The sequence below is a fragment of the Silene latifolia genome, chromosome 8 (genome assembly GCF_048544455.1).
Source record: "Silene latifolia isolate original U9 population chromosome 8, ASM4854445v1, whole genome shotgun sequence".
NCBI classification, from domain to species: domain Eukaryota; kingdom Viridiplantae; phylum Streptophyta; class Magnoliopsida; order Caryophyllales; family Caryophyllaceae; genus Silene; species Silene latifolia.
The window spans coordinates 57,071,843-57,360,200 of NC_133533.1; the positions used below are offsets into that span (position 1 = coordinate 57,071,843).

The 288,358-nt window shown below is 38.8% G+C and overlaps 5 protein-coding genes, 1 long non-coding RNA gene, 1 other non-coding gene and 1 pseudogene across 8 annotated transcripts; 2 read left to right on the top strand and 6 right to left on the bottom strand.

The window, feature by feature from the left end:
* Positions 1-70,604: 70,604 nt before the first annotated feature.
* Positions 70,605-232,221, top strand: LOC141596881 (uncharacterized). Of its 2 annotated transcripts, XM_074417149.1 has the most exons (5): positions 70,605-73,695; positions 74,476-75,086; positions 75,772-75,823; positions 76,583-76,689; positions 231,506-232,221. In XM_074417149.1, exon 1 carries the CDS (start codon positions 71,046-71,048, stop codon positions 73,686-73,688), a length of 2,643 nt encoding a protein of 880 aa, XP_074273250.1. In that variant the 5' UTR covers positions 70,605-71,045; the 3' UTR covers positions 73,689-73,695; positions 74,476-75,086; positions 75,772-75,823; positions 76,583-76,689; positions 231,506-232,221. The 2 variants fall into 2 exon arrangements, with proteins under 2 accessions (XP_074273250.1, XP_074273251.1); XM_074417150.1 differs by lacking the exons at positions 76,583-76,689; positions 231,506-232,221 and adding an exon at positions 76,084-76,532.
* Positions 175,249-176,067, bottom strand: LOC141595219 (uncharacterized). Its single transcript, XM_074415187.1, has one exon. The coding sequence runs from the start codon at positions 176,065-176,067 to the stop codon at positions 175,249-175,251; it is 819 nt and encodes a 272-aa protein (XP_074271288.1).
* On the bottom strand, positions 218,344-218,784 carry LOC141595220 (uncharacterized). The gene has a single exon (XM_074415188.1). The coding sequence runs from the start codon at positions 218,782-218,784 to the stop codon at positions 218,344-218,346; it is 441 nt and encodes a 146-aa protein (XP_074271289.1).
* On the bottom strand, positions 218,791-222,332 carry LOC141595221 (uncharacterized). Its single transcript, XM_074415189.1, has 5 exons — positions 221,624-222,332; positions 219,973-221,487; positions 219,603-219,819; positions 219,434-219,503; positions 218,791-219,348 (listed from the first exon to the last, which is right to left on the bottom strand). Exons 1-5 carry the CDS (start codon positions 222,330-222,332, stop codon positions 218,791-218,793), a joined length of 3,069 nt encoding a protein of 1,022 aa, XP_074271290.1.
* Positions 231,607-238,092, bottom strand: LOC141595222 (glutathione S-transferase F13-like; annotated as a pseudogene).
* A 5,945-nt stretch (positions 238,093-244,037) lies between these two features.
* Positions 244,038-246,198, bottom strand: LOC141594371 (uncharacterized). The gene is made up of 3 exons (XR_012522155.1): positions 246,085-246,198; positions 245,929-245,992; positions 244,038-244,237 (listed from the first exon to the last, which is right to left on the bottom strand). It is a non-coding gene; the product is annotated as an uncharacterized LOC141594371 (long non-coding RNA).
* A 9,795-nt stretch (positions 246,199-255,993) lies between these two features.
* On the bottom strand, positions 255,994-266,328 carry LOC141595224 (uncharacterized). Its single transcript, XM_074415190.1, has 9 exons — positions 266,098-266,328; positions 261,146-261,469; positions 260,942-261,057; positions 259,872-260,204; positions 259,632-259,680; positions 258,976-259,132; positions 257,291-257,349; positions 256,352-256,393; positions 255,994-256,020 (listed from the first exon to the last, which is right to left on the bottom strand). Exons 1-9 carry the CDS (start codon positions 266,326-266,328, stop codon positions 255,994-255,996), a joined length of 1,338 nt encoding a protein of 445 aa, XP_074271291.1.
* An 11,065-nt stretch (positions 266,329-277,393) lies between these two features.
* On the top strand, positions 277,394-277,500 carry LOC141597911 (small nucleolar RNA R71). Its single transcript, XR_012523121.1, has one exon. It is a non-coding gene; the product is annotated as a small nucleolar RNA R71 (small nucleolar RNA).
* Positions 277,501-288,358: the final 10,858 nt, after the last annotated feature.

Below are 288,358 nucleotides of genomic sequence, written 5' to 3' on the forward strand. Positions count from 1 at the left end.
TTGGGAGGCTATCCCCCTTCTCATAACTGCCTTGATTGGGGAAGCGGGAATCGTGATTGTTTTCCCGTTAAAGGGGACCCTGATCTTTTGGTGGAGCGTTGATGTGACCGCCTTGACGGCGTGAATCAAGGGACGTCCCAGGAGCATGTTGAAGGACGCGTCGATGTCGACCACTTGAAAACTGGTTTGTCTTTCTAAGGGTCCGGTTGTGACGGTCAAAGTGACTAGCCCAGCGACCTTGCGATGAGTGCCGTCGTAGGCGCGTACTCCTTGATTTGTTGGGATCAAATCAGATTCCTTGACACCCAGCCTGTGGGCAGTTTTGAGAGGGATGACATTCACGGCGGAACCGTCATCCACCAGGACCATTTGTATATTCTTTTGGAGGCATTGTACGGTGTTGTACAGGGCCAGGTTATGATTGGCTCCGAATGGAGGGATGTCCTCGTCGGAGAAGACGACCGGGTTACTTAGATCAGGGGCATCCCTCGTCATGTGTGCCACTATTTCTTCTGGGAAGAGGTGGAGGGCACGGTTAATTTTCCCAAGGCCTGCAGCAAAGCCTGTCGATGCTCAAAAGACGTTGCGATCAGTTGCCAAATTGAGATTTTGGCTTTTGCTTTCTGGAGCTGTTTCAAAATTTTGAGTTCTCGGGGGCCTTTGGTTGAGTGTCCACTTCCGAGACGACTTGGTCATTCGTTGTTGGAACGATCGTTGGGTTGCTCGGATTTTGATAGGGACGTCCGGACCGGGTGAGATGTCCGATTTCTTTCGCCCGCTTCTCCTTCCCTGGGAGGATATAGACATCCTCAACATCATCCCTCCATATGCCGTTAATTTCGGAGTCTCGAGGATACCTTGGAGGGGTATTCCTCGGTGGGTAGTTCTTGTGGGGAATATTTTTGTGAGGATGGTTTTTGTGAGGGTGATTTTTATGGGGGTAGTTATTGTGAGGGTAGTTATTTTGAAGGTGATTATCTTGAAGGTGATTTTCGTGAGGTCTATGCCAGAATGGTCGCGGGAGCAATCCATCCTGGGGTGGGTAGTTTTGAATGCTTGGGGAATTCTCCCTTGGGCGCGGTGTTGGGGGATTGAAGATGAGTCGATGGTAGGCGTCGTCGAGTCGGGTGATTCTTTCAGAGAGGTTGGCTATGCCCTCTTCAACTTGTTGAAACATAGTGAGCATAGTGGCAGCACTAAACACAAACACTCCGTCTGAAGGATCCTTTTCCAAAACATTCACCTCATTGTCAATCGGCAAGATGAGGTGAGAGCAGTCTAGGGTCGTCTCATCGTCAGAGATGGCGTGAATTCCCAGAGGATTCGTCTTGTTGTTCGGCTTAGTTGGTGGGGGTATAGGCAAATCTCCCTTCTCAATCATGTCTTGAATGAGGTGCCTGAGTTTGAATCAATTTTCGGTATCATGCCATTTCCCTCGATGATACTGACAGTAGGCGTTGGGGTTCCAAAATCGGGACTTCTTGGCGTCGGTCGGATCCGGGGTGGGTCCGATCAGTTGTAGCTTCCCTTGGTCCATGAACCTTTTCAGGGCACTTGCATAAGTCGACCCTATGTTGGTGAACACTCTCTGGGGGCGCTCGGTTTTCTTGGCAGATGGTTCGACGAGGTTGACCTCATCAATCTTGTTTGTCTGACTGTAAGGGCGAGATCCGGTTGAGGTGGATCCCTGGTAACCCCTGCCAGTGGTCTTTGCTAAGACACCCTTTCGGAGGTCGTCCTCAATACGTGTCCCGTAATCTGCAGATCTTGAAAAGTTTTGATATTCGATACCTCGTAGGTTGGCATAAACCGAGCGGAGATTGTTGACAAACTTCTCGACCAGAGTTGATTCACTCGGCGCCATCGACCAATTGAGTACTCACCCTCCTCCAGCGGGTTAGGAACTCAGTGAACCCTTCCTTGTCGTTTTGGGTTAACACCTCGAGAGTACGGGTGTTGGCCTGAATTTCGACGTTATTGGCATACTGTTTGGCAAACTCAACTGCGATCTCATCCCAAGTAGTAAGGTTTTTCGGGTCCAAGGAGTAGTACCATTGGCGAGGAATCGGCTCCAGAGAGGATGGGAAGATCCGGGTAAAAAGCTCCTGTTTGACCCCCTTAATGGCCATGTAGTCCTTGAAAGCACGAATATGGTTGAGTGGGTCCACTATTCCCTTGAACTTAGGCACATCAGTCAGGGTGAAGTTGTCAGGTAACTGGTCCCCAACAGGCTCGAACCTTCGGTTGTTTTCAAGATGGATGTTGTTACCCCGGGCTAGGAGCTGTTCTTCCAAGAGTTTGACCTCTTCTCGTTTCGATCAGAGGTGGGGTATTATGTTCCCCAGTTTCCTTGTTCTCCAGGGCGTCGATACGGGTCTCGACGCGATCTAGGGTGACCTTAAGTGCGGTAAGTAGGCTGGCTAGCTGATCAGTTGTGACATCTCTTTTATTATCATTGTTGTTGTTGGACGAAGTTGAAGACAGGGCCATGGCTCTGAGGCAGAAAAACGACTCACATTACAACTCAATCCGACACGGTTCCAAGACTGAACGCAGACAACACAGAGGACGAGACAAAGATCGACTCAATCAACAGGACGGGGTGACCGTGTGTGGTCCCTCGGTGCTGACTCGATTTATGACGTGACGGTGTTTGACCGAACCTTTGACATGAGTCCAATCATGACGGCGTGACGCCATTGGACGGGTCTCGTGGTGAGACGACTCATAAGTAAAGACCCATAAGTACGTTTTCTTTGACTCGATAGACACGAGGCGGAATTGGAATGGTGGACTGAAGTTTTCGAAAATAGAAATTTTCAAAAAGGTTCATTTATCGCTTTAATGGACGGCTTCCGAAGATAGAGATCTTCGCAAGTCGATCAGTTGAAAGGGTTGTCTTAAGTTTATTTGCAAAAGACGGTTTGAGTTTGAGTCGGCTCGTGAAACAGTGCATCGTTTCCCAAGATGGTTTTGAAATTCAAAATTGTATGTTTTGAAAATCGAGTTTGAAATGTTTGAAAAGGTCTCGGGGACGGTGCATGGTCCTCGGGATCCCGAAAGTGTCTCGAGAAAAGGGTGTGTGCTTTTCTCGGGTTTTGAAAGAAAGCCATTGTCGGCGCGAAACGGGTTAAAATCCGTGTCTAGACGCGGCGATTATAACGGCGTAAAAAAGTGATTTAAAATGGTTATACAAAACCGGGTTTGAAAATCGTCATCACGACGGCCTAGAAAGGCGTGTTGAAATGGTTATACAAAACCGGGTTTGAAAATCGTCATTACGACGGACTAGAAAGGCGTGTTGAAATGGTTATACAAAATCGGGTTTGAAAATTGTCATTACGACGGCCTAGAAAGGCGTGTTGAAATGGTTATACAAAACCGGGTTTGAAAATCATCATTACGACAGCCTAGAAGGCATGCATCGGTCGGCGAAAGACTGAGGTTTGAAATGGCCATTATAACGGCGCGAAAAGGGTGTTTTTGAAAGTTTTGAAAATGACACGGAAGGACTTATGATCAGATAACACATAAGCACTCACAGTTCATTATATTATGCATTATGCTGACACGGGTTTTGGCTTAAAAGGGTGGGTTACACACCAAGCAATCAAACCCCGATTTGCGAGAGGGATACCAATCCAAACAAAATGTGTAAGGAGGGTGCCCTAGCCTCATGCTCGAAAGTGATGAAAGCTCTTTGACGAAACAGAAATGTGTAACGTCAACGGTATGGTTGACTCAATCGGGATTCGAAACGCGGGGATGAGAAAACTCATGCCGACGAAACGAGCCAATTGGTCGAAACGGGTTAGGTTGTGGGCCCGGACAAAGAACCTGACCGTGACCGTAATATCAATTAATGCATTCCAACCAAGACCTCGTTCGAGTCTCACCATCTAGGGATCACAAAGACGTAAGTGTCCTAGTTATCCCCAGCGGAGTCGCCAATCTGTGGACATGGCCCACCTGCAGGTCCGGTTCGATCTGCGGACATACAGCGGTCTTTTTGAAAGCCACGCTCGGCGGCGTAAAGGTGCTTTCGACCGGATCGTTTTAGATCGGTCGGTTTCGTCTCGGTAAGGGTATCGAAACGATTAGAGATGTTCGGAGTCGCCACCAAGCATTTGTGGGATGCCTGGAACCCGTTCGAATTCCACTTTATACCTCGGTAAAATCGAAGCACAAAGCAGCATTTGACATAGGTACTAAAGATAAGGAAATCGTCCCTCTTTAGCATCCTATCTCTAGAATGACTCTCGTACGCCCTGGATAAGGTCGTCCACTATCCAAAGTTTCAGAGTAAGAGGTGAAGGTACGTATTGGGAAGCCCTTTAATCAGACACCCAATCCCGCCCGCGTTTAGCGGCTTTACTGATCGTTCTTGGTTGGTTGAATGCAAAAGTTGATAAAATGGTTTAAATGCATGAATGCGCATCCAATAATTTAAACCTAACATGTGAGAGCTTTCTAAGTCAGTTGATTTAATCCAAGTATCAAGTATAAGATGTCGAGTTGGATTAATGGTTGATTTGCATGCAAGACGGAAATTAAACATCCATTTACCGTATTAGGTTTAGGGTGCATAACATGATCCATTTGTCTTAGTAAGGCATTTTGCAAATGTGGTTTGAACAATCGTCTGATCCGTCCTATATCCGGGTTAATCGAAGTCGGGATCATCCTAGACTAATGCTGGAAGGGAACAGGCCCTGTACCAGACGACTATATGAGGCGCGAGCCAGCCGGCGGTGTAAGGGGCCTCCCTCTGGTTTTGAAAATGAGAAATGGAGAGCCTGTTTAGGCACGGGTTAGCCCACGGTTTATGTGCCGTGTTTTGACCTTTTAGAAAACGTTATAAAACGTGTTGAAAATGGGTATTTGAACCCGGTTTGATTTGAAAGGGTTGTTTAGACCGCATTTGTTGATTTGAAGAACTAGACTCGAATAATCATCATTATTTGATAATATTCAGTGTCGGGTTCAATTTGACAAACTTGACATGAATAGTTTTGAAAAATGATTATGGACTAATTGTTTTAAGTCCATTTGAATGTAATTAGTCGATACTCGTCCTCGTACCCGGGTTAAAATCCGGCATGGTATGTAGAACCAAGGATGATTTTGTATTGGTGACTAACATGTTTGTTTGGAAATGTAAAGAAATGAAATAAAAGGCTTTAAAATACCTTCTAAATGTCATTAACCAAATATTATCAACGAAACACGGGTTTAACCGTCATGGTATGAGGAACCAAGGGTGAAAAATGCTTTATGGTTAAAACATGTGAAATGAAACAAAAAGGTTTCGAAAATACTTGAAATGGTAAAAACCGATTACAAATATGAAAAATGGATTAAGGGAAATGACGAGAACAAACACGGTTTATTTCTGGTCTGAATACCCCATTTAGGCGCGGGCCAGTTGGCGACCTAAGGGGCTTCTGCCTCAGACCAAAAATCAGTTTTGGCTCGTTTATTCCATGTTTTGGTTCATGTTATGCATGTTTTAGCATGTTAGAGTCATGAAACAAATGAAAACATAATGAAAGAGGATTTTTACACCCTCATACTTACATGTTTGGTTACGGCGAGTGACCGACGTAAGTGTAATAACTCGTTTGATAGAAAAAAAACTCGGTTTAAAACCGTTTTGGTAAGTAAAAGAGTGTTTTAAAAGTTTAGTGATGGTGTAGTGGTCGAAGTGGTCGGTCAAGTGGTTTAATGCACGATGACAGTACCAAACAATGTGTAAGGCTCGTGTTTACGATCGGTAAGTCGTAAATACGCGTCGGATTGTGACTTTAGAAGTCGAGTCGAGAATTTTAAGGGAGAAAAGAGGGGGCGGACACTCGCGTAAGTCTCAAATGGGTGGAATTTGAGGGGTATTTTTAGGAGAATGACTGGTTGTGTGAGTTTTGAGCGACGTGGCCACCTGGGCTGCTCAAAGAGGTGCGAGCCACGTCGCGGGTCTTCGAGCTGTGTTGTCACTTTCACAACAAACGCAGTCATGGTTTGTTCTATCCTAGGTTTTGTAGTCACATTTTTGGTACTTGACCAACATGAATCCGGGAAAACTTAAGGTAGAAGGTTTGAAATGTTTGGTTTTTTGTGGTTGACTCGGTTTGACTCGTTGTTGGAGTCGGGATTTGAATTTTTGAGTCGGTTTTTGGTCCGGTGCCGGTTTTGACTCTAGTTAGTGTCATCGCGACCCCCTCGTCGTGCATTAAACACTCCGGGTACTTTTGAAATGTTTTGAGATGTTTTATTTTCGAAATCGTTTTAAGTTTTCCGACGTAAAGTTGTACACAAACTGTCGATCAAACGCCGCGATTCCAAAATAGTTGTAGTCCGATAATCATCGGGTGTTTGTTGGAGTCTCAGCAGATACTGGGTATCTACACTAATCGAGGTATGTGTCTCATTTTTGCATTAAACTTCCGTCTTTGTCTTGATTTGAGCCGACAAATTTTGGGTTTTCGACCCTTATTGTCGAAAATTTGGGGCTTTTCCCTCAAATGATCTTGCCTTGTAAAATTGACTTTAGAAAGGGATAATTGGTAGTATGAGGAACATAACCATGTGTTCATTTCGAATTTTCATTGAGTATTGAGCATTTGAGTGAAATTGAGACGGTTTCACAGCTGAGTCGTAAATTACTTCGAAAATAGTCTTAGGATTGCCCATTTGCGACGAAACTTGATATTTGGAATCCTTGTGAGATGGTTAAACTTCCTATCATCTCGGAATTTTGATTTGTGATGGCTTTTTCAGGACACTTTTCTAGGGCATAATCGCCGTTATAACGAAATGCTGCCGAAATTTCGACTTAAACCCAGGCTTAGGCTCAAACTTAGACTTGACTTGACCCATGAGCAGTCGAGTTTCGAAAGAAATGGCCAAAGATGGCGAGAAAAGAGCAATTTTGGAGCTTTTGAAAGCTTGAAAATCCCTTAACTAAGGCTCGCCGTCACTTGACGCGGCCTAATTCACTCTAATTTTGCAGGTCATGAGGCTTCTATGTCAGGGAGAACTCCCATGGACATGGATATTGGTTTCATCTCTTCTCTTACGTTCGAGGAGGCGTTAGAGGAGGCTTTTGCTGCGGTTGCGGTCGAGGAGGAGGCCGTCGAGGAGGAGGCTGCTGAGGAGGAAGCCCCGAGGCGGGCCAACATCGGACGAGGTGGTCATCAGCTGAGGGGAGCGCACGAGTGGGCTGAGAGATGGGATAGCCGACATCTCATCTGAGCAGTGGAGAGTCACCTGTCCTACAGGACGGTGAAGAGCTTGGTAAATCTCGAATTCATTATCTCTCCATCTTTCTTGTCATTCATTTGGCATTCCTTTTCTCTTTTATTCGAGCTAAAGATATCTTTGCATTGAATCAAAATAGGAGGCCGGGAACATGAGATCTTTTTCCGGCTACACAACGATGATGGAGGGTTACGGGAGACTGTCGACGGTGGAGCAGACCATCATCGAGCTGGGAGCTTTTGGGGCCTTGGTGCGAGCGTAGACGGAGATCAAGGGGAGAAAGATTCGGGCTAACCTTTGCCTGATTTGAGCCTTTCTTGCTCGGTTCTGGGACACGACCTCGACCTTTCACATGCCTTTTGGCGAGGTCGGGGTCACGTTGGAGGATTACGACATGATTTCTGGCTTGCTGTGTGGGACATAAGCTGTGGTGTGGCCGTCGACGGCCATGCAGCTGGACTCGGCTGAGGCCAGGAGGTTGATCGGCTGGAACCTGGCAGCAAACGCTACTACGGTTCCCGGGTTAGTGTCGAGCACTTACGTCAGGGATTAATTTGCTAGCAAGGTCTCGACGGTGGTGATGATCGATGGGAGGGAAAAGGCTCCGCCTCCTTGCACTGCGAAGCAGAGAGCTCGTCTATGGCTCTGATGGTTCTTGTCTTCACTCTACCTTGGAGACAAGGGGGAGAGGCTGTCGACGAAGCTTCTTCCTTTTCTTTCTAACTTGAGTGACTTAGGTCATTGGGACTAGGTCACTCCTTGCTTTGCGGTCCTCACCCGCTATATGAGGGCCATGGTTCGTCCCGAGCTGGTGGAGAAGGAGACTTCTCCTGCTACTGTTGGCCCTGGACTGCTGTTGGAGGTATGAACCTTCATATTGTATCGTGAAATATCATTTCTCTTCCTTGTCGAATTGCAAAAGATCGCCATTGATTATCTTGTTTTGCAGGCATGGGTGTACTCCTACTTTCCAGGCTTCGCGCCCAAGAGGACGAAGCTGGGGGCGAGAGCTTATGCCGTTGTGAGGGATTGGGTGATGTGTCGGAAGAAGAGCCAGCGTTCTTCTTACGACGTCTGTCGACGGGGTGTGAACGCCCTGCAGCTGGGTGGCGTGAGTATCTTTCATTTATTTACTTACTCATCACTTCTTTTAGAAACGATCATAAGAATGACCTCTTGCTTGCTTTGTCTTAGTGGGTGCCCAGGCCTTTGGTGGACTACGCTGACGTCCCTCCTTTCGTGGCTGAGGTCCTTCGACCTAGGAGCTCGAGTCGGTTGCTGTTGAGGACGTCGATGGGTCCAGTGTGGTACTTGGGCGAGCGTTTGACTCGTCAGTGCTCTCGAGACGTCTTCACGGTTCCCATCGATCCTCCTCGGACGATGTTTAGGGAGCCTTCCGATGCTGAGACGGAGGCTGACCTGGCAGACGTCGGCGGTGACACTCTCCTTCTTCCTGGCGAGGACTACTCTGCGTTCACTCACCGGAGGTTGGCGTACTGGCCAGTCATGGTGAGTGCTTAGTTATTCCTTTTTTAGTTGGTTTGAAAATATGATGAATGATCATTGATTACAGAAACCACTTGGATTTTGCAGGAGGTTGAGGCGGCGGGCGTCGAGCCCCCAGCTTACCCCGAGACTCTCGAGTACACTGATGCGGCGGGGATGACGACGATCTCCGAGCTTCGCGACTTCGGCGAGGCGGTGACAGATGTTGGCCTGGACGAGTGGCAGCATTTGATTCAGAGGGTGAGTTCCTAACTTAGCTTCTGAATAAGAATACATCTGTCCATTTTTGTCCATTTGTTGAGAATCTTTGTTAATTGAAATGCAGGTGGCGCCATCTCGATTCGTGGCTTTGTGGAGGGTAGCCAACCGGCTACGGGCTACCGCCGCCGAGGCACTTGCTGGTGGTCGAGGACGTCAGGTATGAACCTTTCGTTTAATTTATTTTTGAATTTTATAATTTTCTTTGCATTTGAAATGATTGACATGAGCCATTCTTCTGTCATTTGTAGAGGGAGCGTGAGCTAGCGTAGTCCCAGAAGGAGACGGCTCGCCTGTTGAGGGAGTTGGAGGTCCGCGACGCCGAGATCGCGGCTCTCGAGGCGACAGTTGCTGAGCTGGGTGGCGACCAGCAGTAGTTGCTTTGTTTTTTTGTTGCTTCTGTTTGGATGTACCGCATACATTTTATACATTTTAGGACTTTTATTTTGGACTTTTAGCTTTGTTTCGGGCACGAGCCCCCAGTTTGATGTTCATATGACCTTTTGACTATATATACGACGGAGTGAGTGCTTTCGCTGCTGGGTTGTCTTGTTTGTACCTGCGGGTTAGCTTTGAACAGGTTTGGTAGATGACGGTTTATGTCGTCATGCTGCCGAAATTTACATAGAAATTGCACATAAAACACATATTTGTACACATAGCCTAGCTAGCGCAAAATAAGGAAAAGACCTGAAAATGCAAAAAAATTGCCGAAAATGACCGAACGGTAGGGAGGGCTACCCCCTAAAAAAACAAAAAAAGAAACGTATAAGTTTGAAATGAAATGTGAAACGGGAATGAAATGATTCCCCAAAAAAAAGAAATAAAAAAAAATGGGTAAGTTTGAAATAAAATATGAAATGGGTGAAATACTTCCCCCAAAAAGAAAAATAAAAAGAAATGGGTAAGTGTGAAATAAAATATGAAATGGGTGAAATAATTCCCCCAAAAAGAAAGATAATAAAAAAATGGGTAAGTGTGCTTGTTTGACGAAAATGCCGATTTCGTCTCGAAAAGCGTGCCTGTAAGATTAGGAAACTCGAGATATGGTAATTCGACGGAATTACCAAAAATAACAACCTATACGAATAGGAAATTATGTTTAAGGAATTAGGAAAGATTCAACGCGGAAAATCACAGAAATTCTCTCTAGGGAAGAGGCGCAGCATGAGCCACGACCCTTCGAAGAGGTGCAGCATCTGCTGCGCCATTTCCCCAGTGCGTCTGTTCTGACAGATTTTAGGAAACAACTTTTAGTATAAATATAGACGTCAATGGAGGTTTTTTTCATACAATTCTTCTGTCTTTCTTCCGTCTATTACATAAAAACTCTCTAATTATATAGAAAATTCATACAACATGGATGCCTTGGAAATCCGTCTCAAAGAATGGACAAACGAATTTACAAATGTCGAGAAGTATGGTATGGGTGATTTCAACTTGGGGTCGATCTTGAGCTTGAAATTGGTGAAGGTTGTGAGACCGTTCTTGGATGCTTGTCTCGAATATTGGGACCCTAATTTCCACGTGTTTGCCTTCCCTGGAGGTGATATCAGTCCTTTTCCCGAAGAAATTGCTGCAATTGGTGATGGGACCCAGAACATAGAGACTTGCTTGGACTGACTAAAGCTGAAGTTGACCGTCTTGTGACCTCAAAAGGAGTCCGAATGCTTGATTTCATTGATCGATTTATAAACAGAACTGACCCTTCTATTTCTTATGTGGCGAGGCGTATGGCATTCGGGTTTTGCCTATTGCATGGTTATGTCCTCCAAGGACATGTTGATGAGGAGGCGAGAGGTGATCCTCGTTATTTGAGCTTGGTTGAGCAAATGGAGCTGTACAGGAGCCCAGCTTGCCTGTGTTTAAAAGAGATCCTATTGGGATTGGATAACAGGAAAGCCAACATGGACCTCCCTTATTTAGGAAGTCTCATAATTTTGCAGGTAAAAAATACAACCTTTTATTATTATTTTTTTTCGTATATGTTTTTTGTTTCTTTTTTTTTCGTTTTTTTTGTTTTTTTGTTTTTTTTTCTTGGATATTAATTCCCGCTTTGGTAGGTTTGGCTCATGGAGCGTCTGCGGTTGATCGAGCCCCCAGCTAATGTTCCTGGGTACCATTCTCGTTCGATTGCAATGAGGACCAGACTTTATATGGTGGACTTCACCCGGGTTTGCAACTATTGGGAGAACAAGCTAAAGAATGAGGATGGTCCCCTGATCAGATGGATTGTACCATGGTGGCATCTCAAGTCCTTTACTGGAGTATCGTCTTTGGATTCTACTCGATCGGTGCGCATTCCTGACTTGGAATTCATGATATGCATCTTCCCGGAGAGACTGATGAGGCAGGTTGGCTTAAAGCAGAGGATTCCTAATCTAGATACTGTTCCTCAGACTCCAGTGGCACTTACCGCCGGGTGGGCTCTCAAATGGGCTCAAAGAAACATGTGGTTCCTAAACTCCTCGGTTAGCTCATTGTGGGTGTCGGATTCCTACTTGCAGTGGAGGAAGGCTACTACTCCTGAGGAGCGTGAGAAGCTGAGGAAGAGTGATCCTGTTGATTACAAGATTCGTGATGTAGCGAAGGAGAAAGAGAAGCATTTGACCGAGGAAGTGGAAGAAGCCAGATTCCGAGTTGTTCATCCGTCGAAGAAACTGAAGACTTCTCCTGTCGTTGAAATGGTGGTTGATCGAAATGGCAAGGCTAGACCGCGAGAGAGACTGTTGGTGATTAGGTCTGAGATAGCGTAGGAGCGCCCGACTCGTGGTCGAGATAAGACGTATGACAAAAATGACAAAGGCAAGGGGAAGATGGAAGAATAGCCTAAGTCGTAGTATTATTTATTATTATTATTATTTGTAATAAAATGGTAGGGCTTTTAGAATCCTAGCCTATTTATTTTATATTATGTGGCGTACTATTATTATTCATGGAAGGAAATGAATAAAAGATTAATTGGTTATGAAACCGTTATGATTTTCTTTTTTTATTCTTGTCGAATTCCAAATGCATATGCAAATGTCCTTCTATTTACATTTAAAATAATGGGTTGTATCCTGTGAAGGATTGCCTACGTATTCATTTTGAAAATGAAATCAAACCCTTGCGCGTAGTTCAAGTAAATGTAAAAGAATAATTGTTCTAAGCAAGAGCTTGTAATGAACTAGAAAATGAGCATGAGCTTTACTTACTTCTAAAGCATTGTGCGATTTATTTGATGATATGAGGATGACGATTTGTCAAAATGCAAGAGCAACAATGACATAAGCTTTATTGCAGCGGGCCTGGGGCCGTTTTTTTTATTTCGTGCCGCATGAGCGACACGTAGGGTTACGCGAGGCGCGTTTTTGTTCCTATCCTAGGCATAATATTGTTTCAGTTGGTCGAGGTTAGTTGGACTGGCAAATTCATTCCCATCTAGGTCTGTGATTCTAACCGCACCCCCCGAGAGTATTGACTTGACCAAGAATGGTCCGGCCGAGTTGGGTTTGAACTTTCCACGTGGATCGACAGGTAAAAGAGCTCTAACCGATTTGAGGACTAAATCTCCTTCTTTGATATTTCTAGGCTTAACCCTTTTGTTGAAGGCTCGTTTGATAGGGGCCTGATATGTTTGCACATTGTGAAATGCGCGCAACCTTCGTTCATCCAAGAGGATGAGTTCTTCATATCTATATCTCATCCAATCAGCTTCTGGAATTTGACTTTCGAGTAGAATTCGCAAGGATGGGATTTCTAACTCAACTGGTTGCACGGCTTCCATGCCGTAAGTCAAATAGAAAGGCGTGGCCCCAGTGGGCGTCCTAATGGGGGTGCGATATCCCCATAAGGCAAATGGTATCTTACTTGGCCAATCTCGATAATTGTCAGTCATTTTCTTGAGGATTGTGACAACATTCTTATTGGCTGCTTCCACTGCACCATTAGTTTGTGGTCTATATGGCGAGGAATGGTGGTGTTTGATCTTGTACTTCGCTAGCAACTATTCGGTCTCAGCCTGGAAATGTGATCCATTGTCACTGATAATCTCATGTGGGCAACCATATCGATAGATGATATTGTTTTGTATGAACTTTGCCATGTTTTTGGCCGTGAGACTAGTGTAGGATGTTGCTTCTACCCATTTGGTGAAATAATCAATTGCCACCAAAATGAAACAGTGACCTCCTGTTCCGGGTGGGGTGATCTTCCTGATAATATCGATTCCCCAAGCAGAAAATGGCCAAGGAGATGTCATGGTGTAGAGTAATGAAGGAGGGACATGTTGCACATTCCCGAAGATTTGGCAGTTGTGGCAATGTCTGACATATTTGATGCAATCGGATTCCATTATGGTCCAGTAATATCCCAAACGCGTTATTTTCTTTGGCATCATTGGTGCACTCATGTGAGGGCCACACTCTCCATCATGGACTTCTTCCATTACTTTATGTGCCTGTGAATGATCAAGGCAACGTATGACTACACCAAGAGGTGTTCTTTTATACAATTCTCCTTGCATGAGGATGTATTGGGAAGCTAGCAAGCATATAGCACGTTGTCCCCTCTTATCCATATCTGGTGGGTAGGTGCCATTGAGCTTGAAGTTCAGAATTGCTTGAAACCAAGGCTCTTCTGCGTTTTCTTCTTCATCTTTGATTTGATGCACATAGGCTGGTTCTGATCGTCGTTCGATGCATAAAGGCATTTCTACCATATCATCTGGCATATTAATCAAAGATACGGGTTTTGCAAGAGCATCTGCAAATTGGTTCTCTTCTCGAGGTAGGTGTAGGTAAGTTACTTGATCGAAGAATTGGGCAACTTGGTTTATTCTGGCCCGATAGGGTGCCAGATTTTCACTTCGAATTTTCCAATATTCCGTAACTTGGTTGATGATCAAGGATGAATCTCCATGTACCCGAAGATTCTTGATGCCTAAGCCTACTGCCGCTTGTAGTCCAATGAGGCAAGCTTCGTATTCTGCTACATTATTTGTCACCTCGAAGTCGAGTTTGACAGAGAGTGATGTATGCTCACCTTCAGGAGAAATGAGCAACACTCCTATTCCAAATCCTTTTAGGTTCGACGCTTCATCGAAATAAAGGTCCCAGGAGTCTACATCGGTTTGTAGTATGTCCTTATCTGGAAACGACCATGTGTCTATCGTTTGGGCATCATTGATGGGATTTTCAGAGGTACATATTTGAGATCGAACTCTGAGAGCATCAAGGTCCATCTTGCTAAGCGTCCATTGAGAACGGGTTTTTCGAAGAGGTATTTGACAGGATCCATTTTTTAGTACACCTTAACTGAATAGCTAAGCATGTAATGGCGTAGCTTCTTTGTTGCCCACACAAGAGCGAGGCATTCATACTCCAAGAACTTCTTACTAAGGTAGTAGATAGCTCTTTCTTCTTTCCCAACAGTTTGTGCTAGCATAGCCCCCACGGCTGTTTCAGTCACTGTGAGTGATACGTGCCTAATGTATAGTCTTTTTAGCCTATTTCAGCACGTATTTCTATGCATTTTTATACTGTTTATATAGTATTTTGCCCCGAATTGGCTACTTTGGTTCGTTTTGTCCGTTTTGTAGAAATGAACGTGAAAGTAGTGGAATCGTACACTTTTTGGTCCTTTTTGCATGCATTTAGAGGAGACGGGATTTTCTAGAGCGAGATACTGCGTTGGGAAGCGTGAAGGCACGGTTTACGAGGTAGTCGGGCATGGACTTGAGCTGATTTTAAGACAGAAGACTCGATCGAGCAGTTTTACCACTCGATCGAGTGGTTTTTACGTCCCCAGTTGGTCGATCGAGTAGTTTTCTACTCGATCCAAAGGTGCTGAAAAGGAAGTTACTCGATCGAGTAACTATTCTACTCGATCGAGTAGATTATGCTGAGTTTTGTTCGATCGAGTGGTTTTATTCCAATCGATCGAGTGGTTTCTTTGGGCGTGGGCTTTAATTAGCCCGTGAGTGTGTTTTATTTGTTGGACTTAGTTTATTTCTATTTAAGCTTTACGTTACTAGGTCATTAGCATCGGATTATTATCTAATTTTCTACTATCAAACTTTACTGCGTTACTTATTCTTCTTCACAGTAACTTTACTTTGGGATTTATTTTGCTCGGATTCGATTGTTCTTTACGCCGGATTCGCACAATTGTAATTCCTTTCTCTTCTCTTAGTAATAATCAATCGTTTGTTTGCTTTAATTCCTTGTTTACTTCATTTATTCCTTTGCCCTAATTTACTTTTATGCACCTTATTATTTATTTCATCATGTTTATTGTTAAATCGTCATTTGTTATTAGTTTTGATATTAATAGCGATATGAGTAGCTAAATTTAATGCATGTTGGGATTAGAGGATCTACGGTAGGAATGTGACGATGTAGTAAATGAAATAGATGAATTAATTGTGAGATTCTGTCACCATAGCAATTTAATTGTATTTATCGACTTAGTTGAGTGAAGGCTTCTGAGTCATCTCTTTAATCTGGCTAAAATTAATCCTAGATGGAGAGATTGGACTAAATAGGTCTGCTATGAACAGTAGACTACCCTGGCGAGAATGAAAGTTAAGTTAGTGGTATTTTAGGATAGAAAGTGGACCGAAAGGACCTTTCCACATCCGTCTTGCATTAATTCGTCTGAGTTGTTTACAGTTTAGTCACTGGACTACCGTAGTGAACCGAAATCCTGACATGTCCCTTCTCTATCTGATAGTTTAATCCTATTTTCTTGCCTTTACTGCTTTTGTCTCTACTTCTCTTCCTTTAAACTTTGTAGTTTAGAAAACAATTCAAACAACCCCCCCCCCCCATTTGTGACCAAATAGACGGACTTCTACAGATATCTTGCCTCCCTGAGGAGATCGACCTGACTTCCCTAGCTATATAGTTAGTTTAGTTAGCTTATTTTTGATAGGTACACGACAGACATATCAAATTTTGGTTGCCGGGGAGGCAATTGCCCTATCTGTCTTTGTTTCGTTTATTTTATCCGTCTCAGGGAATTTTTATTCCTTGAGGCATTTCTTATTTATTTTCTTTAAGTGTTGTTTATGCCCAGGTCAGACAGGTTTGAGTTAGTTTCAGCTGATTCAGAACCAGAGAGATTGTTCAGGCATAGACTCCGTCTGCAGAGAAAATCACGAAAGGAAGACTTTAGTACTTTCGAGCCAGAGCTAAATCATTCGCTTTTCGCAGAAGACATTCCTATGTCTGCCGATCAACAAGTAAAGATGCCAAAGCTTTCTAGTCATTCGGTGCCTAAAGCAACCTCAATTCCAAAAGGTTTCAATCTCCAGACTGAGGATGGGAATACATTCGACATCCGTCCTTCCTACATCAATCTGGTGGAGAGAAATCTTTATAGAGGTGTGGCAGGTGAAGACCCGAGGAAGCACATGGAGGTCTTTACAGACTACTGTTCTACTATCCCCGCCACTAAGGGGGCAACTCAAGACAACATTAAGGAAGTTCTGTTTCCTTTTTCTTTGACTGATTCAGCTAGGGAGTGGCTGACTGACTTGGACCGCACAGCTGCAGGGGTTACAGATTGGGAGTCTCTTGTTCTTGCCTTTTACAAGAGATATTTCCCTCCACAGCGCACCAATCTGCTGAGGGCCAAGATAACCAGTTTCAAACAGGCTCCCGATAAGACTTTATATGAGGCGTGGTCCCAATTCAAGAAATTGGTGAGGTCTATTCCTCACCACGGTTTTGACCCATGGTTTATAGCTAACCAATTCTAAAATGGGATGTATGATGACCACAGAGCCATACTTGATGCGTCATCTAGTGGGAGATTCCAGGAAAATACCGATGATGATAAGGGATGGGCCCTTATTGAAGAGATGGCGAATCACGATCTTGAGTATGGAAACCCGGGGATAGTATAAGAAGCAGTTCATGCGATCAATAAGCGAGGTTGTGGCTCGGTGGAAGCCATGAATGCTAGATTTGACAAGTTGGAGTTACATGCTGCTGGGGAGCCTCAGACGGTCCATGTTCTTACTAGAGGGGAGACCGTCACATGTGAGAGGTGTGGGAGTAATGATGGCCACACTGCTGTTGGCTGTCTTGTGGAGAAGGAACAAGTCCTTGCCTTTCAACAATACAGGCAAGGAGGGGGTTCCTATTACAACAACCAAGGGGCAGTCCTACCCCTCCTCCGCAGCAGCAGCCGTATGTTCCTCCACATAAGAATTAACAAGGCTTTCAGAAGCCTCCTTCCTTCCCTCCTCCCAATCACGGTGCATCATCTTCCGGTGGGGTGAGTGAAATAGGTGAGCTTAAGTCTATGTTGCAGTCCTTTACAAAGCAGTGGCAGCTGAGTGATCAACAGAAAGATGCATCCATTAAAGCACTTGAAACTCAAGTTGCCTAGTTAGCCACGAATCAATCCACAAGAAAGCAGGGTCAATTACTGTCTCAAACTGAGAAAAATCCACATGAGACGGTAAATTTAATCAATTTGAGAAGCGGTCGTTCATATGAGGGACCGGAAATGTTAAAAGCAGACCCAAGGAACGCTATAATTGATGATGAACAGTGTTCTAGCGAAGGAAATGAGCTGACGGCTAAGAAAATACTCGATCGACTGGTTTCTGGAGGTCGATCGAGTAGAATTGATGAAGAAAGTGCTCGATCGAGTAGAAATTCCACTCGATCGAGTGAACAGGGAATGGCGACTGCTCGATCGAGTGAAAATTCTACTCGATCGAGTGATATTATTGAAGAAACTACTCGATCGAATGGGAATTTTGTCCGATCGAGTAGTTTAGACGACGGGCAGCTTGATCAAGAGCCTGCTAGTGCTCGATTAAGCGATAAATCACCGGAAAGACCTCGTTCGAGAGGAAAGAAGCGTCCAAAGGATACAGAGCTTGCTCCGGCGGACACATTGGAAGAGAGAAACAAGGGACTCGATATACCCATCACGGTTCCCTTCCCGAGGCGTCTACAGAATACTAAAGCTAAACAACAGTTTGGCAAATTTGCTGAAATCTTGAAAAGCTTGCAGGTCACTGTACCATTCGCCGAACTGCTGACATAGGTACCCTCTTACCTTAAATTTATGAAGGAAATTTTATCGCGTAAGAGGCATATTAGTGATAATGAAACAGTAGCTTTGTCTGAGGTGGGGACGGCCCTAGTTCAGAATAAGTTACCTCCAAAACAGTCAAATTCGAGTAGTTTCTCAATTCTGTGTCATATCGGTACCTATTTGATTGATAACGCGCTATGCGATCTTGGCGCTAGCGTGAGTGTCTTACCATTATCTCTGGCTAAGACACTTGGTTTGAGAAAGTTTAATTGCACCAACATGACAGTCCAGATGGCCGACCGTAGTATATCACGGCCATTAGATGTAATAGAAGACGTACCTGTTAAAATCGGGAGGTTCTTTATTCCCGTTGACTTCGTTGTTTTAGACATCCCCGAAGATGCACACACCCCTATTATTTTAGGGAGACCATTTTTGTCTACTGCTCGTGCAGAAATAGACATCGGGGGTAAGACATTGACTTTTCAGGTAGGGGACGAGGAGCTGATATTCCATCAGTCTAAGTTCCGGAGGGCCCCCATGCAAGCTCAGCCTTGCAATGCCCTCTCTTCTATTGACCCTATTATTGGCACTCCAAATGAAAATTTGGAGTATTGTGCTGCTATTGTTACCCCTCCGCCTCAGGTTGAGAGCAAAAAGGAGGAAAGTTCGTCTGTTTTCCTTGCTGCAGGTACAGATCAAAGCAATGAAGGAGCTGTCAAAGGACATTGTGCAATTAATGTCAATCAAATTGGAAGTGAGGATGCAAAAGACGGTGATAAAGGAGCAAGGATGAGGAAAGTTCGCGCATATGTCGATGTGAATTATTCTCCTCCTAAAGATTTAAATGATTCAAATTCAAGCTCATGGAAGCTGAAGAGGACGATCAATGTTGCTGAGGTGACGTCCTCCAGTCAGGAGCCCTCCAAAGGGCTACTGAATTGCATTGGGAAGTGAGCGGGGAAATGCCCCGTGTAACACCTTGTAAAAATAATTTTTGATTTTTTCGTTGAATTTCTTTTATTGCTTTTAATTAGGACAATTAGATTTTAGACAATTTTTAGCGTAGATTTAAGACTATAGACGAATTAAGTCGAATCAAATTTTGGGAAGAAATTTTCGACTGATACGTGTGGACATGGGGCCACGGGGGCGCTTGGGAAACAAGCGTTTGCATTTGTGGAGTCGCCACCAATTTTTATGGGAAATCGGAACCGTTCGAATACCTCGTGTCATGTCAAGACACAAAGTAGAGACATGAACACCAAGAACTCGTTACCCTTAGCATTCTATGTCTAGAATGACTCTTGTGGATGCCAATGAACACGGATGTTCACAGAGATCTGGAGTAAGGGGTGAGGGTACGTATTAGGAAGCTCTTTTGATCGAACACCTAATCCCGCCCGCCTCGATAGCGGCCTCAACTAATGATTAGGGAAATTGTCTATACTCGATATATTGTCGATTATATGCATGCAATGCAACATCCAAGTTTTAATCCTAGCATGTGAAGATTAACTAAGTCGGTCAACAAGTAATTTAATCATGCAATTGGGTCGAAGTAGGATTATGTTCAATTACATGTGAAGACATACAAATGATAAAAAACAATGATAAATACAATAAAAGAAAATTACAATAATAAAAATTACAATAATTACATCGGGTTTAGCGATTTATGTCGAAAATACCTTTAAACGGATAATTTGGGAAAAAGAAAAAAGAAATTAATTAACGAACAGGAATTAGGGTGATAATACGGATAATAGTTAATTATACGTAAGCTAATTAATCAGGTCAAGGCAGAACGGAAGTTCAGAGACAGAAGTCAACCTGGAACAGGCGCAGCAGGATTGCGCCCATTGGAAGAGGCGCAGCAGTTGTTGCGTCTGTTCCAAGGGTGAGTTCTGGCTGTGAAGCCGGAACTGCAAATCGTTAATATTACTTGGTAAATTTAATAATCGATTAATATGTTTACTCGAATGGAAGTGATTTAATTGATTAATTACATATGAACGAGTCATAAAAGCAACGAAACATGGATGAGACGGAATTAAGATGAATTATTTACATGAATGAACGATTGATTAGTGACATGAGTGAACTAATTAGGTTAAACATAACGATTTAATGACAAACTAATGACGAATATGCGATGAATATGACAATAGACGGATGGAAATATATCAAAGATCGAATTCCAGAAACTCAATATGAACGAATTGAATTTCTACAACCCGGATTGATTTTAATGACGAAAACCCGCAAATATGAGATTATAAGGGATTTAAGTCGGATTTAATGACGAATTAAACGTGTTAATGATGATGAATTATGTACATGTGAAATTATTATGCTATTATAAAGAATTGACGGAAACAAACAAAACAAATAAAGAAGACGAATTACAGAGGACGAAGGAAGAAGAAAGGAAGCAGGAACTGCGGCAGCCTCACGAAGAGGCGCAAAGCTGCGCTCCTTCAAGAGGCGCAGCGATTCTTTGCGTCCTTTCTTGACGGTTTGTCTTCTGGTAATCCGTAAAAAGGGTTTTAAACGAGGTTTTAGAAATCGGTTTTAAGAAGTGTTTTCGACATAAATCTTACATTAGTGATACAAAAAGGTAAATAAAAATAATAAAAAGAGAGATTTACACCCTCAGACTTACATGTTTGACGAAACGAGATGAACTAGGTTTACGATTAGTGATGCTCGACTCGAATGTAACGAAAGTGCCCTCGTAAGAGGAAAACAATTAGATTAATTAAGTTGATTATTTGTGGAGTTGGTCAAATTGGTCGGTCATGCAAACGAGGCAGGTACTCAGAAAGATCCGAGCTTACGTGGTAGAATGTTCAAGCACGTAGACGCCAAAAAGTAAGAACGTGGTCTAGAATTCAAAGGGAGAAGAGAAGGGCGGACACTCGCGTGAGAAATATGAGGAGTGAAGGCTCCTATTTATACTAATCACGTGAAGGAATAGGGTTTTCGGAGAGACTTTGGAAGTGAATCTCAGAAACATATGAAAAAGATACGAAAAATACGCAGAAAAGGGCCTGGGAAGAGGCGCAGCAGTCACTGCGTCTCTTGGAAGAGGCGCAACACCTGCTGCGTCTGTTCCTTGGTGGTTTCCTCCTGCGGAAGAAAGATTTCCGTGTTTAAATTATGGAATAACGGGATAATTTGGTTTTCCTTAATTTTTTGTATGAATATTACGGGAAATTGTTTACCAAAGATTAAAAGATTGTGAAATATTTATAAAATATGGAATAGAAATATCTGGAACATTCCAGAACATTCTGACTCGGGATTTAACGGTTATCAGAAAATGAAGACGGTTTTAGGCCCGGACTCCGAATGTACTCTAATTACTGTCAAAACAACCGTATCGGCGCGTAGATGACAACTAAGAGGTAGACATCAGTGTTTGAGCAATCACTTGATGATAAACTTACGAACTGTCACAAATCGTTCCGCGTACCAAACATGCGGCCCAATCATCACCGGGTGGTTTGCGAGAGGTGCAGAAATGAGGTATCTACAATACGTGCCTAATGTATAGTCTTTTTAGCCTATTTCAGCACGTATTTCTATTCATTTTTATACTGTTTATATAGTATTTTGCCCCGAATTGGCTACTTTGGTTCGTTTTGTCCGTTTTGTAGAAATGAACGCGAAAGTAGTGGAATCGTACCCTTTTTCGTCCTTTTTGCATGCATTTAGAGGAGACGGGATTTTCCAGAGCGAGATACAGCGTTGGGAAGCGTGAAGGCACGGTTTACGAGGCAGTCGGGCATGGACTTGAGCTGATTTTAAGACAGAAGACTCGATTGAGCAGTTTTGCCACTCGATCGAGTGTTTTTTACGTCCCCAGTTGGTCGATCGAGTTGTTTTCTACTCGATCCAAAGGTGCTGAAAAGGAAGTTACTCGATCGAGTAGATTATGCTGAGTTTTGTTTGATCGAGTGGTTTTATTCCACTCGATCGAGTGGTTTCTTTGGGCGTGGGCTTTAATTAGCCCGTGAGTGCGTTTTATTTGTTGGACTTAGTTTATTTCTATTTAAGCTTTACGTTACTAGGTCATTAGCATCGGATTATTATCTAATTTTCTACTATCAAACTTTACTGCGTTACTTATTCTTCTTCACTGTAACTTTACTTTGGGATTTATTTTGCTCGGATTCGATTGTTCTTTACGCCGGATTCGCACGATTGTAATTCCTTTCTCTTCTCTTAGTAATAATCAATCGTTTGTTTGCTTTAATTCCTTGTTACTTCATTTATTCCTTTGCCCTAATTTACTTTTATGCACCTTATTATTTATTTCATCATGTTTATTGTTAAATCGTCATTTGTTATTAGTTTTGATATTAATAGCGATATGAGTAGCTAAATTTAATGCATGTTGGGATTAGAGGATCTACGGTAGGAATGTGACGATGTAGTAAATGAAATAGATGAATTAATTGTGAGATTCTGTCACCATAGCAATTTAATTGTATTTATCGACTTAGTTGAGTGCAGGCTTCTGAGTCATCTCTTTAATCTGGCTAAAATTAATCCTAGATGGAAAGATTGGACTAAATAGGTCTGCTATGAACAGTAGACTACCCTGGCGAGAATGAAAATTAAGTTAGTGGTATTTTAGGATAGAAAGTGGACCGAAAGGACCTTTCCACATCCGGCTTGCATTAATTCGTCTGAGTTGTTTACAGTTGAGTCACTGGACTACCGTAGTGAACCGAAATCCTGACATGTCCCTTCTCTATCTGATAGTTTAATCCTATTTTCTTGCATTTACTACTCTTGTCTCTACTTCTCTTCCTTTAAACTTTGTAGTTTAGAAAACAATTCAAACAACCCCCCCCCATTTGTGACCAAATAGACGGACTTCTACAGATATCTTGCCTCCCTGAGGAGATCGACCTGACTTCCCTAGCTATATAGTTAGTTTAGTTAGTTTATTTTTGATAGGTACACGACAGACGTATCAAATTTTGGCGCCGTTGCCAGGGAGGCAATTGCCCTATCTGTCTTTGTTTCGTTTATTTTATCCGTCTCAGGAAATTTTTATTCCTTGAGGCAGTTCTTATTTATTTTCTTTCAGTGTTGTTTATGCCCAGGTCAGACAGGTTTGAGTTAGTTTCAGCTGATTCAGAACCAGAGAGATTGTTCAGGCATAGACTCCGTCTGCAGAGAAAATCACGAAAGGAAGACTTGAGTACTTTCGAGCCAGAGCTATATCATTCGCTTTCCACATAAGACATTCCTATTTCTGCCGATCAACAAGTAAAGATGCCAAAGCTTTCTAGTCATTCGGTGTCTAAAGCAACCTCAATTCCAAAAGGTTTCAATCTCCAGACTGAGGATGGGAATACATTCGACATCCGTCCTTCCTACATCAATCTGGTGGACAGAAATCTTTATAGAGGTGTGGCAGGTGAAGACCCAATGAAGCACATGGAGGTCTTTACAGACTACTGTTCTACTATACCCGCCACTAAGGGGGTAACTCAAGACAAGATTAAGGAAGTTCTGTTTCCTTTTTCTTTGACTGATTCAGCTAGGGAGTGGCTGACTGACTTAGACCGTATAGCTGCAGAGGTTACAGATTGGGAGTCTCTTGCTCTTGCCTTTTACAAGAGATATTTTCCTCCACAGCGCACCAATCTGCTGAGGGCCAAGATTACCAGTTTCAAACAGGCTCCCGATGAGACTTTATATGAGGCGTGGTCCCGATTCAAGAAATTGGTGAGGTCTATTCCTCACCACGGTTTTGACCCATGGTTTATACCTAACCAATTCTACAATGGGCTGTATAATGACCACAGAGCCATACTTGATGCGTCATCTAGTGGGAGATTCCAGGAAAATACCGATGATGATAAGGGATGGGCCCTTATTGAAGAGATGTTGAATCACAGTGCTGAGTATGGAAACCCCAGGGATAGTATAAGAACAGTTCATGCAGTCGATAAGCAAGTTGTGGCTCAGCTGGAAGCCATGAATGCTAGATTTGACAAGTTGGAGTTACATGCTGCTGGGGAGCCTCAGACGGTCCATGTTCTTACTAGAGGGGAGACCGTCACATGTGAGAGGTGTGGGAGTAATGATGGCCACACTACTGTTGGCTGTCTTGTGGAGAAGGAACAAGTCCTTGCCTTTCAACAATACAGGCAAGGAGGGGGTTCATATTACAACAACCAAGGGGCAGTCCATCCCAATTTGAGGTGGACTAGTCAAAATGTGCTCAATCCTACCCCTCCTCTGCACCAGCCGCAGCCGTATGTTCCTCCACATAAGAATCAACAAGGCTTTCAGAAGCCTCCTTCCTTCCCTCCTCCCAATCACGGTGCATTATCTTCCGGTGGGGTGAGTGAAATAGGTGAGCTTAAGTCTATGTTGCAGTCCTTTACAAAGCAGTGGCAGCTGAGTGATCAACAGAAAGATGCATCCATTAAAGCACTTGAAACTCAAGTTGCCTAGTTAGCCACGAATCAATCCACAAGAAAGCAGGGTCAATTACTGTCTCAAACTTAGAAAAATCCATATGAGACGGTAAATTTAATCAATTTGAGAAGCGGTCGGTCATATGAGGGACCGGAAGTGTTAAAAGCAGACCCAAGGAAGGCTATAACTAATGATGAATAGTGTTCTGGCGAAGGAAATGAGCTGAAGGCTAAGAAAATACTCGATCGACTGGTTTCTGGAGGTCGATCGAGTAGAATTGATGAAGAAAGTGCTCGATCGAGTGAACAGGGAATGGCGACTGCTCGATCGAGTGAAAATTATACTCGATCGAGTGATATTATTGAAGAAACTACTCGATCGAATGGGAATTTTGTCCGATCGAGTAGTTTGGACGACGGGTAGCTTGATCGAGAGCCTGCTAGTGCTCGATTAAGCGATAAATCACCGGAAAGATCTCGTTCTAGAGGAAAGAAGCGTCCAAAGGATACAGAGCTTGCTCCGGCTGACACATTGGAAGAGAGAAACAAGGGACTCGAGATACCCATCACGGTTCCCTTCCCAAGGCGTCTACAGAATACTAAAGCTAAACAACAGTTTGGCAAATTTGCAGAAATCTTGAGAAGCTTGCAGGTCACTGTACCATTCGCCGAACTGCTGACACAGGTACCCTCTTACCTTAAATTTATGAAGGAAATTTTATCGTGTAAGAGGCATATTAGTGATAATGAGACAGTAGCTTTGACTGAGGTGGGGCGGCCCTAGTTCAGAATAAGTTACCTCCAAAACAGTCAGATCCGGGTAGTTTCTCAATTCTGTGTCATATCGGTACCTATTTGATTGATAACGCGCTATGTGATCTTGGCGCTAGCGTGAGTGTCTTACCATTGTCTCTGCCTAAGAGACTTGGTTTGACAAAGTTTAATTGCACCAACATGACAGTCCACGATGGCCGACCGTAGTATATCACGGCCATTAGGTGTAATAGAAGACGTACCTGTTAAGATCGGGAGGTTCTTTATTCCCGTTGACTTCGTTGTTTTAGACATTCCCGAAGATGCACACACCCGTATTATTTTAGGGAGACCATTTTTGTCTACTGCCCGTGCAGTAATAGACGTCGGGGGTAAGACGTTGACTTTTCAGGTAGGGGACGAGGAGCTGATATTCCATCAGTCTAAGTTCCAGAGGGCCTCCATACAAGCTCAGCCTTGCAATGCCCTCTCTTCTATTAACCCTATTATTGACACTCCAAATGAAAATTTGGAGTATTGTGCTGCTATTGTTACCCCTCCGTCTCAGGTTGAGAGCAAAAAGGAGGAAAGTTCGTTTGTTTTCCTTGCTGCAGGTACAGATGAAAGCAATGAAGGAGCTGTCAAAGGACATTGTGCAATTAATGTCAATAAAATTGGAAGTGAGGATGCTAAAGACGATGATAAAGGAGCAAGGATGAGGAAAGTTCGCGCATATGTGGATGTGAATTATTCTCATCCTAAAGATTTAAATGATTCAAATTCAAGCTCATGGAAGCTGAAGAGGACGATCAATGTTGCTGAGGTGACGTCCTCCAGTCAGGAGCCCTCCAAAGGGCTACTGAATTGCATTGGGAAGTGAGCGGGGAAATGCCCTGTGTAACACCTTGTAAAAATAATTTTTGAATTTTTCGTTGAATTTCTTTTATTGCTTTTAATTAGGACAATTAGATTTTAGACAATTTTTAGCGTAGATTTAAGACTATAGACTGTTATTCTTTTATTTGGTATTTTGGGATATTTTTTCACGTGTTTTTATGCAGGTTTGGAGAATTTTTACGCAAATTCAAAGGAAGAAAGACGAATTAAGGAGCTTACACGAGAAAAGAGCTCGATCGAGTACTTTTTGTACTCGATCGAGTGAAATATGGTCGATCGAGTGCTTCTTTTTCAGTCGATCGAGTAAAGAATATATGGGGAGTTCTCGACCGAGTAGATTTCTACTCGATCGAGTAAGTGGATCATCAAAGTGCTCGATCGAGCGGTTCTAAACCACTCGATCGAGTAGATTGGGAAAGGACGCAGGGAGTTTCTCCTTTAACTCTTTACTTTTTGATTTCTATTTCATTTCTTCCCCAATTTTCGTCTCCTTCCCCTAATTGCGATCAAAAAATCCCCAAATCCCCATTTTTCTTACTCTAATACCAAATCCGTCACCTACAACTTGTTACTTGTTAATTAATCTTTCAAAGCCCCTTGTTTCCCCCTTGATTTGTGCTAGTTTACACGGTTTAATAGCGGGTTTAGGGTTCGCGGTTTTTTATCAAAAAATCGCCACTTTTGCTTGTTAATTGAAGATTAATTGCAATTTGTAGGTCTTTTCTCATCAAGTAAGTGATTCCTCCATCCTCATTGCATTTTAATTTCGTTTATTTCGAATTTTTATGAGGTAACTTGGAATTAGGGTTTCGAAATTGTTGGTTTAGTCAAGTTTTTCGACTTATACTGTCATTGCTTGCGTTTCTTAGCCTTACTTGATGATCAATCCCCATTCCTCATTGTTTGTTGCATGATTATTTCGAATTTTACACGAATTTCACCATTAGGGGTTCTTACAGTCGAAATTTTCGACTGAAAATTGGTCTTTGCTTCTGTCAAATGCCTAGTTAACTTCATTGTTGCTTAATTGCTGCTGTTGTTGACTGCTATCCCGCCCCTATCGATGCTTAAATGCTGTAATTCGAAATTTTTTGAGGAATTTGGGAATTTTTCGGGATGAATTCGATTTTTTTCGACTGTTTGGGGACCATCATGCTGTTACCATGCTGGTTTTCTTGCTGTTTAGCCACTGTTATCTTATCATGTCCCCTGCCCTTTGTAAACAGGATGGATTTTAGCTCTCTGCCCTCCACTAGCTAGTCTTCTAGTCCATCCTTGACTGAGACGGTGGTCCCTGCTGCTACCACCGCCTCTGCTTTAGTTAGTACCGCAGCCCCTGTTTTCCTAGTTTGTTCTTGGTACCGTTTTTACCCAGACTAGCTCTGCTCTTGCTAGCTCTGTTTCATTTGCCACTTCCGTTACGGCCACCACTTTGCTAGCCTTTCTTCGTCGGCGGTGGCCCACAGCCACTACTTCTACTCCGGCCCTCGTTTTCACACTTTGTGGCGGACTCGCCGTTAGCGATTCTGTTGCCTTTAGAGTGGCCCTAGTCCCTCGCACCGTCGTCCGAGCGGGCTTCTACTTTAGGTTCTAGAGGTCGGGGCCGAGGTCGTGGACGTTCTCGTCGCGCACCGACTCGCTACTTCTACTACGTCGCTCCCTCCACTTTTGCTTCTCCTTCCGGCACGATTCTTCGTTCGAGGACGCCTCCCTCGAATCTCACCCAGACTACCCACAGGTAATTTTTGTTAACGCATTACATCGTAAGAGGTTTTATCACCTCCTAGGCTGTGAGTTTGTTCCTTCCCGGTTTTTAAATAAACCGGCACCTGAGAGACTCGGTTTTTACGAGTCGGTTTGTGAGCTTCTACGGGGCTTGGGGATGACTGGCCTCATTACTATGAGCGGTCGTCCCTTTCTGGAGCTGAGTCTTGAGTTCCTCAGCTCCTTCACCTTCTCCTCCGGGGCATACGATGCTGACCCCGCTAGTTCTTCAGTGTCTTTCCGGTTGTTTAACCGGACTTTTCAGATGACTTTAGAGGAGTTTGGTCGCAGACTTGGCCTTTCCTCTACGGGCGACACTACTGCCCCTAGGAGGGTCATTCGTCAGCTCTGGCGGACCCTAGTCCAGACCACTTTTACCGAGCGAAAGCTCGTCCAGGTCCACCTTCCCCCTGTCGGTTATTCTCTTAGGTTGATGGCGAGCACTTTCTTCGCCCGAAAGGAGCCGAACAACATCACAAACACCGAGCTCTCCATCCCGGCCGGTTACCTGAACGTTGACTATAAGGGTCCTTTTACCCTCAACATTGCTTACCTGACCGCCCAGTACTTTCAGGCCCAGGGGCTGAAGGAGACGGGGTCTATTGCTTACGGTGGCATAGCCACCATTCTTGCCCGTTCCCTCTGCCCCGTCTGACCTCGTGACTTGTAGTACCTAGAGGGAGAGACGTTTCTGAGTCTGGATGCCATGCTTTCTCAGCATTGGCTGACCCCAGACTACCAGACATGGAAGATAGACGGTTCCTTGTCTGTAGACTTACCCTGTGACACTCTCCCCCGCCTAGACCCCTTGCCCACTTGATGTGACCATTATTTGAGCATATTTAGTCCCCTAATTGAGCCTATTTTGCATACTATTATAACATTCCATGGCCATTTTATCCGTCAAAACCTTCTTATTTGCTTTTCTATCGCATTTCATATGTTTTGTAGAAAAGGAGATAATAAGGCGGAAATTCTCGTCTTTCGTGCATATTTGGAAGCTTTTTGATGATATTGGATGGACTAGTATGAAGAGGAGGTAAGAATGATGGCCAAGTATGTAGGAATAAAGAGTATATAGAAGGCTCAAAAGCAAGGATGACGAGAAGGAGGCATTGCATGAAGAAATCACTCGAAAACCGAACCAACGGTTGCTCCTTTGGCTCTGAAAGTATGCTAGATAGAACGGAGTCGAAAAAACAAGTGATCTAGGCTTTTGAATCACTCCAATAGGAGTCCGGATGAGAAAATGACGTTCGTTTTACAATCCGAGCTCAAACAAAGAAGTTATTCGCCAATCCGCTCGTCCCGAGACTAAAGACGCTCGTCCCCTAAAGGAATCTGCCCGTCTTCCCCTTAAGACGCTCGGATTGTTAGACAGAAAGAAAAAAAAATACACAGCCCAGAATCCGAGCGTCCCGAGACCAATCCGCCCGTCTTCTGAACAATCCACCCGTCTTCATGCCTTGGACGCCCGGATTCCCTTACAGCAACTTTCGTTTTCTTCTTTCTCCATGAAAGATGTCCGTCCTTCCAAAAAGACTAGCGTTTCCCTGCTTAAGACTCAAAAGTGTAATTACTATTTGGCCTTAGTTAACCTAATAAATCCCTACTATAAATACCCCATTTGTAAATAATCAAAGAGGGGAGGAGATTAGAATAGGGATCTCTCTTAGCTAGAACAAAATCCTTCTTTAGATTAGATTAGGAGTAGATTAGCATAGATTACTCTTTAATCTTTCCACAAATCTCACATTAATCTCTCCTTAATTATTGTTCAAGTTTATTATTGGGTAATTGAAGATTATTGGGTTTATTGGGAGATTGACAACCTTCCATCAATCATCAAGTTCTTCTATTATTCTTGGCTTTACTATTTGGATCATCTCAAGTTTGGTATAATTCCTTTACTCTTTAATCTTTATTGTTCATTTCCTTATTCTCTTATCATGTTTACACTTGTTGTTATGTTTGACACCATTAATGACATGTTTCCCATGAAGATGAGTGAGTAGTCTTTTGGCTAGGGTTAGTGGGTAATTAGGGGAAATCAACATGGGATTGATTCATGCTTAATCTAATATGTTCACGTGATTAAATTGCTTGGTTGTTGTGATGTCAACTTTATGCACATGTTATGTTTGATGAAATGCTAAGCCTATGAATCCTTGCATTTACAACCATCTCTTATTTACTCAACTTGACTTGTAAGATATAAACCAACTTGAGTCTCGTTAGACCATGCATAGACGTTGAATAGGAGGAAAGTAAGTCGACTTGTAGGTGTTGTACAATCTAATCGATTCGGCTCCGGGACCCAACTCTTCCTATAAACCGTAAGACATAAACCAACTCGGTTTCTCCACAACATTAATTGCTTGCTTATAATCGTAAACATGTTTGTATGATCAACACCATGAATCCCCTATGACCCCATGATATCCTAGCACCTTTAATCAATTGTTTACATCCTTCCTTTTATTGCTTCTTTTACTATATTGCTTGCATTAGTCTAGACACAACTACAAACCCAAACAAATTGTGACACTAGCATAAATTGAGATAGATAGACTTAGAACCCAAAGCACATCGTCCCATGGATCGACCTCGACTTACCGCTAACTAGTAGTTTGTTGAGTATTATAAATGTGTTTTGATTGGGTGTACAACGACACACATCACGTCAAAAATGGCGCCGTTGCCGGGGATGGTGCTATGTGATTAAGTTCTTACTTGTTTTTCTACTTTGATTTTGCTTTCACCTTGAGGAACTTGTTCCTCAAGGATTGTTCTTACCATTTTTGTGTAGTTTCCATGTTGTAGTTGTTTCCTTGTCTTAGCTATGATGGCTCAAGACTTGACACATGGAGTATGTGGTGGATTCTTTGAGTATGACTATGGGTATGGAGAGTTTGAGGAGCAAGTCAACACAAACCTACCTTACTATTTGTACAATGAAAATCCTAACTACTACCCCAACTTTTCCCACAAAAATAACCACATCCAATATCAACAACAACCACCCACCCAAAACTCACTTTGCAACCAATTCCAAATGCCACAATATGAGCACTTTCACACCCACCCACAACAAAAAGATGAGCCTAACTTTTACATTCAAGATATGGTTCTCCAAATGATGAGAGACCAACAAAATTTCTTCACACAAATTCTAGAGGAGAGCCAAAATAGGAACAATGTTCTCCAAAACATTGTTACCCATGGTGAGGAGTTGGCAATTAAAATTGCCCAAATGAAAGCAACCCAAACAAACACTCTCCACCAATCCTTGAGCATTGATCATGAATGTGAATTTGAGGCAATGACCTTTGATGAAGAAGATGTGAAGTGGGAAGAGCCAATCTCCTTGAGCTCTTGTGAGTATGAAAGTGTGGTATTTGATGATGAAGACATGCGGTTGAGTAAGCCAAGTACTCTTAGCCTTTGTGAGTATGAGGGTGTGTCATTTGAAGTGGATGTTGGGGTGTTGGAGAAAGAGTTGGTGAAGAGGAATGAAGCCCCTATCTATGATTCGTATAAAGATTGCGATGATGACGTGCCTAAGGAAGGAGCTTATGAAGAATACGTGTCTAACAAGGACCTTTGGAATAGGGGAGAGGAATGGACTTGTAATATCACCTTGCTTGAGGAGCCTATCCTTGAAGTATTTGAGATATCTTATTATGAAGATGAATGTCCCTTCCCTATTGCCCACGAAGACTACTTGACACCTACCATGGAGCCAATGATTGTTGGAGAGGATATGGTGGACCTTCTTCAAAAGTTCAAAGCATCATACAAAGGGTACTTGGTGGAAAAACTCAAAGAGAAACTTGCACGTGAAGCTACTTGCGGAAATTTGGCAACCACAATGTCAACTTCTAAGGTATCCGGTCATCAATGTTATGAGAATTCTCCTTCTACTCTTGAAGGATTGATAAATCCAAATGCTATCATCACCACAAAAATTGAAGGAGAATGTGATGAGTGGAAATCTCCGGATGAAAATAAGCCACACTTCATACCTTATGTTGGCAAGAATCATGGGCTTATCGGTTTGAAGCATTACAAAGACTCAAGTGCCAAGGGCAAGGTGAACGAGAGAGTAAGTGGCAAGCTACCTTGGCCAAGCTTCATATTTAATTGGAACAAACCGTATTCATGCTTGTTTGAAGATTGTGCTCAAGCATTTGACCGGTTATTGAGAGCATTGAGTAACATGGACAACATCAATAACCATGGCAACAAGGGATGAGTTTGGTGGAGTCCTCCCTCAAACCACCAATTGTAAGATATCCTTTCCTTTGACTTTGCATTACATTTACACTTGCATTTAGTTATATAGATATACATTTAGCTTGCACTTATATTATATTTCAAATTGCATTTACATTAGTTAGTCCATATAGTATAGTTTGCATTATAATATACTCACATGATTCATGTAGTTAGTTGCATATAGATTAGAATTCATACATAGTCACTAATGACCAATCCTATTCTTTTCTACACTAGAGATAGTGTTTAAATCGGTTTGGGGAGGTTTGATCATGGGTGACCATAGTTTACTAGAAATCATGCATCATATAGTATAGTTTAGATTGTATTCATTTGTTATATATGTCATATAGAATTTCATTTAGTTAGAGCATGCATTCATTCATATCATATCATTGCATTTGTACTTTATTTCAAAAAAATCAAAAATCCAAAAACATGTATTTCTTTTTCATTCCTACTCCTACATGTACATTGAGGACAATGTCCAAAATAAAGTGGGGGATGGGAATTTACATTCCAAAATGCATAAAAATTGAAAATTTTCGAAAAATCACAAAAATATGTCTTTTAATTTCATAAAAACAAAAACCATAAAAATTTGAAAATTTCAAAAACAAAAAACATGTTCATTTCCTTTGTAGTGTAGTCATGTATATATTGTTGTATATATTGTGTTTGCTTTATCCTTGTTCACATTGATTGACTACGCCACATCCGAGACATGAGGATATTGAAGACCGCATGGTATGATCTTTCCAATCTCCTTTTTCCTCTTTATGTTAATTACTATGTGGCTTTATTTTGATTGATGCGGTATAACAATGTGAACTTAGGACTTGCATTTAGTTTATATGGCATATTAGTTGGTAGAATCATTTGCATTAGGATGTATAAATGTTAGTTGCATCATGGCATGTAGTTTGCATATTAGAAAAATTTTGAGAAACCGTCTATTTGGGAAGCTTGACAAGTGTATATAGGCCCTAGTAGATGCTTTTTCTTCTTAAGACTTTGCTGATTAGAATACTTGTAAAACACCCTAGGATGTGTCATGCTAGTATCCTTTGACCCATGGTTTAAGGCCTAGTCAAGAGTACCTTGTGGTGTGATAACTCCTTGGCTACCGTTTATTCCAAGGTGACCCTTGAAACCATGCATCCATCCATCATCCATGTTCTACCACATTTTTGTCAACAAAAGGGAATGGGCATAAAAAGAAATTGATTTGAGTTCAATGAAATGAAAAGTGAAAGAAAGTTTGCAAAAATGCATCAAATGAAAAGAGGAGCAAAAATAGAACTCCTAAAGCTTCAAATATATGCCGCCCTCACTACATATGGGGTGACTTTGAAAATGTTCAAAAAAAAAAAAAAGAAATGCAAAGAAAAGTTGAAAAGTTGTCAAGTATTGAAATGCCAAACATCAAAGAAATGGCAAAAAGAAAGAGTTCTCAAATGTTATATGCCACAAGAAATTGGGGGGAAAAACAACAACAAAGAAAACTCCCAAAGTGAAACTCAAATACTATCGATCCCTTTATCCATCGTATCCATTTTTGTGCATGGTAGAGAGGGGACGACCCTTCTTCTTGTCTAGGCAAGAGGGGGAATTCCGCGATCCTCCAGTGTTTCTAACACCATAGGGAGTCTACTCTTGACAAAAGCATTTAACGATTGAGGAAAAAGGTACCCTAGCTTGACACAACTTGGAGGTGATTTATTGGTATCCTTCTAGGCTTAGTAGTTTGAAGAAATTGCATCTATGAAGGAGTGTGTACCCTTGAATTGCTTCCCTTGTAGATAATTTCCGCCACTTAGATGAGGAAAGTGGCTATTCTTTTGTAGATGCATCCATTACTTGTTTTGTGTGCTTTAATGTTTGGATGTGTCGCCATTTTGGCAAGATCCACCTTGCCTTGCAAGAAGGCATCCTACCTCATGGTTGTCTTGTTGTGAGTTGAAGGGGCGGAGTGAGACCCGCTAATTGTCTCATATCGGTTATATTAGTAGGATAGTTTAAATAAAGGTCTAGTTTTAGTCACCTCTTTACTCCGGACGAGTAAAGGTTCGGTTTGAGGATATTTGATGTGACCATTATTTGAGCATATTTAGTCCCCTAATTGAGCCTATTTTGCATACTATTATAACATTCCATGACCATTTTATCCGTCAAAACTTTCCTATTTGCTTTTCTATCGCATTTCATATGTTTTGTAGAAAAGGAGATAATAAGGCAGAAATTCCCGTCTTTCGTGCATATTTGGAAGCTTTTTGATGATATTGGATGGACTAGTATGAAGAGGAGGCAAGAATGATGGCCAAGTATGTAGGAATAAAGAGTATATAGAAGGCTCAAAAGCAAGGATGACGAGAAGGAAGGCATTGCATGAAGAAATCGCTCAAAAACCGAACCAAGGGTTGCTCTTTTGGTTCTGAAAGTATGCTAGATAGAACGGCATCGAAAAAACAAGTGATCTAGGCTTTTGAATCACTCCAATAGGAATCCGGATGAGAAAATGACGTCCGTTTTACAATCCGAGCTCAAACAAAGAAGCTGTTCGCCAATCCGCTCGTCCCGAGACTGAAGACGCTCGTCCCCTAAAGGAATCCGCCCGTCTTCCCCTCAAGACGCTCAGATTGTTAGACAGAAAGAAAAAAATAAATACACAGCCCAGAATCCGAGCGTCCCGAGACCAATCCGCCCGTCTTCTCAACAATCCGCCCGTCTTCATGGCTTGGACGCCCGGATTCCCTTACAACAACTTTCGTTTTCTTCTTTCTCCATGAAGGATGCCCATCCTTCCAAAAAGACTAACGTTTCCCTGCTTAAGACTCAAAAGTGTAATTACTAATTTAGCCTTAGTTAACCTAATGAATCCCTACTATAAATACCCCATTTGTAAATAATCAAAGAGGGGAGGAGATTAGAATAGGGATCTCTCTTAGCTAGAACAAAATCCTTCTTTAGATTAGATTAGGAGTAGATTAGCATAGATTACTCTTTAATCTTTCCACAAATCTCACATTAATCTCTCCTTAATTATTGTTCAAGTTTATTATTCAAGTTTATTATTAGGTAATTGAAGATTAATGGGTTTATTGGGAGATTGACAACCTTCCATCAATCATCAAGTTCTTCTATTATTCTTGGCTTTACTATTTGGATCATCTCAAGTTTGGTATAATTCCTTTACTCTTTAATCTTTATTGTTCATTTCCTCATTCTCTTATCATGTTTACACTTGTTGTTATGTTAGACACCATTAATGACATGTTTCCCATGAAGATGAGTGAGTAGTCTTTTGGCTAGGGTTAGTGGGTAATTAGGGGAAACCAACATGGGATTGATTCATGCTTAACTAATATGTTCACATGATTAAATTGCTTGCTTGTTGTGATGTCAGCTTTATGCACATGTTATGTTTGATGAAATGCTAAGCCTATGAATCCTTGCATTTACAACCATCTCTTATTTACTCAACTTGACTTGTAAGATATAAACCAACTCGAGTCTCGTTAGACCATGCATAGACGTTGAATAGGAGGAAAGTAAGTCGACTTGTAGGTGTTGTACAATCTAATCGATTCGGCTCCGGGATCCAACCATTCCTATGAACCGTAAGACATAAACCAACTCGGTTTCTCCACAACATTAATTGCTTGCTTATAATCGTAAACATGTTTGTATGATCAACACCATGAATCCCCTATGACCCCATGATATCCTAGCACCTTTAATCAATTGTTTACATCCTTCCTTTTATTGCTTCTTTTCCTATATTGCTTGCATTAGTCTAGACACAACTACAAACCCAAACAAATTGTGACACTAGCATAAATTGAGATAGATAGACTTAGAACCCAAAGCACACCGTCCCATGGATCGACCTCGACTTACCGCTAACTAGTAGTTTGTTGAGTATTATAAACGTGTTTTAATTGGGTGTACAATGACACGCCCATGTCACCACTGTTGCTAGGGGCGCCCGACTGCCACCTCCACCTGCTTTCCACCTTCCACTCCGACCACCTCCCACTGTACCCGCCGCCAAGAAGCGGCGTAGAGTTGAGACTAGAGAGGGGTCCACACCTTCATGGAGTACCCAGCCTTCCACGGCTACTCCCATCCCGACCCCTACTCCCACTCCCACTCCCATCGACCAGACACAGGCTCAGCCGGTTTTTCCGGCTACTTTCGTACCACCTCCACCCTTTGTGGCATCCGCGGTCATGGACCAAGGGCGCCGTGACGGTTTGTTGCTTGATATTGCAGAGCGACAGGCTCGTATGGAGAGGGACTTAGCTCTTACCTTACACCCTCTGTACGAGTACCACTTGAGGCGACACCGTCCGATCCCAGAGGGCTGGCCACACCCTTCCTTCTATCGGTACCCAGCTGAGGGGTACCCGGAGTCTGCTGAGGAGGGGGAGCATGAGGACGAGGACCCTGAGGTGGCAGTGGAGAGAGCTCGAGCTGAGGAGCGGAGGAGGAGAGAAGAGGAGGCTGATCCGGAGTTCAAGGTGGAGGACGTCCGTGATGCCGACATGCGGGAGGTCGACGAGTATCTTCGGGTCTACTCACTTCCCCGATTTTAGGTTTGGGGAAGTTCGCATTTTGTATGTATCTCTTACTCTTTTATTTTTGTCTCCTTTTATTTTATTGCTTTTATTCTTTATTGGTTGTATATCCCCATTCCCCTGTATATATCTGCTGGTATATGCTGGAGGACAATGAGGGCGTTGTCCGTTTTGGTTTGGGGAGGGTATTGCATCCTTTTGAGTCTGCATTTGCATTTGTTTTGCATTCACGTTTATTTTTCAGCTTTGCATTGTTTATTTACTTCATTAAAAATCAAAAAATCAAAAAAAAATTAGAAAATTTCAAAAATCCAAAAAATTTCACGTTTACTTTTGTATATAGGTTGAGTCGGAATGGTAGATTTCCGTGATGAAACTGCACTATAACTTGTCATTTTACTTGAGCCTTGCACTTTTGTTGATAGTTATTAGCTTTGCCATACGCATAGTCTACGAGTATCTGTTCAAATATAGCTGACTGTTTAGACTTGACCTGATAAATTGGCAAACTACTTGATAAATTCTGAGTTTTAGAGCCCATAACTGGTGACATTCATGACCAGTTCATTAGGAATTGAGAGTAGTACTCCTTGCATAGCATGTTCATCATTTTTGCACTTTTATGACATTCAATTTCTTGTCAAATGCACATATTCGGGTTTGTGGTTGGTGTCACATGCAGGGAGGTGCTTGCAAATTTTCCCTTTTCCTTATATCTTTCACCCATTTAGCTCCACATAAGCCAAAACTTGCCTTTTTTACCCATTAGCTACATCCAAAACTGAGCCTGCCTAGTCAAGCTAGTTTAGTATGTCTTTTGTGGTATGATTTTTCGTCTGCAGTTTGGCCCGTATTTATTTGTATGGAGTTGGTGTAAGTAGAGGAAGGAGGAAAAGAAAGAAAAAAAAGGAAAAAAAAGGGAAAAACGTGAAAGAAAGAAAGAAAAAAAATGAAAAATGAAGAAAAAGAAGCTGAAAACGTGAAACAGAAAAAAAAAAGTTTGAAAATATTTAATTTGTTTCAGTTGTTTCATTCAGACGGTGTTAAAAAAGGGAAGTTTGTGACCGTCTGACTCCTCCATTCTTATTCTATATTTTTGAGGAGATTGTGTTTGAGATTAGTGAGCTGTGTGCCAAATGAAGGGCACTTGTACTTAGTTTTTCAGTCAGTTGAGATTCGGATGGTCTTATATGGTCCTGTTTAGGAATTAGCTTGACGCTTTTACCTCCACATTACCATAACTTGTTTTGCCTTTTCTCACCTGAACCTCACTATTCCCATATTATTTGTAAGCCCTCGGCTGTGACGGACATTATTGGTTGGAGTGTGTGCATTAGTACTTGAATTGTCTTTCTTTTTTGTTGCATGCATGCTATGTAGGTCGCAGTTAGGTGAGTGACTGTCTTCCTTCTCTCTTTTACATATAACATTCACCATTTGCTTCATGAGAGAATAGTGACCACGAGAGAGTCCGATTTTGTTGGTCTTGCAAGGTCGATAGGTTGGCTATATTTCTAAACAGCTCATAACTCGTTTGCGTATTGACTACTTAGCTTTAACTGTTAGCTTTTGTTGCATTAAATTGGTTCAAGTAGACAAGTTAAGCTAGCTCTGAGTTTTCATTTCCGTTCCATTAGTTGCATCTTAGTTTACTCGAGGACGAGTAAAGGTTCGGTTTGGGGAGATTTGATACGTGCCTAATGTATAGTCTTTTTAGCCTATTTCAGCACGTATTTCTATGCATTTTTATACTGTTTATATAGTATTTTGCCCCGAATTGGCTACTTTGGTTCGTTTTGTCCGTTTTGTAGAAATGAACGCGAAAGTAGTGGAATCGTACCCTTTTTCGTCCTTTTTGCATGCATTTAGAGGAGACGGGATTTTCCAGAGCGAGATACTGCGTTGGGAAGCGTGAAGGCACGGTTTACGAGGCAGTCGGACATGGACTTGAGCTGATTTTAAGACAGAAGACTCGATCGAGCAGTTTTACCACTCGATCGAGTGGTTTTTACGTCCCCAGTTGGTCGATCGAGTAGTTTTCTACTCGATCCAAAGGTGCTGAAAAGGAAGTTACTCGATCGAGTAACTATTCTACTCGATCGAGTAGATTATGCTGAGTTTTGTTCGATCGAGTGGTTTTATTCCAATCGATCGAGTGGTTTCTTTGGGCGTGGGCTTTAATTAGCCCATGAGTGTGTTTTATTTGTTGGACTTAGTTTATTTCTATTTAAGCTTTACGTTACTAGGTCATTAGCATCGGATTATTATCTAATTTTCTACTATCAAACTTTACTGCGTTACTTATTCTTCTTCACTGTAACTTTACTTTGGGATTTATTTTGCTCGGATTCGATTGTTCTTTACGCCGGATTCGCACAATTGTAATTCCTTTCTCTTCTCTTAGTAATAATCAATCGTTTGTTTGCTTTAATTCCTTGTTTACTTCATTTATTCCTTTGCCCTAATTTACTTTTATGCACCTTATTATTTATTTCATCATGTTTATTGTTAAATCGTCATTTGTTATTAGTTTTGATATTAATAGCGATATGAGTAGCTAAATTTAATGCATGTTGGGATTAGAGGATCTACAATAGGAATGTGACGATGTAGTAACTGAAATAGATGAATTAATTGTGAGATTATGTCACCATAGCAATTTAATTGTATTTATCGACTTAGTTGAGTGCACGCTTCTGAGTCATCTCTTTAATCTGGCTAAAATTAATCCTAGATCGAAAGATTGGACTAAATAGGCCTGCTATGAACAGTAGACTACCCTGGCGAGAATGAAAGTTAAGTTAGTGGTATTTTAGGATAGAAAGTGGACCGAAAGGACCTTTCCACATCCGTCTTGCATTAATTCGTCTGAGTTGTTTACAGTTGAGTCACTGGACTACCGTAGTGAACCGAAATCCTGACATGTCCCTTCTCTATCTGATAGTTTAATCCTATTTTCTTGCCTTTACTGCTCTTGTCTCTACGTCTCTTCCTTTAAACTTTTTAGTTTAGAAAACAATTCAAACAACCCCCCCCCCCCCCCCCCCATTTGTGACCAAATAGACGGACTTCTACAGATATCTTGCCTCCCTGAGGAGATCGGCCTGACTTCCCTAGCTATATAGTTAGTTTAGTTAGTTTATTTTTGATAGGTACACGACAGACGTATCAGTGAGATATAAACCAATAGGTTGATCTCGTTGAGGAGGCATGAGCACTAGTGGTTTAGCTAGTATCTCCTTGATTCTGTCGAATGCCTTTTGACAGTCGTCATCCCACATGGTGTGATCTGTTTTCTTTAGCTTTTTGAAGATGGGTTCACAAATCATGGTGAGTTTCGATATGAATCGACTTATGTATTGCACCTTGCCTAAAAATCCTCTAACTTCCTTCTCCGTCTGAGGTTGTGGCATTTCAATCAGAGCTTTGATTTTGGAAGGGTCGATTTCTATTCCTCGTTGACTGACGACATATCCTAGAAGCTTGCCGGATGTTACCCCGAATGCACATTTCTGAGGGTTGAGTCTCATGTTGTATTTTCGTAGTCTTGAGAAGAACTTTCGAAGGTTATCAATGTGCCCCTCTCTATCCTTGGACTTGATAATCATATCGTCCACATACACCTCGACTTCTTTATGCATCATGTCATGTAGTAGCGTGGTTGAACGGTGCGTTGATATGTAGCTCCAGCATTGATTAACTCAAATGGCATAACTGTGTAGCAATAGGTACCTCATTGAATGACGAAGGTGGTCTTATGCATGTCTTCTATGGCCATTTTGATCTGATTATATCCCGCATAACCATCCATGAAAGACAACAACGCGTGATCTGCTGTATTGTCCACCAATATGTCAATATGTGGTAGAGGAAAGTCATCTTTGGGACTCGCTTTGTTCAAGTCTTTGAAATCAACACAAACACAGATTCTCCCATCCTTTTTGGGCACGGGTACTATGTTGGCTACCCAGTCTGAGTACTTGGAAACTTTGATGAACCCGACTTTGAATTGTTTATCGACTTCTTCTTTTATTTTAAGAGCCCATTCTGTCCTCATTCGATGAAGCTTCTGCTTTACAGGTTTGAAACCGGGTTTGATCGGAATTCGGTGTTCGGCAATATCCCTGTCGAGATCCCTGGCATGTCTTTGTAGGACCATGCAAAAACGTCTTTGAACTCGTGTAGGAGGTCTATAAAACTGGCCCTTTCAGTGGGGCTCAAGGTTGTCCCTATCCTAAGTTCTTGGGGTTCTAGTTCGGTTCCTACGTTGATGGGTTCAGTGTTTTCTATAACTGGTGCCCCTTCCCCTCTTGTAGTATTTCTTTAGTTATGTAGGGAGGTAATTCGATTGAGTCTGAGTCTGGGTCATCCTCATTATCATCGTAAATAGAATTGCATTCCGAATAACACAAAGAGTAAGCAGAATCTTATTTATTCATATTAAAATTTGAAAAGAGTTGAAACAAGGAAGCCATCTGTTCAGTAGTCAGTGGCGGTAAAGGGATAGCTGTCGGAACATTTCCTAAACTACTGCTACTATTTGATGCTAAGCTAGGAGAAACAAGGGGAGTGGGAGTGACGATAGGAGGAGACTCTCTAGGGACTTCTCTAAACTTCGACTCTGACTCCAACTCTGGCTCTAACTCGAATTCGTTGTCTTCTGGTTCTCCTTTGAATATCTCTCCTTCTCCAGTGGTGAGCTTAAAGAGTCTTCCTTGGTTGTTTGTCCATTTGATCGACTTTTTCCATCCTTTTTGCTGATTCGAATTGGTTTCTGTGATCAATACGGTAGGGTTGAAGTGGTCATCCTAAAGTATCATGGTAATGATCTCGCCATTCGCGGCTCTAACAAATCGATCTTCTCCAAACAGTAAGCTAACAGCTTATTCGTCCAAGCAAGGTGCTTGACGAGTCTTGTCGGTAGGAACCGTTTCCGAAGGAATGAAGTAGAAATCGTGAAAGATCTCGATTTCGGCTAGTTGCTTTCCCTCGTAGTGCCAAGGTTCGGGGAACCCGTGAAAGTATTCTTGACTCCCTTCTCTAACGAAGTATCCATTTAGGGTAGGGAGATAGGGTCGCATTTGGATTCCCACGTTCTTGCGGTTTTGGAACTGTGTGAGTATCTCTAGAGCTTCTTCTTTGGTGGGTTTGTAACCTAATCCTAGTGGTATCCTTTGAGAGTTTCCTTCTTTGTAAGGTGCGAAGGTATTTCTTCGGATAGGATTCAATGGCATTCCCTGGAAGTATCCCTGATATTTGAGTATGTGGTTGACCACTAAATTGGAGTAGGGATTGAAGTACAAGGGTGCCAACTCTCTCTCCACAAGGTTTACGCTATGGAAGCCCCCAAGCTCATATACTGGATCCGTGACTACTTGGTTGCTTGACATCTTTTCTATCACTGCCTTGATAGGTGATGAAGTGATCGTCACCACTTTGCCCTCTAGTGGGATTTTAATTTTCTGGTGGAGGGTGGATATTACCGCTTTAGAAGCGTGAATCCAAGGACTTCCCCGAAGTATGTTGAAGGATGCTTCAATGTCCACTACTTGAAAGTTAACCTTTCGCTCAATCGGCCTTGTGGCTATGGTAAGGTTGACTAGTCCTACCACTTTTCGTCGTGTGCCATCATATGCGCGAACACCTTGGTTGGTAGGGGTCCAATCCGACTCTTTCATGCCTAGCTTGTATGTCGTTTTCAATGGTATGACGTTGACTGCCGAGCCATCATCCACCAAAGTCATTGGCACGTTCTTCTTTAAGCAAATGACAGTAATGTATAGAGCCAAGTTGTGACTAGCGCCGAAAGGTGGCAAATCTTCATCCAAGAAAGTAACTGGGTTACTTAGCCTAGTTGAATCTTGGAAGACCAAGTTGACTACATCATCAGGTGTAGAGTTATGTGCCACGTTTAATTTAGCCAATGCTTGCAGTAGTGCTTGGCGATGAGGGAATGAGTTTGCAACTATTTGGCAGACTGAAAGATCAGCCTTTGTCTTCTGTAGTTGCTTTAGTAAATGGTCAGTAGAGGTATCCTTGCCATCATTTGGTGTGAAAACGTTGGTGTTGGTAACTGGACCATTAGCTATGGGGCCATTTTGAGAAGTGTTTTGATATGGACGCCCTGAACGAGTAAGGTGGTCTATATCTTGGTCCTCACTATTGTTGATTATTTCCTCACTGATTTTGACTAGGTAGTGTTCGGTGAGGTATTCATCTTCATCATCGTCGGCCCATACTCCATTGATAGTAGCAAGCTCTCTCAACCTTATGATTTCGGCTTCCAAGTGGATTATTCGATCGATTAGCTTATCAACCACGGCTACTACTTCTTGCATTCTAGCATTTTGAGAGAGATTTAGTGGCGCACGTTCCTTAGGTGTTGTACTTGGATTACGTAGGGATGCCACTACACTTTCTAGTTCTGAGATTTATCTATTCACACTCCTCGCCCATGCGATAAAGTCGGTGATAGTAGGGGAAATGGTGGAGTAACTCCCTTCACTTTCTATTGCATGGATCTCATCTTCGACTAGAGAAATGAGTTGTGAACAATCTAAGATAGATTCTTCACTTGTGTTCATCAGAACTCCAAGAGGATTCTGAGTATTGTTAGGCTTACCTCCAGGCGGTATGGGTAGGCGACCGTCTTCAATCATGTCCTGAAGGACATGTTTTAACTTGTAACATCTCTGTATCGTGTCCCTTACCTCTATGGTATTCACAGTATAAATTTTCGTCCCAGAATTTGGATTTCTTTTCTGGATCAGGTATAGGCCTTATGGATTGGGGCTTACCCTGTTTCATCAATCTCTTCAGAGCATTGGAGTATGTATCGCCAATGTTCATGAATTTCCTTTGTGAGTTGCTCTTCTTTGATGATTCAAGAAGGTTAACTTCATCAGTCTTGCTAGTATAGCCGTAGGAACGACTTGTTGAGCCTTGATATCCATGACCTACCGTTTTGGACAGGAGTCCTTTACGGATGTCATCTTCAATTCTTGTCCCAAGTACAGTTAGGTCTTTGAAGGTCTTAATGTTTTGGTACATCAAGTGATTTGCATAAATGGGCTTCAGGTTGTCCACAAATTTTTCCACGAGGGTGTGGGATTTATCTGTATGCATCCCCTTAATTTTAAGGATTATAACGAAATTTATAATGATGAAACTAGTCATAAAATAAATTGTATAAACAAAATCGTAAAGGATTAAGAAATAACCTTCGGTCCTAGCAAAAACGGCCTAAGAACAATATCAAAGTTGATATTCGCCTATCAGTTGCACCCAAGACGATATGAGATATGCCCTTAACTTGTTGCTAGAATCGATCCCTCAATTTCTGTAAATTAATTAGGGTTTTCCGTTTTTTTGTGTTGATATGAGAGGCAAGAATGAGTTAGAAAATTAGGTTAGAAAATTAACCCTCTCTACCTCTTAAACCGTGAAAGAGAGAAGAGGAATAGGGTTTCTTTTTTTTCTTCTTATTTTTGGCCCATATACCGAAATAATAAGGAGTATAATTTCCTTATTTTCGGTTTTGGCAATTACCAAAAATGAGGATAAAAATCCTTATTTTCGGTTATTCCAAAAATGTATAAAATGTGTATAATTATAAATCGTCATTTATTTTATTCCGTATTAATAAGTCTACACACAACAGCTTGCAGTCGATATATTAATGTCGGTCTATAATTAATAATTATGACAATATTGTATAATATATATGATAACTAGCTAATTAAATATAACCGATTACATTTAATTACGAATTAACATATTAATTTGTCCAAGCTTAACATTATATACATTAATTAAATATAACATATTATATTCAATTTACGAATTGACAGTTAATTTGTCTCAACTAATATTATTTAATCGGCATTAAATAATCGTCTCATCAACACATTGACTAACTGCTTAGTCATATAAGCATCAATGTGATTACATTTCAATAACCACATCTCTCAAACACATCCTTTAGGTGTGACCTTTAGGGACCAGTTGATCACCGCCATCTGTATGATAATAACGTCAAACTTTCTAGCAAACCAACCGTTATTAGGTAATCGTTAATCAACTGATAAAATACGAAGTATACCCTTGTGAACCTATAAGAGATTTATAAATGTTATCACACTAATTTGTGGAGGACACAAGCTCCAACAAACTCCCACTTGTCCTCACAAGTGTATGTGCGATAACCGATTCTCATATCCTAAAATTTCTCCCACTCAATGTAAAACAATTTGCAAAATCCGTATTCACAAAGGTCGTATTTTACAAGCGATCATTATCAAGAGTGGTTTCCCCGACTAGAGAGTAACTTAACTGATAAACGAATCATCATTCGAGCATGGCCATGCATTTCAGTTACAACTCCTCGAGTGGCCCTGAGAAATAACTATACTTGATAAAGGTTGGATATTTTCCTCAACTCGAATCCTGCAGATGTAAGCACAGTATGAAATGACCCAGAAAAAATCTACTTAGCCTCCAGTTACGGCAGACCGTGAGAAAGAAACCAAAGTCACCTAAAAACTGCCTTAATCTCAAGAGACAGTCGATAGTCAAAAGAATCGACTCTAGGAACACAATGGATGTACTATCCACGACCTGGCACCGAATGTTTTTAAACATTTAGGACTCCATTACGTTGTCACAAAAATTTGTCCTACGAGGCCGGTATCGTTATAATCTCACATCTGTGATCGATCAGTCAACCGTTTGACTTATGGCTCGTTGAACCCACCATCAATCGACTGCACAATATAATAGCCAGAGTTATCAGCTCTTGTAGGCAATTACGGACCAAAACAAATATAATGTAATTCAGTTCACTTTGTGGTGTTCAATGTTGTCAGTACAATCCACATAAAAAACAAAATATTATAATAAAACGATGAAGTTATAAATAATATATGAAAAAGATAATGTATCAAATACATAATCAACTACTACAACTCAGGAACACGTTTAAATCCCATGGAAATAACGTGCCCTTCATGCTTATCAAAATTCATCGGTTTAGTGAGAGGGTCCGCGATGTTATCATCCGTCGCAATCTTGTCAATCACTATCTCTTCTTGCTCCACATAATCACGGATCAGGTGAGCTTTCCGATGTACATGTCTAGATTTGTTGCTAGACTTTGGCTCCTTAGCCTGGAAGATGGCACCTCTATTGTCACAATTGATAGTGATCGGGTCATTCGAACTAGGAACTATCGTAAGTCCTTGTAATAACTGACGCATCCATATCGCTTCCTTAGCTGCTTCCGAAGCGGCATAGTACTCGGATTCAGTGGTAGAATATGCTACAACACTCTGCTTGCAACTCTTCGAGCTGACCGCAGCACCATTAAGAGTGAAGACGAACCCGGGCTGAGATTTTGAATCATCCCGATCCGTTTAGAAGCTAGCATCTGCGTAACCGATTGCGCATAGCTTAGAATCGCCTCCATAAGTCAATACCCTATCCTTAGTCCTCCGTAGGTACTTGAGGATATTTTTAACAGTTATCTAGTGTGTTTCACCTGGATTCTTTTGGTACCGACTCGTCATACTCAATGCATATGCCACGTCTGGACGTGTGCATATCATGGCATACATGATTGATCCTATTGTAGATGCATAAGGAACACGACTCATACGCTCAATCCCTTCAGGCCTCGTGGGTGACTGAGACTTGCTCAACTGCATCCCAGACGTCATTGGAAGGTTCCCCTTCTTGGAGTTGGTCATGCTGAACTTCTCAAGAATCTTATCTAAATAAGACTCCTGACTAAGTGATAACGTCCGTCGTGATCTATCTCGGTAGATACGGATTCCCAAAATGCGTTATGCCTCACCCAGATCTTTCATCTGGAAATGGTTCTTCAACCATTCTTTAACCGAAGATAGGAGAGGAATGTCATTCCCAATCAAGAGTATGTCATCGACATACAATATCAAGAATACAATCTTGCTCCCACTCAACTTGATATATAAGAATGGTTCCTCGACCGATCGAGTGAAATCATACTCTTTTATCACCTGGTCAAAACGATGATTCCAACTCCGAGAAGCTTGCTTAAGTCCATAAATGGAGCGCTTAAGCTTGCATACTTTCTTAGGATGTTCAGGATCTATGAAACCTTCGGGTTGCACCATGTACAATTCTTCCTCCAAATAACCGTTTAAGAAGGCGGTTATCACATCCATTTGCCAAATTTCATAGTCATGAAATGCGGCAATCGCTAAGGTTATCCGAATGGAACGTAGCATGACTACAGGTGCAAAAATCTCATCATAATGCAATCCGTGTACTTGAGTGAAACCTTTTGCCACTAATCGTGCCTTATAGGTATCTGGTTGCGCGTCTACAGAACACTTTATTTTGTAAAGCCATTTGCACTGTAGAGGTTTTACCTTATTAGGTAAATCAACAAGATCCCATACGTCATTCTCATACATGGAGTCCATCTCGGATTGCATGGCTTCGAGCCATAGCTTTGAGTCGGAACAGGCCATAGCACCTTTATAGGTAGCGGGTTCATTACTCTCTAGGAGTAAAACGTCATTCTCCTCGACCATACCAATGTATCTGTCCGGAGGATGAGAGACTCTACCCGACCTCCTAGGTTCCTCAGGAATATTAACCGTGTCATCAGTTGGAGGAACAACTTCCTCCATCCGTTCCTCATTTGTTGGTTCCGGGAATCTCCGATGACTCGAAGATTCTATTACTCGTCTTGTTCTCGAGAAATTCTTTCTCTAAGAACGTCGCACTAGCCGCAACAAAAACTCGATGTTCGGTAGGCGAATAGAAGTAATGACCAAATGTTCCTTTTGGATAACCTATAAAGTATGTCTTGAGCGATCGTGGGCCGAGCTTATCCTCGTGTCTCCACTTGACATAAGCCTCGCAGCCCCAAACCTGAATAAAGGACAAGTTGGGGACCGTTCCCTTCCACATTTCATATGGAGTTTTGTCAATGACTTTAGTCGGACTTGGTTAAGTATAAGAGCGGTGACAAAGAGCAAAACCCCATAATGAATCGGACACTACCGTGTGACTCATCATGGATCGAACCATATCAAGTAAGGTTCGATTTCTCGTTCGGACACACCATTCAATTGAGGTGTTCCGGTGGAGTTAAGCGTAGAACGATTCCACGTCTTTAAGGTGTTGATCAAACTCATTTGAAAGATATTCGCCACCCCGATCTGAACGGAGTGCTTTAACCTTTCTACCCAGTTGGTTTTCAACCCTGTTCTGGTATTCCTTGAATTTCTTAAAGGACTCACTTTTATGCTTCATTAAGTAGACATATCCGTATCTACTCAAATCGTCCGTAAAAGTGATAAAATATCTATAGCCATCTCTAGCGGTAATTGACATAGGTCCACAAACATCAGTATGTATGAGTCCTAATAGGTCACTAGCGCACATTCCAACACCTTTGAAGGAAAATCGAGTCATTTTGCCAATGAGACATGATTCACACGTGTCGTATGTAGAAAATTCGAATGCGGGAATGGTCCCATTATCGACGAGTTTCTTTACGCGTTTCTCATTTATGTGTCCCATTCGACAATGCCATAGATAGGTTTGATCTTTGTCACCAACCTTTAATTTCTTATTACTCACGTGTAATACTTCCGTGGTTTGATCTAAGATGTAAATTCCATTCATGGAAACCGCTTTGCCATAAATCATTTCATTGAAAGATAAAATACAGCTATTATCCTTTATTAAAAATGAAAATCCGTCTTTATCAAGTACGGAAACTGAAATAATGTTCTTAGACAAACTGGGTACATAGTAATGTGATTATTTAAAAATAACTCAAAACCACTAGGGAGTTGGATTACATATGTTCCCTTCGAGACAGCAGACAGCAACGGCTCCATTTCGACTCGCAGTCCACATCACCCTTTCCGAGAGGTGTGATGTTTCTTAGGCCCTGCAAATGATTACACAGATGAGAACCACAACCAGTATCAAGTACCCAAGTTCCGAAACTTGCATGGTTAATCTCAATCATATGAATATAAGATGACATACCAACAGGAACGACGCGGCCTGCTTTAATGTCCTCACGGGACAGTTCCTCCTCCAATGTCCAGTCTTGTGACAATGGTGGCACTCAATGTCACCGCCCTTGCTCTTTGCCTTGCCCTGTGAGCCACTAGTCTCACCGGGCCCACTCTTACCGTTTCCTGGCTTCTTGAATTTTGGCTTATCTACAGTTAGGTCGCCTGGAGCTTTGCCCTTACCTTTACCCTTGTTGGAAATCGTGAGAACATCCTGCTTCATGCTCCCACTCAATTTCATATTCTTCTCGATCTGTACGAGAAGGGAGTGTAGCTCATGAGGACTCTTTTTCAAGTCATTCATGTAGAAGTTCGCCCTGAAAAGGGCAAAACCATCGTGAAGAGAATGAAGTATTCGGTCAATGACAATGCTCTCACTGATTTTGCAATCAAGTGCCTCCAACTTCTAGACATTCTCAACCATGTTAAGAATGTGTGGGCTAACCGCTTGGCCCTTTTGGAGTTTCGCATCAAAGAAGCGACAGGTATGCTCATAAGTAACGATCCTCGGTGCTTTTGAGAACTCGTTAGTGAGCGTGGTGAAAATCTTGTTCGCACCTTGGGCAATGAAGCGTCTCTGCAAATTGGTTTCCATTGCAAAGATGAGTACGTTCTTTATCGCACCCGCTTCCATAACGAAATCACTATAAGCAAGTGACTCGTTAACTCCCGCATTGGGGCCTGAGTTTACCGGTATTGGCTCAGTTAAGTACTTGAGCTTACCGTCAGCAATGGCAAGATTCCGTAGTCTTCGCCTCCCGATCCGCAAAGTTGGACCCATCATTCTTCAGTCGCGTGTACTGATTCATGTTGTCCATAAAAACTTCCAGCCAGGACTCGCGTCCAAGTGTGGCACTAGGCATTGGGATTTCGTTATTTCCAGCCATTTGTTGTAACAGTAAAATAAACGCGTTCTACACTGCGAAAAGAAGAATAAATAATAAGCACGTGCATCGATTTTAAATTAAGTCTAATGATCTAATGTCATAACGCGAAGACTCAAGCATTTATACAATTGACCTTCCTCAAGAATTATATAAATGATCCCAAGACTCAATTATCTGTAAATTGATAAGCCAACCTTTTGGCTAATTCTACTGTTAGAATTCTTGGTCGATAAATTTCTGTAAATTCTATCTTTAGTCCATCACAATCACGAGAAACTCTTCGGACTATAATGTTGAGATAAACTAAGTCAACACAAACTACTTACCCAACGTAGAAGGGGTCATATTATGCCTACGGACGAAGAAGGGAATCATAGTTGTTTGCCCTTATAAAGACTAATCTCAATTTCCGTTTTAGAGGAAGATCCCATCAACTTTATTTTAATTCATTTTAAGTGAACTAATATCTAGCATGCGTGAATGAATAAACTAAGGTGATGGCTTAATAAACATGTGACATCTGTATGTCTATGAAAACTAACATACAACCTATATGTGTCAATTTTCATGCATTTTAGTAGGTGGTTTGGTTTTAGGCGGAATATGATGCAATAACTAGCATGTGAATGAAAAGCAATAAGAACGGTAAAACGTAAAACAAAAATAAAGTCCTAGTGTGGCCTATCCTATCAAAATGAACATAAATACAACTTTGGAATCCATCCATGGACCCGAGAAGCTTGTCTTGATGTTCCATCTTGATCCATGTAGCGGGAGTGAGCTCCAATCTCCATCTTTAGTCTTCTTTTGAAAATTACAATAAATAAATTTACATAATAAACCTATTTATTACATTCTAATTTCAAAATCCAAAAACTAAAGAAAAATAAAGGAGATTCCAGATCTCAAATTACATTAAAAATTATGTTCCCATCATTACGAAAACATAATTTGACTAAGGTCACACTAGGTATTACAAATTACAACCGATTGCAAAAATACGTAAATTAAACCATTCAAACGATTCATTCAACTAAAATAAAATGCATCAACTAAAAATAAATTAAACATACAAGACATAATTCTTTAATTATGTAGATTAATTTTATCCAAACCACCTATTTAATTGATTAAATTAAGTGATAATTCCTCAATTAATCACATTAATTTTAATCTTAATTCATATTAAACTTGTAATATGAATTTAATCCATCAATATTTTAAACTGCTTTAAAATAATTAGGTATCTATGAATTATGAACCGCTTCACAATTATTTATCATACATTGCAAATTTAATGTATAATCATAATTGGCCATAAAAACAAAATAAAAACCTTTTTTTTTCTTTTTGAGGCTCGGCAAAACAGGAAAAAAAAACAGGAAAAAAAAATTTTTTTTTTTATAAACAATGCTCTCGGCATAACAAAAAAAAACAAAAACAAGCCCTTTTTTTCGCAAAACAGCAAAAAACAAAAAAACAGTCCGTTTTTATTTTCTTTTTAAACTCGGTTTTTCTGTAAAAACCGAAACAAAACAAATTTTTTTTTTTTTTTTATAAACTGCCCAATGTGAACAATAACCGAAACAACAACAAAAAATTTTACCGGCTCAAAATAAAATAAGAACCTAATGCCTCCATTTTTTTTCTTTTGCGGCAAAAATGTCCAAAAACAAAAATTTCGATGAAGAAAATCGTTTATAGTTGCTATTAGAGCATGATTAGCATATGAATTAATAAAACATGATTAATCGTATATGCCAAAAACTATATAGCAAAAACAAATTTCAATATCATCGACATGACGATTCCATTTACAATTTTAACTTAATCTTCATTAAATCAAAAAACTACCAATTTATCATATGTTTATTTTAACTGATTAAACAACAATATGAAAAATTGAAATGGAAATAATCATCAAAAACAAGAACAAAATCTCGGCAGAAAAAAAAAATTTCAAATCGGCAAAAAAAAAAAAAAATTAAACCGAAACCCTAAAAATTTTTTTCGAAACCCTTATACCGTTTACATCCAATTTTTATGAAAATCATCAAAATAAATTCGTGGCCTTGACTCTGATACCACTTGTGGGATTTATCTGTATGCATCCCCTTAATTTTAAGAATTATAACGAAATTTATAATGATGAAACTAGTCATAAAATAAATTGTATAAACAAAATCGTAAAGGATTAAGAAATAACCTTCGGTCCTAGCAAAAACGGCCTAAGAACAATATCAAAGTTGATATTCGCCCATCAGTTGCACCCAAGACGATATGAGATATGCCCTTAACTTGTTGCTAGAATCGATCCCTCAATTTCTCTAAATTAATTAGGGTTTTCCGTTTTTTTGTGTTGATATGAGAGGCAAGAATAAGTTAGAAAATTAGGTTAGAAAATTAACCCCTCTCTACCTCTTAAACCGTGAAAGAGAGAAGAGGAATAGGGTTTCTTTTTTTTCTTCTTTTTTTCGGCCCATATACCGAAATAATAAGGAGTATAATTTCCTTATTTTCGGTTTTGGCAATTACCAAAAATGAGGATAAAAATCCTTATTTTCGGTTATTCCAAAAATGTATAAAATGTGTATAATTATAAATCGTCATTTATTTTATTCCGTATTAATAAGTCTACACACAACAGCTTGCATTCGATATATTAATGTCGGTCTATAATTAATAATTATGACAATATTGTATAATATATACGATAACTAGCTAATTAAATATAACCGATTACATTTAATTACGAATTAACATATTAATTCGTCCAAGCTTAACATTATATACATTAATTAAATATAACATATTATATTCAATTTACGAATTGACAATTAATTCATCTCAACTAATATTATTTAATCGGCATTAAATAATCGTCTCATCAACACATTGACTAACTGTTTCGTCATATAAGGCATCAATGTGATTACATTTCAATAACAACATCTCTCAAACACATCCTTTAGGTGTGACCTTTAGGGACCAGTTGATCACCGCCATCTGTATGATAATGACGTCAAACTTTCTAGCAAGCCAACCGTTATTAGGTAATCGTTAATCAACTGATAAAATACGAAGTATACCCTTGTGAACCTATAAGAGATTTATAAATGTTATCACACTAATTTGTGGAGGACACAAGCTCCAACAAAGGGTAGCTTCATCTGGGCATTCGACAAGTTGGGTACTAGTCTTCCTCCACCTACTTAGGAAGTCGGTGAAACCTTCTTTCTCATTTTGGGTAAGAACCTCTAAAGTGCGCATATTGACTTGGATCTCGGCATTATCCGCGTATTGTTTAGCGAACTCAATTGCGGCGTCATCCCAGGTGGCAATCTTCTTGTGCTCTAGGGAATAGAACCATTGCTTAGGGATGGTGTCAAGAGATGAAGGAAAGATCCTTAAGAACATCTTGGGTTTGATGCCTTTGATAGACATGTAGTCTTTGAAAGCACGGATATGGTTTAAAGGATTTTCATGCCCTTTGAATTTCGGGATATCCGTCATGTTGAAGTTGGTTGGTAATTTGGCGCTCACGGCCTCATACTTGCGATTGTTTTCCCTATAAATATCATCCCCTTTGAGGCACATCAATTGCTCCTCCAAGTATTGGATTCGCTTCTCAGCTTCAGTGAGACCTACTGGAGGGTTGGCTTCTTGTGCTCCCACATAAGGTGGAGGGTTGTCATTCACAAATTCATTAGACAGTTCATTTTCTGCAGGAGGTAGCCTAGTTTCTACAGCAACAATCCGGCCCTCAATTGTGTTGAGACGCTCATACACTTGGTCTTGGCTAGTTTGGAGATGAGCGAGCGCAGCTAGGATTTTGTGGTGCTAGTTTCAGGCATCTTGGAAACTGGACAAGAGATCGACGATGAATCAAAACACGATCGACCATTCTAGCACACTTACTCAAAGAAAATACTCGACTTGTGAAGTGGGGAATGTGCCACTTGTGTCAAGTGAGGTTTGAAAAAAAGGCAAAGTTTTGAAATGTTGGTCCTAGTCAACTATAGTGTAGTTGTAGGAGTGGACTTGAAGTGAGGTTTTGAAATGGGCTCTAAGGCCCGAATTTTAACTCGATTTGGACAGAGTTTTGACTGGTTTTGCGCTAATTTTGGCCTATTTCGAAAATTCTTACATTTTAAAAGAGGTTTTGATTTTTACAAAATTCATCATGGTTTTGTTTAGAAAACGGTGATCACATATAAGACAAGCATTCATACAGGCATTATAACGGTATGCTGTGTGCATTTAAAGGGTTTTGGCTTAAAGGGTGGGTTGCCATACCGAACAATCAAACCTAGGGTCTGTGGAGAGGTTCGTACTAAACAGGAGTAAGGCCGATTCCTAGTCCATTCCCTCGAGTAGTGAAAGCCCTTGATACAAACAGGAGTAAGCATCATGGTATGGTTGATGTCAATCGTTATCCATCCATAGGCCCAGATAAGAATTTGGACCGTCCAAACGGGACGATTGGTCGAATGGGTTGAGTTGGGCCTAGGAAGGCCGAATAGAACGATCTAGGAAGACCGAGTTATGAAAACCGACAACTGTCTCTTATAAACTATTCCCTAACCTTCTTCAAGTTTCACCCTTGGCAACACGTAAGTGTATTACTCCCCAGCGGAGTCGCCAAACTGTGGACGCGGGCCCATGGGGTCGCTTGGGAAAACAAGTGTTTGCATTTGTGGAGTCGTCACCAATTTTCATGGAAAATTGGAACCGTTCGAATATCTCGTGTCATGTCAAGACACAAAGTAGTGACATGAACACTAAGAACACGTTACCCTTAGTATTTTATGTCTAGAATGACTCTCCTAGATGCCAATGAACACGGATGTTCACAGAGATCTGGAGTAAGGGGTGAGTGTACGTATTAGGAAGCTCTTTTGATCGAACACCTAATCCCGCCCACCTCGATAGCGGCCTCTACTAATGATTAGGGAAAATCATCTATACTTGATATGTTGTCGATTATATGCATGCAATGCAACATCCATCGTTTTAATCCTAGCATGTGAAAATTAGACTATGTCGGTGAACATGTAATTTAGCATACATTAGGTCGAAGTTGGGATTTAATGTTGATTACATGTGAAAACATACAAACAAACAATAATAAAGAATAAAATAAAATACAATAATTGAGATTACAATAATTACATTGGTTTGATGATTGATTTACGTCGAAAATACATTTAAAACGGATAATTTGAGAAAAGACAAGAGAAAATAAATTAAAGAACAGATTAGCGGTGATAATACGGGTAATAGTTGATTAATACGTAAGCTAATGAACTAGGTCAAAGCAACAACGAAAGTTCAGAGACAGAACTCAACCCGGAATAGGCGCAGCAGAGCTGCGTCCCTTGGAAGAAGCGCAATGGTCACTGTGTCTGTTCCTGAGGTGAGTTCTGGCTGTGAAGCCGGAACTGCATATCGTTAATGTTCATTGGTAATTTAATGGTTGATTATGGATATTGACTCAAGTAAAAGTGATTTAATGGATTATTTACACATGAGTTTGGTCATAAAAGTGATAAAAAGGACTCGAGCTAATTAGAACGAATTAAAGACTAATTACAAAACTAATTATGAATTAATTACGACTCAAGCAAGTTATTCTTGGTTAAAACGAATTAGGTTAATTTAAAGATGGAGACGGTGTGATAAACAGATGAAGAACATGTACCAAAAGTCGAATTCCAGAAACTTGATATGAACGAATCGAGTCACTAAAATCCGGGTTTGATTTAATGACGGAAACCCGCAAATATTGACTATTTGGGATCTAACTCGGGTTAAAAGTGATGAATTACTATGAATTACGTATTAAAATTATTATGCGGATGAAATAAGAAACAAACAAGAAAAGAATGAAAGTAGACGAATTAACAGAGGACGAAGGAAGAAGAAGGAAAGCAGGAATTGGGGTAGCCTTACGAAGAGGCGCAGCAGTTGCTGCGTTCCTTCTTGACATCAATCTCCCGTTTAATCCGTAAAAAGGTTTTGAATAAAAGGGTTTTATAAATCGGTTTTTTAAACATGCTTTCGACGGAAATCTTACATTAATTAGTACAAAAATAAAATACAATAATAAAAGATGGGATTTATACCCTCAGACTTACATGTTTGACGAAACGAGATTGACTAAGTTAACGATTAGAGATTGCTCCACTAGAATGTACGAAGAAAGTGCCCTCGTAAGAGTAATTAAACTAAATTGATTAAGTTGATTGAGTGGAGTTGGTCAAATTGGTCGGTCATGCAAAACGAGGCTGGTACTCAGAAGGATCCGAGCTTACGTGGTCAAAAGTTCAAGCACGTAGACGCAAATAAGCAAAGAGCATGGTCTTAGAATACAAAGGGAGAAGAGAAGGGCGGAGACTCGCGTGAGAAATATGAGGGACGAAGGTCCCTATTTATACTAATCACACGGAGGAATTAGGGTTTCGATAAAACTTTGGAAGTAAATCTCGAAAATATCTCAAAATACGCATAAACGAGCTAGGGAAGAGGCACAACAACCACTGCGGCTCTTGGAAGAGGCGCAGCAGGTGCTGCGTCCTTTCCCCAGATGTTTCCTCCTGCGGAAGAAAGATTTTCCGCTTTTCTATTATGGAATTGCGGTTGATCTTAATTTCCTTATTATTCAAGATATAATTTCGGAAAATACTTTGCCAAAAGATTAAAAGATTGAGAAATATGGAATAGAAATATCCGGAACATTCCAGAATATTCTGACTCGGCATTTTAAACGGTTATTAGAAAATAAAGACGGTTTTTGACCTGGACTCCAAATGTACTCTAATTACTGTCAAAATGACCGTAACGGCGCGTAGATGACGACCAAGGGGTAGACACAAGTATTTGAGCAATCACTTGACGATAAACTTACGAATTGTCATAAATCGCTCCGTGTACCAAACATGCGGCCCAATCATCACCGGGTGGCTTGCGGGAGGTGCAGAAATGAGGTATCTACACTTGGAACCCTAATTCTTAATTATTTTCCCTCTTTTTAATCGGTACTCTCTACTCTTAATCCTTAATTTATTACTTTGATTAATTGCTTTCTTTCAATTAATCTCTATTGTTGTTATTCCCTTTTCAGTCTTCTACTATGTTGATTTCTTCTAGTTTATGTATTGTTGTTGTTTGCTCAATAATTATGCATAGCTAATTCCCTTTTGCTAAGACATAGGGGAGCCATGATTTTAAGGGAATTATGAATAGGTGATTAGAACTCAATGCGAATTAAATCTATGTTGTTAATCGCTGCACTTAATTGTTCTTGTCTACTTGAGTCGACGCATTTAGATAATTAACCTCGATACACCTTGACCTGGATCAGAAGATTGGAATGGGTAAGACCTGCAGTGAACATTAGAGTGTTCTAATGAGGGCGGAAGCTAAGTTAGAATTCTTTTAGGGCGACTAGCGGACCGGAAGGACCTTTTCATTACCCTGTAGATCGAATTTTCATTGACCTGGGACCTTAGACTAGATTTCTTAAGAATCATGGTGAACTGACTGTCTTATCTGTTTTTCTCTGCTTGGTTAAATCGTCAGCTTACTTCTTTATTTCTCTTTAATTTATTTCTCTCTTAATCTCCGTAGTTTAGTGACAAAATCAAACCCCCAATACAGTGACTTAGACAAACTTAGTTTAGCGAGTAGAAGCAACATAGCCTCCCTGTGGAGATCGACCCTACTTCCACTAACTTCTGTTAGTAGTCTTAGGTATTATTTTTGGTACTAAAACGACGGTATCAAATTTTGGCGCCGTTGCCGGGGACCCGTCTGAAACTAGCGCTGACCGGGAGGCAACCCGGAGTTTAAAACTTTTTGTTTGGATTTTTAAACATTTTTTTTTGTGTGTGTGCTTAATAATTAGCTTTCTCGACTTTAGACTGCGAAACATTTTAGACTTGGTTAGGGTGGTATTTTTGGTTGCTATTAGCGTAATTGCAGGTACACCTGAATTCTTTCCGCGAATTTAGCTGGTCCGATGCTGCTAGCTATGACCTCCTTGTTCTTTAATTTGGTTTGGGGAGGTCCGTCTATTTCGCGCTATCTTGTGAGTTTCTTAGCTCCTATTCTTTACTTATCTCCTTCATTTTGCATTTTCCCTTTCCCGTATTTGTTGCTGGTGTTAGCTGTTGAGTACAATGAGGGCATTGTACAGTTCAGTTTGGGGAGCGTATATGCATCCATATCTGTGTTTGCATATTTTTTTTATTGTATTTCTGTTTGCACGTTTATGTGCCGTATGCATTGTTATTTAATTCAAAAAACACACGAAAATCCCATAAAAAATAAAAATTTCGAAAAATTCACGTTTATTTTTGCATATAGGTTGAGTCGGAACGGTAGTTTTCAATGAGGAAATTGCACTACACTTTGTCTATTTACCTAAGCCTTGCATAATTAGCGTCTTTTAGCATGGTCTTTTGTATAACCTACGAGTTTTTATTCTAATTTAGCTGAACAAATAGACTTGACCCGAAATTTTGGCAAACTACTTATATATTCTAAGATATTAGAGCCTTATAACTGGTGTCATTTATGACCAGTTCATGTAGTATTTTGAGTAGTATACTCCTTGCATAACATGTTTCATTAATTTGCACGTATATGAAATTCAATTGCTTTTTACCTACATACATTCGGGTTAGTGGTTGGTGTCACATACAGGGAGGTGCTTACAATTTCCCTTTCTTTCATTTTTACCCATTTAACTCCACTATTAACCAAATTTGCCTTTTTGACCCTTTACTGCATCCAAATTTAGTCTGCCTTGTCAAGCTAGTTAGTGTATGTTTTGCGGTATATAGTTTATTGTGCCAAGTTTGTTTGTATTGCATTATTTGGAGTTGGTAATTTATAGAGGAAGGAGGATGAATTGAAAAAAAAAAAAGAGTTGAAAATGAAAAAGAAGAAAAAACGTGAAGTAAGAAAAAAAAAAGAAAAAAAAAACAGTGAAAGAAAGCAAAGAAAGAAAAAAGTGATGAAAAAAGGGAAAAGTAAAGAAGGAAAAAATGTTTGGTTGTTAACGGTTTCACTCCTATGCTTTATCACTATTTTATGAGGAGTTGTAACACCCCCATTTATTCAGGAGCCTTTAGCTAGACATTCCCAAATAAATAGAACTTTTACCATCTCGGTTTCCCGATGTAGTGAATAACAAAGTCCAACTCACCAAAGTACTTTAAATTAAAACTTAATGATTACATGTTTAACACCCTCATTTATTCAGGAGCCTTTAGCTAGACATTCCCAAATAAATAGAACTGTTACCATCTCGGTTTCCTGAGGTAGTGAATAACAAAGTCTAACTCGCCAAAGTACTTTAACTTAAAACTTAATGATTACTTGTTTATTACAACTTAACCAACTAAAACTTAATATAAAATAATTACAACTCACAGCGGAATATAAATAGAATGATTAAATAATCTATGTGGTCTAGACTTCTAGGTAGATTGGCCAGCCCTCACGCATCCCATAGCTCCCAAGTCAGCTAATCTTTAGTACCTGTCAAATCTGCTCCCCATTATGGTTCACCGCAGGTGTTCACGAATACACGGTCAACCGCGAGGTTGAGTAGAATAACTAATAACAGTATATCACAATGACAATATAACTCCGCAACATATGACTTATTAGCACACTTCAGCCGAGCTCCACTCGTTACACTAATCATCCCGCCAATCCCTGGCCGGGGCAGCCTCAACCCGAAGGTGAGTAACCACACACTACATTACCAAAAGGTAATGTCTGCCTCAACATATAGTTGATTAATATCCACCAGATGGCCTGCAGACCAATTTGGGGCCTGCCTCGAGTAAACACGATGAATATCGTCTGCTAGAATAAATCTAGTCAACCACTCCACATTACTATAAGTAATGTCTGCCAGAATAAATCTGTTAATATTACAACAATACTCCACCACAATATAACCAACATATACAATATAATTCTCCCTTCCAACAATTTCAATGATATCAACCAACAAAATTCTCATATGATCAATTCATTTTAATATAAGCCATCCAATAAACCAAATATTATCGAGTGAGAGTTGAGTAGGATTTATCCCGTCTTATTTTCAATTATTAAATATAAACGCCTTCAATTATTTATTCGAATTTCGTAAATTAGTTATATAAACTTCACTAAATTACGGGGTATTACAGGAGTTGTTATCTGGTTGAGTGAGTTTGTATGCCAAATAAAGGGCACTTGTGCTTAATTTTATTGGAGTAAGAATCGGGTTTGTTTAGTATGGTTTCGTTAGGTAGCTAGCTTGACTATTACCTCACAATTCCATAAATGTCTTGCCTTTTTCTTACCCATTGCCTCACTTTTCCATAATTTTGTAAGCCCTCGGCTGTGACGGGACCTTGATTGGTTGGAATGTATGTGTACGGTAGCTAGAATTGTCTATCATATTAGATTGCATGCATGTTTATGTAGGTCGTAGTTTAGGTAAGCGACTATCTTTCTTTCTGTCTCTCTTACATATATATATATATGCTTACCCTTTGCTTTGTTGAGAGAAGAGTGACCCGTGAGAGTCCAATTTTGAAGGTCTTGCAAGGTCGACGGTTCAGCTACTTTTACGAACACCTCTATAACTCGTTTGCATTGACAATATTGCTATAGTATTTATTTCATTGCATTAAATCGGTTTAAGTGGACAATTTGTAGCTAGCTCTGAGTTTTCTTTTCTGTTCCATTAGTTTTGCATATAGTTTGCTTGGGGATAATCAAAGGTTTGGTTTGGGAAGTTTGACGCCTGCATTTTATATAGACTTTTTTGTACCATATTTGCACGCATTTCTATGCATATTTAGTAGTGTTTAGCTACAAATGTCCCCCGAATTGTCTACTTCGGTTTCTCTTGTCCTATTTGCAGGAATGAACCAATGAGAAGCATAATCAATCTTAGAACATGCCCCTATGCATGCATTTAGGAGATGAGTTAAGTCGGAGCTTAGAAACTACTAATTGTGATGCGCGTAGAAGTAAGGTAGCTAGACGAGCAAAGGAAGAGCTTCGAATTACTAGTGCCTACTTTGAAGAGCCATATCTCTAGTTCTACAACAGATTTTAAGTGATTCCAATTTGATATGAAAGCTTATCCACTTAGCTTTCCAACGCCACCAAAAACGTCTGATTTGCTCAAGTACTGAATAAATGGCGGCCATTTGAAGTTCAGTGCGCAAAGCAGGAAGTACGCGCTGAGTTCGATCGAACACAAACCTTTCGATCGACCAACTGCTCTACTGGATCGACCATTTTACCCCTTGATCGACCATTTTTTACCACCAAACCTCTCGATCGACCTCTTTACTATTCGATCGAGAGCCTACTAAGTCAGACGCAACTCTATTTTAGTCGAGACTCTAGTTTACCTTATTTTAGCTTATCTTATAATAATATCTCTACTATATAAAAAGATAATTAAGTCATTAGGGCAACTCCTCTCCTCTCTCTTCTATCTTCTCTCTTCCTTGGACTACTCTCTCTATTACTCTCTCTTAGAACCTTGTACTTGGAACCCTAATTCTTAATTATTTTCCCTCTTTGTAATCGGTACTCTCTACTCTTAATCCTTAATTTATTACTTTGATTAATTGCTTTCTTTCAATTAATCTCTATTGCTGTTATTCCCTTTTTAGTCTTCTACTATGTTGATTTCTTCTAGTTTATGTATTGTTGTTGTTTGCTCAATAATTATGCATAGCTAATTCCCTTTTGCTAAGACATAGGGGAGCCATGATTTTAAGGGAATTATGAATAGGTGATTAGAACTCAATGCGAATTAAATCTATATTGTTAATCGCTGCACTTAATTGTTCTTGTCTACTTGAGTCGACGCATTTAGATAATTAACCTCGGTACACCTTGACCTGGATCGGAATATTGGAATGGGTAAGACCTGCAGTGAACATTAGAGCGTTCTAATGAGGGCGGAAGCTAAGTTAGAATTGTTTTAGGGCGAATAGCGGACCGGAAGGACCTTTTCACTACCCTGTAGATCGAATTTGCATTGACCTGGGACTCTAGACAAGATTTCTTAAAAATCATGGTGAACCGACTGTCTTATCTGTTTTTCTCTGCTTGGTTAAATCGTCAGCTTACTTCTTTGTTTCTCTTTACTTTATTTCTCTCTTAATCTCCGTAGTTTAGTGACAAAATCAAACCCCCAATACAGTGACTTAGACAAACTTAGTTTAGCGAGTACAAGCAACATAGCCTCCCTGTGGAGATCGACCCTACTTCCACTAACTTTTGTTAGTAGTCTTAGGTATTATTTTTGGTACTAAAACGACGGTATCACTATACATCGACTATAGGGAGCTGAATCGTGTCACTGTAAAGAACAAGTATCCTTTGCCAAGGATTGATGATCTTTTTGACCAGCTGAGTGGCGCAGGGGTGTTCTCTAAGATCGATTTGAGATCAGGTTATCACCAGTTGAGGATAGCGGATGAGGATGTTCATAAGACAGCTTTCCGGTCCCGTTATGGTCACTATGAGTATGTAGTGTTGCCTTTTGGTTTGACGAACGCACTAGCTGCTTTCATGGATCTGATGAACCGGGTCTTTAGTCCATTCTTAGACAAGTTTGTGGTTGTCTTCATTGATGACATCTTAGTCTACTCTAAGACTAAGGAAGAACATGAGGAGCACTTGAGGTTAGTTTTGCAGACCTTGCAAGACAATCAACTTTATGCCAAGTTATCCAAGTGCGAGTTTTGGTTAGAGGAGGTGGATTTTCTAGGACATGTGATATCTAAAAAGGGGGTGTCAGTGGATCCTAGCAAGATTGAGGCAGTAACCAAGTGGGAATCACCGAAGAATGTTGCTGAGATTCGGAGTTTCTTGGGTCTAGCCGGTTACTACAGGAGGTTCGTGAAGGACTTTTCTACGATAGCTTGACCTATGATAGCTTTGATGAGGAAAGAGACCAGTTTTCGATGGGATGAGAGTTGTGAGACGGCGTTCCAGACCTTAAAGGAGCATTTGACCACAACTCCTATCCTAGCTTTACCAGAGGGTTGTGAGAACTTTGAAGTATTTACTGATACTTCAAAGAATGGGTTGGGTTGTGTTCTGATGCAGAATGGGAAGGTTATAGCTTATGCGTCGAGGCAACTGAAGTCATATGAGGAGAACTATCCTACTCATGATTTGGAACTTGGTGCAGTTGTTTTTGCTCTTAAGATTTGGAGACAATACCTCTATGGGGCAACTTTTAAGGTGTTTTCAGATCATAAGAGTCTGAAATATATCTACACTCGGAAAGAGCTTAACATGCGACAGAGATGGTGGATGGACTTGATCGAGGACTATGATATGGAAATCATCTATCACGAGGGTAAGGCTAACGTTGTTGCAGATGCTTTGAGTAGGAAGAGTTTTCATTCGCTGTGTACAGCTATGTCGTTGCTGAAGCTGAGGGATGAGATGTCCAAGATGGGGATCCATATGATTCGGAAAGAGGATACCGTCGGGGATTTGACGATCGAGCCAGATTTGTATGAGGATATCAAGAGAAAGCAAGAGCTTAATCTTAAGATCCAAGAATGGAAGTCTAGGGTAGAGAGTGGCACCGTTTCCAGGTTTTCTATCCACACAGATGGGAGTGTTCGTTTTGATGGGAGACGGTGCGTTCCTGATAATGTAGACTTGAGGAGAGTAATCATGACAGAGGCTCATTGCACTCCTTATTCGGTTCACCCAGGAGGTGACAAGCTTTATAAAGACCTCAAGAAAACTTTTTGGTGGCCTAATATGAAGAAGGATGTGGCTGAGTTTGTGGCTAGATGTCTGACATGCCAGAGGGTCAAGGGTGAGCAGCGGAGACCACAGGGTAAGATTCAGTTTCTTGAGGTACCTGAGTGGAAATGGGAGTCGATCTCTATGGACTTTATCGTGGGGTTACCAATGACACGATAAGGTAACAATATGATTTGGGTGATCGTCGATCCGTTAACAAATTCAACTCACTTCATTCCGATGAAGGATACTTAGACCAAGACACAGCTAGCTTTGAGTTACAGGAAACATGTGGTACGGTTACATGGTGTAACTAAGGACATAGTGTCGGATCGAGATGTGAGGTTAATATCACGGTTTGGGCAAGAGTTGCAGGAATCGATGGGTACGACCTTAAAGATGAGTACAACTTTTCACCCTGCAACAGATGGTCAGACGAAGAGGACTATCAAGACTTTGGAGGACATGTTGAGAGCTTCTGCCATGGAGTTCAGTGGGAGTTGGGAGGACAAGCTGGATTTGATCGAGTTCTCATATAACAATGGCTACCACACTAGTATCGGGATGGCACCTTTCGAGGCTTTATATGGCATAAAGTGTTGTAGTCCAGTTTGCTGGGATGACAGCACGGAGGCACTGGTTTTAGGGCCACCGCTGGTGCAGGATATGGTTGAACAAGTTCGGCTGATTCGTCAAAAGATGAAAGCAGCTCAGGATCGCCAGAAGAGTTATGCCTATTTGCACCGCAGGGACATCGAGTTCGCAGTTTGTGACAAAGTTCTTTTGAAAGTGTCACCAATGCGAGGAGTGATGAGGTTTGGGAAGAAAGGTAAGTAAAGCCAGAAGTTTATCGATCCAACGAGATTTTGGATCGTGTAGGTGAGATGGCTTACAGGTTAGCTTTACCACCAGCTTTGGATCGAGTCCACAACGTGTTCCATGTTTCACAGCTGTGGAAGTATGTAAGTGACCCGTCACATATGCTTGAGGTTGAGAACATCGAACTGGATGAATCCTTATCTTATGCCGAGGTTCCTAAAGAGATCTTAGACCGCAAAGTACGCAAGACAAGGAATGGTAAGACCGTTTTACGCAAGGTGCTTTGGTCTAATCATAATGTGGAAGAGGCCACATGGGAACCCGAGAAGGCTATGCGAGAGCGTTTTCCCACCCTTTTTTATCAGGTATGTTTGGTTATGGGGACGTAACCATTGTCTTTTTAGGGGGGTAGGAGATGGTCGCAGGGTTGTTTTTTAGTTAGTTTGAGTCGGGTTAGTGATGTTTTATGTTAGTTTAGCTAGTGTTGGGTGTCTTGTTGGGTGTTTTGTCTTATATGATGGGAGTTTTGTAGGTTTTGTTGGTCTTGTTGTATGTGTATAGTGTGAACTTCGGGGACAAAGTTCTTTTTAAGGAGGGAAGACTGTAATACTACGGATTTTCCTAAGCTTGTACTCGGCCGAGTAAGGGGTGTCGTGTATTCTGGACAGTTGACTGCCCAGGAATACTCGGCCGAGTATGTGGAATACTCGACCGAGTAGAGCATACTCGGTCGAGTATAATCGAGTATCCGGTCCGACGGGTGTTATTTTCACGGTTTGATATAGAGATGATTAGAATTATAAAAGACGCGTTAATCAATTTCTAATCACTTACACAAAACCTAAACATTTCAACGACGCTCTAATCCTCTCCAAATCTCTCCTTAGTGTGTGATTGTTAGCAAGTTTCTTCTTCTTTCGTTCCATCGTCGGTGTCGGTAAGTCTTTGATTTCGTTAATTCTTTGATTATCTTTTAGGGGTTTCTTGGAATTATGAATTGGGGGAAAAAGGGTTTTTGCATGTGGTAATTGGAGTTTATGTGATTGTTGATAGGTGAAGAATTCGTAGAGGAGCCTTTCTAGATTGCTTGCTTGTGTCTCTTTGCTGTTGCGCTAAGGTAGGGGTTCCTACTCAGTTTACTGTTTAATGGAATTAAGATTTATGTGATAATTGTTGTATGATTGATATTGTGATCATCTGTTGGTGTTGGTGTTGGTATTGTGATGATTGTGGTGGAGTCACTTGCGGGAGTGGCTTCACACCCTAGTTCACCCTCCGTAGAACCCGTCACGGAAGGAGATGTGCACATTAAGGGACAGGGATAACGCTCGTTGATGAGCGGGGGCTTAGGTGGGGATTGGCTGCGATCCCCCACTGGCGGTGAGGATTACCTGTTGCGATGGGTAATCTGGCAGGGCTACACACTTTAGTGTGTATTCAGTTACGATGTGTGATTGGGAGTCAGAGGTGGATGATGATCAACAGCTTGTCTTTTGTACTTGTCTTATTTGATTATACAGTAACTGACCCCGTTGTTGTTTGTAAAATTTGTGGTGATCCATTCGGGGATGGTGAGCAGATTGTGACAAGTGATGGAGTTCTTTAGCTATGGGGCAGTCATGGGGAATCATCACTCGAGTCTAGCTTCTGCCGTCAAGAGACTTAGTTTTCATTTCTAGTTTGTTTAGTTTTCACAGTTGTACTTTGGTTTTGGTTTTGGAGAACATGTAAACTTTAATCATTTATACTTTAATAATTGTGTTTGGATTGTTAACTTTGATATACTGACCTCGGGCAATCGAGATGGTGACGGTCTCTCATGCTAGGGTGGTCCTGGTAAGGCACCTTGGTATGTGAGGGTATCACACAAATAGTCTAGTGGCTACAAAACCATGCAACAATGCTATATATACACTGTGGTTTCTGATATTTCGAATGGAGAATTTTCAAGAAAAACTCTAGGTGTTCAAATCTTTACAATTTTCACATCTTCAAAGGATTTACATTTGAAATACAAAGTTTGAAATAAATTTTGAAAAATTAGATCACAAATCTCACAAGTTTAATCATCTTGATTTGTGCATCTTCCTTTTTTACCAAAATAGAAAGTTGAATTTATCAAAGGACTAAAGCTAGAAAAAAATTTTGCCACTTTGGTAAATTATCAAATGTTGAGTGTTTGGGGTTAAGTGTTTTGAAAAGTACTAAAGTTTTCTGATTTTTGTGTCCTTAAACAACACCTAACACTTACCATCACTCAAAGGTTACTTATTTATTAATAGATTAAATTAACCTAAGGTGTACTCCTTGGATGATTACTTCTTCTATAAATAAGGAGCCTTTGCATCATTTATTACCCAAGGCTTTCTGAGCATTTATTGAGAAAACACTTTGCAAAATTTAAGCTTTCGCTCTTCAACTTTTTTGCAAAACTGTTTTTATTTTAAAAGTTTTCAATCGTTTTTCAAAAGAGTTGTAAAATCTCTGTGTATCAGTTCGCTACACCGTGACATCTGAGTTTGTTCCAAGATCTCGTGTTTAAGTCTTAATTGTGATCTTCATGTTCATTAAGTGAGCGATTAAGATTCAAAGACTTTGTAAACATGTGAGAGAGAACTTAAGTCTTGAAGCGGAGTAGTTTTGAGCAAGTGAAAGTCTTGAAGCGGAGTAGCTACAAGCAAGTGCAACCAGAGTAGGTTGTCGAGTTATTTTCATTGTAAGGGGTTTAGTAAGTTTGAGTAAATTTCTAAACAAGCAATAAAATAACAGTTGGACGTAGGCCTCGGAGTAGAGTTTGAACCAATTTTTAAAAAACATCGTCTTATTTGTTCATTTACTTTTACGTTTGTTCTCCTTATTTATATCTTGTTTATCCCGCAATCTGTCTGTGTCACAGTGTTCAATACTATGTCTCAGACCTGCTGATTGATTAATCTTGTGAACTTAAAACGATTAAGTATCTCAAGTATTCAACTTAAAAGGGATACATTTAAGATTTTCATTGCGAAGAATATTCAACTTAAAAAGTATTCACTTTATATCTTCATTGCTAAGTTGAAGAAAAACAATCTTTCATTCATACTTTTCTGGTTTGTGCAACAATTCAACTTTACCGTGACATATACTGAGCCGAATCTGTGTGTATATACTTCTAACTCAAATAGTTCTAAGTATAAACACCTCTATCATTCTAAGTATTGTTCATATCAGTTTAGTCTATTGTCCTAGATTTTAAAGAAGCTTAATTCAAGCTTAAATTTTTTAATTGGACACCTAATTCACTCCCTCCCCCTCTTAGATGTTCTCGTCCTTGACTCTTCAAAGTCGTCCTTAAACTTGTACTCATGAGATCGAAGATAATATATGATGGATGATATAGTGGACAGAGGCATTTGCTGAACCACTTAAAAAATCGTGTTCTTATATTTTTCCCTTTTTATGTGTCAGCGCTAACTTTCCCTAACAATTTATACCGTGCAACTCTAAACCTAACAACATGGTAATGTAAGTGGTTGCTGATAATGCAAAGACATCTGATATAAGAATCTTACTTTTATTAATACAAGAACATTTCTTACATTTTGGTGAAGCCACCTCACTCTTCAACCATGTAATGATGTCATGTTGTCATCACCCCACTATCTAATTTCTCATTTCTAAAACAATTAAATTTATTTTTACTCCCACATCAACAATCAAATTTTATTTAAATGTGGAATTATTTAATGTCAATTTTTTCATCAAATTAGATTACAAATCTTTTTCCATATTTTAATAATATTTACTCCATTATTCTTTACTAAAATTAAAATTTCGAACTCTTCTATATACTGTATAAAAGATGAGTTTTTTAAAAGTTTATGAATTTCAAAGAGTCATCTTTTTTGCTAAAGTGCTTAACCCACTTACTTTAAGTGAATTTAATTTTTTAGCATATGATAGAAATGTTTGGTAGTATATGATAGGATATATCTCTTAGATTAATTAAATAACTTAATTATAAATGACCATAATTTTATCTCATTAATTAACTTGAGTCACAAATTTATATGATTAATATTATCGGATTAATTAACTCTTATCAATGTCATGAATAAATTATAGAACGACAATTATTACAGATCAGATCCTGTCAAGTGGCATATGCCCTCTGTATTTTTTTTTTATCAGTTTTGAAATTTGATAGTTATTTATTTTTTAATTTTTATATATCATATCAGTTAAAAAAAGTATTTATTTTAGGTAGTTGTATCAATGCAAAATGTAAAAAGACATCAAAAATTTATTCATATAAGTAAACAAACTTTGTATATCATAGTTTAAAAAATAGGATTAATTAATGGGAATAATCCATACTATGGGTGTCATTCCTATATTACTCCAAACTATACTTTAACTCTCTATAATCCTAACTATCTAACTCCCTTCTCACATTATACTCAACTGACTTGCTACCTGTTATACAGGTAACCCTTTGTTAAAATGATGTATTAACTCCTTATTTTCTTTATTTTCTTATTATCTCAACTACTCAAGCTTAACACTCATTCTCTCTTAATCTTCATCATCAATTTTCGTCATTCTTGCACACTAATTTTGTTCCACATTCTCTTTTGTTCCACAGCTTGGATACCTTGAATTGCCCACTAATTTTATTGCTTAAAACCTCCAAATCAGAAATTAACCCCAAATTTGACGTGAGTTATACGTAAAACATAAGGAATCAACAATAAAATGAACTTGCTCAAAACATTGAATTACAACACCAAAATGAAGGAATTTAACAATTGTACAAGTTCCTTGTGTTTTTTTGCCATATATTATTCAAATATGGGCAAAACTAAAGAAGAGCAAGAAGCATCAAAAGCCCCTAAAAATCGACAAGAATCTTTCTAATTTCAGATGTTTAGGTATAAACCCAGAAAGTATCAAATGTTGTTTAGTTAAAAACAACATGAAATTCCACAAATTTAAGAGATGGGTGGGTAGCACTGCGTCTCTGCCGCATCTCCAAATTTCACTATCCAAATGAATAGAAAGACAAACCGCACATAATTGAATACTATCCAGATGAATAACACACATAATTGAATTGAATTTCCTGTCGAATCTTGGTAGTAATCTTTCTTGTCACTCTCACACATCTGCTCTAAATAGACTTATAAACAAGCCTCTTCATCTCGTTTCTCAAATAAAGAAATGCCTTTTCTTATTAATGGCAACCAAATTCATCTCTTTTTTCTCTATTGTTGTAATTGTAAAGAAAATAAAGTGAAATTTCATTATAGGAACAATGACTTGGAGAGCTCAGCATTCTTCTTTATTGTTAAAAAAATAAAAATGGAGATGATAATTAAGAAAGAGAGAAGGAAAGAACAAGGAAGAAAGAACAATGAAGAAGACCAGAAAAATCAAAGAAGTTCAAGAAAGAAAGAGAAAAAGAAAGAGAGATGTGTACCAAAAAAGAAAGAAAGAGAGATAAAGAACAAAGAAGAAGGGGAATGAGGAATCAGTAGACTAAACAGAAGATGACTGGCATCGATAGGTAAACAAAGTGACCAAGTACGCAAAGATGTAGGTAAGTTGTTGGGCTTTGGGTTGGTGAAAGGTTGGACATTGCTGTTCTGCTTAAGTAATTTTTTTGCCGGAATAAGACCTGAGGCGTCATTTTATCATAAAAGCACGCAAATCGGCCCTCTATAATGGATATAATGTCAAGAAGGGGAATGAGTTTTGCACATCATGGAGGACACTTTTACCCTACACTTTGGAAGAATGGCTTAACAATTGGACAACATTAAGATCATGGAAGGAGAAAAGGATTATGCAAAAGAGGCTTGGTGCGTGATACTAGTACGTAAGTTTTTCGTGTTGAAAAGGATGAATTGTTTGTTTTGTTATATTCCTGCTTCTTGTGAATTTTCTGGGACTCTACTCTCTGTAGGTCTCTGGGATTTTATCCCTTTTATTAATCAAAAAAAGTGACCAAGTACAATCCGGGAAGGGAGTAGGGTAATTAGGATTATATTGAGTTAAAACATAATATGGATTATTATAGGAAGAGTGTCCATAGTATGAATTATTCACATTAATTAATCCTAAAAAATAACCAAATTGCACGGATTAAAACTACTTGTTTGAATTGTTAATGACTTAATCAGTATCAACTCACCCAAGCACTAAATAATGACTCAAAAAGAAAAAAGTAGTAATCCTACAACTCCCAATCAATTTGAATTAAATTTTTTTTCACGAGATTAAAACTATTTGATTTGAATTGTTAATGACTTAATCCCGTTCGAAAGTTGAAACTAAGTCGAATAACCGGATTACGAGGTCATCGACTCTAAATCAATGCTTTGGTTGGCTCGGGGCTTCGGGCTTTCATAAACCTTGAAACTCAGCCGCTTTCTTCGCCTGTCAATTCCAAAACCCTAGAAGATTGAACACAAAATTGATCAATAGTAATTGTACAGATTACCAGAAAAGTTTCAATTGCGGGTATTACCTTAATCTCTCTACTACAAACAACTTCGATTAGGTTGCGTCTCTCTTCATTACTATTTTTTTGATAATTCTGGAAACTGATGCATATACTGCGATTTTGATTTAGGAATTGGGTGATTTTGTTTAATTTTGCCCAAATTTTGAATTGCAAAAGACAAATTAAGTAAGAAAATAACAATGCAATTTTCAGAAGAATGGAAATCTTTCTTTCCAATTTCATTAGTAAATTCCCCACCTCTCCTTCTTTCAGATACTTCATTGGGTCCACTGTTTTTCAACCCCGTCCCGGAAACTGTAAACACTGTACTCTCTTCCCCCTCTCAATTATGTCCTATGCTCCTCCCCCCGCCTCACGTTTCGCTGTCTCGATTCATCGAGACTAGCACCATGTATGACTCGGGTCCTGTCCTGCGCACCACTTCCAATGCTATTGCTTCCTCATTTGGGCCTCAGCATTGCAGTAACGGATCACGTAGGCTCAGTCAAAACCGTCTTGAGCCTCTTCGCTGTCCCAATGATTGGGTTATTGTTTTTTATCCGACAGGGTCTAATTCGGATAGTGTTGGTTTTGTAGTTTTGACAGTGAAGGGTTCGAATGTGGGTGTTGTTGATTTTGGTTCCAATGATGGAGTTTTTACTTCTTCGATTCAATTTCACCATCAGATTGTTAGATTGGCAGCTTGTCGTTTGGATGATTTTGATGTTGGTGAATTAGATAGTATGGGTTGTATTGGGTTTTTGGTTGCATGTAGTATGTATGGTGCTCATTGGTTTATTGTTCGAATTAGTGGACGCAGTCCCAATTTTAAAAAGCCGGTGTTGGAGTATATTGGTGGTAAGTTGTTTAAGAGTTGTGCAGTGGTTCATGTTTGTTGGAACCCACATGTGCCGAATGAGTGTGTGATTTTGTTAGAAAGCGGTGAATTGTTTTTGTTTGATATGGAGTCTTCTTGTTTTAAGGGGAAAAGGATGTGTATTGAATGGAACGAACTCCGTGAGTCTGCAGGGGATGGGTGGTTTAGCTGTGAATTTAGTTGGCACCCTCGAATTTTGATTGTTGCAAATTTAAAGGCTGTTTTCCTGATAGATTTTAGATTTGAGAACGGTCAGCCTTGCTGCTTGTTGAAAACCGAGATGCTGGGGATGTATAATGTAAGTGAGGAGGAGCGACTAGTTGCGTTATCAAAAGCTGGAAATGAGGGTTTTTATTTCACTGTTGCTTCAACGCAGTGGCTACTTTTATGCGATGTTCGTAAGCCCCTAATGCCTGTTTTGAGGTGGGCTCATAATCTTCACAAGCCGTGTTACATCAGGGTTTTACCGCTCTCTGAACTTAGAGCACATCCACTTAAAGAGACATATGAAGGGGCATCCGAAATGGGTTATGCTGTAATCTTAGGATCCTTTTGGTATAATGAGTTTAGTCTTTTCTGTTATGGGCGTCCTACTTCAGCCGCTACACAGTCTTTTTCATCTAAAATGTCAAAGTTCTCTGATTCTTTCTATGCATGGGAGCATCCTTCGGAACTTCGGTTATCTGGTCATTGTTGTGGCTGTGGTAGTTGTCTTCTAAAGGAAGAGTTTGTGAAGGACGATCTTCCTGAGTGGATTAAATGGCAACATAAAAAAGAATTGGTTCTTGGTTTTCTCATGTTGGACAAGGATCTATCCTCGTCATTGCTGGGCTCTGTAGAACACGGGGGCTTTACACTTGTCCGGTTAATGTCCTCTGGGAAGATTGAAACTGAGCAATATCATGCCTCCTGGAAAATGGCAAGGACAGCTTATCATGAAATTCCGCCACTTTCCAAAGATTCTTTGCTGTGCCACATGGGTGATGAGAAATATAAATTTACTAAGAGGTTTAAGTATGTCAAACTTGAGTATCTTTTTGGCCATTTGAATGATAATCTTACCAGAGTATTGTTTTCGAAATTCAAGAACAGTGCTGTGGTTGAATGTGAAAACAAATGCTCTAATGATTTTAGTGAATTTATGAGTGAGAAATTGAAGTCGTTTGGATGTGCTCCTCCAATCTTGCACCTTTCAACATCTGATATTTTTAGCGATGTTAATATGCCAAGTAGCTTGTATGAGATTGTTAGTAGGTTAATGTGGATCAGCTTACCTATGAGTAGTTTAGAAATGGCTTTCTCCCCGTATAGAAATGGGGCTTTGGAATTCCCAAGCATTCCGGATCAAAGCCAGGCGCCTCCATTCTTCTTAAAATCGCCATCTCATAATCTTAGTAAAAGACGAAGGAAGATTTCACGTGGAAGCCAATTTGTTGGTCCAGTTGTTCCTCTTCATGTTTTACTTGTTCTATACGAGATTTCAAGAAATGGTCATTCCTTTATCACTCAACTGAATGACTACTCACCAGAAACATTGATTACTCGTAAATGTAAACCAGTTATGTGTTTAGCCAGGGAACTGGGTATAAGCAAGGATCAGGATAAAGAACATACAGTCTCACTTGGGGACGACAAGGACGATGCCTGGGTTGACTCCTCGAATCCAAGCTCATTATATTTGTATGAGCCTTCAGCATTTTCTACTGTTGATTCCCCTTCTTTGGACGGAGAGGACTCCCAAAATTCCCTTCAAGAACGTAAAACATTTATTTCAAAAGTCACCAAGTTGAACTCTCTGGAAGATTCAGAAGCTCCGAAACTATTTGATGGCCTGTGTCCAGTGGAATTAAAATTTCATTGTGATGATCAGGCTTTTGTTGGTGAGGAACTGAAATCATACCAATTTTTAAAGAAACAGTTCTTGGACTGGCAACATGGCTTTCTCCCATGCCAAGAGCTTTTCTGAGTATCAGGTTTGTGTGATGTTTCCATGGATAGTTGTTGCAGTTACTTCTGGTGTGATTTAGTTTTTGAAGCACTACATTTGGTCTGTAGAACATGTTATAAGTTGTCTCCAGTGAAAAGTATGCGCTGATCTTGTCTTTGCTAGCTGCTTGTTGCTTGATGGAGAATTCTTTCACCGTCACTAGGTGTCTGTAGAATGTGTTACAAGCTGTCTCCAGTGAAAAGTATGCGCTTATCTTGTCTTTCCTAGCTGCTTGTTGCTTGATGGATAATTCTTTCACCGTCACTAGAAAGGCTAATCCATTGAGAAAAGTGCGGGTTACTTATCCTTACTTTCCATGACTTTGACTTAATTGTGCTACGTGAACAGAATATATGGTGTGAAATGTAGTCTTAAATCTATTGTTTAGCCAATAAAAACATTAATCCTTTTTAGATGGTGAAGGTGTTATTTTATGAGGCAACCATGCTGAAGCTTCTCAATTATTGGTGGACACGCGATCAACTTGTGTCGTAGTGGGGCTACATGCATGTGAAGTTCTATTTACCTGTTTAATTGTTTCTCTATCTGCTAGTATGGAAATATGAATTATGATAGTTGATCTAATCAGCTAAAGCATTTCAATAATGGTTATAGTGTGTAAGTGATTTGTGAAATCTCTGACCTTTATGGAGTAATGTTCATATATGGAGTGTACCTTGCATTGCAGTGTCAGATAGACAGATATTATGTTTACTGTCAATGTAACTTGAGTGTCAATCCTTAATGTTTGCTCCATTATTTACAGATTGGCAAGATTGTCACTCAAGTTACATTGACTACGACAAGCAAGCAGGAACTAGCAACCGATTTGGACTCTAGTCGCCAAGGTTGTATTATTGCAGTGCTTGTGCTGATTTGCGACCATTGGAATTGGTAGAGTGGCCAGCAAGATCTCTTCAAATTGTTAAGTATGTAGGTTATGCTCTTGAAACTGATAGATACTTTTGGCTACTTCATTGTCACTCATCATGGGAGCTGTTGTGGAATGATTATCACTCATTCATTTCGTCTGAGATTATTTCCCATTTACTGAGTTCTTTTCCTAAGGGTGTCATCCAAATTTTAGTGGTGAGACCTCAGAATCTTAGATGAAGACGTGGAATGCAAGAGGGGATTTTCGCTATCTGAAAACTGTGTCTCAGGATCTCATAGAGTGCAGGTCATTAGAGTTGCTCAAATTGATGGTTGATAAGGCATATTAATTTGTGCTCATCACGACAATTATGTTACCCAATGCTTCAAGGGCTCTTGCAAATGGCGCGGTGGGGTAACGATTTATCATGGTCAGAAGATCCTCCTTTATGTTGTTATCTGGTGCACTTGTATTCCTCCGACTTCACTGGCCCTGCAAACCAGGTAAATTAGATATCTTTGTCCCCACGTCTTTACTTAAAGAGTAATACATTATGTATACTCATTGGATCAGTTACAACAACTTACGACCATTTTGTCGGGTAAAGTTTCCAGCTTGCTTTAATGTGATGACAATGGCCCTAGATTCATTTTTGGGCGCCTTTAAGATTGTGCATTGTTTGTTTTTAATTTCATTCTCAGAATTGATCTTTGCTATCACCATGATTTACAGCTTGTATTGTGCGAACAGTTATCTACACTCTACAATATAGCGCTCTTACAATAAATTAGTTTCAAATTTCATCACAATTAAGGTTGAAGTGGATGCTTTTGTGGTGCCTTACCAGGGTCAAAGGGTTCTTAATAATATTAAAGAGGTTACTAATCGTAACTTTTTTGGGATCAAGATCGATTTAAGCTGGTTACTAACAACATGAAAAAACTTACTAATCAAGATGGTCATTGAATTAGAGGTCATTTTAATTTTTAATTAAAGTGGTTGGCCACGATGATGGTGTAAGACTGTTTTATTCAAGTCTTAGTATTGCATGGAGTTTATAAGTTCAAACTTGGATTAGAGGTCTTATATGTAAATGAGGACATATGAGCTTGCCTTTTCACTTTTCTTTGTCATAAGAATATTCATCATACCATAAGATTTTAAATGCGATGCCGCTGATCATTTCAGGTATCAGCAGCGGCTAAGTTTCACGGTCAGTGAGTCATCTTATTATCATCAGGTATGATTTTTTCTGTGCTTCACCTGTTTGCTTCTTAATCACTGTATTCCGTACTGGAGACACATACTTTTCTGTATCATCCTTTAATTTAGTTTTTGTCAAAAACGCCCATTTGAGGCAAAACAAATGTCATATTCTACCACGTCCATCCCTGTCTTCCCTTTTCGACCCACCGAGGCATCTATCACTAGACACATTCTTATCCTTTTGTCGAAACTGGAAAACTTGTCATTACTTTAAATATTACATAAATGTTTCAGTGAATAGAGCCATAGAAGATAATGGAAGCTGTTGATACAGAAATTGGTTAATTGTATCAGTAAGTAAGAGGGCAGAACTCAGGATCCATTTCATAGCGTAGTGGAAGGAAATTTTAAAGCATAGGTCACTGCAGAAAGAAGCAAATAATTAATATCTTTATGGTTGCACCTGTTTCATAATGCCTCAAAAATCTTTCGCAATGGCGGAATAAGGAGGACTGGATGGAAGATAGCCTTTCGGAACGACTCATTTTAAAATATAAGAACTGTACAGTTCAGTAAGGAATTTTGTTTTCTTAGTTTCTTCCATTATACTGAATTTTGGCTTCGTAGGAAATGGAACGAGTTTTTTTCGATATTACAAGTTTTCAACTGAACTCTCAACTTCTTAAGATAAACTCAATGCTAAACTTTTATTTATCTATTTATTTATTTACTTGTTTATAAATTTATTGTTTATATATCTATTTATTTATCATGAATCATGCTTCTTAAACAGGCAAGGATTACAACCCCTACTATTCCGGGTAAGAAGACGCATCTATTGATCTATTGGTGAGGCAGTCCAGCATTGTCAGCATACCTCAGTAGTTGACATCAGTTCAGGTTTCAAATACAGAGCTTGCCATAACCCGGTACAACTAATTATTTTGCAAAGTCGATGTTCACTACCATCAGATACTACTATCTCATCTCGACACAACAAATCAATTTTTTCCATATTCCATATTCACGGCGACTTTTGTAAAAGCTGGCCTTGAAGAGATATCCTCCCACCAAGCCTTAACACGGGGGCGACTATTAATCAAAGAAGCATATGGAGACTTCATGAAATAATGAGTGCACGGAAAGTGATGAAGATCGGCTAGTGTGTAATAGTCCCCAGCCAAGTACTTGGTAGACATTAGCTTCTCATCAGACATCCAACACTTTTCCAAGTTTCTCAAGATTTTGATCAATGATGGTTTGATCAGAGGTCTTGCCACTAAGTGGGTTCACGAAGTACTCATAAATGATGGGTCGGATTACCGGATCAAATCTTTGGGATTCTACTTCCATCCACACTTTGACTAGAGTGGCTTCCTTGAGGTCTCCTTGCCGTAATAGATCTGTGGTGCTGTTGTCCTTGTATTTTTCAGCTATATAAGCTGAGATTACTCTCGATTCTGGTCAATAATCGAGCTAGAAAAGTCAGTTTTAAAATTAAATTTTATATCCCCAGTTTCCCCCATATTGAATTATGAAAAATACTCCCTAGTGGCTTTTGTTTGTAAATTAAACTTTGTATATAATAATTAAATTCTGTATTCTCAGGTTACAGCGAGTCTCACACGATAATTTGTGATGAACTTTTTCAGATAAAATTTTATAATTATGTTTCAAAAATGATGATATAACATGAAACTATGAAACGAGTGGCATATAAAGTTGGAAGAAAAGATCCCATGTTATGAAACTAACTATTGCATTGCATTACCAATTTGCCATAAATTGACGCAAGTTAAAATTCTGAAATGTTGGAATACATACCAAAAACTAGTTTTAAACCCGTGCAAAATTGCACGGGTATGTATTTGGGTCATTATTAATGTTTTTAGATATATATTTGTTTTTGCATTTCTATTGTACTTATCTAGTTGGTCTAAATCTACGAATCTACATAATTTATGTTTAAATTTGTTAAAAACACGTGTTCACGTACACTGGTTTATAAGGAAATAACGTAATCTACTCTTGTAAATAAAAATTGCATACATAAAAAACTTTACATCCGGATAAAAGAAATATAATCTAATATAATCAACTTTAACATATGTATGTATTCATTTGCGTTTTATGTTCGATCCCGTATATAAATGTTATTCCTTCTTGAAATTATGTAATTTTATTATTATGTAATTTTGTTTTAAAAATTATGTAATTCAATTTCATTTACTCGCATTTGTAATTCATTCCGCGTATATGTTATTAATTTTATTTACACGGAATGTATAAAATTATTTCATAATATTAATTCATAAAATTATTTCATAAAATTATTTCATAGAATTTGTTGTAAGACGGAATTTATCGCATGTTTGAAAAGACGGAAATGTGAAGAAATAAATACATTGCACACTCACGGGCCCCACCATAACATGAATTTAAAAAAAAAAAAAAAAAAACTGCATTAATGACGTGGCGCGTTGAGGATTAAGTATTGTCTTTTGTATGAATATAGATAAGATAGTAAGCTCATCACCATCTTCAAGCGCAGGGATTTGACCAAAGGGCTGCATATACATGGTTTATTTGCAATTGTATTAACACAAAATTATAGATCAAGATCGTCCTATATACAAGACACTCTTTTTATTAGCTAGATATTTATAATAATACTATCAATAAATAACTGTTTATATATATAAAAGGACTGTCTCACTACATTATTGTGTAATTTAAAACGATCATAGATACAAGTAATAATATTATTGTTGTATTATACGTGGTTTGCAAGCTATCACGTACACCCAAGGGTTACCCAGTGCGCACCAAAGGTAGCGGCTGTGGGTTCCCTCGTCACAAAAAAAAAAAAAAAAAAGTCCATTTTCAAAGCATGGTAAAATTTTATTTGATTTTTTGATAAAATGTAAAATATAACCGTGGCACATCAATTGTTGGTTGAAAACTATAACCGTAGTTAAAATTTTCTACTCGCTTTTCGTATAAGTTACTTTAGTTACATGAATTATGTACATGTGTACGTGAAGACGGCAAGTAACAAAGAGAAATGTCTACTAGAATATGGATGGATTCTGGTTTTGAACTCTGGATGATATCGCAGACATTGTAACCTTTTGAATGATTATTATTATGTATAGAAATTATAGATAATGAAAAAGTAAGAGAAAGCAAGTAATACATGTTTGGAGAGGAAAGAAGGTTGTTTGTGTTGAGCATTGAAGAGATGAACATCGACGAACTCGTAATCAACTTGTTTCTCTTCCAAACATATCATGGCTGTTGCGGTGCATGTTGACATTGGCAACCCGTATAACTTTACTCCCATTTTTACACTATAACTAGGTAGTATCCCGCACTTCGTGTGACCTGTTTGAAAATTTTATTATTATATTTGAAAAGAAATAATATAATTCATATATGACATTTAATATCTTTACTTATAAATAAAAATAAATTAACCTTCTTAACTCTTATTTTCTTAGATTTAACTTCAATGTTTTAAAATAAAATTAATACATTTTAATTATAACTAATATCCCACCATTATTCTTTATATGTCGTTTAAGGTGATTAAAATTTCACTCTTTATATGTCGTTTTATATTTCCTACTAGTTTAGCACCCGTGCAAAGTTGCACTGGCATAAATAGATACAATATTTTTTTTTTGGTCTAAACCATCCGGTAATCCGAACCACATTGGGCCGACTAATCCGGATTTCGGGGCGTGTCCAAGGATTACGGTATTTAAACCCCTCCCAATCGCAGTTGTGGGGGATCGATCCGCAGACCTCCCTACCAAGCGCAGCCCCATGCTACCACTGCGCCAACCAACGATTGGTATAAATAGATACAATATACTTCCTCCGTTTTTATATGATGTACCCATTTGTTGAATATATGATTGGAGTATTTTAATAAGGGTTTTTCTAACATGTGCACATGTTAATAAGTTAATTATAGAAACTTTGTTGAGAATATTTCACTAATTCTGGTAAATATGAGCTTGTACATCTATTTTTCATGATTTATTCTCAACAAAGTTTCTATAATTAACTTATTAACATGTGCCCTAAGGGCACATGTTAGAAAAACCCTATAAAATGGGTACATCATATAAAAATAGAGGAAGTATAATAAAATTTTAAACATTTATGCTACATATTAGTTTGAAACTTTGAATGTATATAAATGATTTGTGGAGCTTATATTGTCGTAAAATGCCAAATACGCGATATCGAAACCCATTATGTAACTTCATCGGTTAACAACATTTTTTTTTTGGGAAAATGTAAACTTCTCATTGAAAAATAAATTGTCCCTTACACCATTACATTCATAACAGTTGCCACACACTGTCAACAAGCTACAAACAACAAGTATCCTTACGTAGACTGCAGATAATTAACCCAGTCTATGACTCGGCTATTGTGAGACTTGATGACACAGTTTTTTAACCTATTCTGAACCTCCATTTTAATCATCCTACATAAAACAGTAGGCCGGATAACACACCCCTCAAGCCTCCATTTGTTTCTGCTAAACCAAACATGAGCCAACATACTTGCTATGATCATAGCAATGATCTTCTTCCTGCTAAGTTCAGGCGTCTTCCACTTTACCCACCAATGAATACACTCAGTGATAGGTAGCTGTAGTAGGCACCAGTCTAATATCGTTTGCAGGCAAGTTCTGCTATAGTAACAGTCAAAGAACAGGTGACTGTGACTCTCCTCAGCATCACCACACAAGAAACAGCAATTGACATTGGTAATACTCATCTTCACAAGCCTATCCTGAGTTAATAATCTCTGCTGAGCAACAAGCCACACCATGAAACCATGTTTAGGCAAAATCCACCTATTTAGCATCCAAGGATACCAGCTGACTATAGGCCCTTCAGGTCTAAGCCAGTTATACCCCTCTTTGATTGAATAATGCTCCACATTGTTGGTTGAGAATAACTTAGCCTTATAAATATTTTTGACTTGACAGATTTTTTTCCATGCCCAACTAGACCCAATTGCAGGTTGATAATCCTCCCAAGTTTTGGATTTAATGTAAATGACATGGACCCATCTTACCCACAAGTGATCAGCCTTCATGGCCACCCACCACACATACTTACCTATGGCAGCCACATTCCACGCATGTAAGTCCCTAAGCCCCAGACCCCCATGCTTCTTCTTAAGGCAAATCTGATCCCAAGAGACCAGAGCAGAAGTTTCCTTGTTGTCAGTTCCATGCCATAGGTAATTCCTACACACCCCTTCAATTTTCTTAATGACAGCTTTGGGGAGAATGAAAATTCTAGCCCAATAGCTATGGAGATTACTGAGTACAGCTTTGATCAACACCATCCTACCAGCATAAGAAAGCTTTCTAGCCCCAAAACCTCTAATTTTATCAACAATATTCTCAACCAAACATTCACAATCTAGGATAGACAGTCTCTTAGGGGTCACATTAACCCCCAAATACTTAAAAGGGACAGTTCCTCTTCTCATTCCAAACTGGTTTTCCAGGTGAAGGATAACTGCCTCATCCACCCCATTGCAGTAGAAATTTGATTTTCCCCTATTCATGATGAGACCAGAGGTTTTAGAGAAATGATTGAAAGCTCTCAGCATCAGATCACTAGAATCCCTGTCTCCTCTACAAAACAGAATGAGGTCATCAGCAAAGCACAGGTGTGTTAGCTGGATTCTGTTGCATAGGGGATGGAACTTAAACCTATCATGTCTCTGAATCACTCCCACCACTCTGCTGAAGTACTCTAAGCAGATAGTGAATAAAAGAGGAGAGAGGGGGTCTCCCTGTCTAAGCCCTCTCATGCCTGGAAAGAAACCAAAGTTTGCCCCATTCAGAGAGAGTGTGTAAGTAGGAGTCATGACACACTCCATCACAAGTCTTAAAAATCTCTCAAGGAAGCCAAGACACATCAGCATATCTCTAACAAAAGGCCACTCAACTGAGTCATAGGCTTTCTGTAAGTCTAGCTTCATCATCAGCCTAGGAGAACAACTCTTTCTTTTATAAAGCTTAATGAGATCTTGACAAATCAGAATGTTACCCACTATATCTCTCCCCTTGATGAAGGCACTTTGAGAAGGATTGATAATATCAGGAAGAACCTTCCCTAATCTGGAACAAATAACCTTTGATAAACATTTATAGACAGTGTTGCAACAAGCAATGGGTCTGAATTGCATCACTGTCTCAGGCATCTCAACTTTTGGTATAAGGGTAATGATGGTGCTGTTTACCTGTTTCAATAATTTCCCAGAACTGAAAGCTCCTCTAACTGCTGCCACAATATCAGTGCCTACAATTGCCCAGTTCTCTTTGAAGAAATGGCTACTGTACCCATCAGGACCAGGAGCTTTGTCTCCTGGAATATCAAACATAGCTTGTTTGACCTCCTCATTAGTAATGGGAGCAAGCAGCAAACTACAGTGATCTGCAGTAATACATTTCCCAGATGTCACAACTCTCCTGTTAACCTCTCTCACCTGTTTAGACGTCCCCAGCAAGGACTTGTAGTACTCTTCAAAGGCCATTTGAATGCTCTCAGGAGTGGAACAAAGAATATTATTCATATCCTTCACCTGAAACACTCTATTTCTAGCTCTTCTCCTTTTGATACGAGCATGAAAATAAGAGGTATTTTCATCCCCCATTTTACTCCATTCACACTTAGCTTTCTGACTCAAGAACTGAGCTCTAGCTTTCCTCAACTCAGTCACCTCTTGAGCACAGGCCCTCTCATTTTGGATAATTTGGTCATTAAAAGGGTCCAAAACCAAATATTCCTGAAATTGTTTCAAGGCAAGCTCAGCTACAGAAGTTAACTTCTCAATGTCACTGAACTGTTCTCTATTTAATTTTTTCAAACCAATTTTCAACCCCTTCAATTTAGACACCATTCTGAACATAGGAGTTCCCTGTACCACCTTATGCCAGCCATCTGTCACTATCTGTTTGTAGTCAGGGGCCAGAGACCACATATTGAAGTATTTGAATGAAGCCCCCTTTCTCTGACTCACAGAATCAAACTGCACCACACAGGGGCAGTGATCAAAAGTACCTTCAGGCATGAAGTGTACATAACTTTCAGGAAAAGTATCAACCCAATCATCATTAACAAAGACTCTGTCAATTCTGCTGTATACTCTAGATTCATTATCATGCTTGTTGGACCAGGTGTAGAAAGCTCCCTGAGCACTAAGATCAACTAAGTTACAATCCTGGACAGTCTGCAACATAGGTCTAATCTCAGCACTGGTCACAGGGGCACCCCCAATCCTTTCATCACTTGCCATGACAGAATTGAAATCCCCTCCCACAATCCAAGGACCATCAACTCTGCCATGATAATTTCTCAAACTATTCCACAGGTCATCTCTCTCACTAAACTGATTTAACCCATACACCACAGTAAACCAGAAAACAAGTTTCCTAGCCTTATCCACCACTTTAGAGTGAATGCACTGAATTGTCACATCATACACATCAACCTCAGACATCTTAGGATCCCAAATGAGCCATATTCTGTCTCCCTTATGAAGGCTAGTATTAGTACATATAGCCCAGTCCTGACAAAGATTAGCCCCTACTTTATTCCCATTCCTACTCTTAATTTTTGTTTCCAACAATCCAAATAACCCTACCTTATTTTGGAGAAGAAAACTCCTTATTTTCTGTTGTTTATTCAGATTATTCATACCCCTAATATTCCACATACCACAACTACCCATTGTCCTTTGGTTTGCTAGTCTCACCTCTCTCAACTAGCCCAGAGATACCAAGTCTAGAACGTTGTAAAGAAGCAGACAAAGCCTCCATAACAGTAACACCTCCAGGAGGGAAACTCCTCTTTTCTCCTTTATCAGTTCTCATCAGTTTAGTGATAAACCTCCTAGGAATAGAACTCTCCACTATAGGCGTTTTCTGCACTATAACTGGAGTCATCACCACCCTAGGGGCCATTGGAGTAACCGTGACCACTAGAACAACTCTCTTTTCTGGCACTTTTGGAACAGGTATAACCTGCTGTAGAGGGATAACTTTGTTACCCACCACCTTAGGCTTCCAGACCTTGTTAACTTTCATTTTCCCAGTCCCCTTCCTGCAATCCTTTGCAACATGACCCATCCCTTTACACGCAGTACATGACACAGGGAGCCAGTCATATACCACCTTAACAGTTTGGGTTTTTCCATGTTCATCCAGGAAATTAATCTCAGAAGGAAACTGCTGGCCTATTTCAACTTCCACCAAAATACGAGCAAACCCCAAGAAATTCCTATGAGTTGTAGCATCATCACTCATCACAAATTTGCCTACAACTCCAGAAATTTTCTTAAGGCTTTCCTGACCCCAAAATTTCACATCTAATCCATAAATTTTCATCCAAATCGGAACAATTTTAACTTCATGTTTAATTAATTCAATCTCAGGACGCCATTCATTCACAATAACAGGTTTGTTATCGAATAACAAGTGACCATTATTCAAAACAAACTGTTATTGCTCCTTAGTTTTGAACCGGACTAAGAACACACCATTGGGCATAAAGGAAATCTTGTCAACCCCCTGACCTTGCCAAACTCTTTTCACGAACCATGTTAAAACAGAGCTCGGAGGGTTCGCACCCAAGACGTAGCAATATACTGAAGTAGACCAAAAAGAAATCTCACCAGCCACATCATCCTGTGTAATTTGAACCATAGGCGTTGGCGGTGTGAGCTCCTCTGATCGCTCCAACTCAGGCTCCTCAATATCATCCTCTTCCTACTCCAATATCTGTTCCAAGTCAGAGTCAAACTCCTGAGACGAAAATTGAAGGCACCGATGATGCGATTTTCCTTTATTCGTAAAATCAATACTCTGATCAACATGTTTTTGTGATTTTTGTTGTGTTTTTTGATTAATTTTAGAAGAATTCTAATGATTTTTGGGAAATTTTTTTGATCGGGCCATTGCTTGATCAAAAAGAAATCTAAAGCTTAGAGGAAACGCGCTTTAAGATAATGGTTAACTTTTACTATTAGTACATTATCCATAGTAACATACTAACATGGATACATAATTCCTAATTTTTTTCTTAATAAATCCCATTTACATGATTGAAGGGCCTCTACTTCTTAATAAACTCACATACTAACAAAAATATTTGTTGCGGCAGAATTTATTCAAATATACACAACTCTCTATTTACATACTTCCTAGTCCATCAGTCTAATCATTAATTCCCCTTTATTAATTAAGAGACCTCCACAAACAATAACAATAACAATCGTAAAAAAAATGCCTAAAATAGACACGATATTTTTTCCCTATAAACAGTTAGTCGGTCACTATTCTAATAATTAGTTTGTAACCAATGTGTACAATATTTAGATTTGTACATTAATTTTTATTTAAGACCGTCTTAATTTAAGATAGTTTTCGCATCCGATTAAAAGAAAGATAAAAATAAAAAGAAGTTGTGAGCGATCTTAAGTTAAGACCGTCTCGAGCAAGACCAACTGAAATTTGCATGTTTTTCACAATCATACTCCACGTAAGAAGCTCAAGATCACAACAAGCAAGTAAATAAATTATGAAAACATATTAAATTAAGCATGAATCATCCCCCATGTTGGTTTCCCCTAATTCCCCATTAACCCTAGTTAAGGAAACTACTCATTCATTATCAAGTTTAACATGTTAACAAGGTTGTCAATCATATTAACAAAGCAAAACATGATGAATAAATGAAGATGATTAACAATAATTAAAAAGGGATTAAGAGAATTATACCTAATGATGATTCCAAAATAATAATGCAAAGAATAATAGAAGTACTTGATGATTGATGGAAGGTTGTCAATCTCCCAATAAACCCAAATAATCTTCAATTACCCAAAATAAAGGATGAACAATAGAGAAATTAAGGAAATGAGATTTGTATTAATACTTTATTAGAAGTTGATTACAAGATTAAAGAGAGATTAGAATAATATAAACTACACTAAAGATTGATAAGAAGAACATGATAATCTAATTAGACTAATGGGGTATTTATAGTGGGGATTAGGTGCACAAATTAGGGTTACTAAGGGCTTAAATGACGATTAAGTCCTTGAGGAATCGCTCCTCTCAAGAAAAGATGCGGGGTCTCCTTTTAGCTAGTTTTTCAAAAATATGCGCATCTCGAATGAAGAAAGAATGGGGCGTGTTTCTCTGGAGGACAATCCGAGCGTCCAAGGGTCGGGACGAGCTGATTGTATAGGGCTTGGACGAGCGGCCTGGCAGCTTGGACGAGCGGCCTGGGGAGCTTCTGGATGGGCGTCCCGAGGGGTGAGACGAGCGGATCTCAGCTCAGCTTCCATTTCTTCTTTTCTTCTTTTCTTCTTCCAACAATCCTCCGGGATTTTGTTGGGGATGCAAGGATCTTCTTCATCATTGCCCATCTACTACATTATGTACAAATGCCTTCTAGTCTTGTCTTCTCTTTGATGCTTGGTCATTAGATTCGATCAATTTAGCTCTATTTTGCCATGAAAATGCAAGGTTTGCACTCCTCTCCTACCAAGGAAACAAAACCTCAAAGAATATGCAAAACAAAGGACTAAAGATAGTAAATGACCCAAATATGCACTAAAAAGCATAGGAACGAGGCTAATTCGGAGACTAAATATGCTCAAATATTGATCACATCACAAATACTCAACAAAGCCCCGGAATATTCACCAGAGGACATCAACCAGATGAGAAATATGTGGGCCAGTTATGTTGTTTCATTAGCGAGGTCTCAATAGTTTTCTCATGCTTTATGTACGAGTGTGTATATATAGATCCATTGTGTATTGGTTTCTTTTGTTTTCTCAATAGCAGTTGTGTTTTGGCTGTTGATCATCCTGTTTGTACTGTTTTTAAACTGGGTTTAATTGATTGCGGGGTGTAATATTTTGATACAGGATTGAATTTTTTTTTGATACCAATTTCTTTGGAATGCTAATTTTCAAAGAATACTTGGTGAAAAAATAGCATTTCAAATAGATTGCTACAAACGATCTTTGAAAAATAGCATTTCAGCAGCTGCTAGAACAGGCTAAAATCATTTTTTTAAAAAAAAATTAAAAACAATAACGGTTAAAAACAACCCGTTGCAAATAACTTTTTGACAACGGTTTTATTTAGATAAATAACCGTTGACATATTTTCCCTCCCATTCAAACCGCCAGAAACATAAGATAAGGAACGATAATCGTTGTCGAGTTCAAAACTTTTACAACGGTTTATTTAAGCAGAACCGTTGACAAAATTTCATCAATATAAATAGATAACGGTTACATACCGTTGCCAACAGATGAATATAACAACGGTTTTGAACGCAATAAAGCCGTTGTTAATTTTTGACATTCAATTAAATAAAATAACGAAATGAACCGTTATCATATATAATATTTAACAACGGTTTTAGAACGATAAGACGTTGTCAATAACTATGACAACGGATTTGAAACCGTTCTTAAGATTTAACAACGGTTTCTTAAAAGATTTTATAACGGTTCTTGATGTTATATAACGGTCGCGTGTTATTTGTACAACCGTGGTATATATTTAACAACCGTCGTTTCAATAACGGTCCCGTGTTTCTATTTAAAAACGGTAATTTGCATTATTTGACCGTTATTGGATGTCTTATTTGGCGTAGTGCTCTAAAGGATTCTCGAAGAGGCCGGTCAATATTTCTAGTGCATTGAAAGGTGGATTTGTCAAAATTGATAAATTGTCCTGATATCGTGCAGAATTTATCTAAACTAGACTTAATGGTTCTACAACTCTGATTAGAGGTTTTAGCGAAAATTATAGTATCATCCGCAAAAGTGTGAAACGGGATTTTCTCTACCCCAGATCCAATTCTAATACCAATATCAATAGAACTAAGATCACTATTTTTTTGTAGAGATCTTGCTAGAATCTCGGCGCACATAATAAATATATAAGGTGCGAGTGGGTCTCTCTGTCTAATGCCTCGAGTGGGTGTAAAAACGTCACCCGGTGTTCCATTAACTAACATCGAGAACGAGACAGTTTTTATACATTCCATAATCCATGAAATCCAAATATCATTGAAACCCATTTGTTTAAAATTTTCATCAATAAAGTTCCATTCTAGTCGGTCATATGCTTTCTCCATACCAAGTTTAATAGCAATCCAGCCACCATTACCTTTTTTACGCTTAAAAGAGTTGAAAATCTCGTGGGCAAGCAGGATATTATCTTGAATAAAACGATTAGGTTTAAAAGCACCTTGAAAAGGGTGAATAATCTTATGCAAGACACTACGAAGACGGGTGGCCAAAATTTTCGAAATAATTTTATAGATTGCTGAGCAAAGACTAATGGGGCGAAAATGATTTGCTGTTTGAGGATTATCAATTTTAGGAATTAATGCTATGAAAGTATGATTTATTTCTTTTAATAATTTACCTGAATGGAAAAAAGCTAGAATTGCTTTAGTTATAGAATTTCCTACAATATCCCAATATTTTTGAAAGAACTCTATAGGGAAACCATCAGGACCAGGACATTTATTTGCTGCTAAATTAAATACAGTTTGTTTAACTTCTTCCATACTAACATTATTTGTAAGAAATTCGTTATCTTCGTCTGTAATTAATCCTCTAATCGACTTAAAATCTTCATTTTTGTCGAAGAGGCAAAGATGACTTTTTGTGAACCTAATTTTAAATTCGTCAGATATTTCTTGTTTAATGAGTTCTCGATCAGTAATACAAACACGGTTCCTATTTATGAACTGCTTAATTCCATTCCTACTATGTCTAATAGTGGCGTAGTTTTGAAAATACTTAGTATTACTATCTCCAAACTTAGCTTTATCTATACGAGTTTTCTGTTGCCAATAAATGCGTTTATAGTCAAGCAGGGCATCTCGTTTTTTCAACCATTTCAACTGCACTACTTCTAAAACCGTAATATGGGATGAACCAAGTTGGTTTTGAATATTCTCTAATTTTTTTTCAGCAATTGAAAGTTGTCTAAAAATATTTCCAAAGGTAGATTGATTCCATTTATTTGCCTTTTGCTTTAATAATTTGCATTTTTGAGAGAGACAGAACATATAAGATCCATGAAATTGGTACTGCCAACTACTTTTAACCATCTTAGTGAAGTCATTTCGAAGAGTCCACATGAGTTCAAAACGAAAAGGAGGTGCTTTTTTATGAGCTTGCTCATGAAATTTCACGGAGTGACAATGGTCGGAGCTAGTGAAAGCATGGTGCACAAATTGTAAGTTTGGATAACTACTAATCCAATTAGGAGAGGCTAAGGCTCTATCTAGAATTTCAAAAACATTTTCAGAGTCATTTTTCTTTTTTCTCCAAGTAAAAAAATTATCGGAAAAGGGGAGGTCTACACAATTTGTATTGTTTAGGAACTTATTTAATCTCACACAAAGCACATTGGAAACTTTGGCACCACCTTCTTTTTCACTAGGACTTTTAATTTCGTTGAGATCTCCTAGTAAAATAAAAGGCAAGTCAAGATTTAGGACAAAATTCTCCAACTCACTCCAAAAATCTGCCTTTTCAGACGGTTGAGCTGGAGCATAAACGAAAATAAGGCAAAAAACCAAATTCTTTTGTAGGTCACATACTTCACAAGCAATGAATCTAATTGACTTATAAAGGACATTTATCGAAAAAGTCATGGAAATGGACTCTTTCCAAAATAACCAAATACCACCCGATAACCCAATACTCGGAATAAAGTCGTAGTTATTAAAGCCAAAACAGGCAGTCGTATAAGGTTCGGGCTTTGATGTTGATTTCGTATTACAAATAGCTAAAATTTTAATACCATTTGACGAGCTAAAGAAATTAAGCTCTTCGGCAATAATTTTTCTTTTCGTACCCCTAACATTTCAAAAGGCAATATTCATTTATATTGAATAAAAATAGTAGGCATAAAAACTCAAAAAGTGTACAAATAAGCATACAATTCTTGCAAGCTTATAGGCAGTCCAAAATAAGAAACCAAGCCTAGCTAACGAAAAATCGAAAAAGAGGCATAAGAAATTTCTAATTAACAAATTTGACCATACCATTTAGCAAACATTTGGGTATAATCCATCCAAGCCCAAAAAAACTGGTTAGAGAGCCTAGCAGCATAACCAAACCCATGAGTGAAAAACACCAAAAGTTTAAAGTACTGAGAAAAGGCGACATAAATGAAAGAAGAGGAGTAAACGTCCCTTGAAATAGCATATGACATTACCTGACAAACAGGGAGGCAAGGAGATCCTTTACAAGGATTCTTCCTCAAAAAATATTGCTCTAACATAAGCCTACTACATAAAAATACTCCCTCCTTTAAGAAAGTCCAAGAAAGCCCCCAAAACAGGATACAAAAAGTCCAAGAAGAGCAGGGGGCAAAATTGTAACACCCCCATACTGCAAGTGCCTTACCAGAACCACTTAAGGCATGGAAGTACTACCATCTCGGTTTTTCGAGGCAATGATAATCATAAGACAATAACGAAACGTACTTTATTAAATAATTTTAAGTGATTACATAACAACTCCAAAACTGATAAAAAGAAATACAAGACTCTCAGACGGTCTATTGCTAAAACTATCAAAGCTAGAAAACATCGTCTGACACAGCGGAAAACTTCTAACTGCCACGTGATGACTCATCCCAGCTATCCCATACGCGTCATGTCATACCTGCTCAATAACTGCTCACCACCCCCGAATGGATCACCACAGTTTTTAAAACATTAAACGGGGTCAGTACTAATCACACAATTTATATAACCAACAACACAGTAAACAACACAGCTCAAACAGTCACACACAATCACCCACTCCAATCAATCTCCGTCACCGACTGTCCACTGGACCTACCCGCCGATGGGGGACCGCAGCCGTACCCACCAAATCCCCGCTCATCATACCGAGCGATAACCCTGTTCCATTAATGTGCACATCCCCTTCCGTGGCGGGTTCCACGAAGGGCAAAACTAGGGCGTGAAGCCACTCCCGCAAGTGACTCCACTCAGCCGAGAACGCATCTCGAGAACCAGAGACAAACAATCACAATCACAATGCAACATCAACAACCGTCTGAATCAATCAACAATATATAATCACAACCGTCTGAATCAGTCAACAATCACTAACTACAGCACAATCACCACACATTATGTAATTAATACTGAGTAGGGAAACCCTACCTGGAAAGCAACACAATCATCAGACGATCTAGCAGCTGTCTCAAAACCTTTCCTCTACGAACCCTTCTCCTATACACATAATCATACAATCACTACCACATCAACATAAACATAGAAAACCCCCAATCCCAAAATTAGGGTTTAACGAAACCTAATTAAATATAACAAATTCGGTACGTAGATCTTACCCTCGACGCAAGGATCACAAAGATATAAAGAACGACAGGATCCGACACTTCTAGCTCCGGGATTTACTAATAATACGGCGAGAATGATTCAACGTAACTTCTAATCTTCTCTTGAAGGTTTTTAGATTGTAAAAGTGTTTTGAGAAAAGTGACGAAAGCCTTATATATCATTCCCGCATTATTAATAAAACCCGTCAAAACATTACCCGTAAACCGGGCTACTCGATCGAGTAGCTAAGGTACTCGATCGAGTGCCCCCTTACTCGATCGAGTATCAAAGTTACTCGATCGAGTACCCAACAGGTCAGAAACTATTTTAAAAACGCAACTCACCCCTACTCGACAGAGTAAGGCCTACTCGATAGAGTACCCAGAGACTCATAAAACCGTAGTATTACAGTCTTCCCTCCTTAAAAAGAACTTCGTCCCCGAAGTTTAAACCCATACATAAAACAACCATACTAACTCGACCAAGACACAACAACATATCTAAGAACTCAAGAACTCGACCAAACATAGAACATGAACTCTTAACACCCACTCCACCAACTATGTTTACTTCCACAACATGACTCACGATATCATATCTACCACATATATATCTCTCACGACACCAACTCCATACATAACCAACTACCATCCTCTAACGCTGCTAGCTCCATAATATCATCCACTATCAAATCCAATATGAAGACACTCATAGACATCAAACGGAAAGTTACATTCTACCCCCCTTAAAAGGAACTTCGTCCTCGAAGTTTACTCACACTCATAACCTCATCATCCAACTGTCAACACTAGTGAAATATTCCCACACTCCTAAACATCACACTACTACAAGCTCGACCATGGCCTTTAACAACATCAACCACAAAGTATTCAACTTCCTTCTTTATGCTACACTAACACTCTACTGCGAATATACCACCATATGCACAACCATCAAAATCTCTTTTATCGCATCCTACTCCTCTTAAGATAAATGTTACGTCCTCGTAACTCACTAATACTAAATCCTAGCTATATCGTCTCATTATCCTCATCACCACCGCATGTCAAAGATGACCACCTATAATCTAAACACTCGCCATGCATATATCCAAGGCTCTCTTACTTAAACATTTCTCATACCTCAACTCATTCGGCACACCACCTAACCTATACCATAAAACCCGTAGCAAAATCACCATACTAACTTTCCATTATTACTGGAAAACAACATACTACTCTATGTAAAGCACCTATCCCTCAAAGCATAACTCACGATCCACACTCGTTACGTATACTCACACTAGATCCTCAAGTTCTTTCTTTCATTACCGCAAAACTCATACACAACTTAACATGACACTAATTCCCCCAACACCCTACACTCACTGTCTCAACAAAGGATTATGAACCACCTGCATCTTTCAGGTCATTACCACACATGTTTTACGAATCACTTGCCATTACCATGTCCACTAAAGCCTTATCTAGAACAAGATCAAAATTCAGAACAACCTCTCACAACCGTGTCTCATCACAGAATATCACTATACCATGACAACAACGAAAACATATACAACTCTATTTCATATCATACTCTACCCCGATTCCCAAACTTAATCGGTAAGAAACATCAATAACAAAACAACTCGTCTATCTCGTAAAAATCGAAACTCAAAGGAAGCAACATCAAACAAAACAACAATCTATGTATAACTGATATGTACTTTTGAGAACTCGTATCATAATCATCCCGCCTACTCCACCACAACCGGTGACGGCATCGCAACACCGCCACCAACAGCCACACCGCAGTGCGAAAATACCCGCATCACAACACTATGTACCGTGCCCGGATCACCACCCGAGGCACAACAACCACATCGATAGACATCACAACTGCATACAATTCCCATAAACACCGACTCGAATAACTTCTCGACAAGAAAACTTACTCAAATCCACTTTACTAAATCACAACGCAACATATTTTATGAATTAAACAGATAATAACCTCATGAATATCATCCCCTTACCATATCACAGATTGACATGTAGCATGAATACATACAAGTATAACCAGTCATGCCAGATCACTCAAATTATTACGTTTTTAATCATCATTCAATTAGATTAGCGTACCCAACATGCATAATAGAACATTCAAATAACAACTTTATGATAACCACACCATATCACGTCTTGTGAGGTCAAAACCTCACACAAACATTTATATATATATATATATATATATATATATATATATATATATATATATATATATATATATATATATATATATATATATATATCATGAACCCGTAATCACATACAACCAAATCAATCCCGATCACGTAAGTTACCACCGATAAAAGTTACCCCTCACTCGAGCTTAACTCGTACACCCCTCATAACATATTCTCCCATTCGCATATCCATCACCCCCTGCCAATTGTAACCATACCATTAATACTCAACTACTAACAACCGCCTCATATAACCACATCTTATACTTTCTCACAACCATACATATCAATCTGGTCTCTACAAAATCAACCTCATTAGAATTGCTACCTTTCTAATATACCACCACCCTTAACCGCTAGTCACAAACCATAACACTACCGCTGTCCGGACATCAAACCTCTTACACTCATCTCTAAATATCGCGATTTCTTTCTATCTTTGGTTAACATCCCAAACAACGAACATCGAATCCATCAAAAAAATTACCTCAACATTCTTCCAAATACTATCCTTAATTGTATCATCATCTAACTCTCCACCAAAATCTCGTATCGTGCAAGTACCCTACCAACTTCATACTCCCTTAATTCCTCGAAACTCATAATTAATCATGTTGTCCTGAAACTCCTATATAACCCTTAACTAATATCCTCATGATAAGATCATAAATCTCGACGATTCCTTACTTCTATATCACATAACTCTGGTCAACATTTTTCTCAGCTTACTTTTATCCTTCTTTTCTCTTTACACTCAACAATACCAATTAATAGTTCAACTCCTTATTCCTTCTAGCTAGCTCTTTAGTAATCCAGTTACCCTTTCATTGCTCCAAAACTCAAATTTCATTATTTTATACCGATATCATCTCACTCTTTCTTACCATGGATCTTCTCTTATTATGCTATCACTCACACTTGCCACTAATCTATCCATAAAATCAACGTTCACTGACCAAACAATTGCATCTCCTTTGCACCTCTCTAGAAATCAGAATTCATTTCATACCGTTAATTACCCAAGGAAATCACACAGTAGTTTTATCTCTTAATAAACCAAATCTCCCAAACTCACTCACTGTCTACAAATCCACCTCGCGACATGTCTCCATAAAGTTCACTGTATACCACTCTTCTCAACCCCTTTAAAACGAACTTTTACTATGTATATTCTTAACCCACACGACTCCTAACCATCTCCCTCCATGATTCTTTACACATCTCAAGTTGCCACCATTTGCGTCCCTCATTTCAATCTTTTCATTCTCACGTTCCATAAACTCACATCATCCCTTGCCCACATTCATTTACTTTTACATTACTCAACACACAAACATATCACTCATCTCATCTCACAAAACGTGTTCTATGTCTCAATTAGGCCATAACGATCTTCCTTTTTCTTTTCCCACTATCTATTACAACCACATATAACTCATGTCCTCCCACCGAACTCATACTCACCACAGGTGCCACTCCTTACATCACAATATTGGGTAACTTACGCATCAAGACCAACATACATGTAAAACAATGCATAAAGAAGCGAAATAACACTTTTGAATTAAACATGATATGCAACAAAGTCTAAAGATAAGCATATGACCCAAAATAGGGGTCACTAGATCGATTACAGGCCACTCGATCGAGTAAGGGACTTACTCGATCGAGTAGGTGAAGGTCAGAAGCACGAAAAACAAATCACCAGGGCTACTCGATCGAGTAGCTAAGGTACTCGATCGAGTGCCCCCTTACTCGATCGAGTATCAAGGTTACTCGATCGAGTACCCAACGCAATTCTCAAGATCTGTCCAGCCAGAAACGGTCATAACTCACTCATTTCTTGGTCGTTTTGGGCGTGTGACCTATCGTTAGAATCGTAAAAGAACAAGCTATCACCTCCAATGGGAATCACATTAAAATAATTTATACATCTCAAGTTATAACAGTTTAAAGACGACCTCTTTATAATCGAAAAACACAACTATTTGATTTTACTTCCAAACAACTTAAACGACAACAAGGTAAGCAAAACCAACTCAGTACTCACAAAACCAGTATTGCTAATCACATGTTACTACCTTCAAAAGTCACGGAACAACATCCATCATGCACATATATTATTTAACTCATTAATCATGTACTAACCGCATGCTTTAATTTTATGACTTTTCGTAAAACAAAACATACTCATACAATTACAAATCCTATTTCCATGTTACTAACACAACAATATTACAACTCCACTTTGCCATCTAAACATATTCATATTCACAAAACCCATATTCTCATGCAATTGACACTCCATCTTTTCCAATCAGTTCATCTATTTCAACCACATTCTTCATTTACAAGTGCATATGATACCACAGTAGACAATTATATGAACTTATTATCTAACTTTACGCAAACAGAATTATGTAAAATCATATCAAATCCCCTAATCACAAGTTACTAGTATATACACATTATAAACCATTCATCCTGCAACATCATTACCCATCACATAATATCATATTATCTGCTTCCCTTTCTCCACCACATCATTTATTTTCTCATGTACTTTTCCAACAATTCCATACATCACTGTAAACTAAATATCATGCAACATGCCTATTCACAACACTTTATCATTTACCACATTCCTCATTCCACCACTAACATACATCCACTGATTCATGCCACACATCACCATATAGGTACACAATTCACAAGATAAACACATAGCGATCCCGACTCATATCCCATGGTGACCGGTTCAAAATTGTAGAGCGAGTTCGCGACTTTAGGACGTCTCCCAAGTCTTTGCATTAACTCCTACAACTTCTACCCCAGGTTCATTTTATTTGACTCCCTATATTCATTGGATTCATTGGTTATAGGTTTCAGGATCGTCGCTCTGATACCATTTTGTAACACCCCCATACTCCAAGTGCCTTACCAGGACCACTTAAGGCATGGAAGTACTACCATCTCGGTTTTTCGAGGCAATGATAATCATAAGACAATAACGAAATGTACTTTATTAAATAATTTTAAGTGATTACATAACAACTCCAAAACTGATAAAAAGAAATACAAGACTCTCGACGGTTCTCGCTAAAACTATCAAAGCTAGAAAACATCGTCGACACAATGGGAAGACTTCTAAGCGCCACGTGATGACTCATCCGCCTATCACATACGCGTCATGTCATACCGCTCAATAATCGCTCACCACCCCGAATGGATCACCACAGTTTTTAAAACATTAAACGGGGTCAGTACTAATCACACAATTTATATAACCAACAACACAGTAAACAACACAGCTCAAACAGTCACACACAATCACCCACTCCAATCAATTTCTGTCACCGACTGTCCACTGGACCAGCCCTGCCAGTGGGGGACCGGAGCCGTACCCACCAAATCCCCGCTCATCATACCGAGCGATAACCCTGTCCCATTAATGTGCACATCCCCTTCCGTGGCGGGTTCCACGAAGGGCGAAACTAGGGCGTGAAGCCACTCCCGCAAGTGACTCTACTCAGCCGAGAACGCATCTCGAGAACCAGAGACAAACAATCACTATCACAATGCAACATCAACAACCGTCTGAATCAATCAACAATATATAATCACAACCGTCTGAATTAGTCAACAATCACTAACTACAGCACAATCACCACACATTATGTAATTAATACTGAGTAGGGAAACCCTACCTGGAAAGCAACACAATCATCTGACGATCTAGCAGCTGTCTCAAAACCGTTCCTCTACGAACCCTTCTCCTATACACATAATCATACAATCACTACCACATCAACATAAACATAGAAAACCCCCAATCCCAAAATTAGGGTTTAACGAAACCTAATTAAATATAACAAATTCGGTACGTAGATCTTACCCTCGACGCAAGGATCACAAAGATATAAAGAACGACAGGATCCGACACTTCTAGCTCCAAAATTTGCTAATAATGCGGCGAGAATGATTCAACGTAACTTCTAATCTTCTCTTGAAGGTTTTTAGATTGTAAAAGTGTTTTGAGAAAAGTGACGAAAGCCTTATATATCATTCCCGCATTATTAATAAAACCCGTCAAAACATTACTCAGAATCGGGCAACTCGATCGAGTAGCTAAGGTACTCGATCGAGTGCCCCCTTACTCGATCGAGTATCAAAGTTACTCGATCGAGTACCCAACAGGTCAGAAACTATTTTAAAAACGCAAGTCACCCCTACTCGACAGAGTAAGGCCTACTCGATAGAGTACCCAGAGACTCATAAAACCGTAGTATTACAAAAATAACCAAATCTTTCAGAAAACGTTGTTCTAAAGAAAGCAATAAAAACGAACAACTGCAAAAAATTATGGACTATCATAATTAACATATATTTGATAAAGGAAAGGAGGCAGAGACTAGGGGCTTCAGGCCCTTGGGCGTTTGGATGCAGTTGAAACAGAATCAACTTCATCCCCATCATCCACCTTTCTTTTCGACGACCCTGAATCCTTGGACAACGAATTGCAGTTACCATTCTTTACTTCCAAATAACCAATTTTCTTTATAAAGGAATTAGTTAAGTTTAGTGAATTGAAAGAGTTATTAGCTAAGTCATCATCCATGAGCAAGTCATCATCTTCGTAAATGAATTCTGTCAAAATTCCTTTTGATGCAACATCATCAGTGTCCAACCCCTCTCCAAGTAAAGAGAAAGGGTTGGAAACAATAATATCATTAGAGAAAGAGGCATTCAAAGTTGCTGGAACAAGAGATAATGAAGTAGAAATAGCTAATTTCGGACAAACAAAAATTTCATTTTCTTTAACAAGATCGGTCTCAGATTGACCATGACCCATCTCAGGAATTTGTAGAGCCTGAACTAACTTCATATCAGCCTGAATAATAGCCTGACTAACATAGGAATCATTTGTTTCAAATACCATTTTTTCTTTACCTTTTCCTGAATTCCATTGCTCAGTTTCAATTTTATAGAGATGAATGGTTTGATGAGACATGATTTTATTTGAAAGCCATTATTTAACTCGAGAATTTTTTTAAAGATAGTCAACCGATTATAAATTAGATAAATATGGCCAATTTAAAAGTATCACAAGCTATAACGAGTTTGTTAAATTATACTCCCTCCTAGTCTCTATTTTCTTCCCTTTGTTTATGGGCACGAGTATTAAGGTGAGGAATAAAATAAGAGTAAAAAAGTTGGGTTGAGTTTGGTGATAGGGGAGAGGTATGAATTATTAGGAGTTAAATAATAAATTGCGGGGCCAAAACATTAAAGAAAGTAATAAAATATGAGTAAAAGAGTTGAGTGAGATTTGGTGATATGAGAGATGAATGAATAAAATAAGAGTAAAAGTTTCCTAAATAAGAAAGGGGAAGAAAACCTGAATAATCCGTTTAAGGAAATAAGGAAGAAAATAGTGAATATGAGGAAGTATTAGCAAATCGCGTGAGTTAACTACTCCCTTTTATTTACTATGATATTTCACATTGCTTTTTGAGAAGTCTGGAGAAGAGATGAAGAAAGCAGCTGCTATGGGATAAAAAGACATGAAGAAATCAACTACTATTGGATTTGAAAGTTGAAAGGAAAAAAAATATTACAAAGGGAAAGAGGTCTGGCATATATTTCGACTGCGTGGGAAGAACGTATGATTATTGATTAGTATGATTATTGATTAAAACATATGTCCGGGTAGGATTATATAATGCAGCCAAACAATCAAATTATTGCTCATTAATATCAAGTCAGATTCTGAAAATGAAAATCACTCAAATTAAATAGTGGAAATTTATAATTTTTTATTCCTTTAATCATATTTGTATTTGCTTTATGGCTTAGACTGAAGATCGAGCTTCAGAAACCTTTTATATGCAAATACACTAATCTATTAAAGAAAGACGATCGAAGATGAAAGCTAAAAAATATGATGTCAATGGTGTCGCATTATATAATGAATGTAACAGTGAAATTAACAATAATACGAGTAATTATAATGAAAGTTGGTTGAATTAACAGGAGTAGTGAATGTAATAGTAGTAACAACTAATATAATGAATGTAACAATTTTAATTGAAAGCTCTCAAAGAGTAGTGAATGTGCCTTCTAATCAGATTGATAAATCTCATCTTAATCAGATTTTAAAAACATACTTCGTATATCGTAAATACTAAATGTACAAATTAGACAAGTAAACGCAATTGTATTTCACATAAAATAAAGTACAGTGTCAGAGACGTGGACGTCAAAACTACGTATAGATGTATTAACTGTATATTTATAACGAATAGATAAATCGTATTACATTCATTCACAAATTTAGTGAATAAATTTAATTTCTAAAATTATAAAACAATTCCGTGAATTTTCACGAGTATTATTTTAGTTGAGTTTAAAACTAAGTAAAATGGACTTTGTGGGAATTTAATTCCATATAGTTTTTAATATTAATTAGTCTTTTTGTAATTCTTTCTCATAGTTATATATTCCCTCCTATTCATAATAACTCTCCCCTTTCAAAAGGGCACACAAATTAATGGGAGGGTTATTTTGTTGTAAAGTATTGTGGTGGTGTAATGTAATTGGAAAGAGGGAAGGTATTATTGTGGGGTAAGATGATTAAAATAAGTATTGTTGTGGGGTAAAGTGATTAAAATAAGATAAAGTATGAGTATTGTGGGGTATTTTTGTGGGGTTAGGTGATTAAAAAAAGTATAAAACTTTACTAAATAAGGAAAGGGGGAGAGTTATATGAATAGATGAAAAAGGAAAGGGTGAGAGTTATTATGAATAGAAGGGAGTATATGATATTAGTTAGGAAATTTGGACTTTTTTATTTTATTTTTTTCTCACGTTTTAATAGGGACGCTGATTTTCGCAGTACACATTTTACTTATCGCGGTACATTTTAACGATTATGCCCCTCTCATTTCCCATCCCATTTTTTTCAGTGTGTTCTCTAACTTCATCTCTTATTCATTAACACCGTCAACTACCACTGTTATCGACTACCTTTATACCACCGTTAACCAAACCACCACCGTAAAATGGCCACTACTCCCACACTAATCCTGATCTTCGATCAAAATCCTGAAACAAATTCACCAAAAAGCATCAAACAATGCAAGTATTAAACACAGTCGCAATAGCAAGACTAACCCTACAAAACGGCGTCGTATTAGGTGCAAAAATAGAGTTTGAGGAACGCAACGTGGTTCATATAGAGTATGGATCCTCTCCAATTCTTTTTCTCTCCATTTCCTTCCATTTCCTCTAATACAACAATATTAAATCATTTTTTATCCTCCAACTCACCAAACAATCAACCGTTGGATCGTTTCAAATTGAAATCTTGAACGTTAATAAGAAATGGAAGGAAATGGAGAGAGGCATAAATGGAGAGAATCTCAATTGGTTCATATATGGTGTACTATGCTGGTGTTTCCTCGTACTATTTGCAGGCTTTTGATGGCTGAACTTTAAGACAAATTAATTTTAACATAAACACAGGGGCGGATCCAGCCCAAAGGCTATATGGGCTGGATCCCAACCTCTTTTCTGAAGAAACAAAAATATATATATAACAAGGTGTAACATAAAAGCATGAAGATACACTTGGTCTTGTGGTAGAATACTTGTCTCCAATTCTTTTGATTTTAGGTTCGAAACCCAGCAGGGAGAAATTTCCAACTTTTTTGTTTGTATTTATACCTATCTTATTTTTACACTTATTTTTTGTTGTAGACTGTAGTAGTTGTATGACGGTGTTGGGTTCCTTTGATTGATGATAACATGCCCATTTAATGTGTGTTATCTTAGTTTACCTTTTCAGGATTAATGATCAAATCAAGCTTGGATTAAGACGTGTTGAATTGTTAATCATCCAAAGTATTGAGTCATAGGCGTCATCTAATGTAGAAGTTAGAGAGTATAGTATTTTACAGTAATATAAACAGTCAAGACTACTGTTACTTTCACAAGCAACATTAGTCTGGACTGTCACTATGATCCGTAACACTTGAAAGTTACTTTTATTTTTCGAAAATCCTTTTTACTCTTTTAAAGCAACTCGGATTTTATAAACAAACTTTCTGATTTATCTTTGAAGAATTAGGCTTCTAGAAAATGAGTGTAGCTAATTACCATTTCAAATTGTTTCCTCTTTGTGCCAATTTGACTCCTTGGTCTTTTGTAAAACAAAGTTTACCTTTTGCCATTTTTGTGAAAGCTTGTCATCATGTGACTTGTTTTCCACCCTTTGTTTTCTGAAAAACCAAAGGCTTCTTTTGGAAAATTACAAACTCCATTTTCTTGCTTTGCCTCAAAATAAAAGTACTCTTTTGTATGCAAGTTTAGGAAAGTGTTGAACCTCATCACATGTGATGATCCTTGACTTTCAAAAACCCTAAACACCCACCTTGCTTGCTCTCCCTATAAAAGGCGTGCCTCACTTCTTTATTTCCTCAAGACTTTTTCAGAGATTTCATTTAAGTTTGCAAAATTGTTTTCAAAGCTTAAAAACCGAGTCTTTATTTTGCAAAGTTTTTAAAAGTCTTCAAGTGTTACAATCATAGCTATTGTTGCTTTAACATACTAAACTCTCTCACTTATGAACCGTTGATCTTGTAAAGTTGTCCATCTCAATTCTTGTTAAGAATAAGCTAGTGAAAACTTGATCCTTATAACGTTCTAAGTTTGTGTGTAGAGTTTAGGACGGAGTAGTCTTTAACTCTTTGGCAACCGGTGTAGGTTGCAAGTTAACTTGTTCTAGGACGGAGTAGTTCTTGAACTTGTGTCACAACCGGAGTAGGTTATTGTATTTTTATTGTACGTGTTTTTTAGTAGTCGGAGTAGATCACTAAAATTAATCAATAAAAAGTAGATTGGACGTAGGCACTTGAGTTCTTGCCGAACCAATTCAAAAATCTCGTGTTTGATTTTATTTGTTTTATTCCGCTTCTCTTTATTTCGTTTGTATTTATTTTGCTTAACTCTTGAAGTAACAGTTCCACATACTGTCACATTTGGTCTACAGTCTGTACTTCATAAACTGAGACAAATAGCTACAGTCAGAACAATAGTTACCTTCATACTACAGCAAACGTCCATTTTAATACTCGTTTAATCTCTCAATATTATTCGAAGTATTCTTCTATCTCTTTTCATCCTACAACTTACTTTAAGTCGATAAAGTTGAAGTTAAATTTTTAAAATAGTACCTAATTCACCCCCTCCCCCTCTTAGGTACTTGAATCCATACACTCAACAATTGGTATCAGAGCCTCCTGCTCTTGATCAAGGCTAATCGCCTTAGAGTTTGATTCGTGGGTAATGGATTCCGAGAAACACTCCAAGATCCCGGTCTTTACCGGTGCGAATTTTGGATGGTGGAAACTCAAAATGAAACATTACATCAAAAGTATAGACTATCAACGTTGGAACATCATCCAAAATAGACCTCTTGTTATTGAGGAAACCGATATCTTAAACGGTTTCACCAAAACGAAAGAGGAAAAAGATTACAATGAAAATGACTTCAAACTTGCCGAAAAGAACTCCAAAGCAATGTCGACTCTTCAACGTTGTGTCGGTAAGGGGGAAGTTAGTCGAATCTCGGGATGCCCTACGGCAAAATCTATTTGGGATTCTCTCGTACTTGCTTATGAAGGGACTTCCCAAGTGAGAAAACACCGTGTTGACCTTCTCATGCAACAATATGAGATGTTTAGAATGTCAAAGGACGAGTCCATAAATAGCTTTTCTTCACGTTTTTCTTGTATTATTAATGAGCTAAAAAGTCTAGGAAGGAATTTCGAGTCCGAGGACATCATTCGAAAAATCCTTCGTAGTCTAACCACTAAGTGGCAACCTGAAGAGTTAAGAACGATTAACACCTAAGAGGGGGAGGGGGTGAATTAGATGTACCTTTTAAAAATTTTTATCCTTCACTTGGTTAATTGATTAACTTAAGTAAAGAATATTGAAGTACAAGACTTGAGAAACTTAATTGAATGTAAGTTCACAAGAAGGTACAACAGTTCTATGTCACAGTATAGGTGATTGTGACACAGAACTTGATTAGGTACAAGCGAGAAATAGCAAAGTGGAAGAACGTAAAAGTAGATGAACAAACAAACGACATTTTAAAAATTGGTTCAGCCTCTACTCCGAGACCTACGTCCAACCGTTATTTTATTGCTTGTTTAGAAATTTACTCAAACTTGCTAAACCCCTTACAATGAAAATAACTCGCCAACCTACTCCGGTTGCACTCAAACTTAAAGCTACTCCGCTTCAAGAGTTTATGGGTTCTATCTCAAGGTGTTACAGAATCTTGAATCTCAAGAGTTCACTAAATGAACATGGAGATTACAATGAAGATCTAACACGAGAATCATGGAACAAACTCATTATGTCACAGTACAGCGAACTGATACTTGGAGGTTTTACAGCTTTTTTCGAAAAACAATTTGAAGACTTTAAAATCAGAAAAACTTTTTGCAAACACTTGAAGAACAAAGCTTTAAATGCACAAATGATTTGCAAGGTTTTTACAATAAATGCTTTGGAAGTCTTGAGAAAATAAATGTGACTAAGACACTCTATTTATAGTGGATTTAGTCTTAGGTAAGTACAACTTAGAAAAATTAAATCCAATATTAAAATGATAGCCTTGAGTGATGGTAAGTGTTAGACTATAGGCTTGGAGCTTAATAAATCAGAAAACTTAAGCTACTACACTCAACATGTGACATTTTACCAAAATGGCAAAAATCTTTTCTTACTTTAGAAGTTTGACAAGTCTTCTTTGCCATTTTAGTAAAAGGTGTTTGCGCAAATCTAGAGGCTTAGTCAAGTGGGCTTGTGACTCCAAAATTTCAGATTATTTTCAAACTTTTGAAAATTCAAATGTTTAAGGTTTGAAGTTTGCAAAGTTTTAACACTTAAAACATTTTGGTCGAAATTCCTCCTCCGTATGATAGTACCAGAAACCACAGTACAGCGTACTGTTGCATGGTTTTGCCATTACTTGACTTAAATGAGAATGTTGCACTTACTCTTACATTTTTCGACTAAGGCTTAGAAAATATCATTGTCTTGACTTTCTTGATTAGCTTGATCAACTTGAATCATTGTTGAAAGTCCATTTGATTGCTTCAATCACTAATCATTTCAACTAAAAACAAACAATCAAATAACAAAGGGACTTGGCATCATCAACACAATGTGTTCTAACAAATTCCCCCTTTGATGATGACAAGTTCAAACATGTGTGATATTCCTCCTTAGCCCATGGTTAGTCGGTCTTTGATCATTTCAACATAAACATAATTTATAGACTTGATCAAGGTAGTCGAAAGGTGCAACATGCTTGGCTAAGGTAAAACTTCTAATCATGGAAGCTAAGGCATAGTCACGGTGAACGTTGGCCGAAGAGTTAAAAGATCACACATAACATAGTTAAACTACTTCCCCCTCTTGACATCATCAAAGAAGGATAAAACGTGTCCAAAGTTTAGCAACACGATTTAAAAACACACACAAATTGTTCAAGCAAACCAAACACACAAGCAACCAAAGAGTGCAAAAGAGTCTTAAAAGGACAAAGAGCCAAGGTTCAAGGAAGAGATAAACGGTTAGAAGAGCATGTGCTTAAGTGGAGGAGTTTGGCTTCGTAGCATCAAGGCGTTCAAGTAAGTCTTCATTCATGGTACGAAGATCACCCACCTCATCCCGTAACTTGCCTTGTTCTTTGACCAAGCGACTAACAACTCCAAGAAGTTCATCCAACTTTGCTAGCATCACACCCAGTTCAACAGTAGACCCCATTGTAGCACCACTACCCGACTGATTTTTCTTCGCCAATTTCCCGTCCTTAATCTCCAAATTCATCCGAGAGAGGAGGCCTAGTGTCATATCATCACTCAATTTCTCAATGGCAGAACTTCCCTTCAACACTAACCTCTCCTTCATGAATATAGTAGAGAGCCACATACCATAAGGCACCACGGCATTTTTGTCAAAATTGCCGCTTTGAAATTCAGTGGACATTTCATGAATTCGGTGAAACATAAGGCAAGGGAGATTAATGGGTTTGTGTTTGACAATGTGATGGATAAGGAGCATATCAAGAAGGGAGCATCTCCCACGGCTATTGTTGCTAGGGACGAGATTGCGAAAAACAAGGTTAAAAATAAACCTAATGGGTGCGGACAATTCAAGGGCATAAATGTTGGTTGGACGATTGTTATCATGAGGTCGAAGAACCTTCATGACTTGGGTGGATGTGACCTCATCAATTTCTGCCCAGTCACGTTTGGGAAAGGAGGTGACTCCGACATTACAAACATCGAGATGGGCAGCAAGTTGGTCAAGTGTGAGGACAAAAGGTTTCTGATTTATGTAGGCGGAAAGGGTTCCAGATGCAACATCTACTTTGATTGTTGCATAGAATTGGATGATTTGGGACAAGTACATAGGACTATATTTGTCCAACAAATTCACCCAACCCTGTGCATACATAGCTTCTTTGAAGTATTTGAAAGCAAGAGAGGTGTCATACCAAGATTTTTTATAACGCCTTCCACTATGGAAGCAACAAATCAGCATACCGTGGCATAGCTTGAGAGTCTCATCTGGAAGATCGAGAGAATTAAGATGGTTGAGGACGTCATTCTTAAATGATTCGCCAAAAGGAGCAATGACAAGGTCCATGCATGTGTTGAGTGGAATCTTCTCCTCAATAATCTCATTCTCATCTATACTTGGCAAATCCCGATGATAACGAGGCCGTTTGGGAGCCTTGGTCTTTGAACCGGATCCCCTTTTCCTTTGAGTGACTTTTGGTTTTGGAGGGGATGCCTCTGGTGTCACATCATCATCATCACCGAAGATCTCAATCATCTTTCGCTTGGACCGGGTTCTTGATGCGGGTTTTGAAAATAATGGGTCAAGCCCATCATCAAACACCGTCTCGGTATCACCATGATCCTCAACATCAACTACTTCTTCAACATGCGCCGTCTTTGTTGAATCAGTTTTTGGGTCTTCATCAATTTTTTCAGCATTAGGACCGATTTCTCCTTCAACAGTAGAAGCCTTAGTTGCATCCATCTCACTCGTCTCATCCTTCTCCAAACTTTCACTCACTAAATCTTTTAAACGCACATCATTACCATCATTATTTTCTTTATCAATTGCATCATTACCATCACCACTTTTCTCCTTCTTTTCTTTCGAAGCTTTCTTTCCTCTCTTTGATTTTTTCGAACTTTCTTTTGAATCTCCCTCATTTTCCTTTTCTTTTTCTCCATTTAATTTTTCCTCAGTTTCTTTTGATTTCTCTTCGTCTCCCTCTGATTTTTCTTCACTTTCTTTACTCTCTTTTGATTTCTAACCTTCAAGTTCCCCCTCTTTCATCTCACTTGGTTGATCTTCCTTTTCACTTGTTTCGACAACATCACTTAATTTTTTAATGTCTTCATCTTTCTTGGTTCCCTTAGAACGGGAGTCTTCTTCATCGATGTCAAAGTCCACCTCAGCATCTAAGTGTAGAGAGATAGGAGGATTCCTACCTCGACCTCCTCTGCCATGGCCACCGCCTCTTCTGGCGGTTGTCTTCTTTCGTGCAACGGTTGGCTTGGCAGTGGCAGGGATGGTCTCATCTGTTTTGGCAGCGGTTTTGGGAGGCATTTTATTTTTGGCAATATATTTTGGGTTAAATGTATTTCTGGGTTGGAGAACCTCTTTTGAGAACCTTTGTTTTGGGGACATTTTAAGAGAATGGAAAGGGAAGAGGTGTTGACGGTTTGGGAATTCGAAAAAGGTGAGGGGTGGTTATTGTTTAGTGGGTAATAGGGAGTTTTAGTGTGGGAACATGGAGGTAAAAGAGGGTTTGGTGTGGTTAACAAGGTGAGTGGACAGTTGAGTGTTGAGAGTTTAAGACTAGGTAGTAGGCTTTTAGGTGATTTGACATAAAGTGGTTTTGGTGGCTCAAGGCTATTAACTCAAATGCACAAGGAATTTTGATGTTCATTTTTCTCGACCCATTTGCATGCATTAGACGGATTAGCTTAATTTGTTAACACATAGTTCCATCTTCTAGTCAATCATTGAGGAAAATAGTTTATTTTAGCTATATGTCACCTAATAAACCAATTTCCGACCGAAGTCTTACGAATTGTTCTCTTTCCAACGGTTTTGTGAAAATGTCCGCAATTTGATTTTCCGTTTTACAAAAGCTCAGACATATATTACCCTTTTCAAATTGATCACGTAAAAAATGATGTCGTATGTCGATATGTTTAGTTCGTGAGTGTTGTATAGGATTCTTTGATATATTAATCGCACTAGTATTGTCAGAAAATATAGGGGTAGTCTCGAAAATAAGGCCATAATCATGCAATTGTTGACGTACCCAAAGAATTTGTGCACAACAAAGAGCGGCACTCACATATTCACTTTCGGCCGTGGACAATGCGACGGTGTTTTACTTCTTAGAAGCCCACGAAATGAGACACGGACCTAGGAAAGTAGCAATGCCCGAAGTGCTTTTCCTATCCAATGTATCACCGGCATAATCCGCATCCGAAAAACCTACAAGATCAAGTTCGTAGTGAGTTGGGTACCAAAGATATAGCCCTTGTGTTCCAATCAAATACCTAAAAATCCGTTTGATGGCTTTGAAATGTGATTCCTTAGGATTTGCTTGGAAACGGGCACAAGCACACACACTAAATTGTATGTCGAGTCGACTAGCGGTTAAGTAAAGTAAGGAACCGATCATACCTCGATAAACCTTTTCACTAATGCTCTTACCATTTTCGTCCTTATCAAGCTTGATTTTAGGCACCATTGGTGTAGGCATAGGATTAGAATCAGTCAATCCAAACTTACTTAACATTTCTTTTAAGTACTTTTGTTGATAAATCATCGTTCCATTTTCACATTGTTTGATTTGAAGACCAAGAAAGAATCCAAGTTCTCCCATCATACTCATTTCAAATTCGGAAGTCATTAAATCAGAAAAGTACTTATAAAGAACATTGTTAGTTGCTCCAAAAATAATGTCATCGACATATACTTGCACAAGCAACAGTTCATCTCCTTGTGACTTGATAAACAACGTTTTATCCACGGACCCACGTAAGAAACCATTTCCAATAGAAACTTTGAAAGCCTATCATACCAGGCCCTAGGAGCCTGTTTTAATCCATAAAGTGCTTTATCAAGTTTAAAAACTTGGTTGGGAAACTCGTTGTTTACAAAGCCCGAAGGTTGTTCAACAAACACTACTTCATCAAGGTATCCATTTAAAAATGCGGTTTTGACATCCATTGGAAAAAGATTTATACCTTGAAAAGACGCAAAAGCTACAAGCATTCGTATGGCTTCAAGCCTAGCTACTGGTGCAAAGGTTTCATCGTAATCAATTCCTTCTTGTTGTTTAAAACCTTGCACCACTAGTCTAGCTTTGTTCCTTACGATTTCTCCAACATCATCTAGCTTATTGCGAAAGACCCACCGTGTACCAATTACAGTACGTTGGGAGGGCCTAGGGACAAGATGCCATACCTTGTTCCTTTCGAATTGCTCCAATTCCTCTTGCATTGCTATCATCCAGCATTCATCAGTCAAGGCTACTGTGACATGGTCTGGTTCAATTTGCGAGATGAAAGCATTGTGTGCACAGAAATTTTAGAGCGATGATCTTGTTTTTATTCCAGAGGTTAGGTCACTGGTTATATTTGATAAAGGATGTGAGCTTTGGTGCTTTCATTTTTTGGGGATGAGTGGGTTAGAGGATTCGGTTTGTTCGTCTGCAACAGTAGAGGGGACTGTTGCATTGGATTGTTTGAAGGAGGAGATTGTGGTTCGTTTATGATTATGTTGGGTTGTTCTTCACCATCCTTGTTCCCCCTGGATGAGGTAGCATCATCTTGTGTAGGAGGACGATTAGTTCCCCCTGAATTTTGGACATCCTCCTCATGCAACAGTGGCTCCAACTGTTGCTCAGCCTCTTCCACCACTTGATCCATATCATGTCGTGTCATACCAATCTCAAAATCATCATCATATTCATCATCCTCATCATCAGCCTGTGTGTTTGACACAAAAAGACTAGATTCGTCAAATATTACATGAACGCTTTCTTCCATTTTCATAGTCCTTTTGTTATAAACCTTATAGGCTTTACTATGATCGGAATAACCAACAAAAACTCCTTCATCACTACGAGCATCAAATTTGCCAAGGTTGTCTTTTCCATTATTGTGTACAAAGCATTGACTACCAAAGCATTTTAAATGTGAAATATTAGGTTTTCTTCCTCGTAGTAGTTCATAGGGAGTTTTCTCAATGATTTTTCTAATCATGACACGGTTGTAAATATAACAAGATGTGTTTACGGCTTCGGCCCAGAAATTCTTAGGAACTTTAGAGCTAATGAGCATGGTCCTAGCCATATTTTCAAGAGTTCGATTCATTTGTTCCACAACCCCGTTTTGTTGTGGGGTTCTTGCGGCCGAAAAGTTATGACTAACACCATTCTCATTACAATAAGACTCAAATGACAAGTTCTCAAACTCGGTTCCATGGTCGGATCTCAATGAGACAAGTTTATAAGAAAATTTGTTTTGAACCTTCTTGACCCAAATTAAGAACTCATCAAATGTTTGATCCTTAGAACTTAAGAAGAGAAGCCAAACAAATCTCGTAAAGTCATCTACAATGACACAAATATAACGACCGTCACCTCTACTCACAACTCGCATGGGACCACATAAATCAATATGAATGAGTTCAAGAGGTAAGGAAGTGCTAACAACCTTTTTGGATTTAAAAGAGCATTTAACTTGTTTTCCTTTAACACAATCATCACAAAGTGATTTAAATTCAAACTTAATGTTAGGAATGCCGTCAACTAGATCAAGTCTCTTGAGGGTGTTAAGTGTCTTAGCATTTACATGACCAAGTCGTTTGTGCCAAAGCCAAGGGTCGTTCTTTTGAACACTCATACATGATAGTGATTGACCCGACAATGAATATAAGTTAGTCATATAGACATCTTTGACACGTTTACCTTCAAGTATAAGTTCCCTAGTTTCTCCATTGATGATTCTACATTCACTAGCAAGAAATTCAACAATATTACCTCGATCACATAGTTGTGAAATGCTCAAGAGATTGTGTTTTAAACCTTTGACAAGCAACACTTTGTCCACGCATAATGACTTTGACTTACCAACTTTTCCAATACCAATGATTTCACCTTTCTTGTTGTCGCCAAAAGTCACCATGCCACCATCGTAGGCTTATAGCGAGAGGAATTGGTTTTCATCTCCTGTCATGTGACGGGAGCATCCACTGTCTAAGTACCAATTGCTGCTGCCCCTCACTAATGCCTATAAGAAATCAAACATTTAGTTTACGAACCCAAACAAGTTTGGGCTCCTTCTTGACAACGACCTTTTTGACTTCCTCTTTCTTGATCCACACTTGTTTAGCCTTTTTAGTGTTTCTTTCTAAGTCACGGACTCTTTTTTCACAACCATTAAACTCATGACCTATTTTGCCACAATAGTTATAGATGATGTACTCAGGAAGACCAGCATACTTTCTTCTTCGGAAGTCAGTTTGGCTAAGGTCCTGGTTTCGAGTGCAACAGTGTGTGCTACTGTTGCATTTGAAACCAAGTCCAACTTTCTTTGCAAATTTTTCATATTCTTGTGATTGTTTCAAGAGAAACTCCAAAACATTCTGACTTCCTTCCCATTTTAAGTACAACATCTTAGCCTCATCTAGCTCTTTAGTCAACGTTTCGATTTTAGCAAGATGATTAAGATTTAATTTACCCAAATTATCGAAAGCTTGTTTTGAAAGTCTTGCTTCATCACTAAGTAGCATCCCAATTTGTTCCAATTGTTTATTATCTCTTTGACACAATGTGAGGTCAGGTAGAAGAGAGTCACGTTCTTTAGTTAAAGAAGATACTAATTCAGTGAGATTATCTTTTTCTTTTCTCGACTCGGATGCCACAGTAGAGACCTCTGTGGCATGAGTCTGTTCAACTCTTTTTAACATCTCAATTTGAGCAAGAAGGTCATCATTTGTTTTTTGAGCTCGTTCTAAGGTGCTTTTGACATGACTAGACTCATCATTCAACATTTCTGCAGTTTTAATGAGATCATCTTTTTCATTGTTGCAAGTAGCTAAGTCAGACAAAAGTTGGTCACGTTCTTGAGTTAGTGACGACACATTTCCTTTAGAACTGGATACAACAGTGCAGGGATCTGTTGCACCCGTTTTATCAACTTTGTTGGCCAAAAACAGATTTTGTTTTCGAATTTTTTTTATTTCCTTTTCAAGACTCAACATGAAACTAGGTTGATCATTCTCATTTAGACTTTCTTTTAAGATGACATTTTCCTCAGCTATGTCCTCGATTTCGATTTGCATAGCTTCCAACTTATTAGTTTGGACACGACATTTATCAATAAATTGATCTAGGAGGAGACAAACTTTGTCTTTAGAGAAAGATCGAACCTTTTTCTTGAGCTTAATTACCTCATGGTCTGAATCAGAGTCTGAGTCCACGGAGTGAGCCATAAGACACTTGATGTCTTCTTTCTTTGAGGATTTGGAAGCATTTTTTGAGGAGCTAAACGAGATGCTAAGTTTGGCGTCTAATTCATCCTCAAGGACATCGTCCTCTTCAGAATCAAACATGCCCCAAATAGCAGTCATTACTTTGTTTTTGTACTCACGTTTAGCGGAATCACGTTTTTCTTTGGATTTGATATCGTTCCACTTTGGGCATTCTTTGATTTGGTGACCTTTGTCACCATATTTAAAGCAACCAACTGTGGAATTAGACCTTCTCCTAGGAAAACGACGTTTGCTAGAGTTATTGCTATACCTTTGAGAGTTTCGACCATTTATCATGCCAATAATGTTTCTAGTGAACATTTCAAACTCGTCATCTTCATCCTCCTCATCACTTGAGAGAGCATTAGGAGCGAGTCCTTTCCCTTTAGAGCTTTCACTAGAACATTTCATGAGAGTTAACTCATGAGCCATAAGTGAGCCCATAAGTTCATCAAAGGTGAGCAAAGAAAGGTCCTAAGCTTCCTCAATAGCCGTAACCTTCGGTTGCCATTTTTCAGTTAGGCTAGGATTTTACGGACTAAATCCTCGGATTTAAAACTCCTACCTAAACTCTTAAGGTCATTGACAATACTAGAAAAACGTGAAGACAAACTATTAATTGACTCATCTCGTTCCATATTGAACATCTCATATTGTTGCATGAGAAGATCAATACAGTATTTCTTGACTTGTGACGTTCCCTCATAAGCAAGGCTTAGGGTGTCCCAAATCTCTTTGGCCAAAGCACATCCATATATATGATTAATCTCTTGGTCACCGATCCCATATTGAAGAATGGACATGGCCTTAGAGTTTTTCTCGATTTTCTTATAGTCGGCCTCAACATACTTATCCTAACTTCTCAAGGAACTAGTGTGATGTGAACATTATTTGCACACATTTAGTCCCCTAATTGAGCCTATTTTGCATACTATTATAACATTCTTTGGCCATTTTATCCGTCAAAACCTTCCTATTTGCTTTTCTATCGCATTTCATATGTTTTGTAGAAAAGGAGATAATAAGGCGGAAATTCCCGTCTTTCGTGCATATTTGGAAGCTTATTGATGATATTAGATGGACTAGTATGAAGAGGAGGCAAGAATGATGACCAATGATGTAAGAATAAAGAGTATATAGAAGGGTCATAAGGTTTAAAGTAAGGAGGAAAAGCAAGGAAGCCATTCATGAAGAAAATTGCTCGGAACGCAAACCAAGAGTTGCTCCTTTGGCTCTGAAAATATGCTAGATGGAACGGCGTCGAAAAAACAAGTGATCTAGGCTTTTGAATCACTCCAATAGGAGTCCGGATGAGAAAATGACGTCCGTTTTACAATCCGAGGTCAAATAAAGAAGCTGTTCAGGAATCCGCGCGTCCCGAGCTGAAGACGCTCGTCTTCCCTACAATCCGCTCGGATTGCTCCAATCCGCTCGGATTCCCTCTCTTTTTGCCCGAGCGTCTTGCTCAAAATCCGCCCGTCTTCCCCTGCTACAATCCGAGCGTCCCGAGGCTAATCCGCTCGGATTCCTTTCCAGCGATTTTCGTGTTCTTCAAGCTCCGTGAAAGACTCCCTTCCTCCGAAAAATACCGGCTCCTCCCTGCTCTAAACTCAAAAGTGTAATTACTAGTTTAGCCCTTAGTTAACCCTAATGCATCCACCTAATTTCCACTATAAATACCCCATTTGTAATAATCAAATCATCAAGTTTTATTAGAGAAAAACATGTTTTTAGCTAGAAAAATCCTTCTTTAGATTAGATTAGGAGTAGATTAGAATAGATTACTCTTTAATCTTTCCACAAATTACACATTAATCTCTTCTTAATTATTGTTCAAGTTTATTATTCAAGTTTATTATTGGGTAATTGAAGATTATTGGGTTATTATTGGGAGATTGACAACCTTCCATCAATCATCAAGTTCTTCTATTATTCTTTGCATTATTATTTTGGAATCATCTCAAGTTTGGTATAATTCCTTTACTCTTTAATCTTTATTGTTCATTTCTTCATTCTATTATCATGTTTATACTTGTTGTGATGATTGACACCATTAATGACATATTTTCCATGATAATGAGTGAGTAGTCTCTTAGCTAGGATTAATGGGTAATTAGGGGAAACCAACATGGGATTGATTCATGCTTAATCTAATATGTTCACATGATTAAATTGCTTGCTTGTTGTGATGTCAACTTTATGCACATGTTATGTTTGATGAAATGCTAAGCCTATGAATCCTTGTATTTTTACCATCTCTTATCTACTCAACTCGACTTGTAAGATATAAACCAACTCGAGTCTTGTTAGACCATGCATAGAAGTTGAATAGGAGGAAAGTAAGTCGACTTGTAGGTGTTGTACAATCTAATCGATTCGGCTCCGGGACCCAACTCTTCCTATGAACCGTAAGACATAACCCAACTCGGTTCCTCCACAACATTAATTGCTTGCAACTTTGTAAACATGTTTGTATGATCAATACCATGAATCCCCTATGACCCCATGATATCCTAGCACTTTTAATCAATTGTTTACATCTTTCCTTTTATTGCTTGTTTTACTATATTATTTGCATTAGTCTAGACACAACTACAAACCCAAACAAATTGTGACACTAGCATAAATTGAGATAGATAGACTTAGAACCCAAAGCACACCGTCCCATGGATCGACCTCGACTTACCGCTAACTAGTTGTTTGTTGAGTATTATAAATGTGTTTGATTGGATGAGTGACGACATCAACCGGATCATAGTGCCATCAGCATTAGTCACTTCGATTTTGAGGGGACCCTTTTGAATGATTAACCAACATTCATAGTCCGCACTTTTGACATAGTGCTCCATGCGAAGTTTCCACCAGGCATAGTTTTTTCCCTTGAAAATGGGATATTTAGTGTGTTTTGAATCGTCCATAACTATAGGATCAACTCTTTGGACTTAACCAATATCAAGAGCACGAGGCTCTGATACCAATTGAAGAGTTAAGAACGATTAACACCTAAGAGGGGGAGGGGGTGAATTAGGTGTACCTTTTAAAAATTTTATCCTTAACTTGGTTAATTGATTAACTTAAGTAAAGAATATTGAAGTACAAGACTTGAGAAACTTAATTGAATGTAAGTTCACAAGAAGGTATAGCATTTCTATGTCACAGTATAGGTGACTGTGACACAGAACTTGATTAGGTACAAGCGAGAAATTGTAATACCCGCCCTTTTAGAGACCCTTTGACCAGCGTTGACTGACCTTGGGAGCGGTATAGTCCTTAAAAGTGCATGCCAGTTTACCTTGGGCTGTGAGTTAAGCGAGGTACTCGATAGAGTAGAGGCTACTCGATCGAGTAGCTTGGGTACTCGATCGAGTAGGGTGGCACTCGATCGAGTGTGAGGGATACTCGATCGAGTAGCGGGTTTTCAGCGAGGGTTTTTAATCGCATTTTGTTAAATCCGCAAATCATTTCCGCCTCATTCCTTCAATCCTTTAGTCGCCTCTTTCCCTTCCCTTCACCATAAAACCTCCATGGAAGCCTTTGAAGGTCCTTGTGCCTTAGGAGAGCATAGCTCGAGTCGGGTAGCGGTCTTTTGCCAGGTTTCTCCTTGTAGGTATGTCGTCATCATCGTCTGTGTCCTTGTCTTTGCAGTTAGGGTTTGCTTGGTAGTGATAGATGATTGTGTTGTGGTTATAGGTGTTGCTTGATTGCTGGATATGTCGTATGTTGGCATGGATTGGTTGCAGTTGCTTAAAGGTAGGTTCGCCTACTCAGTTTCTGTGGATAGTCTAGTGTGTCGATTGTGGTGTCGTTGTTGTTGTATTGTGGTTGTGTTTCTGTGGCAGCGTGTATACGGCTGTTGGTTGTTGTTGTATTGCAGTGAGTTGTGATTATTTGTCTCTGGTTCTCGAGATGCGTTCTCGGCTGAGTGGAGTCACTTGCGGGAGTGGGTTCACGCCCTAGTTTCGCCCACCGTGGAACCCGCCACGGGAGGGGATGTGCACATTAATGAGACAGGGTTATCGCTCGGTATGATGAGCGGGGCTTAGGTGGGAACGGCTGCGGTCCCCTACTGGCAGGGCTGGTCCAGTGGACAGTCGGTGACGAAGATTGATTGGAGTGGGTGTGCTTGTTGTGTGACTGATTGTGTTGTATTGTATTGTTAGATGTTGTTGGCATTGTTGTGTCTTATCTCAGTACTGACCTTGTGTGGTTGTCTTGTTGTGTTATGTGTCTGCCGTGATCCCTTATGGTGAGCAGTCTATCTTAGCAGGTGTTGATGTTATTGACAGCTGGAGTCCGGGCAGGGATGATTCTTCACGAGATTTGATAGTGATAGCGAGTAGCCTTTGAGTTGTCTCTTTTATAATGTTTGTTGGTTTTAAATCACTTGTAATATAACATAATAGTTCTTTTATCGACATTTGATTATTACTATCCTCGGGCAACCGAGATGGTAATGCCCTTATATGCTAAGGAAGGCCTAGTTAAGGCTCCTCTGGATATGGGGGTGTTACAAAGTAGTATCAGAGCGACGATTTTGGAACCTGTAACCAATGAAAATAATGAACGTAGTGAGTTAATAAAATGAACCTGGTGTATGTATAATGGGAGCCCCAGCTGATGCTAGATTTTGGGTGAGTAGGCGCCCTCATTCCAAAATCTTGGCCCTATGATACTTAAGCCAGTCACAGGGTATGGGAATGTGGAGTCCGTGTGTATATATATATGTGATGTGTATGTTAATTGTGTCGGAGTTATTTGTGGTCGAGTCTTTGTTAACGTAGAGATGGGTATAGTAGTTGCGTTTGGATAGTGCATAGTGAAGTTTTGGCTGAATAGTGAGCTTGTACGATGGTTAGGAGAACCGTGATAAGAGTTTATTTGATAGAAATGCGTGAAAATGTGAGAGTGTATGCCGTAATATGAAGGTGATGATGTTAGTGTTTGCTTCAGGTTGTTAATAACGGTAATCATATACGAGTTTATAAGCTCTTCCGTAATTACAATGAGGTTGGTTAAAGAAGTGTTGAGTTATAATATGAGAAATAACATATAGTAATGCGTATATGCCTTGTTTATTAGTTGAAACTTTCCGATGCGTGACGATCGATTTGTGTAGCAAAATTTTGTTTATGTTGAAATTTGAACATAATAAGCTTTAAATTGCTATGTAGAGTATACATTATATTTTTATGACATATGAAAGAATGAATTAACGTTAATTAGATGTTTCATGTTGATGTGAACACGAGTTTGGTAGTAATGTGGTAAGATAAGTTTAAGTATGGTATAATGACGTGATTAAGCTTATGAATGACTCGGTAGCAGGTAAACCGAATGGGATAATTCGTTGTAGCGTAATATGATATCAGACTTATTTGTTGAGACGATATGGTGTGCTTGAGTAATAATAGTAATACGTGAACGAGTATGATAACTAGTGGCGAATTCTGAACTTAGTTTGGAATCGTCACGCGATGTTGTTTTTGCGGGAATCTTCGATTTACTCCGCATTTTGACCGAGTACTTAACTATACTTGACCGAGTGCGAGCGCTTACTAGACCGAGTAGACCTCGCTCGATCTCGTTAGGAAGCTATGGCGTCGGGATGTGGGAATTTTCTACAGATACTCGACGAAATAGCGCCTACTCGATCGAGTAGAGGGCACTCGATCGAGTACCCTAGACACTCGATCGAGTAGGTTACTGTACAGTGATTCTTACGGGTTTCTTAAAACCCCTAATTCTTCCTATTCTTCTCATTCTTTCTTCTTGATTTCGAAACCTAAGCTCTCAAAATCCTCAAAAAACTTTCATAATCTTGTAGTGTGGTGATTAATTTGGGTTGTTTCTTCTTATTTGTTTACATTCTTCTACTTTCCTATTTAATCAAGGTATATTTTCTTCCCTATTTACATGGTTTATTACTTTGGATTTGTTAGGTTGATAGCATAATCTGAAATTTTCGATCTATAGGGGCAAATTATTGCTTTTAATTGTTGAAATATGATTCACATGCTTCCCTTTTCTTGAATGTTGGTGATTAATTGCTGTAAAATAGACTAGAAATCGCAATTTGGGGGCCGAAATTTCTAGGGTTACAAAAATCAAAAATTTATTTTGGTTGTTTTACATTGATTAGATGATGGAATTGAATACTATACATTGTATATATCATGTTGAAGAATGAATTTTTATGGTTTTCACCTTGAAAAGTTGCCTTAAAAACTCCGTTTTAAAAGTGCCCCAAATGGAAATTCGTTTTCTATATTTGAAATTTGGTGTTGAATATGAATGTTTAGGTAAGGGATAAACTTCAATATGGTAGTAGTGATGTTAATTGATGGTGAATATGTCAAAATCGTTACAGCTGTAAAGACCGTCTGACAAGTTTAATTGAGTTGTTTGTTTCTAATATTGAAGGTTGATGATGATACGTTTAAATTTCTTCTCTATGAGTATGTCTGAATATCCCACATGATGTTAAGTAATTATATGAGATAGCATATTGAGTCAGTAAGTAATATCCGAACTAGGTGAGTCGATAGTGTTATCATGCTAAATTATTCCACTATGGAGATCGTCTGAATCTGAATTACCATAAACTGAGGTTATATATATATCAAATTGGGAACTTGTTGGTGAACTTGTGTACCTAGCTGAGTATGTAAAATCCAATTGCGTGAAGTATATGCTTTACATGTTTATGCAAGTTGCTTAAGTTATATGCTGAAACAGATGCCGAGATTGAACATAGGGACCCGACAAAGGAAAAGGGGCAGGGCTTCACAGCCTGAGACTGGGGAGGGGAGTGGACTCGTGGTACCCGCGGTACCGGAATACCCTTCGGTAGTGTTTGTAGATATCAAGCAAAGAGAGCGTTTTGTGGTTTTCCAAAAACGCAAGATGAGGCCAACTCGGTGTGTGGATTCCACACTTCTGACTGATTTGGGAATAGAGACGGATGTCCGTCACATATTTGAGACCTTGGGCTTTATGGGGTTGTATCGGCTGAGGAAACATTCCTACCCTTTTCTTACTTTGGAGTTTATGAGCTCCTTTGACTATGACCCAGTTGCCCAAACCGTTGAGTTTCGGTTGATGAACACAAGTTTCTTGCTTACCATGGATCTTTTTGCTTCTCACCTTGGGTTGGCCAAGCCTCCCAAGGATTCTATCACTGATATTCTTCTTTGAGTGCGGTGTCCGCCGCCTAATGCCTTGTCTTACCGGAAACCAGCTCCCACCTCAAGCAACATGCCGATTAATGATGTTCAAAGATGTTACATCGAGGATCTTTCTTCGTTCTCTCTCGAACCTCCTTTATGATAGACCGGATATCGAAACCGAAAAATCATGAGGTGTTGCTTCGATGTCTTACTTGAACCCGGAGCGGGCCAGGAAGGTGGTCTTCAATGCTCCTGCCATCGTCTGCGCTAGCCTTGCTTTGATGGCTACTGCCTCTTCCCGGTACCTGAGTTGTGGCGCTATCGCCACTCGGTTAGCTTAAAAGCTAACCTCCTTTGAGGCTTCTTCGGAGTACGTGCCTCTGGCTACACCGGTGCCTACGATGGACCGTGACTACTATCTCGACCTGAAATGGTTAAGAACTTTGGCTGACGGCAGCCTAGCCTGGAGAGTGTGGGGGATGAGTTGGATGGGGATCCCGGCTCCTGAGCACCTTCCACCGACTGAGCCGTTAGAGCCGGTGGTGACAGCTGTTGACTCCGACGAGGAGGAGGAGGAGGATGATGACGTGCCTCACCAGTTGCAGACCTACCTCATTGATGACACGATTCTCGAGGTGATGCCCGAGCCGAAGAAGAGGGAGAAGGCGGCGGTAGTGGAGGAGAGGCCCAGGTTGGGGAGAGGACCCCGTCGAGTGAGAGAGAGGACCGCTGAGACTAGACCACGGCCGGTAGCACCACCACAGCAGCACCCTTTTCCGTGCTACCCCTACCTTGACACCCCGGAGACGCGATCGAGTTACTTGGCAGAGAGAGTGTCATCTACTTGACACACTCGGGAATATGCACGAGATGGCATACACTCGGGGGATTGGGACGGAGGGACCGCATCCGGTATGGTGGAGTGGAGTTGGGGACTATAGTGGGGTTTTCCACTCTTACGGGGTGGATCAGTCAGCTTGGGGGACGCCTCAGTCCTTTGCCTTCGGCGGCTTGACCCCCTGGTACGTGAGTCCTGGAGCTGGAGCGGGGGTTGATGCGGGTATTGGGACACCTGGAGCGGGCACATCAGGAGGTGATGGTGGTGGTGATGAGGTGATGGAGGAGGAGGAGCAGCAGCAGCAGCAAGAGTGATACTCCTATTTCTTTATTCTTGGTTATGGTCGTTGGTGTTGGATGTTAGTAGTTATTAGTAGTTAGAACTTTTATTTTCGGATTTGTATGCTTGGCCATAAGGCCGGATTTGCTAGTTGACTTTGTTGCAGGATTTTGTGAGTCGGGAGGTCATTCCGACTCAAGTTATTTGACGAGTATGTATATATACATGTGGGTTATGACAGGGTTTCCAAGGCATTTGACCTGTAGGTACTCGACAGAGTACTCCATACTCGGTCGAGTAGCTACAGGTATGACAGAATTGATGCATTCTGATCTCAGAGCTACTCGATCGAGTAGCCAAGACACTCGATCGAGTAGCGGGCACTCGATCGAGTACCACTAGTTACTCGATCGAGTAGCACTGTTACAGGAACTTTTGAGAAATTAAAATTGTTTAAATGTTATATAATTGCATGTTTGATGTTTAACATGATTATTAATGAGTAGTAACATGTTTGAACCGTTCATTTCAATTGTTGGAGGTCGTGCTTGGTTTTAAAGGCGTATTTGCAACGAATAGTGAAGTTGTAATTATTCTTATTGCGTTCGTTTTAAATCCGGTTGTCCACAACTTATATTTCACCAGATTTTATATACATACAAATTCAAATGATATGCTTATACATGATTGACTAGTTGTTCGAATATGGTTGTATATATCTTTATGATTGACTGGTTGTACGAGTAGTATGAGTAATGTCAACAATGCATAATATGGTTTGAATTTATGTCACGATACATATAATAAGTAACATGTGTGATAATTTGGTGGTGAACTTCGGTGACGAAGTTCCTTTTTAGAGGGGAAGAGTAATGTCGCAAAATAAAAAGGCTGATTTTGAAATTATGTTGTTGTTCGTTTAAAATGTTTTGTTGTTTATTTACAAAATTTTCTATTACGTTGGTCACTTTGCGTGTGTGAAGTTATAACTAGTTACCTTAGTCGTTGAGTAATTCATGTGTTAAAGTGAAGTCATATAGAAAGATAGTCATGAGGCCGTGTGTTGGATATAGAATTATGTTGTTGAGTACTTTAGTGGTGCTAAAGTGACATGTTTCGTGCTGATGGGTGTTGCTAGTGTATGGGGTAATCTCATATGATGATGGGTAATCGTTGACTGTACTAATTCGTTTGCGAGATTGATGTTTTATATATCGTAGTTTGTAAGAGTTGATATATACATATAGAGTGTCAGTTGATGATGATGACATAGGGGAATGGTATTTCCGGGGAGTAGTGACTTGTGTCGAAAGAGGAGTGAGGTTGTTGTGTTTCCGTGTCGAGTGCGTTGAGATAGGTGAGTTGAACTTCGGGGACGAAGTTCTTTTAAGGGGGGAAGACTGTAATACCCGCCCTTTTAGAGACCCTTTGACCAGCGTTGACTGACCTTGGGAGCGTTATAGTCCTGAGCGTTATAGTCCTTAGAAGTGCGTGCCAGTTTACCTTGGGCTGTGAGTTAAGCGAGGTACTCGATAGAGTAGAGGCTACTCGATCGAGTAGCTTGGGTACTCGATCGAGTAGGGTGGCACTCGATCGAGTGTGAGGGATACTCGATCGAGTAGCGGGTTTTCAGCGAGGGTTTTTAATCGCATTTTGTTAAATCCGCAAATCATTTCCGCCTCATTCCTTCAATCCTTTAGTCGCCTCTTTCCCTTACCTTCACCGTAAAACCTCCATGGAAGCCTTTGAAGGTCCTTGTGCCTTAGGAGAGCATAGCTCGAGTCGGATAGCGGTCTTTTGCCAGGTTTCTCCTTGTAGGTATGTCGTCATCATCGTCTGTGTCCTTGTCTTTGCAGTTAGGGTTTGCTTGGTAGTGATAGATGATTGTGTTGTGGTTATAGGTGTTGCTTGATTGCTGGATATGTCGTATGTTGGCATGGATTGGTTGCAGTTGCTTAAAGGTAGGTTCGCCTACTCAGTTTCTGTGGATAGTCTAGTGTGTCGATTGTGGTGTCGTTGTTGTTGTATTGTGGTTGTGTTTCTGTGGCAGCGTGTATACGGCTATTGGTTGTTGTTGTATTACAGTGAGTTGTGATTGTTTTTATCTCTGGTTCTCGAGATGCGTTCTCGGCTGAGTGGAGTCACTTGCGGGAGTGGCTTCACGCCCTAGTTTCGCCCTCCGTGGAACCCGCCACGGGAGGCGATGTGCAGATTAATGGGACATGGTTATCGCTCGGTATGATGAGCGGGGCTTAGGTGGGAACGACTGCGGTCCCCCACTGGCAGGGCTAGTCCAGTGGACAGTCGGTGACGGAGATTGATTGGAGTGGGTGTGCTTGTTGTGTGACTGATTGTGTTGTATTGTATTGTTAGATGTTGTTGGCATTGTTGTGTCTTATCTCAGTACTGACCTTGTGTGGTTGTCTTGTTGTGTTATGTGTGCCGTGATCCCTTATGGTGAGCAGTCTATCTTAGCAGGTGTTGATGTTATTGATAGCTGGAGTCCGGGCAGGGATGAGTCTTCACGAGATTTGATAGTGATAGCGAGTAGCCTTTGAGTTGTCTCTTTTATAATGTTTGTTGGTTTTAAATCACTTGTAATATAACATAATAGTTCTTTTATCGGCATTTGATTATTACTATCCTCGGGCAACCGAGATGGTAATGCCCTTATATGCTAAGGAAGGCCTAGTTAAGGCTCCTCTAGATATGGGGGTGTTACAGAAATAGCAAAGTGGAAGAACGTAAAAGTAAATGAACAAACAAACGACATTTTAAAAATTGTTTCAACCTCTACTCCGAGGCCTACGTCCAACCGTTATTTTATTGCTTGTTTAGAAATTTACTCAAACTTGCTAAACCCCTTACAATGAAAATAACTCGCCAACCTACTCCGGTTGCACTCAAACTTAAAGCTACTCCGCTTCAAGAGTTTATGGGTTCTATCTCAAGGTGTTACAGAATCTTGAATCTCAAGAGTTCACTAAATGAACATGGAGATTACAATGAAGATCTAACACGAGAATCATGGAAAAAACTCATTATGTCACAGTACAGCGAACTGATACTTGGAGGTTTTACAGCTTTTTTTGAAAAACAATTTGAAGACTTTAAAATCAGAAAAACGTTTTGCAAACACTTGAAGAACAAAGCTTTAAATGCACAAATGATTTGCAAGGTTTTTACAATAAATGCTTTGGAAGTCTTGAGAAATAAATGTGACTAAGACACTCTATTTATAGTGGATTTAGTTTTAGGTAAGTACAACTTAAAAAAATTAAATCCAATATTAAAATGATAGCCTTGAGTGATGGTAAGTGTTAGACTATAGGCTTGGGGCTTAAGAAATCAGAAAACTTAAGCTACTACACTCAACATGTGACATTTTACCAAAATGGCAAAAAGCTTTTCTTACTTTAGAAGTTTGACAAGTCTTCTTTGCCATTTTAGTAAAAGGTGTTTGCACAAATCTAGAGGCTTAGTCAAGTGGGCTTGTGACTCCAAAATTTCAGATTATTTTCAAGCTTTTGAAAATTCAAATGTTTAAGGTTTGAAGTTTGCAAAGTTTTAACACTTAAAACATTTTGGTCGAAATTCCTCCTCCGTATGATAGTACCAGAAACCACAGTACAGCGTACTGTTGCATGGTTTTGCCATTACTTGACTTAAATGAGAATGTTGCACTTACTCTTACATTTTTCGACTAAGGCTTAGAAAATATCATTGTCTTGACTTTCTTGATTAGCTTGATCAACTTGAATCATTGTTGAAAGTCCATTTAATTGCTTCAATCACTAATCATTTCAACTAAGAACAAACAATTAAATAACAAAGGGACTTGGCATCATCAACACAATGTGTTCTAACACAACCCAAAGTCACCGTCATAGAGGAAGCTAAAGACTTGTCAACCCTATCTCTTCATGAACTAATGGGATCACTAATGGCTCATGAGTTTAATCTCGACAAGCATTCTAGTGAGTCCTCAAAGGGAAAGAGTCTCGCCCTCACATCTTCTTCAAGTGATGGAGAAGCTAAGATGAGGAGGAAGACGAGTTTGCTATGTTCTCTAGGAATCTAGCCGGGTTAGTCAATGGTCAAGGAAACAAACGGTTCACTAATAATTACTTGAAAAAACGCTTTCCTAAGAAACGACCTAATTCCACCGTGGGATGCTTTAAATGTGGTGATAAAACTCACCAAATTAAGGAATGTCCCAAGTGGGATGATATCAAATCCAAGGAAAGACGAGATAAAGTTAAAAAGGACTATAAACATAGAGTCATGAGTGCTATTTGGGGAATGTCGGACGCCGAGGAAGATGAGGAACTCATCGAGGAGGAACTAGAGGCTAAAATGTGTCTTACAAGTCATCTTAAGGACAAAGTCTCAAAAACCTCAAAAATCGAACACCTAAGATGCCTCATGGCTAATCCCGATGACTCTGAATCCGATTCCGACAATGAGGTAAATCATCTAAAGGCCAAGGCTAGAACTTACTCCAAATAGAAAGTATGTAAGCTTCTTGGCCAACTTTTTGATAAGTGTCGGTTTCAAAATGATAAACTTGAGGTAATGCAAAATGAGATTGAGGAAATTGCTCAAGAGAACTTTAACCTTAAAAATGAACTAAAAGCAAAACAGACACGTCACATCACTGTCACCTCTGAGGCTTATGATGAAGTTAAAAGAGTCAACAAGTTGAACAAACATTTGACTAAAGAATTAGAGCGTCTTAAGATGACCCCCACGGACGTCTCTGACCTTGAAAATGTAAACACCACCTTGGTGATGCAAGTTTCCTTACTAACCAAGGAGCGTGATGATATTTTGAGGGACAGAGATGCTCTCGAAAATGAAGTCTATGACCTTGTGGTTAAGATTGTAGACCTAAGAGAAACAGTGTCTAGGACTGTTGCCTCTAACAAACATTTAGACGAGTCCAATGAGAAAATTGAGTGTTTGGTCAATGAAAACAAGTGTCTAAAAGGGGAGGTAGTTAGTCTCAAGAAAGAAATAGAGGTTCTTCATGAAAGGCTTACCTTTCTTCAAAAGAATATGCCCGAGTGTAGCACTTCTAGATCTACTCCTCATCATAGAGCCGATGAATTCGTTGATCTAAACAAACGTCTTGATGAGATGACATCTAAGTATGAGGAGTCCAAAGAAAAGATCGGATATCTCGTGTCTAAACTCAATAATCACACCCATGACTTCATAGTTGAGAAAAGGTTGTCTATAGAAAGTGAGAACAATGATGTACTCAAAAGGGAAAAGGAAAAGAATTTGCATCTTCTCTCCAGAGTCAATGACTATACTAATGAACTTGTAAATGCTAAAAACATCACTGAAAAATGGGAGGGAAGTCAAACTGTGTTAAACTTTCTCACGAGTCAAACCGAGAGATGTAGCAAAGTTGTTGGTTTGGGCTTCAAATGGAACAGTCCGACAGACTGTTGCATCCAGAAGCCTAAAACTGATTTTAGAAGAAGGAAATACGTTGGTCTTCCCGAATACATTATTTGCAACTATTGTGGTAAGAATGGCCATGTGTTCAATGCTTGTAGAAAAAGATTTGATGACATTAACAAGAACATCAAAGTAATAAAGCAAATATGGATTAGGAAAGACACCGTAAGATATATTGATCACAAAAGAGGACCCAAGTTTGTTTGGGTTCCTAAACTCAAAGTTTAATCTTGTGTAGGGCTTGGTGAGAGGCGGCCGCAATTGGTACTTGGATAGTGGATGCTCTCATCACATGACGGATGGTAGAAGCCAATTCTTCTCACTTAAAGCATACAATGGTGGCACGGTAAGGTTTGGTGACAACAAAAAGGGTGAAGTAATTGGCATTGGAAAGGTTGGTATGTCACCATTACTTTGTGTCGACAACGTGCGGCTTGTCAAAGGTTTCAAGAATAATCTCCTTAGCATTTCTCAACTTTGTGATAAGGGTAATATAGTAGAATTTAGTGCAAATTTGTGTCGGATAATTGATGCCACTACTCATGAATTAATTCTCGAAGGAAGACGTGTCAAAGACGTGTACTTAACTAATTTGAACACTCTATCCGGTCATACCATGTCTTGCATGAGTGTAATGAATAATGATCCTTGGTTGTGGCATAAAAGGTTTGGACATGTTAGCACTAAAACTTTTAACACCCTTAAAAGACTCGACTTAGTTGAAGGCATTCCCAATATGAAGTTTGATTTTGATAAAGTGTGTGATGAATGTGCTAGAGGCAAACATGTTAGAAGTTCCTTTAAATCCAAAAGAATTGTGAGCACATTTCAACCTTTACAACTTCTACATATCGACTTGTGTGGACCAATGAGAACTAGAAGTAGAGGTGGTAGTCGTTATGTGTGTGTCATTGTTGATGATTACTCTAGGTTCGTTTGGGCACTCTTCTTAAGTTCTAAGAATGAGGCATTTGATGAGTTTCTAATTTGGTTAAGAAAGATTCAAAATAAACTTAATTTAAAACTTGTTTCAATAAGAACCGATCATGGAACCGAATTCGAAAACTCATCATTTGGTGCTTATTGTGATGACAATGGTGTAGACCATAACTTCTCGGCTCCTAGAACCCCACAACAAAATGGTGTGGCTGAAAGGATGAATAGGACCCTTGAAGGTATGGCTAGAACAATGTTATTATGTAGTAAGTTGCCTAAGAACTTTTGGGCCGAAGCGGTAAATACTGCTTGCTACATTCATAATCGTGTCATGATAAGGAGTATCTTGAATAAAACTCCCTATGAATTACTACGTGGAAGAAAACCCAATATTTCATATTTTAGATGCTTTGGAAGCAAATGTTTTGTTCATAACAATGGTAAAAACAACTTGGGTAAGTTCGATCCACGTAGTGATGAAGGGGTGCTTATTGGGTACTCCGATCATAGCAAGGCCTATAAAGTTTACAATAAACGAACCATGTTAATTGAAGAAAGCATCCATGTCATTTTTTATGAATCTAGTGTGCTTGGACAGGTACAAAACGTGGAAGAAGATGATGATGATGATGATGATGATGATGAGTTCGAGATTAGTCTTGTTCGAAAGGATTTTGTGTTCGAGGAAATAGAAGCTCCTTAACGCGATTTGCAACAGCCACTGGGGATCTGTTACCTTCAAAGGAAAGCCGCAACTCGGGGGAACACGTGGTACACTGGTGTCTGTTTCCTCTCTGGATGCAAATGACCCAACGATCGTTGCATCCACCTCCAAAATTGAATCAACTCAAAACAAAGTGGGCCAAGACCACTCTAAGCAAATGGAAACAGTCACCGAGGGCGATCTTTCACGAGGGGGAATAAGAAATTATTGTTCCAAAGAAGTGGAAACATCAAAGCTCTCATCCACTCTCTAATCTCACAAGCGATCTCAACTCTGGAATTCGAACAAGATCATCCCTCAACAATCTCGCTCATCTTAACGAGTATTGTGCCCACAATGCCTTCCTCTCTCAAATTGAACCCGCCAATATAACAGTCGCTCTGACTGATGTAGATTGGTTGCTTGCCATGCAAGAGGAACTCAATCAATTCAAAAGGAACGAGGTATGGCATTTAGTCCCTAGACCGCCTAATCGTACCGTCATTAGTACTAGGTGGGTCTTTCACAATAAGCTTGATGACTCGGGAGAAATTGTAAGGAACAAAGCTAGACTAGTGGTACAAGGTTATAACCAACAAGAAGGTATTGATTACGATGAGACCTATGCACCGGTATCTAGACTTGAGGCCATACGATTACTTATAGCTTTTGCGGTTCACAAAGGAATCAAACTCTTCCAAATGGATGTTAAAACCGCTTTCTTAAATGGATATTTGGAAGAAGATGTCTTTGTGGAGCAACCACCGGGCTTTGAGGACAATGATTTGCCTAACCATGTTTTCAAATTAGACAAATCTCTTTATGGTTTAAAACAAGCACCTAGGTGTTGGTATGATAGATTGTCTAAATTTCTTATTGAAAATGGTTTTAAAAGAGGCTCCGTTGACAAAACATTGTTCTTAAAGTCACAGTCAGCTGAACTGTTGGTTGTCCAAGTATATGTTGATGACATTATATTTGGTGCAACAAATGAACTCCTATACTTGTATTTTTCGGAACTAATGAAATCGGAGTTTGAAATGAGCATGATGGGTGAGCTAGGATTTTTCCTTGGGCTCCAAATCAAACAATCAAAGGATGGAATCATGATTCATCAACAAAAGTACATTAAATAAATGCTTAAGAAGTTTGGATGACAAATGCTAGGTCTCATGATACATCTATGGTAGCCGAGTCCAAATTGGACAAAGATGAACTCGGTAAGAATGTTAGTGAAAAGGTGTATAGAGGTATGATAGGCTCACTTCTTTACTTGATCGCAAGCCGTCCCGACATCCTCTTTAGTGTTTGTTTATGTGCTAGGTTCCAAGCAAATCCAAAAGAATCTCACTTTAAAGACGTTAAACGAATTCTTCGGTATTTGATTGGAACACAAGATCTCTACTTGTGGTATCCCTTACATTGTCCTTTTGATCTCATAGGCTTTTCGGATGCGGACTATGCCGGATGCACGGTAGATCGAAAGAGCACCTCCAGAATTGCAACATTCTTAGGTCCTTGCTTGATTTCATGGGGCTCAAAGAAACAAAATACGGTAGCTCTTTCAACGGCCGAAAGTGAGTATGTTAGTGCCGCACATTGTTGTTCTCAACTTCTTTGGGTAAGACAACAAGTTCTTGTTTTAGTATTATTTTTGACTCTGTTCCCATAATGTGTGATAACACGAGTGCAATAAATATATCGAAAAATCCTATTCAACACTCTAAAACCAAACACATTGATATCCGTCATCATTTCATTCGTGATCATGTGGAGAAAGGACATGTTAGACTTATCTTTTGCAAAACCGAAAATCAAATTGCCGACATTTTTACTAAGCCACTTGCTAGAGAACATTTTTGAGATATTTAGACTAGAAATTGGGTTAATTAATTGCTTGTGATTTCTAGTGTGAGTCTTGCTAATTCCTCTAAATGATTAACTAAAATGGACATATGTTATAAGTATTCTATGTGCATCCATATCATTTTTTAGACCGAACATTGACACCATACTCGTGAGTCGATAATCACTCAACCTCATATCTAAATTTACGTTTATATTATGCTACCCTGCTTTCAAATTTGAGTGATCAACTTAATTTATTGGGCCAACTACCTCCCACTTACCTCATTTATTGATTGGGCCACTCAAACCTTTAACCCCCGTCCAAAATCCCACAACCCACAAAACCCTTCACCTTCCACACTCCCTCCATCTCACCTACCCTATAAGCCCTCCTGTTACCCACCATGGTCAAAACCTCTTTTAACACCACTATTCCCATCAAACCCGTAAAAATGACCAATCCATCCACATCATCAGACCCACCACCTACCTCCAAAGCCATGCCATCTTAAAAAGAATCACACGCCTTTCCCCGCCATCACAATCCATCCACAACTCCATCACCAACCCCTAACCCAGAACCTGTAAACCCTCACCCAACACCTCTTGCCACTATTCCTCCCAATAAGGTCCCATCTGACGACATTCCAATCTCCACCATGATTGGGCGTCGAACTCGAGGAGGTCGAAAAAAGGGTACTGCAGTCTCAAGCTCATCCACCGAAACCGTCACTGTGGATATTGATGAAAATGAAGAAACTCCGTGTGATATAAATGTGAATCCGACTGAGCCTGCCGATTCCGTTCCGATTCCGGCAAAGAAAGCTAACAAAAGGAAAGAAACAGATGCTTCATCGTCCTTACCTCCTATTTCTGAAAGTGTCGAACAAAGTGAAGTTGAAACCGCAACAATTGACCCTCCTGTTGAACCATCTCTTGAAACCCGTTCCAAAAAATCAAAACCTTCAAAGAAAAAATTGGTATACCTTTCACCATCATATTCCGTGTCCCTAATCTCCAAATGGGATATGGCTAGTGTTTGGCAACAACTTGAAAATTTGGATCTCCCTACCTCAATCTACAAAAACTGTGAAAAATTGATGAACCCCAAAGCTATTCACTCCCCTTGGGTCTACAATAAATATTGGTACGAGTCTCCTGCATTTCACACCGTCCGAGATATGATTGCCGCTCAAGGTTGGGAAAATATACTGGAAATTCGTGAATCTGTGTTTGTAAGTGAAGTGGTTCAATTTTTCGCGACGGTGCATGTGGACAAGTCCGGTGATTTTCTCACGGCTAAGGTCAATGGTAAGCCCCTCAAAATCTTTCAATCTGATTTTGCCTCTACCCTTAAAATTCCACCCGGAGGTTATGACGATCTCCCTGCCGAGACTTGGGTTCCCTTACCATATGCCTCCCCTTTATCAGTTGCAAAAGTAGTTTAGCCCAAAGCAGTGACCTGTGGACCCGTGAGTAACACCACTATACCCCCTTCTCTTCGTTTAATTTTCAACATACTTTGTCGCTCCCTTTACCCTTCAGGTGATCGGGGTAAGTTATCCATAGCCCAACAATATCTCATTTACCGCATAGCCACTCACAAAAAGATCAACCTAATTGGGCTAATGTTCAAACGTTTTGCCCTCATCTCGGCTCAACTCCGCAAAACCTCAACTAGTGTTCTTCATCTCCCTTATGGTATGTGGTTGTCGGTGGTGCTTAAGGCACAAGGGGTACTTATTAGCTCTAGTGTAGGGTCATTGGACATGTGTGATACGATGAGTGACGGTCAAATGGGAAAGATGTTGATTAAGGTGGAAAATGATGAATTAATTTCTGTGAAAATCAAGACGGATCTGGAGGGTGGGTCTTCTAGTCTAGTTGGCACGGGTAGTCTGAATGAAGTATGTCAAGCTATTGCGGATTTGAGTGCTTGGGTGAAGCAAGATGCGCTTCAAAAGAATGCGGCTATCTCGGCTCTTGCCTCCACCGTGGATATGATTCGTGGAGAAGTGGATATCATTTCCACTCTTGTCTCAACTAAGGACCATGGTGATGATGGCATGGCTGACCCGTTGGATGAAGATCTCTTGGGTGAAGAGTCGGATGGTGACCAAGCCTCCTCCCCTTAAACAAACTCCCCATCCCGCATTATCCTTACCTATTTTGTCCCACCTGTTTTGCCCTTCTAAAACTGTTTTTTCACTCTTAATTTCTTGCTTGGTGGTGTATGTTAAACTCCTTTTAGCTTTGGTGAACTATGGTTAGACTATGTTTAAACCGTATGTTTGTGTTGACCTTGTTATCTTGTCACGTTTGTGTGTGTCTTTTTGCGTTTTCTTATTTGTGCTTGCTCTTGAATGCTTTTGACATCCCTGCCCCTTTTGATGATGTCAAGAGGGGGAAAAGGTAAACTCATGTTCTTAATCTCGTTGCATATTGGTTAACTCATAACTAAGCCTAACCTTCACAACTTTTACTCTTGTTTTGGGGCAATGTAAACTTGCCTTGGTAAGCTTGATATAAGTTATTGCTCCATAAGGTAATATAGTTCCTTCTCTCATATGATCTTGCTTGATTAAATCTTGAAATAAGTCGTTTACATTCGTTTTAGGGCTTGTCATCATGAAAGGGGGAATTTGTTGAGTTCCTTTGATTGATGATAACATGCCCATTTAATGTGTGTTATCTTAGTTTACCTTTTCAGGATTAATGATCAAATCAAGCTTGGATTAAGACGTGTTGAATTGTTAATCACCCAAAGTATTGAGTCATAGGCGTCATCTAATGTACAAGTTAGAGAGTATAGTATTTTACAGTAATAGAAACAGTCAAGACTACTGTTACTTTCACAAGCAACATTAGTCTGGACTATCACTATGATCCGTAACACTTGAAAGTTACTTTTATTTTTTGAAAATCCTTTTTACTCTTTTAAAGCAACTCGGATTTTATAAACAAACTTTCTGATTTATCTTTGAAGAATTAGGCTTCTAGAAAATGAGTGTAGCTAATTACCATTTCAAATTGTTTCCTCTTTGTGCCAATTTGACTCCTTGGTCTTTTGTAAAACAAAGTTTATCTTTTGCCATTTTTGTGAAAGCTTGTCATCATGTGACTTGTTTTCCACCCTTTGTTTTCTGAAAAACCAAAGGCTTCTTTTGGAAAATTACAAACTCCATTTTCTTGCTTTGCCTCAAAATAAAAGTACCCTTTTGTATGCAAGTTTAGGAAAGTGTTGAACCTCATCACATGTGATGATCCTTGACTTTCAAAAACCCTAAACACCCACCTTGCTTGCTCTCCCTATAAAAGGCGTGCCTCACTTCTTTATTTCCTCAAGACTTTTTCAGAGATTTCATTTAAGTTTGCAAAATTGTTTTCAAAGCTTAAAAACCGAGTCTTTATTTTGCAAAGCTTTTAAAAGTCTTCAAGTGTTACAATCATAGCTATTGTTGCTTTAACATACTAAACTCTCTCACTTATGAACCGTTGATCTTGTAAAGTTGTCCATCTCAATTCTTGTTAAGAATAAGCTAGTGGAAACTTGATCCTTATAACGTTCTAAGTTTGTGTGTAGAGTTTAGGACGGAGTAGTCTTTAACTCTTTGGCAACCGGAGTAGGTTGCAAGTTAACTTGTTCTAGGACGGAGTAGTTCTTGAACTTGTGTCACAACCGGAGTAGGTTGTTGTCTTTTTATTGTACGGGTTTTTAGTAGTTGGAGTAGATCACTAAAATTAATCAATAAAAAGTAGATTGGACGTAGGCACTTGAGTTCTTGCCGAACCAATTCAAAAATATCGTGTTTGATTTTATTTGTTTTATTCCGCTTCTCTTTATTTCGTTTGTATTTCTTTTGCTTAACTCTTGAAGTAACAGATCCACATACTGTCACATTTGGTCCACAGTCTGTACTTCATAAACTGAGACAAATAGCTACAGTCAAAACAATAGTTACCTTCATACTACAGCAAACGTCCATTTTAATACTCGTTTAATCTCTCAATATTATTCGAAGTATTCTTCTATCTCTTTTCATCCTACAACTTACTTTAAGTCAATAAAGTTGAAGTTAAATTTTTAAAATAGTACCTAATTCACCCCCTCCCCCTCTTAGGTACTTGAATCTATAAACTCAACAGACGGTATCCTTACATTTCTTGCTACTTGGGCTAGAGGTTTTTTTATACTTCTTATACAAAATGTCCACCCTAGTACCCCATACTCATAGTCACTTTATTTAATGCACAAAAACTAAAGTAATCCGTAGTATAATGTCTCAAAAATCTCATAATTTTAAAATTATTGTTGCTTCAAATATCACGAAAAATACGTTAAAATGAAGCAGTTTAGGGTAAACCACGTATAATTATCAATTCCAAGTCTTATATAGCATTTTAGAAAGAAACTTTTTCCAACGAGTAAATTTGTTAGCCCACCGTAGATTTGAATCCTGGATCTGCCCCTGCATAAACACTAATAAAAAAAATTACAAACCCTAATTTTATCATAAACTCTAATTAATAGTGGATTAGTTAATGAATTAAATACATACTCTACACTGGAATAGTCATCCATAATTGTAGATTTGAAGGAGTATGGAGGAGGTTAAGGATTCAACAGTGGAGATAATTAGGTTGATGTTTTTTTAGGAAGGGTAGACAAATGGAAAGCTTGGTGCAAAAAGTACTATAATGATTAAAATTTGTACTGCGAAAATAAATTTTGGTTTTAATAATATAAAAGTTACCATTAATTAATGATAATGGAGTTCTGGATAAAAGAACACGTATAAGAAAGGTTGATGACTTGTGGGCATGGGTTGTTAACATTAAAGCATATGGGTATTACTAATTTGGGTGCTAAATTTGTCGAACAAATCTATATCTATATATATTTATAAAAGAGGCTTTTTTCGAGTGATTTTAGAGCGTCCACATCATCAAAAATCAATTTAGTAAAGTATCATAAATAATAATTTTTGATGTAAAAAATAAAGTGCAGAATCTTAATTATTATAATATATGTTTCCTAAATTATATTCAAGTGATATTTCCAATTTTTATATAAAAAATTTTCCATTTCATTTGACAACAAAGTATTTTTAAAAAAATTATGAAAATAATATAATTAGATTCGTGATAAAAAAAAATGCTATCATTAGAGTATAAATTTTATATCATTTGCACATACTAAAGATAGTGTACCTCTTAGTTCTTAATACATTATATGTCCCACATTGAAAAATAATGTAGGTGTGGAGAATATACTACGTATAAATAACAGAATTGTCCCACATCGAAAGATTAACAAAGTGGGTTAATCCTATGATTATAAATAGGAGACATCCTTGAAACTTAGGTATTAACACAAATCTTTTGAGTCTCTTAAGTATTGTCTTAGAGAGTTCTTAAAAGTTTGTATCATATCTCCACAATATGATATAAAAAATAAAGTGAATATTTTTTAATTATTATAATGTATATTTCCTATATTATATATCCAAGTCATGTTTATAATTTTTAGATAAAAACATTTTACATTTCATTTGACAAAAAACTATCGTAAAAAAATTATATAATTAGATTTGGGATAAAAAAAAATGAAATTATTAGTATGAATTTCATATCATTTGCACACAAAAAAAGAAAAAAAAAGTACGATTATTAATAGATAGTATAGAATGTCGAACTAGGCGAGAAAAAGAAGACGTGCTTCTTAGTTTGTTATATGTCACGCATTCAAAAATAATATAAGTGTGATGAACATACTACGTATAAGTAGTAGAATCGTCCCACATCGGAAAATTACCATAAGGTGGGGTCATCCAATTATAAATAATAGAATTATTCCACATTGAAAGATTAATATAAGGTGTGATGATCTTATGATTATATATATGAGTCATCCTTTGAACTTAAATATCAACCCAAAATTTTTTCAGTCTCTTAAATATTGTCTTAAAGAGCTCTTATATGTTACAGTTGTCTTATATGTTACATTTGTTGTGCTCTAACAGTTAAATTGATACAAGCGGCCTTGATTTTCTTGATTCAATTATCTAATTATATTATACATTAATCTAACAATCGAACACCGATAAGACTAACTAACAAATGTAACAATAAGTATGCATGAACTCCATATTTAATAAGTCTTAAAAGCGATTAATATTGATTAATTCAATTTAATGAGAATGAGAATATAAAAATGAGTTAGGTATGATTTCATTAAAATGGGACCAACTCACTGAATATTAGTCAAATAATTAAGCGGACAACAGTTGAAGAAATCCAAGTATAGCAAAAAGCTCAAGGTTTAGCTACCATATTAGCTCTAGGAACTGCAAACACACTCATAATAAAATGCTACAAAAACATTTTCCTAAAAAATCCATAGACCATAACAGCCTATATAGTCTTAATACCAAATTTATTTTGTATTTTATTATCCACGAATTTTTATTTAAAACGGAATTATCCGTCTTCAACCTTTTTTTGTTTAAATATGTACTTAAATTAAAAGACTTACAAAAAGAGTTCATACATCAGTTAAGGAGGAAAAATCCAAAGAACAAAACGTTATTAAATCGAGTTGGATGTCGAACTAGGTGCGAAAAAGATGATGTAATTCTTAGTATTTTATATGTCACACATTGTAAAATAATAAGATATGGTGAACATACTATGTATAAATAATAGAATTGTTCCCACAACGGAAAATTACCATAAGGTGTGGTCATCCTATTATAAGTAGTAGAATTTTCCCATATCAAAAGATTAACATAAGGTGTGTTGATCCTATTATTATAAATAGTAGAATTGTCTCACATCGAAAGATTAACATAATGTGGGGTGATTCTATGATTATAAATATGAGTCATCCTTGGAACTTAAATATCAACCCAAAATCTTTTGAGTCTCTTAAATATTGTCTTAGATAGCTCTTATAAGAGTTTGTATTATTACCTCTACAATAGTAAAATTTATTTGTATTATACTTTTGATTTTGGTGGTTTCACAATTATATAATTATATATTGTTATATCATCTCTTTTTCTACTCAAATTTAGTAGTTTAACAATAAGTAATTTATTTTTTAATTTTTAAGCTGAATTTTTAAATAACGAACATACATCAGTAGTATTTTATTATATAAGAGACTTTAAAAGTAACGTTACATAATGTTACTTTTTCAAGTTTTAACATTTTTTTTCATCTAGAGAGTCCAACCCTTAAAAACAACTTAATATTTATAAGAAAAGAATGTTAATTTTATACGTAAGAAAAACTTTGGACTTTATATAAGATTAGTTTATTAGAAATAAGATAAAATTGAACAAATGTTACCTATATGTGCGAAAAACTTTATAGTCTAGATAAGATTAGTTTGTTATTATTTGCTCATTATTAAATATTAAATATAACTACTACTATTAGATATAATGAGTAGCAATTGTCCGTATTTCGGGATTCGGGTTGGATGTCGAGCTAGGTGTGAAAAAGATGGTGTATTTATTAATATGTTATTTGTCCCACATTGAAAAATAATTGAGGTGTTGTGAATATACTACGTGTAAATAGTAGATTTGTCCCACATTGAAAGATTATCATGCATAAGGTAGGGTGATCTTATGATTATAAATAGAAGTTATCCTTGAAACCTGGGAATCAACCCAAAATCTTTTGAGTCACTTAACTATTGTGAAAGAGAGCTCTTAAGAGTTTATATTATTAACGGTTAAAATTAAAATTTAACAAACTATAGTTTTGTTGTCACTAAATTGTATGTTTGTTTATACTGGCCAAAAACATAGACGAATTTATCTTTTACGCCTTTACGGTGGAATGATAGCAATAAGATGATCATAGGAGTATACGTTGCAAGTGCATTGTGAAAGAAAGAACATAAAAATGAACTTTATGTATCAGTAATTAAAAAATTAATTATTATTATTATGTAAGACGGTCTTATTAATTGAACAGAAAATTTTGAATTGACTAACTTATAAGAATGACATGTGTAAGTAAATTGTCCATATTTGAAGAGTAGGTATATGATTCAAACAAAATATATACTCCCTCCGTCCCAGTCAATAGTTTACATTTGTTTTATTCTCCCTACCAAAATATAGCAAATGTAAACTATTCAATAATTTCACACTTGTCTTTGTATTAATCATAAGGGTTATCAAAGCGCCCCCATTGACTTACACTTATGATGATTAGTACTTAATAAATTTTGCTAGAATTCAAGATAACAAAGCTTTAGAGGCTACTTAATGCTTAGAATCAAGTACGTATCAAGAGACCATAAGGGATTAGGATATTTCATTTTTTTTTTTAGAATTATGTGACACCCAGATTTGAACTTCGAAACACCTATCTTTATATTAATCATAAGGGCTATCAAAGCGTCCCGATTGACTTACACTTATGATGATTAGTAGTTAATAATTTTTGCTAGAATTCGAGATAACAAAGCTTTAGAGGCTACTTAATGCTTAGAATCAAGTACTATCAAGAGACCATAAGGGATTAGGATATTTCATTTTTTCTTAGAATTATGTGACACCTTGAACTTCGAAACACCTATTCGATAAAGTTCTAAAACTTAGTTTTAAAATAATCAAGGTCATTAACCCGTACGAAGTACGGGCTTTCAAACTAGTACAACATTATAAAAGAGCAAAAACACCTTAAATATCAAAACAACATTGAAAAATCGCTAAGAACATGGATAAATATCACTATTATAATAATAATTGATAAATAAATACTGTGACCAACGATATTAGAGAAATAATGAATCCGAGTGGTGCGAAATCCAACTGACTTCATAATTGATCTGAGTGGTGTTACTCAATTGGAATTGTGTTCCAAAATTGATAAAAAAAACTATAATTTCAATAACATAATACAAAATAGGTTGGCTAATAATATATATGAGTTCTAGTCCAATTCATCAATAAACATAATTATATGACTCTGTTATTGGAAAATATATGAATATATGCCTCGTGTACGGGTGAACTTCCAGTATTAGCCCATATTACTCTTATTACTAAAATAGTATATTGTCCAAGTAATTATAATATAATCCGTCGTATAATCATGATTATTTGTTAAAGTCTAAATCTGAAGTAACCAAGTATAGTCAGCTGTCAATCTCAAATAAAAATCTTTGGTTCACCCTGCATTAGAATGAAGAAAAGTAAAAGAAATAAAAATTTATGATCCTATTTTATAATGGTTTCGATTATCCTCCCCTAAAATGGATCAAAGTATCATCTCAAATGTATATATAAGACAAAGTTTTTGATCTTTCCTATGCATTTTGTTTTTGTTTTATGTTTACTACTTGACCCGTTTTAAGCTTAATACAAATATACAATCTTAAATGAGAATTTGTGTATGTTAGTTTGAGAATTGATGAAGTTGTTATGGAAAGAAGAAAAAGAGCGGAAACAAAAAGAAGAAGACAAAGAAAGGATCAATATCTGATACCATGAAAGAAGATGAACATCTTCATGATATGAATGTTTGGAAGAAATAAGGAGGGGAAAAGATTAGTTGATTTGTTTAGAGAGATTAGAGAGAATTATGAACCTGATTTTGATATTATGAAACTTGTATTTACATCATATGTCAATGCTTTCCTTATATAGGAAGATCAAATCTGTTAACCGACATAGTTCAATAGTAACTAACTTTCTAACTATATTTAACAAATTTGTATCTGACTTCCTTATATTCTAACATTTTCAAGGTTGGATCTCGGAAGCAAAAATTGTATTGAAATACTTGAGAACTTACCTTACTTTATTTCACACGATAAATATCAACAAACCTGTGGAAAGAAAAAATATACAATTAATTCCATAGCTTGTGTGATAAATACGAAACAATAATAAATAAAAAATTGTTAACCATGATAAAAATGGTCACATATCACATTGTAACATCAAATTTTTGATAGCATAAAGGTATATCTCTATCGACGTATAATAAACGAAATATGTTGTCTTCAAACAAAATATTGTTAGAAAATTTTGTTTAACTAAACTTGAGGAATAATAATTAGACCACAAAAGAACTACTAACTTGGTTAAAAATTCACCGTACTTTTAAAAAAGAAGTGTATAATAGGAAACTAACTCATACTACCAAACACAAAACAAAAATACAGTATGCATACACATTAATTTACAAATTGATACTTTCTTTTGTCCCGATTATTTGTTATCCTTTTCTATATATGTTGGGGTGTCTCAGTCAATTATTATCATTTCTATTTTAAGAATGAAATGGATGAACTATTTGATCATTCACACTCAATTTGTTCCACTTGTCATTTAGTAATTGACCCTCCTCTTCTTTCCCTGGTCTTTATGCCAAAACTAAAGGACAACAATTGACCGGGACACTCGTATATTTCAAGTTCAATTCATTTCATCGCTGACACTCGTATGTCTCTGTAGATACCCAGTATCTGCACCTTCCAAAAACCATCCGATGATGAACGGACTATAACGTGTTTTTGATATGCGTGCGTGGATTGGCTATACATGAGACGGTTTAATGTACTACTCGAATATGAAAAATGATTTCAAAAGTTTTCTAACTTCATTTGCATTAAAATGACACTATTTAGAGTTAAAACCGTCTTCAGGACCCAAAACCGACTCAAAAGTCCGCAACTCGAGTCAACCTGAGTCAACCCGAGTCAACCCAAATCTCGAATGTCAAAAATAATGCCATGGATGTCTTCATCATGTCATTTCCATTAAAATGACCCTAATTAGAGTCAAAACTGACACCGAGTCAAAAACCGACTCGAAATTCAAATCCCGACTCACATGGGTCAAACCCGAGTCAAGCACACAAAACACCTACCTCAAGTAACACCTAAAATCATCTTATTAGATGCCCATATTGTTACAAGACATCTTATATGAATACCACATATCAACAATGGATGGAGAATAGGCCACGTCCAAATTGAAAGGGACAGTACACCCCATTGAGTCACGGGGTGGCTCGCGCCTCAATGGGGCGTCTCCTTAGCCTCTAAGCAAACTCAACCGACCTACCTCCCTATATTTCTCTATAAATACCCACCATCACACACCATAATCTTCACGCGAGAGTCCGCCCCCTCACATCTCCCTTAAACTTCTATACTCGACTTCCTAAGTCACAAAATCGACACGTGTTTACGACCTACCGATCGTAAACACAAGCCTTACACATATTGTTTGGTACCGTCGCCGTGCATTCGACCGACCCATTCGACCAACTCAACTCATCAATCAACATGTTTTAATTAACATATTTTCAACTCATTTTCAAAACAAAATCCTTTTTTAAGGCACTCTTTCTAAACTTCTTGATCGTGAGTAGTCGCTACGAGAAAACTTGTCTCTAAAGTCGTCTATGTCGCAAACATCATACACGTAAGTTTGAGGGTGTAAACAACTCACTTTATTTCATGTATTTACTGTTTTTATGAGTCTATAAGCATGGACAATGCGTAACACGATTCAAATATAGGTTAGACGAGCCAAAACCGAGTTTTGGCATGGGACAGAAGCTCCTTGCTATGCAAGGGAGCTCGCGCCTCTTGTGGGTCTCAGGTCAGACTCACCCGTGTTTGAGTTCGTCTTTCCTTCAACACTTTATTTTATCCTTACTTCTTTCCTTTTACGGTTTTTACCATTTCAAATGTTTTAATTCATTTTTATGATAAACATATTTTGACCATTACAAAAATCATCCTTGGTTCTTTATACCATGACGGTTTATTCCGTGACTCGATGATATTATTGGTTAATTACATTTTAATGGGTATTTTAACACCCTTTTATTCTATTTACCATTTTTCTCATTTGTTTACATTGGTAAACATAATAGTCATAATTCATAATCATCCTTGGTTCTTTATACCATGTCGGTTTAATCCGAGTACGATAACAAACTTGACTAATTACAAAGAAATGAACTTAACATAATTAGTTTAAATCAAACATTTTACATTTTTATTTGTAAACGGTGCTTTTCAAACATGCAAATCCGACAACGAATATTACTAACATAATAGTAATTATTCCGAGTCATGGAAATCATATTTGCAAATCTTTCATCATAAATACGGTTTTAAACAACCTTTTCAAAAACCAGGAGACGCCCCCTTTGGGTCGGCTCATGGCTCGCGCCCCAAGGGACCGCCTGTTTTCACATTTCAAAACCAGGGCAGAGCCCCTTCCATCGCCAATAGGCTCGCGCCCCAATGGGGCTGCCTGGCGCTGTTCTGCCCCGTTTTTAACATTTGTCTAGGACGATCCCGATTACGGTTAATCCGAATACATGACGGATCAGATTGACAAGCTTACGTTTTTACATTTTGTCATTTGACATCCTTTTTCAAATAAATAGATTGTGTTAAGCATCATAACCCGAATTTGGTAAATGGATGTTTAATTTCCGTTCTCACATGCAAATCAACCATAAACCCAACTTGACATCTTATGCTTGATATTTGGATAAACAAACCGACTTAGAAAGCTCACATGTTAGGTTAAAACTTTTGGATGCGCATTCATGCATTTTCACCGTTTTATCAACTCTTGCACTTAAACAACCACGATCGATCAGTAGAGGCCACTAACGCGGGCGGGATTGGGTGTCCGATTAAAGGGCTTCCCAATACGTACCCTCACCCCTTACTCAGAACCTTTGGATAGTGGATGGCCTTATCCAGGGCGTACGAGAGTCATTTTAGGCATAGAATGCTAAAAAGGGAACGATTCCTTATCTTTAGTACCTATGTCAAACACTGCTTTGTGCTTCGTTTGACCGAGGCATAAAGTAGATTTCGAACGGGTTCCAAGCATCCCACAAATGCTTGGTGGCGACTCCGAACATCTCTGTATCGTTTCGAGACCTTTACCGAGACGATACCGACGGATCTAAAGCGATCCGGTCGAAAGCATTTTTACGCCTCCGAGCGTGGCTTTCAAAAGACCGCTGCATGTCCACAGATTGGCCTGGCGTGCAGGTGGCCCGCGACCGCGGATCGGCTTGCGGCCTAAATCCGCAGATCGAGACGTGGCCCATGTCCACAGTTTCGCGACTCCGCTGGGGAAAACTAGGACACTTGTGTCTTTGTGATCCTTGGAGGTGAAACTCGAACGAGGTCCTGGTTTAAGTGCATTAATTGATATTACGGTCATAAGTCGGGTTCCTTGTCCGGGCCCACAACCTAACCCTTTTCGACCAATTGGCTCGTCTCTTCTGCGTGAGTTTTCTCATCCCCGCGATTCGAATCCCGATTGAGTCAAGCATACCATTTACGTCACACATTTCTGTTTCGTCAAAGAGCTTTCATCACTTTCGAGCACGAGGCTAAGGCACCCTCCTTACACATTTTGTTTGGATTGGTATCCCTCTCGCAAATCGGGGTTTGATTGCTTGGTGTGTAACCCACCCTTCTAAGCCAAAACCCGTGTCAACATTATGTATAATATAATGAAACTGTGAGTGCTTATGTGCTAATTGATCATAAGTCCTTCCGTGTCATTTTCAAACTTTCAAAAATATCTTTTTGCGCCGTTATAATGGCCATTTCAAACCTCGGTCTTTCGCCGACCGATGCACGCCTTTCTAGGCCGTCATAATGACGATTTTCAAACCCGTTTTTTTAATAACCATTTCAACATGCCTTTCTAGGCCGTCATAATGACGATTTTTAAAACCCGGTTTTATAACCATTTCAACATGCCTTTCTAGGCCGTCGTAATGACGATTTTCAAATCTGGTTTTTATAACCATTTCAACACGCCTTTCTAGGCCGTCGTAATGACGATTTTCAAATCCGGTTTTCTACAACCATTTCCACACACCTTTCTAGGCCGTCGTAATGAAGATTTTCAAGTCCGGTTTTCACAACCGTTTCAAATGCACCTTTTTATGCCGTTATAACGGCCATTTCAAAGCTGGTTTTTATAACCATTTCATTACACCTTTTCGTGCCGTTGTAATAACGATTTCAAACCTTGGTTTTCACAAACCATTTCAAAATCCCCTTTTACGTCGTCATAATGGCCGTTTCAAAACTCGGTCTGCCGCCAACCGGTGCATTCTCAAAGCGCCCTTTTACGCCGTCGTAATGACGAATTCTACCCTCGAATTTTCAAAATTCAAAATCAATTTTTAAACAGAAACGTTTTTCAAACCGTCGTAATGACGATTTTGACCCGTGCAACTTTCTAAATTTCAAATCTCATTTTCGAAATAAAATTTTGCTTTTCTAAGCCGTCGTAATGACGATTTCAATTCTCACACTTTTCGATTTGCATACCGTCTTTTAAAAGTTAAACGATTTTCTAACCCGTCGTAATGACGAATTCAATCCTCACGATTTTCAAAATCAAATCTTTGAAAACGAATTTAACCGTTTTCAAGTTTCAATTCAAAATCAAATCTTTGAAAACAAATCTAACCGTTTTCAAATTTCAAATCAACCTTCAAATCCAAACATTTGAAAACAAATTTAACCGTTTTCAAATTTCAAATTCAAAATAAAATCTTTGAAAACCAATTTAACCGTTTTCAAATTTCAAATCCAATTTCAAGTCAATTGAAAACAAATTTAACCGTTTTCAAATTCAAATTCAAAATCAAATCTTTGGAGACAAATTTAACCGTTTTCAAATTCCATTCAAAATCAAATCATTTGAAAAAGAATTTAACTGTTTTCAAATTCCAATTCAAATCATTTGAAGGCCAATTTAACCGTTTTCAAGTTCAAATCAAACATCAAATCATTTGAAGGCCAATTTAACCGCTTTCAAATTTCAGATCCAATTTCAAATCATTTGAAAACAAATCCAACCGTTTTCAAATTTCAAATTCAAAATCAAATCTTTGAAAACAAACTTAACCGTTTTCAAATTTCAAATTCAAAATAAAATCATTGAAAACCAATTTAACCGTTTTCAGATTTCAAATCCAGTTTCAAACCATTTGAAAACAAATTTAACCATTTTCAAATCTCAAATCCAAAGTCGAATATTTGAAAACAAATTTAACCGTTTTCAAATTTCAATCCGATTTCAAACTATTTGAAAACCAATTTAACCGTTTTCAGATTTCAAATCAAAACTCAATCTTTGAAAACAAATTTAACCGTTTTCAGATTTCAAGTCAAATCTCAAACCTTTGAAAACAAATTTGACCGTTTTCATGGCCATTGTGATGACAATTCCAAATTCTTCAATTCTCGGTTTTCAAATCCGTGATTCGGAATTTCAAAAGCCGTCTTCGGAAACAACACTTTGTTTTCAGAGCCGCCGCAATTTCAACTCAAACTGTCTTTTGAAAACAAACCTAAGACAACCCTTTCAACTGACCGACTTTTGAAGATACTTACTCTTCGGAAGCCGTCCATAAAACGACAAATGAATCTTTTTGAAAAATTTTATTTTCGAAAGTTTCAGTCCAACTTTCCGATTCAGCCTCGAGTCGATTAGAGTCAAGTCGATTTCAAGTCAATTCGTCTAGATAACGTCGAGTGTCCACCGAAGTTAGTACCTACCTTCTGGTCTAGGTCGTGTCGCCTAATTGTCGAGACATCTCCAATGGCGTTAGCAGAGTCAAAACATCTCGGGTATTAAACCCATCTTTCCCCTACATTACGGGTCAAAGGTTAAGTTTGTGTACATGTCTTGTCTTGACGGCGTCACGCCATTGACAAGCATCCAAATCTCGTCAGAAGTCGTCTGTCTAGGCATCACTATGCCAAAGTCGACACTCGAGTCTAAGTTCAATGTCTTGCACCAAGAGTTCAAACACAAGAGGTCATTTACGACCTTTAATGAACTCATAACCTAGTCACACCGTCGCGTCTTCACAGCAAAACTGTTTTTTGTGCATATGTGTCGTACTTGCCTTTGTTTGTGCAATCCCTTGCCAATACGAGTTATAACGTCTATCGTTATGTCAAATAGGAATCCCTTGGGTGCCATCGATTGCCAACCAGGAACTCAAGAAGCTGATCCATCTGCATCCACCATGACTCCTGCTGAAACCAACAACATGGTCCTTCGACTCCTAGCTACCGTGGAAACTTGAGCACTCGTCTCTCCCAGGTTGAGGACAAAATGATAACTGGGAATTTTCCCTCTTCTGATATTGAACAAAGGGTTAAGCTCCTTGAAAGCCGGCTACTGGCCAACGACCAAACCAAAACCAAACGATCTCATCGGTCCTTCCCTGATTTGGGTATGCCTTATGCCACAGCCTTGGAAAGGCTAATCTCCCAAGGAAAACTCAAACCGATTGGTCCAACTCCAGACCCTCTACCAAACAAGCGAGGACGTAGATGGGACGGAAAACTATTTTGCCAATATCACCAAGGTCGCGGACATGACACTGAAATGTGTCTCCCTCTAAAAGGCGTTATCCTTGATATGATTGAAAGGGGCGTGTTACCATTACCTCCCTCGGCAAATAACAAAAACAACCGTCCAGAAAACCCTATTGGACACAGTGAGGAATCTTCTTTGGACTGCTCTCACCTCATCTCTCCTGACGATAAGAAAATTCATGCAATTGAAGAGGATGGCCTACAAAGCGCTATAATGATGCTCTCCGTCTCCATCAACAACATATTCTCAAAGTTGCAAGTTGCTATCGATGACTTGAACACCCGGGTAGCTAATTTGGAGAAGAGGTTTGGTAGTACAGAAAATGAACCTGACCATCAAGGAAACCAACCCTTGGTTCACCAACCAACAGCTGTTGAAAATGAGGAGTCATCCGATGGTTCCCACATCCACGAACCTACCAACAAAGAACATGAAATTACCTCACCAAAATCCCCTTCAAAATACCAAGCAACATCCCAAAAACTGTCCATTGACAATGAGCAAATCCTGTTTCCACCCAGGATTGACAAAATCAAAAACAAAAACAAAACTCACAAAAACATCCCAAAAAATACCAATGTGGAAACCATGGGAAAACATCAAAGGGTATTCACAGATCTGGGAATAACATATGGCACCGCTCTGGAGATACTCGCTTCAGAAGGAATGCTCCAACCCATTGGTCCGACTCCGGACAAACCTGAACACAAAAGAACCCGATTCTGGGATGGTAATGCCTATTGCCAATATCATCAAGGCAAGGGCCATGACACCGAAACCTGTTTCAAACTCAAGCATGCCATTCAAGATATGATTGAAGCTGGCAAAATCATAATTGCACCTCTCAGCCAAGACAATCCTCCTGAATGTCTCAAATCAAACAGCAAGGTTGAACGTTCTTAAAGGACATTCACCAAACTCAACACAACCTATGCCGCAGCTCTTCAAATGCTTATGACTGAAGGGAAGCTACAACCAATCGGGCCCACTCCGGACCCGTCTGAATGCAAGAAATCCCGTTTTTGGGACGGCAATGCCTATTGCCAATATCATCGAGGGAAAGGTCATGATACTGAAACATGCTTCAAACTGAAACATGTTACCCAAAATATGATCGACAACCATGAACTGGTAGCTTCATCCCTATGCCAACCAAGTGATGAAGACAACCCTAATGAACATCTCTTTCTGCAAGGAGATAATAGCCTCATGAACTATTGTCCTCATATCATCCCCCAACAACGAGAGTGAAGTGCTCAAGTGGGTCAATGCTCAAGATCAGACATTCAAGCCGCTGGATGCTGCGAAAGAAACCTTCGAGGAGGAACATGATCACTAGGAGTTCGTATCTACGATTAAGTCCGAGTCCGAGTCCGAGTCTTAGGCTTTCTCATATCTATCCTAATGTCTGTCCTTTTATTCCTGAATGACAACTGGGGGCTGTCCCCATGAGTCACATGTATTCATCGAGTCTGTGCTAACCTCTTATTTATCTAAATAAAAAGCACGATTTCCATCTATCATATATTTTCTCCATTACCATTTCCCGTTGACAACAAGAATTGATATGAGAATTGATTTAAAATTAACAATATGTTCCAATTCAATGTGAGTACACTCGAGTGACGTTCCGTACCGAGTAAGCAGAGGACTCAAAACTCCGTGTCCATTCTCTTTACCTATTCCATGTCTGGCAATAGAAATCTTTCACTAGCACCCTACTTAGGACGAGCTTCTATCAAAGGGATTCTACGACAAACCTAGATAACAAACCAGGACATCTCCTTGTTCATGTTCAATGATGGAAGGCAAGCCCATTCCCCACAAAAACATCCCATCGCCAAATTTCAACCTCTCACCAATGGGTACATCCCCGTCTGCACCTCCACCCTCCTCGAACGAAGGACGATAAAAAAACCAATATATCCAAAGCAAAACCAAAGCGAAAAGCCAAAATAAAAGGCCCAAGCCAACAGCCACTCACCTGAAGCCAAAGCGAAAGGCCAAAATCAAAGGCCCAAGCCAATAGCCATTCACCCAAAGCCAAAGCAAAAGCCAAGGCAAAAGCCAAAACAAAAACGAGATAGTGAAATTCAAAATCACTATTTTCACAAATTTCAAACGACGGAAATTAAAACCGTCATTTTCAAATTAAAAAAAAAACAAGATAGTGAAATTAAAGTTCGCTATCTTCACCAGCTTCAAACGACGGAAATAAAACCGTCAATTTCAAATCAAAAACAAGATAGTGAAATTCAAATTCACTATTTTCACAATTCCAAACAACGGAATTAAAAACCATCTCATTCAAAAAACGAAATAGTGAAATTCAAATTCGCTATTTCCCACAATTTCAACTGACGAAATTCAAAACCGTCACTTTTCAAAAAAATGAAATAGCGAAATTCAAATTCGTTATTTTCCCATCATTTCACTTTCAAACTTCGGACCAACAAGTCCGACACCAACATCCAAGTCCAGGACCAACAAGTTCAAAGCCCAGGACCCATGAGTCCAACATATAAACTCCAGAACCAACAAGTCCAAAGCCCAGGACCCACGAGTCCAACATATAAAGTGCAGGACCAACAAGTTCAAAGCCCAGGACCCACGAGTCCAATATATAAAGTCTAGGACCAACAAGTCCAAAGCCCAGGACCCACGAGTCCAACATATAAAGTCCAGGACCAACAAGTCCAAAGCCCAGGACCCATGAGTCCAACATACCAAGTCCAGGACCAACAAGTCCAACACACCAAATTCCGGACCGACAGACAAGTCCAAAACACCAAACACTAAAACCTCAACCAAAACTCCTTCACCTCTAAGTCCTTCTACAGACTGTTATAGGGAAACCTATCTAGGATCTTGGGGATTTCCCTCAAGATTATAACCAACATCGCTTCACCCTTAAGTCCTTCTAGAGACTGTTATAAGGAGAACTATCTAGGCTTCTGAGGATTCCTCTCAAGCTCGTAATATCACACCTTAACCTTTAAGGTCCAGACATGGAAATCTGATCCCATGTTATTTACCAACCATTTCGTGCTCAGGCCACATCAAGCCGGAGACCCCATTCCGCACCACACTACAAGCCGTTACCCTTCGGCCTAAACACCACAAAATTCTTGCTCCATATTTTTATCTATTAAGCAAACCCATTATTACCAAGCTCCACATTCCCTAATGTTGAAGCCATTTTTCACCACAATCCCCACGGAGTCCTCGAATGCTTTGCTATCGAGAACGGGACATACCTAATCTACCCTTAGAGTCCGCTTTTTAGTGTGCTCAAATGATAAGGAACATTTTCACAAATTACACCTCTTCGATTCATGATCAAGAGGTATTTATCTCCAATCAACCTTCGAGTCACCAAACGGAATTTTCCGTCGTGACGCTCAACTCCAGATTTTTATCTGTCAAACAAACCATTATTACCAAGCTCCACATTCCATAATGTCAAAGCCATTTTCACCCTGACCCAGATACGGAGTCCTCGAATGCTTTGCTACCGAAAACGGGACATACCCAATCTACCCTTAGGGTCCACTTTTTAGTGTGCTCACATGATAAGGAACATTTTCAAAAATTACACCTCTTCGATTCATGATCGAGGGGAATTACCTCAAATCAATTTTTCGAGTCACCAAACGACTTTTACAGTCGTGACCCACTCACTTTAATGTCCTAACATCTCGCTTAGGCACACACACATTCCGAACTACGACCTGGTTTGATTTCGCAAACACGCGAATATGTAGGCAGTCCTTCAAGGACACAACCATCCACCTCAAAATCACTTTAAGGTCCTAACAACTCGCTTAGGCGCACATTCAGAACTACGATCTGGTTTGATTTCACACACACGCGAATACGTACACAGTCCTATTACGAGGGCACAACCACACCCCCACACACATTCAATTTTCAAACCTTCAATTTGCAACCCATTGCACACACAGCTCAGAACTACGATCTGGTTTGATTTCGCAAACACACGAATACGTACGCAGTCCCCCAACAAGAACCCAACCGCACACCCGTTTTAATCGCAACCATCAACATCAATCCTCAAAAGCAGCCCACCTAGCCGCAAAAATTAATCTTATACCTCTTTACTGGGGGCTTCTTCCTTAAGACGTCGCCCATTCCTTGTTTTGTCGAAATCTCACCTTCTCACTCTGGGGGCTTCTTTTTCAAGACGCCACCCGTCCTTTATCCTCAAACATCTTTTGAGTCTCAACTACAGTCCAAAATAAAACCGCCCATAGCCTAGGACTCGGTTCGAACGATGACAAGGTCTTGGTTCCGCTCTCCGAATCATCATACCTCGAGAAGGGATCTCAAACAAGCAAACGGAGGCAAAGATGTCTGGAGAAGATAACCAATTCATGTTCCCCAGCCAAGCGGACCTTCTACCTCAGGGATTTGATACGCGTTGTCACCGTATCTTGGCTAGGAGTTGCACTTACATGAGCAAAGTCTGTCAGCATCATCCCCGTGTCGTGTCAATACCGACTTTATATCACGTTCACGACCGTCTGTTTGTCAGTCTGTCAGTATGCGTCCATATGAGTCAAATGTCACAACGGTCATGTGTCTCCAATCTATCAAATCACATATCTACGAGTAACAAGGCTCGCCTTTAAGCTTCAAACCTTTCAAAACTTCTATCTCCCTTTGCGTGAGATATTACATGCTAGTTGCTTATATGCTAACTGCTCACATGCTTATGTGCTTATATGCTTGCATTCAACGTGCTTGTCTATTCCACTGCGGATTTGTGTGGTCACTAACCATGCAGGTAATCTTGAGAAGACAAACTCACTCCAACTGAGTACTGGGTTCTTCCCAACAAACGGCAACCCGTCAAGTCCAAGGGCTTTAACCCCGTCGATTACATGGCACACGCTACCTCCCAGCGAGCAGCAACTCATATCCCCGGCGAGTCCTGAGAAGTTTCTAACTCCCCAGCGAGTGCCGATTTTCAAATGGAAGTCACACAGGCTATTTCCCACAGTCGATCATTCGACCATCCATGGCTAGCGAGCCTATACGCACCTTCAACATGGCTGGCGAGCCTTTGCGTGCAAAGAAGAATCATCCAAGGACAGATCCCGAAGATGCCTCGGGTACATTTCCTTGTCACAGCTGGCGAGCCTTTATCCGCAAACATCCAAGGACAGATCCCGAAGATGCCTCGGGTACATTTCCTTGTCACAGCTGGCGAGCCTTTGTCCGTAAACATCTAAGGACAGATCCCGAAGATGCCTCGGGTACATTTCCTTGTCACAGCTGGCGAGCCTTTGTCCGCAAACATCCAAGGACAGATCCCGAAGATGCCTCGGGTACATTTCCTTACCACAGCTGGCGAGCCTTTGTCCGCAAACGTTCAAGGACATATCCCGAAGATGCCTCAGGTATGATTCCTTCCTTTGGCTGGCGAGCCTTACAACGCACCATGGCTGGCGAGCCTTACAACGCACCGCGGCGGGCGAGCCCCTTCACATCCGCATCAAGCTGGCGAGCCTTTGTCCGCAAACAAGATACAACTCAAGGACGTACCCGAAGATGCCTCAGGTACGACTCCTTATCACAGCTGGCGAGCCTTTGCACCCACACGAGATACGAGTCAAGGACATATCCCGAAGATGCCTCAGGTATGATTCCTTCTTATGGCTGGCGAGCCTTTATACGTAGTCTAATGGACTTTAAACGACCCGAATTGAAAGTCGACAGACTCTAAAATGTTCCCGACGACAGGTCCTTGACTCGAATCCTCGAGTCGCCTAGACGTCGCCCTTCCCGACGGCAGGTCCTTGGCTCAAACCTTTTTGAGTCGCCTCGACGTCGCAATGGTCTTCAGGTTGTAATCTTCGAATGACCTGGAGATCATACTTTGACTTTCGCCTTGTCCAAGCCTCAGTCAAAGTGGGGCTCAGAGATACCCAGAAGATTCCGCACCTTCCAAAAACCACCCGATGATGAACGGACTATAACGTGTTTTTGATATGCGTGCGTGGATTGGCTATACATGAGACGGTTTAATGCACTACTCGAATATGAAAAATGATTTCAAAATTTTTCTAACTTCATTTGCATTAAAAATAATACTATTTAGAGTTAAAACCGTCTTTAGGACCCAAAACCGACTCAGAAGTCCGCAACTCGAGTCAACATGAGTCAACCCAAGTCAACCCAAATCTCGAATGTCAAAAATAATGCCATGAATGTCTTCATCATGTCATTTCCATTAAAATGACCCTAATTAGAGTCAAAACTGACACCGAGTCAAAAACCGACTCGAAATTCAAATCCCGACTCACACGGGTCAAACCCGAGTCAAGCACACAAAACACCTACCTCAAGTAACACCTAAAATCATCTTATTAGATGCCCATATTGTTACACGACATCTTATATGAATGCCACATATCAACAATGGATGGAGAATAGGCCACGTCCAAATTGAAAGGGACAGTACACCCCATTGAGTCACGGGGTGGCTCGCGCCTCAATGGGGCGTCTCCTTAGCCTCTAAGCAAACTCAACCGACCTACCTCCCTATATTTCTCTATAAATACCCACCATCACACACCATAATCTTCACGCGAGAGTCCGCCCCCTCACATCTCCCTTAAACTTCTATACTCGACTTCCTAAGTCACAAAATCGACACGTGTTTACGACCTACCGATCGTAAACACAAGCCTTACACATATTGTTTGGTACCGTCGCCGTGCATTCGATCGACCCATTCGACCAACTCAACTCATCAATCAACATGTTTTAATTAACATATTTTCAACTCATTTTCAAAACAAAATCCTTTTTTAAGGCACTCTTTTTAAACTTCTTGATCGTGAGTAGTCGCTACGAGAAAACTTGTCTCTAAAGTCGTCTATGTCGCAAACATCGTACACGTAAGTTTGAGGGTGTAAACAACTCACTTTATTTCATGTATTTACTGTTTTTATGAGTCTATAAGCATGGACAATGCGTAACACGATTCAAATATAGGTTAGACGAGCCAAAACCGAGTTTTGGCCTGAGACAGAAGCTCTTTGCTATGCAAGGGAGCTCGCGCCTCTTGTGGGTCTCAGGTCAGACTCATCCGTGTTTGAGTTCGTCTTTCCTTCAACACTTTCTTTTATCCTTACTTCTTTCCTTTTACGGTTTTTACCATTTCAAATGTTTTAATTCATTTTTATGATAAACATATTTTGACCATTACAAAAATCATCCTTGGTTCTTTATACCATGACGGTTTATTCCGTGACTTGATGATATTATTGGTTAATTACATTTTAATGGGTATTTTAACACCCTTTTTATTCTATTTACCATTTTTCTCATTTGTTTACATTGGTAAACATATTAGTCATAATTCATAATCATCCTTGGTTCTTTATACCATGTCGGTTTAATCCGAGTACGATGACAAACCTGACTAATTACAAAGAAATGAACTTAACATAATTAGTTCAAATCAAACATTTTACATTTTTATTTGTAAACGATGCTTTTCAAACATGCAAATCCGACAACGAATATTACTAACATAATAGTAATTATTCCGAGTCATGGAAATCATATTTGCAAATCTTTCATCATAAATACGGTTTTAAACAACCTTTTCAAAAACCAGGAGACGCCCCCCTTGGGTCGGCTCATGGCTCACGTCCCAAGGGACCACCTGTTTTCACATTTCAAAACCAGGGCAGAGCCCCTTCCATCGCCAATAGGCTCGCGCCCCAATGGGGCTGTCTAGCGCTGTTCTGCCCCGTTTTTAACATTTGTCTAGGACGATCCTGATTACGGTTAATCCGAATACATGACGGATCAGATTGACAAGCTTACGTTTTTACATTTTGTCATTTGACATCCTTTTTCAAATAAATAGATTGTGTTAAGCATCATAACCCGAATTTGGTAAATGGATGTTTAATTTCCGTTCTCACATGCAAATCAACCATAAACCCAACTTGACATCTTATGCTTGATATTTGGATAAACAAACCGACTTAGAAAGCTCACATGTTAGGTTAAAACTTTTGGATGCGCATTCATGCATTTTCACCGTTTTATCAACTCTTGCACTTAAACAACCACGATCGATCAGTAGAGGCCGCTAACGCGGGCGGGATTGGGTGTCCGATTAAAGGGCTTCCCAATACGTACCCTCACCCCTTACTCAGAACCTTTGGATAGTGGATGGCCTTATCCAGGGCGTACGAGAGTCATTTTAGGCATAAAATGCTAAAAGGGGAACGATTTCTTATCTTTAGTACCTATGTCAAACACTGCTTTGTGCTTCGTTTGACCGAGGTATAAAGTGGATTTCGAACGGGTTCCAAGCATCCCACAAATGCTTGGTGGCGACTCCGAACATCTCTGTATCGTTTCGAGACCTTTACCGAGACGATACCGACCGATCTAAAGCGATCCGGTCGAAAACATTTTTACGCCTCCGAGCGTGGCTTTCAAAAGACCGCTGCATGTCCACAGATTGGCCTGGCGTGCAGGTGGCCCGCGAGCGCGGATTGGCTTGCGGCCTAAATCCGCAGACCGAGAAGTGGCCCATGTCCACAGTTTCATTGTCGATTCAATTAACCTACTCGAGATATACAATTTCTTGATATGAATTAAACGTCTAATTTTATTACTCCCTCCGTCCCGGTCATTTATTGTCCTTTTCCATATTAGGGTGTCTCAGTGAGTTGTTGTACTTTCTACTTTAAGAATGAACTTGATGAGCAATTTGATCATTCACAATCAATTTGTTCCACTTGGCATTTGGTAATTGGCCCATTTTCCTTTTTTTGATCTTTGTGCCAAAACCAAAGGACAACAATTGATCGGGACGGAGGAAATATTTTTCTTCCTTCAAAATTAAAGGCATTTTGCAACTACCAACCATATATATACATTGTTTTTTAACGTCATTGTTGGTCAAAATGGCATTTTCCAAGACTATAAATGAAGAGTTTCCTGAAATGATGAGCAATAAATTCACCTTCTAAAAACGGCATAGTTTCCATTTACTACATTTACTCCCTTTTTTTTTTTTTGCGAGCTACTGTTAACGTCTAATTTTATTACTCCTTCTATCCCGGTCATTTATTGGCCTTTTCCATATTAGGGTGTCTCAGTGAGTTGTTGTACTTTCTATTTTAAGAATGAACTTGATGAACAATTTGATCATTCACAATCAATTTGTTCCACTTGGCATTTGGTAATTGGCCCATTTCGCTTTTTTTATCTTTGTGCCAAAACTAAAGGACAAAAATTAATCGAAACGGAGGGAATATTACCAAACATAAATATCCATTGTTTTTTAACGTCATTATTGGTGAAAATGGCATTTTCCAAGACAATAAATGAACACTTTCTTCAAATGATGCCCAATGTTATTGTAGTCAAATTCACCTTCTAAAAACGGCATAGTTTCCGTTTACTGCATTTTCCACATAGTTCAATAGTAACTAACTTTCTAACTATATTTAACAAATTTGTATCTGACTTCCTTATATTCTAACATTTTCAAGGTTGGATCTCGGAAGCAAAAATTGTATTGAAATACTTGAGAACTTACCTTACTTTATTTCCCACGATAAATATCAACAAACCTGTGGAAAGAAAAAATATACAATTAATTCCATAGCTTGTGTGATAAATACGAAACAATAATAAATAAAAAAATTGTTGACCATGATAAAAATGGTCACATATCACATTGTAACATCAAATTTTTGATAGCATAAAGGTATATCTCTATCTACGTATAATAAACGAAATATGTTGTCTTCAAACAAAATACCTAAAAGAATTGAAAATAATTGTTTGAAAATTTTGTTTAACTAAAATTGAGAAATAATAATTAGACCACAAAAGAACTATTAACTTGGTTAAAAACTCACCGTACTTTTAAAAAAAAAAACTGTATAATAGGAAACTAACTCATACTACCAAGCACAAAACGAAAATACAGTATGCATACACATTAATTTACAAATTGATACTTTCTTTTGTCCCGATTATTTGTTATCCTTTTCTATATATGTTGGGGTGTCTCAGTCAATTATTATCATTTCTATTTTAAAAATGAAATTGATGAACTATTTTATCATTCACACTCAATTTGTTTCACTTGTCATTTAGTAATTGACCCCCTCTTCTTTCCCTGGTCTTTATGCCAAAACTAAAGAACAACAATTGACCGGGACACTCGTATATTTCAAGTTCAATTCATTTCATCGCTGACACTCGTATGTTTCATTGTCGATTCAATTAAGCTACTCGAGATATACAATTTCTTGATATGAATTAAACGTCTAATTTTATTACTCCCTCTGTCCCGGTCATTTATTGTCCTTTTCCATATTAGGGTGTCTCAGTGATTTGTTGTACTTTCTATTTTAAGAATGAACTTGATGAGCAATTTGATCATTCATAATCAATTTGTTCCACTTAGCATTTGGTAATTGGCCCATTTTCCTTTTTTTTGATCTTTGTGCCAAAATCAAAGGACAACAATTGATCGAGATGGAGGAAATATTTTTCTTCCTTCAAAATTAAAAGCATTTTGCAACTACCAAACATAAATATCCATTGTTTTTTAACGTCATTATTGGTGAAATGGCATTTTCCAAGACTATAAATGAAGAGTTTCCTAAAATGATGAGCAATAAATTCACCTTCTAAAAACGGCATAGTTTCCGTTTACTACATTTACTCCCTTTTTTTTTTGCGAGCTACTGTTAACGTCTAATTTTATTACTCCTTCCATCCCGGTCATTTATTGTTCTTTTCCATATTAGGGTGTCTCAGTGAGTTGTTGTACTTTCTATTTTAAGAATGAACTTGATGAACAATTTGATCATTCACAATCAATTTGTTCCACTTGGCATTTGGTACTTGGCCCATTTCCCTTTTTGTGATCTTTGTGTCAATATTAAAGGACAAAAATTGATTGGAACAGAGGGAATATTACCAAACATAAATATCCATTGTTTTTTAACGTCATTATTGGTGAAAATGGCATTTTCCAAGACTATAAATGAACACTTTCTTCAAATGATGCCCAGTGTTATTGTAGTCAAATTCACCTTCTAAATACGGCATAGTTTCCGTTTACTGAATTTACTCCCCCCCCTCCTTCGTCCCGGTCATTTATTGTCCTTTTCCATATTAGGGTGTCTCAGTGAGTTGTTGTACTTTCTATTTTAAGAATGAACTTGATGAGCAATTTGATCATTCACAATCAATTTGTTCCACTTGGCATTTGGTAATTGGCCCATTTTCCTTTTTTTGATCTTTGTGCCAAAACCAAAGGACAACAATTGATCGAGACGGAGGAAATATTTTTCTTCCTTCAAAATTAAAGGCATTTTGCAACTACCAAACATAAATATCCATTATTTTTTAACGTCATTGTTGGTGAAAATGGTATTTTTCAAGACTATAAATGAAGAGTTTCCTGAAATGATGAGCAATAAATTCACCTTCTAAAAACGGCATAGTTTCTGTTTACTACATTTACTCCTTTTTTTTTTTTTTGCGAGCTACTGTTAACGTCTAATTTTATTACTCTTCCATCCCGGTCATTTATTGTTCTTTTCCATATTAGGGTGTCTCAGTGAGTTGTTGTACTTTCTATTTTAAGAATGAACTTGATGAACAATTTGATCATTCACAATCAATTTGTTCCACTTTGCATTTGGTAATTGACCCATTTCCCTTTTTTTGATCTTTGTGCCAAACCAAATGACAAAAATTGATCGGAACGGAGGGCATATTACCAAACATAAATATCCATTGTTTTTTAACGTCATTGTTGGTGAAAATGGCATTTTCCTAAGACTTTAAATGAACACTTTATTCAAATGATGCCCAGTGTTATTGTAGTCAAATTCACCTTCTAAACAAGGCATAGTTTCCGTTTACTGCATTAAACAACCCCCCCCCCTATCCATTGTTTTTTAACGTCATTGTTGGTGAAAATGGCATTTTCCAAGACTATAAATGAAGAGTTTCTTGAAATGATGAACAATATTATTGTAGTGAAATTCACCTTCTAAAAATGGCGTAGTTTCCGTTTACTATATTTACTCCTTTGTTTTTTTTTGCGAGCTACTGTTAACGTCTAATTTTATTACTCCTTCCATCCCGGTCATTTATTGTCCTTTTACATATTAGGGTGTCTTAGTGAGTTGTTGTACTCTCTATTTTAAGAATGAACTTGATGAATAATTTGATCATTCACAATCAATTTGTTCCACTTGGCATTTGGTAATTGGTCTATTTCCTCTTTTTTGATCTTTGTGCCAAAACTAAAGGACAAAAATTAATCGGAACGGAGGGAATATTACCAAACATAAATATCCATTGTTTTTTAACGTCATTGTTGGTGAAAATGACATTTTCCAAGACTATAAATGAACACTTTCTTCAAATGATGCGCAATATTATTGTAGTCAAATTCACCTTCTAAAAACGGCATAGTTTCCGTTTACTGCATTTTTCTTCCTTCAAAATTAAAGGCATTTTGCAACTACCAAACATAAATATTCATTGTTTTGAAGAGTTTCTTGAAATGATGAGCAATATTATTGTAGTGAAATTCACCTTCTAAAAACGACATAGTTTCCGTTTACTACATTTACTCCTTTTTTTTTTGCGAGCTACTGTTAACGTCTAATTTTATTACTCTTTCCATGCCGGTCATTTATTATCCGTTTTCATTTTAGGGTGTCTCAGTGAGTTGTTGTACTTTCTATTTTAAGAATGAACTTGATGAACAATTTGATCATTCACAATCAATTTGTTACACTTGGCATTTGGTAATTGGCCTATTTCCCCTTTTTTGATCTTTGTGCCAAAATCAAATGACAAAAATTGATCGGGATGGAGGGAATATTACCAAACATAAATATCCATTGTTTTTTAACGTCATTGTTGGTGAAAATGACATTTTACAAGACTAAAAATGAACAATTTCTTCAAATGATGTGTAACACCCCGGCCCAAACCGGGTCGGGAGCGGTTACTTATGATAGCTCACCAGGCTGTGTACATGGCCCACAGATCAACACGGGTCCTTTATAGCGCATTTTGTCCTCACTCATGCGCATCCCGGAAACCTTCCCAGGAGGTCACCCATCCTAAGACTACTCCCAGTCAAGCACGCTTAACTTTGGAGATCTTTCGCATGGATGACCATAAAAGAAAGTGCACTTTGTTGATATGAGTAGTACTTCCAATCCCTTTAAGCACTAGTCATTTAAGCGTATCACTGGACCTCTTCAATTACCGTGGGGTGTTACATGATGCCCAATATTATTGTAGTGAAATTCACCTTCTAAAAACGCCATAGTTTCCGTTCGCATTTACTACCCCCCCACATCATATTACTGCATTTTTCTTCCTTCAAAATTAAAGGCATTTTGCAACTACCAAACATAAATATCCATTGTTTTTTAACGTCATTGTTGGTGAAAATGGCATTTTCCAAGACTATAAATGAAAAGTTTCTTGAAATGATGAGCAATATTATTGTAGTGAAATTCACCTTCTAAAAACGGCATAGTTTCTGTTTACTACATTTCCTCCTTTTTTTTTGCGAGCTACTGTTAACGTCTAATTTTATTACTCCTTCCATCCCGGTCATTTATTGTCCTTTTCCATATTAGGGTGTCTCAGTGAGCTGTTGTACTTTCTATTTTAAGAATGAACTTGATGAACAATTTGATCATTCACAATCAATTTGTTCCACTTGGCATTTGGTAATTGGCCCATTTCCCTTTTTTTTATCTTTGTGTCAAAACTAAAGGACAAAAATTAATCGGAACAGAGGGAATATTACCAAACATAAATATCCATTGTTTTTTAACGTCATTGTTGGTGAAAATGGCATTTTCCAAGACTATAAATGAACACATTCTTCAAATGATGCCCAATGTTATTTTAGTCAAATTCACCTTCTAAAAACGGCATAGTTTCCGTTTACTGCATTTTCCACATAGTTCAATAGTAACTAACTCTCTAACTATATTTAACAAATTTGTATCTGACTTCCTTATATTCTAACATTTTCAAGGTTGGATCTCGGAAGCAAAAATTGTATTGAAATACTTGAGAACTTACCTTACTTTATTTCCCACGATAAATATCAACAAACCTGTGGAAAGAAAAAATATACAATTAATTCCATAGCTTGTGTGATAAATACGAAACAATAATAAATAAAAACATTGTTGACCATGATAAAAATGGTCACATATCACATTGTAACATCAAATTTTTGATAGCATAAAGGTATATCTCTATCGACGTATAATAAACGAAATATGTTGTCTTCAAACAAAATACCTAAAAGAATTGAAAATAATAATTGGAAAATTTTGTTTAACTAAAATTGAGAAATAATAATTAGACCACAAAAGAACTAACTTGGTTAAAAACTCACCGTACTTTTAAAAAAAAAGTGTATAATAGGAAACTAACTCATACTACCAAACACAAAACAAAAATACAGTATGCATACACATTAATTTACAAATTGATACTTTCTTTTGTCCCGATTATTTGTTATCCTTTTCTATATATGTTGGGGTGTCTCAGTCAATTATTATCATTTCTATTTTAAGAATGAAATTGATGAACTATTTGATCATTCACACTCAATTTGTTCCACTTGTCATTTAGTAATTAACCCCCCCCCCCCCCTTCTTTCCCTGATCTTTATGCCAAAACTAAAGGACAACAATTGATCGGGACACTCGTATATTTCAAGTTCAATTCATTTCATCGCTGACACTCGTATGTTTCATTGTTGATTCAATTAAGCTACTCGAGATATACAATTTCTTGATATGAATTAAACGTCTAATTTTATTACTCCCTTCGTCCCGGTCATTTATTGTCCTTTTCCATATTAGGGTGTCTCAGTGAGTTGTTGTACTTTCAATTTTAAGAATGAACTTGATGAGCAATTTGATCATTCACAATCAATTTGTTCCACTTGGCATTTGGTAATTGGCTCATTTTCCTTTTTTTGATCTTTGTACCAAAACCAAAGGACAACAATTGATCGAGACGGAGGAAATATTTTTCTTCCTTCAAAATTAAAGGCATTTTGCAACTACCAAACATAAATATCCATTGTTTTTTAACGTCATTGTTGGTGAAAATGGCATTTTCCAAGACTATAAATGAAGAGTTTCCTGAAATGATGAGCAATAAATTCACCTTCTAAAAACGGCATAGTTTCCGTTTACTACATTTAATCCTTTTTTTTTTGCGAGCTACTGTTAACGTCTAATTTTATTACTCCTTCCATCCCGGTCATTTATTGTCCATTTCCATATTAGGGTGTCTCAGTGAGTTGTTGTACTTTCTATTTTAAGAATGATCGAACTTGATGAACAATTTGATCATTCACAATCAATTTGTTACACTTGGCATTTGGTAATTGACCCATTTCCCTTTTTTTGATCTTTGTGCCAAAACAAAAGGACAAAAATTGATCGGGACGGAGGGAATGTTACCAAACATAAATATCCATTGTTTTTTAACGTCGTTGTTGGTGAAAATGGCATTTTCCTAAGACTTTAAATGAACACTTCATTCAAATGATGCCCAATATTACTAGTTTTATACTCGTGCAAAATATTGCACGGGTTTACTCATTTAGCATTTTCTTTGCAAAACGTAAGTAAATGAATAAAAATGCAAAAAAAAAAAACACACACTCTAATTCTAGGAAATGCCTCCCTTTTTTCGCTCTATGGTATAAAATGGCTCCATCTATTACTTGGAAACCAATTAAATTTTTTGAAAACGCAATACATTATATAAAATTCTATTATAAAATGGGAGAAACTCATGGGGAAAAAATCGTTTGGATAAAACAGTGAAGGGTTGTGGCGGTGAGCTTATCTAGACTTGACAAACAACCATTTTTTGGTCAATTTCAATCAATTTATTTAGGAATAGTGATCATTGTCAAACAAAAAATATTCGAGTCAGGTCATATTGGTTGGCTCAATTCAGATTACGACTCAAATCTTCTCCTGAGTTCATGTACGACAACTTCATTCATTTGTCACGTCTGAGGTTAAGGATCGTATTATTCAGGCATGCTCATTTTTAAATGTTTACATTATACCTATGCTACTGGGAGATTTAGTTATCATAATCATTGTTTTATATTTATCAATCCATGTGAAAAAAATTAGTAATTAAACAATTAGTCAATAAAGATAAATTAGCTATTTCACAAATTTTTATTTAAAATCCTTACTAAGCTTAAGACATGTCAAATAATTAGGAAAAATGATAAATTTGTCTTATATATATATATATATATATATATATATATATATATATATATATATATATATATATATATATATATATATATATATATATATATATATATATATATGGAATAGACTTTGTGCAAAATTCGACCCGACCCGAAAACCCGGTTTTTTCAACCCGCGACCCGTTTGACCCGAACCCGAAATGACCCGTTATTTTAGGGTCGAGACCCGACCCTAACGGGTCGAACCGTTGGGTGAAGGGAAAATCATGAATTTTATTAAAAATATTAATATTTATATATTATATTTGAAAATATAGTTAATTTTTTTTTTATTACTTAAAATTAATAATTCAACTAAAAAGTCAATTTTATATAACTTTTATAATATTTAATAATAAAATAATTATTAAAAAACTTTCTTTTAATAATTATATAAATATAATTATTGTATATGATGAATATGATTAAAATAATAATTTTAAATATATTTTACTTTTAAAAAAAATATTTTTTAAATTAAAAAAATCGTTTAAAAAAGACGCCAAAAATTATTTCTTGACCAGTATTCTGACCCTAACCCGACCCGTATCTGACCCGATCCGTATTTGATCCGACCCGACCCGAGACCCAACCCGCCCGACCCGTTTGAGAGGTCTAATATGGAATGATAGTAAACCCCGTCCTAATGTTAAGACAGATATCCGTTCAAGATAGATTAACCGTAACTTATGACCATAATTATTCACCCAACTAATTGGGCTAATTCCTACTCCAAAAGAATAAGGCCATGAAAATAAAATCAGCTTAACCTAGATATAAAAATACCTCATTGAATTTATTTAATCTTTACTCATTCACTCTCATCCTGTCATCCACATGACCGCCCCCTCTTCTCCTCCCTCACTACTTTAAAATTTAACTTAAATGTTCCTTTAAAAATTCTCCAATTATTATTAGTGTAATTCACAAACAGACTCCTTCTCCACCTCCTCGATCCTATTCAACCTCAGCTAAAATTTGTGGATTTCAATTCGTCTCTAGTAGAATAATTTCATCCGTTATTATCGTTTTTTGTATGTCAAAATCTATTCTTTTTTAGGTTAATTTTAATATTTAAATTTTTAAGTTTTGCTAATTGATTCTAACTTGATTTAATATTTTTCTGAGTTCACCAATATTTCTTAAATAAATGATTGCATGTATCTTTTTATGGCTAATTAATGGTCTTTCTCAAAAGAAAAGAACTAAATAAAAAAGGTTAATGTTTGCTTCAAAGATTAATTTGTCTCCTTCGAGTATAGAGAGGGTGGTAGATCTACCTTTTATTGCTTAAAGTTTCTTAATTTCATTATTTTTCTGTATTATACATGTACTTTTTTTGATTTTTTTACTCATGAATTTTTTAATGAGTATTTTTTCGAAAATATATTTACGTTTTAAGGTTTTTGATTTTTCCGTATTATATAGGAAGTATTTTTTTATTTTTTATTTATAGATTTGATGTTATTCTGTTGTATACTCTTTTATGACTGTGAGGACTGAGGAGAATGATGTTTATTTGAAATTTTTTTTCACTTTATGTAATTTATTATTTTGTAATTATTTATAAATTGAAAATTTAAATTATATAAAATTTTGTATATAAAAATTTGGAATTTCTTACATTATACAATTAAAAATTTGTAATTTATTATTTTGTAAATCAAACATTATACAGTTGAAAATTTTGTATATAAAAATGCAAAAGTAATTGTATAACTTTTGACTTTGTATAGTTTGTATGAAATTTGCAATCTTTTAAATCATACTTAGAGGGATGATAGTAATTAAATGGGGTGAAGAACGTGGGGTGGGGCAAATTTTTTTTCATTCTTTGACAGCCTGAAAATAATGGACCAATCACAGCTATTTAAATGTTTCAGCTTTTATAGATAGGGGATTGTAGTCAAATTCACCTTCTAAAAACGACATGGTTTCCGTTTACTGCATTTATTCCCCCCCCCCCCCCCACACACACACACATCATATTATTGCATTTTTCTTCTTTCAAAATTAAAGGCATTTTGCAACTACCAAGCATAAATATCCATTGTTTTTTAACGTCATTGTTGGTGAAAATGGCATTTTCCAAGACTATAAATGAAGAGTTTCTTGAAATGATGAGCAATATTATTGTAGTGAAATTCACCATCTTAAAACGGCATAGTTTCCGTTTACTACATTTACTCCTTTTTTTTTTTTTTTTTTTTGCGAGCTACTGTTAATGTCTAATTTTATTACTCCTTCCATCCCGGTCATTTATTGTCATTTTTTATATTAGGGTGTCTCAGTGAGTTGTTGTACTTTCTATTTTAAGAATGAACTTGATGAACAATTTGATCATTTACAATCAATTTGTTACACTTGGCATTTGGTAATTGTCCATTTCCCTTTTTTTTATCTTTGTGCCAAAACCAAAGGACAAAAATTGATCGGGACGGAGGAAATATTTTTTTTATTTCAAAATTAAAGGCATTTTGCAACTACCAAACATAAATATCTATTGTTTTTTAACGTCATTGTTGGTGAAAATGGCATTTTCCAAGACTATAAATGACCACTTTCTTCAAATGATGCGCAATATTATTGTAGTCAAATTCACCTTGAGCGAGCTAGGGTTAAATATCTGTTGGAAGTGATGCCTATGAAAAGGCATAATTCTCATGTTTGAGAATTGTGTTTGTCCCAGATCGGTGGGAAACACCAACTCTTTCACCTTTATATGGGCTCTTATCCATTGTATGGATAAGAGATTGGTCCAAGGTGGGTTTTGTGTGTGTTTGTTGGGCCAGTGGGTTTGGGTCCAACACACAGGCGCGCGCGCGCGCCGGCCCAGCCCGGCTCGGGCTCGGGTAGAGCCCCTGCGGGGGTTTTACCTTTTTGGGCCATTTGCGTTTTGAGTGTTTTTGGGCCGAGTTTGTTTGTGTTGTTGTCCAGGTACATCCTGTTGCTGATGCGGGTTGAATGAGTCAGTCAACACTGTTAGTGGGTGAGAAGTTTACTCCCCACTTTCGGTCATTGATCGCCTGCGTTTTAGGGTCGGGATTTTATGGCTCTCTTCGCTATAAATACCGAGGTCTTCCTGTCAGTTCAACACACAACATAAACTCTCTTCTCTCTTCTGTTCTCAAACATCTTCCTCTCTAATATATTTTTCTGGGTTCAGCTTTAAGTCCGTTCCAGGTCTTACAAACTCGAGTGGGCGAGTTTGTGAGACAGCAGTAGTGTAATCCTTGGGGACTACCGGTCGTCGCTGATCGCCACCACGGTCGCACCGGAGAAATAGTTTTTAAGGCGGCGGTTAAAATGCATCGTGTCACTACCTTTCCTCCGTCGGTATTTACGATCTTTGGCATTTATTTAGAAGACTTTGCATTTTTATTCCTTTCGTAATTCTTTGCTGCTACAGAATTTACGAACAACAATTTAAAAACTATTTAATTAGTGCAGTAGCCATGTCTGTTATTTCGAAAATTGTACCTGATATTTCGAAAATTGAGCAATTAGATGGTCAGAATTATAAGCGTTGGTCCCAGAAACTGTTGATGTTTTTTGAGCAGCTGGAAATTGAATATGTATTATTTAATGATCCGCCAAAACCTATTGTTCCATCTGATGCTGAGACTACCCCTCCTGCGGCTAAGGCAGTTAAGTCAAATGAAGATGAAACTGCTAAAATTGTTAAGGACAACAAAACTGCTAGGTGTCACATATCTAATAACATGATTAACCCGCTGTTCGATTTATTTGCTGATAATAAATCGGCTAAAGTCATTTGGGAGTCCTTACTGAAAAAATATGGGGCTGATGACGCTGGGAAAAAGAAATATGTTGTGGGTAAGTGGCTGCAATTTAAGATAGTGGATGGGAAGTCTATTATGGAACAGGTTCATGTCTATGAAAACTTGTGTGCTGATATTGTTAGTGAGGGCATGAAATTAGACGACCTTTTTGTTGCTAATGTGCTATTAGAAAAATTCCCTCCCTCTTGGTCTGAGTATAGAAACCAACTAAAGCACAAAAAGAAAGACATGTCCCTTGTGGAACTTATCAGTCACATGAGGACCGAAGAGGCAAATCGCCTCAAAGACAACCTTTGTTTACCAGTCGTGAATGCATCTGTTCTTCATCAAAGCTAATTTGGTTGAGTCCGGTGGTCCGTCAAATTCTTTGAAAAGTTCAAGGGTAAGGGTAAGGCCAAGGTTGGTCGGGGTAAGGGTAAAGGAAAGAAGATCGATCCAGGGAAGTACACCAAGCCGGTTTGCAAAGATTCGAAGCCTAAGGGTCCTTTGGTTTGCTATGTTTGTGGGAAACCGGGTCACAAAGCCTACTAGTGCATCGATAAGAAGACTGTTGAAGTGAAGCCAATGTTGTGACTGATGATGTCATTCTTCTTTGTGGTTGTTGAAGCTAATCGGTGGGTAATCTTTGAATGGGTCTTGATATCGGCGCTTCCGGACACCTCTGTGGCGATAAGGGGTTATTTCCGAGTTCGAGGAGATAGCGATGGGGAATGCGTCTACATGGGTAATTCTTCATTTGCAAAGATTACAGTGCAAAGGCAAGATCTTTCTCAAACTCACCTCGGGGAAAACACTTGCCCTTAATAATGTTTTATTTGTACCTACATTGCGTCGAAACCTCGTGTCTGGTGCCTTGTTAAACAAAGCTGGCTTGAAACTTGTTTTTGAGGCTGACAAGGTTGTAATGTCGCGCAATGGGGAATTTGTGGGCAAGGGTTATCTGTCTGGGGGTCTTTTTTGTACTTGAACACCGATTCTGTTTTTAATAATATTGCATCTATACGCTTATATCGCCGAGTCTATTGATGTTTGGCATGGTAGATTAGGTCATGTGAATGTTGACTACATTAAAAAACTTAGAACTATGAGTTTAATTCCGGGTTTATCGAGTCAAGAATTCTCTAAATGTGGTAGCTGCGTTGAGGCTAAATTCACAAAGAAACCTAGTAAACCTGTGACAACTAGGACTACGAGTCTTCTTGAGTTAATTCACACTGACCTAGCTGACTTCAAAAATGTTGCAAGTAGAGGTGGCAAGAATTATTATGTGACTTTTATAGACGACTGTTCAAGGTACACCCGTGTTTATCTACTTAAGACTAAAGATGAAGCAGAACAATCGTTTATAAACTTTAAAAATGAGGTCGAAAATCAACTCGACAGAAAGATTAAAAGGGTAAGGTCTGATAGAGGTGGTGAGTATAAATCCAGTTATTTAGCAGACTTTTGTGCTGCAAATGGTTTAATACATGAGACTAGTGCACCTTATTTACCCCAATCCAATGGTGTAGCTGAACGTAAAAATAGAACTTTAAAAGAGATGATGAATGCTATGCTTTTAAGTTCTGGCCTATCTGACGATATGTGGGGGGAAGTAATTCTTTCTGCTTGTCACATTTTAACCATGTACCTCATAAGAAAATTGACAAGACACCCTACGAGATTTGGAAGGGCTATCCTCCTAACCTAAGTTACCTTAGAGTGTGGGGGTGTTTGGCTAAAGTGGGTTTACCTGACTTTAGGAGACCTACCGTTGGACCTAAGACCTATGATTGTGTTTTTATAGGTTATGCTCAAAATAGCTCTGCTTATAGATTTATGTCTTTGAGTGACCGTTCTATATCTGAGGCTAGAGATGCCGAATTTTTTGAGCATGTTTTCCCTTTTCAGAAAAATGTTGTTTCATCTACTTCCTTACCTGTTGCATCTGTTGATATGTCTTCTCATGCTAGTTGTAGTAGCACTCCTATTGATCATGCTGTTGAACCTAGGAGGAGTAAAAGACCTAGATGTCCAAAGGATTATAGTGATTATGTTACAACACATTTATCTGAATATGGATACTCTGTTTGTGCAAGTGATGAGTTTGTTTGACTTTTTAATAGAGGATGACCCAAAAACTTATAGTGAGGCAATGAAATCTATTGATGCTAATTTTTGGAAAGATGCTATTAAAAGTGAACTTGATTCTATTGTTTCTAATCAGACTTGGGAGTTGACTGATTTACCTAAAGGTAGTAAACCCATTACGAGTAAATGGATCTTTAAAAGAAAATAAGACCTGGCGGTACAATAGAAAGGTTCAAAGCTAGACTTGTAGTTAGAGGCTTTACACAAAAGAAGGGCATTGATTTTTTTGATACCTATTCTCCTGTGACCAAAATTTCGACTATAAGAACTCTTGTCGCTTTAGTCGCTATTCATAACCTTATTATACATCGATGGATGTTAAAACTTTTTTGAATGGTGAGCTAAAGGAAGAGATCTACATGTCGCAACCTGAAGGGTTTGTGGTTAAGGGTCAAGAGAATAAAGTGTGTAAACTGAACAAGTCACTTTATGGACTGAAACAAGCACCCAATCAGTGGTATGAGAAATTCAACAACACTTTGATGAGTAATGGCTTTATGATTAACAATTCTGATTCATGTGTTTACTCCAAAGTGATAGAATCTGATTGCGTTATTATATGCCTATATGTGGATGACATGCTTATTTTTGGTAATAATTTAGATGTGATAATTAAAACCAAAGAATTTCTGTCATCACACTTTGAGATGAAGGACTTAGGAGAAGCTTATGTTATCCTAGGAGTTAAGGTTATCCGAAACTCCAATGGAATTTCTTTGAGTCAATCTCATTATGTTGAAAAAGTGTTGAAAAAGTTTTAACTGTTTTGATGTTGTGCCTGCTAGAACACCCTATGACTCTAGTATACATTTGAGTAAAAACTTGGGTAACAGTGTTTCCCAAGAAGAGTATGCTAAAATCCTGGGAAGTGTGATGTTTCTTATGAACTGTACTCGACCAGATATTGCATATGTAGTTAGTAGACTGAGTCGTTATACTCATAACCCTGGTAATGAACATTGGAATGCTCTTCGTCGTTTGCTAAAATACCTAAGAGGAACAGTTGATCTGTGTTTGCATTATGTAAATTTCCTGCTGTGTTAGAAGGATATTGTGATGCAAACTGGGTTGCAGGTAACGATGAGATTTGTTCTACTAGTGGTTATGTCTCTTCACCATGGGTGGAGGTGCTATATCATGGAAGTCTTCCAAACAGACTTGTATTGCACGCTCTACCATGGAGTCGGAGTTCATAGCTCTTGAGTTGGCAGGACAAGAAGCTGATTGGTTGGAAAACCTATTGGCTGATGTACCAGTATGGGGAGGACGGCTGACACCAGTCTCCATGTTATGTGACTCGAAAGCTGCTATTGGCGTTGCAAAGAATAGTGTCTACAATTCGAAAAAGAGACACATGCGAATAAGGCACGCTGCAGTTAAACAACTCCTTGGGAATGGAGTGATTACTGTGGACTATGTGAAGTCCGAAAGTAATCTTGCTGATCCCTTTACTAAGGGGTTGACTAAGAGATTAGTCGTTAATACGTCGAGGGGAATGAGGCTTAGGTCCTTAAGTCAAGGTTGAGATTGACTAGGTCCAAAGTTTCATTCCTATGGCGTAGTATGATTCATAGCCTTTATGGTGGTGCGTTTGAGACGCACTTGATGAATTATACACCAGGTTGGACTTATGTCCTTAATGGCTCATGTGAGAAGTGCTACTGAGAAGCACTTGAGCCACCTACGTAGGTGTGATGATCCTAAGACTATGAGAAGTCTTGAGGTCACCCTATTAGTACCAAGGTAACGCATGAAGCTCTAAAAGAGCGCGTTGCACTCGAAATCGCGGACGGTCTTAATTAGAAGGTATGATATGTGTTGTGGGGGTATCGACGTGAAGCTCTAGGAATTCAAATCGCAAGATATTCTCTAGCTGTAAGTAAGTTGTTTCCTCATTTCACTAAAGTATCAATTCAAATCGAAAGATATTGATACCTAAGTATCCAACCCTTCCTTTACCCAGAAATCTTTTAGTTCTTTTCTTCGCCATCTGTGGGGGATTGTTGGAAGTGATGCCTATGAAAAGGCATAATTCTCATGTTTGAGAATTGTGTTTGTCCCACATCGGTGGGAAACACCAACTCTTTCACCTTTATATGGGCTCTTATCCATTGTATGGATAAGAGATTGGTCCAAGGTGGGTTTTGTGTGTGTTTGTTGGGCCATTGGGTTTGGGTCCAACACACACGCGCGCGCGCGCCGGCCCGGCCCGGCTCGGGCTCGGGTTTGGGTTTGGGTAGAGCCCCTGCGGGGCGGGCCAAAGGCCCGGTTTTACCTTTTTGGGCCATTTGCGTTTTGAGAGTTTTTGGGCCGAGTTTGTTTGTGTTGTTGTCCAGGTACATCCTGTTGCTGATGCGGGTTGAATGAGTCAGTCAACACTGTTAGTGGGTGAGAAGTTTACTCCCCAGTTTCAGTCATTGACTGCTGCGTTTTAGGGGTCGGTTTTATGGCTCTATTCTGCTATAAATACCGAAGTCTTCCTGTCAGTTCAACACACAACATAAACTCTCTTCTCTCTTCTGTTCTCAAACATCTTCCTCTCTAATATATTTTTCTGGGTTCAGCTTTAAGTCCGTTCCAGGTCTTACAAACTCGAGTGGGCGAGTTTGTGAGACAGCAGTAGTGTAATCCTTGGGGACTACCGGTCGTCGCTGATCGCCACCACGGTCGCACCGGAGAAATAGTTTTTAAGGCAGCGGTTCCGTACCGTGTCACTACCTTTCCTCTGTCGGTATTTCTGATCTTTGGCATTTATTTCGGCACTGCATTTTTATTCCTTTCGTAATTCTTTGTTGCTACAGAATTTACGAACAACAATATCTGCATGAGCTATTAACTTCATACCTTCTTAAATCTTGAACTCTCACTTACACTACCATCGCTAATACCTTCATACCTTCTTAAATCTTTTTTTGGCAGCTGTAAAACAAGTTCTACCTATACATATGGCAATTGACTCATTTGGTCAAGTGCGCTTATTTTAATAAAAACATAACCTAAAGCAACAAAGTAAAAGTAACTGCATTGGGTAAACGAAGCGTGTTGATGGTGTATGGACGGCTGAACACGATGATCATCATCCAAATCAATCTTGAAGTGGCAATCAGAACTCGCCACAAACTCGAACAAAACCTTACTCTTTTTTGTCAACGGTGCTTCGGAGAAATACCTGCAACAAGACACAAAAATGTGTCTCGGAGATTCATCCCCTAGGCTATAAGACACAACTCCTGGAAACCAACGAGACCCTTGAACCGTCGAGGCTGAGCAAAGTGTACTTACGCCACTAGGACGTAGAAAGGAAAAGCGGAAAGCATACCACGAAAGACTGCCTCCAAAGGAGAAAAAACTCCTACACTCCGAAACACAAACCCAACAGACAAGTACCTTGTAGCCAAGAAACGTGAGTAAGTAGATTGGTAGTAAAATAAGAGCCACTTTGTTGATCAACCTCCTAACCAACATCATCTCAGAAGGATAAATAGAGATGGGCACAACACAAGCCGAATGCAGAATTACCCCTACCCTTATTGGGATTATGACGTCTAAAATTATTCGGAAGAACATAAAAAAGACCGAAAGAAAATTTAAAAACCATGAGCTTGTAGAAGAGACCACCATGACCAACCAAACCAACACAGATTCCAGGACCCTACTCAACCCAACCATGACACTTCACATACCCTAAACCTTCAACCGTAAACTCATTCCCATTTAACCGAGACCCAACGACCACCCAAAGCGATCGGTCAACACAGTGACCACAATAGACCAAATCAAACCACGATTCTCCAAAACAGCCTCCCGAGGCCACAGCCTCACATGCAACAAGACCAACAAAGTCCAACGAAGATAACAGACCATAAAACCGCCAAAAACAACCGAAAACCTGACAAGGGACAGACAAAGCAAAGAACCGATAGGTGGGGGAAATGGGGGGATCACCAATCGGTCCCAAACTGCAACTGACACCCCAGACAACGGACCGATTGATGGGGGAAATGGGGGGATCACCAATCGGTCCCAAAGCGCAATCGACACTCAGGACGACGGACCGATTGGTGGGGGAAATGGGGGGATCACCAATCGGTCCCAAATTGCAACTGACACTCCAGACGACGGACCGATTGGTGGGGGAAATGGGGGGATCACCAATCGGTCCAAAACTGACCCGAAAAGCAAAGCTCATCGACACAACACAACAAAGACTGCCGGACTTAACAACACCAAAACCGACCACCATAACATTAAAAACCTAGGACAAAGGCCTTACCAGGGGGTGGGGAAAGGGGCGAGGGGTAGGGGAAACACCCCCTGACCAAGGGTGCATGCAAGACTGGCGCAGACAAGGCGGAGAATCGGAAGAAGAGAAGAAAATTGGATCAACAAGGCAATACCACACAACCAATCAGTCGGCCGATCATCAAAAAAACTCGTAGGAACGAGAGCCACGGCGGAAGAACAAAGTGAAGGGTCGAATCCGCCGGAGATAAGCCATGAAAGAGCCCATCTCCGGCGGAGGTTAGGGGAGAAAAAAGGAGGAAGTGTGTGGGAGGCGGAGGCAGCGGATCAAAATAAGGAATTAGGGTTTTTTTGGTTTAGAGAGAAGGGGGAGAAAAGTAGAGAGAGAGTGAGTGAGGAGAAATAATACCTTCTTAAATCTTGAACTCTCACCTACACTATCATCCTATAATTCTCTCTTAAATTTCTCAAAAAAAATTAAAATGACAAAAAACGAAAATACAAGCGGACAAGACAATTCTAGTAAGTTTAAAGGAAAGATTGATCATGGCCTTAAGGTTTATTCTTCTTCTTCATCATCTCGTTTCACATTTGTTCCTTGTTTTTGTTAAACTATCTCTGGTTTTTAGTTAGGAGAATGCTAAAAACCGCCCCTGGGGCGTTGTATAAGATGAAAAATAGGGAGAAAAAATTATTAAAATAACGATGTGTCAAGCAAACTACTGCTTCAATAACCGCAAGTTTGAAGAGCTAGAAATTAATAAGTAAAACCATACTTATGAAAACGTGGGAGAAAGTGGACATGGAAGTTGCAAAAATTCAATGATTGTACTCGGATGAATTTGTTGTGATCTTCGTTCAAATTTAATGGAGGAGTTCAAAACCAAAAGGATGGGTTTTCATCCTAAAACATTAAATTTACAAATTAAATTAGATAATCTTGAGTATTCATGGTTAAATAACATATTTTCTTCCTAAAATATAAACTACGAAAAAGTTCTAATTTAGACTTCCACACTTAAATTCTAAGTTATTGAGTCAAAATCTAGAACTTAAAACATGAAGTTTTGAAGTTAAAGTTCCTGTTTTAAGATTGTAATAAGAAACTTAACTTGGTTTCTTAGAGTTTTGATTTTTGAGGTTAAAATAAAAGATTCTTGATCTGAAACTCGTAATATACTAACTAGAAGTCTAGTTTTTCAACTTAAAACTTTAAGTTTTGAAAATCACGGGTTATCTCTAGGAAAATTAACAATTTAGATAGTTGATTTTTTTTTTGTGAATATCAAATGAAATCGAAATTTATTTCATCATTGATACATATTCCTACTAGTTTAGGACCCGTGCAAGTTGCACAGGTATGTAAAAAGTTTTTTGAAAACAAAAATTAGTTAATATACATGACTATCTATTGTATAGGTATGTAAGTTAATATATACCCAAAATTATGATGTCAAATTGGAACAATAGGCGTGTGATTTGCCCAACTCCAAACTGTACAGAGTACACATAGTAATTCACCAACTATGGACAACTTGTATCAAAAAAACTTGTATAATAGATACAGTGAGAAACATTTGGGTCACATTAATGAGAAATGGGAAGTAAATAACAATTCCATTTTTTGTTTTAAAATTTAGAGCGTCATAGTTACGTGTAGCCAAAAAAAAAATTATCTACTCCCTTAATAATAAATTGATTAAACCCCTAAAAATTTAGGGCGCCGTAAATTGATCGAAAGTCTAGGACTCTACTCGACATAAGCATCTAATCACTTTTAGACAAATTAAAATCTTCATAAAGAAATACAAATAGTCCCTGTTGCCATTCCCCGCCCCTTCCCTCCATCTAAATACAAATCCCGTGGTCAAAGATTTTCTTAAGAAATTCATTGTAGAAATTCACAAAATCAATAATTTGGGGAGAAGGGGAATTAAAAATTTGAGGAGAAGGAGCTTAAATACTTCAACATTTATGAACTAAAAATGAAAAGATGAGGAAGAACCCAAAATAATACTTCCTTCGTTTCAGTCATTTGTTTATCTTCAATTAAAATACCCTTTCAATGAATATAAAATGTAAACAAATAACTGAGACGGAAATAGTATATCACATATCAAGGTGAATGATATACAATCAGATTTGTCTAAATCGTCCATGTTGCATTGTTTAACAAAATTTGAGAGAGCAAACGATAAATAAGCCAAATTAGCACGTACAGATATATAACATACATGCGTATATATCAGCAAATTTCCGAAGCAACATAGAAATCATGTAGAGCTGTTACGTAATAGGTTCATTCATATAAGTATAAATTATAACTCCATCCAAGTCCAAATTCACTAAAATTATTCAATTATTGAAAATGATGAGCTTAACCATGTGATTGGGTGCATCGTGGAGGGGGAAGACGGTAAAAAGAAGAGGCAGAAAGATAATTGAGATATACGGAGTATGGACTTAAACGACATACTCACCGGTCACCATAATAAACACACATTTAAAAGAGAAAATGAGATTAACATAAATTAAGAGGTACGCTACTTGCCCATGGGATGATGGGAGCTTTATAAATTAAAATGCAATATTAGCAACTATCAAGGATTACTAAATATAAACACACAAAAATCAATTTACCTAGCAAATCCGTTATGAGCATGCATGAGAATCATTTTTGCCACTTGTTTAGTAAGTGGCTCCATAAAATTTGTAGTAGTTTTTCTTTTTTAACATTTTTATAATTGACATATTTCCCCACTTTGAGTCACTTATATAGAGTTACGCCCTTATTTATGGATACTATTCATCAGTTCACTTTGTATTCCAATTCCCATTGAAACATGTGATAGAATATACTTTTTTTTTTTTTTTTGACAATCGTAAAGACAGATTTTACAGTCTCATGGCCTGATAAGCCAGACCATGCGCTACAACATTAAGCGATCTCGGGATAAAGTTAAAACTTAGACAATGAAAATCCGCATAAAGCCACCGAATGCTAGCTAGAGCTTGATTGATCAGATGATTCTCCTTCTCAATCCCTGCAATTTGGTTAATAAGTTGTAGGCAATCCGTTGCTATATCAAGGTGGAGGTATCGACACTGCTGTGCCCATGAAAGGGCATTACGAATACCCAAAGCTTCCGCCTGTAGAGCTGACTCCGCCCTTATCTTTTGTTGCTTACGTATGATCTCCGTACCTGCGGAATTATAAGCCACCCATCCTATAGCCGCCCTATAGTCTTGTCTCCAACTCGCGTCCACCTTGACCCGGATTACCTCACATGTGCCCTGCATTCCTATGACTCTGATTGGCTTACCCTCCCGAATCTCAGCAAGTGAGGACAAGGATTGCTCATCCTGCCCATTACAGTTAATAATTCCTTTGTCCTTTTTGGCAAGATGAGCACACAGAATCCGTATATTCTCATGAACGGATTTGAAGAAGCCATGAACAAGGTATTGTTGTGTAACGGCCATTTCCTTAAAAATCACGTTATTTCTTAGGGTCCATAAACCCCATAGTATTGCCGCAAAGGCAATCACACTCCTTTCTCCCCCCATTCTATTATAGAAGTATCGGATCCAGTTTATTATCCACTCCTTTATATCGCCAGTTTCAGCATTCATAACTCTAATACCAAGCTCAGACCCTGCCCAAATACGTCTGGATAATTCACAGTCTCTGAATAGATGTCCTGTAGATTCCATCTCGTTATGACCTTCTCCACACAAGCATCAAAAGAGACTAACATCCAGATTCCTCTTTTCAAACTCAGTTCCAACAGGAAGGGTGTCGGTCAGGATCTTCCATAATAGAATTTTCCAGTTGCTGGGAATCGGTAGATGCCACAATTTTTTCCTACAGAATTCCCTACCCCTATTACCAATCCGACTCATATCCTTCCGAGATCCTCTTTTTTCCATGTAGTCTCCAAATATTAGCCCATATCCACTCTTAACACTGTAAATCCCATCCTTCGTAAGTGGCCAAAAAACCTCATCTTTCCCCTCATTCCCCCCACCTGAGTGGCAAGAACTCGGGCCGCAGAGGCATCATCAAATAAATAGCGCACTAATTGCTCATTCCATTCGTTGCCTTCCTGCATTAGATGTCGGATTTGAAGGTTTGCTAAATGAACATTCTCAATCCCCAGTAATAGATCCCTTGGTTCAGGGGTTTGCCCCCCAACCCATTTAGATTGCCAAATATTTAAGCATGATCCTATCCCCGGCTTCCACCCTATATTATCAATAACGGTTTCAAGTCCATGAAGGATGCTTCTTACTCCCCACGACATACCAGAGCCCCTGCGGGGTGGCATTCCACTTATATAATCACTTCTTCCAAAAATCTTCTTTCTAAAAATCTTACAAAACAGTGATGAATCACCAGACACCAACCTCCATCCATGCTTTGCTAGTAGTGCTTGATTAAGGCATTCAATATTACGAATGCCCAGCCCCCCTTTACTTTTTGGTAAGCTTAGGAAATTTTTACTACACCAAGGCACATTCTTACCTAGTCTGCATCCTGTCCACCAAAATTGTGTCAAAAGAGAGTTAATCTTCTTTGCCACACTTACCGGTACTTTGAACACCGATAGAAAAAAATTGGAAAGATTGGATAGGACAGAAGAGATTAGGGTCAGTCGTCCCGCAGGCGATAGAAAAACTCCATTCCACGAGGATATCCTCCTTGTGACATGCTCAATAAGGGATTTAAAGATATCTTGTTTCGATTCTTGAAATTCCGCCGGGATACCTAAATATTTACCAATACCTTTATTCCTGTGTATCACCAATGCTCTCATGACCTTCTGCATCCTCCCCAAAGTAGTATTTGGGCTAAATACAATTCCAGACTTCTCGGGATTAAGTCTTTGCCCCGATGCATCACAATATTCCATAATAATCCTCCTGAGATGTGTAGCTGATTCCCCCTTATCATGAAAAAAGAAGACCGAATCATCCGCAAAGAAGAGGTGAGTCAGCGGCTGGGTACCCCTACACAGTCGTAAACCATGAATCAATCCCAACTCCTGTGCCTGATCAATGTTCCTCGATAGTGCTTCCATACACAGGATAAAGAGATACGGCGACAGGGGGTCACCCTGTCGAAGTCCACACTTGGGTCGAAACTGAGGTAAAGGGGACCCATTAAGGAGAATCTCATAACTGACAGTAGTAACGCAGTTCATAATTAGATTGGTCAAGCTTCGTGGGAATCCAACTTTAACAAGCACTGCCTCCAGAAAATCCCACCTTATCCGGTCATAAGCTTTACTCATATCCGCTTTGAACGCACACCGCCCAAACTTCCCTTTTTTATGCTTAGAAATATAGTGTATTGCTTCATGCGCCAAGAGAATATTATCACTAATACTCCTTCCAGGAAGGAAAGCGTTTTGGGTCTCACTCACCAAGCCCCCCATAACCTTAGCCAAACGATTAGCAATGCACTTAGTAACAACTCGCATTAGCACATTGCATAGGCTTATAGGCCGGTAATCCGACACCCCTTTAGGATTATCCATCTTAGAAATTAGAGTAATAAAAGTTCGATTTGCCTCCCTTAACACTCGCCCCGAATTCAAGATGGATAAGACTGCTCTTGTAAAATCCCCTTTAACCATAGACCAGCATTTATGGTAAAAAATTGCTGGGATACCGTCCGGACCCGGTGCTTTTAGAGGTCCCATTTGGAACACCGCACTACGCACCTCCTTAGCCGTGAACCGCTTCGCAAGGCGGTCCGTATCATCTTGTTGAAATCCCACTTTAAGATTATGTAATACCTGATCAAAATCATGATCATTCCTTGCCACCAAGTCATTCCTGTCCGCCATATACAGCTCCATAAAATTATTTTGAAATTCACAGCTGAATTTGCTAATGTCATAACTCCATTGACCGTCCTCCCCTTTAATCCCGTGAATGAAGTTTCTTCCTGCCCTCCCTTTTACCCAATTGAAGAAGTACTTGGTGCAGGTGTCACCATCCACCATCCATTTAACCTTTGCACGTTGTTTCCAAAAACTCGCCACAGCCCGAGCATAACTTGTAACCTCCTCATTTGCCCTATTATAAACCTCATCACTTCCTCCCGTACATGCTATGTTCATTCCTTCCTCTAGTTTTTGATCAAACTCCTCCCATTTTACATTCCATTCCGCTTTTTTGTCGAGAGTCCACTTTTTCACATTGGTTCTAGCACGCGACAATTTCCTGGTAATTCGATAAGCCGGTGACCCAGCATCAGACATAACCCATGCACTACGAATTCTTTCTAGACATTCCTCATGCTCAAGTGCCCACGCATCAACCTTGTAGGGTCTCTTGCTTTCACTTCTAACAAGGTTAAGGTCAATTTCAATTGGAGCGTGGTCCGATATTTGTATTGGGTAGTGCTTAATCCCGGTATTTGGAAAATAGTAGAGCCATTCCTTCGAACCCAAAGCCTTATCAATCCTCTCATAAACCCTTTTATCTCCCTTGCGGTTATTACACCAGGTAAAACGTGGCCCTTTGAACGGGATATCCACAAGTTCATTTTTTATTTTCCACATATTAAACTCATGAGCTCCTCCAATAGGTCGTTGGCTAGAACTAAGCTTATCACATCCATATTCCACTTGATTAAAATCCCCTATGATAAGGAAGGGATCTCTACATGTTCCGCACCATGCCTCCAGCTCCATAAGAACCGAGGATCTTATGCTTAAACTTGGTGCTCCATAAAAAAGCACAATGTACCATAAAACACTATTATATTTTTCGACAAGCAAAATGATAAGTTACTACAAGCCCGTACAACTTTCATCTTAGACTCCTTCCTCCATCCTACCCAAAGGCCACCCGAGGCCCCCTTTGCATCCACCCCAAAATGATTCACAAAGCCCGATGACCTAAACATAGGGAAAATTTGACTCGAGCTACACTTAGTCTCTATTAAAAACATAAAATCATAGTACTTACTACCTAATAACGCTCTTACTTTAGGAATTATAGGGGAGAGCGTATTATTGATGCCCCTACAATTCCACACTAGTCCAATCATGGCGACAAAGGAGGTTGTGAAGGCCCAACCTCCGCAAAGCCATCAATATCCAAATCATTTTCCTTTCCATTCACAGAGGGAATGGATGAGTCACTTGAGTCAATCATTATGACATCCTCCACATTGATCCTGAATCCCCAATTTTGCCTTTTCCTTTGCTCCTGCTGAAAAACTGTACCCCAGCACTCTTCCTTTGCCATTTGCTGTAAATAAGCCCTAGCATTCTCCAATGATTCCTTTGCAGCCTCAGGAATGATGTAGTCCCCAACATCAGTGCAGCATTTGCGTTTTTTTGCATTCTTGATCTCCACTTTGTGTGTTTCTCCCATTTCTGAACATTGATAGGCATCTGCCAGCCCCATAAAGCCATCAGAGATGTTCCCAGAAGAGATTTCAGCAAATAACCTTGCTTTTGCACCAACTGAAGGGATATCAAAGGCCTCAGCATTCGTTCTTTTTCCCTTAATCATTCCTGCTTTGGAACAGTCACCTCTTTCAGCAGCAGCTTTAAAAATCTTATTCAACGGGGGGATGTTAGAAGATCCCTCCTCAATCTCTTTCCCTTTTCTATTAATGGCCACTGAGGTGAGTGGAGCAGAAAGGTCTGGTCTCAACAAGTCCCCATTAGATCCCCTTTCCCCAGTCTCAGACTGACCAGAACTTCCACCCACTGCAAGCTGCAACTCAGTATTCACCCCCATAGTATCATCCGAGGAAATCTCAATTACCTCATCTTCATATCTGATAGGAGAGACATCTTCATATGCATAAATCTCTGCACTATGCGTTGCTGCCCCCTGATTTAGTGATTGATCAGGATCAGAAGAATCTGAACCTTCATTCTCAGAGTTATCCTGAACCCCATCTGTTGCCATTACACCCTGTTCCCTTACCTCAATATATTCATCCTCATGATCTTCAGCCTGTCTTGAACCATGTCCCACCTGTCTAATAGTACCATCAGGATAGTGATAGCTGATTGGGAAGCCACCTACGGGGGGATCAAAAGTCTGATTGTACCCCCTTTGGTCATCCTCCATCCTAGCCCATTCTAAATCCCCCTCAATCCTGCTAGTGATACCAGCATGTATCCTTTGATCCCTATCCAAGACCCCACTCAAACTACCCTGATTAGCATAAACAAGGTAAGGATCCTCAGCCTGAATTTGAGCAAGAACCCCCTGCTGTAACAGGTTAATATCTTCCTGATTTACTTCCTGGTTCCCAAACTCCTCACCAGCACTATGGAACACATCATTACTGGCATCATCCTCAGCAAGCCACCCACCTAATCCCACCACTCTCTCCCCATCAGTCTGATTATGATCAGGACTAATCTCCATATCTTGATCAGCTGCTCCCACTTCAAGTTGAGCTCCTTCCATCCCTTCCTGAGCCTCCTCAACACCATTTATACCAGTTCCATTTTCTTGTGCATCATTCATCATCACATCCCCATTCTGATTTGCATTCTGACTCCCTCTGCCACCCTGAGCTCCCATACCATTCCCCACCTGAAAAACAACCGGTCCAGCAAAAGGTTGGGCTGTTACCGCAAAAGTCATCCCAGGGAGTACACGGCCCCCTGGTGTTAGGCCCAAGTCAAAATCAACCACCCTCTCAGGTGATTCCCATCTCCTCCTCCTTCTATTGACAGTCCTTTCCCTACCCAACCTCACTTTAGAAGACTGTGGATACCCGTATCCGTCGATATTGGAATTTATAGAGAACCCGACAAACACCCGATGATGATAGGACACATGTATTTATTTAGTTGTCATTGTCATTATTTGGGTTCGTTTTACGATGTAGAATGAGCGTTGTCGACGGAGTATTTTTAATTTAAATGATATTTAAATTAAAGTCTTTTCAAGGTGATTTCAATTTAATTTATTTTATTTTGAATTTATTTTCCCAAGTTTATTTTATTGAAAATAAAATAAATATTTGATTTGAAAAATCATTTTATGAGTATATTTGGTTTGAAAAATCATTTATTTTAATGTGTTAATTGATTTGAAAAATCGATTTGAAAATCGAAAAGAACTCGTTTTGAACATGTGTTTTTGAGCTCGATTTTAGCTCGGTTTTTGAGCCCGTTTTCTTTGCGAATTGGCACGAATCTCGAGTACAATAACCAACCTAGACCACTAACCATCCAACCCAGTTCGAACCCCCTTAACCACGGCCCAAATCATGCCCCAAACCACCCCCAACCAACCCCAAAACACGAAGCTTTTTTTGTTTTGCAGCTCAAACCCGAGTCCAAAACCCGCTCCAAACACCAACAAAACCCGTGCCCATTAACCCTAACCCATACCCTAATATCCTACCCATATTACCTTACCTTAACCACCAAGAAAACCCCCCAAAGCTGCTGGACAATGAGCCCTATGCTCAACAGCCGATCGCTTCTCCCTCTCTTTTACCCTACTTTAACTCCTTATAAATACCACCCCTTCACCATACATTCATTCCTCTAAGTTCTTCATACATCCTACCATAACCCACAAGCTTTAAACCTCAGAAACAAACCCTAATTGCCTCCCAAAAACCCTAAACAAAACCGACACACAAACCGAATGTTTGTGTCCTCCTCAGCAACTCGTTCCTCCTCAAACCTCCATCAAAACTCGATTTTCTTGTTCCTAATTAACCACATAACATCCATCTACACATTAGACAAAGATTTACGAGCCAAATTGCCCTTAAGAGTACACGAAATCCCTCGAAAAAAGCAGTGTTATACACTCTGTTTTTGTGATTTGTTCTGTCTGTCATTCTGTTTGTGCTCGTTTTTCGTGCCCAATAACTCAAAACGAGCAGGGGTCGCTTTAAGATCTCTGTTCTCCTCTCTTTCTAGTTTTCAAAACATCTTTTAAATCGAATTTTCATCGTGAAACGAGGGAGAAATCATCGTTTGAAAGTTGCTGTCCAGATTTGCCAAAAACGCGTGTTTGCTTTGTTTCTTCGTCGACGACGGCCTCTCGAGATAAAATCTACCATCGATTACGACCCAAGACGGTGTCAACGATACATGTAGGTTGAGGGTGCATCAAATTCTCCTCTTTCTCCTTTTTTATTTCGTTTTTTATGTTTGTTTTTCTTATAGTTTATTTTTGTTTGTTTATCGCCTTTATTTATCGTTTAAATTAACTATGAAACTAGTTTAGTCCGAGTATGAGTTAAAGTACCACCATGAACACCCGCGTTGACTTGAGATGGGAAAATAAACCGCTACTTCAGTCGGTCGTACACCCCCGTCTCATTTACATATCCTCGTGTTCAAGGTAGGGCATAAATAAAACAATTTCTAACTCCGTTCCTCGCTTTTGACCCTTTGTTGTCTCGGCCAATTCGACCCACCCTAGGACCCGTTGCATGTTAGTATGACCTCTTATTGTTAACATATGACTTATTTAGACGACATTAGATCAATTTAATAACCTAATTAGACATGTTAGGTGGCATTGACATAGCTTTAAAAATCGATTAACAATTCTGTAACCTAATTGAATACATCTTTCTTTTCACTTGATTTCTCGCTAGCATAGGAGTGCGTGATTAGCACCTTCCTATTAACACTCGACGAGTAAGCATTAATCTTATGATATCGTGACCTAATTTGACCCCTTCTAGGCCGTGTAGAATGCACCTCGCGCGTTTCTTCTCAATCGATCAACCTGTCTTATAACTCGTTTTCTAATCCGTTTCGCAATCATTCGATCTAACTAATGAAACTAACCTAGGAACTAGGATGGCCTTGTCTTGGCCGTGAGGGTGGCCGTGGTTTGGGCCGTGAGTTGGCCGTGTCTCTCGTCTTTCTCTTTTCGTTTTTTCTTTTCTTGTTTATCATTTGTTCTTTGTTGTTTTGTAGCTTGTAATTTATAGTTTGTTTATCGAGTTGTAATTTTCGAGTTAGTTTTCTTTTATCGAGTCAAAACCTCTTTCAAAAAACCTTAGTCTTGTTTGGTTAGACGGTTGTTCCCCAATGCATGTAAGAGCGTAGTAAATCGCATGTTGCTTAAAGCAACATGGCCCGGTTTATGCTAATGCATGCTTTGGTGCGTAGCCCTATGTCTAGTTCGATGAGATTAAGTGAAAGCACACATCACGAGGAGTGATCCAAGGTCGTGGGTCATGTTAGCCGTGGGCCACCCCTCTTGTGCACGCTTTTCTAGGCCGATTGGCCGTGTGTGTTGTCGTGTATAGTGTTGCATGTAGCAATTGTATTTAGATCGAGTTGTATCTTTAATTTATTGTTGTGTCGGCATGAAATGCCTGGTTTGTAATAGGTAGATCCCAACGGCTCCCCCATTCCCCCTTAAGCCTTGTTTGCTTTGTTTTGTATGTTGTTAGATCAATCAACCCACATGCTAAATTACAACTTTGACAAAGTTAGTTTAGTTGCATCTAAAACGACATAGAAATTGTTGTCACATGTTAGGGTTTAAAACGATGTTTGCATATCATATATCGTAGTAGCTATGACCTTGTTTGAAATCCATACTTGACTTAGTAGAGGCCGTTATTGACGGGCGGGGTTGGGTGTCCTTATGGGCTTCCCAACACGTACCCTCACCCCTTACTCAAGATCTATGGTTTGTGGATCCGTCTAAATACCATTGGATTACGAGAGTCATTCAAATCGAGTGATATAGGGTACAAGTCTTTATCTTTAATCACTCGTAGTCGATTGGCTTTATGCTTTTCGATGAAAGGTGTAAAGTTGACTTGAACGGTTCCAAGTTCCCAAAAAACTTGGTGGCGACTCTAATTGGTCTTAATTCGATTCGAAAGAACCTCGAGTCGATTATGCCTAGTGTGGATCCCGCGGACGCAGATTTCGAGGGCCTTGTCCTGATTTGGCGACTCACTGGGGAAAAGAGGACTAGTTACACTTTGTTTCTAGGGTCTTTTCCTCCGAGGTGAAACTTGAAAAGAAAGTGTTGGAAAGTAAAACATTACTCATAGTGCTACGATTCATGCATAAACCCTTAAGGACTTGCCGGGCCGTCCCAGCGCGTTTCTTCCGATGCGTGGGGGCGGCGTCCGCTATGCTAGGAAGCTGCACATTGCTCGCTTCCACTTCACCTCGCGTGGTTCTTGATGGTGGGGACGATCTTCTAGGTACTCTACCTTAAGACACCTTGCTCTATAAGACCGCAAAAGGATGGAGGGCATAGACCTTCTTATAGAAGACTTGCCGAGACTTAGAGATGTCTAGGAGCATACATCCTTATAACATGAGAATGACAATGTGCAATTTGTTTTCCCGAGTCTTTTTCGAAATTTCCCATGTCCTTTTCAAAACCGAACTTTTGAACAACTTACTTTCAAAATAGCATGGTTTTAAAAATGCGGAATGCTGCCCAAATAGGACTAGAATTTTCGGCCCAAAATGAGCTTTTATAGCCGGCATGCTGCCCATTTCAAATCTCATTTTCAAATCAATTATTCGTTTTTTTCAAATTCAATCCAAAATGTTTCTCGAACCTCAACCAAGCATGAAATGCGTCGAGTCGTGTCCGGGTCATGGCCGTGTTAGGCCAGGCGTTTTTCCGTTCCAAGAGTCTAGAACATGACCCTGTTGGGTCACCCAAGCTCACCTCTTGGGCTTTGAGTCATGTTGGTCGACCATTTGGTCTAGGATAGTCCACAGAAACGTCCAAGCTAGGCCCTTTAGGACGTTTCACTCGAACCTAAGGACTATGTTAGTCCAATCACGGGTTTAGTCACACCGAGTCCAGTTTAGAATCGTGCTATGACAGTTTGAGTCATGTCGTTTTGTCGAGTCTAAAATGAACCAAGGTCTAGATCCAACCGTGAGTCGAACCTCTGGTTAGCCAATCTCAAGTCGAGTCTTTGTTTGAGTCAAGTTGGGGTCGTGTCCTTAAGTGTGCAGGGGCTCTTACTTTAAATATTGACTCAGTACGGGGTTTTCTTGTAGAAAGGCCGCCAAAAACCCGACGTCAAGCAATGGAAGATGCTGTTAACAAGCTCACTGAGGCCGTGAACCTCATGATGACCCGAATGGATGCAATCGAATCTAAGCTGGGTGAAGATTCCCCTCCATCTACCCCACCCCCGATCGACCGGAGAAACGGTTCAAGTTCATCGAAGACCGTTTGAAACTCTCCCAGGGGAAGAACATTCACTATGAGAATGCTAGGGCCTATGCCCCGGTGCAGGATAAGTTGCCCACGAACATGGTACTCACTGACATCCCAAAGTTCAAGGGCACCAAGATCCGGTCCACCATGTTAAGGCCTATAAGGGTACTTAGCATGAAGGAGTACTACTTTGACATGCTCTCGAAATTTTCGCTCAATCTCGGATGAACACCGAAGGCGTGGTTCTACAATCTAGACCTTAAGAACTTCCCACTTTCGAAGATATTACGGTGGAGTTCTGTAAGCACTATCTTGACAATGTCGAGATTCAAACCAACATAAGAACATTGGAGGTGATGACACGGAAAGAAAAAGAAGGCTTTCTTGAATTCTTTGCAAGATGGCGCTATTTGAAAGCGTGAAACTAGCCAAGAAGCCTGATGAAGTTGAAATGGTAGATAAGTTCGTAAAGAATCTACGGCCTATTTACCGCAATGCTCTGAAATACCAGAATTTTGGCTCTTTCAAAGAATTGATAAGAATCGGGATAAAGGTAGAAGATGATGTCATAGAGTTTGAAAAGCCGAAAGGGTACCAAGGGGCCTCATCGTCTAAGGCCAAGGCCCCAAAGAACGACCCATTTAGATGAAGGCATCAATCTCTTAGAAGGGCAATCGAAGAAGCCGTTAGCCAAACACCTAGTGCATTCACCGATATCGGATGCACTTATACATACGCTCTCCAAAGGCTCATAGCCCAAGTAAAGCTGAAGCCTATTGGTCCAACTCAGGACCCTCCCTCGATCAACAAGGTAAATGGTATAAACCAAATGCCTCTGTGCCTTTCATCAAGGAAAGGCCATGATATCTTGAAAGGTGCTATCGATGAAGCACGAAATCCAAGACATGATTAAGAGTGGAACACTCCCGATCCCAACTGTTAAACCCAATAACATCACCAATCCATTTGGCGATCACGCCAACTTTGTTTCTATCGAAGACAATGTCGATTATTCCCATCTTATCCACCCATGTCACCTGAAAGGGGTGTTTATCGGGAAAATATTTGTGGATTGCTCTGAATTCTTGCCAAACCTGACGAATGAAATTCAAATCGGGAGTCTCGCTCTATAATGTACTCCTTTCGTTAACGAAGTTAATAAAGGACAATTCGATTCACCAACCTTCATCACTGGCGTAGATCCTCCGAGGACTACCTCAGGATGGAGGCAGACCATCAAAGGGATCAAGGACTAGAACCGAGCATCTAAGCTGACAGCTGAACAAGGGAAAGCTCAAGACCAGATTTGAAAATTATGAGTCGGGATCTGTTTTCTTATCTTAGTCGAGTCGAGTCTAGGACTTTCTTTTCTTGAAGTTGAGTCGTTTATTCCACGATGACCTAGGGTGTGTCCTAGGAATCGTTCCTTCGTGTCTGTTAAGCATGTGTCATTCCAATAAAAGTTGCAGTTCGTTTCCAAATATGTCTTGTTTCCAATCCTCAATCATTCCGAAATATGATAAAACGCACAACACACTCAAAGGCATCCCTGGGGTAGAAATATGTCCCGTTTCAAAATGTAAGGTACAATAGGATTCCGTGTTTGATTCCTTTACCTATTCCATGTCTGGTGGTAGAAAACCTCCATCTGAACCAATGTTTATGACAAGCTTTTAGATGATTCTATGACAAACCCGGACTAGCTCCTTGTTTCCCCTATCGATGATGGAAGGCAAGCCTTTTCCCCAGCAAAATCATCCCATCTCGAAGAGAGAAGATATCAACCCGTTCTAACAAGGAATTGTTAGTTCCTACCCAAATTTGTTGGCGAAGCCATGTTTTCAAAGTGTATCCATTTGTGACTAAGAGAATGAATAGAAGATCACTTTCAAAGAGAGAAAAAAGATGAAAAAGAATGAAAAATGAGAAAAAGAGAAAAATTGGAAAAATGAAAAAAAGATGAAAGAAAAAAAAAGGAAAAAAGATGTTGAAGTTATTGCGGAATGCTTTTTGGTTGAATGTCGAAGTTACGGAAGCCAGAATTCAAGTCAAGTACCCATAATTGAGGTTCAATGGGCGAAGCCCAAAAGCGTAAGTATTGACCTCTTTACCCTCTAAGTCCTTCCTGAGACGGTTACCAGGGGATAGTCAGGAATTTTGAGAATCATTCCGCTTGTGCTGTTACACCCAGCCTTTAGGGTCCAGATATGGAGATTTGAACCCACATTGTTTTCCAACCCATTTGCACTCGGGTTCTATCAAAACCAAGACACCTTTTCCAACCACGATGTAAGCCATAACCCGTTGGCCTTAGCACCACAAAGCAAACCTTCAGAATGATGGTTAACCATTCCAACCTATTTTTACCAAGCTCCACATCCCAAAGAATCACAACCTTTTGTACCAACCCTAGACACGGGATACAACGGTACCTTACAGGCTAGAATGGGATACGACATGATACCTTAGGTGAAACCTTCGAGTGTGTACACACAATCAAAATGCCAATTTAATGCACCTTGATCGAACTACGTCGGATTTGATTTCGCTCCACGCGAATACGTAGGCAGTCCTTCAGAATAAGGGATTCAATCCACTCATCAACCAAGTTGTCATCTTGTCGGTTTCTTACGGGTCTTAACCAAGTCCAAATGAAGCCACCTTTGTTTGAGTCGGTCTTAGCACTCGATGTAGGCTAGGATAAGGATATAGGTTCAGATGAGTAATGTCAAGTCTCGGAATGAGCTTTATCTAACGGTGTAGGTAAAGATGCTGAGTCAGATAGATGTGGGTTTTTGTTGGGAACAGAAAATATGAAAAACCCGCTGAAAAGAAAGAAGGCGTGGAAGAAAAATAGTAAAAGCCCGCTGAAAAGAAAGAAGGCGGTGGCAAGAAATGATGAAAACTCGCTGAAAAGAAAGGAGGCGAGGAGAAGAGTGACAGGATGTTCCCAACAAGAGTGATGTGTGATGTCAAACTGTTCTTATAAAATCAGTCCGTGTTTAGTGTCTAGGCGAAGCTAACGTTGTTGCTCCATGAGTTTAATCCACCTTGTCAATGCCAAGTGATCTTCATTCCCATGTGCCCTTGGGAGCACGCCCATGCTATACGATATCTCCGTCCCAAGTTCGACGACCTTGTGATTCCCATTTGCCATCTTTTGGCGCCGGAACGGCCAATTTACATTTCTACCCCCAACAAGTCAATAATTGAATTAAAGCCCGTGCACACTTACGGTTTTATTTTCCTTTTTTGTTTTACGGTAGCGGGCTACGCCCACGTTTTTTTACGGGTCATACAGAGTGTCTGAGTCGTATTTCTTGCTCACCCGTCAAGGTTCGATTTCAAAACGCCAAAGATTTCAGAATTTCGAAATTTCGAAAACTTTTTGCGAATTATGGGATAGATGATCCAAGTAGTGGTACATTTCAAGTCAAGGTTCAAATATCAAAGTTCAAAATCAAATTTTGGGTCGACGACCCAACATCCAAGTGATTCATTTCAAATTCAAAATTTGGGTCGATAGCCCAATTATTCAAAATTTTCAACACGTTCAAATTTCGGGTCGATGACCCAGTCTTTCAAATTCAAACCTCGGGTCGATGGCCCAACATGCTAAGTGATGTCAAAATCCAAAATTCGGGTCGATGGCCCAATTATTCAAAATTTTCAAATTCAATCTTCGGGTCGATGACCTAGTATTTCAAATGATCCAATTTTAAGATCGATGATCCAAATGTGCTTGTGTGATGATTATTGCTAGTACATTTTCTATGTTTCAAATATAGCAGGATATGCTTCAACTGGGGGCTCTAAAGTCTTCGACTTTAGAGCCATTGCAAACTGGGGGCTCTGAAGCCGTTGGCTTCAGAGACCATTATCAGGATGAAAAGGATGTCATCCACTCAGAATTCAATTCAATACAAGAGTATGAAATGGAAGAATTCCATAGCTGAAAGCAAATGATGAAAGTGGCGGCAACCTCCTCGGAAAGTCCCGTCCCATTTTGACACCGCCGTGAGATGATAAATTTTGGGCAAATGTCGTGAGATGATGAATTTTGGACATACGCGTGCGAGATGATAAACTTTGGGCATGTGTCAGCAGTTGCCGAACTACGACGCGGGTTTGATTCCGTCAGAAACGGATACGTAGGCGCCTAAGGATAAGGCTCAATCCACCATTTATGCAATTTATGGGTCGATGACCAATGATGACAACTTGACACAACAGAAGCAAGAGGCAATCCCCAACGAAGTTTCAGGTATGATCTCTTCTTATGGCTGGCGAGCTTATATACGCAAGTCTAATGGACTATAAACGACCCGCAGAATCCTCAGGTCGAAAGGGACCTGGGGTATACTTTGACTTTCGCCTTGTCCAAGCCTCAGTCAAAGTGGGGGCTCTGTAGATACCCGTATCCGTCGATATTGGAATTTATAGAGAACCCGACAAACACCCGATGATGATAGGACACATGTATTTATTTAGTTGTCATTGTCATTATTTGGGTTCGTTTTACGATGTAGAATGAGCGTTGTCGACGGAGTATTTTTAATTTAAATGATATTTAAATTAAAGTCTTTTCAAGGTGATTTCAATTTAATTTATTTTATTTTGAATTTATTTTCCCAAGTTTATTTTATTGAAAATAAAATAAATATTTGATTTGAAAAATCATTTTATGAGTATATTTGGTTTGAAAAATCATTTATTTTAATGTGTTAATTGATTTGAAAAATCGATTTGAAAATCGAAAAGAACTCGTTTTGAACATGTGTTTTTGAGCTCGATTTTAGCTCGGTTTTTGAGCCCGTTTTCTTTGCGGTGGCACGAATCTCGAGTACAATAACCAACCTAGACCACTACCCATCCAACCCAGTTCGAACCCCCTTAACCACGGCCCAAATCATGCCCCAAATCACCCCCAATCAGCCCCATGAAAACACGAAATGACCCCCCCCTGTTTTGCAGCTCAAACCCAAGTCCAAAACCCGCTCCAAACACCACCAAAACCCGTGCCCATTAACCCTAACCCATACCCTAATATCCTACCCATATTACCTTACCTTAACCACCAAGAAAACCCCCAAAGTCTGCGGGACAGTGCCTATGCTCAAGCAGGCCGATCGCTTCTCCCTCTCTTTTACCCTACTTTAACTCCTTATATATACCACCCCTTCACCATACATTCATTCCTCTAAGTTCTTCATACATCCTACCATCACCCACAAGCTTTAAACCTCAGAAACAAACCCTAATTGCCTCCCAAAAACCCTAAACAAAACCGACACACAAACTGAACTGTTTGTGTGTCCTCCTCGAAAAGCAACTCGTTCCTCCCTCAAACCTCCATCAAAACTCGATTTTCTTGTTCCTAATTAACCACATAACATCCATCTACACATTAGACAAAGATTTACGAGCCAAATTTCCCTTGAGAGTACACGAAATCCCTCGAAAAAGCAGTGTTATACACTGTTTTCGCGTGATTTGTTCTGTCTGTCCAGTTCTGTTTGTGCTCGTTTTTCGTGCCCAATAACTCAAAACGAGCAGGGGTCGCTTTAAGATCTTTGTTCTCCTCTCTTTCTAGTTTTCAAAACATCTTTTAAATCGAATTTTCATCGTGAAACGAGGGAGAAATCATCGTTTGAAAGTTGTTGTCCAGATTTGCCAAAAACGCGTGTTTGCTTTGTTTCTTCGTCGACGACGGCCTCTCGAGATAAAATCTACCATCGATTACGACCCAAGACGGTGTCAACGATACATGTAGGTTGAGGGTGCATCAAATTCTCCTCTTTCTCCTTTTTTATTTCGTTTTTTATGTTTGTTTTTCTTATAGTTTATTTTTGTTTGTTTATCGCCTTTATTTATCGTTTAAATTAACTTTGAAACTAGTTTAGTCCGAGTATGAGTTAAAGTACCACCATGAACACCCGCGTTGACTTGAGATGGGAAAATAAACCGCTACTTCAGTCGGTCGTACACCCCCGTCTCATTTACATATCCTCGTGTTCAAGGTAGGGCATAAATAAAACGAATTTCTAACTTCCGTTCCTCGCTTTTGACCCTTTGTTGTCTCGGCCAATTCGACCCACCCTAGGACCCGTTGCATGTTAGTATGACCTCTTATTGTTAACATATGACTTATTTAGACGACATTAGATCAATTTAATAACCTAATTAGACATGTTAGGTGGCATTGACATAGCTTTAAAAATCGATTAACAATTCTGTAACCTAATTGAATACATCTTTCTTTTCACTTGATTTCTCGCTAGCATAGGAGTGCGTGATTAGCACCTTCCTATTAACACTCGACGAGTAAGCATTAATCTTATGATATCGTGACCTAATTTGACCCCTTCTAGGCCGTGTAGAATGCACCTCGCGCGTTTCTTCTCAATCGATCAACCTGTCTTATAACTCGTTTTCTAATCCGTTTCGCAATCATTCGATCTAACTAATGAACCTAACCTAGGAACTAGGATGGCCTTGTCTTGGCTGTGAGGGTGGCCGTGGTTTGGGCCGTGAGTTGGCCGTGTCTCTCGTCTTTCTCTTTTCGTTTTTTCTTTTCTTGTTTATCATTTGTTCTTTGTTGTTTTGTAGCTTGTAATTTATAGTTTGTTTATCGAGTTGTAGTTTTCGAGTTAGTTTTCTTTTATCGAGTCAAAACCTCTTTCAAAAAACCTTAGTCTTGTTTGGTTAGACGGTTGTTCCCCAATGCATGTAAGAGCGTAGTAAATCGCATGTTGCTTAAAGCAACATGGCCCGATTTATGCTAATGCATGCTTTGGTGCGTAGCCCTATGTCTAGTTCGATGAGATTAAGTGAAAGCACACATCACGAGGAGTGACCCAAGGCCGTGGGTCATGTTAGCCGTGGGCCACCCCTCTTGTGCACGCTTTTCTAGGCCGATTGGCCGTGTGTGTTGTCGTGTATAGTGTTGCATGTAGCAATTGTATTTAGATCGAGTTGTATCTTTAATTTATTGTTGTGTCGGCATGAAATGCCTGGTTTGTAATAGGTAGATCCCAACGGCTCCCCCATTCCCCCTTAAGCCTTGTTTGCTTTGTTTTGTATGTTGTTAGATCAATCAACCCACATGCTAAATTACAACTTTGACAAAGTTAGTTTAGTTGCATCTAAAACGACATAGAAATTGTTGTCACATGTTAGGGTTTAAAACGATGTTTGCATATCATATATCGTAGTAGCTATGACCTTGTTTGAAATCCATACTTGACTTAGTAGAGGCCGTTATTGACGGGCGGGGTTGGGTGTCCTTATGGGCTTCCCAACACGTACCCTCACCCCTTACTCAAGATCTATGGTTTGTGGATCCGTCTAAATACCATTGGATTACGAGAGTCATTCAAATCGAGTGATATAGGGTACAAGTCTTTATCTTTAATCACTCGTAGTCGATTGGCTTTATGCTTTTCGATGAAAGGTGTAAAGTTGACTTGAACGGTTCCAAGTTCCCAAAAAACTTGGTGGCGACTCTAATTGGTCTTAATTCGATTCGAAAGAACCTCGAGTCGATTATGCCTAGTGTGGATCCCGCGGACGCAGTTCCCGAGGGCCTTGTCCACAAAGACAGATATTTTGTAGTGGAGGGACTAGCCCTCAAGTCTAAGTTGAACATTGTATGATTGCTGCTAGCTTGAAAAACTTGAAAACCTTTATCCACCGTCCTATCTAACATCCCATTCACACTAGACAAAAGTAAAAATTGATAACTATTAACCGAGATGGAGGTAGTACAACTCCTATACAACCAAGCCATCCAAATGGTTGATTTTTAATATTGTCAAAGTAGGATAAATATAATGAAGAGAGTAGTATAATGATAAGATACGCATCAAATTACTGATAGCAAAACCCAAAACGGATTCCCGTGCCTATGTAGTTTCATCTTTATTCATTCAGTTGAGAAACTTGGATACCCCAAATTATGGAAATGTGCCAAAGTTATGACAAACTAGTTACATATCAACTATGAAGCCCTTGGATGCATAAAATCAGAATCACATACGGAGTATCAATTAACCATTCTAATTTAGAACCACACAAATTAATCAGAATCGTGCTATATAGCAATTATCCCAAAATAATTCAAAATAAAATCTTTACAAAATATCAAATTGAGTGAAGATTATCAATGTGAATAATGAAGATTCCTTAACCCATCAAATACGTAGGTTAAGGAGAAGCCGGGTGCACAATTGGCATGCGCTCCAGTAAATGAGCTCAAACATGGGCAACAAAAATAAGTAAATATATGAGTAGTATTTTAATATATGAGTGTAATATTTTAATAAAATGCGCACAATTTCTCCGTTTTTATATGATTTACCCATTTGTTGAATATATGAGTGTAGTATTTTAATAAAATGGGTAGATCATATGAAAACGGAGTAAGTACTATGATTAGATGATTTACTTAAAAGTTTACCACAAAGTAGTTTGACAGAATAATATTAGAATATCCAACTCATATATTACCAGAAAATCTACCCTAAAATTAAGTATCTAAATAAATTCGTTGATGGACAATATGACGAAGTAATACCTGAGAACAATGTGCACATTCGTTGAATGCGTAGAATTGGATATTATACTGGAACGATCCCGGTTAGCAAATGAACGCATAAAACTTAGATTTGTATTTCAAAGTTCAAATATAATTGAATAGTGAAATAGGGAGATCGAAGGTTTTGAAAAAAAAAATAAGATGCAAAGGGATTGAGGTATTAGAACGCATATGATGTATATGACATTAAAAATTGCAGTTTAAATTTTTGGGTAAATAAAATGATCTTGAAGAAAGATGAAAAGCAATAACATTTGATTAGAAGACGGCACTAAACATAATTATGAGCAAGCAGTTTTATTAGGGTTTTGGGTTAAGGTTAATAGATAGTGAGGTAGGCGGGAAAAAAAGTGGTGTGGTTGTTGTTTTATAATTTTATATAGATTCTTTAATTTTGATCATCATCTAATAAAAATTCATAAATTTTAGAATTTGATTATGTACGAATTAGAAAACTTTAAAACCAAATTGAAATATTGAAGTTGTTAGTTGTATAAAAAGTGAATTTACCTGTGGAGTGTGCATGACATCAAGAGTTAGTCGATAACCATACGATTTCACCACAAGGTCTTCCTTTCGTACCGCCTATAAAACAAAAGTACAACAAAAAAACAATACACAAATTAGTAATTCGTCATTTCAAATTCAAGTTAAAGAAAATACTGCAAATTTTTACCACCTCCAAATGATTGTTTTGGAGGAAAACAAATGAGACGATCTTAAATAGGACATGCTAAATAATGCTAATTTTGAAGTTAAATGATGTACACTAAATTTATTGTTCACAAACTTTAAATGACATAAATATTAATTAGGAAAAAACAAAAGCATTCAAAGGGTTGTATATAATGGGTTGTTTTATATAATTTTTATGGTGGTAGGAATTATTGCAAAATTAATATGAGAGTTAAATAACGGTTATGCTAGGATAGGGAATTAGAAGAGACTTGTGAGAAAATTCGACGATGCCTTTAAGAAAATCATTGGACTTATATGAAAATTATCGTGGGTTGAACTTAAATAATGGTTGAATATAAAATGCCATAATTTTACGTTTAAGAATATTATTAAGCTACTCATTTGTTTTTCTTTTCAAATTTGTGTAATTTTAAATAAATAAATAAATGTATAATTTTTATGAGCTATATCACTATGAAAAATGTTAATCAATTCACTAACATTTTTGTTATTGTAAAATGGGAATTTTAATTGTAAATTAAGAAATTTTGATGTGAATTTTGGTGTTACATCTTTTTTTTTTTTTGGAATTTTTTAATTCAACCATGAAATATTGTTTGTAATTTGGAAGTTCATGAGTAATAGTTATTAAATGGAGGATTAGTGAATGGAAACTATTATAGGTTTAATAGCCATTATTAACTTTTGATTCCCATCTTTTAATTTGTCTTTTCATTTATTTCTGAGTTACGAGTATTATTAAATAAGATAATTCATTAGTGAGGAGCTCAAAAGGTAAAACAAATAGGAAAAAATGTTAATGAAAATTACTATTATTATTATTGATCTTAAATAGTGGTTGAAATAAAATGTCATACCTTTACTTTTAAGGATATTATTAAACTTCAAAATTATTTTATTTTTAATTAAAAGGGTTTGTATAACGATCTTAAATAAATAGATGTAGGTGTAAATTTTAAGTGGTACGATTTCAGGAAAGTTAAGTTTAACTTTTTACCAAAAAATAAAATAAAATATACAACATTTTCAACCAATATTTCATCATATGAAAATAAATTAAAAAAAAAAACTATGAGAAACTTTAATTAGATTCATTAACATGTTTTATTACAAAACATTCAATTAAAATGTTAATTTTATAAGTTAATGTTATGTTGTTAATTGTCATTAATCAAGTAAGCAATATAAATTAAAATTAATTAATATTAACCAATCTAAAAATGACATGTGGAATAAAATTAAATGGTATATATGTCTGCATGGAGAATGGTTGGGTAGGCGTGTGTCAATCTTAATCAAGGTGACAATGTGAATGACTATGTGGCTTTTCCACATCCTATGTGGCTTTGTCTAGTTGACAATTTTTAGGATACCTTTTAATAGTATTTTATAGATATCCCAAATTTTAACTTAAATATTAAAGTTTTTAAGCTACTCTACGTCTCTCAAGTTTTTAAATTAAAACCCTCATTTTAGATCTTAAAATTCAAAGTATACTAGATAGGAGTAATATTCGAGTTCTCTTCTTAAAGCAACAAGTTTGCCTATAGTGTGATTATTGACACTCGATGTCAAATGATGATAGAATTGCTGGTCGTAATCGTCAAGAATTAACTCTCAATAATCTTATTCAAATTAGACTAAGAGTTATTTCGTAGCCAATATGAAATTCGAACTCACACCTTGTGCAATATAGCACATGCTCTTCCTTTTGAGCAAATCGGCTTTCTAATAAATTACTCCGTATCTAATTCATCTAGACTTTCACCTTCAAAATCCACTAAATATTCATTAAAAAAAGGAGTAAAAGGCAAGATAAGGACCTCAACTTTGGATTTTTTTCAGTTAAGGACCTCAACTTCCATACTTTACCGTTAAGGACCTAGGATTGTATTCCGTTAAAACTTCTGTTAGTTCTTATTCTTGAGCATTAATTATTTTGAACTAAGTGAAATTTGCGCGAGTCAGACACCAGTTAGCCTTAGTTTAATTTTCCAGATATTTATTGTTTTTTTGGTCTAAACCATCCGGTAATCCGAACCACATTGGGCCGACTAATCCGGATTTCGGGGCGTGTCCAAGGATTACGGTATTTAAACCCCTCCCAATCGCAGTTGTGGGGGATCGATCCGCAGACCTCCCTACCAAGCGCAGCCCCATGCTACCACTGCGCCAACCAACGATTGGTTTTCCAGATATTTATTGTGAATGCTTATTTCTTGCTTCAAACCCATTGTTTCGTAAAACTTCTTACCCAAAACGTTGTCATTTGAGCGCATTTTCGAGACAAGAAAAGCAACTACAATATCTTGCTTCGTTAGTTTTTCCTCTTTCATTGTTATCTAATTTGTTTAGTGATTTTTGACATAATTTTGTCGAGACGAAAAAGCAACTAAAGTATGAACCATCTTATCTCGATGTGTAGTTCTTTTTTTTTCTTCAGAAATATCATGACTAGAAAGATTGGGCTTGTCCTTAATTTTCCAAGGTTTGTCATTATTTTTTATGTGGTATTGTGATTGTGTATAGGTTTTAATTTTTGCTTTTCTAAGTTAATTTTTTTCTATGATATGGCTAAATTAGCCATGATCTTATGACAACTAGTTATTTTGTGGCATGGTAAATGTAGAAATGAAAACTTGGATTAGCATGGTTAAATACTTAAACATGTAGTTTCAACTAAAAATATACATATATACTCCCTCCTATTCACTATATTCTTCCCCTTTCCTTTTTACACAAGAAATAGGAAAGTTAATTTGGACCACACAAAACACACTACCCCACATGCAATTTAATTTGGACCACACAAATCAACCCAAAAAAGGAAATAGGGAAGAAAACCTGAATAATCCGAATAAAGAAATAGGGAAGAATATAGTGAATAGGAGGGAGTACTAGTAGAAGAAAAGAGAATGACAAGAAAAGGAAATATGGCAGTATAGCAGATTTTCTCACTTTATGCAATTTTTTTTTTTTTTCAGTTGATACATACATTTGCATGATTTATTTAAATTTTATGCCACAAAAAATGTCGGCACATGAATATCCTTTAACGGATGGAGAGAGTGTTAACAAAAGTTTGAACGGAATACAATCCTAGTAGAAATTTGATCAAAGCAGGGACGACGTGGCGCCAGGCATTCTTAAAAAAAAAGTGTCCGTGAGCCTTATTTTATAAGCGTAGCGCATTAAGCGGTCGGTTTTTCATCGTCACCGCCCACTTCAAAAGAGCGGGCCGGCCCGTGGGCCTGACTAAAATCAAATACAGAAATTAGTGTTTCTATTAAAACACGAGTTTGTTATCGCTACATCCCACTAAAACTTAATAATTGTCTTTAAAAGCTTACCTTAAGAAAGTATATTAATTTTCAAATGATAAGTTTACTAGATTTTGGAAAAAACACAAGTTTGACAATGTTCTACAAACATCAAAAGTTCATTTTTGCCTTGATCTTTGTGCGGCATTGTTAGCGGCTACATACACTCCTGTGTAATAAATACTTAAAAGCTACTATCTTTATACGACAATCTCGTTAGCATGTCCATTCTTGAAGAATCTTTATACGACAAGTGTAAATACTGACAATCTTCCACTTATACGTAAGACATAAGTATTCATTTGCGCTACCTTTTTAATTTCAGTCACATTATCAGGTTTCAGGTACATTTTTAGTCAGTTTTACCAAACAGAGCCTTAGTATAAGTAATTGTGAGGTTAACTTGAATCCATTGATTTTCACTGCTAAAAGAACAAGTTTACAACTTCTGAATTTAAACTACTATAATTAAGTGTGTGTTTGGCCTAGCTTGTAAAAGTATTTTTAGTCTTAGAAACACTTTTTGGCCAAATACAAAAAATTTTTAGAAGTTAAACAAAATTTTCTTAAAAATTAAAAGTTCATATTTTTGCCCATAGAAACAGGAGTAACAATTTGATGTTTCTGCTTTTAAAAAACAGCTTGAAAAACAAAAACTCATTTTTAAGGAGTAAGGCCAAACATGCTCTAAGTTGTATCTTTAACAACTTATGAAATTAAACTAAAAGTTCTTGTTTTCATGTTTAAACCATAAGACTAGTTTTAAACCCGTGCAAAAATGCACGGATATGTATTTGGGCCGGTATTAATGTTTTTGGATGCAATTTTTTTTTTTTTTGCATTTTATTGTAATTATCTAGTTGGTCTAAATCATCGATTAAATTGCACGGGTAAGTATTTGGGCCGGTATTAATGTTTTTGGATGCATTTTTTTTTGCATTTTTATTGTAATTATCTAGTTGGTCTAAATTAATTTCATTTATGCCGAATGTAAAATTATTTCATAGTATTTTTGCTAAGACGGAAATTGTCGCATGTTTGTATTGGCGGACGATTTGAAGAAATTAACTCTTTGCACACCAACGAGTCCCACCATAACCTGAATTTCCAAAAAAAAAAAAAAAATTGTACGAATGAGGTGGCGCATCCTGCATTCAGCATTGTCTTCTGAATTAATAAAGATAAGATTCTCTAACTGAAAATTGAAGTTAAGAACTTGAATTAATAATCTTAAAAATCAAAGTTTTCATTTTAAAATAAATACTTTTCAACTTTAAAACACTAGTTAAATTAAAAAGTTTTAAACTTAATAATCTTTGATATCAAAACTTTTCATTTATAACCCTAGAGTTTCAAAGTTCAGATTAAGAGAATAAGTATCATTTTAAAATAAATTATCCCATTAAATGCCTTAGTTTTCAACCTAAAATGCCAAGTTTTTTTTGTTATAATTTTGAAGTTTTCTAATTAGATACGAGTGTTTCCTAGTTCCAGGTTTCGATTCAAAAACTTAAGATTTCAACTTAAAAATCGGGATTCTAAAATTGACGTCCTAAATACCAAGTTTAAATCCTTAAATTTCCGTAACGATCGAATGTGGGACTTGAATACCTATATAGTTTTACTTAGAATCTTAGCGGCTTATCATATCAGTACGTCATTTTATAGGGTAGTTGATGGAAGTTGTTGAAAATTGTTGGAAACTTGTAGTAAGCCGCTGAAGTTCTCAGCGGCCTTGCTCTTCAATTTTTTTTTTTTTTTTTTTTAAAAAATAAATAAAACAGATATAAATATTCGGACGATGACATTTTGTAAAACCGCTAAGTTTCTTAGCGGTTTCATATAAAAATTGGAAAAAAAATAAAAAGTGATGACGTGGACACTATAGACCCAAATAGTTTAAGTGAACCCTTATTATCTAATTATTTTGCTAATTAACACTCATTAACCAAAAAATTCCACCAGATGCTCAAACTTGTCCAATATTTTTCAAGTAAGTGGACCAAAATCCAGATTGCCTCAAAGGCAATCTTGCTCAAGAAGCTCTTTTGTAAGCTATGCTATTTGTTGCTGTCAAAAAAAAAAAAAAAAAAAAAAATCCAACAATTAGAACTACAAAACTAGTACTCCCTCCACTTTTTTATATATGACGTTTTGCATTTACGAGATAAGCCTTTGACTTTAATATTTACAAAAATATATTTGTTCAAAAAATATAAAAATGGTACCATTAAATTCCTTCCGAAAAACTCTTTCATATAAGTATACATATCATAATATTTAGTCTTATATTTTAAGAGATATTGAAGAGAGAAGGGAGTGTCTCGAAATGTGAGAAAGTCATATATAAAAAAATAGAGGGAGTAATAGTATTGGAAAATGAAATTAATTGCGCAGCAAGTAATTGAGTGCCTGAAAATCAGCAAACTATGAATTTGGCTTTCCTTTTTAAGAAGATTACCTTATAATGTATCTATATTATGTCAGTTGTAACCAGTGGCGGAGCCAGAAATTTAAGTCAGCGGGGGCGAAAATTTTCAGCGGGGGCGAAACGATAATATTATAAGGAGGACTCAAAAAAATTCGAAAATTTTAACTAAAAATTTCGCAATTTTCAAATGCCAGCGGGGGCGACCGCCCCTGCTAGCCCCTCCCTGGCTCCACCACTGGTTGTAACCTCTGTAGATGAATAACCAAAACAGAGGTCATTAGAAAACACAAGGTTGCCTCAGTTTATCCGATATCCAATGTATCTTAACTTCCAATCAAAATTTTAGCTAGCTTGGCTCTGACGATAGTGAGGTCAATCTAAAGCAATTTACATACGAGTATAGCTTTTTGCACCAGTAAACTATCCTTGCTGCAAAAATCGGTAAAGCAGTACAACAGCATAACTGCAGTGCCTAAAAGGCTCCCACAAATTGCGAGGTAAGGGGGACGGAGGTAGGCAGTTTTAACTTGGGTTAGCTGTTTCTGGATGGCCCAAAATGAAAATTGTGTTAGGATTGCATACTATTGTTACTCCATAATAGTGTAAATCCAGAGTAAAAATATTAAAACTTAGTATTACAATATTGAAAAAATAGTGTTACTCGATAAAATAAGTAATAGTGTTAAGCCAATCATTATTAAAATATAATAATGCTATGTGGGACTCGAACCCACACCTACGTGAAACATTTCACGTCGCTCTACCATTGAGCTAATAACATGTTAAGAAATAATAATAAGAATAAGAATAAGAATGAAATGCAAGTCAGATACATAACCAACCATCTAAATGTGCTGAGTTCATCTTTTAAATGTGCCGATCTCAAATTAAGCCAATTTCTAACACCTTTTAGGGATTGAAACCCAAAACACAACAACAACAACAACAACAACAACAACAACAACAACAACCAAAAAAAAAAAAAAAAAAAATGTAAAGGCTTATCTGCAGATGGGTTATGATGAATCTAACACTTACTCAATACATCGTTACTCCAGACTTGACTCATCAGAAAATCATACAGTATTTTTTTCATAACAAAATACAGCATGAACAGAAAATGAATCTCGAATTCAGCCACGTCGGAATGGCTGCAGATTTCAGAGCATCAAAGTGAAGCCTAGAAACACCCTAAATACTCCGTACACAACAGAAGATACAACTATTATCTGTAATTAAACAAAATTTTAATTCCAACTTTGGATGAATAATTCCATAAGAGCTTAAACTGACTTTATATTCCAAATATCAAAGCAGTAGTCAGACAACATCAAGTAATTAAGGATTTGTGGTCTTACATATACAAGTGGTATGATACTTATACCACTTGACCCAAGACGGATACGGATAGATAGTGCCGTCTTAAATGATAATTTGTGAAAGAGTATTGGTGAATTAACTTATACTCCGTAACTAACACCAAATTATTGATACGCTAAAAATTATTAATGCAATTAAATTAGTATAAGTTACACGATAATAAGAACAAACCTTGGTAAATTATTGTGTGCACTGCCTCTCGGCTATTAGAGAAATTGCTGATTGAAACACTAGAATTTCTAGGGTTTTGAATGATTTAAGGAAATAAAACTTACAATTCCGTCAAATGTAACTGCAATTTTGGAAGACTTCGTAAATTGTAGATGAAATTTTGCTAGAAATGACAGATTAAAGAAGGGAGAGGTAGAGAAGATGAATCGCAAGACAAAGAAAATGGTGAAGAGAGAGGGAGAGCGATTATGTTTTAAGGTTCGGGGAACATGAGCATGTTTGCTGATTTTTTTAATCAAATCTGGAACGTTCATCTCATCCAACCCGACATCTCAAAATGGTACGAGTCGAAGGACGGATTCATTTAGGGATAGATAACGACACAGCCATTGCCGATCAATCGTCTCTTCACATCCAAAACAACACACAATTCAATAAATCAACTAACTGAACATAATTAAATAACTACAAAACCTTAATTAGTAATTAGGGGGATTACTTGGGGGTGATTTGGAAACCTTCATAAACAACTTGTAACAATGAAAATCGATTGAATAAAATACAGAGCTACACTCTAGCTAAATTATGGAAAAAATACCTTACTCCTCTCCTTTTAAGCACAAGGAGAGTACCACTTCTTCAAGTTCACTTTTCCGTGTCGACTAAATAAAATGAAAAATTGAATCTGTAAATCAAGTCCAAGGGAAGCTTTCAAGCTACCGATCACCAATAATCAAATATGAACTAAACTACCACCTAGACAGGTGTAACACCTCGTTAAACAAAATGTGTTAAAACTATATTCCTCGCAGAATGGACGATAACTACTACCTAGAACGTGTTTTGTTTTATTGTTAGTGGAATTAAGAGTCAACCCAAAGAATTAAGAGATGGTGATGAAGGGTGTTTACTCACTTTGGCCATGTTGGATCCACTTATAAACTAAAAACAAAGAAGCAAAAGCAAGGATGACTAAACCAAAGATTAACCATCCTTGTATCAGCAAATTTAGCTTTACCTTTTGGAATTGCCATGGTCTTACAATCCTACTTGTCTACATTCTTCTGATTCAGCATGTTGTTCAGAGTCGGAATTACCGCTATTTCTTTTTCACAGTTTCCTCTGTCGATTACCTAATTAATGGTTTGTGATTTTCTATGGGACATTTCAAATGAACACTTGGTATGCCTATAAGCAAAAATACTATATTCAGGAGAGCATATACTAAACTTCAACTATATTATTTTCGATTTGCAGCTTGGAACGTAAATAAGAAAATCACAGATGAATTACCTCATAAATGCGATCTCGACCGACAAAAAACCATAAAACAGGGTAGCTCTTCACCAACGAATGCGGACAACGTAGAAGCAATGGAACTATAATGAAAACTTTCGAGTTCAATTGTTTGTATTTCTACAGAAATTTGAAAGAAGTAACAAAGTCAAATTCCCTATTATCAGTAATCTCTAATCAATTAAAATCAATTTAATTTTTACATAAAGATAACAAAAAAAATTAAGATGTGGAGAATGGAGGATGAAAATGATAAGAATGATAAAGGGGAAATTTCTGGATACATGGATAAGAATGAAGTGAAAGAAGAAAAGAAAATTTCAGGCGGTGGAGGACATCAAAATAAAAGAAAAAAATGATGGAGAAGATAGAATAAGAAGTTGAAGGCGGTGGAATGCATAGACTTGATAAAATATGGAAAATAACACTAAGATGACATTGGCCGTAAATATTGGTAGAGTCAAAGGGTATAGGCCGCGCCAAAATAGCCAAACCCCCTATCTTATCTTTATTAATTCAGAAGACAATACTCAATCCAGGGCGTGCCACGTCATTAATTCAGCCTTTTTTTTTACATAAAGATAACAAAAAAAAAATTAAGATGTGGAGAATGGAGGATGAAAATGATAAGAATGATAAAGGATAAATTTCTGGATACATGGATAAGAATGAAGTGAAAGATGAAAAGAAAATTTCAGGCGGTGGAGGACATCAAAATAAAAGAAAAAAATGATGGAGAAGATAGAATAAGAAAGTGAAGGCGGTGGAATGCATAGACTTGATAAAATATGGAAAATAACACTAAGATGGAATTGACCGTAAATATTGGTAGAGTCAAAGGGTATAGGCCGCGCCAAAATAGCCAAACCCCCTATCTTATCTTTATTAATTCAGAAGACAATACTCAATCCAGGGCGTGCCACGTCATTAATTCAGCCTTTTTTTTAGAAATACTCCCTCCTATTCTTAATAACCCTCCCCTTTCATGGAGGGCACGAGAATTAAGGGAGGGGAGTATTATATGGTAAAGTATTGTAGTTGGGTAGGAGATTAGAGAGAGGGAATGTATTGTGTGATTAAAATAAGTATTGTTGTGGGATAAGGTGATTAAAATAAGTATTGTTGTGGGGTAAGGTGATTAAAATAAGATAAAGTATGAGTATTGTGGAGTATCGTTGTGGAGTGGGGTGATTAAAATAAGTATAAAAATTTGCCAAATAAGGAAATAGAGAGAATATTGTGAATAGACGAAAAAGGAAATAGGGAGAGTTATTTAGAATAGGAGGGAGTACATGTTATGGTGGGACCCATTAGTGTGCAATGTATTTATTTCTTCAGAATTCCGGCTATACAAACATGCAACAAATTCCGTCTTAGAACAAATACTATGAAATAATATTATGAAATAATTTTATACATTCCGAATAAATGAAATTAATGGCATATAAGCGGAATGAATTACAAATCGGAATAAATGAAACTAACTACAAATAAATGAATTACATAATTTAAAAAAAAAATTAAATAATAATAAAATTACATAATTACGAGAAGGAATTACATTTAATTACGGGATTGAATTACATATAATGCGAATAAATTATATGCATAATTTTTAAAAACTAGATAGTACGATATATTTTTTTTTTTTAAAAATATCATTTGTTATTTCCTCTTAAACCATTGCATGTGAACACGTATTTGTAACAAGTTTAAACATTAATTATGTAGATCGCTGATTTAGACCAACTAGATAAGTACAATAGAAATGCAAAAAAAAAAAAAAAAAAAAAAAATACATTCAAAAACATTAATACCGGCCCAAATACATACCCGTGCAATTTTGCATGGGTTTAAAACTAGTTCTCTTATATAAGATACTAGATTTTGTGCCCCTGCGTTGCACAGGTTTCAAATTTGTCCTTCCTCTAATTGGTTAGATCTTTTAATATCATTTTGAATGATACGTAAAAGTTGTATTTCAATTACTCAAATAAGGTACTCCGTATAAATCTTCCTATCTTATTAATTTGAACACCTTTCAATAAAGTATCTTTCTTGTATAATGTAGTAACTGAAAGTTGTCGAAGTTTACTCCTTCCATCAGGGGCGTCTAATACCCCAGGCGATCACGGGCGGCGGAACCGGACCTCCGGTTTTGGCCACTGAATTTATAAGCTTTACTGATAAAATTCAATACAAACCTCGATGTGTAATACATTTATACATTCATATTTAGGGCCTCATTTTTTTATGGTGGACCGAGCCTCTATTTACTTTAAGACGCTCCTGCCTTCCATTATCCCATCTAATTCATCACGTTTGCTATTATCAAAAGAACCAAAGATATGAGAAACTTATATTCTCTCTTATAAGTTTACTCGGTCTCTAATGGAATATGAGTTTCTGATTGGCAATTAGCAAAAATAGATTTTAAATAATAGATAACATTTGCATATTTAAAAAACATGTTCGAGTTAATTAACAAAGGAAAATGGGTTAGCACATGACAATTTTTTATTTATTATTTTAGTTAAATGAAGGCATAAGTAAATCTATTATTACAACATGCTACTCTTAGTAGCATATTGGAAGATAGTAGATTGCGTCCAATATGCCGTTATAATCTACGGTTAACCAAACTCATTGAAAGAGCATATTCAATGGTCAATCTACTATTTAACCCGAAATATGCTAATTTTTTACCGATATATTATTTATCAAACTGGGCTTAGTTTAAGAGCGTGACTTATTCATCTTATCTTTCCCCCATTTCTAGAAAATAAACATGTATTTATTAAATGTTTATTTCATGGGAATAATTATCTTTATGTCTCTTATTCTCATATTAATCTATCCTAATGTTTAACTGAAAATAATCTCATATTTAACGTCATTTAACTTTCACTGAACTTGTTGATGGGAGACCTATAAAACCGATTTCCTTGACTTATTTACCTCTTTAAACAAAAATTAAAACCAAAACCAATAAAAAATGTTTCCATCACCACCATTAAATGCCAAAACCCAAAAAAATGTCACCGTCTCCTCAACTCTTTAGTCAAAAAATGGTGGAAAATCCATCATCATAAAGAAGGTGATTCTCCATACGCTTTGTAACTCCATCAAATCAAACTGCAATCTCCTTCAATCTCTCTCATCTCCCTCACAAAACAACAGAAACCCTAATTTTCATCTACTGGAAAAATCCCTAATTCTTTCTGCTAACTGTTTTGGTAAAAATTTACCGAGTTATCTATTTAATTGGTGAGTGATAGTGATTGATCTACGACCGGTTAATATTGGATTATGATTAATCTAACGAATGAATATGCGATGAAGTAAGGAAGGAAAAGATAAACAAAAAGGATGACACGAGAGATTTTGGTGACGCGGAAAACCCGGTGTGGGAACAACCGCGGGGGGAGTCGGAATCCCGCCAACTTTGCACTATAATCGAGACGGAATTATGCAAGTAAGGAAATACAATTTTTATGTTGCTAGGTAATTATCGTTAATTACTGACGAATTTTTGGAATCAAGTGCTGCTTGATGATATGAAGAGAATGCCTTGAGTGTCATTCTCCTCGTCCTTTTATAGCTGTTGGAGTCGAAGCTTAGGGTTTGGAAGCTGCCTCTGCGTCTGTTGCGGAATATCCGGTCAACTCTCTACAAAATAGGAGTTTGTTGGTTGACTAAGTCCTTATCCTTTCTTGTGCGTGGGCTTCTTTCTTTTGGGCTGCATTGTGTTTGTTACTTATTTAATCCTGCGGTCCTTAGCTTGCCACCTCAGCGATCCATCTCTCCTTCCCTTTACCAACCGCCATGTGCCACGTCGCCCTTGATTGTCTCCCTTTTTTCCAGTAAAGTGATGCCACGTGGCATATGATAAAAATCAATTTTTATCCCTAACAATTGCCCCCTAATTTCCGTCTCAAATGTTTTTAGGCGGGAATTTCTGTTGTGATGCGGAGAACTGACGAAGCTTTAGCAGTTACCTTGGTTTCTACAACTTCCCTCACTTAATTCTTCCCAACCGCCCATTAACTCCCCACTTGTCCTCAAACTCTTCCTCTCACGCCACTTCCTCGGTATCCTCCCTCTTTTTATATTCCCCAACTCTCTTCATTATTTCCTCTCACTTCCTATCACCATCAATCACTTTTCATCCCTTCCGCCGGTTGCTTTTTTTTACAGGTACTTCATCTTCATCTTCACTTTCTTTTCAATTCTTTGCATACTATGTCACAAAGATCGGCCTCTTCGACCTCGGCCTCGGACCCGGTAACGTCGTCCGATGCTTTCCTCTCCGGCGGCGTCCTTTCCGCCAAACATTCTTGTGACTCCGACTTCACCTCCGAGGACTTTGATCACATCAAGAAAACCTTTGGTTTCTCTGATGATGTGGTGTTCCACATTCCGACTCCTGGCCAGAAGGCCGACTCAGTGAGGGACGGGTGGATTTGTTTGTACGAATACGCCTTTCGTCTGGGCCTGCGATTTCCTTTCCCTCCTTTGGTCCAAGAGTATCTGACTTGAATCAGCTGGTTATTTGCCAAGTGGCCCCATACACTTGGCGGACCTTGCTAGCGATTGATGCGATGAATAACCGTTTTGGTTATGAGATTGGTCTCTCGGACCTTGCACACTTGTTCTCGGTCAGGTCCCTTGCTCGGGGTCAAGTGACCATTCGGGTTCGAGACGGGGAGAAGAATTGCATCATCTTCCCTGTGAAGCCGGATGACAGCAAGTGGTTTTCCCGCTTTATTTTTGTGAAAATTGACACTCTTCCCGCTCCGACCGACTATATTGTCGATTGTCGGCGATCAAAGACGGTACTTGCATGCCCTTATTCTGTGTGTTTTTCTTTGATGCTCATATTTTCTTACTTGGTTTTTTGTGCGAGTTTGTGCCCCTTGCCTTTGTCTCCGACAAAACCGCATCTCTTTCAAGTTGTTCGAGTCCACCTCAGAAAATAGGACCTTTCCTAACGGTTCAGATTCTTCTTTGTGGTGAAGAAAACATTTCTTTGAAGAAAAAGACTCAATGTCGACTAGTACGTTGTTCTTCCCTTTTGACTTGGTTCATTTCCGGATTTTTATGTATCCGGTTCGACTTAGTTTTCTCTTTGCTTCAGGTTACGCAAAATCTAGAATTTATTTTGCAAGATGTTTTGGCTCGAGAGAGTGAAAGAGCAGGTTACGGCTGCCCCCAAGCCTGCTGAGAAGAGAAAGTCTACTCCTGGCCCCGGTTCAGGACCTCGTCCCAAAAGGAGATCTGCTGCTGTGGACCGGGCTAAGGAGCAGATCCCTATTGAAGCTACACCTCTGGCTGTGAGGCCTCCATTGCCTGGGCACGGGTTGTCTGCTTCTGGATATGCTCCGGTTTCAAAGCATTCTGGTTACGCTCCGCCTAGGCACGTATGCAGTGCGATTCCAACGCCTGAAACCATCCCTGCTTCTGGAGCTATTCCTGCTTCTGGGGCTGCTCCTGGTTCTGGAGCTATCCCTGCTTCTGGGGCTACTTCTGCTTCTAAAGCTGCTCCTGCTTCGGGGGCTATACGCTTCTAGAGTGCTCCGCTTCGGGCGCACGGTTCCAAATCGCTCCGGGGTTATTGTTTTTACACTTCCAGATAATTTTGGTAGGGCTAAGTCTACGAGTATCTTGGACTTAATAAGCCGGATGCTTCTTCCGCTCCTAGTCTGCATTTGGATAGCAATCCTTTGCCGACTTGGTGGATCGTACTCGAGCATTCTTTTGAGGTAAACAATCATTGGCGTTATATATATATATATATATATATTTTTTTTTTTTTTTTTGACGCTTGGTTCGGTCCACCGGTCCTTTCGGATATGGCCCTGTACTGCGGGAGAAGGTGCCTCCTGGTAGTAGAAAATGCGAAACTCCGGAAGCGGCGAAGGAGGCCAATGAGGATAGGTGAAAACTCAGCCGATCTAAACAAGTCCCAGGATTTTCTTTGTTGGAGGAGGCCACTCGAAGCGAGTTTGCGACGTCTTTCTCTTCGAGGGGCGGATTTACAGTCTTTGAGAAGAAAGTCGCGATCTTGAGAAGAAAGCTGCCGATGCTGGGAAGGAGGCGGCTGATGCTAGGGAGAAGGCTGCTGATGCCGAAAGGCGTGCTTCAGACGCTGAGAGGCGTATCTCAGAGGTGGAGAAACGTGCTTCTGATGCAAAGGCTCGTGCTGCCCAGATTCAGGAGGAGAAGGTTTCCGAGGTGCAGGAGTTGAAAAGGACTCTGGTGGATGCTCTGTCTTATGCTGCTTTGGAAACGAAGATTGACTGTATAAAGGTGTTCCAGAAGGGAGAGCATTCTGCCCGGGACTTAGGAGTGAAGAGGGGAGGCTTGCTGCTACTTTTCCCGATGGTCGAATTTGGATGTATTAGGCGGCTTGGTGGAGCACAGTGCATGTTCTGCCGATGATCCGGCGCCGAGGAAGAGGTGAATTCTCATGCTCGATGCTCGGCACGGTATTTATCAAGCCGTGGAGCGTATTGACGTAGATTAGTATTTTTCTGCATCTGAAAGACTTATGCTATGCTTAGTTAGTTTTTGGCCCTACGGGGCATGACATCTTTATTTTGAACAGTTTATGTACTTTTGGTCTGGCTCTGGTGCCAGGCATACTTTGCTTTGCGACTTAAGTATTTCCTACTGGTTATCTTTTTGTGTCGTACCGTTTCTGGTGCTTTGATTTGTGCATGCACGTCGTTTGTTTGGCCATCGCTAATAGATTCTTTGGCTAAGGGTCTAGTATGCCCACTCATCCGGAGGAGCCAGGCTTGCGTGGGTGCTAATGCATCGCGGGAGGCTGGTGGTCCCGGTTGTATGTGCTTAGCCACGGACACACGCCCCCGTAATGAATACAAGCTCTCGCGATTAGTTTGCATTTTATTTCCTTGGCTTATTAGAAAAAATTAATTTACTCAAGGTGGTTTTATAATTTTAAAACTTTCCGGAATTAAAATATGAGCAAGTCTATTGGAACCAGAATTGTTGAATTCGAAAATAACATTTTTAGAGCCAGAAAACATTCAGAATCAGGAGATATCCAGACCCAGAGAAATATAAAAAATAGAAAAATATTTTAGAAGCAGGAAAATATCTTTTAGGGCCAGAAGAATTTTTGGAGGCATAAAAGTATTCAGAGACAGAAAAATATTCAGAGCCTGGAAATATGTAAGGCAATATCTATAACCTGGTGAAATTTGCATCCGGTAGGTGAGTACCCGGTTGTTGACCCCTTTGGTGACTTTAAATAAAATATTTTTTCAAGTGGGTGATATTCCGGGATCGGGAACCATTTGCCCTTCCATAGTCATGAGTCGGAGGCTCTATTTCCAACCGTGCTTTCTACTTGGTATGGCCCCTCCCAATTGTAGGCAAATTTCCCCTTCTTTGGTTCTTGGTATTCTCGGAAGACTTTCCTTAGGACCGGATCTCCCCCGCAGGGTTCTTACTTTTACGTTCTTGTTGTAGCTTTTAGCCACGATCTGTCGGTAGGAAGCCATCCCGATCCGGGGCGCCGGTTCGAGTTCATCTATCGTGTCCAGGCCGCTTGCCATTTCCACCTGGTTCCGCTCTTCGTGATGCATCCATATCTCGTGGGTTGGGACCCGACTTGATGGGATGGGATGAGCGCCGCTCTCGAACACCAGGTGAAGGGGTTTGCCCGTTGCAACCTTTGGTGTGGTTGTCAGCCCCCGAGAGAACCGAGAGGTAGCTCTTCCGCCCATTTGCCCCCAATCTCCTCTAGTTTCTTTTTCAAGTTTTCAATGATAATCTTATTCTTTGGATTCACTTGTCCGTTGGACTGGGGGTTCTGGGAGTAGATTTTCGCAACGAGATGTTCCACCTAGCACAAAAAGCTTCCGTCTTATTTCCAATGAATTGGGACCCATTATCACATATAATTTCAGATGGAATGCCAAACCTGCATATGATATTGCGTTTAATGAAAGATATCACCTGGGTTTCGTAACCTCGGGAGGATGATAATGCTTCTATCCATTTGGAAAAGTAATCCGTCATGGCGAGCATGTAGACTTTGTTTCCTGGTGCTCTGGGTAATGGTCCCACGATATCCATCCCCCATTTCATGAAAGGCCATGGTGAGATAACCTGGTGCGGAGGCTCTGTGGCCGGTGGCCGACATGGGCGTGTCTCGGCAAGTGTCGCATCTTTTGCGAATTCCATGGCATCTTTGCGCATTGTGGGCCGAAGTATCCCGCCTCGGTGCCTTGTTGGACGGGCTCTCGCCCCCGCATGGTTTCCACATTCTCCACTTTGTGGATAGCATGCAAAAGCGACTGAGACTCTTCCCGATCCAGGCATCCGAGGTAGGGTCCAGCGTGGGATTTCTGAAAAGAACATTATCGATTAGTAGGAATCTGGATGCTTTCATTTTAAAGCCCCTTACCTCCTTTTTATCTGCTGGTAGGACGTCATTCCGCAACCGGTCTAGGTAGGGCTTCCTCGGTCTGGGGTACTTTCTTCACCGCTTTGGTGCTTGCACACTTTTTTCGCTCGCCGAGGTTTTAGTGTTCTTTGGCTCTAGCACGTGGACAATTGGTATCGTGGAAATAGTTCCTGCTTTGAAGGTTGCCCTGTGTGGCTAGTGCGTCGCATCGCATTCTCGCTCCCGGGGATTTGCTTGATGTTGAATGTGACAAATTTGACTTTCAGTTCTTTTGCTACATCTAAATAGGCCATCATCCGGGGTCCCCGGCTTCATAGCAATCATTTACATGGTTAACTATAAGCTTAGAATCACCGCAAACCCGAAGGTGTCCGATTTTGAGATCGAGCGCCTTCGGACTCCAAGATTAGTGCCTCATATTCTCGCTTCGTTGTTTGTGGCTTTGAATTCACATCGTACGGCCTGGACTATGAGGTCTCCCCGGGGAGATTTGAGGACCAGCCCTACTCCTGCTCCTTTGGCGTTTGAGGCTCCGTCCACATGTAACTCCCACACTTGTTCTCCTTTGTCTTCTTCAAGATTCGGGATGTCTGTTCGGCCGGGTCCGGAGTCTTTGGGTAAGTCGGACACAAAGTCCGCGCGAGCACTCGAGACTTTATGGCCGTACGGGGTTCAAACTTCAAATCGTACCCGCTCAAGTGCACGGACCATTTAGCCATTCGTCCTGACAATTATGGTTTTCTCATGATAGTTTTAAGAGGATAATTAGTTATCACAGAAATTGTATGAGATTCAAAGTAGGGACACAGTTTATAGGATGCAGTAACAAGTGCAAGGACAAGTTTTTCTAGTGATGTGTACCTGGTCTCTGCCGAAAGCGAGACTTGCGATGTAGTATACCGGATCTTTGTGATCCTTCCTGCTCTCGCACTAGCATCGCATCGATCGCCGCTTCGTGATCGACAGATACGGGAAAAGTGGTTCTCCGGCTCGGTTTCGACGGGAGAGGTGGGGTCTTTGAGATAGCGCTTGACTCTGAAATGCTTTTCGTGGTCGTCCGTCCATTCAAATCTTTGGCTTTTTTCGAGTATATCATAGAATAGCCTCGCATCCGTCCGAGGATCGGATATGAACTGTTTAAGGCCGCCACTCTTCCGTCGGCGCTGGACGCCTTTTGGTTTCGTGGTGATTCAGTGTGCAGAATTGCTCTTATTTGCTCGTGACGGCCTCTATTCCCCTCTCGGGTCACCATGTACCCTAGGAACTTTCCCTTTGGATACTCCGAAGGTACACTTCGTAGGATTGACTTCATTTGATATTTCCGAGGGTATTGAAAGTTTCGCCAGTCTTTGGTGGTCTTTGTGAAGCTGCTTTGATTTGACGACCATATCGTCTATATATACTTCCATAGTTTGGCCTATTTGTTCTTTAAACATCATGTTCACCACCTCGATAGGTGGATCCTGCATTTTTCAGTCCAAAAGGCATGACGTTATAACAATAGATACCTCTCTCGGATCTGAATGCTGTCTTTTCCTGGTCACTGGGGTGCATCTTTATCTGGTTATATCCGCTCCAGGCATCCAGGAATGTCAGCATCTCGTGGCCTGCAGTGGCATCTACCATGGCGTCTATGTGTGGTAGAGGGAATGGATCCTTTGGGCAAGCTTTGTTTAAATCCGTGAAATCGACGCAGACCCTCCACTTGCCATTCTTCTTTGGGACCACTACCACATTAGACAACCACTCTGGGTACTTTACTTCGCGAATCTTTCCTGCAGCAAGCAGGTTATCTACTTCTTGATTTATGACTTGGTTTCTTTCAGAAGCAAACTTTCTTCTTTTCTGCTGCACAGGTTTATAGCTTGGATCCACACTTAGCTTGTGAGTTATCACGCTTGGGTCTATCCCTATCATATCATCATGTGACCAAGCAAAGCAATCTATGTTAGTTCTCAACAACCGAACGAGTTCTTCACGAATCTTACCTCTACACTCAGATCCAATGAGAACGATTCGATGGATGCGGCGAGTCCAGGATTACTTCGTCTAGTTCGCACTGCCGAGGCTCAATGTACTCGTCCCGGATGCGCGGCTCAGAATTGCTATGCGGGCGATCCTTTTCTTGGCTTCAGAGCCACCTTGTAACAATCCTTAGCTTCTTCCTGGTCCCCACGTATTTCTTGCACCCCCAAGGTGTTGGAAACTTTAGGCATTGGTGGTACGTTGAGGGAATTGCTTTCATCTCGTGGATCCAGGGCCTGCCAAGGATTACATTGTAAGTAGAGGGCCCATCAATAACCAAATACCTTACCTGTCTGTTTACACCTCCGGCGTAGGTCGGGATGATGATTTCTCCTAGGGAGTGCTTTGTTTCGCCGCTGAAACCAACAAAGGGAATTGCCTTCTTTGCTAGATCTTTCTCGGTGAATCCCATTCCTTTGAGTGTTTCCATTATGATCAAGTTGACGGAGCTTCCGGTATCCACCAGGATCTTTTTCACCTTACAATTTCCTATGGGAAGCGTGATGATTAGAGCGTCGTGGTCTTTGTTCGGGAGTAGATCCTGCGTCTGTTTCGTCGAAGGTGGTGACGGCGATTTCAGTGGTTAACCCTGCAGGAGTTCTCGGTCTGTCTCCCTTAGCCCTGGTTGCGTGCCTCTTAGCCGCTTTGAGTAGGTCGGCCCCACTTTGACTCCGATCCATACGTAATGACATTCACAGTTCTAGAGTAATGAGGAGGAGGGGAAGGCAGAACCTGATCCGCTGAATTTACTCTGGCTGTGTTTCTGGGTAGGAGATGATCCAGGTTTCCTTGGTCATAGTGAAATTTGACTTCCTTTCTGAGGGAGTGGCATTCATCGGTGTTGTGAGTGTTCTTTAGTGGAACTCACACTTTTTGCCCTGTGTCTCTCTGCTGGGGTTTCCTTCGGAAGTTTTGGCCATCGACTCTGCGTCCCGGCTCCTTCAAGGCTTTGAATAATCCTGCAAGATTGGTAGTGAAACCATACTCACTTACTTTCGGAGGCGGATCCGCTTCGATTTTCCTTCGCATTTCCGAAACTTTATTCACGCTCTGCTTTGTAGGGTTTGGATCTTTCACTCTTCTTCTCTACCAGGAGCCTTTCGGATCTTGGGTCTGAATCATAAGTGCTCTCTTTGGTGCAGAGTCCTCTTCCAGCCTCATGACAGCAATCGCCTTCGATTGCACCTCCTCAAAGGTAGTGCATGGATGCATGGTTAGTTCCTTGTATAGCTGTGAGTCCTGGTGTAGCCCTCGACGGAAGGCTTGTATAGCGGTTGCTATATCACACCTCGGAATTGACACCTTCTCTTTGTTGAACCGGTTTAAGTAATCACGGGTGGATTCCTCAAATCCTTGCACTAGCCGGTAGAGGTTGATGCGGGTCCGGCTTTCTCTGCTTTGCGCGAACTTTTGGTTGAAGGCATTGACTAGGTCGACGAAGCTGGATATGCTTTTGTTCGGTAAGCCGACGAACCATCTGCAGGTCGCTCCGACAGTGTTGATCCGAAACCTTTGCACATGCAAGCTTCCTTTAGAGATCGATTGCGGTTATCACCATCATTTTCTCGCTTGTAGTGGTTGATATGGTCAAGTGGATCCGTGGTCCCGTCATAGAGTGTCATAGCTGGAGGCACACATCCTTTAGGAACACCGATTAGAGCTATATCATCCACAAAAGGTGAGTCTGCGTAGCTATCTTTGTTTGCTTTCTCCGGCGGACGGACTCGCCGGTATCCTATACATTAGCTCCCTCGGCTCCTGGTATTCTTTGCTCCGGCGAGTTTCTGCTCCCGCAAGAGGGTTAGAAACAGGGGGAAGGAACCAAAGCAGGTGTACCTCCTAGCCAGGGTGCTCGAGAAAGTTGGCACGATCTTTGGATGACCGGTTCTTGGGTGTTGCACCGATTATGGATCAGGCCGCCATCCTGGTGTCTGCTTTGTAATCCTCCGATCCAGGCTCCTTTGGTGAAGCGGTTGCAGGATGGGATTTTGTGTTAGGGACAGTCAGACATCGCCATCCTGGTGTGGTGTGTGCGGGGGTACGAAAAGGGTGGAAGGTCGATCCGGAAGGGTGCTAAATAACGCGTTACATTCGTTGTCTGCTGCTGAGGCATGGGTGGATTATCAAATGACGGACATCCCAATTCTCTTGGCTCGATTGGTTGTTTGGGTGCTACCCCTGCAAGATCCGCCTGGTAACTAGTTCGACGGGATTGGTCGACCGGTCCTCCACCGCCAGTTCGGGCCGGAGCCTCTGGTCTTGCGATCTTTGGTTTGGTGGATGCCGAGTCACGATTTGAGCCATCATATTCTGGTTGTCTTTCCTCGGATCTTCAATCCCGACGCACGAGAATGTCCATCCCCTGAATCATCACCGCATCGGATCGAGTCGGAGATCCTCTCGCCTTTGAGAATTCTCGCGCTGAACTTTCTGGGTTGGGCTTCGGATCTTTGCTCGCCTCCTCTGCTAGGGCCGCTTTCCTGCTTTGGATTTGGATTTGGATGCACTGTTGCCTTGGGAATGCGGTGGTTTCGAGGTGGGGCATGGCTCGGTCGACATGCTAGCGGGGATCATTTGGTGGATGGGGATGCACCGCCCCGGGTCCTACGGATGCGAAGTAATTCTGCTGCTGGAAGATAGGGTGGCATACTCGGCTAATTTCTTTGGAAGGATTCTGGCTGGTTCCAGACATTGTGATGGCTGGTTCGGTTTTGCGAGGCTTTGCTATAGAAAATGATCACTATGCCCCACGGTGGGCGCCAAACTGTTTTGGTAAAAATTTACCGAGTTATCTATTTAATTGGTGAGTGATAGTGATTGATCTACGGCCGGTTAATATTGGATTATGATTAATCTAACGAATGAATATGCGATGAAGTAAGGAAGGAAAAGATAAACAAAAAGGATGACACGAGAGATTTTGGTGACGCGGAAAACCCGGTGTGGGAACAACCGCGGGGGGAGTCGGAATCCCGCCAACTTTGCACTATAATCGAGACGGAATTATGCAAGTAAGGAAATACAATTTTTATGTTGCTAGGTAATTATCGTTAATTACTGACGAATTTTTGGAATCAAGTGCTGCTTGATGATATGAAGAGAATGCCTTGAGTGTCATTCTCCTCGTCCTTTTATAGCTGTTGGAGTCGAAGCTTAGGGTTTGGAAGCTGCCTCTGCGTCTGTTGCGGAATATCCGGTCAACTCTCTACAAAATAGGAGTTTGTTGGTTGACTAAGTCCTTATCCTTTCTTGTGCGTGGGCTTCTTTCTTTTGGGCTGCATTGTGTTTGTTACTTATTTAATCCTGCGGTCCTTAGCTTGCCACCTCAGCGATCCATCTCTCCTTCCCTTTACCAACCGCCATGTGCCACGTCGCCCTTGATTGTCTCCCTTTTTTCCAGTAAAGTGATGCCACGTGGCATATGATAAAAATCAATTTTTATCCCTAACACTAATCACACACTTTCGTATCGGAATTTCATTTTACAATTACATTCATATTCAAACACAATCATCTCCTACATCGACCCAATCAGCTCTTCGTTTCCGGCCAACATTCATCGCCGAGTCTTTGGCCATCTTCAAATTTGACGAACGGATTTGCTCTTTTCGTGGTTAGGAGTGAGAGATTGTGGGACTGTATTGCGCGCTTACCTGATTGTGTTCGGTGGTGATGTTGTGGGTCCTTTGATTATGTACGTGGTGGTGGACTTAGATGGGTTCTCTGATTCGGATTGATTCGGAACGGATTTAATTCCCAAAAGGTCTCAAAATTTATCTTGAGATTAGATTAAAATTTATTAGTAATTGTGAAGAATGAGAGATAATGATTAAGAAGAAATGGCAAATGAAGAAATAAAATAGAAAAAAGAAAGATAAAAGAAGGACCCGAACTTTATAGTTGTATTTATAATTGAGTTAATGATAAGATAAGGACTCGAACTTTGGTTATTTTTCCAGTTAAGGGATTCAACGTTCAAACTTTACAGTTAAGGACCCGAGACTAACACCGTTAACTTAAACGTAAAATTGAATTATGAAAATCCTTATCCAATATCACTCATCACAATTAACATTGATTATGGGTAGCATAAACGGTAAACCCATTACCTTCATCCGCAACATTCAAACCAATGGCGCCAATCTCATTGTCAAAATTTTCATTCGATCAGTGGGGCCTATTTAGCAAATTGGTAAAACTGCAAAAGACATGGAGTATATTTATTTCCATCTCACTTAAGCCACAATCACTCATAAATCATTTTTTGTGGAATGTGAGTATGTATTATATATATCATAAAAAGATTTAGTACAAGTAGTCAAATATTAAGCACCCATTACATATAGATTCTTTTGCCTAAGCCAATTTATCTCTTCCTTAGTCATATGCTGAAAGTCTCGTCCTCTGATTCTAGCTTTCACAATCTCTATGATCTGCTCAGCACATGTTCCCGGTCTAGTTAAGACCCCTTCAAGCCTGCACCTGTTTCTTCCTGCCAGATATGATACATTGCTCCCCAGACCACAGCTGCTTGGACTCCTATCTGCATCTTAGTTCCAGTCCTTTGCAGACACCAATCAAGGACTTGATTTTCAGGGAAATGGCAATTCAGTTTCTGATTAATGCTGCATGTAACTTGCTTGCTGTAAGCACACTCAAAAAATAAATGGTTTGCCCCTTCAGAAGCTTGAGCACATAAGAAACAACTATCATCAATGTCCATGCCAAACTGTACCAATCTGTCATTAGTTCTAAGGGCTCCATGTGCAAATAGCCATCCAAAAAACTGATGCTTAGGCATCACCCAAGCATTCCAAACCAATCTTGCCCATGGCACTTTTGGTTTACTTCCTTGAAGCCATTCATAGCATCCAGCAGTTGAGAATTCCTGTCCCTGCATAGTGCACTATCCATTAGTATAACCAGGGAGCAATTCCTGCTTAACCCTGCAAATTCTTCTCCAGACCCAGCTAGACTGTGCAGCAGGTATGTAATCTATCCATTCTGTCCCTTTCAAGTAGTTCTGTTGCAGCCAGTTAACCCAGATTGTATCCTTCTTCTCTGCTATCCAATTCACTAACCTCCCAACCATAGATTTGTTCATACTTTCCCGATTCTTAAGCCCAAGCCCCCCTTCTTCTTTTGGTCTGCAGACCTTGTCCCAAGCCACCAAAGGGACTCTTATATAGTCTGCACTGTTGTCCCACAAGAAATTCCTGCAGGTTGCCTCAATTCTAGCTATGATCTCCTTAGGTAGGACAAACATGGAAGCCCAGTAAGAGTGCAAAGAGGACAAGACTGCCTGCACCAAGACTAACCTCCCACTATAAGAGAATTTCCTTGCTCCATAGCCATTAATTCTACTGCATATTTTCTCCACCAAGCATTCACAATCTTTCTTTTTCAATCTAGTAGTTTGTATAGGCATTCCCAAGCACTTGAAACTTGAAAGGGAGAGTATCCTCTACAAACCCAGACACACTGAGGATATCTTGCTTTATGTGATCTGGCACACCTTTAAAATAAGCATTTGATTTTGGAGTACTAACTTTCAAACCAGAGGCCTTAGAAAATGTAGAAAAAGACTTGAGCAGGAGCATCATAGACTCTGTGTCCCCTCTACTAAAAAGAAGAACATCATCAGCAAACATCAAACTAGCCAATTTCTACTGTTTGCATAAAGGGTGATAATAAAAATTATATTTTGCAGCAGCATACTTCAGTGTCCTTGTCAAGTATTCCATACAAAGAGTAAAGACAAGGGGAGATAGAGGATCCCCTTGTCTAAGTCCTGTTTTACCATTGAAGTACCCAAACATATCTCCATTAATTGACAAAGAGAAGGTGGCAGTTGTGATGCATTGCATTACCATTGCTTTAAAGCCAGCAGGAAACATGAGCATATCCAGCAGTTGATCAACAAAAGCCCATTCAACTGTATCATATGCTTTTTGTAGATCAATTTTGAACATACATCTAGGGGTTGCATTAGGTCTTTTATACAATCTTATTAGGTCCTGGCAAATAATGATATTCTCCTAGATGCTTCTATTTTGAATGAACGCCCCTTGGTTCTGATTAATCAAACCAGGTAGTACTTCAGCTAGTCTAGCACAAAGCAGTTTAGATATGACTTTGTAGAGAGCATTACAGCAGGCAATAGGACGATACTGCAAGACATTTTGTGGCCTATCACACTTAGGGATTAGAGTCAAGGTAGTTGCATTGATCTGCTTCAATAATTTCCCCTTCTGGAAAAAATCTTGTACAATAGTGATTATGTCCTCTCTTACCACCTCCCATGCATCCTTAAAGAACCTGCTAGTATACCCATTAGGACCAGGGGATTTCATGTCAGGAATACTGAACAAGGCATCCCTAATTTCTTTCCCAGTGACTGGCCTAAGAAGATAACCACACTGCTCTTCATTGCATTTTAGACCCTGAACTATGATTTTCTTGTGAATCTGCTTAGTTTCCTGGCTAGTACCAATTAAATACTGATAATAATCCAGGAAGGCAGTATGAATTTGATCAGGACTATTGCACATCTTACCATTCATGTCTTCAATCTGTACAATCTTATTTCCATTTCTCCTCTTCTTAAGTAAACCATGGAAATAGGAGCTATTAGTATCACCCTGTTGAACCCATTGATGTTTAGCCTTCTGGCTTAGAAAACTAGCACGAGCTGCATCCTTCTCCTTTAGCTCATTAGAAGCTGCATATTCATCATTCATGAGCTGTACATTAAAAGGATCCTTACCTAGTTGTTCCTGCAACTCCTGAACTTTCTTCTGCAGGATATCAGTAGTATTCTCAATATCACCGAACCCTTCCCTATTCAATTGCTTCAAAATTAGTTTAAGAAGTTTTAAATTCTTTGCCACTTTGAACATTGGAGTACCTGCAATAGTCCTGTCCCAGGATTCTCTGACAGTAGGTTTAAAATTCTTTGATCCACCCCACATGTTGAAATATTTAAAACATCTATTGCCTTGAGTATGTTTAGAGCAGCTAACAATACATGGTGTATGATCAAGCATACCCTCGGGTAAGAAATGAGCATATAAATCAGGCAATAGGTCACACCAGGCTTTATTCACCAAAAACCTATCTATCCTGCTATATATCCTATCCTCAGGCCTCTGTTTATTATTCCAAGTGAAAAGAGATCCTATAGCAGCGATATCAACCACACCACAATCCTCAACACATCTTCTTAATGGTTCAATCTCATTAAGGGAAGTGTTCCCTCCAACTCTCTCAGTGGCAGCCAGAACACAGTTGAAATCCCCAGCAATGGCCCAGGGTCCAGTAATGTGCATAGCCAATCTTCTCAAATGATCCCAGAGAGGAGCTCTCTCATGAATGCCATTAAAAGCATAGACCATAGTTAGATGAAATACACTGCTATTGACCACTGACTCAACCTTCATATGTATGTATTGTGCATTATACTCCTGGAACTGGATTCTAAAAGCATTTGGTTGCCAAAGAATCCAAATTCTCCCACCTTTATGATAGCCACTATTGGTAGAAATGCACCAATTATTAAAACTATTCACAACCTTACTATAAGATTTATTCTTTGTTTTAGTTTCTAATAAACCAAATAAACCAATGTCTTTATTTTGTAAAAAATAATTAATATCCTTCTGTTTATCTACTCTATTCATGCCCCTTATGTTCCAAAAACCAATTTTATCCATTTGAAAATTTGGTAGAAGAACCATTACCATTTGCTCTACTATTCAGCTTTGATGGAGAAGTTACAATATCCCTGTAGGAATGAGCACCAAACCCCTCAGCACTGTAACCACCCTTCTCTGCAGCTTGTCCTTGCATTCTTACCAGTCTTTTAATAGGAGTAACAGTCCTAGGAGTGTTGGAAATCTGCTTAGAAGGTGTTACAGCTACTGTGACCTCCTTGTTCACAGGTGTTGTAGCCACTGTGACCTTATTCCCTGATGCCTGCTTCACAACTGGTCTCCACACCTGTTTAACATGCCTGCTCTTTGGCTTTTCCTGCACCCCTCTCCTACATTGCTCCATTTCATGCCCCATTCCCATACAATATTTACATTTGACTGGCCTCCATTCATATTCAATGGCCACCTCAATGACAAATCCTTTTTCATCCTTAAAAGCAATTTTTGCCGGCAGCTTCTGATCCACCTCAAGCTCAACCATGACTCTAGCATACCCCAACCTTGTTTTCTCTTCTTTAGCTAGATCACTCTTAACAAACTTGCCTACTATACCTGCAATTTTTGGCAAACCCTTGCCCCAAAATTTCAATGGAAAATTATGAATTTGTATCCATGCAGGCACAACTTTGACGTCTTCCTTCCTCAATTCTAAATCCTTTGTCCATGATTTCACAATCATAGGTTTATTGTCAAACAAATAATGTCCTGATTGCATCACCTTCTCTTTCATCTCCATGGATTTAAAACGTACCAAAAAAATTCCATCTGGCAGAAAGGATATTTTGTCAATATTATACTTTGTCCATATCCGCCTGATGAAACGTACCTTCACTCATAATCTGTGAATAATGACATGAAACCAAACTCATGATTGCAACTTGATCTTAAAATTAGTGTAATCTTCAACCACAATAATAATCATATTTAGAATCGAACATTAACAAAATTTGAGATAAAACATGCTTAATTGCTTACAAAATCTAAAATCTCTTTTGATCTAACCTCAGAGTATTGTGAGATTGCTTGATGTTCTTCCAATCTGACATAAAGAAAGACAAAATTAATTATATTCGCATACATAATAACAGTTAATCATATAAAGAACAAAACAAATAATTGTAATCAAATGGATTGGAGCAAAATAAAGAGAAACGTAACAGAGAGCAAAACAGAAATAAAATATGCTTGATACGTAAGACACATCATACAAATTTATTTATATAGGGTCATATTTCAGTATTACATCTCTCTCAAAACTCTATTGTAAATATTATATTTTCCACTGGTACGTAACTTATAAAACTCTATTAGATAGAATTTGCACAAATATTAGATAGAATTTGCACAAATATTGGGGATAACTAACTATAGATAAATATTGGGATAAATAAAAATTAATTAGGTAGTTTTATAAAGTTGGAGTCTCTAAAATTGCATGAAAAAAGTCTCTTTTATATATATACTAGATTTAATGCCCGTACGATGCACGGGCCTCTTGGTAGAGTCTTATATAATAATTAAAGGGGTAAATAAGCGTATGATTAGTAGAGTGTTATCATAAACTCACATTTGCATTGTACGGAGTATTACTCTTTGACTCGTCAATATATATCTCATAATGTGCAGTTTTAATTTAATCATGCTATTATTGTTTTCTTCTTAAATAACTTTCATTTATTAACAGTTTAATGAGTTATTTACATCATAATCCCTATAGCTCTTGGCTATATAAATCATGCTACTCTTGCGAATAAAAGGTGTTTCAAGTCATCATATAGTCCTAATAATGGATAAAGCTTATAGTAAAAATTCTTTTAACGGAATATACAACATATATCTTACTTAGGTGTAGAGATATCCCTTATTTGCTCTTTCCCTAAAACTCCAAGAAATTTTTTTTTTTTTTTTTTTTTTTTTTTTTTTTTTTTTGGCGGCTGTAAAGAAAGTTATGAAATTAAAAGAGCTCTTCTCCATTTTTTTTCCATGGAAAAGTAAGGGAAAAGCTCATCTTTTATCCTCTCCAATTATGAAGGGGATTTGAAGAGTATATTAAAAAGCCCAAAGTATAAATTACATGTTTTAGGTTTATTTTTATTTTTTTAGTGAAAAATGTTCTAAGTTTATTTTTATATAACAATGTCCACAACAAATTGTGCATTGTAAAGCCGTTAGTCTCCCATATATGATATGTGGTAGTAATAGACTATAAACACCAAAAATCCACCGTTAAAAGTGCACTCTCCAAAATCACTTGAATAATATATATGATAGTTATCATTTTTCCAGTAACTTTATCCTATTTACCTATTAGGTTAGGATTGTTATTACTATGTGCTTTACAAACTATGTCTATTTTCGACGTTCTAGATACACGTTCTCGTTCTTCTGTGTTTGCCTTTTGTCCTCTTTAATAATCGCCCCTTCCTAACAAAAAATCAAACAAATTTATTATAAAATTATATCATAAAAACTTATTTATACAATAAATAATTATTGGATACCAGCTCCGTCAGTAGCGATCTTGGACATAAGATTACTAATATTATATTGAATTATTGTATTAGAGCAACTGATTTTTTTTACTTTAAATAATACATAGAGTCTTTTCACTCTTATTAAACCTATATGACCTCTCTAATTTCGGGAAATCATTTGAATTTAAACTTTCTACATAGCATGACATGGGTCAAAACTATTAAAAATATACAATTACTTTTATTGTCTCTTTGAACATACAACGTGAAAATCGAGGACTTAAAATTTATTTATTTGACTTGTCTCAAACTTAAGACGGTTTGTACCGTTTTAATTCTTAGAATTTGCCATTAATGAGAAGGACATTAGTTTAGAGCGATTGATTGTGCTCCTACAATACCCGTCTATTTATTCTGTAACTTTAAAAGGTATAGTGGATATATCATCTTTTTGTAATAAAATCCACCATATCTACAAATTAAAGCCAATATGCATCATATACTATTTACATTGGGCATGCAATCATAAAATTTGTCTGATTGTACTCAATTAAGAATTACGGAGTCTTTATATACCCCAACAAAATTGGTTGAATTGTAGTAAAACTCTCAACTTTTATTTATTGTTTATTGGAAGTCCTTGTTTATCTATGATACGCAATTGCATTAAGACTGTTAGCATAAGAATACCAACTGTCAATCAGATCTTATGACTTTGTAAAAAAAATATAAATATTAAGTAGTTATTCTAGGTTGGAGACTCTATAATCGCTCGAAAAAAGCTTCCTTTATTAATATAGATAGATATTGATAAGATGCTAAATCCCGTACATTTTTACTAAATCCCGTACATTTTTACGCCTTATTCCGAGTCTACCTTCTTCATTTCACACACCCACCAAAGAGACACAAAGCAAAAACCCCAAAAAATATCCCAAGTGGACCACCGGACGCCTTACCTGAAACTGACCGGCAATGGGATAAGGAAGGGGACGTCAGCATCGGGAGGTCGACAACGATGGTGGTCAACAGCAAAACATGATTGGGTCGTTGAAATTGGGTCGATGATAAGGGGAAATGGGATTGCATGCGTGAATTTGATTGGATTTTACTGATTTCCATATGTTAATTGAAATGTCAGAATTTCATTAATGCTAAGAGATGGGGTTGCTGAGTTTTTCTATCAATGATGATACTCGCCGTATCACGCTCTATCCTTTTCATTGTTATACTGACTGAATTGCAAATTACCAGAAACAATCAAACCCTAATTGTAAAATTTTTTCTTTTTTTTTTATTAAAAAAAACATTTATTATATCAATTAAGCGATTTTTATTAATAAATTGTTGATAAAACATTGAAATTACTTTCGACATGTGCGAATTAAGATTCCTAATCTACGAAGTATTAATGAATTGGTATCTATTTCGCACCACCTGCACTATCAACTTTCATTTGTGAGGGGCTATAGACGGATAGTGTTCGTCTATAATGAGAATTTGTGTTGAAGCAAAACCAATGTTGTATTCTACCACGTCCGTCTCTGTCTTCCCTTTACGACCCACTGAGGCATCTATCACTAGACACATTCTTAGCCTTTTGTCGAAACTGGAAAACTTGAAACATTCTTGTCAGCCATAGAAGATAATGGAAGCTGTTGATATATAACTAAGGCGAAAAATTGTACATAGACCTATAATTCACAGAAATTGGTTAATTGTATCAGTAAATAAGAGGGCAGGACTCAGGATCCATTTCACAGAAGTAGTGAAAGGAAATTTAAAGCATAGGGCTAAGGACTGGATGGAAGATAGCCTTTTGCCATTCTGTAGAAGATATAGAGGTTCTTTCGGAACGACCCATTATAAAAATGGTAGAAAACTTTATCGTCGAAGTTTTGCTTCAAAATATAAGAAGTGTACAGTTTAGAGCATCTACAATAGAGGGTATGTTATCTTTCTTTTAATTTTTCTCTTTCCTTCTATTTTTTTGACACCTCATTTTCTCTTTCATTCATCTCATTTCTCACCATCACCATCCTCTTCCATTATTTTTTCCCACAATAGAGAGGATCCTCTTATATTACCTCTCATACTTTAAATAATCTCTAAAATTTTAAAAAACAAAAAAAAACAAAAGTATTGTTGTATAAAAGACAAATAGTGATTGGTGGGTGGACACTAGGGCCAAGGTAAATTTTCCTCTAGTTTCCTCTAAAACTAGAGGAAGTAAGCAACTTCCTCTTGCTAAGAGAACATGTAAAATGTGACTCACAATAGAGAGGATGTCTTCTTAAAGGAAAGAGAGTGTTAAGAGGACCTCACATCCTCTCTATTGTGGATGCTCTTAGTAGGTATATTAGGATTATATGATATGAATTGTTAATTAAATGGCCCATATAGTTGTGAGCCCGTCTTGTAAGCTATATATGTTATGATGATTAATGAATAACATAACGCAACATTCACAAACTTAACATGGTATCAGGTTTAGGTTCCTCCTCAAAACCCTAAAAAAAAACCTAAAATTACACAACGAAGATCCTCTCCTACGCCGCCATGGCCGGGGATGATGATGTACCACCCGAAACACCAAAAATCGAACCTACTTCACCTTATTACCTGGGCTCTCATGGTATTCCCAGTGCAAAAATTTCGAACGTCATCCTTCGTCGTGACAATTACAACGATTGGAAGAACTCAATGCGTATGTCTTTAAAATCGCGAAGAAAATACGGTTTCGTAGATGGCACAATTAAAAAGCCAACCAATGCATTTTATCTCGAAAATTGGGAGGTTGTCCACTGCACTCTCGTTCAATGGATCCGCAACACCATAGACTCGTCGCTCCTCGACACCATTTCCTATGTCGACGATGCTTCGGTTCTGTGGGCTGAACTCGAATCCCAGTTCTCGGTCGTTGATGGTACGCTCATACACGGCTTTAAGAATCAACTCCACAATTGTAAACAAACCAAAGGTATGGATGTTACCTCTTATTATGGCAAGCTTATGTTGATTTGGGACTCGTTAGTTGTTCATGAACCTCCGTTTGCTTGTAAGTGCGGCAAATGTGAATGAAATATAGGACCCACGGCTGTCAAGCGACTTGACAATGAAAGACTTCATCAATTTTTTATTGGGCTTGACGCTACTCTTTATGGTAATATTTGATCCCAACAATTTCAACTCGATCCTCTTCCTTCCCTTAGTTGCGCATATCACGCTGTTTTACAGGAGGAGAGGCTTCGTGCTCCGTCTGACTCGGTTGTTGATGCTTCGGATGTGGTGGCTTTTGCTACTCCTTCTGCGGGTCGACAACCGCTCGATTGGTGTGCTATGTGTGATAAGGAACGCAGTGAACGTCGTCCTTTGTTTTGCTCTTTTTGTGAGACACGAGGTTATGAACCCTCAAACTGTTACATTAAGACACAGTGCTTTCCGGAGTGGTGGGGTGATCGACCTCGTTCCTTAGCAGAGCTTCGTCGTGCTCGGTCTAGTAGGGCTTCTCGTGGGTCTTCTATCTCGGGAAGTGGGTCTGCTGCCGGGGCCTCGGGTGCATCCTCCTCCACGGTTCATGCGAACCTGGTAACATCCGGAGTAGCTACAAATTCCGTTCTCGCTTCCGGTCGATTAAGTGGTATGTGCTCATGGATTATCGACACAGGGGCTTCCAACCATGTCACTGGTGATTTGTCATGTTTGGAGGATTGTCAAACGATTTCGCCTCGTCTCGTTGGTCTCCCAATTTGCCATGTTTGGAGGATTGTCAAACGGTTTCGCCTCGTCCCGTTGGTCTCCCAAACGGGCAGCGGGACGAGTCTACAATAATGGGCTCGGTTTATATTAACGAGTCCCTCACCCTTTGTCGTGTCCTTTTTGTTCCCTCGCTTACTTGCAATTTATTATCTGTCTCACAGCTTGCTTCTCATCACGATTATATATTTGAATTTGCTAAATCATCTTATCTCATACAGGACCGTATTTCGAGGACGACGAGTGGAGTAGGTGAGCTGCGAGACGGACTTTATTGAATGCGTGTGTGTGCTCGGCCGCTGGGTATTCATCAAGTGAGTGATATGAGCTCTCGTGATTTATGGCACCGACAACTGGGGCATCCCTCCGATAAAGTGGTCGAGACTATCCCTTTTGCTAGTAGTTTGAATTTCAATAAAAATTTGGTTTGTGATGTGTGTCATTTAGCTAAGCAACATCGTAATAGTTTTAGCTCAAATGAACACTGTGCTTTGGATATTTTCGAATTAATTCACTGTGATTTGTGGGGACCTTATCGTATTCCTTCCTCTTGCGGTGCGAATTATTTTTTGACAATTGTTGACGATTTTTCTCGTGCTACTTGGGTATACTTATTGCTCGACAAAACCGAAGTGACGGACATGTTTATGCATTTTATCAATATGGTTTCTACTCAATTTTCCAAGTCCCTTAAGGTTGTGCAAAGTGACAATGGTAATGAGTTCAATTGTATGGCGGGTTATTTCTTTGCTCATGGCATTCATTTTCAAAAATCTTTTGTCGGCACGCCCCAACAAAACGGTCGTGTTGAACGCAAACATCGTCACATATTGAATGTCGCACGCGCCCTTTTGTTTTAGGCTCATTTACCAAAATACTTTTGTGGTGAATGTGTTCTCACAGCTGCTTTTCTTATCAATCGGACCCCGTCTCCCTTGCTTGATAATAAAACTCCTTACGATTGTCTATATTGTGTGAGCCTGTCATACACTAATTTACGAGTTCTTGGTTGCCTTGCTTTTGCTCACAATCAATTAACTCGTGGCGATAAATTTGAAAAAAGGAGTCGTAAGTGTGTTTTTGTTGGTTATCCCCACGACAAGAAGGGTTGGAAATTGTTTGATCTTGAGATGGAATCCTATTTTGTTTCTCGCGATGTTGTATTTCACGAGTCCACCTTTCCCTTTGCCAATGCTTGCCCAGAACCCGATTGTTCCTCTCCTCTTTTGCCTGATGAACCGTTCAATGGTGTCGACAATGACACTCTCGTTTCTCAGCCCGGATCACAAGGGCCTCCCACGGGTGGGCCTGATTTCGCGGGTGGGCCTGACCCTACACACGGGTCTGCTCATGGGTCGGGTTCTCCTGATATGGATGCTACGAATGTGGGTAATGACATGGGTACTGCTACGGGTGAGCAACCCAGCTCGACAGACGGTAATACCGAGATGGGCAAGGGTCATCGACAGAAATTTGATAATTCTCGTCTTCGTGGATATGTTTTGAGCACCACACGCACTCCTACCTCAACCGGTGGCTCACCTAGCTCATCATCGTCGACCTCAGGTACGCCTTATTCTTTAGCAAATTATATTGATTGTCATACTTTTTCAGAGAAACATCGTCACTTTATTGCAGCTGTGACGAATGGAATTGAGCCGCCCTCATTCAAAGAAGTAATACAGAATGGCGGTTGGCGTGAGGCTATGGCAGCCGAGATAGAAGCTCTTGAATGCAATGAAACGTGAGAGCTCACCGATCTTCCAGCTGATAAGAAAGCTCTTGGATGCCGATGGGTTTGTTGAATCAAGTACAAATCAGACGGGTCTATCGAGCGTCTTAAGGCCCGGCTGGTCGTTTTTGGTAACCATCAAGTCGAGGGCTTGGATTATGGTGAGACATTTGCACCCGTTGTTAAAATGGTCACCATTCGTGCTTTTCTAGCTGTCGCTGCTGTTAAGAATTGAGAATTACATCAAATGGATGTGCACAATGCCTTTTTACACGGAGATTTACATGAGGAGGTATATATGCGCTTGCCTCCGGGTTTTAGTCGAGGCAAGGAGGGAAAAGTTTGTCGACTTAAGAAATCCTTGTACGGTCTACGACAAGCTCCCAAGTGCTGGTTTGCGAAGCTTGCCACGGCTCTAAAAGAATACGGGTTCACTCAGTCATACTCTGATTATTCCTTATTCTCTTATTCGCATAACGAGGTACGTCTATTTGTGCTTATCTATGTAGATGACCTAGTTATTGTGGGCAATAATTCGACGGAAATTGCAACTTTTAAGGGATATTTGGGCACATGTTTCCATATGAAAGATTTGGGACCCCTTAAGTACTTCCTCGGTTTGGAGGTAGCTCGTAGCAAGGATGGTATTTATCTCAGCCAACGCAAATATGCTCTTGATATCATTACTGAGACAGGTCTTCTTGGGGCAAAACCGGTTGCCACTCCCATTGAACAAAATCACCATCTTGGGTTGGCAACCAGACCTGTTTTGGATGATGTTGAATCTTATAGTAGGCTTGTGGGTCGTCTTGTCTATTTAGCAGTGACACGGCCAGATTTGTCTTACGTCGTCCACATTTTATCTCGGTTTTTAAGCCAGCCACGCGAGGAACACATGACAGCTGCCCTTCGGGTTGTTCGATACCTCAAAGGGACTCCCGGACAAGGGATACTTGTGAGCTCTACTAGTCCTCTCACTATCTCAGGTTGGTGTGACTGACTGGGGTGGCTGTCCTATGACACGTCGTTCGGTGACGGGGTGGTTTGTCTCTCTTGGTACTTCACCTATATCGTGGAAGACAAAGAAGCAGCAAACTGTCTCTTTATCTTCAGCTGAAGAAGAATATCGGTCTATGACCCAATTAGTTTGTGAGCTGAAATGGCTTCAAGGTCTCTTGTCCTGTTTGGGCATTTCTTCTTCCGCTCTGATCAAGATTTTTTCAGATAGCAAGTCGGCCTTGGACCTTGCTCATACCCCGGTCTTCCACGAACGTATGAAACATATTGAAATCGATTGTCATTTCATTCGGGATGCTATTACCTCTGGTTTCGTCGCTCCCGAGCATGTCCCTACTACGGAACAACTAGCGGATATTTTCACAAAGGCCTTAGGAGTGGCGCAATTTAACTATATTTTCGCAAGCTGGGCACTCTCGACCTTCATGCTCCAGCTTGAGGGGGGGGGGGGGGTATTAGAATTATATGATATGAATTGTTAATTAAATGGCCCATATAGTTGTGAGCCCGTCTTATAAGCGATATATGTTACGATGATTAATGAATAACATAACGCAACATTCACAAACTTAACAAGGTAATTTGCTTTTCTTAAGTTTCTTCCATTATACTCGTATTCAAAAGACAAATAAGACTCCGCATTGAATTTTGGCTTTATAGAAAATGGAACAAGTTTTTTTCGTATTACAAGTTTTCAACTGAACTCTCCAACTTCTCAAGATAAACTCAATGCTAAACTTTTATCTATTTATTTATTTACTTGTTTATAAATTTATTGTTTATATATCTATTTATTTATCATGAATCATGCTTCTTAAACAGGCAAGGATTACAACCCCTACTATTTCGGGTAAGAAGACGCATCTATTGATCTATTGGTGAAGCGATCCAAAGATTGTCAAGCATACCTCGTAGTTGACATCAGTTCAGGTTTCAAATATAGAGCTTGCCATAACCCGGTACAACTAATTATTTTGCAAAGTCGATGTTCACTACCATCAGATACTACTATCTCATCTCGACACAACAAATCAATTTTTTCCATATTCCATATTCACGGCGACTTTTGTAAAAGCTGGCCTTGAAAAGATATCCTCCCACCAAGCCTTAACACGGGGACGACTATTAATCAAAGAAGCATACGGAGACTTCATGAAATAATGAGTGCACGAAAAGTGATGAAGATCGGCTAATGTGTAATAGTCCCCAGCCAAGTACTTGGTAGACCTTAGCTTCTCATCATAGACATCCAACACTTTTCCAAATTTCTCAAGATTTTGATCAATGATACTTTGATCACTTGTCTTGCCACTAAGTGGGTTCAGGAAGTACTCGTAAATGATGGGTCGGATTACCGGATCAAATCTTTGGGATTCTACTTCCATCCACACTTTGACTAGAGTGGCTTCCTTGAGGTCTCCTCACCGTAATAGATCTGTGGTGCTATTGTCCTTGTATTTTTCAGCTATATAAGCTGAGATTGCTCTCGATTCTGGTCCATAATCGAGCTAGCAAAGTCAGTTTTAAAATTAAATTTTATATCGCCAGTTTCCCCCATATCGAAATACGAAAAATACTCACTAGTGGCTTTTGTTTGTAAATTAAACTTTTTGTATATAATAATTAAATTTTGTATTCTCAGGTTACAGCGAGTCTCCCGATAATTTGTGATGGAACTTTTTCAGATAAAATTTTATAATTAAGTTTCAAAAACGATGATATAACATGAAATTATGAAACGGGTGGCATATAAAGTTGGAAGAAAAGATCCCATATAACAGTTTAAAACGATAATTTGTGATAACACTTTTTTAATACTAATACTAGAACCTCAATAATTTGTGATAATCCCAAATTCGCCAAGTAGAGATCTAAAATTCACATACGTGAACTCGTGAGTTTCATGATATGAAACTAACTATTGCATTGCATTACCAATTTGCCATAAATTGATGCAAGTTAAAATTCTGAAATGTTGGAATACATACCAAAAAAAGTAAGCTCATCATCACCATCTTCAAGCACTGGGATTTGACCAAAGGGCTGCATATACATGGTTTATTTGGAATTGTATTAACACGAAATTATAGATTAAGATTAATAGATTGTATTTCGTTGTCCAATATGAGTCGAGTCCATATCTGTATTGGGCCGTGTGCCACGAAATAAAACCCTAAGTCTAATGTACTATTTATATGCGAAAAATACGAAATGGAAAAAGAGAGTTTTGATGCTAATTGTGTTTAACATGGTATCAGAGAAAATTAAACACAATTAAAATCCTTAATTCAAAAACCCTGGCCGTCGCTATGACGATCGGTGATACCTCTGGTTCCAAAATAGAACCGTCTTCTCCTTACTATCTTGGTCCTCAAGACAAACTCGGTGATTCTATCACCCCTATTCGGCTTACTTCCGAAAATTACGATGAGTGGTCACATGATGTTCGTATCGCGTTAAAGTCGCGACGTAAGTTTGTGTTCGTTAACGGTACTATTAACGAACCGAAACCCCCTTGCACGGAAGATGATTGGGAGACTATACAGTCGATGCTCGTTTCGTGGCTGTCCCACACGATTACACCAGAGGTAAAGACTCTTTTCCTGAAATTTGAGAATGCTAAAAAATTGTGGGATGCGCTTCAGGAGCGGTTCGGTGTTGTTGATGGGTCTCGAATCCAGCAGATCATTGGTGGCCTTCGTGACTGGCGACAGACGGAAGGTATGTCTATCACAGTTTATTACGGGAAATTGTGTCAATTATGGGATGATCTCGACAAACACCAACCCATAATTGATTGCAAGTGCTGTACCAGTTGTACTAGTGCTAAGCAACAGTTTGAACGTCTTGAATCTGAGCGCTTGCATTCATTTCTGTTGGGATTGTTACCTGCTCCGTATGCATCGCTAAGGTTAGTTATTCTTGATCAAAAACCATTGCCTACCGTGGCACGGGTTTTCCATATGCTATGTCAGGAAGAACGGGTTCGTGGCCTGGGTACGGTGACCGAATCCCAAACTGAAATTGCTAGTTTTAATGTTACCCCCACTAGTCCCCCCTTGAATAAACCCCCGTCCCAAATGACTCCTACCGAGCGACCAAAGTTGTATTGTAATCACTGTAAGCATAGCGGACATGACCGTAGTATGTCCTTCGATTTGCTTGGGTACATACTTGACTGGTACTATGACCTCAAAAGTACCACCAGGGGTTCTGGCCGCGAGTCCTCAAACCGTGGCCGTGGGGGTGGGCGTGGCAGTGGGGGGGTCTCGGCCTAGGAAGAAGGAGGCAGCAGTCACAGTGACGGCAACCAGGCAGAGTCGAGCAACTCTGTCCATACGAAAACAGCAGCCACATGGCCCTCGGCTGACGCTACACCGGCAGCTTCCGCGTCTTTGGTAAATGTTTATGGCACGCCTAGTCATGACCATTCCGGTAAGTGGTTAATTGATACAGGATGTTCCCACCATGTAACCGGTAATTTTGCGTTGCTCTCTAATGTTAAAACTATTCCAAGTCGTATTGTGGGGCTACCTAATGGTTCCAAAATTTATACTTTGTTGGTAGGCCGTGTTACTGTCACTTCGACCATCACTTTGAATCCTGTTTTATTTATACCACAATTGACTTGTAATCTGATTTCGGTGTCACAATTGAGCGATACCTTGAATTGTGAGATCATAACAAATGCTGCTTTATGTGTGATACAGGACCGGGCTACGAGGGAGGAGATTCGTAAAGGCGACCGACTCGATGGAGTATACTATCTTCGGACAAGCATAGCTGATGCTCATGCCGTGGACACAGAGTCGTCGTTATTTAATTTATGGCATAATAGATTGAGACATCCGTCCGAGCAAATTATCAAACTACTTCTTTTCTTACGTAATAAAGAACATTCTTTGTCAAAACCGTGTGAGATTTGTCATCGGGCTAAGCACAATCGTAGCAGTTTTCCTTTAAGTATCAATAATAGTCTGCAGGCATTTGAAATGATTCATTGTGATCTGTGGGGCCCGTATGACGTTCCGTCGATGTCAGGGGCTCGGTATTTTTTAACGTTGGTTGATGATTTCTCACGTGGGGTATGGGTGTATTTGGTCAATAATAAAACCGAAGTTCCTCATAAATTTAAATTATTTATTGCTATGCTTAAAAGACAATTCTCAGCCGAGATAAAAATTGTGAGAAGCGATAACGGGACCGAATTCCATCCATTAAAACCTTATTTTTCCAAGCAAGGCATGGTATTTCAATCATCCTGTGTCGGTACCCCTCAACAAAATGGGCGCGTTGAACGAAAACATCAACACATTTTAAATGTTGCTCGGGCTATGCGTTTTCAAAGCGGTTTACCCATTAAGTTTTGGGGGGAATGTGTGTTGGCTGCGGCCTTTGTTATTAACCGGACACCATCTCGTGTCCTCCAGGTATTGACACCATATGAGTGAATTTATCAGAAGTGCCCGAATTTTGAAATGCTTCGTGTTTTTGGGTCATTATGTTTTGCTCATAATCAAAAATCCAAGGGTGAAAAATTTGCTAGTCGCAGCCGGAAGTGTGTCTTTATGGGCTACCCATCGGGTAAAAAAGGTTGGTATTTATATGACCTCGAGCGTCGGGAATTTTTCGTGTCACGAGATGTTAAATCCTATGAGAATAAATTTCCATTTCTTCATGAAAGTTGTGGTGAAAACACGCTGGGAACGTCGGATGATGTTTTTGTTGATTGGGATTATGGCCCCAGCGAGAATGCGACTGAAACCAACCCTAATACCGAGGTTGTTACACCCACTACAACTCCGTCTTCACCGGTTCAGTCTTCTACATCGCCTCCTACTGATACACCCCCTATTCAGCCTATTTTGGGCCGTGGGCAGCGGACACGGATCCCGAATTCGACTCTCCGTGATTATGTTCTTGATTTTGACAGTGATGATAGCAGTGATAGTAGTCCATCGCATGCCTCTCGCCTTCTCGTCTCCTCTTCCTCATCAGGTATCCCGTATCCTCTAGCTAATTATTTCACATCTCATAATTTTTCTGCTCTACATCGCTCTTACTTGGCAGCTCTCACGACACATACGGAACCCCGTAATTTCAAATCCGCCGTCCAAAGTAGCGAATGGAGGAAGGCAATGGCCGATGAGATGAAGGTTCTTATTGATAATGAGACTTGGGTTCTGGAACCTCTACCACCCGGTAAGAAAGCACTCGGGAGTAAGTGGCTGTACAAAATAAAATACAAGTCCGATTCGACGATTGAGAGATTTAAAGCACGGTTGGTTGTCTTTGGAAATCACCAAATCGAGGGGGTGGACTACGATGAAACATTTGCTCCAGTTGCAAAAATGACTACTGTTCATACTTTCTTATCTGTGGCGGCAGCGAAAAATTGGCACCTCCATCAAATGGATGTACACAACGCCTTTCTTCACGGTGACTTAGAAGAAGAAGTATTTATGCGTCTCCCTCCCGGGTTTAATGCTCCAACACCGGGACTTGTGTGTCGATTGAAGAAATCCTTGTATGGGCTCAAGCAAGCCCCTAGATATTGGTTCGCGAAACTTGGTACGGCCTTGAAAAGGTACGGGTTTTCTCAGAGTTATTATGACTATTCCCTATTTACTTATGTCAAGGATTCAGTTCGCCTCAATGTGTTGATATATGTGGATGATTTGATTGTGTCCGAGAATGATTTACCCGCTCTTGCTGCCTTTAAAGAATACCTGCACAAATGCTTTCATATGAAAGACTTAGGCGATTTAAAATATTTTCTTGGCATAGAAGTTGCGCGTAACGCTGATGGTATTTTCGTGTGTCAACGTAAATACACGCTGGACATTATGACCGAGGTCGGCCTTCTTGGGTGTAAACCTGCACCCACTCCCCTGGAACAACACCATCAACTTGGGCAGAGTGGGAGCAAGTTTCTTACGAATCCCGAACCATACAGACGTTTAGTGGGTCGGTTGGTGTATTTGGTGTGACTCGGCCGGACCTCTCTTACACGGTGCACACTTTGTCCTAGTTCATGAATGCCCCTCAGGAGGACCATTGGAATGCAGCGCTCCGTACCGTTCGCTATTTGAAGGGTACCCCAGTCCAGGGAATTTTATTATCGTCACAGTCGTCTATGAAATTGTCGGATTGGTGTGACTCTGACTGGGCCAGATGCCCTGAGTCTCGACGATCCCTATCTGGCTGGCTTGTGTTTTTCGGCTCTGCTCCTATTGCGTGGAAGACCAAAAAGCAACCTACCATCTCATTGTCCTCGGCTAAGGCCGAATATCGTGCTCTCCGAGCTATTACTGGTGAAATTAAGTGGCTTAAAGGCCTTTTGGAGGATTTAGGAGTAACGCATTCTGCTCAGAATCCGGTGTTCCATGAACGTACTAAGCATATCAAGATCGATTGTCGTTTTGTCCGGGATGCCATAAAGGACGGTCTTATTGCTCCATCTCACGTTTCAACTATGGTCCAACTAGGTGATGTTCTTACTAAAGCTTTAGGCGTATCTTAGTTTCAGTTGTTAGTCCGCAAGTTGGGCATTCTCAATCCGTATGCTCCAACTTGGGGGGGGTAATAGATTGTATGTCGTAGTCCAATATGAGTCGAGTCCATATCTGTATTGGGCCGTGTGCCACGAAATAAAACCCTAAGTCTAATGTACTATTTATATGCGAGAAATACGAAATGGAAAAAGAGAGTTTTGATGCTAATTGTGTTTAACAAAGATCGTCCTATATATACAAGACACTCTTTTTATTAGCTAGATATTTATAATAATACTATCAATAAATAACTGTTTATATATATAAAGGACTGTCTCACTACATTATTGTGTAATTTAAAACGATCATAGATACAAGTAATAATATTATTGTTGTATTATACGTGGTTTGTAAGCTATCACGTACACCCGAGGATTTACCCAGTGCACAACAAAGGTAGCGCCTGCGGGTTCTCTCGTCAAAAAAAAATAAAAAAACTGAGAAACTCTCAGTTTCTAATATTGTGCTATCCCTGTACTAAGAATATAAGGAGTCCATTTTCAACGCATGGTAAAATTTTATTTGATTTTTTGATAAAATGTAAAATATAACCATGGCACATCAATTGTTGGTTGAAAACTATAACCGTAGTTAAAATTTTCTACTCGCTTTTCGTATAAGTTACTTTAGTTACATGAATTGTGTACATGTGTATGTGAAGAGGACAAGTAACAAAGAGAAATGTCTACTAGAATATGGATGGATTCTGGTCTCGAACTCTGGATGATATCGCAGACATTGTATCCTTTTGAATGATTATTATTATTATGTATAGAAATTATAGATGATGAAAAAGTAAGAGAAAGCAAGTAATACATGTTTGGAGAGGAAAGAAGGTTGTTTGTGTTGAGCATTGAAGAGATGAACATGGACGATCTCATAATCAATTTGTTTCTCTTCCAAACATATCATGGTTGTTGCGGTGTATGTTGACATTAGTAACCCGTATAACTTTACTCCCATTTTTTACACTATAATATAACTTTATCACACAAATTAAAGAGATGAAGATATTAAATGAAAAAAAGATCATATGGTAATTATTTGTGTTATGGAATCGTTCTTATACAGTTATACTATAATATAATGACTCAAGAAATTGAGGTGAAAAGAAATGGTAAAAAAAGGTGCGCAAGGAGCTACTAGTCAAAATGTTTGGGTAGTCCCCTTGGAATTTTACTCACAAGTACTCGTAGTACGCAATGATTAAAAGAATAGGTAAGAAATTAAGCATACTAATTTATCTGTCTTCAATAATGATTTTTTGGTAATTAATGATGCGGATCTAATTCTAGATAGATCGGGTGGTTGAAAATATACATGAGTAGGGAAAATGTATAAGAAATATGAGCCTAATTTAATAATATATGTGGACAAATTATTAATTCGGTAATAATTGTATTTATGCGCTATTTATTAAGTTATGGTGTATTAAATACGGGTTTATTTACGTCTTAAAAGTATGAGTCAGTCTATTATCTAAGTGTAGGTACACATTAGGTTTGCTGATGCATATGATGGGCGCATTAGGGTAAGGAGACTATATATTAGTCACTTGGGTTAGGGTCCCTGCTAGCACACAATAACCTAATCTCCCCCGCATCCCATCAGTAGAGAGATCCCAACGGTATGTGTGTCTACTAGAAGACCTAATTCCGAAAACCGTTCCTTTAGGCGGTTCATCCCAACCATTCGTCATGTAATCAGGTACGCTTCTGCATCTATTGTATACCGAGTAGTTTAGTATGAAGTTTATGGTCTCTATTCGAATTAAATCTAACAAGTGGTATCAGAGTCAAGTTCATATTGAATTATTTGGTTTGCTACGTTTACGTGGCATTCGTCAAGAAAATTCTGTGAAAACTTTGTGTTATATGCCTAAGTTATGCGCCGCATATGACTGATCATGTTAGTGATTAAATATTATTTGTATTAAGGCTATTTTGGGATTTGGAGTAATTTAGGTTTTGATATATAATGGCTAAAGTATAAAATTTGTCGTCACTATTTCTCAGATTGCTTTTGCTCGTAGTCTATCTTAATGCCAAATGGGTTATGTGTTGTCATGGAATAAGATTAATGCTTATTTGGTTTAAGAGTTTATTGCCTAATTTCATGTTGAGCAGTTGAGGCGTGTGTTTATCCAATGGATCACAGAATACAGAAGAAGCATAGCAAAGGGTGAAAATCCGCTGTGGAAAGACGAGCAAGGTAGGAGATAAAATCGGCCATCCAGTGATCAAAAGGAATGTTCTGATTTTCTATAATGTTAATGTCGAGGGGAGAAGCGCACCATACATGTTGCGTTACAACACAGGAGCGAAATAAATGGTCTATTGATTCAGAGCTGGCTTTACATAAAACACAATATGTGTTTACCTGAAGACCGCGGCGAGAGAGGTTCGTCAAAGTGGGAAGGATGCTATGTCCGATGCGCCAGACAAAAATGGGAAATTTGTTGGAGAAACGTTGTTGCCAAATTGCTTTCCATGGGAAAAAAGCTTTTCAAGGGTAAAGTAGGAGGAAGTGGCAAACGAGATAAAAGATAAGAGTATTCGGATCGCACAATGTAGTTTCCGTCCTCCGTGTATTTCCAGTAAAGGTAATCATCAGAATATAGTAAAGGTGGTTCCATGGCCAAAATAATTTTAGCAGTTGGACACGTAAAGTAACGAAAAATAGCACGTGGGTTCCAAGCACCATCCGGCAAGAGTAGATCATGAAGTGTTAGTGTGGAGGTCGTCGTGGATTGGCACAGCAAAGGCGGTTCTCCTAGAATACACCTACTTGTTTGCAGATTAAAAAAGTTGCCATTACCCACTTTCCAGGCTATAGTGTCTGAAGAGCTAGCCACAGCGCGACACATCCCGGACCACAAGTAAGATGGTTGCGAAACCTTGGATTTAGAATTGGCTATAGGGAGATCCTTTCTATATTTTGGAACAAGGAACCTGGGAAGCAATCCAGTGGGGCGGTGATGCAAACGCAAGAAATTATTCATTAGTAAGGCTTGTCCAAGAAGCGTCACAGATTTGATGCCAAGTCCACCGTTGTCCTTAGAGGCATGGAGGTAGTTGCGAGAAAGCCAGTGAAGAGCATCGTGTTGCCTCTTTTTGCCACCAGAAAGCAACAATTAACGAGTAAATCATCCGAGAAACTGAGGGAGAAATAGGCAAGGCTACTGGTATATGGTTCAACGAACCAAGGAGAATGGAGTTAATGATGATGAGCTTACTTGGCTGACTCAGATGTAGAGTAGACAAAGCAGTAATATGGTTCGTTAGTTTATCGATAAGTGGATGAAAAACAGCATTCTTCTGCTTAGGTAGATCCACAGGGACACCTAAATAATTGCCAAAAGAGGAAGACATCTTCATTCTGAGAATCGAGGTCATGTGGGCTTTGAAATCTTACGAGGGAGTTGGGACTGAATTTAATGAAGGATTTATCAAAATTAATCATCTGGCCGGATGCAAGCTCAAAACACTTGAACAGATCTCGTAAGTTCTCAAAAGATGATTGTAACACCCCACGTTAATTGAAGAGGTCCAGTGAAAGGCTTAAATGAAAAGTGCTTAAAGGGATTAAATGTACTACTCATATAAACAAAGTGCACTTTCTTTTATGGTCATCCATGCGAAAGAACTCCACAGTTAAGCGTGCTTGGCTGGAAGTAGTCTTAGGATGGGTGAATTCCTGGGAAGGTTTCTGGGATGCGCATGAGTGAGGACAAAATGCGCTATAAAGGACCTGCGTTGATCTGTGAGCCATGTACACAGTCTGGTGAGCTATCATAAGTAACCGCTCCTGACCCGGTTTGGGCCGGGGTATTTCAAGTGGTATCAGAGCAACCATGCGACTGTGTGGTGATGGGAGGCAGTTGTTATACGCTCCATTGTGATCACCCACCTAGCGGGGGAGGATTCTGGGTTAGCGGTTATGCTCCCAGGCGCAATGAGGACGTTGCGTTCTTCAAGTGGGGGTGATTGTAACACCCCACGTTAATTGAAGAGGTCCTGTGATAGGCTTAAATGACAAGTGCTTAAAGGGATTTAAATGTACTACTCATATATAAACAAAGTGCACTTTCTTTTATGGTCATCCATGAGAAAGAACTCCACAGTTAAGCGTGCTTGGCTGGGAGTAGTCTTCGGATGGGTGACCTTCTGGGAAGTTTTCCGGGATGCGCATGAGTGAGGACAAAATGCACTATAAAGGACCCGTGTTGATCTGTGGGCCATGTACACAGCCTGGTGAGCTATCATAAGTAACCGCTCCCGACCCGATTTGGGCCGGGGTGTTTTAATGATGGGGTAGCTTTACAGCAAATAAAGGCATCATCTGCATAAAAAAGATGTGAGATGGACGGTGCGTAACGATAGATGTGAACCCCCTCAAAATCGCTAAGAAAATGCAGAATTTTAGGAAATTTTTAAAACTTTTTAAAGTTTAAAGCGCGGGTTCAATAAAACCTACAACATGGATAAAATATGCGGAAATAAAATTAAGTTTATACAAACCTGATAGTCAAAGATGGGGGGAACATATATCCTTCGAATGACAAGACGAAAAAGGGTGAGTCTAAGCAATCCTACTTGATAGACTACTAATCCATGGTGCTCGCTAGCTCACACGTCTAAACCCCACAAATGCATCTTCACAAACCTGTCATTCACGTAAACAATAAAGCCACATTCAGTGGGGAGTAACTCAAGGTTCTCCCAGCCACAAATTGTCAAAACAAACATAACAAGGAACTCAAATAGGTAAATCATGTAAGGTACTTACAAATGACATGAACATTAAAATTTCTTAGTAAAGCTTTTAATTTTGCTACACTACATAATTGCCTTCCACGCCCATTTTATAGCCTGGTTAGCTATTTTTATACTGTCAGTACTGTGTAAAATTATTGTGTTTGCAGTTCTTTGCCCTTGCGTATGTTCGGTTCACATTTACTCCAGTCTGACGGCAGGGGATTATTTTAATTTAGTTCATTTGTAATCTTCGTTTCAGGTCTTCACGCCCATGAGTTGGCGGTGTATCCGTTACTTCACGCTTTCCTCTGCCGATATTTACTTTCGTTTGCTGAAAGCGAATTACAGGTTTTTGCTTCAGCTGAACATTTTATTAGGATATATACGTAATACGAGTATGTGTTTTTTTTCCTATTATGCATAACTAAAACTGAGACGTTCTACTTTAGTAAAGTATATACTTAGTTAAACACTGGCTGCGTTAGTTACTATGTTACACGCATATCTATATGGCTTTTAAGTTTTACCGTTCACTTTAGCTGTTGTGTTTGGTGTTGGTATTACTGTTTAGTTTAGCATGTCCACCCCATTATAAAAGAAAACCAAACTCTAAAGAAATGAGAATAAGAGAAAACAGTTTGCTAAGTTATCCAAAGAGAAAAAAATGGAAATACGGAAAAAACAAAGCGATTCACACTATAGGAGAACAAGACTTAAAGAACATCCTAAAACAAACACTGCCAAACTTCTACAAAGGAAACTACACTCTTTGAAAACAAAGGCAAGTGTTTTCATTAATATGGATTTCTGCTTGTATTAACTTTGACCCATTATATTTTTAACTGGATCTTTTTCTTTGTGTTTTTACCGGTCTTTACTTACCTTGTATGTGTGTTTTAGGTTTACCAAAAGTGTCTTACATCTTTTTTCCAAATTAGAGATACTGCCTTCGTCCTTGACAAATTTGATGGTTCATTTTCGAATTATTTAGTGTTCTTCTTTGTTGGACGAAGATGCGAATTGCCCTCTAATTTTTGTTCACTGTTACTACACAACTTCCTTTCCATACCGATTCATAGCCAGATTAAGAAATTGTACGCTTTTTCTTCTATGAAATTATTGTTTCAACAGTTATTTGACCTCCCCGTTCCCCAAGTTAAAATAAAATCTACTTTAGTCTGATATCAATAAATTATTTTAATGTTTCACATGATTCTTCAAAATGAAGAACAGATTAAACTACCCCGATAAGACAACGGAGTTACTCTTTACTTCTGCCATGGGTGCACGTACGACCCCAACAACTATAAGGTAAACACAAACAATTTCCCCGTTTACATTTTCGTTACAGCAATACAACACTTATTTTATATTTGAATATACATACTTGTTAACCTCCACATCTCATTTGGCCCTCACAGAATACATCCTTTTAGGTAAACGCATCAGCATCAACAATTAAGGAAGCGCAACTACCCTGGTACATGTGTTGGAGCACATGCTGGAGCGGAATTGCTGCTGAACACGCGAGAGAATTCCAATGTCGAAATTGTCGCCAAAAACGCAGCGTTCAACCAAGATACACACTGACAATTACATCAACAATAGACTACAATACCTAGATTATATTATCATGTTCCCTCTATACCGTCGTACAATGTCACACAATTACAGGTGTAGCTTCAAAATACAACTGGCCGACGATGTTACATCACTAACAGTAACAGCGACAATCTTTGGTGAAAACTGTGAGAAAGTTTTCAAAATGGCCACCACAAATCGGATAAAAATTTCGGAGGACCCACATAAGTTACCAACTAAAAATAAACAATCTATATATAACCCGCTTTACATGGGTTAAAACGTCGCCAATGATAAACTCCAAGCACAAAAACTCCCAACTTATTATACGTTCCGTCCTTCAGATTTGCTCTCATTTCATTTTCGTCTTTTAGATTTAATAAAAAAAATTGTTTGCTGAGACTGCTTACTGAAATTGTACACAGGCTGAACCTCGAGCAAAGTGACTGAAAAGAGAAGATATTTAGAAGGAATACTTGTGAACCCCCGCGTTAAAGCGGAATATATAACTTATAAAATTAAGCGGAAATTAGGAAATTTTTGAAACTTTTAAAGTTTAAAGCGCGGGTTCATTAAAACCTAAAACATAAACAGAGAATGCGAAAACAAAAATTTAGATTATACAAACGTGATAGTCAAGGTGAGGGAAAATATATCCCTCGAATGACAAATGATAAAAGGTGAGTCTAAGCAATCCTACTAAAACGACTACTAGTCCAAGGTGCTCGCTAGCTCACACGTATAAACCCCACAAATGCATCTTCACAAACCTGTCATTCATGTAAACATGAAAGCCACAGTCAGTGGGGAGTAACTCAGGGTTCTCCCAGCCACATTATGTTAAAATAAACATAACAAGGAATTCAGTTAAGCAAGGTGTAGAAAATAATGGTAATAAACGTGAATGAATAAATGTCATTGAATAAAACTTGCCAATTGAATAAAAATAATTAAAGTGGCTAATATTAGCAAAACATAAATTCATCCAATTCTGTGAGACATTTGAATAAGAAAAGACGAGTAACTGTTAAATAATTATTGACACGCATCCCAAGTAAAAATGACATATGCAACCATCCATAATGCAAGACATTTACCACTCTTAGACTATAATTTCCCCGGGTAGGACTACGATAATAATACGGTCCTAGTCTAAATCTGCAGATTCTCGGGTGTACATCCCGATTCGACGTGCGCCAGCACAGCACGCACTCAAGACTCGACTACTAATAGAGACCGAGTACCCCAATCGCCAGAACAGCACGAAAGTGGCGGAAAGACTAAGATAAAGCTCACTTGCCAGAACAGCACAAGTGGCCAAAAAAACCGTACTTGCCAGAATAGCACAAGTAGGCCAAACCCGTACTTGCCAGAACAGCACAAGTTGGGCGTAAATGTAAGTCAAGCACAAGGTATAGCAAAATGACAAATTTACATGGATACGACCCAATTTAATTAAACATGTAGAATAAATCATACGTACTTAAAGCGTGATAAATAAATGAAAAAGAGCAAGTAATAACTCGTACATGGAGTATTCCACGTCATTTCATACTTTTATAACGAGGACGACCATTTTATCTCATATAACTAAGCCATTTGAACAAAATGAAAACAAGCGGGGATGAGCAATTGTATTATGTAAAACATGAGGTAAAATGTAAATAATCACAAGTGAGCCATTCATAAGCATATACCGTAATATACGAGTGACCCAACAACTACAAGGCATGTTCAAAGCTTAACATAGGATATGAGAAGGCATAGAACAAAGGAGGAAAGACGTTTGCGGGCTACACAAAAGACGAGCTGGACACACACGGACTAAAGCTGTGCTGCCCAGTCGGGTCGGCCTGTTCCCTTTGCCCCCGCCCAAACCTAGCCTGGCCACTGTCCATAACAGGGCTGGCAGGTTCCTGCACAAGAAAATGCAGCAGCAGCACGCAGACAGAACACACGCAAACAATACAGAGCATCCCAAAAATACGCAACACCCCTTCTCTGCCCAGCCATCTTAGAGCGATTTTCTAGGCCAAACTAGGACGGATTTCACCCGCACAAAGGACCCAATCCAAACATGTACATATACTTGAGACATACGCAAGAAAATTTGTTCAATTTAGCATAAAAAACCCGTCAAAAACAGCCTGCAAAAACAGCCCGACAAAAACCCATTTTTAACGGTTAAAGAAGCTCATTTGTGACCATCTTAAGACGAAATTTTGAGCATGAAAGTGATAGTATTCATCCAAATAAATTACCTAACATAATTAACCACTTCACCGTGAATCCAAAAGTATCAACTTTTCTCAAAATAGACAGGTAAAACTCGGATAAAACCGTCTCAAACAACCGCCACACGAGCTCAGCAAAAATGAAACTTAATATTATAAAAGAATAACACAACATGTAAACACATATCAAATTTCAACATAATGTCGAGTAATCCCATCACCGTTACCTTATTAGCTCTACCATGAACACGATTTTGACTCAAAGTTATTCCAGACCGTCCAGGTTTGCAGCTAGACAACACAAAACACGAGTTTAGCAAGGAAATTCGAGCCATAAAGGAACGGCCGAACAGAAACAGAGGGCAAAATGGCGTCTTTCTTACCTTTAGAGAAGGAGGATGAGAAGGGGAAGCTAGTGGCGCGAGAATTAGCGAAAAAGGTTGAGGAATGAGGTTGAGATCGGAGGTAGAACATGGCGGAAATGAAGTTGTGGTGTTGATGCTACTGTGTTGTTGTTTTCCGCAGGAAAAAGGGAGAAGAAAGGGATAAGAAGGGGGGGTGGGGACGGGTATTTGAACAATGACCACAAACAACATTAATAAAATATATAATAATAATAATAATAATAATAATAATAATAATAATAATAATAATAATATATAATAAAGAGATATTTTCAAAAGTAGAGTGTAGGATGTTAGGTGGGTGTGACGTGTTGTCGAATTTTGATTGGTCCGGATTAACGCATGTACAAAGTGAAATGTGACGGTCTATAGCTAGACGGATGTTGAGACGGGAATTATTATCATTACTGTCTTTATTATTATCTGACCAAAATATGTACACATTTATTCTTGTATAAATTATGACTCAAAGATATAATTTAGTAATACGTATTTTTATAAAAATGAGCTTTTATGTCATATGTTTATAAAAATCGCGTTCGAGATAAAATTAATCAAATTGAATAATCCAAAATTATAAAATAAAATAGTCAAATGGTTTAATAAATTTTAAATGTCAAAATAGGAAATTCACGGGTGTTACAATACTGCTACCTTCTTAAGCACTCCAAGAAACACGATGGTTAGTTTATCGTGGCAAGAGTGACTGAAAACTCACCTACAAACGGCGCACAAGATCCACAATAAACATCTCCCTAAAGAACAAAATATGCCAAGACTTGGTGCCAAATAACCAGCCACAAAGGGCGCCTTTTGCAGGACATCCCGCAAGGCACAACATTTTGGGTTGCACGGTTAGACATCGTCTTTAGGAAGCTCTAGCGTAGGTAGGGGTATTTTGGATAAACGTCATCTCAACCCCTAGCCCAGGAAAGCAAAAGTTGTTGGGGTAAACATACTCTCAGGGGTGCATAGCTCAAGTGTGTATACTGATGCTATTGGAAGACTTTTGTCCACAAAAAAACTTGTAGGAATATGTGGAAGTACTACAGTATCGAGATACTTTTGGCCGAACATAAACTCCTGTAAAAACATGCAAGTCTTATCTGTGTGTATATAAGAAACCTTTTCAACATGTATATTATCAGTGTTTTAGCCAAGACGATTGCTCTAGAATATTTCAACGGTGCATCCCGAGCATCGCCGGGCCCTAAAACTAGTATACTACAAACATATAAAATAAACTAACATTCATATCTTACGAAGTGAAGAGTCAACTCATCTAACAAAGTACTGGCATATACACATATCAATACTTTGAGATACACAAATCATACATGTATCTAATAGTAATCATACATGTATCCGATAACAGCACTTCATGTATCTACCCCAAAACCATAAACTACCTGATGGGGCATATTCTGCACCCGCTGACCGAGTCAACATATTGAGCAAGGTCAAAGATATCCACAGCAAGTCAACACCTTGGACAGCCTAGCCGACACAGCCAGTCGGCCTGTCACTTGTATCTCGGCTGGGTAACTAGCCAGCCGGGATACACATCCGCGTACTCACATCCAAGACCCCTCGGCATGGAGTCAACAGGGCCCGCCGGCCTGCCATGGGTCCCTCGGCCGAGGGTAGAACAGTCTTTCCACCTGCCCTGCCACTTGGCCACATGGCCACTACGTGACAAAAGGTGAAAGTCTATAAATACTCCTCAACCCTCATTGAGGAAAGGACCCGAAAATAATCAGTAAAACCCACTAATCTGGTATAAACTCCCTTATCTCTCTACAATATACTTTGTGCCAAGTAACACACGACTTAATCCCCTTTAAGTTTACTGACTTGAGCGTTGGAGTGAGTACGCTCGGTACCAAGCCGAGCCCTCAGTTTGTTCATTGTTTCAGGAGAGGCCGAAAGGAAGAGTCAAGCAAAGCCATCATTCTACAAGCTTACGTGGTAACAAATCTGCTCCGACATTACACCCGGAACAATTGGCGCCGTCTGTGGGAATTGCATACTAAAAGCTAGTCAAATCCCTTACAAAAAAAAAACACAAAACAAAACCCACCCAACAAGCTAAGAGAATGTCAAAACAGCCAGAATTTGTGAGTGTAGAAACTGAATTCTACCAAGATGACACGGTCCCTAACTCGAAATCGGGCGAGTCCCCACCGGCCGAGTCATCCAACCGGCGTACGGGATGCCCATACTACCGTGAAACACCACGTCACTGCCAAGTCACTGTCATGGGACATGTGGTCGATGCAACCAAATCAAGCTATTCCTGGACACGATGGGTAATACGCGATCACCCCCGCCGCAACGACGGTGACGGCAAAGACACCCGCAGTGACCAGGGCCCATAAAGTGACTCCGATCAACTTGACCGGAGCAATACAAGGAGCTGGACATGCGAAGACGCCGGCGGTGCCCGTGGTGTCAGTGGCAGACCAAAGTCTTTCCCCATCTCGCGGGAGGACAGCGTCGCCGCGGCGCCAACGAGGCCACCCCCGGAGAAGTGAAGAAAGAAGCCCGACTCTCCAAAGTCGGACAACAAGAAGCCCTTCCCGCCACGGGGAGAGAAGCCGGACTAGGAATGCGAGGAGCCGATCGCCACGTGTCATTCGGCACGTGGTCAGACAGCCCCTCAGTGCCTACGTCCTCAGAGTCTCCGTGCCGACCAAATTGAAGCTGCCGTCCCTATCATACAAAGGGGATAGTGACCCAACCGACCACGCCGAGGCTTTCGAGTCTTACATGTTGGTATGGGAGCAGCCTGACGAGGTATGGTGTCGAGTCTTCCCAACAACCCTGCATGGGATGGCCCAGAGTTGGTACAAGGGGCTGCCTAATGGTTCGGTATACTGCTACGCCGACCTAAGGGATAACTTCATAGCCCAGTACGCCTGCAACAGGAGAAGGGCCGTTGAGACATCGGATCTCCTCACTATCCGACAGGGGGAGGACGAGTCTCTACGAAGCTATGTGAAGAGGTTCGACGCAAAAGCTCAGCAGAACCAAGCCGAGGAAGAAGAAGTCGGGGCAGAAATTTTTACTTGCGCAGAATACGCTCAACACTCATCGAAGGTCCATACCACGTCATAGACTACGCTAGGGGCAAATTGATGGGGCATATTCTGCACCCGCTGACCGAGTCAACATATTGAGCAAGGTCAAAGATATCCACAGCAAGTCAACACCTTGGACAGCCTAGCCGACGCAGCCAGTCGGCCTGTCACTTGTATCTCGGCTGGGTAACTAGCCAGCCGGGATACACATCCGCATTCTCACATCCAAGACCCCTCGGAATGGAGTCAACAGGGCCCGCCGGCCTGCCATGGGTCCCTCGGCCGAGGGTAGAACAGTCTTTCCACCTGCCCTGCCACTTGGCCACTACGTGACAAAAGGTGAAAGTCTATAAATACTCCTCAACCCTCATTGAGGAAAGGACCCGAAAATAATCAGTAAAACACACTAATCTGGTATAAACTCCCTTATCTCTCTACAATATACTTTGTGCCAAGTAACACACGACTTAATCACCTTTAAGTTTACTGAGTTGAGCGTCGGAGTGAGTACGCTCGGTACCAAGCCGAGCCCTCAGTTTGTTCATTGTTTCAGAAGAGGCCGAAAGGAAGAGTCAAGCAAAGCCATCATTCTACAAGCTTACGTTGTAACAAATCTGCTCCGACATTACACCCTGAACACTACCCACCACTGCCATCAACTACCAATCACCCTGCCCAACACCCGACCACTACCCAAAAACACAACCACCACCTTACCATTTCTAGAATCACAACCACGGCACCACCACGGTTACCCGACCCATAAACTACCACTTATCAGAGCCACATCAGCACCACCCAATCCACCAGTCACTACCACCGTCCACCTTAGTCCACTACCACCACGAGTCGCTCTCACACGCACGACATCAATCATACCGAACAAACAGCCGTCACTAGACTACTAAAAAATTCCCGATGATATCAATGTCCATTTAGAAATTGTCAACGGCGAACCGAGAAGCCGCAAACCACTGTTAATTAACGCCGTTCCAGCCACCATCACTAGGTGATTCTAATTTTGCCGACAAGTTTGTTTTCAGACTCCAAATTTAACCGTCAGATCTACAAATGTGACACTCGGAGTTAAATATTACTATCGAAGAATGACAGTGAATCACACAAGTGGTCAATGCATCACCGGATCAGATGTGGTAACTTCGCGAGCATCGTCGACGCTAACGAGATCCCTGATGATTATGAACTTATAATGGTGTGCGAAAGATATAGAGGAGGGGATTTGTATGCAGGTTCGCCGGCGTTAATGGTGCTTGTCGGTGGTTTGACGGTGTCACCGGGGTGAGAAAGGGAAGAGGAGAAGGTTGGGTTGGAACAGGGCTACTAGTTTAAAGAACAGGCCAGGTCTACTAGTTTAAGGAAGGAGGGGTACTGTGTGGGGGATTCTGGAGTAGTAATTGGGTTCTAACGTGGACCGTAGATATATATATTGGTTATTAATGAGTTCGTACAGTTCACACCATAATTTAGTTCGCACGAGATCCTAATTCTCTCTCTCTCTCTCTCTCTCTCTCTATATATATATATATATATATATATATATATATATATATATATATATATAGGAATGAGATCATGTGAGGATACATTATCTTTTTGTGGATTGAGGATTTCATTACAATATCATAGGTTATTCAATACAATATCACAGGTTATTCGAAATAATATCACACGAAAAAAACCGTTGCGCAAAAAAAAAAATTATAATTTCTTTTTTTTTTATAAAAGAATTTTTTTTGGACAAATATGTTTTTGTCGTGATATTTTATTGAATAACCCGTTATATTGTATTGCAATCCTCAATCCTGAAATATTTAGGAGTTCTCACCAGATCCCAACTCTCTCTCTCTCTCTCTCTCTCTCTCTATATATATATATATATATATATATATATATATATATATCCGGTGAGAACGAACATTCGGTGAGAACGTATTAACCATATAAACTGAATCAACCAACAACTCCCATGGAAATGCCCAAAATCAAATCCAATTCAACAGCATTACATTTTCTCTCCCGTAGTCCTTATCCTTATATAATTTCTCACTCCCTCAGCATGATCCACGACCATCACCACCATTGATCTCAACGTCCGACCACCTATAATCACCAGAATGGCCTAACTCCGACGTAAATCTCGCGCCATTCTCGCAACGAATATACACTCCGACAGCCCATTGCCGCTCTTCTCACACTATGATATTCCCCCTGTCCATGCGCACTACATCACCATCTTATCTCAGGCGAGCAATCAACGTCGCTGATACCGACGACATGTATTATGTCGGTTGGATTCGTTCTCTTGTAATTATTCGCGGATGCCGACGACAGCCACCGACACCACTATTTTTTTGTTTCTTCATCTTAACCCCTTCCCTCTCACCTCTGATTCCCCTCAACCACCATCGTCGACCCGCGCCGGCGTAATGCTTCCAACGGCGACGGATCTGATTAATCTACACTAATTTATTTATGTATCTACACTAATCTTTGATGTATCTAATCACTATTTTAATGTATCTAAACATAGATACACAAAATTATTTATTAGGTACATAAAGGTTACTCTGAGATACATCAATATATAAACCACATACACTAATTTCGTTTAGCTCCAGCAGTGTTACAGTGGTTGAATCGGATAATGGTGACGGAGAAAGCAGAGGCCGGCGATGTTGTCGCTTTCGATTTACCATTGTTGGCGGTTTTTTGTGAGGCCGGTGATGTTCCAGGCGGTATTAGGTGGTATCGGTGATATCGTCAGCGTTAATCGTCGTGAGCCTGGTGCCTGCCGGCAACGATTAGTTGTGGTCGTGGCCCTCGTGGGGTAAGGCAATGTAGTGTCGATGAAGATGAAATATGGTAATGATAAGTTGCTGACTTGCTGAAGATGTTTTGCCCAATATTTTGTTTTAATATAGGCCCGTGATTAATTTTAGTCATGATTTTGGACCGTTCTCACCGTTCTCACCGAGTAGTCGTTCTCACCGGATCCTAAATCTATCTATCTATCTATCTATCTATCTATCTATCTATATATATATATATATATATATATATATATATATATATATATATATATATATATATATATATATATATATATATAGGTGAGATCCGGTGAGAACGATCATTCGGTGAGAACGGTGAGAACGCACTATATACATTAGAATATATATATATATATATATATATATATATATATATATATATATATATATATATATATATATATATATATATATATATATATATATATATATATATATATACAAGGTACTTTTTTTTTTTTTTTTTTACCAAATCTTAGATACACTTTTGACTATCGTAGGTACACTTTTCCCAAAATCCTATATACACTTTTTAATAATGTAGATACACTTTTTTTTTTACCAAATCTCAGATACACTTTTGACTATCGTAGGTACGCTTTTTATGAGAACTCTATATACACTTTTTAATAATGTAGATACACTTTTTTTTTTTTTTTTTTTACTAAATCTCAGATACATTTTTTTACTATCGTAGGTACACTTTTTACCAGAATTCTATATACACTTTCTAATAATGTAGATACACATTTTTTTTAACCAAATCTCAGATACATTTTCGTCCTAGATACACTTTTCGCCCACTTACGATTAACGTATCTGCTTTTATAATTAATGTATCCGATAATATTTTTGATGTATCTAAAAACAAATACACCCCAAATTATATAGTTAATCACACTCCAACCACCGCATTATTTCCAACACCGACTGAAACCACACTGCTACCCCCTCACTAACTTATTTCCAACACCGACTGAAACCACACTGCTACCCCCTCACTAACTTATTTCCTGCCCCAAAAATCCCAATTACATGAACCATCCAAATAAATTCCAGAAACCATATCAATTTTTCCTTATGCTCGCACACCAGTCTTGCATCAAGGTCCACCATCTCTCTCCCTTCTTCACCTGCATTTACTCTTTCAATTGCAATATTTGATTGATCAATATAAGAACAATATGTAGCTGAAATTTTATGAATTTTAGTGGCATGGCAACATTCAATCAACAAGTTCAGCAGCAAATACCGTCAAATTGAGTCAGGTAGGCAACTTAGTGACCTTAATACACTAATCAAAGCTCTATTAAATAAATATTGACTTTCAATATCTGGAATTTGCAAAAATTCATCTCCAAATCAAAGCAACATTGAGCACAGATTGAATTTGCAGGTAAATTGAATTTGCAGGTTATTCATACCATCATACCAGATTTCATGCTGATAAACTTCCGTTAAATTCAACAAACTCTAACGCAAATTTCAGTGGTAATTGATCCCAAACTCGATTAAATTTCAGACCTCAATTAGCCAAGTCAAATACCGGCGTAGAGTGCGATGAGGATAGTCGACGGGGGAAAGCAAAGTTGAACCGTGTGGAGAGTATGCCGGAGCGAGTACCGCGCTCCGGCATTACGCAAGGTGAGCACGAAGAGAAAGAAAGAAATAAGAAGGGACGATAAGAGAATAAACATGAAAGCCAGTGTTTGGTCAGCGTATGGGTGGTCGGCGGTGTTTCGATGGCGTGGTCGATGTCTACGTCGCCGTTAGGTGAAGGTGGTGGCAGCGACGACTGGCAACTGGCGTTGACTAAGTTGGGGAAGCATAAGGATGAGTGAGAGAAAGGGTGAGGTTGGGTTTTGATTTTGTGAGTTATGCGTGAGTTGTTCATTGAGTCCATATGTAGCGCGTTCTCACCGTTCTCACCGAGTGATCGTTCTCACCGGATCCTAAATCTATATATATATATATATATATATATATATATATATATATATATATATATATATATATATATATATATATATATATAATACTTCTCATGAGGTAATTACTATGAGTTCAAAGTAAAAAAGAATTTGTGTTGTTATTAAATACCCGTAGGCCGTAGAATCTTCAGCTCTTCAACATTCTTCAGCAATTTGTAGTTAGTAGTTTCCTACTACGTATTGTATACGCTAACTACGTGTCTGCCATTGTATGGAAAAAACAAATTTTATATGAAGTCTGATACAAATATAAACTTTTAAGATTGTCAAATTCTTAATAATTTATCTCAATATTATATCAATTTAACTAAAATTCTATTTATAAAATAATTAAGTCATTCGTTATACTCGGACTCTCTGTAATCCCTCGAAAAAAGCTTCCTTTAATAATATAAACTAGCGTAACACCCGTGAAAATTCACGGGGTTGTTTTCATTATAAAGAAATTAAACTATTTTTAAATTTTGAGAATGTGTATTACATCACGTATTTATATATATATATATATATATATATATATATATATATATATATATATATAATACATCTATATATGCATTTACTGATCTCGTCATTACTATGTTACTGTGTACAATATTAATTTCACTACTCACGATATATCTACTTCTATTACCCTCAGTTTGATAATCACAATCAAATACCCGCTATGTCCATCCTATTACCTGTATTATATACAACCTTCCAATCAAATATGATGACAATGGTAAGGCTTTTTCGAGAAGTTTTACTTGGATGAGAGATATGCTTCGTCAAGGTGGTTATACGAACGTTAAAAAGGTCCACCCAGCTTGGACTAAAGTTCATGGTTTTCTTGGTTACGCAATGATCGAGTTTGAAGGTTTTGGGAAGAAGATGGACTCTTTTCGTCAAGCGAGAAACTCCAGGCAAGATACGAGGAACATGATGCTGGGAAGTAAAATTATTATACGGATGATTTGTTACAAGCGTAATATTTATAGATTGCAACCGATTGTGGCATTAATCTATTAAGAACATATCGACACTATATTGACACTGTGCCTCGTTCATGGGAGGCGGAACAATGCTTCCTAATAATCCACATATTGAATTCCCAATATTTATCTCAATTGCAAGGGAATTACAAGATGATTATGTTGATTAATTATTATTATTCTAATTAATCTTGTTGAAACCGCACGTCTTTTAATTTCTTGTTATGACTGTGTTTTTCTTGAATATATGCGTGATAGAGTATTTTATTTTCAAATATTTATTGCAAGTTACGTAGGTTTAAAATATTTGTTAATAAGTCAACTTTTACATTAATTAGGTAATTAATGTTTAGGAATTAATTACCAACAGTTTTGAAAAAAATTATAAATGTGACTATAAATGTTAAAGCATCCTTTACTAACATCCATTATTAATCAAATCACAATATTTCATCCTTATTACACAAATTTGAAACAACATGGCAATGAACCCTAATTTTATCAACAACGAAGAATGGCGTACACAAACGAATGCAGATGATGGGAAGGTTCTCGTCGGGCTTCCCGCCGATCAACACCCATTAATCAGTATCCCTTGAGCATCAACGGGATTATTGGATTAAGAGGCGTGAAGCGGTCCGGCTTGTCAACCAAGCCTCATCATCATCATCATCATCTTCATACCCTCGTCGGCCTATTACTCGCAACTTGGCTGTAACGAGAGATATTGTGACACCCCCACATACCAAGGTGCCTTACCAGGACCACCCTAGCATGAGAGACCGTCACCATCTCGGTTTCCTGAGGTTAGTATATCAAAGTTACCATTCCAAAACAACATTTATTAAAGTATAAATAATTAATGATTACATGTTCCAAAACCAACTCCAAAATAAAGGTTTAGTAATGTTCAACAACTGAAACTAAAAAGATAAATCTCATGACAGGGGAAGCTAGACTCGAGTGATTACTCCCAATATCGTCCCCAAAGCTAAAGATCATCATCACCTGTCACAATCTGCTCACCATCCCCGAATGGATCACCGCAGATTTTACAAAACAACAACGAGGTCAGTTTACTGCATAATCAAAATAAGACAAGTACTATAAGATAAACAGCTGCTCACAATCCACCTCCAACTCCCATCACATCTTGTAACTGACTACACACTAAAGTGTGTAGCCCTGCCAGTGGGGGACCGCAACCGTACCCACCTAAGCCCCGCTCATCAACGAGCGATAACCCTGTTCATTAATGTGCACATCCCCTCCTGTGGCGGGTTCCACAGAGGGAAAAACTAAGGCGTGAAGCCACTCCCGCAAGTGACTCCACTCAGCCGAGGACGCACCTCGCGAACAACACCATCAACCATCAGAACACCAACACCAAACTACAATCCAACAAAAGCAATCAATCATGATATCAATCGTACAAATAATTACAACACAATCTTAAATCAATTAAAACGTAAACCGAGTAGGGAAACCCTACCTTAGCACAAACTAAAATGAGACAATCACGCAGGCTAAAGTGGCTCCTCTATGAAGTCTTCACCTAACAATAATCACATAATTAAAATTACAACATGCCAAAATCCCCTTTCCCCCAAATCATAAACTAGGGCAAAACCCTAAAACACAAATTAATGAAACTTATGTAGTCAGAGACTTACTGACACAATTGACGTAAGGAATGATGAACTAGACTCACAAAAGATCCACGCACTTGAGAGAGAGAGATTTGGAGAGGATTAGAGTTACGTTGTAAGTTTAGGTTTTGTTAAAAATGATTAAGAACTGTAAATGCCGTTTTATATAACTCTAATCCATTCTAAATCAAACCGCGGAAATAAACCCCGTCAGACCAAATACTCTGTCGAGTATAGAGTATACTCGGTTGAGTATCCTCTACTCGGCCGAGTATTCCCATACTCGGCCGAGTATTCCTGGACAGTAGTTTGTCCAGAAACACACGACACACTTACTCGGCCGAGTAAGCCATATTCGGCCGAGTAAACCGTAGTATTACAGTCTTCCTTCCTTAAAAAGAACTTCGTCCCCGAAGTTCACACTATACACACAAAACAAGACCAACAACTACAACACAACTCCTCAACAACTACTACCAGAACCAAACAACTCCCACTACATAAAACAAAACACCCAACTCAAACTGATAAGATGACACCAAACATATCTAAGCTAACTCAACTAACTCAAAAACAAGCATGCGACCATCTCGTACCCCCCTAAAAAGACAACGGTTACGTCCCCTTAACCAAACATACCTGATCGAAAAGGTGAGGAAAACGCTCTCTCATAGACTCTTCTAGTTCCCATGTGGCTTCTTCCACATTAGGATTAGACCAAAGTACCTTTAGTAAAACAGTCTCACTATTCCTTGTCTTGTGTACTTTGCGGTCTAAGATCTCCTTAGGAACCTCCGCATAAGTTAAAGACTCATCAAGCTCTATGTTCTTAACCTCAAGCACATGTGATGGATCACTCACATACTTCCGGAGCTGTGAAACATGAAACACATTGTGGACTCGGTCCAATACTGGTGGTAAGGCTAGCCGGTAGGCTACTTAGCCGACACGATCCAAAATCTCATACGGGCCGATAAACTTTTGGCTCAACTTACCTTTCTTGCAAAACCTCATCACCCCTCGCATAGGTGACACTTTCAAAAGGACCTTGTCACCCACTGCGAACTCGATGTCCCTGCGGTGCAAATCTGCATAACGCTCTTGGCGATCTTGAGCTGCTTTCATCTTTTGACGAATTAGACGAACTTGCTCAATCATATATTGCACCATCTGTGGTCCTAAAACCAATGCCTCTACACTGTCATCCCAACAAACCGGACTCCTGCACTTCCTGCTATACAAAGCCTCTAACGGTGCCATCCCAATACTGGTGTGATAGCTGTTGTTGTAAGAAAACTCAATCAGGCCCAGCTTATCCTCCCAACTCCAATCGAACTCCATGGCACAAGCCCTCAACATGTCCTCTAAAGTCTTGATTGTCCTCTCAGTTTGACCATTTGTCGCCGGATGAAGTGCTGTACTCATCTTTAAGGTCGTTCCCATCAAATCCTGCAACTCTTGCCAAAACCGTGATATGAACCTCGCATCTCGATCCGACACTATATCCTTTGGCACACCATGTAACCGAGCCACATGCTTTATATAACCCAAAGCTAGATGTATCTTGGTCCAAGTATCGTTCATCAGAATGAAGTGAGCTGACTTTGTTAAACGATCGACGATCACCCAAATCATATTGTTACCTTGCCGTATCCTTGGTAACCCCACGATAAAGTCCATAGAGATCGACACCCACTTTCACTCGGGTACCTTAAGTGACTGAATCTTACCTTGCGTCCTTCGTTGCTCACCCTTTACTCTCTAGTAGGTTAGACACTTAGCCACGAATTCGGCCACATCTCTCTTCATATTAGGCCACCAAAACATTTTCTTAAGGTCCTTTTATAGCTTATCACCTCCTGGGTGAACCGAATAAGGAGTACAATGGGCTTCTGTCATGATTACTCTCCTCAAATATGCATCATCAGGAACACACCATCTTCCATCAAAGCGAACACTCCCATTAGTGTGGATAGAAAACCTGGAAACCGTGCCACTCTCCACCCTTGACTTCCATTCTTGGATATTAGGATCAAGCTCTTGTTTTCTCTTTATATCATCATACAACTCTGGCCCAATCGTCAAATCCCCGATGGTATCCCCCTTCCGAATCATATGGATCCCCATCTTGGACATCTCATCCCTCAGCTTTAGCAAAGACATAGCTGTACACAATGAATGAACACTCTTATTACTTGAAGCATCTGCAACAACATTAGCCTTACCCTGGTGATAGATGATCTCCATGTCATAGTCCCCAATCAGCTCCAGCCATCGTCTCTGTCGCATGTTAAGCTCTTTCTGAGTGTAGATATACTTCAGACTCTTATGATCTGAAAACGCCTTAAACGTTGCCCCATAAAGATAGTGCCTCCAAATCTTAAGTGCAAAGACAATTGCACCCAGCTCCAAATCATGAGTATGATAGTTCTCGTCATACGGCTTCAGCTGCCTTGACGCATATGCTATAACCTTCCCGTTCTGCATCAGAACACATCCCAAACCGTTCTTTGAAGCATCGGTGTATACCCCAAAGTTCTCACTTCCTTCAGGTAAAGCTAGGATAAGAGCTGTGGTCAAACGCTCCTTTAAGGTCTGGAACGCCGTCTCACAACTCTCATCCCACTGAAATACGGTCTCTTTTCTCATCAAAGCTGTCATAGGCCTCGCGATCGTAGAAAAGTCTTTCACAAACCTCCTGTAGTAACCAGCTAAACCCAAGAAACTCCGAATCTCAGCAACATTCTTTGGTGATTTTCACTTGGTAACTGCCTCAATCTTGTTAGGATCCACCGACACACCCTCTTTAGATATCACATAACCCAGAAAAGCCACTTTCTCTAGCCAAATCTCACACTTGGTTAACTTGGCATATAGCTGATTATCCCGCAAGGTCTGCAAAAATAACCTCAGATGCTCCTCGTGCTCCTCCTTAGTCTTAGAGTAGACCAAGATATCATCAATGAAGACAACCACAAACCTGTCCAAGAACGGGCTGAAGATCCGATTCATAAGATCCATGAAAACTGCTGGTGCATTCGTCAACCCAAAAGGCATCACAACGTACTCATAGTGACCATAACGTGATCGAAAAGCTGTCTTAGGAATATCCTCATCTGCTATCTTCAACTGATGATAACCCGACCTCAAATCGATCTTAGAGAACACCCCTGCGCCACTCAGCTAATAAAAAAGGTCATCAATCCTTGGTAAAGGATACCTGTTCTTCACTGTGACATGATTCATCTCCCTATAGTCGATGCATAGCCTCATGCTCCCATCTTTCCTTTTCATAAACAACACTGGTACTCCCCAAGGTGACACACTAGACCGGATATACCCTTTGTCTAACAGATCATTCAGCTGCTTTTTCAACTCCTCTAACTCTTTGGGCACCATACGGTATGGTGCAGATATAGGACCTGTCCCCGGTTTGAGCTTCACATTAAAGTCGATATCTCTCTTAGGTGGTAACCCCGGTATCTCGTCTGGAAAGACATCAGTGAAGTCTCCAACCACATGTATATCAGATGCAGTCAGCTGCTCTGCACGCCTATTTCTCACTTGGCAAAGAATCAAGGGACACTTCTTCCTCAAACATGACTTTAAAGTCATTACAGCGATGAACTTACACTTTGGCCTCATAACAAAACCCCTATAGGACACTCTGACACCCTTAGAACCCTTTAAGGATACTTTATTTTGTCGGCAATCTATCTTAGCATCATACTTACCCAACCAATCCATCCTAACGATGACCTCAAACCCATCCATAGGAAACTCTAGCAAGTTGACCGGTAAGTCTACCTCTCCTACTAACATGGACACATCTCTATACAACTTAGCACAAGACACTGACTCCCCAGAAGTTATAAACACATCATATTTTACAAGTTCATACTCCCCAAACCCATAGCTAAGACATGACCTCTAGACACAAAAGAATGGGTTGCCCTTGAGTCAAACAAAACGAAAGACAGTGTATTATGAACAAGAAAGGTACCGGTAACTACATGAGCATCGTTCTCAACCTCCTGCTTGCCCATCATGAAGAGCTTCCCGCTGCTTTTCTGACCTCCACCCTGGACCGAGGTGTTCGAAGTAGTCGGCTTAGCTGCCGAGTTCTGAGTCACACTGTTGTTCGGGCGCTGATAGGATCCTCCACTGTTGCGGTTGAAACCACCATTATTGTTGTTCTGCCCCCCACGGTTACCCCAAGACCCAGATGGCCTGTTGCTAGCAAAGCTCTAGCTCGGAGCCTGAGAAAAGCTCCCCTAAAAAGCCTCAAACCTTGGCACTGGTACAGTCCTACCTCTTGTGACCCACTCCACCACAATTGAAGCAGGTAAGGTTGGAGTTGTCATTAACACTCCGACCACCACCTCTTCCCCATGCTCGAGATCCCCCTGAAAAACCAGACCCACCAGAAAAAGCCCTAGACTGACCATGGTTGCTCTTCTTTTGACCCGACTGGTTACCACTCTCATTCTATGCCTTCCTCTTTTCAGTGGTTCGCTCCTTAGCCTCCTTGGCCAAGTCCACCAACCTCTTAGCCTGCCCAGCCCGCGAGTATACCTCTTTCAGATCGGTAATAACTTCAGCTGGTAACCTATTCATGATCTTAGGTGCCAACCCCTTCTCGAAACGAAGAGCCAATCCTCGCTGTCCCAGATCCATATCTTCTGCATGATGTGACAACTCAAGGAACCGGTGATAGTGTTCTGTGACAGTCATGTCATCAGCCATGGTGAAAGAATCAAACTCGGCTCTCATCTTGCGACGGATGTGCTCCGGCACAAATTGCTCCCTCATAGCACTCTTTAGACCTTCCCACAGTATAGCACCGAGCCCCTCATCCCTATAGTATGCCCTTGTTGGAGCTAGTGTCCTCCACAGTTAGTGTGATAACGTGTATAAATCTCTTATAGGTTCACAGGGTATACTTAGTATTTTATCAGTTGATTAACGTTTACTAATAACGGTTGGCTTGCTAGAAGTTTGACGTTATTATCATACTGATGGCGGTGATCAATTGGTCCCTAAAAGTCACACCTAAAGGATGTGTTTGAGAGATGTGATTATATGAAAATATAATCACATTGATGCCTTATATGACTAAAAGGTTAGTTCATGTATTTGACTAAAAGGTTAGTCAAAGTGATGATGAGTCGATTATTTAATACAATTAAATAATATCAGCTGAGACGAATTAATTATTAATTCGTAAATTGAATATAAACTGTTATATTTAATTAATGTATATAATGTTAGCTTAAACGAATTAAGATGTTAATTCGTAATTAAACATAAACGGTTATATTTAATTAGCAAATTATAAATATGCGATATTTATAGTTAATGTATATATTATACGAAATTGTCATAATAAATAAAGATAGACCGGTATTAATAAATCGACTACAAACTGTTGTGTGTGGACTTATTAAATACGCGACGACATAAATGACAATTGATAATTATACACATTTTATACAATATAAAACCAACCTAAAATAAGAAGATTTTTCTCCTTATTTTGGGATTCACGGTTTGAAGAAAAAAAGGAGAAAAAAATATCTTCCATATTCCTCTCCCTTTGGCACGGTTAAAAGAGGATAGAGGGGATGATTTTTCTCACTTGTTTTTTGACCCAATGACTCTCATCTCAAAACCCTAAAAAATCATTTTAGAAATTAGGGTTCTTTTCTAGCAAAAAGAAAGGCATTTCTCGGAGCATCTTGGGTGCAACGATTAGGAGAATATCAATCTCGATATTTGTTCTTAGGCCAAATTGCTAGGACCGAAAGTTAATTCTAATCTCCATTCTTTTGTTTATGCAATTTCGTTTATGACTCGTAATTTCATATTTCATAATTTCGTTATAATCCGAATTTTCTTGATGAGATATACCGATATTTCCTACAAGTGGTTCCTTCAACTCATGATAGGGTTAATATTCCTCAGGAACCTAGGAGGTCGGGTAGAGTCTCTAATCCACCAGACAGATACATTGGTATGGTCGAGGAAAATGACGTTTTGCTCCTAGAGAGTAATGAACCCGCTACCTATAAAGGTGCCATGACATGTTCCGACTCTAAGCTATGGCTTGAAGCCATGCGATCCGAGATGGACTCCATGTATGAGAATGACGTATGGGATCTTGTTGATTTACCTAACAAAGTACGACCTCTTCAATGCAAATGGCTTTACAAAATAAAGCATTCTGTAGAAGGGCAACCAGATACCTATAAGGCACGACTAGTGGCAAAAGGTTTCACTCAAGTGCACGGATTGCATTATGATGAAATTTTTGCACCCGTAGTTATGCTGCGTTCCATTCGGATAATCTTAGCGATTGCCGCTTTTCATGACTATGAAATTTGGCAGATGGATGTGAAAACCGCCTTCTTAAACGGTTATTTGGAGGAGGAACTGTACATGGTACAACCCGAAGGTTTCATAGATCCTGAAAATCCTAAGAAAGTGTGCAAGCTTAAACGTTCCATTTATGGACTTAAGCAAGCTTCTCGGAGTTGGAATCATCGTTTCGACCAGGTGATAAAAGAGTATGATTTCACTCGATCGGTCGAGGAACCATGCTTATATGTCAAGTCGAGTGGGAGCAAGATTGTTTTCTTGATATTATATGTCGATGACATACTCTTGATTGGGAATGACATTCCTCTCTTATCTTCGGTAAAAGGATGGTTGAAGAACCATTTCCAGATAAAAGATCTGGGTGAGGCACAATGCATATTGGGAATCCGTATCTATCGAGATAGATCACGACGGATGTTATCACTGAGTCAGGAGTCTTATTTAGATAAGATTCTTGAAAGGTTCAGCATGACCAACTCCAAGAAGGGGAACCTTCCAATGACTTCTGGGATGCATTTGAGCAAGTCTCAGTCACCCAAGACACCTGAAGGGGTTGAACGCATAATTCGCGTTCCTTATGCATCAGCCATAGGATCAATCATGTATGCCATGATATGCACACGTCCAGACGTGGCATATGCATTGAGTATGACGAGTCAGTACCAAGGCAATCCAGGTGAAACACACTGGATGGCTGTTAAAAACATCCTTAAGTACCTACGGAGAACTAAGGATTGGGCATTGACTTATGGAGGAGATACTAAGCTATGTGCAATCGGTTATGCAGATGCTGGCTTCCAAACGGATCGAGATGATTCAAAATCTCAGTCTGGATTCGTCTTTACTCTTAATGGTGCTGCGGTCAGCTGGAAGAGTTCCAAACAGGAAGTTGTAGCAGATTCTACTACTGAATCCGAGTACTATTCCGCTTCAGAAGCAGCAAAGGAAGCTATATGGATGCGTCAATTCTTACAAGGACTAACCATAGTTCCTAGTTCGAATGACCCAATCACCATCTATTGTGACAATAGAGGTGCCATCTTCCAGGCCAAGGAGCCTAAGTCTAGCAACAAGTCTAGACATGTACATCGGAAGGCTCACCTGATCCGTGATTACGTGGAGCAAGAGAATATAGTGATTGACAAGATTGCTTCGGATGACAACATCGCGGATCCTCTCACTAAACCATTGAAATATGATAAGCATGAAGGGCACGTTATTTCCATGGGAATTAAGCGTGTTTCTGAGTTGTACTAGTTGCTTATGGATTCGATACATTTTCTTTTTCATATGCTATTTATAACTTCATCGTATTATTTCATATTTTGTTTTTCATGTGGTTTGTACGACAACATTGAACGCCACAAAGTGAAATGAATTACATTATATTTGTTTTGGTCCGTAATCGTCTACATGAGCTGATAACTCTGGCTATTATATTGTGAAGTTGATTGATGGTGGGTTCAACGAGCCATAAGTTAAACGGTTGGCTGATCGATCACAAATGCGAGTTATAACGACACCTCGTAGAACGTTGTGACAACGTAATGGAGTCCTAAATGTTTAACAACATTCGGTGCCAGGTCGTGGATTGGACGTCCATTGTGTTCCTTAGAGTCGATTCTTTTGACTATCGACTGTCTCTTGAGATTAAGGCAGTTTTTGGTCGACTTTGGTTTCTTTCTCATGGTCGACCGTAACAGGAGGCTAAGCATATTTTTACTGGGTCATTTCATACTGTGCTTATATCTGCAGGATTCGAGTTGAAGAAAATATCCAACCTTTATCAGGTTTAGTTATTTCTCAGGGCCACTCGAGGAGTTGTAACTGAAATGCATGCCATGCTCAAATGATGATTCGTTTATCAGTTAAGTTACTCTCTAGTCGGGAAAACCACTCTTGATATTGATCACTTGTAAAATACGACCTTTGTGAATACAGATTTTGCAAATTGTTTTACATTGAGTGAGAGAAATTAAGGATATGAGAATCGGTTATTGCACATACACTTGTGAGGACAAGTGGGAGATTGTTGGAGCTAGTGTCCTCCACAGTTAGTGTGATAACGTGTATAAATCTCTTATAGGTTCACAGGGTATACTTAATATTTTATCAGTTGATTAACGTTTACTAATAACGGTTGGCTTGCTAGAAGTTTGACGTTATTATCATACTGATGGCGGTGATCAACTGGTCCCTAAAAGTCACACCTAAAGGATGTGTTTGAGAGATGTGATTATATGAAAATATAATCACATTGATGCCTTATATGACTAAAAGGTTAGTTCATGTATTTGACTAAAAGGTTAGTCAAAGTGATGATGAGTCGATTATTTAATACAATTAAATAATATCAGCTGAGACGAATTAATTATTAATTCGTAAATTGAATATAAACTGTTATATTTAATTAATGTATATAAGGTTAGCTTAAACTAATTAAGATGTTAATTCGTAATTAAACATAAACGGTTATATTTAATTAGCAAATTATAAATATGCGATATTTATAGTTAATGTATATATTATACTAAATTGTCATAATAAATAAAGATAGACCGGTATTAATAAATCGACTACAAACTGTTGTGTGTGGACTTATTAAATACGCGACGACATAAATGACAATTGATAATTATACACATTTTATACAATATAAAACCAACCTAAAATAAGAAGATTTTTCTCCTTATTTTGGGATTCACGGTTTGAAGAAAAAAAGGAGAAAAAAATATCTTCCCTATTCCTCTCCCTTTTGCACGGTTAAAAGAGGATAGAGGGGATCATTTTTCTCACTTGTTTTTTGACCTAATGACTCTCATCTCAAAACCCTAAAAAATCATTTTAGAAATTAGGGTTCTTTTCTAGCAAAAAGAAAGGCATTTCTCGGAGCATCTTGGGTGCAACGATTAAGAGAATATCGATCTCGATATTTGTTCTTAGGCCAAATTGCTAGGACCGAAGGTTAATTCTAATCTCCATTCTTTTGTTTATGCAATTTCGTTTATGACTCGTAATTTCATATTTCATAATTTCGTTATAATCCGAATTTTCTTGATGAGATATACCGATATTTCCTCAGCCCTGGCATCTTCTTTCACATTCTGCCACCAAACTGCAGCCTCACCTCTGAGGTTGTACACCAATTGTTCGACAGCCAACTCCGTCGGACACTTCACAACCTCTAGAAGACTCTCCATCTCGCGGTGCCAGTTATCGAGCAGCTTAGGTTCTCCGGTGCCCTCATAAGTCGAAGGGTTGAAGCAAGCAATAATGGTGGTTAGATGGGTCGCGTCCATCGGTTTCTCAGCTCCCTTTCACACTTTCTTAAGAGCCTCAAGGAGTGCTTCCTACTACTCAATCATACGAGCTACCTCATCCGTAGTCATCTCTGATGCTTGACCGAGTACGGTGAGATACTCGGTTGAGTATGGACTACTCGGTCGAGTACCACTATTACTCGGCCGAGTGTTCCACTCCATTAGCCAAACGTCAAAACACAGAAAACATACGCGGTCGAGTATGGGTATTACTCGGTCGAGTATGCCTCACTCGGTCGCGTATGCCTACTAATCGGCCGAGTGATCACAATCTAGTAGCTACCGCTACGTACACCACATACAACACTCGGTCGAGTGCCTGGTTACTCGACCGAGTATCCCCTACTCGGTCGAGTACCCGCCCTGCTCGACCGAGTCATGCCAAAAATGAGCTACAACTTGCGTCAACACACTTACTCATGCTTTTCTCTCTCTCTCTCTCTCTCTCTCTCTCTCTCTCTCTCTCTATATATATATATATATATATATATATATATATATATATATATATATATATATATATATATATATATATACATATATATACGATACTCTATTACCTCTTTCAAAAGCCAAGTAGTAAACACATAACATGCTCAAAGTCTATCATATTCAACTACGCAATTCACTTTCATATACTACCATTTTCAAATTCTTTCATCATTTCATCCAACAACTTCACGAGATTCACGACTTACAAGTACCACACATATAGCTTATACACACAACGGTTCCCAAGACTCCCCATGTGACCGGATCGAGATCGTAAGGGCCTTAATGCGACTTCGGGACGTCTCCCAAGTCTCTGCGGTAGCTCCAAACAACTTTCCGAGGGTTCATTTTATTTAGACTCCCTATGTTCATTAGGTTCATTTGTTTTAGGTTCCAGAATCGTTTCTCTGATACCACTTTGTGACACCCCCATGATGCCCGTCGTTGTGTGCACCAAAGATAAATTTATAATTCATAACTACAACTATAGATAGTGGTAGCAGGGTCGAACCACAGAGAGGCAGATGTAATTATTAGTTGTCTAATTTCAGTCTAAGGTAACGATTATGTGGGGGTTATTTTGAATTGGTCTATAACTAATGAGCAATAAACTAAAGAAATGTATAAAATCAAATATAAAAGGGGTACTAAGATGGTCGGTTCACCGTAGTTTCAGCAGCAGCATACTAAGTAGGTCTGAAATAAACACATGAAGCGGGAAAACAAGAGGTCCTCTCGGTCCACTCTCAACAAGTAGCGTCTTTCAATCTCGCTACGGGTCCCTAATATCTCTAGTACTGACTTTCATCCTGAAAAGTGTCTAAAAACCTAAACTCTACCTATCTTTCGATCTTAGCATAGTTTAGTCGTTTTAATTGGTAGTCTAACAACTTTCCCTATCTTTCGATCTAATGGGTCGGTCATTTCTTGAGCATTCAACTAGTCGCGTGCACTCGATTTGTCAAATATAGAATTTAAATCAATTAAAACGAAGCAGAACCTCACGTGGCCAGTCGATCGACCAGGGTGTGCGGTCGATCGACCATGGCGTGATTCAGGTCGTATCATTCTACTGCCGCCTAATCTACAGATTCCCTACATCCTAGCACGAGGTATTTAGCTACTCATGATATTGGTAAAAACAACAACAAGATTAATGAAATAGACTACTGAATTCATGCTTAAATTAACGGAACAAACGATTAGCATAAAACGATAATTATGGCTTCGGGAAACTAATCTATCAATTCTAGCTACAAACGAAATAAAGCAATAAAACTGAAATAGTGAATAAAGGAATACCAGTAGAAGAATTGCAGGAAGAAAATCAAAAGCACGAACGAAAGGAATTGTATTCAATGATTCAACTCGAAAACCAAACCCTAATTAATGATAGACTAAAATTGGATGAACGCTGAATGAAAACTGAATGAATATCTCCTCATGTCAGGTTACGTTATATAGGAATATAACGTAACTTTATTCTCAAAACCTAATAAACAATGGGCTTTGGAATTCTGGATATTTTAATTTGCGTCTGAGTTAGCGGCTTGGTCAATCGACCATGCAAGGCAGTCGATCGACTGAGGTATGCTGAACAGGAGTTCCTATAAGTCGGGCTCTGGTCGATCGACCATAGGGTCCAGTTGATCGACTAGAGTAGCTGATAATCCGCTTTTAATTCTTCATAAAGTTGTCTTTTGGGCCTCGAAATGCGCACCAAGGTCGTTCCTTAAGTAAATACTTCACGTCAAATGCAATGCAAGGTACTCGGGGACGGATTTAGCTTGATTTTCGCTGGATTCTTCACATTTCTGCAATAATGTACAAAAACACGAAAGTAGACGGAATAGGGAGAATAGTAGCATAAACTACATAAATGAGCTCTGAAATGCGTGTAAAATGAGGTGTAAAACATCATATAAATGACACGCATCACCCCACATATCAAGGTGCCTTACCAGGACCACCCTAGCATGAGAGACCGTCACCATCTCGGTTTCCCGGGGTTAGTATTGTTGGGAAATGTGTCCTCAACAATAGTGCGATCACATGATTTAAATATCATTATTAAATCTCATACTAAGAATACATGAGGGATGATTCTTTATACAGTCGACTGACCGTCATTAATCGGTAATGATTGGCTAACTAGAGTTTGACATTACTGTCGTGTGACGGTGGTGGTCAGTTGATCCCTTTAGGTCACACCTATAGGATGAGGCCCAAATTGATATTTAATTAATTGTATGCGATACAGATTAATTAATTCCTTAATTATGAAAGTGCAATTTTACGTCTTATTGTAATGTGATTAAATAAGATTTAATTTAGTAATTAATTGTTAAATTACTAAATTAGTTGAGGTATTATATAAGTTTTTAGATAGAGGTAATTAGTTATTTAAAGTTACAAGAAGTTGTAATTTTAACTAACTAGTAATTATGGGACCCATTATATGTTGATATAATGGAAGTATACTACTCAAAAAGTGGAGTGTATATTATATTATTAATTATAATATTTAAGTGTTAAATGATTACATTAATAATTAATTATGTAAGATAGTTAAACATATGACTTATAAGCATTTGTGGGACAAATGACAAAAGGCAAAAATGGACCAAAATGGGTCCAATATTTCGGCCAAATGAAGAGCACAAAAGATTCTCTTTTGTCTTTTGTTTGTGTTGGTTATAGTGTGATTGTGACATATCACACAAGCCTTTTCATACTACTTCTTACACCCATGCTCCCTACACTCTACCTACACTATACAAGAGAGTAAAAACAAAAGCAATAAGATTCCCTAAGTGGGAGAGTGGCCACCGGTTTTTGGCACTCTTTATAGAGCATTAGTTGCTCATTTTTCAAGTGGTGCTTTTGCTTGTTTTCTCTCTAGTTTCTCCCTCACATGCAATTGCTAAAAACTCTCTAAAATACTAATACTCATCATCTATTACTAGAGGTAGTAATACTAGAAATATTAGTATTATTAAGGGTACATTTCTACTACATATCTAGTTAATATTAGTAGAAATTTTTGGGATTAATCTTGGGTGCAACTTATTGGCGTGTCTTCTATACTTGGAGTCTTAGGAGGATCATCCATCATATTTAGCTCAAGAACAAGTGAAGGAAGGTGGCCTTACTTGTGCCCATATATTTCGAACCATATAACAATGTAAGGGACATTGTTTTTCATATAAATCTTTCATTTTGTTATGCATGCACTAGATCTAGAGAACAAATAATTAATAAGTTAATTAGTTCACTATTAGAGGAGTCTAATAATAGGTATATGAATCAAACAAGTGGTATCAGAGCGTAAGGATGTTGCATGCATAATCGGTTATTGTTTTTCCGAGTTAAAAGGTTAACATATAAAACTAAAAATTTGTGATTTATAAGTATAAGCCACGAAATCACCATGCATGTTATATATTCTGGTCCTAAAATGTTTTTAGGTCATTTTTATGATTTATGGAAATTTATTGCTCATTTTAATGATTTTTAGTGATTTTATTACATTTTTATGACTAAAATGGGAATTAAAATGCTAAAAATAGTTAAACTAAGTTTCTGACCTTGAAAATTTTATATGACCTCACATGCATATTTTAAAAGTTGTGTGTAAAAGGTTGAGTTAATTTGATTAATATTGCTTGATTTATGATTTTTATGAGATAAAAATGGATTAAAAGAGGTAAAATGATTAAAAATAGTTAAATCTCGAATTAAGCCATGATCTTTTAATATGATGTCACATGCATAATTTACAGAGAGTATGTAAATTTCTAGATTAAAATATCTCCTTTAGCATGATTTATGGATTTTTAGAGTAAAAATGGCATAAAAAGTGACTATTTTAGCAAAATTAGCTAAAACGTATTACATGACTTGAGAAAATTATTTTAAGTTGCATTAATATCCCACTAATCAGATATAAAGTTGTAAAAATTATTGGATTAATTTTCGGATACTTTATGTATTTTATGAGATAAAACCGATAAAATGCAACTATATTTTCTCAAAATTAATTCGAAAATTTTAACCATGATTTTTGGCATTATGAGTGTCATGGAATTATTACAAAATTTTCAAAAATTTAAAATTCAAATTTTGAAATTTTTATAAATTAAATTGGATTTATTTCATATAAATAATGTTTTTAAGGTAAAAAATGTGCATAAAATTAAATCAAGTTGAATTATTGTCAAAAATTTAGTGATGACTAATTTTTGAGTCCTAAAAGGTGTTAGGATAATTAATTTGAGCTTAGATGTGATTTAAGTGTTAATTAGTGATTTTAAAAGGTTATTATCACGCATTTCCATAAAACCGGGTTATATGTACGACATAAGTTAAATAGGGCAATTTGGCACATCATTTGGCATGATAGGTACATATTATAATGCTGCATATTTCAATTGTTGAATGTCTTTTATTTATATAATTTTTAATTATGTAATTTTATCTTAGTATGGCCTTAGTTTTTAATCGATATTACCCGTAATGAAAGGGAATATTGATTCGGTTGTAATTTAATGTGATATCGTATCACTTTTATTTTTATTAGTTTTTCCATTTTACAAATGTATAATAGGAATAGCTTTGTATTTTTATTATTGTTTGTAATTATGGAGCATCTTCAAAGACGATGCCATTCGGAAAGGTGATCCGACGAAGACGGTGTCTTGGGAAGCGTGCCAATTGAAGATTCAAGGGACCAAAGGAGTTGGTTTCCGAATATGTAATAAATTATTTGATTTTCTATTTTAGGAAGGCCATACTAGGAATTTTATTTATTGCTTTGCATTTCATTTAATATGTTGCATGCATTGCCAAATCGCCATAACAACACATGCATATCATATCGAGTCATCGACCGTGTCAATTATAATTATCGTGGTTCACCGCTTTAGTTCACTTAAAACGTGATAGATAATAAATTGATAAGACCTCTCACATATAATAATTGAGAATTAGCCTTGCCAAAAAGTAGAAACCCATGAAGTACCAATTTCATAAGGGAGTTGAGCCGGCTTTACCGTAATACAAACCTTGTTACGTTGGCGAAGTGGGGTATTAAAATGTTATTACAACGAAATTTGGATTGAGCTCAACGGAAGTATTGTTGACCGTAGTCGCATGTGTTCCGGGCTAAAGATGAAAATTAGAGTAATTTTTTATCCACCGAGAGTTCTAAAAGTAGAATTGATTAAGAGGTTAATCCACCGAGTTATATTAATAAGGGATGACTCGGCTTACCGTACCCGTATTAATATGAATTTGGATCTCGGAATCATTTATATAGTTGGGTGGAGGTCACTATATAAATGCAATACTTGTAGTTAAATTTACGAGTATTATTAAAACGATAAATGATAATTAATTCCTTCATTTCCTATTTTGTAGTCAAATTTATTTTATCAAACGCAATGGCAACTCCAATCACGTCCGCACCCACTAGTTCCACCATGCTTACCAATCTGTCATGGCTCCGATCCTTCATGGATCGATGTAAGTTAGAAAAGAATGGGTCAAATTTCGCCGATTGGGACGCGCAACTTCGCTTGGCCGCGCAAGGTGACGACAAGCTTCGTTACCTTACCGAGGCATCTCCCTCCGAACCTAATACTAGGTCCACCCCTGCCGCTAGGCAAACCTATGAGGTTTACCAAAAGGAGTCGGCCGCGATCAAAAATGTGTTGATCTTTGCTATGGAGGCCGAACTCCAACGATGTGCTATAAAGATTAGCACCGCTCATGAGATCTACATGAAGCTTGTGAACATGTTTTCACGAGCTCCTAGGGTCATTCAATATGAGGCGGCTTCCGCATTCTTTGATCTTAACATTAAGGAAGGCCAAAAGGTGAGCCCTCATGTGCTTAAGTTGATAGAGCATGTTGAGACCTTGAAAATGCATAAAGTGGAGATTCCCAATGAACTCGTGATTGATCGCATCCTTCATTCCCTCAACAAAATCAAAGCATATGTTCAATTCCGGGTGAATTTCAATATGCATGATAAAAAGGTTTCCCTTGATGAGTTGCACAAAATGCTTGTGCAAGCCGAAAGGGACATGGGGCTAAGTGTTAGCACAACCAAATATGTGCTCAATGTCAATCATAAGAGCAAGGGAACCTTCAAGAAAGGTGGGAAGAAGGGGAAGAAGCGAACTCCCAACAGGAATATAGCTAAAGCTTGTGAAGCTAGTACCTTCAAGCCCAAGTACAGTGCCCCCACCGGGGACAAGTGCCACTATTGTTGTGGTATTGGGCATTGGAAGAGAAACTGTTCCAAATACCTTGGCGACATCAAAGCTGGAAAGGTTATTCCAGTAGGTATATAACTATCCCTATCTTTTATGTTTCAATCTCAACCTTAGTATGATGATACAAGTTGTGATGATTACCCTTTTTATTGTAAATAAGGCCTCCTACCAAGGACAAGGGCAAGGAGAAGCAAGCCTAGAGGATCATGTGGGAAGCTAGAGTAGCCGACCGTTGTGATGGATCAATGGAAGCTTGACTTTAATTTGATTTGTTTTTAATTTTATGATGTATTTCATGTTTTTAGAACTATTTTGATTTCCTTGTGTGACTTGGAAATAGGTTTGTATCCTTTAAACACGGGTTGTATTTTGGATATTGGTGATTTGGTTTTCAACCCAAATCACTTGTTTTATTATGATTACTTGTTCTAAAAACATCATCATTAATTACTTGCGTAGAGAAACATTAGAAAGACAACTTAAATTGATCAAACAGACGATTATGATGATGGGATCATTATATGTCCATAAGCTATGAATTTGATACTCCTTATGTCATTATTACTAAAAGTAACAACTTACTTATGTAATATCAATTATAAAGTTGTAATGAGTTTTTGAACTCACCAAGTAGGGAATTCATGATACCATATGAACACATTATTCTAAACGGATGGTCAACCACGAGATACCTAGAATAGAGAGTCTATTAAATAGATGACATGGATAAGACTCGTATATTATCAAGCTGCCATGTTAGGATGGCCTTTTGAAAGCAAATACATAGTCTAGATAAACACTAATACTCCGTTAAATATATATGTTTGTAACTCACAAAGCTATCTCTCAAGAAGATAGATGTATTTCTGAGAGATAGAGTGGGAGTAGATTGAATAGTCACAAACATCTCTTATAGTTGAAATGTTACTTTGTGAAAGTAATGGAATTATAGAGTGGGAGTTGGTATTGAACTATATTCTATGAAGATAGATTGAGAGCATAGTTCAGTGGGAGTTTATCGCACATGACTTATTGTTAAAATATTACTTTGTAAAAGTGATAGTATCATGACCTTGTTACATACGAGCCATCGCATTACAATCCGAAAATTGTTACTCAAGAGTAGATTTACTTTAAGGCAAGGGTCTCCTCAAAGGTAAATAAAGCTTTAGAGTACACAAATGCATAACATTTACATAAAGATGTTGATCAAGATAAATTATGTTAGGAATTGCTGCATTTCATTTTAATGAAGAATGGCAAATTGAATTCGCTTTTCTCAAATGGGAATTTAGAGAAGGAAGTGTTTGAAACACAAAATCTTAGATGAAGATTTAAGAATCCTAACATATTATGCGTAGCCTTCTTAAGTGATCTTGGAATGATCTTAAGCTAGCATTAAAGGATTATACTTTTCGTTCATGTGATAATAGTGGATGGGTTTATTCACTTGATTGAAGAATCATGATTATACATGAAGTTAAGTGGGAGCTAGAATTGTTTCTCCATGTCTTATATGTTGATAACATATTACTTATTGAGAATAATGTACCAATTCTCTCTTCTGGCAAGAGTGATTGGGAGACTAGGAAAAGGTGCAATATACTTTAGATTACCGAATCTATGTGAGAGTATATTGGCATAGAGTTGAGAGTCTTATGAGGATAAGATCTTTCGTATCTGTTTAACATCAACAAGGATGAATGGATTATTCATGTTGATGAAAGTGGAATTACTATGATAGAGTCATAGTTGTTCACTGAACCTATTAAGTTGTTGATCACATGCAATCGATTTCTAATGTTTCCGCCATTAGAATGATCATGTATGCCAACAGACGCACGTGCCATGATGTGATATATGCTGAGAGCACAATAAGTCAATTAAAGGGATAATTCCCACATTATGGCTTGTGAAAGCCTTAAAGAACATCCTTGAGATTCTTGAGAAGAATTAAGGATTCGTTTACATGTTTGGATGACAAACTAAGTTTGGTGTTGAAGTGTTGCACAAACTTTAGTTTCCAAACTCAAAAGGGATTTGTTGAAATCCTAGGGTGACCTATTGACTAAGGAGCAAGAGACTAAGAAAAGTGTTTTAGTTTCGTGCATTGCAAATTTTACAAAAGGAATCCAAGAAAATTGTGATAAAATCGTCAATGAAGGGATTAAGGGTGAATCCCTCTACAAATGACTTTATCACAAGTTATGCGATAACAGTGGGAGCATCTTTCAAGTTAAAGAGCCCAAGTCTGGTAAGACGACTAGACAAATGCTTAGAAAAAAAATTCAAGTTATTAGAGATAACATTTAATTGAAGGAAATAGCAATTGATAAAGTTGGAATACATGGATATCGGGTATATCTACTTTCCAAGCTTTTATTGCATCTAAATTAGTGTTTATAATACACTAAAGATTATAAGATATGAAGTAGTAATAGTGTATTGACTTCTCATATGTGATAATCGCATTTATCGTTTTAGTTTCATTAAACTCACCCGCTACCTTGTCGTATCTGAATGGGTTGTAGAGACAAATTGAACCCCATTAAAGTGAATTGGATTGACATGGTATTCGCCCCTAGTTACTTATATGAGGTGACGTCTCCAAGTGACTAGAGTGTGATGCGATTGATGGCAAGTTCAAATGCCATAGAGTCATATGGGATGACTAGTCGATCACATAGGCAGACTGTATGGGACACTCTGTCGGGCAGTGACCGCTTATAGAGTTCTGGTTATTCATAAAGCCTGGTCGTGGCAAGAGCTACTATAGTATTCTTATGAGTCAATTCTTTTGATTAGAGACTATTCGCCCAAGTTAGCACAACTTCTGATTAGCTTTGATTTATACTCTACGATTTCGTAAATGAGGTCAAACTGGGTATATTTTGGGTTATGATGGACTGTGGCTGAACGAATGGAATAGGGCGATAGAAATTGTCCACCCCTTATCAGGGTTGTTTGAAATCTCAAGGCCACTCGAGGAGTAGTTAACTGGAAATGCGTGGCCACGCTCGGAAGGTATCTATGATAGATAATTCCGGTCAGACAGTTAATCTCCAGATCGAGAAAACCACTCAAGATATGATCAAATGTAAGTACGACCTGCAAGACACCTTGCATTGAGTGGGAGATTGTAATAGGACAAGAGAATTGGTGACGCACACTTGTCGAGGACAAGTGGGAGATTGTTGGGAAATGTGTCCTCAACAATAGTGCGATCACATGATTTAAATATCATTATTAAATCTCATACTAAGAATACATGAGGGATGATTCTTTATATAGTCGACTGACGGTCATTAATCAGTAATGATTGGCTAACTAGAGTTTGACATTACTGTCGTGTAACGGTGGTGGTCAGTTGATCCCTTTAGGTCACACCTATCGATCGATTGACATACCTGCTGATCGTCTTTTTCTTTCCTTTGCTCGTTCCAGCTTTCTTTTGACTCGGTTCCACCTCATCTTTTTCAGCAATGTCCTCGACCATAGCGGGCCCATCAAGGGTAGACCCACTCCTCAAAGTAATGGCATTAAGGGTCTCCTTTTGGTCCGTCTGCGTCGGCAAATGCCTCAGAGCTCGAGTTGTATTCTTGCTAGCCAATTGAGCAATTTGGCTCTCCAACATCTTCATCCCGGCCTCTCTAGCTTGAGACTCCTTCAGCAACAAATTCTTCAACTCATTGAAATCAAAACTTTGGGATTGTTGTTGCTGCTGTGGGACATACGGAGGCTTTTGGAACTGTTGTTGCTTAGGAGGGGGCACATAATTCTGCTGCTGCTGCTGCTGTGGAGGTTGAGTCGGATTCAAGACATTTTGGCTGCTCCACCTCAAGTTTGGATGGACATTCGGCTCATAGTAAGTGTTTGTCTGCCTATAATATTGAAAGGCAGCACAAGACTCAAAGGGACTAGGACAATTGTCTGAAACATGTCCCTCAACTCCACATCTTTTACAGACGAAAGGACCGTCTGAAACAGCATTTACATGATAGACCCCTTCTTTCGAAGCTCCTCCCAACTCGTACTTATCAAACCTCACCATGAGAGCTTCTAATGCAGCTACAGAGGGGGATTCAGCAGCTCTCCTTTGATTTCCCCTGGAATTTCCATACTCAGATTTATGGGTGGACAAGTCATCAATGATTTTCCACCCCTTAGTTTCCCCCATATTCTCCTGGAATCTGCCACTGGCTGCCGCATCCAGGATAGCCCTCTGATCGTCATAGAGCCCATTATAAAACTGATTGCATAGGCTCCATTTCTCAAACCCATGATGCGGAATGGTTCGCACCAACTTCTTGAAACGGACCCACGCCTCATGAAAGTTCTCATCAGGACCCTGTTTAAAACTCGTGATCTGAGCTCTAATGGCATTAGTCTTCGAAGCAGAGAAATACTTCTTATAGAACGCTAAGGCCAGAGAATTCCAGTCAGTGATCCCATTAGCAGCTCGGTCCAGGTCTCTGTACCACTCCCTTGCAGCATCACGGAGTGAGAATATAAACATAGTTTCCTTCACCTGGTCCTGGGTCACACCGGTCGGCGGTGGTATGGAACAGCAATAGTCAATAAATATCTCCATATGCTTGGCTGCATCTTCATTTGCAGCTCCCCCGAATTGGTTCCTCTCAACCAAGTTGAAGTAAGAAGGCTTCGGTTCGAATTTCCTATCGGCTCCTGGTAATTCGAATCCCTTATATAGATTCGTAGCTTTCGGCTCAGAGTGACTTGCTATACTCGCTTCTTCAGCCATCTCTAGAAAATATGGAGAAGTGACAGTCTCAGCTAATGAAGTGGAAACAGGTAGGGATGGCAATTATGACCCAAACCGAACCGAACCCGAATCGAACCGAAGGAAAAAATTCGATCCAAACCCACTCTTTAAAAACCCATTCCCGATCCACTATCTAAAAACTCATATCCATATCCACTATTGAAAAACCCGAACCAAATCCAAACCCGATCCATTCATACCAAAACCCGATCCAAGTGGATATTATTGAAAATTTAGGCTTTATTAACCTTGAAATTTAAATTTTCTTATATAAGATTAAATTTTTATGTAGTCAAATCAAGTTTTGTATTGGGTTTTGGATTATGTAGTGGATCGGGTATGGATTTGGAGCGGGTATGGGTTTGAAAAAAGTATAATGGATCGGGTATGGATTTTAAAATTTTGGATATAGATCGGGTATGGATATGAATATGTGATCCAATAAGTAAGTGTATCGGGTTTGGATCTGGCAAAACCCGATCCAACCCGACCCATTGCCATCCCTAGAAACAGGAGATGAATGTGGATCCTCCTCAAACAGCTCATTCTCGTAGTAACTAGACAGAGTACTCAGCTCTTCCTCTGTCGGCAATACTCTAGATGATCGTCTCAACTCACGCAAGGTTTTCTCAATCTCGGGATTGAACGGTAGTAATTCACCACCCTGTGACCTGCGCATAAGAAGAAACTACAAAAAGAATATGAGAATAGTTTAAGGAACGAATGTCCCTTAAACTAAGAAACAGACTAAAATAAAACAACTAAAAATTAGAACAATTGCCTCCCTGGCAACGGCGCCAAAATTTGATGCCCGTCGTTGTGTGCACCAAAGATAAATTTATAATTCCTAACTACAACTATAGATAGTGGTAGCAGGGTCGGACCACAGAGAGGCAGATGTAATTATTAGTTGTCTAATTTCAGTCTAAGGTAACGATTATGTGGGGGTTATTTTGAATTGGTCTATAACTAATGAGCAATAAACTAAAGAAATGTATAAAATCAAATATAAAAGGGTACTAAGATGGTCGGTTCATTGTAGTTTCGGCAGCAGCATACTAAGTAGGTCTGAAATAAACACATGAAGCGGGAAAACAAGAGGTCCTCTCGGTCCATTCTCAACAGGTAGCGTCTTTCGATCTCACTACGGGTCCCTAATATCACTAGTACTGACTTTCATCCTGAAAAGTGACTAAAAACCTAAACTCTACCTATCTTTCGATCTTAGCATAGTTTAGTCATTTTAATTGGTAGTCTAACAACTTTTCCTATCTTTCGATCTAATGGGTCGGTCATTTCTTGAGCATTCAACTAGTCGCGTGCACTCGATTTGTCAAATATAGAATTTAAATCAACTAAAACGAAGCAGAACCTCACGTGGCCAGTCGATCGACCAGGGTGTGTGGTCGATCGACCATGGCGTGATTCAGGTCGTATCATTCTACTGCCGCCTAATCTACAGATTCCCTACATCCTAGCACGAGGTATTTAGCTACTCGTGATATTGGTAAAAACAACAACAAGATTAATGAAATAGACTACTGAATTCATGCTTAAATTAACGGAACAAAAGATAAGCATAAAACGATAATTATGGTTTCGGGAAACTAATCTATCAATTCTAGTTACAAACGAAATAAAGTAATAAAACTGAAATAGTGAATAAAGGAATACCAGTAGAAGAATTGCAGGAAGAAATTCAAAAGCACGAACGAAAGGAATTGTATTCAATGATTCAACTCGAAAACCAAACCCTAATTAATGATAGACTAAAACTGGATGAAAGCTGAATGAAAACTGAATGAATATCTCCTCATGTCAGGTTACGTTATATAGGAATATAACGTAACTTTATTCTCAAAACCTAATATACAATGGGCTTTGGAATTCTCGATCTTTTAATTTGCGTCTGAGTTAGCGGCTTGGTCGATCGACCATGCAAGGCAGTCGATCGACTGAGGTATGCTTAACAGGAGTTCCTGTAAGTCGGGCTCTGGTCGATCGACCATAGGGTCCATTCGATCGACTAGAGTAGCTGATAATCCGCTTTTAATTCTTCATAAAGTTGTCTTTTGGGCCTCGAAATGCGCACCAAGCTCGTTCCTTAAGTAAATACTTCACGTCAAATGCAATGAAAGGTACTCGGGGACGGATTTAGCTTTATTTCCGCTGGGTTCTTCACATTTCTGCAATAATGTACAAAAACACGAAAGTAGACCGAAATAGGGAGAATAGTAGCATAAACTACATAAATGAGCTCTGAAATGCGTGTAAAATGAGGTGTAAAACATCATATAAATGACACGCACCACCCCACATACGAAGGTGCCTTACCAGGACCACCCTAGCATGAGAGACCGTCACCATCTCAGTTTCCCGAGGTTAGTATTGTTGGGAAATGTGTCCTCAACAATAGTGCGATCACATGATTTAAATATCATTATTAAATCTCATACTAAGAATACATGAGGGATGATTCTTTATATAATGATCGACCGTCATTAATCGGTAATGATTGGCTAACTAGAGTTTGACATTACTGTCGTGTGACGGTGGTGGTCAGTTGATCCCTTTAGGTCACACCTATAGGATGAGGCCCAAATTGATATTTAATTAATTGTATGCGATACAGATTAATTAATTCCTTAATTATGAGAGTGCAATTTTACGTCTTATTGTAATGTGATTAAATAAGATTTAATTTAGTAAGTGTTAAATTACTAAATTAGTTGAGGTATTATATAAGTTTTTAGGTAGAGGTAATTAGTTATTTAAAGTTACAAGAAGTTGTAATTTTAACTAACTAGTAATTATGGGACCCATTATATGTTGATATAATGGAAGTATACTACTCAAAAAGTGGAGTGTATATTATATTATTAATTGTAATATTTAAGTGTTAAATGATTACATTAATAATTAATTATGTAAGATAGTTAAACATATGACTTATAAGCATTTGTGGGACAAATGACAAAAGGCAAAAATGGACCAAAATGGGTCCAATATTTCGGCCAAATGAAGAGCACAAAAGATGCTCTTTTGTCTTTTGTTTGTGTTGGTTATAGTGTGATTGTGACATATCACACAAGCCTTTTCATACTACTTCTTACACCCATGCTCCCTACACTCTACCTATACTATACAAGAGAGTAAAAACAAAAGCAATAAGATTCCCTAAGTGGGAGAGTGGCCACCGGTTTTTGGCACTCTTTATAGAGCATTAGTTGCTCATTTTTCAAGTGGTGCTTTTGCTTGTTTTCTCTCTAGTTTCTCCCTCACATGCAATTGCTAAAAACTCTCTAAAATACTAATACTCATCATCTATTACTAGAGGTAGTAATACTAGAAATATTAGTATTATTAAGGGTACATTTCTACTACATATCTAGTTAATATTAGTAGAAATTTTTGGGATTAATCTTGGGTGCAACTTATTGGCGTGTCTTCTATACTTGGAGTCTTAGGAGGATCATCCATCATATTTAGCTCAAGAACAAGTGAAGGAAGGTGACCTTACTTGTGCCCATATATTTCGAACCATATAACAATGTAAGGGACATTGTTTTTCTTATAAATCTTTCATTTTGTTATGTATGCACTAGATCTAGAGAACAAATAACTAATAAGTTAATTAGTTCACTATTAGAGGAGTCTAATAATAGGTATATGAACCTAACAAGTATATCAAAGTTACCATTCCAAAACAACATTTATTAAAGTATAAATAATTAATGATTATATGTTCCAAAACCAACACCAAAATAAAGGTTTACTAATGTTCAACAACTGAAACTAAAACGATAAATCTCATGACATCGGAAGATAGACTCGAGTGATGACTCCCCATCTCGTCCCCGAAACTAAAGATCATCACCACCTGTCACAATCTGCTCACCATCCCCGAATGGATTACCACAGATTTTACAAAACAACAACGGGATCAGTTTACTGCATAATCAAAATAAGACAAGTACGATAAGATAAACAGCTGATCACAATCTACCTCCAACTCCCATCACATCTCGTAACTGACTACACACTAAAATGTGCAGCCCTGCCAGTGGGGGGACCACAGCCGTACCAACCTAAGCCCCGCTCATCAACGAGCGATAATCCTGTTCATTAATGTGCACATCCTCTCATGTGGTGGGTTCCATAGAGGGCAAAACTAGGGCGTGAAGCCACTCCCGCAAGTGACTCCACTCAGCCGAGGGCGCACCTCACGAACAACACCATCAACCATCAGAACACCAACACCAAACTCTAATCCAACAACAGCAATCAATCATGATATCAATCGTACAAATAATTACAACACAATCTTAAATCAATTAAAAAGTAAACCGAGTAGGGAAACCCTATCTTAGCACAAACTGAAATGAGACAATCACGCAGGCTAAAATGACTCCTCTACGAAATCTCCACCTAACAATAATCACATAATTCCAATTACAACATGCCAAAATCCGTTTTTCCCCAAATCATAAACTAGGGCAAAACCCTAAAACACAAATTAATGAAACTTATGTAGTCAGAGACTTACCGACACAATCGACGCAAGGAATGATGAACTAGACTCACGAAAGATCCACGCACTTGAGAGAGAGAATTGGAGAGGATTATGTTGGGAAATGTGTCCTCAACAATAGTGCGATCACATGATTTAAATATCATTGTTAAATCTCATTTTAAGAATACAATTGGGAAGTAATATTGTTACTGTCAACTGGTCAACATATATCGGTAATGATTGGCTGACTAGAGTTTGACATTACTGTCGTGTGACGGTGGTGATCAGTTGACCCCCTAGGTCATACCTAAAGGGCAATACACTTAATTGATTATTTAATTGATCGTATAATGTTGCGAGTTAATTAAATTACTTGAAAAATTGACGGACGATTTTGGAAGTAAAATTTACGTATCAAATTGAAATGTGATTAAATGAGATACGGTCTGAGTAATCGAATTGCATCATTACTCGGATGAAATTATTGTTTAAAGAAACAATTGAATTTGAATGAATTATTATAAATGCGATTTATAAACGGTAAAATATTTTGGCACAAGTAATTATGAAATTACTAAGTCGTTTTTTTTTATGTGACGTATTTTTATTAATACGTTGATTTTTAATATGTTAAAAATTACATAACAAATTTATGTCACACATGACATGTGACATGTTGACATTTGACAAAAATAATATGGATTCCATATTAACATATGTACCGAAATTGGGAGGATATTTGAACAAATATTGTGTTTGTTTAAATTAATGGGAAACATAATGATGATTACTCATATATAGGCTTGCATACCTAATGCCTTTTGTGTAAGAGCACAAAGGCCATGCATAGGCCATTTTCCCTCACCCTACCCGGTTCTCCCTTGGAAAGAACAAGGGTTCTTTTTCTTTTATTTTGATCTTTCACTATATTGTAGAGTGTTAGAGAAAATATATCATTCATATCACAAAATTATTTTGAGTGAGACAAAAATAATCTCTCTTCCTCTCCTATTCTCTCAACCGGTTTTGAGAGCTAAAAACCAAATATTTTTGGTTCAATTTTTCTACAAAATTAATATCACACTAGTACTTGTAATATTAATTTGATTAAGAGGAAGCCTTGGGTATAATACATAGGGAGAGATCTTATACTTAGATCTTTGTTCTTCCATAAGGATAAGCTCAAGAACAAGAAGAGAAAGGTGATCTCTCTTGTGCCCTAATAGCCGAAATCTACAATGTAAGGACATTATTTCTCTTCTCTTTTATTAATGTTTGCATGCATAAAATCCGTTTTAATTTTATGACAAATTAATTAGACATATATGAGTATGTTAAATATGTATATGAATTTACATTTCCTTCAATCGGTATCAGAGCCACGGTTGTTTGCATGCAAATTGGTTAAAAGTTTTTCCGAGTTATATGAATAACAAAATAAAACTTGTAAAATTTGTGTTATTATGATATATCACGAAATAATTACATGCATGTTAATATTTCTGGTCCTAAAGTGTTTTAGGATATTTTGGTTAATTTTTCGGATTTTTATTGTTCATATTTAATAATAATGACATTTAAATGTGATTTTATGAGTAAAAATGTCATTTTTGGTCGAAAATTAGCTATACTTCGAATTTTCACTTGGTTTTTGGATATGTTGTCATATATATTATTTTGAGATAACCTGTATTTTTTCATAATTTTTGCACTTGTTATGCTCGAAAAATGAATTTTTCATTATTAAATATGGATTTAAGAGAAAAATAGGTTAATAAGAGTTAAATTTCGAATCTGGTCATAGAAAATTTATATGTTGTCACATGCAATTTTACAAGATGTGTGTAAAATAATTGGCTATAAAGAAGTCTTTTAGCATGATTTATGAATTTTTGAAGAAAAATGACATAAATAGTGACATTATTAGTGAAAATTAATAAAATATATTCTATGACTTAGGAAAAACGTCTAATGTTGCATTTTAGTCACTTTTTCAGATCTAAAATTGAAAAGTTAGTGAAAATAATTTTTCCATGTTTTTATGATTATTTTATTAAATATCGATAAACCGCAACATTGTTTTTCCGGAAAATTTTCGAAATTTTTAACCTAAGATTTTGAACATTATGAGTGTCATGGAATTTTTCCAGAATGTTCATGAATTTAAATTTCAAATTTTGAATTTATTTGGAATTTTTGGATTTATTTGAAGTTTAATAGCTTAATTTTGTATTTTTGGCCCATTTATGAACAATTTTGTAAATAAAAGTTAATTATGGTCAAATTATTAGTGAAGACTATATTTTGAGTCCTAAGAGGTTAGGGTAATTAACTTATGCATAAATATGAGTTTATGTATTTTTGTGATTATAAAATGTTGAAATCACGCAAACCGTAAAAACCGAGTAATATATGATATTGGCTAATTAAAAGGCGATTTAGCATAAAAATTGAGCATGTTCATACATATTATAATGCTGCATTTTTCTTTATGATTGTCATAATTTTAATTTATGTAATTTTGAATTATGTAATTTTACTTAGTATGGCCTTAGATTTTAATTGGTATTTCCGAAATGTATGGGAATATCGATTCGGTTGTAATTTTTATTGTGATCTCGTATCACCGTTTTGTAATTTAATAGATTTATTTTATTTTAGTTACAAATGTATAATAGGAAATTATGTAATTTATTATGTAATTTTATTCATTCGGAGTTCCCAAAGACGGATTTCTTCAAGAATGGCGTTACATAAAGACGGTGTTACCTCGAGATGCGTGCCACAACCGAAGTTCAAGGGACCAATGGAGTTGGTTTCCGAATATGTAATAGATTAATAGTTTTTCTATTTTAGGAAAGGCCATACTAGGATTTATTTATCTTTATGCTTGCATTTTATTTTATGTCACATGCATCGCTAAATCGCCATAACTAAACATGCATTGTCTTGTTTTATCGAGTTCATCGACCGTGTCAATTAGAATTATCGTAGTTCACCGCTTTAGTTCACTTAAAACGTGATAGATAATAAATTGACATGACCTCTCGCTAAAACAATTAATTGAGATATAGCCTTACCAAATAGTAGAAACCATGAAAACCTATTTCGCGAGGGAGTGCACTCGGCCCTACCGGGGTACAAACCTTGTTACGTAGGGGAAGTGGGTGATGAATGTTAATCCACCGAATTCATGTTCATAAGGGATGTATCGGCCCTACCGTGCCCAAGTTGATATGGATTTGGATCATGGACACATTTATTCGAAATTTGGATTGACCTCAACAAAAGTTTTTGATAAGGGATGTATCGGCCCTACCGTGCCCTTGTCGAATGTGTTTTGGGCTAAAGATATATGTTAATGTAATATTATCGACCAAGAGTTCTAAGAGTAGAATCGATTAAACGTTAATCCACCGAGTTATATTGATAAAGGATGAATCGGCCCTACCGTGCCTAAGTCGATATGAATTTGGGTCTTGGAATCATTTATTATAGTTGGGTAGAGGTCACTATATAAATGTTCATATCTTGTTAAATTTACAAGTATGATTTAAAAAGACAAATGTTAATATTTCCTTTTCCTCCATATTTGTAGTTCTTTACAATGAATCCAACAAATGCTACCGCACCTATCACTATTGATTCTTATCACAATGTTCTTGATGACATTTGCTCCAACAACAATTTCGATACAACTAGAGAACTTCATTTCGGGATAGGTTCGGATGGAAACCTTAATTTCATCACCTCTTCTAAACCACCCACTACTACTAGACCTCGTGTGAGTCCGTCTCAGGAAGACTACCTCATGCAATCTTTAGGATCTTTGTCTCTGGAAGATAAAGATGCCAAAGCTAGTGGGAGGTCTAGCAATCAAGTTCTTGCTTCAAAGGGCAAGAGGTTCAAGAAGAAAGCAAAGAAAGTCAAAAACTTCAAGCAAGTTAATGATGAGTGCCATTATTGCTATGGCATGGGACATTGGCTTAGGAATTGCCCTATGTATTTGCGAAATATAAGGGAAGGACTCATTACTCCAAAAGGTACAATTCCTAAAGAAATTTATGTTATTGATATAAATTATACTTCCACTACGACATGGGTACTTGATACCGGTTGTGGTTCTCACCTTTGTAATCATTTACAGGGTTTAAGAGATGTGGAGAAGCTTAGCAAGGGAGATGTGGATCTTCGACTTGGAAATGGAGCTCGGGTAGCGGCCGAATCCAAAGGAACTTATGTTCTAGCCTTGCCAAACGGATTTGAGTTGTATTTGCATAATTGTTTTTATGTTCCTACACTCTCTAAAAACATTATTTCAATCGCTATGCTAGACATGGACGGTTTTTGTTTTGTCATTAAGAACAATCGTTGCTCTATTTCTAGGAATGATTTGGTTATTGGCCAAGCTACTTCCATCAATGGCATATACATTTTAGAGACCTCAAATCCGACAAATGATATTTATAACATTCAATCAAAGAAACTCAAAACAAGTGACCCAAGTGAAGCGTTCATTTGGCATTGTCGATTAGGTCACATAAACGAGAATCGCATCAAAAGATTAATTTCTACTAATGTGATTACACCATTTGATTATCAATCATTTGGTACATGCGAATATTGCCTACTTGGCAAAATGACTCGTAATCCTTTTAGTGGTAAAGGGACACGAGCTAGTGAGCTATTGGGACTCATACACACCGATGTATGTGGACCAATGAGTATCACCACTCGTGGTAATTATGACTACTTTATAACCTTCACCGATGACTTAAGTAGACATGGGCATGTCTATTTAATGAGACATAAGAGTGAAGCGTTTGAGAAATTCAAGGAATTTCAAAACGAAGTAGAGAACCAATTGAACAAAAGGATTAAGGCACTTCGATCCGATCGTGGTGGTGAATACCTTAGTCTTGAATTTGATTCACACTTGAAAGGTTGTGGCATTATATCACAACTTTCTCCACCCGGAACACCACAACTTAATGGTGTTGCGGAAAGGAGAAATCGAACCCTACTAGATATGGTTCGATCCATGATGAGTCAAACCGAGTTACCGAACTCGTTTTGGGGATTTGCGATACAAACCGCAATTCGATCTTTGAATAATAGTCCCACAAAGTCCACCGAAAAGACTCCATGTGAGATGTGGACGGGTAAGATCCCAAATATATCCTATATGAAGATTTGGGGATGTGATGCTTACGTCAAAACTAAGAACGACAACAAGCTAGCCCCAAGATCCGAAAAATGCATCTTTGTAGGTTATCCCTCGACCTCTCGAGGGTATTACTTCTACAAACCTCAAGATCATAAAGTGTTTGTGTCTTGCGAGGCTGTCTTCTTAGAAAGAGAATTTATTTCTAAAAGACAGAGTGGGAGAAATTTTGAACTTGATGAAGTTCAAGAGCCACAAACCGAGATAGAGACGCAAGAAGATGTTCCTTCGTCGTCTAACGCGGTTGTACCTCCTCCACTAAGAAGGACGGGCCGAGTAATTCGCCATCCCGATCGATATGTGGGACTTATCGAAGAAGATGGAACACTCGATGTGTTACTTATGGAAAGTGACGAGCCCGCCACCTACAAGGCCGCAATCTCTAGTCCTAATTCCACCTTATGGCTTGAAGCCATGAAGTCCGAAATGGATTCTATGCTTGAAAACCAAGTTTGGGACTTGGTAGATTTGCCTAAAGGGGCAAGACCCTCCAATGCAAATGGATATTCAAGGTCAAAAATGGCATAGAAGGACATGACGATGTCTACAAAGCTAGGCTAGTGGCAAAAGGATTTACCCAAGTCCAAGGTCTCCATTATGATGAGACCTTCGCCCCGTAGCCATGCTAAGATCCATACGGATTTTGTTAGCGATCGCCGCATTTCATGATTATGAAATATGGCAAATGGATGTCAAAACCGCTTTTCTAAATGGGCATT

Excerpts from the sequence above, each read along its gene's own strand:
- LOC141595220 (XM_074415188.1), bottom strand. The coding sequence starts at position 218,784 with ATGCAGGGACAGGAATTCTCAACTGCTGGATGCTATGAATGGCTTCAA.
- LOC141596881 (XM_074417149.1), top strand. The coding sequence starts at position 71,046 with ATGCAATTTTCAGAAGAATGGAAATCTTTCTTTCCAATTTCATTAGTA.
- LOC141595224 (XM_074415190.1), bottom strand. The coding sequence starts at position 266,328 with ATGGACGCGACCCATCTAACCACCATTATTGCTTGCTTCAACCCTTCG. Across the intron at positions 260,205-260,941 it reads AGGACTGTACCAGTGCCAAG|GCGTGCAGAGCAGCTGACTG; the intron begins GTTTGAGGCTTT and ends AGTGAGAAATAG. Across the intron at positions 259,133-259,631 it reads TTCAGCCCGTTCTTGGACAG|AACGGGAAGGTTATAGCATA; the intron begins GTTTGTGGTTGT and ends GTTCTGATGCAG.
- LOC141595221 (XM_074415189.1), bottom strand. The coding sequence starts at position 222,332 with ATGGAGATGAAAGAGAAGGTGATGCAATCAGGACATTATTTGTTTGAC. Across the intron at positions 219,820-219,972 it reads ACTAGCTGAAGTACTACCTG|TTGAATGGGCTTTTGTTGAT; the intron begins GTTTGATTAATC and ends CATATGATACAG. Across the intron at positions 219,504-219,602 it reads TACTTGACAAGGACACTGAA|AGGGGACACAGAGTCTATGA; the intron begins GTATGCTGCTGC and ends TCTTTTTAGTAG.
- LOC141595219 (XM_074415187.1), bottom strand. The coding sequence starts at position 176,067 with ATGGAATCTACAGGACATCTATTCAGAGACTGTGAATTATCCAGACGT.